The 288,358-nt window shown below is 42.4% G+C and overlaps 2 protein-coding genes across 6 annotated transcripts; one reads left to right on the forward strand and one right to left on the reverse strand.

Moving 5' to 3' along the window:
* The first annotated feature begins 35,661 nt into the window (after positions 1 to 35,661).
* FANCL (FA complementation group L) lies at positions 35,662 to 120,494 on the forward strand. The gene is made up of 14 exons (XM_083175898.1): positions 35,662 to 35,906; positions 40,091 to 40,149; positions 45,417 to 45,477; positions 49,997 to 50,053; positions 51,212 to 51,309; positions 58,046 to 58,142; positions 77,649 to 77,717; positions 112,991 to 113,141; positions 114,877 to 114,960; positions 115,144 to 115,189; positions 116,770 to 116,851; positions 118,412 to 118,528; positions 118,774 to 118,845; positions 120,180 to 120,494. The coding sequence occupies exons 1-14, from the start codon at positions 35,817 to 35,819 to the stop codon at positions 120,213 to 120,215; spliced, it is 1,119 nt and encodes a 372-aa protein (XP_083032024.1). The 5' UTR covers positions 35,662 to 35,816; the 3' UTR covers positions 120,216 to 120,494.
* Positions 119,300 to 200,005, reverse strand: VRK2 (VRK serine/threonine kinase 2). Of its 5 annotated transcripts, none has more exons than XM_083175894.1 (15): positions 199,928 to 200,005; positions 194,423 to 194,571; positions 191,756 to 191,811; positions 190,301 to 190,370; positions 188,754 to 188,841; positions 188,047 to 188,155; positions 184,808 to 184,900; positions 176,025 to 176,157; positions 161,345 to 161,465; positions 153,988 to 154,046; positions 149,704 to 149,882; positions 135,679 to 135,789; positions 135,300 to 135,458; positions 122,645 to 122,803; positions 119,300 to 120,452 (listed from the first exon to the last, which is right to left on the reverse strand). In XM_083175894.1, exons 2-15 carry the CDS (start codon positions 194,547 to 194,549, stop codon positions 120,255 to 120,257), a joined length of 1,662 nt encoding a protein of 553 aa, XP_083032020.1. In that variant the 5' UTR covers positions 194,550 to 194,571; positions 199,928 to 200,005; the 3' UTR covers positions 119,300 to 120,254. The 5 variants fall into 5 exon arrangements, with proteins under 5 accessions (XP_083032020.1, XP_083032021.1, XP_083032023.1 ...); XM_083175895.1 differs by lacking the exon at positions 199,928 to 200,005 and adding an exon at positions 199,395 to 199,447; XM_083175892.1 differs by lacking the exon at positions 199,928 to 200,005 and adding an exon at positions 199,174 to 199,375 and having other exon boundaries at positions 119,301 to 120,452.
* Positions 200,006 to 288,358: the final 88,353 nt, after the last annotated feature.

A 288,358-nucleotide genomic window follows, 5' to 3' on the forward strand; every position in this document is an offset into this window, starting at 1 on the left:
CTCACTTCCTTATCATACTGTTATCATCATCTACAATCTGCTGCTACAAATTCCTCCCCAAACCTCTGTTACTCTATCTGGTCATTTCTGCTACATTCTCCAATCTTCATTATCATGCTGACTAACATTATGTTTAGCACTGCCGAAAACTTGACACTTATGTTTCTAGTTTTACTCATTTGATTCAGTTTTATGCCAGACTCCCTGTTACAATAATGGGGATCCTAAGATATACCTGTAGATATACTGTCCTGCCTTGGGCTGTTCTGCACATAAAGCCCCCTCACATCAGTCCATACCCACTAGCCATGATGTCAGGGTATAAATACTGCTTCCCCAGGAACAAAAAGTGGAATCTCAGAAGTGATTTCAGCCTTCAATACTCAGTGCTTGTATCTGCAATTCAGTAAGGTAACCTAGAATGTGCCATCTTTTACATTGCTTTTACTACACACAACTCACTAATATCCATCTATGTCTATAGTTAATATTTGTGCTTTATGTTGTTTCTCTGCCATGTGCCTGCATCCTACAGTACACTGTTTTCATCAGTCCTCTTTTGCCTGGACTCTTTGTTCCCTTGTCTCCGCTGTCAGTCACATTCTAGAGAACAGTCTGTCCTGTTATGTTTCTATAGTATTCTCTTCCCTGGTCTGTCCTGTTATGTTTCTATAGTATTCTCTTCCCTGGTCTAGTCTGCGGTATCTACAACTAATGCAAGTCTGCAATCTCACTTTGTCTTACTGGATAGATTTTCCTGTCTCTTAACAGGATGCAGGATCATTCATCCTGGCATCTCACTCACAATACAACATACATACAGTACAATATGCTCCACATCAAGGGGTAAATTTACTAAATACACAAACACGTAGCGATTTTGGGCTGTTTTCTAAGCGATCTGTCTAGATCACTTAGAAAGTAAGCATGGAACACTCCGTGTGTGCACCCTATAGCGATGGAGGTCCCGCACGTCGCCATTGCCTGCTCAGGTAGACAGTGCATGCACAGTCTTTCCTAGTAAGCCCGACCTAGCAATCATAGGGAAAACAGTGGTTAGCACAGATTGCTCAGCACACATCACTGGTGCATAGCGTGTGTGTCAGCGTTATTTGCATGAACGATCTGTGTTTAAGCACATCGCTCAGCATGGGGCTTTAGTGTTTTAGGGCCAGATGTATCAAGCTTCAAAAAGTTATAAAATGAAGAGTGATAAACAACCAGCCAATCAGCTTCTACCTGTCATTTTTTAAACCCAGCCTGTAACATGACAGTGAGGAGCTTATTGGCTGGTTGTTTATCACTCTCCATTTTATCACTCTTTGAAACTTGATACATTCAGCCCTTAGTCTGCCCTTACTAGAGTTCCTCCCTTTTCTATGCACTAACCATGTCAATCTGTCACATAGCCCAGTCTAAGGGGGGTATTGAATGTGTAGGTCACGGCGGTCGAGCTTGCTCGACCGCCGTGACCCTGTCCCATTCTCGGACAGCTCGACCGAGAACATGCAGGTGGGATTCATATCCCACCTGCAGCGAGACAAGAAGGGGGCGTGGCCGTGAGTTGCGGCCGGGAAGAGGCGTGCTGCAGAGTTCTCGGCAGAACGAGCCCGACAGCTTAAATACCCCTCATTTAACAATAAACATAAGATCAACACACTAAAGGTCAACATACATAGGGTTGACCACTATGGGCTAGGGAAACACCTGAAATAGGTCGACATGCTTAAGGTTGACCTGGATGGAAGATCAACACAAGCATAAGGTTGACAGTGTCTAGGTGGACAGTCAAAACTTTGACATGGATTATTAACTTTTCTTTGAGCCGACATGTGCCGACAGGAAGTACTTCATGCCCTACCATCCAATAGGGTGCAGATGGAGAATAGTGCTGAGCGTAGTGACCGCAGCAAGCCATGCAAGGGGATGGGGTGCACCGATACGGTGTCGACCTTCCAACCATGTTAATCTTAGGCATGTTGGCCTATTTCAGGTGTCAACCAAGCCCATGTCGATCTTCAGTGGTTAACACAATGTATGTAGACCTTCAGTTGGTCGACCCAATGACCCATACCACCTCCCAGTATGGCAAAATACATTACTTCCTGTCAAGCTATGCCAGGTGATACACTTTCTTGATTACTTCCCTTGGAGAATTATGTTATGTTCAGTCATAACTTATTTTGCTAGGCAGCAGCTTTGAGCTCCATATTGTTCTTGTGTATGTATTTGATGTATGATTGTATGTATTTCATGTATGATTGTTGCTTTATGAAAGGAATGAAAATCTTGGTGTGCCGTGACAATAGCTGCTAATCAAGCGATGGTGTGTTTCTTAAGTTAAGTACAGAAATCACTGGGAACATGGCATCCATGTCATTTCCCGGAAACCTGCTCACAGAGCAAGAGACTACACGCATCTGCCTCACAGAGAGAAGAGGGAGGCTAAATATGGGACCAGGGCCGCCGTGAAAACCTGAGGGAAAACCTGTCCCGGGCCCCACCACTTTGACAGAGGGGGTAGGGCCCAGACCACTCATCCCGCTATCCCTTCAGTACATTCGGCCAGGTATGCAGCCACTTACAGTCCAGTCTTACAAGGAGGAATTCAGCTGTCAGTAACCCGGCTGGGCAGGCAGAGAAGCAGGAAGAGTGGCATCATGGGAATTGTAGTTCATTTTTTACTGCTCAGATGTTGAGCAGTAAAAGATAAGATGGAAATGATGTGATGTTTGGGGATTGTGCAGGCTAATTCTGAAAATAACACTTGACATTTATTAAATGTAAATGGTGACCAGATATTCATCTTATGGCAGAGAGATTATCTTGAAAATATGCTTCACACCTATTATGTACTTATTCACAGCCTCCAACATCGGAAGGGCAGAAATTGGTACACACACAGAAAGGGGGCATGGCCACTGGTAAAAGGGGCATGGCTACCCCCATTCTGAATGTGTAATGGGCATTTAAAATGAAATATAAAGTGAGTGCTAATATATATATATATATATATATATATATATATATATATATATAGATGGAGGTGGTGCGGCACTCACGGCGAAATAACGTCACTCTTACAAGAGATTAGATAAACGTTTCAATTTTTATGGAGAAATTGTCATCAGGATAATACAAACAATCAAACAGTGGTCTTATATAGGTGCACATCAAGGTGAGGTCTGGAGGAAGGGGTGGGGAAACCACACCCTCCCACTGGTTAGGTCTGACGTCATTAGCAAAGGCGTCGACTGAAAGTGACATAGGCATTACCATGGTAATGGGTGAATACAAAAATCAATGAAAATAGAAGAAATGTTAAAAATAGCATATACAAAATAGCATATACAGAATTTTTTTTAAAAATACACATTACAATGTAGCACGAATAATAGACAATAGAATGGCATCAGGGTAATGAATGCAGTTTTTTAAAGAAAGTTTTTTAAGGAAAGTACAATGTGTTCTTTAAGGTTATTAACGAAAAATTGAGTATGTAATCTGTTCATTAAGCCCTTTGGGGGCGATGACACCAAGGCGGTGTATCCATCGCGCCTCACATTGGAGCAACTTTAATGCCCTGTCGCCGCCTCTGATGGATGTCGGCACACAGTCAATCATGCGGTAGCGTAGACTGGACACAGGATGTTTCAATTCGGCAAAGTGCCGTGCCACCGCTTGCTCACTTTTGCCCGTTGTTAGGGCCTGTCTGATAGAGCACCTGTGCATCGCCATACGCTCTTTGAACATACGTGTGGTTTTGCCAATATATTGGAAGCTGCAAGGGCAAATAATTTGATAAACCACGTATGTAGATGCACAGGTGAAGTGATGCCGGATTTTAATTTTTTGGCCAGTATGGGGATGGGCAAATGTATCACCTGTGAGTAAAAATTGGCAAGTAACACACATGCATCTGAAACATCCCTTTTTCACTGGTGCCAACCAGTTACGATCCGGGGTTTCAGGGTGGTATATCACATTGGTCTTAACAAGTTTATCTCTGAGGTTACTGCCTCTAGAAAAACAGGGCATTATACGTTTGTTAATAAATGGTAAGGTTTTATCTTTTTGCACTATTGGCCATTGAGATTTGACAATTTTAGTGATCACACCAGAATTTTCATTATACTTGTTCACCCAGGGGATGACTTCATTGGTAGTGTCAGTTTTAATTTTAGGGGTGAGTAGTGTACAACGGTCAATCTGCATAATCCTATTTTTACACTCTAAAAGATGTTTGAGTGCATAGCCTCGTTGTTTCAGTCTCTGGATTAGATCATCGATCTGTTCAGAGCATTTTATTGGGTCACTGTTGATTCTTCTGAACCGGATCATCTGGGAGTACGGGAGCCCGCGTACCAGAGATCTAGGATGGCAACTCTGTGGCTGGAGGAACGTGTTCCTATCTGTGTCCTTAATGTAGACACTAGTAGTAAGTTTATCACCTTTTTTGATCAAGTTAACATCAAGGAAGTGTACTTTAGAGAAATTGATATCATAAGTAAATTTAATGGTACTGTCAGATAGATTATGATTCTCTATGAGTGCAATTAAGGACTCTTTGTCACCAACCCATATAACCAGGAGGTCGTCAATGAAACGTTTAAACAACAAAATATCATTTGAAATAGATACATCAGAAAAAAATAGATCAGTTTCCACCATAAACATAAATATGTTGGCATACACTGGTGCCACCGATGATCCCATTGAGCAGCCCTGTATTTGTAAATAATACTCGTTGTTGTAAATAAAGAAATTGCTGTTCAAGGTTAATTCCAATAAAGAGATAATAAAGTCAATTTTGTCAGCTGAAAAGTCACTGTTTTGGGACAAAAAACATTTAGTGGCATTTAAACCCTGTGCATGCGGAATCATAGTATATAAATTTACTACATCAATCGTCGCAAGCCAGCTTTGTGCAGGTATGGTCTCAAAGTTCTGCAATAGTTCTAATAAAGTCATAGTTAAAAAAGTTAAAAAACTTTCTTTAAAAAACTGCATTCATTACCCTGATGCCATTCTATTGTCTATTATTCGTGCTACATTGTAATGTGTATTTTTAAAAAAAATTCTGTATATGCTATTTTGTATATGCTATTTTTAACATTTCTTCTATTTTCATTGATTTTTGTATTCACCCATTACCATGGTAATGCCTATGTCACTTTCAGTCGACGCCTTTGCTAATGACGTCAGACCTAACCAGTGGGAGGGTGTGGTTTCCCCACCCCTTCCTCCAGACCTCACCTTGATGTGCACCTATATAAGACCACTGTTTGATTGTTTGTATTATCCTGATGACAATTTCTCCATAAAAATTGAAACGTTGATCTAATCTCTTGTAAGAGTGACGTTATTTCGCCGTGAGTGCCGCACCACCTACATCTACATACCCTACCCTGTGAGGGCACCGGCTACAGCTATCTACCTGTATTGGGAGTGCCGATCCCCGGACGTCTATATATATATATATATATATATATATATATATATATATATATATATACAGATATATATATATATACAGGTTGAGTATCCCTTATCCAAAATGCTTGGGACCAGGAGAATTTTGGATAACGGATTATTCCGTATTTCGGAATATTTTAATATTTCAATGATGTATCTTGGAGTATCCTGCATTTATGTTGTACATATACATCAAACACATGAAATAAACACAAATATAATTTTATTTGTGCATAAAACAAGGTTTAAAACCTGAAACAAAGTTTGTGTACAATCTCAGGCACTGAATTTAAATACCAAGCAATCATTGTCTTGTACATATATAGTGCCAGTTACATATCATTCCCTCAGTAGTGCTGTTACAGATGTCCCCAGTAATGCCAGTTACATATCATGTCCCCAGTAGTGCTTTTAGCAAAAAAAAAAAATTGTTCACTTTCTGGAATGTATGGTTTTCGGAATAATTCGGATAACGGATATTTGGATACGGGATACTCAACCTGTATTAGTATTATGTACAGTATCTGGCAGGTGTATATACTGTAATCTCCGCCAGCAAGCAGACCTATGTTGCAGTCCAACAGAAAATATGATAAGGGTGAGAGGGAGCCAATATATGCAAAGGCTGAGCCCCAGCTAGCAATAGGCCCAGACCCAAACAGTCTCCCCCAGTGCTCAAAGCAGTGTAATAGCCCACCACATGGTACAGGAGGCAGAGGAGGGAGGTGGGCATAACACAGGCACAGCCCACAGACTCACCCCTCAAGAGGCAAGGGACACAGCATCAACAGGACTTGCCAGAGCTGACAGTCATGGCAGCCAGAAATTCCGAGTGCGCATGAGCCGGGTTTCAAGGAGGCCTCCTGATGCGACACACGCTCTCTGGGACCCGCAATGCACCATTGGGAACGGGTGCAGAAGACAGCATTGGGCCGGATAACAGATTTCAAGTAGCGATAGGGACCGCAGATCACCCATGGGTGGGTGTGCCTAGAATAATGTTTTCTTCACAGAGAAATGTTGGGAGGTATTGTGTGTCAGCTATGTTTATTGTGCATTTTTATTACTTCAGCCATAAATTACAACTGTGTGTTTCAATTTACATACTACTATATTTGTTTTGATTTTCAACAATATGTTTTTAAACTCATTGGATTTTGTTCCAAAGCCCTGCAATTTTGATTTGTTTTTGTCCAGTTTCCAATGGCTGATCATACAGTAAAGGTCCCCTTCTACTAAGTGTTTACTATACTGCCATTGTTAGTGAACCAGGGGCCTGATTTAGACCTGATTGTAGAGCAGCAAATTAGCAGTGCCGTGTGATCTCAATGCGATTAGTTATCTGCCACCCGCCAGAGTGTAATCCCGCCCTTTACAAGCCTGTGAATGGGAGTGAAGATGTCAGAGCCCAGCGAAAAGCTGCATATACTTTCATTAGCTCACCATGAAATGATTTTGCCACTGTGCGCAGCCTGAGCTTAGACCTGGACTTACTCAGTGGCTGCAATGTAATAAGCCTGATCGAGACTAAAGCTGACATCACACACCCTCCCCTGAATCGACTGGGCACACCTGCGTTTTTTTCTGGCACTCCCATAAACCATCCGGTTACCACCCCCAAACATCAACTTCCAATCAATTACTTAGCAAACGGCCAGTGATTAAAAAAAGTAGCAGGCTTTCAGCGCAGGACAGCCCAGCACATGCCTACTTTGACCCATACACATGGGCAGTTCATCGGTTGCCGTGTGAATTCGCACAGCAGCAATCAGGTCTAAATCAGTGTATGTATTAAATACTGTACCTCAACCCTGTCCTATATATAGCCAGTACAGTACTGTTTTTTAAGGTTTGTACCAGCTAAATAAAAGTTGTACCGGTTTTTGAAGATTACGCTCCTGTTCGGATGTGGCTCCTCCCATCTTGGAGGTAAACAGCCAATCATAAGCGGTGGTGTAACTGAAGGCAGCACCAGGAGAAGAAGGGATGGCTGCAGAGGGAAGCTTGCACCACGGCCAATCATAGCACAGGGGGCCGGGAGGCAGCACCGGCTCAGGTAACGGTAACTGGACGTTATATGCTAAGGGCATCTGGGTGACAAGTCTGGTCTCCTGATGATAGGGCAACTGGAGATGCAGCTCCAGCCCAGGATGCTTGGGAAGTCCTCTCAGTGCTAGAGCCACAAGGGTGACCAGCATTGACTGCAGCAGCAGCCCAGCCTCTGCCTGAATGACAGCTTCCCCAGCCAATCGCCAGGCCACCCATACTGCCTCTCAGCTGGCCTAACAGCACTGATATCCAATCATCCCCCACCAAATCCATCCCCATAATTTTTCCTGACTGACCATGGCACCAACCAATCAACACATGGCACCGCTCACATAGCAGCCAATAGCAGCGGACCATCTTCTGTGGAAACAGGGGGAGCTTGATTGAAAGAGTGGGTGGTCCTTAGAGCATCATGGTGCCCTCCTACTCATATGTTTGCAAGTTGCAGGCTGGCAGGGAGTTCAGCTGTTATTCTCTCCCCAGTGAGGTGTCTTCCCCATAAGTCTAACTTTAAAAAAGCTTAGTACACATTTGGAAAGGAAGGGGCCACACCCCTTTTCCCCCACGCCCATTTATCAATGGCCCACGTCCCCTTCTGAATGTGTACCGGTTTCTGCCCTTCGGATGTTGGAGGGTATGCACCAATGGTTGTGTTTGGGGGGGGCAGTTTGGAGTCCTCCTATCACTCACTGCTCAGCAGAGCTGTGGTGAACAGATGCTGTGCGCATATGCACAGCATCTAATTACTGCAGACAAAGACAGACAAAGACAACACCCTCATTTCTGAGACCATGTCCCTTTTTTGGTCCGTCACCATCTGGGAATGTTGGGAGGTATGGTATAAATACTGTATGATCATAATAATATAGAACTTGAATGGGAAAGATAACACTTTGCTAGAACGGTCAACAGGGCACAATTTTTAAAGGCTGTTGTTGGCTACCCACTACTCAGTGGCGTAACTACCCAGGGTGCAGGGGGTGCAGCTGCTATGGGGCCCGAGCTGTTCCTAGGGTCTGTGGCTCCCCCTGCACCCAGACACTGGCTGCTCCAAAAACTTGCTGGTGCTGCTCTCCTGTCACCTCTGCTGCCACCTCACCAGGCACTGCCACTACCTCTACCGCATACACCCTAATGTCCTGCGGCTGTAGCATTGCAGGGAAGCACCAGACTTCAGAGGCGCTCTCCCTGCAGCCGGCACAATCCAATCCTTACTCCTCCATCACCCACACCAGAGCAGTACACACTCATTCCCGAGCTCCCGCTCCCGCTGGATTATAAACTGCTTATCCGATTCCTGCCTGCACCTCACCTGGCACATGGCAAAAGCCAACTTTGTGATTTCTGCCTGAGGCCCCCACTACTGATTAAGTAGAAAACTGGGGAACCTGAGGGGCTGTATGACTGGGGTGCTGTGCATTCCCCTGGTGCTGTCGCGTTGGAGCTCATAACTGGCTACCAGGCGGCGGGCGTGTAGGAGCCGGGGCGTCACACTTTTTCACACTTTTGCAATTCAAAAGCCTCCGAGCTCAGAAGGGTTGACAATGCTACAATATCGGGGTCTTTCTGTGGGTGAAGGTGATGTAGTTTAGTGTGGCGCAGTAGCCAGTTATGTCAGTTTCCGTGCATTTTTATTTACCTTTTTAAATTCATTGGGCTCATATTGAGATTTGTATATTGCTGAATATTTATTTGATATTATATAAAGCTAGAATAAAACCCTGCCTGGTTCTAGACACCCCACCCAGTGCTAGAAATGTTTATATTTTGGCATACACACATAAATGTTATGTGCTGGGAACATCTATGGCCCCATACCTCACAGTGCATCCCACACACGCTGGCCCATGGTCACACTCAAAGCTGCAAGGGTGCCATCCCTATGTTTCACTGCAGAATTGTCTCCCCTTCCCTCTCTCCAAGCCGGGGGGCTTTCAATAATTTGCTATGGGGCCCATGAAGTTCAAGTTACGCCCCTGCCACTACTCCAGACTTAATAGATTCATTAAATGTACTGATATACTGTACACTTGTAACAATTTAGTATTGTATTATATAACACTACTACTACTACTACTCATCATCAAGATTGTGTTATTAGGAATCACTCTGTATTCTTGTAGATTTTTTAAGGGCAACCAATGTATAGTACGCACTGAATCTTCTGCTCCCATTTAACCATAGATAGTTTGTTAAAGTGCCTGCAAATGTCATTAAATCATAACAGTTTTGTAAAGCATTGCTTATATAATTAAGCCAGCAATGTATAATATGCGTTCTTGTTAGAAAATATTTTGTAAACAGTACGGTTGTACATATTTGAATTCCTGATTTACACTTTCAGTCTCACTCCCGAATGAAGTCCAGACCTCCAACAGGGGAAAGATATTGTATTTTTCTTACAAACTGTATCCAATTTTATGACTAATGTCATAGGGCAATATGCTGCTGGTTGTTTTATTTTCAGTTTCTCGAAAGAGGTATGTGTATTGGGAATTGATAATGAAGAACACAGCTATAAATAAGGATTGAAATGGATATTTTATCAGATAACACATGGCCCTACATATATTTTTCTGCACATGACACAAGGATTCTAATTAAAAAAGCTCAGTATAGCACTTTTTATCTGTAAACATTAGCATATTGTTTGCTTAAAATACCCTTACCTGATCTCATTAAATGTATATATTTAGAAAATAGTTGCAATAGTGTGATATGCTATAAGCCTTTAATTGATAATTATATTTACAACTTCAAAGCTTTGGAATTGAGGATTCATTGTGACATTTGCAAGTTGTAAAGAACTACGAATACAGGCATAGGTACCAACATTTACCCTAGCAGTGGCAAATAAAACATTATCTAACACAACATGAATACATTAAAGTGATCAATTGATTTATTAGCATTGTAAAAACACAACAAAATTACAATCCAGTCCACAAAAATATCACTAATTCTGGGAATAAATCGAGATGTCCTAGTTTAATGCACCTAAAATTTCTTTTGGTACTTGTTTCCTAGAACGGCCACAATCGTGAGTGATCGTGGCTCTTAATTAAGGGTCACGATCCTCACGATGTGGCCGATTTTTTACAATTTTTTCCCTTTGATTGACAGAAATCGGGTCAATCGGTCGGTCGCGACCAATTAAAATCGGCCGCGATGCGACCGACCGATTGACCCGATTTTTCCATAGACTTCAATGTTAAAAAATCTTTTAACATTGAAATCGGTCGGTCTTGTGCCATTATAATGGCACAAGATGAGATGGGCTTGATTAAGTCCATCTCACATAGGTAAAAATGATAAAAAAGGTGAAATGGGCCAATATGACCCATTTCACATTTTTTATGTGCCCGCCATGACCCCACGATAGACGTCAACCCGAAGCGTGGCGAGCGCAGCGAGCCCGCGAGGGGCGGCGGTGCGCGTCCTCCGACCTTTTCATTCCCCTACTATCCACTAGGGCGTGGAGTGAGAATAGAATAGTGTGGCGAGCGCAGCGAGCCACCGAGCCCGAAGCGTGGCGAGGGGACGCGTATACCTGTGAAGTTATACGCGTCCCCTCGCGGGGCTCGCTGCGCTCGCCACGCTTCGGGCTCGGTGGCTCGCTGCGCTCGCCACACTATTCTATTCTCACTCCACGCCCTAGTGGATAGTAGGGGAATGAAAAGGTCGGAGGACGCGCACCGCCGCCCCTCGCGGGCTCGCTGCGCTCGCCACGCTTCGGGTTGACGTCTATCGTGGGGTCTAGCCCACTTAGTAACATTTGGGGGGGCAATTGAAAATAATCATGTGAAAAAAAAAAAAAATCGGGTGAAAAATCGGTCGGTCGGATCGGTCGCATCGCATGCGACCAAATCGCATGTGATGCGATCGATCCGATTTTTTATCTTACGACCACAACGATCTAAATCGTTGTGGCCGTTCTAGGAAACAAGTACCTTTCTTTTTGATGGAAGAAAGGAAAAAATATGATGATAAAAAATAAAGGATGATAAAAAATATTGAACAATGATGTTTCCATTGGGTTGGCAATATTTGATGTGGTCTCACCTAATGCTATTGCCGTACCAAACTGTAATACAGTACATTAATATGCTTTCAATAACACAATGTTAAATCCTAATAAATTGACCTTAGTTACATTAGCGGCACACCATTTCCTAAGAAAAAATAGCCACTGTTGATCCTTCCTCACCATAGCTGCTATATCTGAGGTCCATGTCAGGTCCTCTGAGATAATGGTGACCAATAATTCAAAAGTCATCGAAGTATAGCACCGTCATCGAAAATCAATAATTAACTCTTTTGTTTTTACCATATTTCAAATTACATTAACTTTGTTACTCCACTGGACCAATGTATCCACTTCATCAAGTTATGCCTTTTCATCACTGTCCGTAATGAGACCTACCTGTAGAACAGTCGTGTGATCTGCAAATGTGATAATTAAATTTGTATCATGGATGAATAATGACAATAAAGTGGACTTAAAACACATTCCTGAAGGAAACCAATATTCATTATAATTAAAGTTGTCATCAAGTTACTTAATTTTATTTGTTGGGGTCTAGTAATTAAGTCTAAAGCCCCATACACATCAGACGATATATCATTAACTGTATGAATGATAATGACATTGTTAATGATATTTCATTTCATATTGTTTAATGTGTCCTCTCAATATTGTTACCGATGCGCCCTCTATGCAGCTCAATCTTGACTATATAGTCAATGAAGTACAGAGAGATGCCCGATTATGTCAATGATGACGTCAATGAACAAAGTTGTTAACAAGTTCAGTGTGCATGTGCTATATCGTTTGCATGAGAACCAGTTGGAATTGTTGATGATATCACTCATTTGTATAGAAATAAAACAAATTATGTAATTTAGATTCTAGTGGAAGGATGGGTTTGAATGATGAAATAAAGTCAAGAAAAGCCATCTAGCATAATTTAGGTGAGTGAGAGATGAATGAATCTCAGACAATAAAGTATCTTCCTTTGACCTATTTAGTCTATTAGCAAATGTATTATTATCAAATCCAATGGTTTATTGACATTTTCTGTGTGCCAATGCACTCCACTCAAAACACGTGTATGAAAAACATGGGGAATTCCATGAGCCACTTCCATAAAATGTTTGTGAACCAGAAGAAGCCGGGACAGATGATTTTACATATAGATATATATCTATCGATAGATATAGATATATATCTATATCTATCTATCTATCTATCTATCTATCTATATATATATATATATATATATATATATATATATATATATGGACTTGGAATCAGAGGCAAGCACATTCTTTTCATCAATGAAAAAAGTCTTTTATATTTCAATAGGCACGTGGACAATCCATAAAATCAAAAGGTGCAGTCAGATACATCAGAATCCATGATACACGTAGTTACAAGTATACCAGCATAGACAGCAGCACAGGATGGACGTCCATAGGTAGATTATTCATGCCCGACGGCCGTTTCGGTTGTGTGTCACCGTCGTCAGGAGCATGAATAAACTGGTCCCAGGATCAGATATATATGGCATAGACAATTAAGCGAAACCGGACACACCTGCTCACCTGTCCAATCAGCGACGTACTCTCCTCTGTTCAATGCACAGACCCAGGTGCACATGGAGAACATCACCTAGGAGCCGGAAAATGCCGGTCACCACGTGTGTCTCCAAGGCAAACAACTGAGACGTAGACTGCCGGCGTCATCACCAGTAGCCGGAAGCTAACTAGGGGAATGACCCCAGCCAGCGTCCGCTGTCATGGTAACGACTGGACGGCATCTTATGACGCAGCAAGTGAAAGCGCTGTAGATACGGTGGAAACCTGAATAAATCAGGATCCACCGATCCAGCATTGCTAAAGCACTGCCGCTCAATAGAATCACAGGTTATCAAAACTGGTTACCGATTTTCATCGGATCGCCAGTGACCACCAAGCGAAAGGACAAAACTATAGAGGCATTGAGTATGAAGTCACCTGGTATGTGCGGGAGGTGTGTCCATTACACATCATCGCGTTACTCCAATGTCAAAATTTAACCATATACATCAACATATGAAATATATCGGACCAATACATAAATACAAATACACATAGAGCAAAAAGAGTAAATATAATAAATGAAAAATATCAAGAAAAGTACATATCATAAATTATTATTACATTAGGATTGGGTAATAACTGGCTTTATGAAAAAACAGCTGAGTTTTTGACACAGACACATCCACGCATCCCGATCCTTTATGTCTTACCCAAAATCCACAAGACTATGGTCAAGCCCCCCGGTCGACCTATTGTTTCCTCTTGTGGATCAATCTGCCAACCGTTGTCACAGTTCATAGACTTCTGGCTACAGCCAGTTGTCCAGAACACTGCATATTATCTACGTGACACCACAGATTTTATTCTTAAATTGAAAAAGTTAGGCACTGTACCCCCAAACGCACTTCTTGTGACCCTAGACGTCTCAAGTTTGTACACAAACATTGTACACAAGGAGGGACTAGATGCTGTCAGGAGTTTGGTGTCCGCCAGTCCACACTATGCGGGTCCGAATGTGAATTTTCTTTTGTTATTGATGGAGGTTGTACTTACTAAGAATTATTTTCTTTTTGAAAATGCTTTTTATTTGCAGCTCCAAGGCACGGCTATGGGGTCTAATATGGCCCCAGCCTACGCCAATTTGTACATGCATATGTACGAAAATCAGTACATTATGTCAAATTTCACTTTTTCATCATTTATAATATTTTACGTTCGTTACATAGACGACCTGTTCATGGTGTGGACTGGTGGAGCCAAACTCTTGACAGACTTTGTTGATTATCTTAATGCCTTGCCCACCCCAATAAGATTCACTATGGCATACAGTGAGTCGCAAATTAGCTTTCTGGATGTTAATGTGGGTATTACAGAGGGTACATTTGTGACTAGAATCTTTAGGAAACCCACTGATAAAAATACATTATTGGCTTCAGACAGTTTTCATCCGACTCCCCTCAAGCATGGTTTGCCCTTCTCGCAACTCTTGAGGGTGAGAAGAGTAACATCCAATAATGATGAACTGTCTACTGCACTATTAGAGATGGGTGACAAATTTCTTGAAAGGGGATACCCCCAGCATGAAATTTGTTAAGCCATACAACGCTGCATGAGTCTTCCCCAAGAGCAGTCCCTTTCATCTACTGTTAGAAAGCAAGAACCAAATAGAATGACTTTTGTGAGCACATATTCAACAGCATCTACACGAATACGAGAAACTGTGCTCAAACATTGGCACATTTTACAGTCTGAAAGTGTTATGGGTCCATTCTGTCAAAACACTCCTATGTTTTGCTACAAGAGGAGTAGAAATGTGAAAGATGTAGTAGCTAAATCAGATTTGTTACCTATAAAGCATCAAAATTGGTTGTCTCCAAAAAATGGGAGTTTTAAATGTGCTAAATGTGTCAACTGTCAGTTTTTGATTGTCACCAATGCTTTGCTAAACCCTATTACAACAATGTCATACTCAATCAGATACCATCTAGATTGTGATTCTCGGTATGTTGTGTATGCAATTATTTGCTCTTGCAAGCTGATTTATATAGGGAAAACTATACGGACACTCAAAGAGAGGATCTCAATGCACCGTTCTTCAATAAAAAAGGCACTTGTCACAATTGATGCCAATACCCCCCCTGTGGCTAGGCATTTTTTCAATTCAAAGCATACAATGAAGGATTTTCGATTTCTACCCATTGACCATGTCCCTCCCTTGAGAAGGGGAGGAGATCGTGGAAACCTCCTATTACAAAGGGAATGTTACTGAATCCACCAGTTGGACTGTGTTTCCCCCAAAGGACTAAATGAAGATCATTAATTTCATAGTTATTTATGATATGTACTTTTCTTGATATTTTTCATTTATTATATTTACTCTTTTTTGCTCTATGTGTATTTGTATTTATGTATTGGTCCGATATATTTCATATGTTGATGTATATGGTTAAATTTTGACATTGGAGTAACGCGATGATGTGTAATGGACACACCTCCCGCCCATACCAGGTGACTTCATACTCAATGCCTCTATAGTTTTGTCCTTTCGCTTGGTGGTCACTGGCGATCCGATGAAAATCGGTAACCAATTTTGATAACCTGTGATTCTATTGAGCGGCAGTGCTTTAGCAATGCTGGATCAGTGGATCCTGATTTATTCAGGTTTCCACCGTATCTACAGCGCTTTCACTTGCTGCGTCATAAGATGCCGTCCAGTCGTTACCATGACAGCGGACGCTGGCTGGGGTCATTCCCCTAGTTAGCTTCCGGCTACTGGTGATGACGCCGGCAGTCTACGTCTCAGTTGTTTGCCTTCGAGACACACGTGGTGACCGGCATTTTCCGGCTCCTAGGTGATGTTCTCCATGTGCACCTGGGTCTGTGCATTGAACAGAGGAGAGTACGTCGCTGGTTGGACAGGTGAGCAGGTGTGTCCGGTTTCGCTTAATTGTCTGTGCCATATATATCTGATCCTGGGACCAGTTTATTCATGCTCCTGACGACGGTGACACACAACCGAAACGGCCGTCGGGCATGAATAATCTACCTATGGACGTCCATCCTGTGCTGCTGTCTATGCTGGTATACTTGTAACTACGTGTATCATGGATTCTGATGTATCTGACTGCACCTTTTGATTTTATGGATTGTCCACGTGCCTATTGAAATATAAAAGACTTTTTTCATTGATGAAAAGAATGTGCTTGCCTCTGATTCCAAGTCTACCTAATTACATTTATGTGGCCTAGCACTTCAAAGTTGTAACCAAGGGGTGTGCAGCATTGCACTCTGCAATATATATATATATATATATATATATATATGTATATAGACAAAGTTTCCCAAGAGGGAATGGCGGCACACAGAGGACTGATAAATAAAAAATCAAGACCAAGCTGTGGTGGTGTCCAACGTTTCAGTCGGGTGACTTTTTTCAAGAACAGATCACATACGTATGTGATCTGTTCTTGAAAAAAGACACCCGACTGAAACGTTGGACACTACCACAGCTTGGTCTTGATTTTTTATTTATCAGTCCTCTGAGTGCCGCTGTTCCCCCTTGGGAAACTTTGTCTACATATCAGGTATTTCATACCCAGGAGGGCACCGGGGCAATTTGGCTGTCTGCAACAGCAAGGAGTGCCGGCCTTGTGCTAGATTGTCTATATATATATATATATATATATATATATATATATATATATATATATATATATATATATAGATATCTAGATATATATATATATATCTAGATATATATATCTAGATATATATATATCTATATATAAATTTGCTGGCAATATATTTGTGCAAGCATACTGTCGATCTGCTGCTTACAGTACATTCTGATTGCTGACATTGTGACTGCTTATGATTCTAAATTGATGACAAATTAACATAACATCATATTCATGTATTAAATGTTAATTCATCAACTCCTGCTCATTGCCATAATGTTAGAGATACACATCGCTGTAGTAACAAAGAAACATAAAGATCCCACGTTATGTGCTAGGGATATGCCTATATCTTCATTAAATATTGATTTAAACATGTTTGCTAAAATTCTTGCTTTTAGATTACACTTTTACCCCAACTGATTAACCCTGACATTATTTGTTTTTAATTCAAAGATTAGCTGCATTCCCTTCAGTTCTCTTAGCAGAACTTCAATTGAAAAGACGAAAAATAGATCTCCTAATTATACATATTTCAGTGCATTTTCAAGAGAGAGGTGCAAATTAATTTCAGCTATTCAAGTACCTAAGGGAATAATGTAATTACACCAAGCACTTTAGGAAAATACAGTGAGAGGATTCTGCAACTTTAACTGGACATGTCATCGGAGAGAACAAGGGTTTTATTTATTGCAAAGTATAAGCTTTATAAAATTCCCCTCCACCTGTTCTCCAAAGACAAAATATAACATAGGCAAAATATTATAACATTTACTGTAACTGGGCAACATTATGGGCAATTATAAGGTGTGGGGTGAACATAATCTACTCTCAGTTGATATTTATTTTTTTGCCAAAGTTTTCCTTTAATAAGACTGAGTATATGCTGCAGAGCTCCTTTAACACTAAGACGAAGCTTGCATTGAATGTTCAATAACCAGAAGGAACAGCTAAGCAAATCTTAGCAGAAGTCCTTCCTTCCAAAAAAATCTTGTATTTTGTGTTTTGCAATCCAAAACACTAGAGATGCAACATTCCTCCCGCATCAGAGTTTATGAGCTCTAGCTGTGCTTCAATATTTGCCATTAGAGAGTTGAAGTGTCACGTCTGAGGTTTTGGTCTGGCTGGGGAATTCATGAGTGGCTGGAGTTGCCCCTGAAGGCAGGCCCGGCGACAGCGGGGGTCAAGGGGGACACCTGTGATGAGCCCCAAGGGTCAAAGGGGCCCAGACAGTAGCCTGTGACCCTCTGTCATTTCTGACATAATTTTTATTTTCTTCAAATTGAGTGTTCAGCACCAGGAAAGAAAGGACAGTTCATGACATTCAACAAACTTGTTGCCACTTTACAAGTGTAATCTAACACTGCTGATAGTGATTTACACTTTTATAGGGACAAGCAGTTTGCAGACAGCCCCTTACTCCTAGCGAGACTCCTGTGACCCTGCAGACAGAGGGAATGCAGAGTGGTTCCAGCTGCAGCATTCAGCATGGCAAGTTATTATTATGGGTGTAATGGCCAGTGTGGAGGATATAATGGGAGAGGGGCATCTGTTATCTTCTATGTGGGTTTGGGTTCCTTGCAAACCCCAGTTATCTGCAGGGGCACAGTGTTTTTACACTAACCCTACACTTTATTTCTCAGGCAGTCACCTGGTAAAATCCCCCTATCACCCAGCACTTTTACATGCCAAATACTGTGAGTTGCACTGCACTGTTTCTATATGAAACATCAGTTCAGCGCAATGTTTGAATAACTCAGACACGAGGGCAGAGCATATCCATCCTACAGTATAAATAGGAGATCTCTATGCATGAACTTGCTGTATTTATTATAATTTGTGTTATGTGAACAGTTGCCATTATTGCTTAAATAAATATATATTGTGGGTTTTACTGCCTGGTATAATATAAAGTGGGCAGTGCGCGTTGGGTGTAGATACATACGAATGACCGGTGGTCTGGATGCCCGCAGTCAGAAACCTGGCTTACTGTAGGATGGAATTTCGACAGGGTTCAGGTAAACATACTAATTTTGCCCCCTGTTCCTCCCTAACCCCCTTTCCCCACTTCCCCCCAGCCTAACCCTAAAGTCACGCATGATCCCCTTGAACTGACAAAGACCTTCCCGGCTGTCCGATCCCACAGATCCCAAGTGCAGCATTTATGAGCTAGGGGCTCTGATTCGATGCTACGGGACTGCGCATCAGATCTAAAACCCATGTGATTTACACAATTCTCGAATCGATGCATCGGAAATCAGGCAAAATCACAGTAGTGTAATGCCATCTTAACTCCCCTAACCCCCCATGCTAGCACTGCTCATATACCTACGCAAGGGATACCAGCAGCTGGGATAATGGATGTTGGCATTCCGGCACCAGTCTTCTGTTGGTAGTCAGCCGATTAATAACCTGCGTGCTACACACACACACAGCGATTTACATGCATTTCAGGTATTTTCTTAGTAATTTTATAAAATTGCGCAGAAAATGCCTGAATGTCAGCCCAATGTCTGCAGCTATTGCCTAAAACTATCCCCCCCCCCCCCCCCCCACACACACACACATCTGTTCTTGTATTCACAGAATTCACTGCTCAGCAGAACTCCCTACTCTGTGGCTACAACATCATCAGCCCCTGGGAAAATGTCCTGACCATCAACGGTCCAATATTCCGACCATCAATGCTCCAGTGTTCTGGCCTTTGGTCCTTGTACATGTTATTTATTGCTTTTCATTTTTATAAAATAATATTCAATATATTTTAAGTAGGCGTTCTTGACCTAATCTAATAATAAAAAAGATCCATAGACCCAGCCACATACAGAACATCCTGACTTTGTGTCATACTATGAGAAGGTACCCCGTACTGCAGATTTCCCTGTTATAATGTGACCAGACCAACCTATCATAGTCTTGGGCTGGTTGTGGCTGTTGAGGGGGTACCTTCACAGATTGTCTCATAGATTCTTTCTATCCAGGCCATGCTATATTTGGAATGTATGTGTACAGTACTGCATTGCTTATCATACTTATATCATTGTTTAAATGTGCTCATTATACTGTACCATTACTTGTGGGCAGGTTGGCTGAAATAGCATTGCATTGCAATAATATTGCATGTGGTTGTATACATTGCAACTATGGCTTTTTTCACTGATCTTAAGTTTAAATTACTGTACTTTTCTTTCTTTCATTCTGGTTTTAGAAAGGGCATTTAAATCTATGATCATTTGTGCACAATTAAATGTACAGGAAGCAAGATTCCAAATTAAACTTGCATGAGAAAAATGTGCATTAATATCTATAAAACAACTGTTGGATTAGTTCTTTGTATAATGCACATTCAGGAGAACTGGTTTTCTTTAAAGTAACTGTTTTGAACCATGGACTTTTTTTTTAAGTAATGACAGAAGCATAAAGATAGGTACTTAAATATTATGTCCATAAAAAAAAAAATTAATAGCTTCAGATATGTACATCTATATAGATAATCAACAAATGTTTATTCTAATTTCCTCCAGATCTTTAATGTTTTAATTAGAAATTACTTCAACATTTTTTTTTTTTTTTTTTATCAAACATTTGCATTATCAGCAGAATCATGAGCACTTTTGGTTATAAAGTAAATTCTTCACAAGTTATTGTAATATCTGTGATTCTATAAATTTAATGTCCAAATGTTCCTGACTCAACAACTTTCATTTATTCATCAAATTTTTAAGTGCCTATTTTAAAATCATAAAAAGCCATGATCATATAATTATACAATTCAGTCTTAAAACCTACAATACTTGTAAACTTCAGTATGCTGCAAACTCCAAAACAATTAGTATGGTATCTGGCAACTTGTAAACAGAAAACAGGAGTAAATTAAGAACTGATAAACAGCAGACGGGTGTTATTTATTATTGTCAGATGCTTAAAACACACAAAAGGCTGATAAAGGAAAATTACTGAACATTCATCACATACTTTTATCAATATCTAAATCTAATAAATATGTATTTGTAAAATCTTCATTACAATAATTTGGGTATATTACTCTGTTTATATTTTACTACAAGTGGACAAGCATAAATGAACAAGCATAGTAACCTTAACCATAGTAACAGATAAAGGTCACTAACTGGAATTTTAATTCACCTTCCTTAAGGCTGGAGTAACAAAATCCATGATAAGTGTTGTGTTTGTGAAAATTAATCATGGGTAATTGATTTCCCCCTTAATCATAATTTTCAGGAAAAGCAGCCATGGTACTTTGATTCATGTACAGCCTATACTTTCCAGCAGTATATAAACTATCTCCACTTTTACAAATAGGAAAAATATATTCAATTTTATTTAATGTTTCTCTTAGTTATTAATTTTTTGGTAACGTTCCAAGCATTTTACCTTGTATAGCTCCATGTTTATCTCTATCAACAGATTTGGTGGAGCAGGCATAGGGTTGAGAGGTATTTGTTATTTTGGATGCTCTTTGTTGTTTTTTTACCATAAAAGAGTGTTTGTAAAGTGTTGTTTGAAAAATATTATTTTTTAGTATTTTATATGGTGTGTACACACGGTGCTATACAATATTTGCTATCTCTGTACTATTTGCATACAATTCATGCTATCTACATTCGATTTGTACTATATAGTCATTGCTGCCTTGTCTATCTGGGTTTCGATTTGTGCTGTCACGGGAGCGCGCATCGGGATCGCAAGGTAAAAAACCTGTGCAATCTGCATACGATCCCAAAGCGATTTTGACTATATAGTCAAAATCTCATGCTGATTGTACCCGTGTGTACACAGCATTAGAAGTAAAAAGAAAAGGATGTGTGCTTGTTGTATTGCCTGTCTCTGTAATATTGATTTATTTGTGTGCTGTGTGAATAATACCCCTTTTACACCGCCGCAAAAACCCGGTTTTTCCCTCTTAAACCCGGGTTAGCGGCGGTGTAAAAGGGGATAACCCATGTCCCTTTACACAAGACTTCTACCCAGGTCCTGACCAGGGTAGAACATGGACCAGACCTGGGCAGTGTAAACGAATATGCTGGGTCATCCGACCCAGCTCCCGTTTACAGCAATTGGGGAAGGCCAACCTCTGGACCGCAGCATCCTGCGGTCAACATGGAGGTTGGGCAACATGGAGGTCGGCACCGCAGTGTAAACGGACCCAAATCCCAGATCCTACCTGGCTTGGAACCGTGTTCCAAATACCGGGTCGGATCCGGGATTTGGGTGTAAAAGGGGTATAAGTAGGTACTGTAATTGATTGTTGTATTATGAAGACAGTGTGGACAAAGCCTACACCAGGCAAAAGTCAGTGTTTTATTCATCAAAGGAGAGTGACTTACCCTTAGTAAAAACCAACCAATCCGTGCTCATTAGAAATTAGAAAAAAAAAAATTAAATAACACTTATGGCATTACATCACAATTCTTTTATGAATCACAATAGTAACACATTATATGGAAGCTGCTGAGTAAGTCCTGGGATACGCAAAGACTACACACAGTGGAAAACGCATTCAATGGTGAGCAGCTTGAAAATGGATTTGCAGCTATTTGCTGATCCAGCTAATTTTCGCAAGCCCTGCTAAGCAAATCACAGGCTTGCACAGGGTGAGATTTTACTTTGGCAAGGCAGTGTATACTTGATCGCAGGGCTCCAGAAATTAGCACCCCAACAATCAGATCTGATTTAGGCCCTATTCTCTCATGTTTTCTCTAAGTTCTCCGAATATTCTGCCTGAGCAGGATTTCTTATACACAGAGCCTACCTCCTTGAAGATGTACAGTATGCTCTAAAGAGGCCACTATGTAGCAGGATTTATAAGATACTCTTGGTCCAACTCAATGTGTATGAAGTAGTCCTGCCATTGCACTGGACCTCTGATATACGGTATCAGCAATAAAATCTGAAGTGAAGCGGAATTAGTCTATGTATATTAGTGGGAACGGTCAGGAAGTGTGTTCTCCCAACCTGGCAGCTTGTCACATCTTGTAAGTGAATCAGCTTTAGCATTTCCCTTTCTATTTATCAAGGGGCTATCTACAGTATCTGTAAGGGGTCATCAATTAACCGCTGAGCTGCTCCTATACAAGTAAAGCAGACCCCCATCCTTAATGTTGATTGCTTTGAAGGCCAAGATCCCCTTCAGCCACCTTTGTTCCTGACTGATAGCCCTCTGTAGCCAGCTAGGATCAGGATCCTGGTAAAGCAATCCTGCTTCTTTAGACGTGCTACCTAATTGGTGGACCTGGAATCCCCTGCAATCTTAATGGTCTTCTCACAATTTTACCAGCCAGAGAGACTGGGATGGAGAAAGAAAATAGCTATACACAATAGGGCGATTACAAGCAGCTAATGGTCTATCTGGTCATGAGAAGTTCTCACAAAACTTCCTAAATAAAGCGAACACAAAAAAAACAAGTTATGATCAAACAACAAGCGCTAATAGAATTACTTTCCTGGAAAGGTGGATATTCTTATGAAAAGGATACATCTGTATGTGATTCCATCTTCTTAACCATTGATACCTATAGGTGGTGGTCTCTAAAGCAACATCTGATTCACACACCCCCAAAAAAGAAAGCACTTGGGGAATATCTTCTCATACAGTGTCATTGATTGTATTACACATTGGTTGTTTCGTCTTTGACGAGTATTCAATGTTTTTTGAGAGTCTGGCTCACCGCTCACTGTTCTGTGTCCCAGTGATCTCGCTGAAGCGCTCGGTACTTTTTCTCATCTCCTCATTTCTGACTTCCTCAGTATTCAACGTGTGGCCAGCTCGCCGGCCCTTTTGCGAACTTAGCATAATTATGCGAGTTCAAATGGGAGAGCTGTAACTGGAGACATCTGTTTTCTCCTGCTCTCCACGTGAGCTGGTCAGAATGGGATATTCCTGAGCAGGGTGTTCATCTCAGCAGCATGTTCCTCGCATTTGTGGACTTGTATTTTTTTACAAAGGTTTAGAAAGGTTAATGTTTTGTTCAGTATTTATTTTACAACAAATGGCTGTGTGACTATTTTAATTGGGTTTGTGCAGACGGGTGTATTTTGTTCTGTTTGGCCTTTATCCTTGTGTTGTGCTTTTGGCATTGTTTCTTTGCCCTGTGTTTTTATTTAATTTATTTTATAATTGTTAGCGTGTTTAAAAGCCTGTTTGGGGGTTAGGTGAGGAAGAAGAGAGGAAGCATAGGAAATTACTAGGAGCATTCCAAAATGATTTCTTATTGGTTACCATTAAAATAACCTATTAAATTCCAAATCAATTAATATAGTAGTACAGCATTATGGCACTTGCAATAAATACATTACAGTACATATTTTTAATTTTTTAAAACAAACAAAAAAAAAAGGACAAATTTAACAAAGATAAGCATATAGTTCACCTAAAAAAGATGCCGAGGGAAAAACGGAGAACCTCTCCAAAAAAAACCTTACAGGACTCGCTATTTGTGCATTGAATAGACTTTTTTGAGAGACACACTGAAATCCCCATTGAACAAACACAGCGAACAACGGGGAGAAACGCTGAGCGAACAGTTTGCTTCGCAAGATATTTTCTGTGAAGTAACAGAGTTGAATACAGTGAGGTACAAAATATGTGAGAAAAGTTCTCTACTCTCAAAATAACCTGCATACTCGCCATTATAAACGGCGAAATAGGAGCATTGAATACATGCCTTTTTTGAATGTACTACCTTCCTGGAATCCCGTGAGAGGATCAAATTGAAACCTTGACAGATCCACCTTTCCAGGAAAGTAATTCTATTAGCACTTGTTGTTTGTTTGATCATAACTTTTTTCTGAGAAAGACTGGGATAACTGGCGATTTTATATCTATCTATCTATCTATCTATCTATCTATCTATCTACATATACACATGTACATACACAGATATGTGAAAAAATGTTCAGACTCGATAATAAGAATTCATTGTTGATATTTGGACAAAAATTAATTAATCACAGTAAGGTATAAATAAAAACATACTGTATCTGTAACATAATATAATGTTATATAAAAGATGAAGGAAAGATACAGGATACATTCATAGATTGGAAACTCAAATCCTGGAATTAAATCATGCCAATGTTGGGGCCAAAATCCCAGGATCGGTGGATTGGCCACCCTGGATTGAGGCAATGGTAGGTTCTCATTGACACCATGGTGAACTCCTAATGCCTTTCTTTGCACTTGGTGATTTCACTAGAAGAGATGATCAGTGGTCATTTGGATGCTATTTATCAAGGCAGTTTTTCATCAAATTATGTACAGTAATTGCCATAGCAGCACAGTAGAAGAAACAGTTTAACTGTGAAAATATCAGCATTGCGTCCACCTAATTAGGTCCTTAGTATTAGTAGGGATATTTCGATTCAATATGAAAATATGCATTAAGAAAATGACAGTAACTATCTAGTGCCACAGTATTTTATACATAGGGGGCCTGATTCCGATCAAATCGGTACTGCGTGCATTCGCACACAGTACCGATGTTGCGCGTCTGCGCCTGGCGGGGTTTGGTGGACTCGCAAGGCTGGGAATTCGCAGCCTTGCGAATCAACCTGAATAAACCCCCAGGGTCCTTGGACCATATGAAACAAATAAGAGGATAACTTTTCAATTGAATTGCATGAGAGATTCCATTTTTGAATCTAAAATATTACAAAATATCTGCACAAGAGTAACGCATGAGGTCACTGCGCAAATCTCCCTCTGTATGGAATTCTCCCCTCCCGCCGTTTAATTCATGTTTCTAAACTCCCAAAAGTATATCACATCATTGGGTATTATTTCAGTACAGCAGTTGATGTATATAAAGCAACTTGCATTTAAGATTTAGTGATCCTTAAAGGGCTTCCCTACAAGTGCGCTGTGAGATGTGATATTTTGCAAAAGCAGTAATATTATCTGGAATAAAAAGGTTTGGGGCAAATCTTTAAAAGATAAAATGGTCTTTGTAAATAAAGGCAAAATAACAATTATGACTTAATGCTGCTTTCCTCTGATGGATACGGAAGGTGCAGCATACTTTTAGCCAGTGGCAACCCAGTACTTTATGACAAGGCAAAATAAATGTTCTGCACAGATGGTTGATCAGTGGAATCATACCTCATGGCATTGCAACATGCTGAGCATGTACATGTACTAACATGTACTTTTTTTTGTTCAACTTCAAAACTTTCTTCTTGTTGAGTTGTGGGTGGTTGTAGATGTTTGTGAGGGAGCTGTGAGAAAATATTTTATTAAACTTATTGCGGCTTTTTGGGTGCCCATATTTATTATTTATATAGCGCACACATATTTCACAGAGCTTAACAGAGAAGATTTGACCATACAGATCAGCATAGGCATGCACAGAGGGGGTTCCAGGTGTGCCCAAGCACCCTCTAATATTGAACACACCCCCTTGCCGCCGCGTCCGGCTTGCAACCCACAGTAGCCGCAGGGCCACACTCACATTTTGTCGCCTGCATCCCCTCCAAAATGGCCTGCCAGCTTGGTGGAGATAAACACTAGAGTTCCAGCCGGACCACTAGTGTCTGTCTCTCAAAGACGGCAGCCGTTTTTGGAGGGGCCTTCACCACAGAATGTGAGTGCGGCCTGCTGTGGGTTTTAGGCTGCTGCCAGACGCTGGGGAGAAGAGCACGGTGTGCTGTTAGTGACACCCTGGCAATGACATGTGAGCATGCAGCCCCTCCTCCTGACAATAAGCCTATAGCTCCCCCCTCGCAACAAGCATGTAACCCCCTTGCAATGAGCATGTAACTCACTAGCAATGAGCATGTACCTCCCCCTAGCAACCAACATGTAACTTCCACGGTGGCAATGAGAATAGCCCACCCTGACAAGAAGCATGTAATCCCTGGCAAAAAGCATGTAGGTAAGCTTCATTTGGTACTCTTTACTTATCATGGCGCCCATCGCGGCCATTGAATGCACTAAAAAATCGGGTGCGACGCGACCGACGTGATTTCCCATAGGGAACAATGTTAAATGTCTCAATTGACCCGATTTTCCTGTTCAATGCCTCAATTGACCCGATTTTTCCATAGAAAACAATGTTAAATGGCCCACAGAGGCCAAATAGGCACCCTGAAGTGTGAAATGGCCCCCACAATTGTTAACGCCACCCCACGATCAACGTGAACCCGAAGCGTGGCGAGCGCAGCGAGCCCGCGAGGGGCGGCGGTACGCGTCCTACGACCTTTTCATACCCCCACTATCCACGTCGGCGTGGAGTTGAGAATAGAATAGTGTGGCGAGCGCAGCGAGCCACCGAGCCCGAAGCGTGGTGAGCGCAGCGAGGCCCGCGAGGGGACGCGGATACCTGTGAAGCCCGCGAAGGGACGCGTTTACCTGTGAAGGTATCCGCGTCCCCTCTCGGGGCTCGCTGCGCTCGCCACGCTTCGGGCTCGGTGCCGACGTGGATAGTGGGGGTATGAAAAGGTCGTAGGACGCGTACCGCTGCGCTCGCCACGCTTCGGGTTGACGTTGATCGTGGGGTGGCGTTAACAATTGTGGGGGCCATTTCACACTTCAGGGTGGCTATTTGGCCTCTGTGGGCCATTTAACATTGTTTCCTATGGAAAAATCGGGTCAATTGAGGCATTGAACATGAAAATCGGGTCAATTGAGGCATTGAACATGAAAATCGGGTCAATTGAGACATTTAACATTGTTCCCTATGGGAAATCGCGGGCATCGCGTCGGTCGCGTCGCACCCGATTTTTAGTGCATTCAATGCCCGTGATGCCCGCGATTTTTTTACCTGCGATGCCCACGATCAAAATCGTGGGTGCCATGCTAGGTAAAGAGTACCCTTCATTTAATATGTAATAGGAATTACAGTGTGCAGTATAATGTGTAGTAGGCATTATGTTGTGTGGTATAATCTGTAATTGGCATTATGGTGTGTGGCAATATGCGTAATGAGAATTACGGTGGGTGGCATTACGAGTAATGGGCCTTACAGTGGGCAGCATTATGTGCAATGGGCATCAGGTTGGGTGGCATATCCCCTGTTGCAATGAGAATGAAACCCCTGGCAAAAAACTTGTAACCAGTGGCAATGAGCATGTAGGTAAGCTTCATATAATATGTAATAGGCATTACAGTTTGTAGTATAATGTGTAGTAGGCAATAAGATGTGTGGTGTAATTTGTAATGGGCATTACAGTGTGTGGCATTATGTGTAATGGGCATTACCCTGTAAATTTATGCAGCGTGCCTGTGGCACGCACTGTCCCTTTATCTGCTATTTATGTGGGGGTGATGATTCATTCTGAAGCCTATATACATAAATAAGTCACCTATTTAGTTTGCATCGAAGCCCAGTAGGCAATGATAGACACGCCCTCTAGGTGGTGATAGACATGCCCCTCTAATGGTGCACCCCCAAAGAAAATGGTCTGCGCACACCTATGCAGATCAGTTTGTGCCCCTGTGAAGCTTACTATTTATATTCCCTATCATATGTACACCAGTAAAATGCGGTGGGGTGAGGCAAAGCCTTTTCTATCATACTAACATCGACGTCGGAGTTTTGATTATATAAAGAATATAAGAAATAAAAAGTATATGTTAGAAAATATCTCATATATTGTGTATAAAATTGGCTCTGGTACTAGCCAGTGCCTCTTCAGCATCTTTTAGCACACCGCACGTCGCTGATGTACACGGACACACATTTATGCTAGGGTTCATTTGTTTTGCGAGCCAATTGACCGCTATATTTATTGATTGTGGGAGGAAACCAGAGCACCCGCAGGAAACTCACACAAGCACAGGAAGAATATACAAATATACAAACTTTAATATATACATTTAGGGCCATGGTTGGAATCAAACCCATGACCTCAGTGCTGTGAGGCAGTACAGTACAGTACAGTACATCACTACAGACATGTCGCTATAGACTGGGTGATAAGCAAATGTATGTTCTGGAGCTAGGCACCCATTTTTTGTTCATGCTATCACACCCAAGAGCACCAGGTTTAGCCTCACAAAGTGGTTAAACCCTACAAAAGTACCGGGCACAAGGCGAAAAGGGTACTCAAATTGGAAGTACAGTACATTACTGCTCTGCACCTCAGAAGGTTGCATGTAGAAATGTGTCTTCTCTGGCTAATGGGCATCCAAATGGAGAAACCATTAAATTGCACCCATTACTCAGTGGTATTGATTGTAAACAGACCATTTGGCGTTGCAGTAATGACCATATTGGATTTCTCCATGTGATTCACTAAGCCAATCTTAGTGCTACAGCAGCAATCAGCGGACTCCAGTCACCAATGAACAATTATCTTAGCCTATTTAAACCTGGTTTTGCCTGCTATCTATTCTCAAAACAATTTTTTGATTTTGGAATAGATCCTGATCACAGTTCTCTGTTATCTAAATATCATTCCTGCTATACTTGTGGCTACTTTCCTGTTATTCTATGGTATCCTGTGTCTGTTAACAGATACAGCACTGTCCATTGCTTATACTATTCATGTCTTCCAATTATTACAATCATTCTCCATGGTGCTGAATATCAAGTTGTTTCTGCATACCATCTAAGAAGGATATGTATTGCATATGGTGCTGTTATTTCTTGTTGTGCTGTCTCGGGTTTATCCATAGATGGGTAATTTGGCTCCTCTGCTTTGGATTTTAGTTAAGGACTGCTCCTGTATCTCCAGTGTCTTATGCCAGGGTTGAGGGGTCTGCGGTTCTCAGGTTCTCCCAACTGTGGTGCTGGGCATCTTGGGAGCTTTGAGTCTCTAACAATATTATTGTTCCCTGCTAGTGTGATAGGTTGGGTGTGGTATAACACACCGACAGTTGGGATTCCTACAGTCATTAGCCTGATGTCAGAATCCCAACTGTGGGGACTCAGACAGCGGGAGGAGCGCAACAAAGTCCCTTGCAGGCTGTGGGCACAGTGGCTCGTTACACTCGCCACCTATTTTATTCTCACTCTAGGGGGGTCGTGGACCCCCACAGGGGAGAATAGCCACTGCTTGTCTGTCTGGCTTTTAGCAGTCAGGATTCCAACATTGGTGTAATGACTGTTGGGACTGCCGGTCAGTCATCCAGCCATTAAATTAGGTCCCAGGGTCATTAAACTTCTTAGCTATCACCCTACAATTCCTAGATCTTCCAATGGTAGTGTGTACTAGAAGACAGAGTTCAAGTCTAGTACTATGTCACTCTGAGTTTTCCAATAAGCCTATATATACATCATCAATCCAGGTTTGAATATAACTGCTGGGATTCCAGTCCGGTATTGTGGTATTGATTTTAGGTTGGGTTGTCATTCAGCATTACCAGGATTGCTTTTGACTTCCCTACCACCTGTAAACTTCATGCATCCACTCCATGAGCAGACCAATAATAAGATCAAAGAGAAAGAATGCAGGTGCATTAATCAAACATCTACTAAACAGAATTTGAATACATTGGGCAATTAAATAAGAGTTTACTTGCACAATATTGGCCAAGTTTATGGGGTAACCTACCAAGTTTATGTAACCTTATCAGATAAGTCCTTCAAATTCTAAGGGTTCCAGTCTAGGACACAGGGCACATCTAAGCCAACCCAACCAAACCACCCCAAGGTAGCACACTAATTAGAAATAGAAAGTTAAGTGCTAAATAGTATTAGATAAGTGAAAGCAGCTACTATATGTCAGGATTGCTACAGTGGTGAAAGACATTTGTGTTAAAAATGTTCCATGGATTCAAAATAAATAGCAATAAAGCGCTAAAATAAGTGATATATTGTGATGTCTTGAAGCAGGCCAGCCAAAATCAGCTCAGGGGGACCCACGCCCCCAAAACACACTCCACAACTGACATACAGTACTATATAATTGAATAGGTCTACATGCAAAAGGTCATCATAGGACATTTTGAAACTGTCGACCTTAACACTGTCGGCCTTTCACCTGTCAACATTTTGTACCTGGCCTAATGCATGTTGACCATATAATGTCAACCTATTGACTGACGATCAATACATCGCTGATCTATCATCCAGATACTGAAATTGTTATATATATTTAGTCAATTTATATTGACTAAACACCAAGTTTCGTCTTGATGTATTAACTACAAATCATTTTAGACATTTCACCACCACAATACTTGTGATACAGGATACACGATAGTGTACAGGATACAGTGAACAAACAGGACCAATGAAAATTTGTGACGCAAACAAAGAGGGGGGACAGAAATAAATAGATGCTTACAAGTTATGATGTCATGGTGATGTCATACATTAAGGATAAAAAATGTCAAGAAGTTATTTCAACAAACTGAACAATGAGATGCAGGAAATGTTTTTTTATATTTTTGGAACTAACAAAACAGATTAATACAAGCTGTATATGCAACATGAATGAAAATCGTACATACTGTAATGCCACCAAATTACATTCTAAGTAGATAGGGAGCAGTGTGACATCTTACTATCTTTGGCACAATATGCATAGAAGCCAGACTTTGATGGACCACTAGTTACCACCCATTTTTCTACAAGCACATTTATGGAACATGAACACTGATAAGCTGGCCAATATTTCTGTTCTCTTTTGTGAAGGGGAAAAGTGATTTAATAAACAGGAAAACTACAGCATGTAATCTTTGTGGAGCATCCTGCAATTTGTGAGTGATTTCTAAAGAAAACTGTGTAAATGAAGTATAATTATTTATAGAATAGAGGAGTCTGTTATTAGTTGCATAACTGTCACACACATACTGTAAAGCTCCCTGCAGGAAAAAATAAAGACCTGGGAAAGTTACCTGGAGAGATTTTGCAAATGAAAGAATAAAAATTGAGACAGTGATGTGAACTTTTGATTTACAGACTAAAATGCCGAATGTTAAGCACAGGCTAGAGAGGAAAAAAAAAATCACTTATCTTGGGCTAGATAACTCCAAAGAAAATTACAGACAATTAAAGTACAATTGAAGTGTAGACAATTAAGAAGAAATGTAATTTAACTCAATTCATGCCGCGGAAGTCTCAGAAGTATAAGAAACCAATGTGGGAGACTTAAGAAAATGGAGTAGTTATTGTAAAATACTTTTTTCATATCTGAAATAGGTAATCATGTGCAGTAAGTGTGTTTTAGTGTCACATCGCTACCCAGATTCACTGTATTTATATGGGTCTAGAACTATCAAAACGTGTGGATAGAGCTAAAGAACCAACCAATCAGCTCTTAGGTGCCATTTTACAGGCTGTGTTTGAAAAATGACAGGAGTAATTTAAAGGTAATTTATATCTCTTTCATTTTTCTCTTTTCATGCTTTGATTAATCTGGCCCAGAGTGTGGGACTAAAAAGTCCCCACTAAATACATTTGACTGTAGGGGAAAACACTTCCACAAGTCCCTGATCTCAACCCAAAAAGCATAGTTCACAGCTCTAGTGTTCATTCTCGGAAAGTGGGACATTTCAAAACTCATGCAGTTCCTCCTTCCTTCCTGTGGTGTTGCTCTCTGCTCTGGCACTTCTAGCACAGTCTCATACCTCCCCACATTTCAAAACTGCACGTGTCGCCGGAAAAGGTCAACAAAGGTGCGTGGCTTTGCCCCCATTTTCGACATTGTTGGGAGCATGGCCAGCACTCTTTGAGCTGCTGGTCATGACCTCACAAGGGACAAGACTTCCGAATTGTGTTCTTGCGAGATCATGGTCCCCGGCTTCTCAGTCCCTGCTTGCTCCGTGCGCTCTACTGCCATCTGGGAGGAGACTTTCTTAGGCAGTGTAGGTGTTGAAAGGGTGCTGAACGGCTCCAACATGTATCAACCCCCTTGGGTCTTCTTCAGGGAGAATGTTCTGGCATCAAACCTTTCTGAGTTTTGTGCATATATTTACTTTTCAGGTTAAACCATTGTGCATAACTTACACTGGCAGAAATACATTGTATACATTGGGTGCAGGTCTCCAGACTCCTCTTTCCATCCTCAGCTTCTTGCCAAAAAAACAAAACAAAAAGAATTGAACAGACCTGAACGGACTGGCCCTGTACATAGCAACAACAAAATGGCAGGTCACTTGTGGACATGGCTATAGAATGAATTGGGAAGCAATGACAGTGGACACCACTATAGAATCTGTTCCCATACTTTGTGCCAAGAGAAAAACATCACAAAGCCCAGGTGGGCGACCCCATCTGAGGACACGTAAGAATACTTCCAAAATAAAATACTGTACATTAGAAGTAAGCCTATAAGTTAAACTCCCAATGCCTGACATTCGTGATTCGCGCCACAGGAATCTCTATTTTAAAGGGTTGATTCTGTAGCTACTTTCATACTGCTCTCTATGGTAATGAAAAAATCCCAAATATCCAAATCGGTCATCATCATTAATATGTGGACCCACCCCATGGTAGGTACAAAAGAATTGTCTGAATCAGATGGCCTTTCTCTGTTCTGTGAATAAGCACTTAAGTTTGCCTAAGCACTCTCATAAAATGGATCAAATTAATTTAATTGCATGGACACCTCCCAGTTGCACCCTGGGAGTGTCTATTGTACAGTAGGTACAGTATAGTATTGTGCCCGGATGGACAGACCAATCTTCAGATCAACATTCAGCCCTGTGCTTAAAATCAGCATGTGTGCCAATTTCTTTCCGGCATGAGGAAATACGTGAGAAATGTCCACATTGTGACTTGTATCTGACTCAGAATCAATCTTTTTTAAGTAAGGGTCATCAACAGAGGAAATGGGCCTATTTATCAAATGTGAATTGTATTAAAAAAAACCATACTTCCAAGAATTATAAAAATGGAGTGAAAAACAGATAGCCAATCAGCACCTGCCTGCCATGTCACAGACAGTGTTTGAAAAATGTCAGACAGGAGCTGATTGGCTGGTTGCTTATCACTCTCCATTTTTTCACTGTTGAAGCTTAGTGCATCTAGCCCAAGTACACACAGATGCTGCTGTACAGTGATACATGCCATAACAATCACACACAGTAAACATAGCACACATAGGGGGTGATTCAGATCCATTCATTCCTATGTGAATTCGGCCCCATGTACAATGGTTGGGGGTTTGTGCATGTGCGCAAACCCCTGGAGCGAACGGCTTTGCCAAGTTTCACACTTGCCGGGGCCATTCGCTCCAGAGGGGGCGGGTAGGGGCAGACAGGGGGCAAGGGAACGCCCAGCGTTTTATGGGCGTCTCCATGAAAACGTTGGGTTTCCATGGGAACGCAGGTGGGTCGATGCCTGCTCGGGGCGGGCAGCTGATGTCAGCACCCGCCCGATATTCAGTGACTTTTATTACCGAAGGGTAGAGAAATCATTCGATGGTCAGCCACCATGTAATCATTTCTCTCCCCTTGGGACGCAAGCAAGGGGATGTGTTTGAGTACACATCCTCTTGCATGCTAGTGAGGGGATTTGGTGGCATTGGGCATTTGGCAGGGCGGTGCTTACCTGTTCGCTAGGCTGTGAGTATAAGCAGCTTAGTCAACAGGTCTGAATCAGGCCCGTAGTACTCACAGAGGCTGCTGTACAGGTGTTAAATGCCATAACCTTCACACACAGGGGGTAATTCAGACCTGAGCGCACAGCTGCGAATTTGCAGCAGCCAGCTATCAGTTATGCTGCCGCCCTGCTCCAGTGAGTTCCTGTCTTGCAAATGAATGGGCTCGCTGTGTGAATGGATGTGTGTGGGTGCACCTGTGCCAATATGTCCGAGATTTTCTGTAACAGGGTCACCATTGAATCATTTTTACATAGGGCAAAAGTCATTGCAGGTGCCGCGTAGCCGGATACGTAATCGGCGCTGTGATGAAAAACACGCACATCCGGGCTAAAGCTACCGTCACAAACCATCCCTTTGGCACGCCTGCATTTTCCCCGACACTCCTAGCAATTTTCTTGCCACTCCCAAAAAACTAAAGGTGCCCATACACTGAGGCGATTTGGTCCGATTTCGGCCCGTTAAATCGGACCAAATCGCCTCTCCCTGACATGCAGTCGGGTCCGATGCGTGGTCCTGTGCGCATCGGACCTGACCAGGTGGTCAGACTGGCTGGCCGTCCGACCAGCTGTTCAGGGATCTCCCTCCAGGTGGCGAGGCGGGCAGGAAGCAGGGACACATGTGATCAATCACAACGGATCGCATGCGTCCCTGCGGCTTGCAGGGGTATCGGGTGTCCGAACACTGCTGTGAGACGTTTCCCCCCCCATGTCTATCACCTTGTGGACAGCCAGCGAACAGAACTAGTTGAAGTTCATCGCAGGACAGCCTCGGGCATGTATATCGTGAAGCGTACGCATGCGTACTGGATCAATAATCGCCCGCTGTGCGAATTCGCAGTTGTGCTATCACATACCTCACAACATGACCCATGCCAGGAGGGACAAAGTACTCTGCTTCGGGACTTTCCTCTTATTGTATGATTGCCATCACCTGTGTTGAACAGGTTTACTAATAAGAAAGGTGCTACAGCACAGGTGATGGCAATCATACATTACCAGGGAAGTCCAGGAGCAGAGCAATGTGTCCCTACTGGAGAGGGTCATACAGTACAGGTGGTACACGACATAACCTCCACGCCACACGCCAGTCCCAGCCCATGGCTTCGGGCAATGTTATGTATGTCTGTCACTGACTGTGTATGTGTCTGTCTGTCACTCAGTGTACAAATCTATGTGCCAGCCAGCGCGTTGTTGGTGTACCGCACGGCATGCTGGGAATCGTAGTCTCCTGCAGAAGTGCAGATTCCGAACGGCGGCGGGAACATTACATGACCTGTCAGAGGCAGTGAGCAGCGTATAGACGAGTTTATGCATGCGGGTCTGTGATTGGTCAGTACCCTACATGGCGGCCCCTCTGCTCGGTCTTAGCCAATCATCGTGTGAGGAGGGCGCACAGGCTCCTCCCTCGTCCCCAGCAGTCAAATTGTGACACTGAATTAATATTACAATTACAAACTCAGAGAGTTGTTGTAGCATTGGTGCCATGAGATAGTAGTGAGTGTGAGTGTGTGGTACACTTGTGTATGCAATGTGCGACAGGGGTCTGCTCAGCCAGTGGCCGCTGCTTCTACCCCAGGATCTACACGGGAGAGTCTATGATGGATTCATCACTGCCCAGGTACTGTATGCCATCACTGCTCAGGTACTGTATGCCATCCCCCGTCAGGTACTATATACTTTCACTGCCCAGGTACTGTATGCCATCACTGCCCCAGGTACTGTATGCCATCCCCCGTCAGGTACTATATACTTTCACTGCCCCAGGTACTGTATGCCATCCCCCGTCAGGTACTGTATGCCATCACTGCCCAGGTACTGTATGCCATCCCCCGTCAGGTACTATATGCCATTACTTCCCCATGTACTGTATACCATCCCCCGCCAGGTACTATATATTATCACTGGCCAGGTACTGTATGATATCACCCCCAGGTAACGTATGCCACCACTGTCCGGTACTGTATGCCATCACTGCCCCAGGTACTGTATGCCATCCCCTGTCAGGTACTATATGCCATTACTTCCCCATGTACTGTATACCATCCCCCGCCAGGTACTATATATTATCACTGGCCAGGTACTGTATGATATCACCCCCAGGTAACGTATGCCACCACTGTCCGGTACTGTATGCCATCACTGCCCCAGGTACTGTATGCCATCCCCTGTCAGGTACTGTATGCCATCACTGCCCAGGTACTGTATGCCATCCCCCGTCAGGTACTATATACTTTCACTGCCCCAGGTACTGTATGCCATCACTGCCCAGGTACTGTATGCCATCCCCCGTCAGGTACTATATACTTTCACTGCCCAGGTACTGTGTGCCATCACTGCCCCAGGTACTGTATGCCATCACTGCCCCAGGTACTGTATGCCATCCCCCGTCAGGTACTGTATGCCATCACTGCCCAGGTACTATATGCCATTACTTCCCCATGTACTGTATGCCATCACTGCCCAGGAACTGTATACCATCCCCCACCAGGTACTATATACTATCACTGGCCAGGTACTGTATGCCATCACTGCCCAGGTACTGTATGCCATCCCCCGTCAGGTACTATATACTATCACTGCCCAGGTACTGTATGCCATCCCCCGTCAGGTACTATATGCCATTACTTCCCCATGTACTGTATACCATCCCCCGCCAGGTACTATATACTATCACTGGCCAGGTACTGTATGATATCACCCCCAGGTAACGTATGCCACCACTGTCCGGTACTGTATGCCATCATTGCCCAGGTTGCTGTATGCCATCTCCGCTTGAGTACTATGGGCCTTATTCAGACCTGCTCGCTAGTCCGCGTTTATTCGCTGCCTAGCGAGCAGATAAACGCCGCCCAGGCAAACGTCATGCCCCCCCCCCCCGCCAGCCGGATTCCCCTTACTAGCATGTGAGTGGATGCCTACGCTTACACATCCACTCGCATGCAGCCACAAGGAAGAGGAATCATTCGATGGTCCCTCACCATCAAATGATTTTTCCACTGTTTGGAGCGGGCACTGACATGTGACATCAGCCACCCTCCCAGGGGTACGCCCAGCGTGTTTATGGGTGAGCCTATAACACACTGGGTGTTCCCCTGCGAGTGTGAAACCTGCCGAAGGCATTCGCTCTGGGGGTTTGCACATGCGCACACCCCAAACATTGGCCGGGGTAGCAATTTCAGCCTGCACTGAGCAGGTCTCAATACAGGTGTGTTTGTACACACACTGTCATTATGATGTGAGGGTAGAGATGTGAGATGTCAAATGCATGGCTCCCATACTCTAGGCAGTTCACTTGCAATTTAAGCTCTTTTTCTGCTATTGGGGCGATCAATCGCAGGAAAAAAATATTAATTGCATGTGAATAACTGCAGGTCCGATGCAATGTGCGGTCCTGCGAGTCGCACCAGCTGCAGAAGCAATCTGTTGGATTAGCGGACCATTCTATAAACCAGGGCTCGACAAAGCCATGGCGACCAGTTTTGCCAGGAAGCAGATTGCGTCGCGCAGGCTGTAGATGAAGGCCAGTAGGGTTAGGCTGCAGGAGGAGATGGTTAACGTTAGGCTACGAGAGGGGATGTTCAGCTGGTAACACACTTGTCTAATCCAAGAGGGATCCGACTCATTCCTGTTTATCTCTCTACAAGCTTTCATACATATGCCCTTATGAACTGTAGTTACTGTACATCCCTTAATTGGCTACTACATGTGAATAAGTGAAACCTCATAAATCATTTTGATATAACCATCGACATTTTCTAGTGAAACTAATGCACCTTCGGTACCTGTGTAGTTTCACGGCGCCAGCATGGCGCCGTGCTACTTCCGGGTTCTACGCTCAGCACTAACTATCTAAAATAAAGTAACTTAACTCAATACCCCCACTAATAATGCTTGCATGGAGTTGATGTTATATAGTGTAGCGAGCCACCGAAACCGCAGCATCGGCGAGCGAAGCGAGCCCCGCAAAGGGGACTCAGACGCACGGCGCCGTGAAACTACACAAGTACCGCACCTTCCTATACTTGTTTCTTTCCACTTGCTACAGCAAAAGTCTGATTTACTACATTATGCTAATACACAGATCCTTTGCGTCTTCGAGCATGAAGCTGTTTTACTGCTGTTCTCCAGTCCACAATTGCAACTGACATTGGGCCAATTTCAGACCTGGTCGCAGAGCACAATTTGTTAGAAAATTGACAAAACCATACTACACTGCAGGTCGGGCAGATGAAAAATGTGCAGAGAGTGTTAGATTTGGGTGTGGGGTCTTCAAACTGAAATAGAAATTGCAATGTAAAAAAAAAAAGCAGCCAATATTTACACAGAAATATTGGCTGCTTTATTTTTACATTGCAATTTCTATTTCAGTTTGAAGACCCCACCCCACACCCAAATTTGGATAGAAACAAAATAAACCGCAACTCGCACCCACTCTAACCCTCTCTGAATATTACATCTGCTTCACCTGCAGTGCACATGGTTTTGTCCATCAGCTAACAAAATGTGCCCTGCAATCATGTCTGATTTAGGCCCATAGTACATATAATAGTGTTCATTCTAGCAACCGCCAACTTTGAAAACCCATGCAGTTCCTCTTCCCTGCCTGGGGTGTCGCTGTCTGCTGTAGAGCTTCTAGCACACTGTGGTCTGTATATCAGCACTGATATGCAAACCAGACCTGTGCTAGAAACACCACAGCAGACAGCGACACCCCAAGCAGGGAAGAGGAACTGCAGGGGGTTTTCAAAATTGGCGGGTGCTAGAATGAACACTACCATATCTGTAATTGTTCTTGTGTCTTTTTATAGAGCATTGTTTAAAAAAATAAATAAATAAAAAGTAAAAAAACACCCCTGAAAATAAGGTTTTCATAAAATGTAATGCCCATACACACTAGAAGATTAGCTTTACAATCTGGCTGGTTGGAATGAAAATGTGGAGATTTTTTGGGCCCAAATGACAGTTGACCATTTGCTCCTATACATGGAAAACAGATACAAATTGGTCCTACAAACAAATTAGTTAAATCAATTTATGCAGATGATTGCTTTTGTTCATTTTCCAGCATTTATGAGCAAACAGTTAATTGTAATTTCCAGATTTTCATTCCAACCAGCCAGATTGGCTGGATAATCTTCTATTGTGTATGGGCCTTATTAGTTTTTAGGAGTAATTGGCAAACTCTCCTCTGGCTAATGATAAGATTCTGCAAGTCCCTGCTTTATTTCCTCTGAAATCGAAATAGTTTTGTCCAGTTCAGATAAGGACAATGGGTCTTATTCGGATTTGGAGGCAAAAAACAAACAGTAACTGTGCATCTGGGTAAAACCATGTTACGTTGCCAGTGGCGCAGATGGGTGCCGGATGACGGACCGGCAGTCGAGATTTCAGCTGCTGAAAGCCTGACGGGCAGTGGCTATTCTCCCTCATGGGATCCACAACCCCCATAGAGGGAGAATAAAATAGGTAGCGAGCCTGCAAGGGTCTTTGTTGCGCTCCCCCCCGCTGTCTGTGTCCCCGCAGTTGGAATCCCGACTATCGGTGTGTTAAACCACACCCTCGCAGATGTATCCTGCAGAGAGCATTAGATTTGGTTGCCTGATGTTAAGAAAATCTTACATAAACTTAAAATATTCCCTTCATTGCACCAGATAGTTAAATAAATAGCTATTTTTGTCAGTAAATTTGTTACTTACATCTATTTCATTGTATGAAAAGTAACTGTACTGTATTTTAGTATCTGTTGCTTCATATGTTTTAGCTATTAGTGATTAAAAACATATGTTTTTTTTTTCTTGGCAGGACAAGGATTTTCGGCTCAGGGTGATTTTACCTGCAGATTTACAACTCCAAAATGCAAGGTATGCCTCCATATTTGAAATTGGAATTTGTATTGTGTTTAATTTGTACAGTGCTTATAATTATGGATTGTAAAGATATTTCTAAAAAAAAAAAAGACTATATAAAATGAGCGGTAATTATAATTCATACTTATATTTAAAATGTTTCCTCTGTTACAAACTTAAAAAAAATGTAGCCTTGTGTTTGGTATCAAATCTACAGTGGGGAATCCAGTTGGGTGCGAGCAACTCACACCCGCGGTACCACTGGACTTACAGATTTTTATTGGCAGTCAGATTGGCCCTTATTCTGGTTCGTGCGGTACGGCCCGCGTGCGGCCGTACCGCCGATGTTTTCCGTCTGCACATGCGCAGAGGTCAATCTGCGCATGTGCAGGCGAATTCGCCGCACATAACGTTAGTACGCCGCAAAGGGGGCGTATAGGGGCGTGAGGGGCTTCATGCCCTCATTTCCCTATGTATACGCCCCGCGTTTCATGGGCGTTCCCATGCAAACGCGGGGCGTACGCATGGTAATGAGGCCATGACGCAACTCATGGGGGCGGAAAGCTGACGTCGCCGGATGTCAGCTTTCAGCCCCCATACAAGCTACCACACGGACGATTGTCCGTGTGGTCTCAGCTTGCGGGAGCTGCCGCGGCGTGCGGACCTGCCTTCGATGGTCGACGACCATCGAATGCAGGGGGCAGCTCCCACCATGGTGGAGGCGTACGCCTCCACCATTTTCATGCGGATCGGCAGCCGTCCGTGTACGGACGGCCGTGCCGATCCGTCTTGTAGGCGGGGATTCGTCTGGTGCGGTCGGAGCCGCATATGCGGCTCGACCGCACCAACCAGAATAAGGGCCATTGTGTGCAGAAATGCAAATCAGGCAGTAGAAGGAGAAGCGAGAGCCGCAAATTTGGGTGCTGTTGCCCACGTTTACACACCATCCCAACGGCAACTTGCATCCCATGTGAGCGGTTTGCTTTAATTGGATCACCCTCACAGCGTTCAACACTGTTACCATAGTTGCATACTTATAAACTCACAATTTATTTCTTTGTATTTTGTAAAGGACACAGTTTCTAGGAAGGTGCCTGTGTTTTCTTTTTAAAGGGGCGTACACATGGAGCGATTTTGTCCTATTTTCTGAGCGATCTGACTAGATCGCTTAGAAATTAAGCCAACAGATCTTTATGTGTGTAGGGCCCATAGCGATAGCATTGCACAGCCCCACACAATAGATACTGCATGCAAATAAATATAGCATCTTCCGTGTTCTCTCTATTGAGAACACAGGCAGTGACAGATTGCTCAGCACACATCGCTGGTGCATCGCTCTGTGCTGAGCGATCTAGCATCACTTAGTTCACTGACAAAAACAATACGTGTGTAGGCCCCTTAACACTAAATGTACTGATTAATGTAAAAGCTTATGGTCATGCCTTTGAGAGTGTACTACTGTATATTACACACAACGCTGTTGATCAAACTATATGCCAGCAATATTGTTAGAACCATTTGAGTTTGAGAAATGGATCTGTAGCAATCCTGGCCAACCTGTTGCTCTCCAGCTGCTGTGAAAGTCCCAGCATGCACTACCAACTGATTGTTATAAGACTTTGCGATCTATATGGTAGAAGGATATTTATATGTCAAGGATTTTGGCCCTTATTCTGGTTGACACGCTCCCCTGCGTGTACTCGCAGGGGAGTGATTTTTCGTGACTGTGCATGCGCATAGTTAGTTATGCACATGCGCAGCCACAGTGCGCGAGCGGCCACGATGAATAGATTCTTTGCTGGGCGCTCGCACGCAACAGTGTGGGCGGGTGGCGGGACAGGGGATTCGCCCATGGGAATACCCAGCATTTCATGAGCACTCCCATGAAAACACAGGGTGTTTACATGATAATTTCCCGATGGCAGCTGCGCGCCCGCTTCCTACGCAGGGTGCCCACAGAGCTGAGACACCACAGAGTTGTCTCAGATCTGCAAGCGCTGGAGAAATCATTCGGTGGTCGCCGACCATCAATGGATTTCTCCCCTGCACCCAAGGCTGCGAATCCATTCGCAGCCGTGCGGGGTGTTGCTGCATGCGGGCGGGGTCTGTGGACTCACAAGTTTATCAACCAGAATATCCTCCTTTTGTGCTTCATACAGTGTAATTGGAAGCTTGCTGGAGGGGCCCTGGTCCGACCCCCCCCCCCTTCTCCCTCCATCCCTCAAAGCATCAGCAGCAGCACACATACAGCATGTGCTGTGCTGACAGCAGGCTCAGCATGTGTGTCTCACTGACAGTGTGAGAACTCATGCTGAGCCTGCTGTCAGCACAGCACATGCTGTAGGTGTGTGCTGCTGCTGAGTTTAGAGTTTTCTTTCACCCCTTCTAAACATTTTGGGGGCGTGACCTAAGCTCAGGATGTGGCCACACACCCCACACTTAGGCCACGCCCCCAAAATTTTACCGGGGCCCAGCATTCCTCTCGGCTGCCCTGAACTTGTGTATTTGTTTACAATATTTTAATGTTATGCATTCAATGGTATTTGAAAGTTTAGGAATACTTTAGAACAGGGGTGGCCAAACCGTTCCTCGAGATCTACCAACGGTCCACGTTTTCCAGGTTACCTAGCTAGTGCACAGCTGTAGTCATTACTAACTGTCACATTTTAAAACATGCTGCATTCATTCCTACTATAGATCCACAGGTTCCCTGGAAAACATGCAACGTGGGTAGATCTTGAGGACAGGTTTGGCCACCCCTGCTTTAGAATTTCTTAAATGCCTTCGGAAATGTTAAATTAGATGTGACAAAAGTCTCTGACCGTTTGAGCAGAATCCCAACACAGTGGCATTTTCTGCTATGCAATTTCCTAAAGAATCCAGATTTTCATTTTGGAGTTTGGATTTTTGAAATAAACTTACAGCTATTGTAGAATAGAAAGGTGACTCTTCAGTGCATATATTTGTCTTCCCACTTCATTTGTCTAGTGTCTGAGATTTTGGACATCCACCATTATTAGCATGAGACTTTTATTCTATTTTAGTAAGCTATGATTTGCATCCTGACATACAGTGCACTCTGACAGTAGCTTGCAGGAATATACAGAAGACGGAGATGAATCAATAGGCGTTTTTCAGGCTTATGACTCCGGATCTTTTTTCTTTAAAATAGTCTTATTTCAAACACAAATGTATATTAAAATGCTACTGTTCTATGCTGTTCTAATCCTTATACACTAGGTTATTTATATAAACAAGTAATTTTCTAAGCGGCACATTAATGTGGTAGCTATTATTACTCTAATTAAGCAGAAAAGACGATGTTTTAAAAAAGGAAACAAATTTTTTTTTTTTTTTTTTTGTGGCGCCTTTCAGCCAACAATACACAAAACTCAGCAGCCTTGATTTGTATGTATGTGTGTATGTATGTGTGTGTATATATGACATAATATATATATCTCAGAAAGAATGGATGCTCCACGGGTAAAATTTAGTAATTTATTATAAGAACAAAACCACCACCGGGGTCAGGCTATGGTACCGCAAGTGGCGGTATACATACAGCATGAAAATGCACCTTTACCACCTTTGAGCTGTTACACTCGCCTGGGCTCCACAGTCTCAACGACGCTAGGTCATGATAGGACATAGACAGGGATTGGAGGTGTATGTATTCTTGGACTTTGGCTGTAAGGTACCCAATGGCGGGCCCCTGGTACTGCCTTCAACAGAAATATATAACATGGGCGAGTGTCCAGCACTCCACTCAATAAACACAGCTACCTCGGTGCCTTCTACACAAACATAATATATCCTGGTGTACCAAACGGTACAAGGGCGGCACTCAAAGGATTTTGCACAAGTCCATAAAAAACTGCAGACCACACCGCAGCTTAGGTGCTGACTTTTCGATAATTTAACCTTTTTATCGTTTTAAAACTATATTAATTTATCGAACGTCAGCACCTAAGCTGCGGTGTGGTCTGCAGTTTTTTACGGGCTTACATACATACACATATATGTGTGTGTATGTGTGTGTATATATATATATATATATGTGTGTGTGTGTGTGTGTGTGTGTGTGTGTGTGTGTATTTAAGCCAGCTTGAAACAAAAGCTTTGAAAGCTAGTCTGCTACCTTCTGTACTTGTGCATGTGTGAGAAAGAGATGTAGTTTCACTCTCTGCCAGCAGATGGCAGTGTTGTGGAGACTCACGGACACTAGACACACACACAAACTGTATGTGATATATATATATATATATATATATATATATATATATATATATATATATATATATATATATATATATATATATATAGAGAAGAAAAGGGGGTTGTGACCCAATCCTGCGCTTAGGTGAGCAGCACTACTCTTAAGACCCCGCCGCTAGTGGGAGTCTGATGTAAGGGATGAAGTAGGAAGGTGTAGAAGTGCGCTCAGAAGATGGTTTCACCAGTCCACAAATTGTAAAAATACAAAATATTTATTCTACACAATAAAACAATTTAAAATACATTTGTTTGGAATTGTTTACAGAGATTTTCGGTGGATCATTGTAGTTCAATACAAGACTTCGATCATAGGTGCAAAATTATCATACGAGAAACCCTACGCGTTTCGTCCCCTAGGGACTTCTTCAGGGGTAGTACACCAAGATCAATGGACTTTTTACACCTTAATTAGGTATATCTATATTGAAACACACTCTTGGGTGTGTACTTTGAGTGGTGTGGTCACCGTTGTTGCTCTGACAACCCTGTGATGCTCCACTTACTGGATAATATAACGATTTCCGAACAAGGGGCGCAATGTAACGCCTCTCCAGCTGATGTCTGTTTCAACTCAACCGTCAATTCAGAATCAACTTGCCAATAATGCAGTCTCTCCACGCTGACTGTATTATTGGCAAGTTGATTCTGAATTGACGGTTGAGTTGAAAAAGACATCAGCTGGAGAGGCATTACATTGCGCCCCTTGTTCGGAAAGTGCACAGCACTGAAACGTTGAACACATACAGTGTGTGTCGACTTTTTCTTTCGTCCTTGGAGTGCCGCCGTGTGAGTGAGATATGGATACCTGAATTCAGGGATTTATTGGAATATATATATATATGATATGTATATGATATGTATATTTCCGTTGAAGGCAGGCTATCTATATTTGAAAGTCAATTTGAAAAATAGTTTGTCATATAAGATTTTATCAAGGAATTTCAGACTCTTTAGGAATGCCAGTTTAATTGTATAGAGACCTTAAACTACCACATCTCTGCTCCTAGGATTGAGTGCAGTTGGCAGTTAAAGAAAGCTCTACAAGGATATCAGCACGTCATAAAGCAGGTAGATCAATTTGTATTTTTGTTTTTATATGTTTAATTCAGACTTTGGGCCTTATTTTGGTTCATTCTTTCTGACAAAATTCTTCTTAGATGGGCAAAACCATGTGCACTGCAGGTGGGGCAGATGTAACGTGCAGAGAGAATTAGATTTGGGTGGGGTTTTACTTCAAAGTGAGATCTATATTGCAGTGTAAAAATAAAGCAGTCAGTATTTTCCCTGCACAGAAACAAAATTACTCACCCAAAATAAGGCCCTTTGTCACTGGAGGGAGCAAAGCTAAAGATAATAAACCGGTGTTAATTGTTTTTTATTCCTGGACTATTCCAGATATGCAGCTGTGTGAAAGGGGTATAACTTTTTTTAATACCCTTTTCATACTGAGGCCTGGATCCAGTAAACTGGTCATGACCAGAGTCACATACTTGGCACACATAACCTGGTTCAACCCTTTTATACATGTAACTTCCTGGCCAAAGAGACAACATATATTTCCATGTAATTTGTGGCCTAGTTTGTGACACATTAGTATTAAATGAACACAGGTTTTTCTACTAAATCGCTCTGACTTGATTGCCAACCGATTGCTTTGTGTATATATTTTTTTGGAGACTTTCTTATGATGACCCATCTTTCATGCTATATTGGAGTTGGTTGAGTTGTATCAAGCACTCGGCTGTGATATCTATTGGTTTTTGTGTCTGATGGAAATAACAGGATTTTGATTCTTACAGGTAAATCCTTTTCTCTGTTTCCACAAGGGACACTGGAATCATACTTACAATGGGTATAGATTGGTAGTAACTGGAAGCTGGCAATTTAAGAATTTTTAAATAGTGTAACTGTGCCCGAGGAGAATTGGAAAACATGAGAGCACAAGAACACACACGAAAAAAAAAACCAGAACATATAAAGTGTAAGAGAAGACACAGGTAACTCAACATATACTGTAGCACCAAAGCAGAAAAGAGCAGCGCCGGGCGGGTGTCCAGTGTCCCCTGTGTAATCGGAATAAAGGATTTACCGGTAAGTACAAGAATCCTGTTTTATCCTCCATCCAGCAGTTGACACTGGAGTCATCCTTACAGTGGGGATGTCCCAGTGTACCCAACCGAAAGAATGGAAAATTAATACTGAGGATGGCAAAATAGAGCTCCTAGGTCTGAAACTCTCCTAGAAGACCCCAAAGCCAAGGATAGGTAGTTTAACTGCACCAAAGGTTCAAAAAGAGATGATTGTAAGCAGGAAAGAACCAAATCAAAATTCCACAGAGCAGTGAGAGAAAAAAAGGTGGTTGCAAACGAAATACCCCTTTAAAAGAAGGTTTGCACATCTGCCAACGGCAATAGCCTCTTGGGGGAAAAAAAAGATAAAAAGGGCAGATAACTGGACCTTTTAAAGAGCTGAGATACAAACTAGCAGCCTAACCCGCCTGCCAGAAAAGGAGAAGCCAAGATGTCTTGAAAGTAAGACTAGAAAAACCTCTACTTTCACACCAGGAAATAAAAGCTTTCCAAATAAGATAGTAATGATGGGACATAACTTTCTACTGGTGCTGAGCATTGAAAGAATACCTCTTTTGCTTAGGAGGGCCCGCTCAACAACCATGTCGTCAAACAAAGCCATTTCAAGTCAGGGAAGATTAAAGGCCCTTGTTGTAACAGATCCTCCCGCAGTGAAAGGGGTCATGTTTTGTCCACCAGAAGATGGTGTAGACAGGTACCAAGTAATGCAGGGCCAGTCTGGAGCTATCAAGCAAGCCCTGAGTCATTCCTTCTTGATTCACTGGAGAAGATAAGGCAGCAGAGGAAACAGATAAACAAACTGAAACTCCCAAGGAGCTACCAGCATGTCGACTGCCACCGCCTGGAATTTTGTAATTTTTCGTAGAGGCTATGAGGTCAACCTGAGGAAGGCCCCACCTGCGAGTCGGCAACTAAAACAAATGAGGTGTAGAGACCATTCCCCTGGATCCATGTCCTGTTGACTGAGGTAGTTGGCCTCCCAATTTTCCAACCCTGGCATGAATCTGACCGACCGAGCTTCTGCATGGGTCTCCGCCCACACCAGGATTTTGGATACTTCTTGCATGGCCGTGCGACTTCTCATGCTGCCTTGATGATTAATATATGCCACGGTTGTGGCATTGTCCGACTGGATCTGAATTGCATGGCCTTGCATGGCCTTGCATAGGATGATTTGCTTTTAGTAGAGCCAAAAAAATAGCTCTCCGCTCCAAGATGTTGATCAGTAACCGCAGCTCCTGTGGAGCCCAAAGGCCATGACAGTGTGCTCTGCAAGTCACCGCAACCCATCCATGCAGATTTGCGTCGGTCCTATCCCACACCCCCCAAATCTCCATCTTTTCAACCGGTAACGGGAGTTCAACCACAAAAGGAGAGACCGCTATGTCTTTTGAGTTCAGATGTACAATGTGGTGTAGAAACAGATGTGTCCCCAACCACTGCAATGGGAGGTCAAGCTGGAACATGAAAATGGCTGTAAGGGATCGCCTTGTAGGCAGCCACCATCCAGCCCGGCAGTCTAGTGCTGCTCTACGGACAGGTCTCGGTGCATCTCTGCATCAAGCAGACCATCTCTTGTGGAGCAGTAACTTTATCTGGTGGAAGAAATATCTGTGCTGTGTCCATGACCATACCAAGAAAAAGTGGGATTTTAATTAATTGTGAATCTAGCCATGTCAAAGGAGAGTCGTCTGTATAGTAGCTAAACGTCACCATTAACACCATGACCTTTGTAAATGCCTTTGGTGCCGTAGACAGGCCGAAGGGCAAGGCTCAGAGCTGGTAATGTTCTTGCTTCAAGGTGAATCTCAGATACTGCAGGTGAGGAATGTAGATGGGAATATGCAAATATGCATTCTTGACATCGAGTGATATCAAGAAATCGACCCATTCCAACCTTGCAATGACAAATCGAAGAGAATACTTCTCGAATATGTATATTTGCAAAAAGGGATGGAGATCCTTTAACTTTAGAATAGGCTTTACTGAGCCGCCCAGCTTCGGAACTAGGAAAAGGCTTAAATAAAAGCCTAGTTGTCATTGATGCAAATGAACTCCTGCTAGCAGTAACCTGGAGATCGCTCATTTCAGATCGATCCTTTTTTCGCTGGAAACTGTAGAAAAAGATTTGGGTGGGGTTTTACTTCAAAGTGAGATCTATATTGCAGTGTAAAAATAAAGCAGTCAGTATTTTCCCTACACAGAAACAAAATAACTCGCCCACATCTAAATCTCTCTGCACATGTTCCATCTGACCCCCTGCAATGCACATTGTTTGGTCCATTTGAGAAGGAATTCTCCTTTGCGAGTGAACCAGAATAAGGGCCAAAGTCACTTGCAAATAAAAAAACATGTCCAGGCTCCAGCTACCATAAAATTGTACTGATTGCATTTCCACCTTAGAGGATAAGGAAACCTCTGACCATGTTCTCATCCAATTTAGGGACTGTTTTGAGAAAAATAAATATTTTTGACCAAGTGGTATCTATTCGCTATTAAAAGCTGTAGTGAACTCAAAATATAGCCTCTGTCTTGCATATGCTTATGATCTTCTGAGCAAATGTATTAATTAGGAGGGTCAAGTACAGTAAATCTTAGGAACAACCCCCTTTTTAATTGTTTTTTTTTTTAGTAAATTATTTTAATCTAGCCTTATTTTAAAATACTGCTAAATGTTACATTTTACATTTATTAAGAGTACCCCTACTTTCTTGTTTCTTTGGGCCAGATGTATAAAGCTTCAAAAAGTGGATAGTGATAAACAACCAGCCAATCAGCTACTACCTGTAATTTTTCAAACCCAACCTGTAGCATGACAGGTAGGAGCTGATTGGCTGGCTGCTTATCACTTGCCATTCTATCACTTTTCGAAGCTTGAAACATCTGGCCCTTTGTGTCTGAGCACGGAAGCTATTCCTGTTAAAGATGGGCTTTTCCGTCAGTTGGCTCAAGTTCCCCTTCTGAAGTCTTGCATGAATGACTTGAATAACAGTGGCTGTGGCAATAATATCCGTGTCCAGGGTCTTCTGGGAGACATTACGCCAATGTAGCCTTATATCTGTCTTCACTTAGGTCCTGACTTGAAATATTCTTGGGTTTCCCATTTAGTTTCACTTACAATGGCAGTCATCTTGCTTCATTCTTCAACAGATCTCAACACTTTCTTCTCATCCCGGGGTATCCAATATTTGGCACCCCGGACAGGTAGGAGCCTCGATGTCTCTCCACTTCTGACATTAACTCTGCCATTAGAGCTCACAGCTCAACACTCTATGTGTACAGCCATTTTGAATTGATCGCAAATTGGAGACAAAACATTACTAATTTGTCAAAAGTTTTTCTTTAGAAATAGATACATGTGTTGGAGCTTTGGAAATGATGACGATTTTGGTTATCAAAATTTGATAATTTATGCGCTAAGATTTCTCCCATCTTTTTTAATAACATACCAATATACCTATGAAAATAATTGTTTTTTTTTCTTTCTCATTTCACAGAGATTACAGCACAGTCCCAATCTTACAAGCTTTATGTTGGAACTAAAGACTGTATTGGTAAGTATTCCTTATTTTGTAGGAAAATATGACCTAATACTAAACATGCTCTATATAGTGTTAACACTAGGTTAAATGCTCGGCATGGTGCCAATCAGACGAGAGGGCACTCATGCGTGTGTCTTCTACCACACTGTGATCCACGGGTGGGATCGGCACCCAGTAGGCTGTTTCAACTGGGCACCTCCATAAGGGCAGAGTGCGTTTTAGCTTTTTAAAATGAGGCAGAGTGTAGTGCCTCACTGACACTGCAGCAATACTACAGTATATATCTACTATGTGCCTGACGTTTTACCTAATACACAATATCTCTTACCATCTACATGTAAATAACAGAATGGAATAATAATATTAACAACATCTTATTTTGCTATTTGGACAAATAATGGCTGTAAAAATAATTTGCATAGTGATATTTGTATTCATTAACCCTGAACTTGTTATATTTTATATACAGAGTATACAGATGATATAGGGAAATATGAATGTATACACTGTATTACTAAATATTCCTGTTAATTATTTCTACCAGTTGCACACTTCACCTTGTACTGTTAAAAGCATGCCCACTCCAGTCATCATGTGCTCTTCTATAGATATAGAAGTCAAAGCCTTTTATTGCTAATGGACTTTATTCAGTGTTCAACACAAATGGAATTGGAAATGCATCTGAAAATAAAGGTTACCTTTTTTTCATCTATTCGGAGTTGTTATAAACGTACAGTACTGTAGGTTTGTAACTACAGCTCCCTCCCCTTCGTGTACCTTGGTCACGTGGCTGTAATACATACAAGTGGAGTTGTGGCTTCACTATGAGAACCAAACAAAAAAACAAATAGCATTATATAATGGGAATCGGTACATCTGTCAGACCAGACTCAGGTCTACAGTCATTAGGTCGACCCCGGAAGGTCGACTGGCCCCAAGGTCGACAGGGTTAAAGGTCGACATGACTTTTTTTTAATGTATTTTTGTTTTGTTTTTATATGTTTAATTCAGACTTTGTCACTGGAGGGAGCAAAGCTAAACATAATAAACCGGTGTTAATTGCCTAATGCACTGATGCTTCTGTGGTGTTTAGATACAGGCATATTCCGACCCTTAAGATCACACCCAGTTGTTATGCATATAACGGATGTCTTACCTATTCTATTCCAGGATGTCGCTCTGAAAAATACAAGTTCATTAGAAGCATCACCAGCTCCACAGTATTATTCCCACCTTGTGAAGGACATTGAGAATTTGGGTTGGGATAAGTAAGTTTTGAAATAATTTGCTTCTTTTGCCTTATCTTCTAAATCCTTACTCCAGGACAGCTGAATTATAGTTACGTTATGCTAGAATGTGGAAGTTTTGTATAAAAATATCTTCTAGTGGATGGATGTGACCTACGCAAGGTCAACCTCATCCCAATGCAATGTTATCTTACCTCTTTTCTTTTGGTCTGTCCCATCTCTCTTGTTGTGACGGGAGCCATTAAGGGCACCCCTACTCTCGGTGTGCATGGCATAGAGGGAAAAGATCACCATCAATTTCTATGTAGATCTTTAGTGGAATGAATAAAGTTAAACTGGCATTCTGCTCCAGCGCATTGGCTTTTGGTATTCTGTAATGTAAATTGTTTGCCGCTGATATATGCATTGTAGAAATCATGCTAGCGATCTGGCCCTGCTTCGCACAGATTCATTGCCAACCGCTGTGTTCCTCCCCGCTTTACATACTGTTGCGTGAGATGAGCCGGGGGTGGCACGTGTTAATTATCAATTTGATTCACTAATATCACATACGGGATAGGCCAATGGTTAATATACCTATTAGAGATAGGTCGGTCGCGAGTGAGGCGGATCTTTCAAACGGCTCATTTGAAAGAGACAGTGAGCTGTTGCTCACTAAAAGTTGAACGTTCATTCTTCAGTTCAGTTTCATTTTCGTACAATGCATTTGCCTGAGCACAGCAGTGCCACACATGGTAGCTTAGAGCAGTGGTTCCCAACCTTTTTTGTCTCCCATACCCCTTGATTAGGCTTTTCATTTAGGAGTACCCCCTCGTGAAATTTTAGGGGGCGTGGCCTAAAAAGGGGTTTGGCCTCATTTGAAGGGTGTGGCTTAACAGGGTCAAGTCATACTGGCAATGACGAGGAAAAAAAAAGTGCAACCACTTGACCACAATATAAGCTCAGCCCATTCTGCGGACATCATATAAAATAACAGAACACTGTCAAATCTCTATTACTGAAGCAACAGACCAACGGATCACATTAGCCTTCCAATAGTGCCAGATACACATATGCCCTCAAAAGTGCCAGATACACATATGCTCCAATGGTGTCAGGTATGCCCCCACAGTGCCAGAAACGGGAATGCCACCACGGTGCCAGGTATGGTACTGGGTATGCGCTAACGGTGCCCCCGTGGTACTGGGTATGCGCCAACAATGCCCCTACAGTGCCAGCAACAAGTATGCCCCCATAGTGCCAGCAACAAGTATGCCCCACAGTGCCAGCAATGCCCCACAGTGCAAGCAACAAGTATGCCCCACAGTGGCAGCAACAAGTATGCCCCACAGTGCCAGTAACAAGTATGCCCCACAGTGCCAGCAATGCCCCCACAGTGACAGCAATAAATATGCCCCCACATTGCCAGCAATATGGTATGCCCACACAGTGCCAGCAATTCCCCCATAGTATTTCCCAGCAGCAGCAGCACACTCACCATTGAAAAAAAAAAAGGGGGGGGGGGGGGGGGGGGTTAGCAGCGCTGAAAAAATTGATTAAAATAACATGAAAATTAATAAAAGGATTGGACTGATTGTACAATTAAAAACAATAATACATTTTATTCAATTAATTACCAAATTGTGCTGGTACTTTGTAGAGGGTTTTTGGGGGAAAATTGGGTCACAATGGGCTGGTCTGGAACAGTCCAAAAAGTGGGGATAAACAACACTGACGCGTTTTGCCGGCTCAGCGGCTTTATCAATAGGCCCACTTTTTGGACTGTTCCAGACCAGCCTTGGACCTATTTGGATTTACCTAACCGTGGACACTATACCATCTCGAAGGACCCCAGCACCATCTTTGGGAGTGCCAACTCTGGGTGTCTCCCCTACTCTGGACGGTGACTAGGCCCCAACACCAACTCGGGCCTTGAGTCCCAGGGAGAGAAACTACACACCCCAACTTTGTCTACAGGTGGACGGTAATCCCTATCCAATTGTTTTGCATTTTCACTTTACATGGTCCTGACCCCAGGCCTAATAGGAATGGACAGTCCCCCATTGTGACCCAATTTTCCCCCAAAAACCCTCTACAAAGTACCAGCACAATTTGGTAATTAATTGAATAAAATGTATTACAGGTCGAGTATCCCGTATTCGAATATCCGTTATCCGAATTATTCCGAAAACCATACATTCCAGAAAGTGAAAACATTTTTTTATTTTTGCTAAAAACTCACTGGGGACATTTGTAACAGCACTACTGAGGACATGATATGTAACAGGCACTATATATGTACAAGAAAATGATTGCTTGGCATTCAAATTCAATATCTGAGATAGTACACACATTTTGTTTCATGTTTTGAAACCTTGTTTTTTGAACAAATAAAATATCTGTGTGTATTTTATGTGGTAATAAAATATATTTGTGTGTATTTTATGTGTTTATACAGCATAAATGCAAGATACTTCAAAATACATCATTGAAATATTAAAATATTCCGAAATACGGAATAATCCGTTATCCAAAATGGGATACTCAACCTGTATTGTTTTTAATTGTACAATCAGTCCAATCCTTTTATTCATTTTCATGTTATTTTAATCAATTTTTTCAGCGCTGCTACCCCCCCTTTTTCCTTGTTCTAGTGTTGTATAGTTCGGGCCTAACTAACCCGACACAAACCAGCAGCTGCTAGTGACTCAACACAGGTCACAGCGCCACCTTCACCACCCTCCTTCCTTGTGGAGGAGCACTTTCACACTCACCATTGATGCTGCTGCTGGGGAGAGGACAGTCCAGTGTCCCCCTGCCGTGTAGCTGCTGCCGCTGCTTCTCTCAGACAAGGAGAGTACAGCACACTGCGTATCTCTCCTTCCCTTCACTGTGACTGGGCTGCCCGCCAATCAAAGTTCGAGGGCCGGCTCCTGATTGGCTGCCGGCCCGCAAGCTCTGATTGGCGGACGTGAGGCCAGTCACAGGGAAGCACACTGAGGGGTAGGAGAGATGCGCAATGCACTCTCCTCCCCTCAGTCTCAGAAGCCGGCGCCGCATACCTCAACCTCCAGCAACCTGTCTGACTGCCGCGGCCGCCATTACAGGCCGGGCCGCCGCGTACCCCCAGGGGTACACGTACCACAGGTTGGGAACCACTGCTCTAGAGCATGGATGCGGGAACTATTGGCTCTCCAACTGCTGTCAAACTACACCATCTCAGCATCTTTTAGCATTGCTAAATAGCAAAACTTCAGCAGAGCATGCTGGGATATTTAGTTTAACAGCTGGAGGGTCAAAGGTTCCCTATCCCTGCTCTGGAGGGTGTTGGTAAAAGTTTTCTTCTGGCTCAGACGGTCACTCGTTCACAATAGTTCATAAGATTGAGAAGTGTTAAACCACCTTATGCGGGGTACACACCAGGACGACCCGCTCACGATGCACATCGTGAGCGGGTCGTCAGTGTCTCGTCCGACCCGCTCACAATGACTCGGGGGGGGCATGACCCGCTCACGATGTGCACCGTGAGCGGGTCCGATCCGATGGCGACCCGCACCTGGCTGTATGGTCGTCATTGAGATCCTACCTGCAGCAGGTAGGATCTCAATAACGACCGACCGACCCGCGGGACCGCGCATCGGATCGGTATCGGTCCACACCAGGTCAGAAAAGGGCCCAATCAGCACACAATCTACATCCAATTGATCGGAATTGGATCTAGATTGTGCGGATCGGGCCCTAGTCGTCCTGGTGTGTACCCAGCATTAGACTTCTATATGTGTGATTCTGTGATCTCGTATACAAGTACAGGGGAAAACGCAGGATTTCTATGGGGGGTTTTGCAAATATGTGATGACACAAATTAAATAAATTAATTATAAAATGTAAAAAAAAAATTACCAGTTTATTAAATATACAGAAAAAGGGCACCACATGCTAAATTACACCACATTACCTTACGCTGTACTACACTAGACATTACACTACATCCCCCTACTCGCTGTACTACACTATATGTTACTCTACATCCCCCTACATGCTCTACTACATGACACATTACACTACATCCCCCTACAGGTTGCACTTTACCACTACACTGTAGTACAATACCCACAATAATATTAAAACTTCTCCCTCCACATAGGCTTCCCGTGCAATCATACAGGAAACATCAGTGTAGCCATATAGTTTAAAACAAGGAATGTTGACTGACCATATATATTATAAGCACTGTTGTGAATGATGGCTCATTGTCAAGGGCTGGGTGTCCCCCAAAGCTGCTTTGGGACTGTGCAGGTAGACCACGGCACCCTGAAGGCGGATCCGTACAACCCCCATTCAGCCCCGGTGCGGGTCGTTTTAACGGCTGCACCTTTAGAAACACATACAGCCATCTGGGGCTGTGCATTGATTACCGGGGAGCTGAGCGGCAGGGGTGGTTAGTAGATGATGAGCAGTTGGGGCGCATAATAGATGACCGAGCATGCTCATTAGAGGGCTGAGTGGCCAGGAATCTAAGTAGATGGCTGGGGGCTCAATATACTGTATGTCCGAACTGCAATTTCCACTGCTGAGTACCTGCAGCTCCCCTCTGCCGTTCTTTGTGACAGACAGGCAGAACTCGCTCGGTGCACACACACAGCTCCAATCGTGGATGCAGTAGTCACTGTTGCTGTGACAGTAAAACTCTGTCGGGGGGGGGTTTCTGGGTACTCCAAAACCCCCCTGCGGGCGCTACTGAGATAATGCTTATGTGTTTGCAAACCCAGTTTACGTGCCACACTTTATTAGAAAAATGGTTTGGCATACATCTACAATCTTCTTGCCTTCCTTTGCTCCTTAAGTGATCGCTTTGTTTCACTGGTTAAGTGTTAATAACTTCCTACAGTCCGCTACTTGCTAGTGAGTTACCATGGGGATAATGGGAAATGGAGCAGTGTGGCGTAGAGCACAAACCTTCAGGGGGATGATTGAACAGAGCAACTGTTTGTCTATCAGTAGAGTCCTGATAACACTGACGCGTCCATCTGCCGCGGCTGCTGCTGGAACCGCAGTGAATTTGCCTTGGAGAATTTCAATTTCCCATCATGATAAAGGAACCATAGCAAAAAGTATTATACTGATATAAACTACCCATAAAGATGTACCTATTAGACTACCATAAAGAGTTTTGTTTTGTAAATTCACCCTAAATGCAAACCAAAGAACTTCCACTGTTGTTTATAGAGAATTTGCACCGAAGATTGTTTAGTAGAGAGTCTGGTACAGTACGTAGATAATTTGCCAACATAATAAGAATTTTTACTTTTTTTCTAGGTTTCTTGGAAAGTGCAAACAAGGCAGTCACATTTACAATGCAAATACATCTGTCAAAGTTTAATCTCATTTAAATTACCTCATTGGAAACTTAATTACATTGTTGAGACTTGGGCAAACAGCAATGAAATCTCTTGATAGAGGGCATTTAGAACAGCTGCAAGAAGGCAAAATATTTGGATACCAATCGACTTAACGGTGGTTCCGTGTTTACACCTGCAACATATTCATTCCAAACCTAATCTGCGTAGCAATAAAATATTGTTGTTTGTGTGTGCGTTTCCCCCACCTTGGGTACATCACGTGAAAAATTAAAGTGTTTTTTAGAACAACAATTACTGGAAGTCTTTGAAAAAATGAAGTATTTTAGGTAAAGAAATAACCGGCCAGCATGTCATCTAGAGTCACTCGTAAAGTAACAGAATCATTGTAGAGCTAATGCTCGTTAGCACATCGCTTTGTAAACTGTGGCGCATTATGGTTTACTCCACATATAAGAGCTATCTATGCCAGACATTCATGTACAACCATAGCATATAAAAACGCCTGATGCCTTAATGAGAAAAGAAAAAGTTCTGTGACTTAAGCAGTCTCCAGTAACAGTAGCTTGGCCGGGAATAAAATGATACAGGCAAATATTGAAGAGTTGCTTGTGTACAGTAGCTGTAAGTTGTGTCAGGTGTGAAAGTGGCAGCCTTAACAACAATAAACTTACACCATGTACTTCCAGAGTCACCCAGGCACTTCTATCTGGGGAAGCAGCATTTGACAGCACATGCTGGGGATGAATAGATTCCTAACAGTGAGTCCCCTGGGCATTGGACCTCAGTGGCTCTCCAAGGAAGTGGGGTTAGAGGTGCGAGGAAAATTAGCAGTGATGTCAGGCAGCACATTGCACTGAATTGCATTCAAGTACTCTGAATAAGTAGCTATGCTTTCATCCTTTCACCCTCTATAGGGACTCTTTTGTAACTAGTGTTACATCATCTCTGTATTATTACAGTTTAAGAAGCACCATGTGTTTATGTCATTGAATAGAAGTCGCAGAGAAGTATCTTACTGTATATTCAACTAGATACTGTACAACTAAAAATTTCTAAGAAAATTCAGTTCTCTGCAATGTTCCTGCAGCGCATATCATGGTACAATAGTGCCAATGTATCTAGTGCTACTTACCCTTCCAGAAACCTTTACAAAAGTTAGATTTAACTAATTAGAAATGTATTAAATACATAAATCCAATTTTGTGTTGATGCATTTTGCTGCCACATAAAGATGTGAAAATCCATGTAAATTCACATATAGAGGGTTGCATTGTGGGTATTTACTCTCTCATAGATGAAAGATTGTCATGTGAGGTAACTGACTAATATTGCTATTAGCTAATAATAAAGCATTTTATTAATAGGTGGGGTACTAGGAAAATACTAACTTTATATCTATATTTATATTCTTGCTTTAGGTTATTGTTTGTTGATAATGAGTTCAGTACAATCAAGTTAAATATTGAAGATTCTTCCGGAAGAGAGCATGTAATCGTTCTAAGGTTGGGTGCACGGGTGAGTGTATCTTTTATTATGTGTTTTACTCATTGAGGGAGAGGAATTGTGAGACCAAGTTACTACAACACTTTTGAATACTGAGGAAAAATCCAGCTGTGGGACACCTATGACATCCAGGGTGAAATGTAATAGGATGAGAGATCCAGAAAGTGAGAGATTTGGTAAGAAATCTCCAGTTTTTTTTAAAGCTGCAATCATTTACACTGCAAAACCAGTTTGATTTTGCAGTGTAAATGATTGCCACTTTAAAAAAACTGGAGATTTCATACCAAATCTCGCATTTTCTGAATCTCTCATCCTATTACATTTCACCCCCTAAGTGTCCAGTTGCACCATAACTTAACCCCTTCCCGACATTTGACGTACATTAACGTCATGGCCGGGAGGTACTTCCCGACACATGGCATAAATGTACGTCATGAGTTTAAACTGTCACTGCGTCTCGAGACGCAGTGACAGAGGAACGATGTCTGCTGTCCCTGACAGCAGACATGTCCCTGCATGCCCAGGGGGGGCTGCGATGTCGCCCCCCCGTCGGCGATCGCTGTGATTGGCTGTTCAGTGTGAACAGCCATTCACAGCGTTTTCCTGTGTTACCAGCGAATCGGACGCTCGGTAACACAGGTGTCAATCACCGCCGGGCGTCAGGGGGCATGAGGGGGTCATCGGTGACGATGACACCTCACCCCACCCTCACCCCACCTGCCCCCAAGGCTGTGATTGGTCCGTGGGACCCACGGACCAATCACAGCCAAGGCGCGACATTTAAACTGACGGTGACTGCGCTGCAGACGCCATTCCGGTCTGGAATAGCGTGCAGAACGGTCACCGTGCCTGCCTGCCGTGAATACCGACCTGATCCTTGCTAATACTTACCTGATCCTTGCAAATACCTTACCTGATCACCTTATCACTGCTTGTAGCGTGCTGGACGCTTCCTGGATCTGACTTCCTGAGACTTCCTGCTGCTGCTGCAGTGTGATAGAGAGATAGAGAGAGATAGAGAGAGATAGAGAGATAGTGACAGAGAGAGCTATATTTTGTGTCTGCTACCCCCCCTTTTTGGGGGTGCAGGGGTTTTCTATATATATATAACTGTCAGTGCTGCTGCTGCAGTGTCATACAGTGATAGATAGTGATAGATAGTGATAGATAGTGAGAGGTAGAGAGATAGAGAGATTTGTGTCTGCTACCCCCCCTTTTTGGGGGTGCAGGGGTTTTATTTTATATATATAACTGTCAGTGCTGCTGCTGCAGTGTCATAGAGTGATAGATAGTGATAGATAGTGAGAGATAGAGAGATAGAGAGAGATAGTGACAGAGAGTGATAGAGAGTGTATATTTTGTGTCTGCTACCCCCCCTTTTTGGGGGTGCAGTTTTTTTTTATACATATAACTGTCAGTGCTGCTGCTGCAGTGTCCTAGAGTGATAGATAGTGAGAGATAGTGAGAGATAGAGAGATAGAGAGAGATAGTGACAGAGAGTGATAGAGAGTGTATATTTTGTGTCTGCTACCCCCCCTTTTGTGCTGATCAGTATATCTGTGCTGATCAGCAACTTTTTGGGGGCGCAGAGGTTTTTTTTTTATATATATACCTGTCAGTTGCTGCCAGTTGCACTGTCAGTTGCACCAAAGGTTGTGCACCTGCTGTCCCTCACTGGTAATCAGTGTCGCATCACTGATCACCTTTTTTTTTTTTTGTGAGTGCTGTGGGGTCTTTTTTTAATTTTTTTTTTACACACACTGATTTTGTGGGTGTCCTGTGGCCACTGTGCGCCGATCAGTGACGTACATCACTGATCAGCTTTTTCGGCACAGGGTTGATCAATTTTTTTTTTTTTTTTGATCAGATTCCTGTTGCCTTTGAGCGCTGTTCAGTGACAGACGTTACTGACCAACATCTGTGCTCAATTTTTGGCGCAGGACCTTTTTTTTTTTTTTTTAACCCCTTCAATTTTTTATTTTTAACCCCTTCATTTTTTTTTTTTTTTTATTGGTATAAAGTATTTTTTTTTTTCTGCACCACATACACACTACATACCCCCCGGATTGAAATAAAGTTTGTACCCCCCCCTACACTATACACGTGTTGAAACATTTCACTACCAGTAACACAAAAATAAAAATGGCATCCCAAATGTCCTCCCAAATGTCCTCCCAAATGTCCTCCCAGTCATCCAGGAGAATGTATTCAGTGGAGGAGGCATATGCCATGCTTGCCTCTGACTCTGACACAGGCAGTGATGCAAGCGGGGAATTTGAAGGATTCGTCTTAAGCTCCTCTTCCTCCTCTGGTGATGAGGGACCCCCTCAAAGACGCCCCCGTAGATCAGCTGAGATTCCCCCCCCAATAATTGATCTAGTATGGACCCCACCACCAGACAATTTTGAGCCCCAGGTTCCTGAGTTTTTGGCCATGCCAGGAATCCAATTTGATTCCACAGGTCTCAGAGAAATTGACTTTTTCAAATTATTTTTCTCTGATGATTTTATAAATTTAATGGTGGACCAAACTAATTTATATGCCCAGCAGTTTATTGCTCAAAACCCCACGTCATCATTTGCTAGGTGGACCCCTGTAGATGCAGTAGAGATGATGACGTTTTGGGGTCTGGTGTTTCATATGGGCATAGTAAAAAAGCCAGAAATTAGGCAATATTGGAGTACAGATGTTCTGTACAGTACTCCATTTTACCGTATGGCCATGCCCCGGACTCGATTTGAGACAATTCTTAAATTTATACATTACACCGATAATGCACAGTGCCCACCCAGAGATGATCCCACCTTTGACCGGCTATTCAAAGTCAGGCCGGTCATTGATCATTTCAGTGCCAAATTTGAAGAGGTGTACATCCCTGAAAAATTTATTTGTATCGACGAGTCCCTTATACATTTTAAAGGAAGGGTTAAATTCCGCCAGTACCTTCCCAGTAAGAGGGCAAGGTATGGCATAAAAATGTATAAACTGTGTGAAAGCACCTCAGGGTACACCCACAGGTTTAGGGTTTATGAAGGGAAGGATTCAAGAATTCAACCGCCAGAATGCCCCCCCTCCCTCGTAGGTGTTAGTGGGAAAATTGTCTGGGATTTAGTGCACCCCTTCCTGGATAAAGGTTATCACCTCTATGTGGATAACTTTTACACTAGCATCCCCCTGTTTAAGGCCCTTGGTTCAAGAGGTACAGCAGCTTGCGGTACTGTGCGCAAGAACCAAAGAGGCCTCCCAAAAACGCACATTGCCCAAGTAATGAGAAGGGGTGAAAGCAGGGGAATATGCAACGAAAATATGTTGTTGGTCAAATATAAGGACAAGAGGGATGTCCTTATACTGACAACAATTCACGGAGACAGTACCACCTCCGTCCCTGTACGAGGTACCAGTACCCACACCTCCAAACCTAATTGTATCCTGGATTACAATAGGTACATGGGCGGAGTGGATCTTTCAGATCAGGTACTGAAGCCGTACAGTGCCCTGCGGAAAACAAAAATCTGGTACAAGAAGGTGGCCGTGTATATCATCCAGATGGCACTGTATAACGCTTACGTGCTATTCCGTTCTACCGGCCAGAGGGGGACATTTATGCACTTTCAAGAGGAAGTCATAAAGGGCCTAATATTTGGGAACCAGCAGGCAGAGGGCCCCAGTACTTCTAGTACTGGCCCCCGTATTGTACCAGGGCAGCATTTTCCTGATGAAATCCCCTCCACTGGAAAAAAGGGCAGGACACAAAAAAGGTGCAAAGTTTGCTATAAAAAGGGAATAAGAAAGCAAACTATTTTCCAGTGTGACACTTGCCCCGACAAACCCGGCCTATGTATAAAGGAGTGTTTTAAAATATACCACACATCTATGGAATATTAGGTTCATAATTTCACCGTGCTTCGGGGGTCTTGCTAATGCCACATAGCACCCACCATTCATTCCACCAGAATCTGAGCCGCAAAATCCAAAAATCACTCCTTCCCTTCTGAGTCCTGCCATGCACCCAACTGGTATTTTTTGGTCACATGTGAGGCATTGCCGTACTCGGGAGAAATTGGGGCACAGATTTTGGGGTGCTTTGTCTCCTTCATTCCTTGTGAAAATGAAAAATTTTGAGCCAGAACTGCATTTTTGTGTAAAAAAATGTAATTTTTCATGTTCACTGCCCAGTTTTATCAAAATTGGTGAAACCCCTGGGGGTTTGAAATGTACACTATACCCCTAGATGAATTCCCTGAGGGGTGTAGTTTGCAAAATGGGGTCACTTGTGGGGGGGTTCCACTGTATTGGTGCTTTGGGGGTCTTGCTAATGCGACATAGCACCCACCATCATTCCACCAGAATTTGTGCTGCAAAATCCAAATATCACTCCTTCCCTTCTGAGTCCTGCCACTTTTTGGTCACACATGAGGCATTGCCGTACTCGGGAGAAATTGGGGCACAGATTTTGGGGTGCTTTGTCTCCTTCATTCCTTCTGAAAATGAAAAATTTTGAGCCAGAACTGCATTTTTGTGTAAAAAAATGTAATTTTTCATTTTCACTGCCCACTTGTATCAAAATTGGTGAAACCCCTGGGGGTTTGAAATGTACACTATACCCCTAGATGAATTCCCTGAGGGGTGTAGTTTGCAAAATGGGGTGACTTGTGGGGGGGTTCCACTGTATTGGTGCAACATAGCACCCACCATTCATTCCACCAGAATCTGTGCTGCAAAATCCAAAAATCACTCCTTCCCTTCTGAGTCCTGCCATGCACCCAACTGGTATTTTTTGGTCACATGTGAGGCATTGCCGTACTCGGGAGAAATTGGGGCACAGATTTTGGGGTGCTTTTTCTCCTTCATACCTTCTGAAAATGAAAAATTTTGAGCCAGAACTGCATTTTTGTGTAAAAAATGTAATTTTTCATGTTCACTGCCCACTTGTATCAAAATTGGTGAAACCCCTGGGGGTTTGAAATGTACACTATACCCCTAGATGAATTCCCTGAGGGGTGTAGTTTGCAAAATGGGGTCACTTGTGGGGGGGTTCCACTGTATTGGTGCTTGGGGGGTCTTGCTAATGCGACATAGCACCCACCAAAATTCCACCAGAATCTGAGCTGCAAAATCCAAAAATCACTCCTTCCCTTTTGAGTCCTGCCATGCACCCAACTGGTATTTTTTGGTCACATGTGAGGCATTGCCGTACTCGGGAGAAATTGGGGCACAGATTTTGGGGTGCTTTTTCTCCTTCATACCTTCTGAAAATGAAAAATTTTGAGCCAGAACTGCATTTTTGTGTAAAAAATGTAATTTTTCATGTTCACTGCCCACTTGTATCAAAATTGGTGAAACCCCTGGGGGTTTGAAATGTACACTATACCCCTAGATGAATTCCCTGAGGGGTGTAGTTTGCAAAATGGGGTGACTTGTGGGGGGGTTCCACTGTATTGGTGCTTGGGGGGTCTTGCTAATGCGACATAGCACCCACCAAAATTCCACCAGAATCTGAGCTGCAAAATCCAAAAATCACTCCTTCCCTTCTGAGTCCTGCCATGCACCCAAATGGTATTTTTTGGTCACATATGAGGCATTGCCGTACTCGGGAGAAATTGGGGCACAGATTTTGGGGTGCTTTGTCTCCTTCATACCTTCTGAAAATGAAAAATTTTGAGCCAGAACTGCATTTTTGTGTAAAAAAATGTAATTTTTCATTTTCACTGCCCACTTGTATCAAAATTGGTGAAACCCCTTGGGGTTTGAAATGTACACTATACCCCTAGATGAATTCCCTGAGGGGTGTACTTTGCAAAATGGGGTGACTTGTGGGGGGGTTCCACTGTATTGGTGCAACATAGCACCCACCATTCATTCCACCAAAATCTGTGCTGCAAAATCCAAAAATCACTCCTTCCGTTCTGAGTCCTGCCATGCACCCAACTGGTATTTTTTGGTCACATGTGAGGCATTTCCGTACTCGGGAGAAATTGGGGCACAGATTTTGGGGTGCTTTTTCTCCTTCATACCTTCTGAAAATGAAAAATTTTGAGCCAGAACTGCATTTTTGTGTAAAAAAATGTAATTTTTCATTTTCACTGCCCACTTGTATCAAAATTGGTGAAACCCCTGGGGGTTTGAAATGTACACTATACCCCTAGATGAATTCCCTGAGGGGTGTAGTTTTCAAAATGGGGTGACTTGTGGAGGGGTTCCACTGTATTGGTGCTTGGGGGGTCTTGCTAATGCGACATAGCACCCACCAAAATTCCACCAGAATCTGAGCTGCAAAATCCAAAAATCACTCCTTCCGTTCTGAGTCCTGCCATGCACCCAACTGGTATTTTTTGGTCACATGTGAGGCATTGCCGTACTCGGGAGAAATTGGGGCACAGATTTTGGGGTGCTTTTTCTCCTTCATACCTTCTGAAAATGAAAAATTTCGAGCCAGAACTGCATTTTTGTGTAAAAAATGTAATTTTTCATTTTCACTGCCCACTTGTATCAAAATTGGTGAAACCCCTGGGGGTTTGAAATGTACACTATACCCCTAGATGAATTCCCTGAGGGGTGTAGTTTTCAAAATGGGGTGACTTGTGGGGGGGTTCCACTGTATTGGTGCTTGGGGGGTCTTGCTAATGCGACATAGCACCCACCAAAATTCCACCAGAATCTGAGCCGCAAAATCCAAAAATCACTCCTTCCGTTCTGAGTCCTGCCATGCACCCAAATGGTATTTTTTGGTCACATGTGAGGCATTTCCGTACTCGGGAGAAATTGGGGCACATATTTTGGGGTGCTTTTTCTCCTTCATACCTTCTGAAAATGAAAAATTTTGAGCCAGAACTGCATTTTTGTGTAAAAAAATGTAATTTTTCATTTTCACTGCCCACTTGTATCAAAATTGGTGAAACCCCTGGGGGTTTGAAATGTACACTATACCCCTAGATGAATTCCCTGAGGGGTGTACTTTGCAAAATGGGGTGACTTGTGGGGGGGTTCCACTGTATTGGTGCAACATAGCACCCACCATTCATTCCACCAGAATCTGTGCTGCAAAATCCAAAAATCACTCCTTCCCTTCTGAGTCCTGCCATGCACCCAACTGGTATTTTTTGGTCACATGTGAGGCATTGCCGTACTCGGGAGAAATTGGGGCACAGATTTTGGGGTGCTTTTTCTCCTTCATACCTTCTGAAAATGAAAAATTTTGAGCCAGAACTGCATTTTTGTGTAAAAAAATGTAATTTTTCATTTTCACTGCCCACTTGTATCAAAATTGGTGAAACCCCTGGGGGTTTGAAATGTACACTATACCCCTAGATGAATTCCCTGAGGGGTGTAGTTTTCAAAATGGGGTGACTTGTGGGGGGGTTCCACTGTATTGGTGCTTTGGGGGTCTTGCTAATGCGACATAGCACCCACCAAAATTCCACCAGAATCTGAGCTGCAAAATCCAAAAATCACTCCTTCCGTTCTGAGTCCTGCCATGCACCCAACTGGTATTTTTTGGTCACATGTGAGGCATTGCCGTACTCGGGAGAAATTGGGGCACAGATTTTGGGGTGCTTTGTCTCCTTCATTCCTTGTGAAAATGAAAAATTTGGAGCCAGAACTGCATTTTTGTGTAAAAAAATGTAATTTTTCATTTTCACTGCCCACTTGTATCAAAATTGGTGAAACCCCTGGGGGTTTGAAATGTACACTATACCCCTAGATGAATTCCCTGAGGGGTGTAGTTTGCAAAATGGGGTGACTTGTGGGGGGGTTCCACTGTATTGGTGCAACATAGCACCCACCATTCATTCCACCAGAATCTGTGCTGCAAAATCCAAAAATCACTCCTTCCCTTCTGAGTCCTGCCATGCACCCAACTGGTATTTTTTGGTCACATGTGAGGCATTGCCGTACTCGGGAGAAATTGGGGCACAGATTTTGGGGTGCTTTTTCTCCTTCATACCTTCTGAAAATGAAAAATTTTGAGCCAGAACTGCATTTTTGTGTAAAAAATGTAATTTTTCATGTTCACTGCCCACTTGTATCAAAATTGGTGAAACCCCTGGGGGTTTGAAATGTACACTATACCCCTAGATGAATTCCCTGAGGGGTGTAGTTTGCAAAATGGGGTCACTTGTGGGGGGGTTCCACTGTATTGGTGCTTGGGGGGTCTTGCTAATGCGACATAGCACCCACCAAAATTCCACCAGAATCTGAGCTGCAAAATCCAAAAATCACTCCTTCCCTTTTGAGTCCTGCCATGCACCCAACTGGTATTTTTTGGTCACATGTGAGGCATTGCCGTACTCGGGAGAAATTGGGGCACAGATTTTGGGGTGCTTTTTCTCCTTCATACCTTCTGAAAATGAAAAATTTTGAGCCAGAACTGCATTTTTGTGTAAAAAATGTAATTTTTCATGTTCACTGCCCACTTGTATCAAAATTGGTGAAACCCCTGGGGGTTTGAAATGTACACTATACCCCTAGATGAATTCCCTGAGGGGTGTAGTTTGCAAAATGGGGTGACTTGTGGGGGGGTTCCACTGTATTGGTGCTTGGGGGGTCTTGCTAATGCGACATAGCACCCACCAAAATTCCACCAGAATCTGAGCTGCAAAATCCAAAAATCACTCCTTCCCTTCTGAGTCCTGCCATGCACCCAAATGGTATTTTTTGGTCACATATGAGGCATTGCCGTACTCGGGAGAAATTGGGGCACAGATTTTGGGGTGCTTTGTCTCCTTCATACCTTCTGAAAATGAAAAATTTTGAGCCAGAACTGCATTTTTGTGTAAAAAAATGTAATTTTTCATTTTCACTGCCCACTTGTATCAAAATTGGTGAAACCCCTTGGGGTTTGAAATGTACACTATACCCCTAGATGAATTCCCTGAGGGGTGTACTTTGCAAAATGGGGTGACTTGTGGGGGGGTTCCACTGTATTGGTGCAACATAGCACCCACCATTCATTCCACCAAAATCTGTGCTGCAAAATCCAAAAATCACTCCTTCCGTTCTGAGTCCTGCCATGCACCCAACTGGTATTTTTTGGTCACATGTGAGGCATTTCCGTACTCGGGAGAAATTGGGGCACAGATTTTGGGGTGCTTTTTCTCCTTCATACCTTCTGAAAATGAAAAATTTTGAGCCAGAACTGCATTTTTGTGTAAAAAAATGTAATTTTTCATTTTCACTGCCCACTTGTATCAAAATTGGTGAAACCCCTGGGGGTTTGAAATGTACACTATACCCCTAGATGAATTCCCTGAGGGGTGTAGTTTTCAAAATGGGGTGACTTGTGGAGGGGTTCCACTGTATTGGTGCTTGGGGGGTCTTGCTAATGCGACATAGCACCCACCAAAATTCCACCAGAATCTGAGCTGCAAAATCCAAAAATCACTCCTTCCGTTCTGAGTCCTGCCATGCACCCAACTGGTATTTTTTGGTCACATGTGAGGCATTGCCGTACTCGGGAGAAATTGGGGCACAGATTTTGGGGTGCTTTTTCTCCTTCATACCTTCTGAAAATGAAAAATTTCGAGCCAGAACTGCATTTTTGTGTAAAAAATGTAATTTTTCATTTTCACTGCCCACTTGTATCAAAATTGGTGAAACCCCTGGGGGTTTGAAATGTACACTATACCCCTAGATGAATTCCCTGAGGGGTGTAGTTTTCAAAATGGGGTGACTTGTGGGGGGGTTCCACTGTATTGGTGCTTGGGGGGTCTTGCTAATGCGACATAGCACCCACCAAAATTCCACCAGAATCTGAGCCGCAAAATCCAAAAATCACTCCTTCCGTTCTGAGTCCTGCCATGCACCCAAATGGTATTTTTTGGTCACATGTGAGGCATTTCCGTACTCGGGAGAAATTGGGGCACATATTTTGGGGTGCTTTTTCTCCTTCATACCTTCTGAAAATGAAAAATTTTGAGCCAGAACTGCATTTTTGTGTAAAAAAATGTAATTTTTCATTTTCACTGCCCACTTGTATCAAAATTGGTGAAACCCCTGGGGGTTTGAAATGTACACTATACCCCTAGATGAATTCCCTGAGGGGTGTACTTTGCAAAATGGGGTGACTTGTGGGGGGGTTCCACTGTATTGGTGCAACATAGCACCCACCATTCATTCCACCAGAATCTGTGCTGCAAAATCCAAAAATCACTCCTTCCCTTCTGAGTCCTGCCATGCACCCAACTGGTATTTTTTGGTCACATGTGAGGCATTGCCGTACTCGGGAGAAATTGGGGCACAGATTTTGGGGTGCTTTTTCTCCTTCATACCTTCTGAAAATGAAAAATTTTGAGCCAGAACTGCATTTTTGTGTAAAAAAATGTAATTTTTCATTTTCACTGCCCACTTGTATCAAAATTGGTGAAACCCCTGGGGGTTTGAAATGTACACTATACCCCTAGATGAATTCCCTGAGGGGTGTAGTTTTCAAAATGGGGTGACTTGTGGGGGGGTTCCACTGTATTGGTGCTTTGGGGGTCTTGCTAATGCGACATAGCACCCACCAAAATTCCACCAGAATCTGAGCTGCAAAATCCAAAAATCACTCCTTCCGTTCTGAGTCCTGCCATGCACCCAACTGGTATTTTTTGGTCACATGTGAGGCATTGCCGTACTCGGGAGAAATTGGGGCACAGATTTTGGGGTGCTTTGTCTCCTTCATTCCTTGTGAAAATGAAAAATTTGGAGCCAGAACTGCATTTTTGTGTAAAAAAATTAATTTTTCATTTTCACTGCCCAGTTGTACCACAATTGGTGAAACCCCTGGGGGTTTGAAATGTACACTATACCCCTAGATGAATTCCCTGAGGGGTGTAGTTTGCAAAATGGGGTCACTTGTGGGGGGTTCCTAACTTTTAGCATCTTATGGTGCCTAGAAACCTACATGGTGCCTAAAAAATAATCTCATAAAAAGGAGGCTCCAAAATCAAGTAGGTGCTCCTTCTATTATGAAGCCTGTGGTTTGGTCACCGTGCACACTAGGGCCACATATAGGATATTTATGAAAACAAAAGAATTGGGGGAATCAATTTTCAGTCACATTTCTCTAGTAAAATGTACTGTGTTCCTTAGAAAAATGTATTAAAATTGCAAATCTGCAAAAAAAAAGAAATTTTGAAATTTCACCTACACTTTGTTTTAATTCCTGTGAAACACCTAAAGGGTTAACAAACTTCCAAAATGCTGTTTTGAATACTGTGAGGGGTGCAGTTTTTGAAATGGCATCATTTATGGGGGTGTCTCACATACAAGTCCCTCAAAGTCACATCAGAACTGAACTGGTCCCTAAAAAAATCAGTGTTTGAAATTTTCTTGAAAATTTGAGAATTTGCTATTCATATTGTAAGCCTCCTAGTGTCCCAAAAAATTAAAAGGAAGTTGAAATAATGATGTCAACATAAAGTAGACATATGGTCTATGTTAGTTATTCACTATTTTGAGTGGTAAGATTATTTGTCTCACAAGCAGAAAATTTAACATTTTGCAAATCGCTAAATTTTCCATTTTTTCACGATATTTTGGTATTTTTCACAAAAAAACACAGACTGTATCGACCCAAATTTACCACTAATTTGAAGTACAATGTGTCACGAAAAAACAATCTCAAAATCACTGGGATAAGTAAAAGCAAAAAAAAGTTATCCCCACTTAAGTGAGACATGTCAGATTTGAAAAAAATGGCTCTGTCAGGAACGCAAAAACTGGCTCTGTCAGGAAGGGGTTAAGCAGTTGATAGTACCATTCTACCAGATAAAGCGCTTAACCCTTTGAGTGCCAACATCTCTGTGCAAAATATCTGCGAAAAATGCCAGCGTCGCTCACATTTGTTATATAATAGAAATGTGTAATTTTTTTTTTTATATTTTCTATAAAAGGGAAACATTAAAACATTACAGGTCAAGGTTTTCATTTGATTGTATACCTGTACTGTGGAATCTGACATGATAATGCTGTAAGGTGCTAAAAACAAAATAAAAATAAAAACATTGTTACAGTATATATTTAGAGTATGTGCCTTGTTTCAACATTTATTTGGGACACAATGTTACACTGTTGTATTACTGTTTATATTTCCTTATTTCTCCGTTATGCATTTACATGCACTGGCAGCACTTGGGGTTTGTCTCAGGGGACGGCAGGCCTATCCTCTTTGCGCCCTTGTAACATTCAGCAAATGTCATGTGATGAGGTGGTGTTCTCCCAGCATTGGAAATCCATCTCTGTATGACTAGCATTTTATAGCACCAGGTGGGAGTCTCAGGGGTGCTGTGATTGTGATGGTAAATGACAAAGCACAGGCCACAGTTCTTTCTCAGATGTGAAAGGTTGTAGAACCATGAAAGAACAGTGTAAGAGGCAGAAAATGCAATTAACAGCATGTGTGTCTGTCTGTGTGTGTGTATATGAACAATATAGTACAGTATGTCTGTTTATTCTGTCCATTTTTAGCCAATAAATAAACCTGTGAGATCAAGCCTCCTACTTATTATGTACACAGTAAATATGTCTTCTAATTAAATAGAGGCTGCAGGTAATTCAGTCTGCAATCATGTTTACTAATTATACCAAGCTTATTTTTATAATCAAGTGGTTCTAGGTTGAGCCCAACTTTTCAGTCTTAAGATTGGTGTACACTCTACGCACCATCATCTGGGGACAGATCAGACTTACCATCTTCTAGTATGTACACCCAATCTGTTGCTAAACCCGTCATCCTTGCATCCTTCCATCTTTTGTGCTGCATCTCAGATGGAGCGATGCGCTCTACGATGTGGTTCACATTGTGGTGTGTACACCAGACAAGACAACCACTCAATATGTTGGATACTATTCTGCATGAAGATGCTCGGTTGCATAGGGAGAGGAATCCGCAGCAGGAAAAAAATAAGGAATAATGTCATGTTATTGGTACAGCCTCATCTGTGACCAGTTCTGGAGGCCATATCACCAGAAGGATATAAATACATTAGACCATGTAAAATGGCGCATGATAGCCACACTTTACAAATTCAGTTATAAAGATTTATATGCTACACATTCTATGCTATACGATCTATGTAATCGAATATCCATATAGGCATTCATTGTTATCGCATTGCATAAAACACAACATGCAGGATCTTGCTGTCATGATATATGATCATCGCATAATCTGTCCGTCCTGCTTGTTAAGCAGTATATTACTGTATGGCAGGGGTTCCCAAACTGTGTGCCGTGGCACCCTGGGGTGCCTTGGAGGACTTGCAGGGGTGACCTGGGTTGGTGGTCCAGGATCAATTCTAGTTATTTATGTTTAACATTATAGTCAAACTGTGCACAAACAGAAGTGAATCCTGTCCAATACCACATTACTTATCCTAATGATGAGATATAAACACAGTATATTTAACTTAATATTTGTTTTTAACTTTCTCAATGAGAAACCTGTAGCCTAGGGGTGATGAAAAATAATTCTGATACTTCCGGGTGCCATGATTCCAAAAAGTTTGGGAACCCCTGCTGTATGGTATTGGTCCCATTGGTTGGTCCAAAGTACTGTACATATAATGTGTACGATTGTTATTCTAATTGGTTAGAGAGTTTAACTTCCCATTGGTTATCGGTGATCTAAAGATGAATTTAAAAACATTGTAATATCATACAATATGTGGAAATATAGTTGTAATTCTGTATTTGTGTGTATAGTGTCCTTGCTACTAGGACATAAAATATCTTTATAATGCATTCCTTGAATATGGAAAGAAATATTAATCAAAAGAAAGCGTATCCAAATACATTCCTGCGCCTCATACAAATGGTAAAAAAAAACCCCATCAGAATGTGTTTGAATGTAAATGTCAGAGTTTGTCCCTGAATCCTGTTAGTCCTCTCGGTGCATAAATTGCACCAAGTGGTACAGATATTGTAGAAAAAAAATGGGGTGTGCCAGCGCTGGCTGAATAATTAATTATTGATCAAACGGTAGTACAATAAATAATATTTATTAACTCAACTTTAGATAAATGTAAAACTCAATATAATAAATGAAGAAAATATACAACAGAAAACATAAAAATAAAGGATGGGGGATAGTGTCACCTGTGTGACATCTAGTGGTATAAAATTGCAGGTTCTTAAAAGTCAAATGTCACAGAATATTCCATAGTATCGAATGAAAAATATTTCATATTATCAATTGTGAATTGCTCCACTGATGATATCTGAACATTGAAAGATGTTGGCAACAAGCCTCCAGTAATGGATATAGCTGGATTGATGTTGACTGAATGCTCTATGGTGACAAGAGCTGATTTTATCCTGATGGCGACCACTGGCTCTCTGGTGCGTCTCTTTAGGGATCTGGCTAGGTATCCCAATGGTGGATGAAACTTGTTGCAGATTCAGGTGGTGCTCTAGCTTTCAGGAAATTAAACAGGACATCAGTGGATTCAAGGACCAAGTATAAATGCTCAACGCGTTTCCCCGGATCAGTATGCCCCCGGCTTCCTCAGGAGCGAATGATTAGAATGGGCAAAGAACTCCTCTATATACCACTTTCCTTAATTGGTGACCTGCTTCACATGTTTATAACTTTGATTTGAATTTTAAAAACCATCATGAAAAATCAAACATATCATATATTTATATCATGGAGGCCGTCATATCAAATTTTTAAAATGTTTATTTTTAAAATATATACGCTAGTTCATGCAATACAGTCATAAGAACAAACATGCACATCTGTTCGGTAATTAATTTATTCAGATGGGGAGTGCCGACAGGTCACATGACCTTGATTGTGGATATAGGTGAAGCAGGTCACCAATTAAGGAAAGTGGTATAAAGAGGAGTTCTTTGCCCATTCAAATCATTCGCTCCTGAGGAAGCCGGAGGCATACTGATCCGGGGAGACACGGTGAGCATTTATACTTGGACCTTGCATCCACTGATGTCCAATTTCCTGAAAGCTAGAGCACCACCTGAATCTGGAACAAGTTTCAACCACCATTGGGATACCTAGCCAGATCCCTAAAGAGACGCACCAGGGAGCCAGTGGTCATCATCAGGATAACATCAGCTCTTGTCACCATAGAGCATTCATTCAACATCAGTCCAGCTATATCCATTACTGGAGGCTTGTTGCCAACATCTTTTAATGTTCAGCTATCATCAGTGGAGCAATTCACAATTGGTAATATGAAATCTTTTTCATTCGATACTATGGAATATTCTTTGACATTTGACTTATAAGAACCTGCAATTTTATACCACTAGATGTCACACATGTGACACAATCCCCCATCCTTTATTTTTATGATGATAAGCACCCATCATAGCAGTTGTGTACGCTCCCCCTAGTGCAATATGGGCCACAAGTAGGGAGTCCAGTCCCAAGGCATTTTTTTCAATCCCAGGATTTGTGATTGAAAAATTCCCAATTTTAGGATTCCCGGGATCCTGGGATTGGCCTCCCAAATTAAAAAAAACGGCCCCGCCACCCCCCAAACTTGCCACCCTGCAAATTTACTTATGTGGGCGGTGCGAGAACTGCGCTGCAGGGAGGCCGGCGCAGCGTGACCGGGAGGGAGCGATAGCTACAAGTGCTTTAAATAATGGTAGAGGAGCCCTACATACTACAAGCGTGTGTCTACAGTTTTTCCACATATTACGTCACCCAAGATTTTTAGGTCCTAGGGAAACCAATCCAGGAGCATTTTTTCAATCCCGAGATTAGCTTCCCTAATTAAAAAACCCGCCCCGGCTGCCCCGCATATTTACTTACATGTGCGGTGCGGGTGGTCGGTGAAGCTGGGAGGGTGGGCGATCGATTGCTGAGGCGGCCACTTCACTCCGAGCCGGCAGCAGGAGCCGGGCAGGCAGGCGGGCAATGACATCATCGTGCTGCGCGCCCAGGACGGGGCTGCGTAGCTGCTTGGCCCGCGCAGCGTGACCTCTGGCCTCGTCGCGCTGCGCAGAGCAACAATGCCGGGACGGGAGTAGCCGGGCAGCGTCTGAGCACTTACTCAGACGCTGCCCGGCAGTAGACTGTGCATGCGCAGTCTAATCCCGAAATCCCGGGATTGGAAACTCTAATCCCGGGATTGAAATCCCAGCGTTTTAGGGACCAAATCCCGGGATCCCGCCGATCCCGGGATTGGCCACCCTAGTCCTAACCCATTCTAATTCTAATTTTTTTTTATCCCCCACACCAAAATAAAAAGTTACCTTTTTTTAATGAGGCACAAAAAATCCCCTCACCATAATTTTTCTCCCTTTGAATTGTCCACTTCCCAAATGCACATTTAAATACTCTGATAATCCCACTTGCCATTTGGCCTGATCCACAATCATTAAATATCCTGATCCACTATACTGCTTCCGTTAGGACACAAGGAAAATACATGCATGCTGTTTAAGAGGGGTTTATTTTCGCTAACACAAGTTCGAACTGCATATGCACAGTGATGTTGCGAACTATTTTTATATCGTAAATAACCTTTGAGACCTGTTCGCATCTGCTACATTGTGTGCTTTTCACACATTAAGAAACATATAACAAGTGTATTAAAGTAAGGGTCAATAGTACTGCTCCCAGCATTGTGTTCTAATATTTTAACACTGCTTTTACATTTTTAGAATGCAGCAAAACCCATTTCTCAGTGCATTACATTTCTATAATATATTACTAAAAGCCCGACACATGGAAAACATGTTAAAAACAAGTCACTTAAGTACACAATATATTCCATGCATTTTCCAGCCCATTTGTGCAGACGAGGCCTTAATGTTGTGGAATACAACTAATGAACTACACTACAAGGTTCCACTATGCAGAGTTTTACACAAAATATTAAAACTTTATATTCGATTAATACTCCTTACTTTACTAAAAAAAAAATGGATTTTCTTTCTTGGTTTCAGTCAGAAGTTGCTCCTTCTATTTGTGTATATATTCAGACCAATTAATTAAAAATCCTCCTGCCTAAACTATTAATCTCTCGCGCATGAATTTCACAGAAGCATTAAGAGCCTCAGTAAATGTTCTGCTTATTTCATACATATATAAGTGGTTATTTTAATGAATTTGTACTGTCGTTAGTAAGGACTACTGTAACTTCTTGGAGCTTAAGTTATTAAGTAAATTGTCTGAAGAATTGTTTTCTTTTAAAGCCATTTCACAGTTGGCGAAATTACTGTTTCACTTACTAGTCTGTTAAGCACTGCTATAAAGGTGATTACTATGTGCCTTCTTCCTTGGAAGGTATCTCTCTAATTTTACCGTACATCATTAAGTCGGTGAAACAGAGCCGTTTCTTCCCCCGCAGTAGACAATGCTTGCTTGCCTCTTCTTTTTTTAAATCCTTTCAGTAATCTAATGTTGCTTGTTTTTACTGTTAAATGCGACATTCCCATCAGCATTAAGACTCAGGTATCAGGAAAGCAGCCTTTTTTTACTGCTTAGTTTGTGCACTTTTTAACAGCGTATAAAGTAGCAGCTGGTACATTAAATGAAGAAGCTAAGTTGCCAGCATTAACACACAGGTCCTCATTATTTAAACCTAGGTTTTCTGAACTGTTTGTGACTTTTTAATAATACCCATTCTTGCCTCTAGCCACTCAGACTTCCCTAAGCTCACAAAGCTAAGTAGTTCCATTTTTCAGCTTTTATCTGTGCCCAGGAGAAGATAAATGAAACGAGGGCAAAGACTATTTCTGGTGGTGTGAGTGTAATCCTACATTCGGTGTGAAGGGATAAGAACACTCTCATTTTAATGTGCCGAAACAATAAGCTATATTGGTATATATTGCAACAGATGTACGGATGAGTCACACATCAAATCTTGGCCTTGTTCTGGGTTAATGTTAAGGTTGGACGTTTTATTTCATTGCCGTTACAGGTTTATTCTGCTTAAAAAAAAAAAAAATATATAAAATATAAAGTGGCTCCAAAAAGCTAAATATTAATGTTCCGATAACTCAATTGTACGAAACAAATATGTGTTTGAGTTCAGTGTTTCACTTGCCTAAATGCTGCAGATGGATGCATCAAAAACAATGAAATCATAAGGCTCCCTCCTCCACACACTACTAGGGTGAAACTGAGAAGTCTCCCGCGATCCCCCTTTTGAGCTGCCCAATATATCGTATGCGATACCAACCAAACCTGCCGGACTAGGATGTGATCCAAAAGATCCTCATCGTGCGACTCGCTGGCTCTGGTACGATGCGCACAGGAGCACGCACCACATCAGACTGTCTGTCAAATACACGCGATGTACAAATTGCATGCATGTTGCCTGGTATATTGCCAGCTATAGAGTTTGATTCTGGTTGGGAGATATGTGCACATACAGATAAAAGATGTGGGCATCGGTTGCTTCTGCGCAAAAGAGTGAAGTCAGTGTCTGTGCATGCATACCATGATGCGTCTGCACTAGCCTTATTCTGGTTCACTCTTAGAGGCAAATTCCTTCTCACATGGACAAAACAATGTGCACTGCAGGTGGGGCAGATATAACATGTGCAGAGAGAATTAGATTTGGGTGGCGGTTTTCTTCAAAGTGAGATCTATATTGCAGTGTAGAAATAAAGCAGTCAGTATTTTCCCTGCACAGAAACAAACTAACTCACCCAAATCTAATTCTCTCTGCACATGTTACATCTGCCCCACCTGCAGTGCACATGGTTCTGTCTATTTGAGAAGAAGTTTGCCTCTAAGGGTGAACCAGAATAAGGCCCTAAGTTCTGAACCAGCTGTATTTTGAGCGCATGAAGTTTAATGGGAACTGTACGTTCCTAGCTGATGACCATGTGATTGTGGTGGTCAGTCTCATTGGAGTGTGTGATCACAGCATGCATATGGAGGTAGGATGTCTGTGCTACTAGGGGACAGCTGTATCCAGCTTCAAAAAGTGGTAACATGTAGAGTGATAAACAACCAGCCCATTAGCTCCTAACTGCCATGTTACAGGCTTTGTTTGAAAAATGACAGGTAGGAGCTGATTGGCTGGTTGTTTATCACTTTCCACTTTATCACTTTTTGAAGCGTGATAACATCTGGCTCTAGATCTTTTGCACCTAGCGTAGGATGGGAGCAAGTCCAGATACTAGTACTGCAGAGGTCTGCTGACAGAAAAACAATGGGTTTCATTGGTTTCCATATGCAATTGCAGGGATTTTCAGTACACACGGGCGGATTCTATAATTAGCATAGAGAAGTATGCAGTCTGTGGAAGTATCCAATTTATAAATAATGATCAAAGCTAAATATGGGGTGGGGGGATGGAAATTGCCTTATACATACATAAAAGCATGCGCGTACACCTTCCAAACATTTCTAAATAATTACAGTACCTATAAAACCTGACTGATTTACTCATTAGTTATTAGGGTCTCCATTTAGCATCATTTTAAGCTTGCTCATTAATTGGTTTTGTAGCTGTTCTTGATAATGTTCTATTATATTATCATGTGTTTATTACTTTTAACCAAAAATGTCTTATTTGTGTTTGTTATTAAACTGTCATTTTATCCTTTTAGTATCCATATAAGGCTCCAGATTGCAGCGTAGACTTACCAGTACCTTTTTCCATCTCATGGACACCACAAGTAAGGATCCTATGCATATTTTTTGTGTATTTATTAGTATTTCATCTCCTTGGGGGGGAGTGTGTGACCCATGTGTAGATGATATCTGAGGATGCCTCCACCTGTGTCCCCACTATAGTCCTCCAGACAGGGAAATACAGTGGGGCAGATATATTAAACCTAGAAAAGTGCTAAAGTGGTGATAAAGTGGAAGGTAAAAATGCACCAGCCAATCAACTCCCCGAACACACAGTGAGATATTGGCTAATGACCAATTTTGACTAAGCAATTTTGACTAGATGCACTGGAGGTTTTGACCAATTGATTTTGTCTAACTAATGACAGTCTATGATCTAGTCAAAACTGCCTTGCCTGCACAGTCTGCCTATGCTAGGAGATACAGCGTTATTATCGATGCAGAAGAAAAACTGGGAGATTTTTGCTAACCTTTAGGAGACTTTTATTATTTATTTAAAATCTGCTCAAATCTCACCGTGTGTACACCCCTTAACGATAATTTTTTAAACACAGCTGATTGGCTGGTGTGTTATCGCCTTCCGCTCTTTTACCGCGTTCTCATCACGTTATCATTTTACCAGGTTTAATGCATCTGTCCCAAAATTCCCTGCCGTCATGTATAATACAATAGTAAGTTTGGACTATTGACAATGAGGGAAATGTGGAGAGACTTCTTTGAAGTACAAAAGGGGATCCTTCAAGTTTATGGCTGCTTCCCCAATGGCATTTAAATTCAGCGACTGACTTGTGTTTTTAATACAAAAGCCAAAGCATACATACACTTTTAAAATTAAGTCCATGTTAATATGTGAGCTAAATTAACCCTATGGCACTTTTTTATAAAGATACGTCAGTGGTGATTTCAGATGCTGGATTTAAAGCGGCAATTATATTCAATACAAATTGCAGATTCCCTTTAAATTGTTATGCTGATACTACCGTCATCGCCGCAACTTTCAAAGAGTGCCTTATTGTAAACAAAAAAACAACTCTATGGAGGTTATTCTGGTTGACATGCAAAGCTGCAAAACTTACATATTCAAACGCACCCAGTACTACCGGCCACCACCCTCCCACATGCCAAATATCCCTGCACGCATGCGAATGGATGTTTTGCATATACATCCATTAGTAGGCCATCCGGTCGCCGTCCATCAAATGATTTTGCAAGCATGCGCAGACCTAAGACACCTCTGGTGCCTTAGGTCTTTGGGTGCCCTGCGGGTGCCTTGTATGGGGAGCGGGTGAATGAATTATGCTGACCAGCACCAGCAATTGCCTCCTCTTCACCATTGCTATCCACAATTATTCATCTATTTTCTACTGACGTGTGTACAAAGCAGCGGGTTCCAGAAACCATCAGCCAATTGCACTGGGACTAACATGAGAAAACATTTCTGATTGGCTGAGCACTCACGGTCAATTGATTCTTCTCATGTTCTGTGGCATAGTTCGAAACAATTTAAGTCTCCTCTTGGTTTACAGTATTTGCATTTAATTAGGATAAGATTTTTTTTTGTTTATAAAAAGAAAGACAGTTTCCCATGTAACTAAAAGTAGACACTTTATGACCTGTGAAAAGCAAGTTTGAACATTCTCATTGGAAGTCAAGTAAAGCAGTATTTTTTGTAAAATAAAATTAGAATAATCTGATGAACAAATATTTGTGGAGTTTCTAGGTCAGTGGGAGTTTATTTAACAATTTATTTAACAATTTTGGTTCTGTTACTAATATATTATAAGGTAACAGGACGTTGTGGACGTCACTTATTTGCTTGAGTCTCAAAAGTGATAATACTACATAATACAATGGTGCCGATTCAGACTTGATCACCGGCCGGCTTTCAATCATCTTGTGAACAACCATCGCTGCCGCAGTTCACAGGGGGACCTCTATGTGCTATGCGCTGGGGGGGGGGGGGGGGGCAATCAATAATCCACAGGGCTGTGTCTGTAAGATATCACACCTCTGCAAAGGGAAGAATGGCACTTGTGGAAAAAAATTTTGATTTTTCTATTTATAATCATCTCAATTTTATATAATCTGATGTTGATACACATTAAAAGATATTTCCCTTTTACAATTAAGAATTTGTCCCACCTGCAGTGCACATGGGTTTGTCCATTAGAGAAATATTTTGCTTTTGAGTTCCTTATTGAATTACTCCCTCCCCAAATCCGCTGTTAGTATTTACTTAATATCAGTTATCAGTAAGGATGATGATAAATTACAAAGTTTTGTTGGGAACTTTGAGTGTGCAGTCTCTAGTTAATGTTACACATACAGTTTATCTAATCCATCTAACAACCTCTTGTTTTTACATTTTTATGTGATTACTGCTACTTACCCTCATTCATCATAAACACCCAATCTTCCCAGAAGGTCAATATTTTACACCACATAACATTTACTTATGTAGCGCAAGTATATACTATCTGTGATACAGGTGGTCCGTTTCTCCCATCTAGATATACTGTATGGCCTGATTTAGAGGTGCATGCTGTTGTATGTGCAGCTGTAAATTCATTCACAGTGCGAAATATGCTTCTGACTCAGATGCCATCATGTACACAGACATTCCCACTGCCGACATTTTACATTGTACATCTGCTGGAACATCAGGTGCACATCGGTTGCTCCATCATTCTTAAATAGAGCAGCTCTCCTAAGACACTGAGTCTTCTCCAGCTGTGAACCAATTTGCAGAGTACCTGTTGCTCACATTCTTAATAAATTTCTCTTTCAATCTATCCTGGTGACACAGCTCAACCTTGGGATGTAGGAGGGGTCCGAAGGAGCCAGGCACTAAAGCTTTGAAGGAGCAAGCTCCTCCCTTCTGCATCCCAGGATTCCTCAGTTTCGTTTAGGGGCCCACAGAAGGGGGTGCTATGCTGAAGGGCTGCTGAAAAGCAGCCAGAAGAAAGTTAGGGTATTTCTCCTTCATCCACTAGGTGTCACTGGAGTTACACTGGGGAATAGAAGTCGACCACAGGGAGCATGGGCATTTTAAATAAAAAAATTAGAGTGGCTAACTCCTCCCCTTCTACTTCCCCTCCAGGTCAGTCTTAGTTTGTGCCCGAGAGGGAGCGGACACACACTTTTGCTCTCTGAGCACATAATATTTTTTTTATACAGCTGAGTTTTTTTCTCTGCGCAGAGGACGTGGCACTATCTGCCTGGTACGTGGGAGCGGGCCGCTGCCAAGGTATTGCGCCCGGCTCCCTGGCTGCAGAGACCACCGTCTCGGGAGGCAACGGGCGCTGCCCACCAAAGCACGCCGCGGTCCTCCCCCAGCCTCACCGCCGATGGTAGGCGACAGTTAGTGAGTATTCCCTGCCACCGCTGTTAGCGGCGGTGGTCAGGGTTTCTTAAAAAGGCGGCTAGCAGACGGTTTTTAAACCTGGTGCCGGAGAAGCTAGAGCTGCCGGGCGGAGGGCGGCGCCACCGCGTGGTACTCACAGCAGCCCCGGCTATCCCCAGCGCTCTCAGAGACACATGCGGCGGCCATCTTTTTTACATTGGCGCTGCTGCTTACTCTGGAGGCTCTCCTGTACTGCTGCAGCCCCACCAAAGGCTACAAGTACATCTCCTGGTGACCGTCCTGCTACAAGCTCTCCCGGTACTGTGAGTTACAGTGGGGGGTTGAGAGCTTAGAGAGAGATAGTTGGGCTGTGTATAAAACGAAGGGCTATAGCGCTCCCTGATAACATACCATAGCGCTGTTTAGACCCTGTGGCAGTTCCTTTCCATCACTGTCTCTCCAGTCCAGTCCTTCTACCTGGACTAATCTATACCTACTCTCCCTTGGGTGTGTGGTAGTGTGTGGAATATCTGTGACTTATAACAATGGCAGCGGGAAGCTCCAAGAGAATTGCCTGTAAAACATGTACTGTAACTCTCAAGTTTACTCCTTCCTCTCCTGGGGTTGTTTACTGTTATAAATGCACTGTAAATCCTCTGTGTCACAAGCTCCTGTGGATTACCCTTTCTGGGCCGCACTGCTGACAGAGGTCATGTCTCGCTTGTCCTTTGAGTTATCACAATCTCAGAGAGATAGAGAGACCTCTAGGAGCCAGCAGAGTGATTTAGCCTCTGCCGTCCAGAGCCTCACTAAAGCCTTAGCTCCAGGGCAGGCTGAGCCTCGCCCTTCCTCCTCAAGACAGCCCCCACCTTTGCAGAGGAGGAGGGCCTCTCCATTACAAAATTTCCCTGATTCTGACTATATGCCAGACCTGGAGGAGGGAGAATTTGTGCCCCCTGGGGACGACATGCAGGATGTGCAGGATATGTTTGCTTATGACACACAAGACCCTGCTCAACCCTCTCAGGGGATTGAAGACCTTATACAAATGGTCAAGGTTGCTTGTAATGGGACAGATGGGGTTGACGCCCCTTCCCGTCCGTCTCTTTTGGGGAAGAAGCAAAAACTGTCTCCTAATTTCCCAGTGGCGGAGGAATTAGATGAGCATGTTACCGAGGCCTGGAAGAATCCAGACAAACGGTTTCAGACCCCAAAGAGGTTTTTTTAGAACTATCCACTACTGCCGGAAGGCCGTAAGAAAGTGGAAATTCCACCTGTGGTGGACTCATCCGTGTCGTGACTGTTTAAAAAGACTGTTCTTCTGGTCCCTGGGGCTACCACCCTCAAGGACGTCTCTGACCGGAGGTTGGAGATGACTTTGAAAAGCATCTTTTCGGCAGCCGGCGTGTTGCAGCGTCCGGCGCAGAATGGATGTTGGGTGAACAAGGCCATAGGGGTATGGGCGTCACAAATCTCGGCTGAGGTACGTGATGGTTCAGACCCAGCTACTATTATGCAATTGTCTGAACAGATCCAGGATGCCTCCACTTTTCTAATAGATGCATCCTCGGATGTGTGTGTAGTGGCAGCTAGAATTTCTGCACTGTCCATTTCAGCCCGTAGAGGCCAGTGGCAGGCGGATGCGGAATCAAAGTGGGAGGTGGAATCCATGGCCTTTAATGGTGAGCTCCTGTTCGGACCAGAACTGGATAGATGGATATCCCAGGCCACAGGCGGGAAGTCACACTTCCTCTATTCGGCAGCTCCACCCCGTGACCCTGTCCCCTCGAGCTCTCCTGTCCTTGCTCTGGTGGCTCAACACCGCCAACCTACAACAGGGAAGGAGGATTGCGATTAGTGATTGGACCCTCATAACCACAGACGCCAGCCTCTGCAGTTGGGGAGCTGTCTCCCTGGACCGTCAGTTCCAGGGGTTATGGACACGACAGGAGAGTCTCCTTTCGATCAATGTTCTGGAGCTCCAAGCGGTCTATTACGCTCTTCTCCAGGCCAGACCTCTCCTCCAAGGCAAGGCCGTCCTTGTCCAGCCCGACAACTCCACGACTGTGGCGTATATCAACAAGCAGGGAGGCCCCCTCAGTTGCGCGGCCATGAAGGAGGTCAGCAGGATCCTGATTTGTGCTCAGGCCCATGCGCTGGCCCTGTCGGCCATGTTCATTCCTGGAGTGGAGAACTGGGAGGCCGACTTTCTCAGTCGGCGGGACGTACATCAAGGAGAGTGGTGCTTACACCCTCAAGTCTTTCAGAAGTTGGTCCATCGCTGGGTTGTCCCCAAGTGGATCTGATGGCGTCCCGCCACAACTTTCAACTCCCCCGGTTCTTTGCGAGAACGCAAGACCCTCAAGCAGAAGGGGTGGACGCGCTGGTCGCTCCTTGGCCCTTCCAGTATGTGTACCTCTTTCCACCATTCCCGTTGATACCCTGAGTGCTTCAACGGATCCGGAGAGGGGAGTCACAGCTCTGTTGGTAGCACCAGACTGGCCACGTCGATCCTGGTACACCAATCTGACAGCACTGCTAATAGACGAGCCGTGGCCCCTGCCTCTTCAGGACGACCTTCTCAGCCAAGGACCCTTCATCTACCCAGATTTAGGTCGTGTTCATTTGACGGCGTGGCTGCTGAAAAGTCCATCCTGTGGAGGGCCGGTATACCTCATGTGGTTGTACCCACCATGCTACGTGCCAGGAAAGAGGTCACCTCAGCACCCTACCACCATATTTGGCGTTCATATGTGGTTTGGTGCGAGAGGCATGGTGTTTCCACGTGCCTGGTCAAGAAGGCTAGACTCTGCAGGAAGGTTTGACTGCGGGGCTGAGGCTGAATACCTTAAAGGTACAGGTCTCAGCTCTCTCCATTTTTTTCAGAAGTTGGCTTTTCTTCCGGAGGTGCAAACCTTTTTCCACGGGGTGCTTCGTTTGCAGCCACCCAATCGCCCTCCAACGGCTCCCTGGGACCTGAACTTGGTGCTTCAGTACCTTCAGACTTCTGTATTTGAGCCGTTGGAGGAGGTGGACCTTCGCTACCTCACGTGGAAGGTCGTACTGTTGCTGGCTCTGACATCTGCCAGACGGGTATCGGAACTGGGGGCGCTTTCTTGTCGCTCCCCTTTTCTTCAATTCCATGCTGACAGAGCGGAGCTCCGTACTAGTCTGGCCTTCCTTCCTAAGGTAGTATCGGCCTTTCACTTTCCAGCCCATTGTGGTTCCCGCTTTTCCAGAGGACTCACCTGAAGCGAGATCCTTGGATGTGGTTAGGGCTCTGCGAATTTATGTAACCCGCACAGCCCCCATCAGGAAGTCTGATTTGCTTTTTGTTACGTACGACCCTTTGCGTTGTGGATGGCCAGCTTCAAAGAAAACGCTGTCTAGGTGGATTCGGTTGACTATCCGTCAGGCCTATGTCACCTCTTCTCGGACTCCTCCTGCTTGCATAACGGCGCATTCAACCAGGTCGGTGGGATCCTCTTGGGCGGCTGCCCGAGGGGTTTCACTCCAACAGCTCTGCCGAGCGGCTACCTGGTCGGGCTGTAGAACCTTCTTTAAGTTCTACGGGTTTGATATCTTTGCGGCTCCTGCTTCAGTGTTTGGCCGCAGGGCGTTAAGGGGTTCTCAGCGCTCACCCACCCGGGCTGAAGGCTCTGGGACGTCCCCAGTGTAACTCCAGTGACACCTAGTGGATGAAGAAGAAAGATGGATTTTGTACTTACCGTAAATCCTTTTCTCCGAGTCCGCAGGTGTCACTGGACGCCCACCACAGCGCTGTTCTCTTCTGTTGCCTTAGGGCTTATTCCTACAAGGACCATTACCTTGGAGTTTCCCTGCTAGGGTTACGTTGGTTATGTTACGTTGGTTATGTTACGTTGTACGTTGTCTGTTGACTATGAACGTTTGAACTTTCAGTGTTTTCTCACTGTTTTTCTTCTTTACTTCTTGTATTGAATGATGTATGTGGTATTATCCTCCTCTTCGGAAGTGTGTTTTATCTTCCTGCTCCCTTCCGGGCACAACCTTTATGACTGACCTGGAGGGGAAGTAGAAGGGGAGGAGTTAGCCACTCTAATTTTTTATTTAAAGTGCCCATGCACCCTGTGGTCGCTTTCTATTCCCCAGTGTAACTCCAGTGACACCTGTGGACTCAGAGAAAATGATTTACGGTAAGTACAAAATCCCTCTTTTTTATTTTATTCATTTTACACTTTAGTTAGGGCAGGCACAGTGGAGGATTCTTTAAGAATCCTCACACTGACAGCGCAGCCGGAGCTGACAGAAGCGCATCCTGTCTGCGTCCTGTGTGCAGAGAGACACTGTCTGGTCTCTCTGCACAGCACTTACAGCTTCACAGCGGTAGAAGCTTCCTGGGCTCTGGGGGACTCCAGGTCCGGCTCCACGCAGGGGGGGATCGTAGGTGAAGGATCCTCCAATATGGCGGGCACCATTTTAAAAGAGCTTACAGGCTGGACTCCATTATGGAGGGCACAGCCTGTTACAGGAGCGTAGATATGGGCAACCCCATATGATCCCCAGACGAAGGGGGGGGACAAGGGAAGGGAGAAAGCACGTGTCAGGAGCGGCTCATAGGGTGTGGATGGCCAGAAGTCAAAGACCCTGCTGCAGCAGGGACAATGGGTCTCTTCCTGCACTCTGTTGGTTTGGCGCCAACTCGGCTGTGCAGAGTTGGATGAAAAATTCCTGAGGCATACAGAGTGCTAAGCTTCTCCTGGGCCATGCTACCCCGCTGACCTGGAGGGTCACCCCGGCAGACAGATAAGTACTCTGACAATTAACTTTGTACTTTTGCCTGACATTGTGCACTGTGTTTTTTTTTTTTTTATGGAAAACATGACTGACAGTAATACTGCTGGTAAAGGGGAGGAATTGCAGGCCATGTTAAATTGCTACTGAATATTTTGGCTAATTTAACCCCTGAGCAGAGGACACAAAAGGGAATTTTGTTCTGTGTGTAATGCTGTACCTAGTGGAGCACATGCTCAGAGGGGAATACAGCCTACGCCTGCATGGGCTGCTGCTCTGGACAAGTATGTTACTGCTTTAGTGCAGTTGTTAAACAGACAGAGAGATGAGTAAAATCTCCTAAACCATTGTCATCCTCTCTACAATCATGGTTCTATCCCCCTTTCTCAGGGGGTGCCTGCATTGTTACAGACAGGGCTCAACAGAAGTTTAATACCTTTCTGGAGCGGTTTTCTGAGGAATATGAGGTGTCGTATCCTAGCTCCCCGCACCTATTTTGGTATCAGAGGACGAAGGAGAGTGTGGGGCAGTGTTGCCCTGGAACCAGAGGGAAGATTAAAAAAAAATGTCTATCCCTGGAATAGAGAACTGGATTTTGGCTGTTAAACAGATATTAAATCTGTCCAATGTAGATAAAACTCCAATGCGGGGAGTGTTTGAAAGACAGCGTAGAGACGCAGTCACTTTCCCCTGCAGGGTTATACCAGAAAGGTTTTAAGCCTGTATCCCATGCCGGAAGAGCATGTTAAACTGTGGGGAAAAAAGTTCCCTTGGTAGATGCCCCCGTTGCTAGGTTGTCAATAGCGACTGTTTTACCTGTGCAAAGGTGTGTGGCCTTTAAGGTCCCTGTGGACAAGAAGCTAGAAGGTGGCTTAAAAGCAGTATATGAAGGTGTGGTTTGTGCCCTTAGACCTGTCATTACGTTTGCATGGGTATAAAAAGCCATGATAGTGTGGGCTACTAGGTTGTGTGCCTTACTACAATCAGATCCCTAAGCCTTGGTTTTCCCAGGAAATTTGAAGGCTGCTGCAGAATATACTTGGGAAGCTGGTGAGGAGGCTATTACTATAGCGGCCAAGATATCTGCCATTTTCATTAAATGCACGTTGAGTGGCTCAAGGCCTTGGAGGCTGACAATGAATCTAAGAAATCCCTAGAGGTTTTGGCCTTTAAGGGAGAGTTACTGTTTGGCTCATGGGGCCTTTACAAAAAGACAGGCCTCAAGGGTGAGAAAAAACCCTCAGCATGACCTTTAGGCTCCCCAATCTGTTCTCAAGGTGGAGGGTCGCCTATTGCAGTACCGGGACACTTGGGCCTTCTTAGGCCAGGATCCTTGGATCCTAAATGTGGTATCCCAGGGTTACAGGAAAAATCTAAAAGGTTCCTCCAAAGACGTTCCTACCTACTCCGTTACCCAGAGAGGCTCGCCTCAGAACAGCCCTTTTGGGGGCGGTGAAGTCTCCTGGAAAAGGGTGTGGTGATCCCGGTACCGCGACTGGAAAGAATCAAGGGGTTTTACTCCATTCGCTTTTTAATGCCAAAGTCTGACAACTCATTCAGACCAGTTCTGATTTTGAAGTCCCTAAATCTACACTTTGGGGTAGATCATTTCAGAATGGAATTCCTGAGGTTGGTTCTGCTGAGCCTAGAGCAGGGGAATTCCTTGCGTCTATGGATATTCAAGATGCATGTTTACATGTTCCTGTTTGCGCAGAACATCAGTCGTTACTGCGTTTTGCAATAGGGGACCTGCATCTTCAACTATTGGCGCTTTCCTTTGGGCTGGCAATGGTCCCAAGGGTGTTTACAAAGATTATGGCAGTTATGGCAGCTGCACTCAGACTCAAAGGGAGTGTGATCATCCCGTATTTGGACGATCTCCTGTTCAAAGCGGAATCTACGGTGAAACTGCAACAAAACCTGTCAGAGGCCTTTCAGTTTTCGCAGAACCACGGGTGGATTCTAAATCTACAAAAGTCTCACCTGTGTTCAACTCAAAGACTTTAGTTGCTGGGGGTCTAAATGGGTACCCATCTGCATCGGGTATTCCTTCCGGAGTTAAAATCCAGTGATATTTGTCAGTTGGTTCGGACAATTCTGAGTTCACCAGGCCCATCGTTATGGCAGTGCCTCAAGTTACTGGGCAAGATGGTGGCGGCTTTCAAGACCCTTCAGTAGGCCAGATTCCATTTTCAGCCTTTCCAATGGAACATTTTGGCATGTTGGTCAGGAGATCCCAAGACCATGAAAATAGAGAGGGTGGTCTTAACACCAGAGACAAGAACAGCTTTGCTTTGGTGGATGGATGTGGACTTCCTCCAATGGAGTCACTCTCTTCAATCATGGGACGGGCTGGTGGTAACCACTGACGCCAGTCTCAGTGGCTGGGGAGCAGTGGCTCTGGACTTAAGGTTACAAGGCCTATGGTGCAGGGCAGAGTCGGTATTACCGATCAATGTGCTGGAATTGCGTGCGGTCTGGAAGACCTTATCGCAAGCAGAAGAAATGCTGAAGGGATTTCCCATTTGCATTCAATCAGAGAATGCTACGGTTGTGGCGTATTTGTACCACCAAGGGGGTACTCAAAGCAAGATGGCGATGATGGAAGTGTCTCGGAACTTCAAATGGGCAGAGACCAATGTTCCAGCTCTATCTGCTGTTTTCTTTTCTGGATTCCGGAATGTGGAAGTGGCTTTCCTAAGCAGTGAGGACCTCCAAAAAGGGGAATGGGCTTCACATCCGCAAGTTTCCAAGAGATTGTAGCTCTTTGGGGTTGTCCAGAAGTGGACTTGATGGCGTCCCGGCACAATTTCCAAGGGCCCATGTTCTGTCCAAGGATCAGGCATCCACTGGCTTGGGCGGTGGATGCCATGACAGTGCCCTGGAAGTTCAGGTTGGCCTATGTCTTCCCTCCATGTCCAATGATTGCCCGAGTACTGAAGAGGGTGAGATTGCAAGGCACTTTCATCATTATGACAGCACCAGATTGGCCAAGGAGATTTTGGTACTACAGCATTCGGAGGTCGCCCCTGAGGAAGTCATACTGACGAAACGCATTGGGCTCTACATCCTAACCGACTAAACTCCTACTAACAAACAGTCAAAGAACAGTACTAACAGCGACTAACAATCTGTCAAAGGAGTGTTCATGTGAAAAAACTGAAGTGTCTATGTATAACCAAAACGGTTTACTCTTGTAATACACGTATATGTGTCTTTTATGTCATGTTTTAAAGTATTTTTATGTTTTCTAAATTTGACATTGAGTTTTGTCAAAATAAATATATCATTATATAGCGCCCTCTGAAACCTTCTTTTCTTTTCATACCTATTTTCGGATTCTACCTAACAGAGGATCCTTCAGAGGTGCTACTCCTTTCATCTTTGTACGCAGGTTGGGGAACCCCTATATATAGTCCGTGAGTGTCCGAAACACTGCCATCTCTTTCTCACACAAACACAGAAGGTAGCAGACTAGCTATATATGTGAATGTATGTATATATATATATATATATATATATATATATATATATATATATATATATATATATATATTATATATATATATATAAACTTTGGAAGTCCGGCACTACTCACCGCATTAGTGCCATAATTTGCCAGGGTGCCCGTCATTCAGGTTGAGAACCCTCCAGGTCTTTAAATTAAATACAGTTTACTCTTGTAACAGTAAACTATTTAATTTAAATACCTGGAGTGACTTCTTCCTTCTACCAGTATGTGTATATGTATGAGTGTATATATATATAGACCCTTGCAAATATAGAGAAAGATCTGGAAACTTTGAAACCAGAGATTGATCTAATAAAAGAAACTGAGTCGTTTAAAAAGAAAAAAAGCGATATTGACCAAAAAGTCACAAAAATAGAGTCAAAAATTATTGAGACCAAACACAAGAAATATATTCGTGACAAAGCAGATTATGACAGTGACCAGGTTAGGACCTGGCACATAGCCCGTAAAGGGGATAATAATGAGATTGCCAAAAGGAATTTTAATAATTCATATAAAAAAAACCCTAAAAGAGATCCCATAAGGAATAAAACCTTTAATGAAAGACGTATCCCTAGGGATAATAACCAAGAGGTCTTTGAAACTTGGAGAGAAGTCCAACATAAAAAACCCAGAACCCCACGGCCTTTTAATAAACCACGTTTCAACAAAAATCCTGAAAGGGACAGTTCAACTCAAAGAAGGGGTTATGTTCACAATAACCGCTTTGAGAGATTGAGATCCGTCAATGACGAGACATACTCAGAGAGGAATTTTTTAGGACAAGATCCGATCCAATATGGCCACAGGCCTCCCTCTGTAATAACTCAAACCCCAGGAGGTCAAAAAAGACGACGAGGGGAAAGAGAGGAAGTGGACATAGTGGAAAGAGAGCCGAAAGTTCGGAACATACGTTAGAACAGGAGGCCACTAACATTTTTAACTTGTCTAAAAAAATCCTAAACCCTGTTGAAACTAAAGTGTTAAAAAAGGGATTGTCTTTTGCCCCATCAAGACAACCCACAAAATTTGATCTATATATTGATCTTAATCTCTTTATAAGAAAACTGACCATAAAAAGACATTTCTTAAGAAAGTCAGATGCCCCCATGAGGAACTGGGAAAACGATGACCAATCAGTAAGATTGATAAACACTTCAGGTCTTAAACCCAGATCGACCTTTTATCCGGTAGAGTCAAAGGGTACACATATAGATATGTTCTCCCAGCTCGTCAAACGAGATTTTGAGAGTTTATATGAGAAAGGAACATCTTCCAAAAACCATACATCTTTTCATCAAAATAATTTAAATAGGCGAGAACATGAAGCCCTTAAAAACCTATCTCTAGACACTAATATCGTCATAAAAAGTGCCGACAAGGGGGGGGGGGATAGTTATAATGGACCGTGAGTTCTATGTGAATGAGGCATATAAATTGCTGAATGATGAGGTCTCATACAAGAGATTGGGGAACAATCCCACTAAATTGTACATAGAAGAATTGTATATTTTGTTGAAAAGGGGGAAAGACCAAAAAGTTATTACCCAAGATGAGTTTAATTATTTGTATAATACTGCACCTTATTATGCAACGTTCTATCACTTACCAAAAGTGCACAAAGACCCGCTAGCACCACCTGGGCGACCAATTATCGCCGGAATAGGGTCTCTGACATCGAGAGTGTCCGAGTACGTCGATGTGTTCATCAAGAGATATGTCCCAAAACTCGATTCATACGTGAGGGATTCCACACATCTTCTACAAATCTTAAAAGATGTGAAATGGGAAGCTGGCTTCAGGTGGGTCACGATTGATGTTGCCTCCCTGTACACCTCGATACCCCATAAAAAAGGGATCGAGGTGATCCGGGGTGTGCTCAATGGTGACCCAGATATTTCCGATGAAAAAAGGGATTTTATCTGTGATTGTTTGGCTTTTGTTTTGGATCATAATTATTTTGAGTTCTTGGATGAGTGGTTTGTCCAGGTTTGGGGTACGGCGATGGGGACGATCTGTGCCCCAAGCCTGGCAAACCTCTACATGGGTGATTGGGAAACCTCCACCCTGGTTGGTTCTAAAAAAGATAATATAAAGATGTTTAAACGCTATATTGATGATATCTTAATTGTTTGGGGGGGAGGAGACTCTGATTTTATAACTTTTATGGAGGAACTAAACTCCAATCAGTATAATTTAAAATTCACCTCAAACATTCAACCGACCAAAATAGAATTCTTGGATTTGATGATCAGTGTTGAAAATTTCCCAGAGATCACAAATATAGAAACTTCCACGTACTTCAAGAAAGTAGACAGTAATAGTTATTTAGAGTATTCTAGCTGTCACTTGGAGTCGTGGAAGAATAACATCCCCTTCTCCCAATTCCTACGTCTTAGACGCAATTGTACGAATATGGTTACTTTTGATGAACAAGCTGAGATATATGTAACAAGGTTCAGAGAACGTGGCTATCCGCCCAGCTTGGTTCAGTCTGCATTGATGAGAGCTAAATCAGGGGACCGTGACGAAATACTCAAATACAAAAAGAAAGGGGAGATAAAAGAGTCAGATAAGGTGGATTGTTTATTTGTAACAAAGTATAATGACAAACAGAAGGAGATCAGACAGATTATGGAACGTAACTGGCACATTCTAAAACTAGATCCAATTCTACAGGGACATCTTGAAGATAAACCCAGAATTGTGTATAAAAGATCTAATACAATAAAATCAATGGTGGCAAAGAGCCAGTTGGAGAATCCAAGGAATACTCAGCCCACTAGAAATATGCTTGATATAAAAGGCTGTTATCCTTGTGGAAAATGTAAAGTTTGTACGCATATTGATAAGGGGTCATCAATAAGAGACAATATGCGTATAAAACAATTTATTAACTGTAATTCTGTATTTGTCGTATATATGTTAACCTGTGGTTGCGGGCAGGTTTACATTGGGAAGACCAAACGGATGTTAAAAATCCGAACTTTGGAACATATAAGAAATATTAAAAATAATGTCTTGAATCATAGTGTCCCGCGCCACTTTAAACTATTCCATAATAGTGATCCTGCGAGTTTAAAAGTTAAAGGCATTGAAATAGTGTTCCCCAATAGAAGAGGGGGTGATAGAGATCAGGATCTGATTAAAAGAGAAACCTTTTGGATTCTAAATCTCAATACATTAGCCCCAGTAGGGTTAAACGAGGGGTATGAAATAACTCCATTTTTAAAAGTATGAATTTTTATACATAATTGTGTTTTATAAAAAAAAAAGAAATTGAATTATGAGGTTTTTCATGTTTTTTTATGTTTTTTAAACTTGCACATTTTGCACTTTTTGTATCATATAATGATTGTAATCATGTATGCTTGTACTGTAAAGGCAAAAGTAAATGCTGGAAACATACAGAGAGCCAGCAATTATGAGTTTTGTGCGCTGACTTTTCTCTAAAATCATCCTGTCAGCAGCACTTAGAGTGAGAGAGACGCTACCCATGTTTAACATGGAAACATGGAGATTGGCCCAATGACCTGTCTATCAGGCGATATAAATGATTCTATTGGTCCAGCGTCCTGTCCTTGTTAAGTGCATTGAGTTAGAACTTGTATGGACGGAGCTTTAGGGCACGTCATAGATACTCATGCCTTAGGGCTGAGCTTTGATAGGACACTAGTAATGTCTATCATGGAAGCGGCTTATGGATTGGCCGGCTACCTTTAGGCAATGTTTGTTGATAGACAGTGCTTGTATTGGCTGATGACGATGTCTGTCATCCGTGGGTTTGTGCTCATTGGATGTTTCCAGCTTTTTCTATGGGTCAGCGAGCGCACCTAGACCACGCCCTCTGACGAAGTGTTATCACGAAACGCGTAGGGGCGTGGCTACGGTGACGCTCGCTGCTCGCTCCAGGCTGTCCTCCCTCCGTCTGTCCTCAGAAGGACCCGGCACGCTGTTTATCCCCTAAAGAGAAGCAGCGTGGGCCGTGTGTATCCCGACTGTGCTCCGGACGGTGTGCTGTACTTGCCTGGTAACATTTCTAAAATCTTGTGGTATCCAGCCCACTGCCGATGTATTATTTGGTACGAGCATTTCCTATGACTTGTACTATGTGCTGTGTGCCTTTTTAAATATTAAATTGTTTTATGCACTATGGAGCGCCCCTCTGTTCCTCTTTTCTACCCAGATATATATATATATATATATATATATATATATATATATATATATAATAAAATGTATATCTCTCGAAAGGAAGAATTAGAGACCATGACTGATTTGTGTTTTCCCCAGTCTATTTATCACCACCCGTTTGTCTGTATCATGGTTTATTTAATTATGTTGGACTTCTAAACTTTGTTACGTGGTCTGCTTTTTTTTTTCTAGAAAATAATAAAAATAATAGATGCTGTTTTTGGCATCCATATTAAAAATGGGTAATTTTCCTTATGGCCCCTGTCTTCCTGCTGGGCTGATAATGTTTTGATGTATTTTTCTTTTTCTCTGATGAGAGGTCTGCCGCTGGTGCAGTGACATATTCATTTGGATGAATAATTATAACTTGCACAATGTCAAGCTGAAGATGGTAGGGTTTTGTGCGTCATGACAAGTCTACTAGCCAGTGCAGGTGTCTCACAGCATGATCAGAAACAGCTAGTGTATTCTGGCTCAGAGGAGACATTTAGAGTGGTAAGAAATCAACACCAAGGGCGATGTTGCTGCTGCTTCTGTTCCTTTGCTAGTCAAATAAATGCAAAGTGCTTCTCAATGACAAGTTTTAAAGCATTCATTTATTTGAGTTGCAGATTTTATTTTAATTAACGGGATAATTTGTTATTCATTAAATGTTTAGCAGCTTTGTCATGAAAGCTGAATGCAGACTGAATGTATTTGTGCCCCCTCAAGAATAATTGCCCACACATTCTGACCATGCATCACCGTGATGCATATGTGGACTGAAAGTGACTAATGGGGCTGTGCAACCCAACATGCCCTAAAGTATGAAGGCCTGAAAAGAGGATTGTTGTAAATGACACTATCCTTTTGCCATCATTAACGCGACATTGTACGAGCTATGATTATTCATTGAAATGAATGTGTCAAAGGATGGCTTTGCTTAAAGGAGTGTCATTTCAGCTTTTACATTTTTGCTGCAAGAGAGAAAAGAAAAAAATAATAACCTTTTGTCTGTTGGCTCTTGAATTGTGAGATTGTAAGAGAGGGCTTTTTTTTAAATCACAAATTGAATTCATAAAGTCATAGATGTGGCAAATCCATATATATATATATATATATATATATATCTATCAAGAATGTGGTGGTACTAGCGCTAACACCTCTGTTTTGGGTAACCTGATTTATGAAATAAGCCTCTTATCAAGGAGAGCCAGGATGGTCTGCCGAGATACCGGAAGTAGTGTGCGGGTCACGGGACACCCGAAAGGGGCGGGATATGCGCTCCACAGAGCGGAAACAGGAAGTGGGAAGCTGTTTTTGGCGGGATCCCCACTCCAATTAGGTATCCATTAACAGAGGTATAAATAGGAGCCAGGGAGCTCCTATGGGTTACACTCCTGACGAAGTCCAAGCCGTACTGGCGGGGGATGAAACGCGTAGAGGGAACTCTGGCTCTATGGTTATTAAGAAGATCTGACCTAACCCAAATCTCCAGATAAGCTTTTAAATGTTTTAACACTGTACGGGCATTTACTGTCATCTTTTGTGTGAAATAAATTTTGTGTGTTACAATATCACGCTATTGCAACTCTCTTTTACTTTCCTGTGGTGAACGGGCCGGGTGAAAAAATCTGAGAGCCTAATAAGGACCAGACATTGTACCTGAGGACATATTGCAAACTTGAGTGCAACTTAGAGTGGTTTGGAGACCACTACAAACGGTACTTATGTTTATATCTGGGGTGATTCTCACGAAAAGGTGAAGGGACCCATATTTAATCAACATACTGCACCAGAAGGCGCCATCTCACTCTCTTTTTTCATATATATATATATATATATATCTCATCATTTCTCGCTCATGCACATTTGGTGCACCAAAGTCACACCCACTGCATAGAACTGCTAGGCCGTACCCTCACTGATTAATACGTTTCTATGAGCAGCGGGAACAGCTTAGACACACTAGCGTGGTGACAGGACTACGCCGATTGCCATGGATGTCTCACATGGCAATTGGTGCGTGTACGTATGTGTGTGTGTGAATATAGTGTTTACTATTTGTATATCTAAAAGAGTAAAATTTCTGTCAGTATCTCAGGGCTCGACAAATACCGTGCGCCAGGTCGCCACGGCGACCAGATTCTGCTTCCTGGCGACCAGCTTTTTTGCAGGGAGGGAGGAAGCAGAATCTGGTTGTCGGCAGCCTGACCACCCATCTCCTCCTCCTGTCAGGCCAGCAGCAGTGACCCCCCCCGGCCAGCCTGTCAGGCACAGGCTGGTATAAGAAGATGCCCTCTCCCCACTGCCCGTGTCTAAATGTTTAGGTGCGATGGCCGCGGGCCCCATCAGGGAGAGACTGCTTGCCGCCAGCAGCTCCATCCCTGTCTCTGCCCGGCCACTGGAGATACGTCCCCCTTCCACCCGGCTGCGGGAGCTCCGTGACCTCCCACCCTCAGCCTGGAGCTGGAGCTCCGTCCCCCTTCCGCGTTGTTGCAGGAGCTCCGTGAGAGCCCCCCCTCCGCCCGGCCATGTGAGCTCTGTGAGAGCCCCCCCTCCACCAGGCCATGTGAGGTCCGTGAGAGCTCCCCCTCCACCCGGCCATGTGAGGTCCGTGAGAGCCCCCCCTCCGCCCGGTCATGTGAGTTCCGTGAGAGCCCCCGCTCTGCCATTTGAGGTCCGTGAGAGCCCCCTCCGCCCGGCCATGTGAGCTCCATGACATACCCCCTTTGCCCGACCACCACAGAGGACATTATGGATGTGTCATCACGGGGGGGCAGGCATTGGGGATGTGGTATTGTGGAGGGGGGCATTACCTGGGGCATGTGTGTGGCCAGGGGAGGTAGAGGTGCTGGGTGTCTTATTAGGAGGAGGAGAGTTTGGCTGTAACTGAGTTTTCACCAGCTGTTCCTGCCTGCTATCCCTGGCAAAGGGCATTTTGACGAAAAGACAAAGGGGTGTGTGGAGCGCCAAGAAAATTAATATAGATACTGTAACAATCCGTTTACAGTTAATATGTAAATTTGAAATGAATTAGATCAATTGGGTATCACAAAATAAAAATTCATTTCATTATCACATCAATTAAAAACATAATTAATAGGGATGCACATGAACTTATACATAAAACATAATTAGATTGCACTTATGAGAGATGTAATAAGGCATACAGTAAACCACTTGTCAGTATTGAAAGTTAATAATAATAATGGATACTTAAGTGAGTCCCGCTTGTTCCAAGATGGTGCTACCTTCTTGTTAAGGTTTGTAGTCCCCAAGTTGAAAGGGGGGGGGGGGAATGTGTGGGGGGCTGTGGACGGGTGGGGAGGATCAGAGCGCAAAGTTGTCAGAGCGCAACGAAACGCGTCAGTTTAACCCTTGTCTGGACTTTGGATACCACATCTATTCCCCTTGAACCAGCTACCACTCTTGCTCCCCCGGACCCACCACTTTCATGCCGGCACCCGAAACTGGATGCACAAAATTGGGTAACTAACCACCTGCTAATTCCTGGAGCCCTTTATCCGTGAAGTTAGGTATTTACATCTTGCCCACCAGTGGAAACAGAGATCAAGGCCTCCAGCAGGAACAACTGGACACCCACAAATACAAGCTCAATCCGGATCCCCCCCCCCCTTCTCAACGTGGGGACTACAAACCTTAACAAGAACCATCTTGGAACAAGTGGGACTCACTTAAGTATCCATTATTATTATTAACTTTCAATACTGACAAGTGGTTTACTGTATGCCTTATTACATCTCTCATAAGTGCAATCTAATTATGTTTTATGTATAAGTTCATGTGCATCCCTATTAATTATGTTTTTAATTGATGTGATAATGAAATAAATTTTTATTTTGTGATACCCAATTGATCTAATTCATTTCAAACTTACATATTAACTGTAAACTGATTGTTACAGTATCTATATTAATTTTCTTGGCGCTCCACACACCCCTTTGTCTTTTCCTTGTATCCACCATACCAGGGGACTGAACCTCCCCTCTGTGTGAGCAGCCTAAAAAACATACCCAACCCACAAAGTGCCTTTATCACCTGGTGGTGATTCAGTTTTTTTGACCCCTGGCATCAAGCATGCAACCCCTGGCAATGAGCATGTAGGTAAGCGGCACTTATGTGTATACACTATATGTACCAAGCATTACAGCATGTGGTATTATATGTAATGGGCATTACAGTGTGGCTTAATGTGTAATGGACATGCCGTTGTTTTTTAGAATGTGTAATGAGCATTACAGTGTGTGGCATAACATGTAATGGCCATTACGGTGTGTGGCATAACGTGTAATGGGCATTATGGCATGTGGAAAAACATGTAATGGGTTTGTGACATGTGTAATAGGCATTGCGCTGTAAAAAATTTCCACGCCTTCGGTGCGCACTGCCCCTATTTTTAGTTTGTCTGGCTCCTACACTTTCATCCTGGCTCTTAGATTTTTTTTAAAGATTTGTCAAGCCCTGCAGTATCTGCAATGGGAGTTTGGGGGAGACTTAACTAATGGGGACACAGTTCAGCAGTTTACATGTAACTGGTGCACAGCTAGTTATGTTGTGCAGATTGCAAGAGAGCAGCGGCACCTACAGATGGAGCACCTCTCAGCCAGCGCCAGGGTTTGCTAGATTGACTGGGACGTGCATCCCAGTTAACATGCGCCAGGGTACACGAACCTTGCCCGTCTCCGCTTCAGGGAGATGGGAGGTGGGGCAAGCGTCAGGGACTAGTGGCGGGGAGCTCCGTTAGAAGGGGATGCGCGCACCTCTCGTGCGTGTGCATCCTTTCCTGGCTTTTGCCGATCTGACAGCCAGACCCACGCTAGAAGAGGCCGGCTCCATCTGTAATTTTCTGCTCTAGTACACAAAAGCAAAAAGTTTTTCCATCTGTCAATTATGTTCCCATTCTCTGATTTTTGTCCGTGGCAGTACTATGTAAATCAGCATGTATAGGGCTAGTATATAGGGGCCCGATTTCAGACCTGCTCACTGCACTGCAAGTGTTTGAAGCCCTGCCAATCCTCCCCTCCTGCCCTTTAGTAAGACTGCAAATGTGTTTGCAGCCAAGCACACAGGGAAAATCACTCAACATTGAATGAGTTTCCCCCTGGTCTCAAGTGTCTCAAGTATAGACTCATTTAACGCTGCAAAGGCTGTGGGGAGAAGGAGGCCTCTGATGACGTCTACAGCCTTCCTCCCAACGTCTGGGGAACGACTATGTTTACTCAGGTGCTCCCAGAAAATGCTGGGTTACCGCCCCAAAATGCCCGTAGGGTGTCAGCCGGTGGCTGGCGGTTGGTGATTCGATCACCAGGAGCAGCTCTAATGAGAGCTGCTCCATCTGTAAATTGCAAGATTGACCTTTTCTTGGTTGATAAAGAGGCATGAATCTACCTATTCTTATAGTATCCCTGTTTACTAAATAAAATCAGTTTATTAATCATTCATAAACATGCAGTAGCCTGTACAGCTTTGCAACTCTTTTTCGTGCGTCCCTGTTTTCTTGAAGATGTGCCTCAAGAGAAGCTACTGTAGCACTTTCTCCTCCCAGCTTTGTTTGTAGTCATGTAAGGAATCAGAACCTTATACTGTTATTGGATTGTATCATTAACCCCTTCCCGACAATTGACGTACATTTACGTCATGGTCGGGAAGTACTTCCCGACACATGGCGTAAATGTACGTCATGGCTTGTAACTGTCACCGCGTCTATAGACGCGGTGACAGTTTCAACATGTCTGCTGTCCCTGACAGCAGACATGTCCGTGCATGCCCAGGGGGGGCTGCGATGCCGCCCCCCCGTCGGCGATCGCTGTGATTGGCTGTTCAGTGTGAACAGCCATTCACAGCGTTTTCCTGTGTCACCGGCGAATAACGTTCGCCGGTGACACGGGATCGGAGGTGATTGGTGCTGTAAAGTACAGCACCAATCACCGCGGGGTGTAAGGGTGACACTGGTGTCACCCCACCTCACCCCGCCCGCCCCCAAAGGCCGTGATTGGTTCGTCGGGCCGACGGACCAATCACAGCCAAGGAGGGGGATTTAAACTAACGGTGACTGCACTGCAGACGCCATTCCGGTCTGGAATAGCGTGCAGTGCGGTCACCGTGCCCAGCTGTCGCCATTTACTGACCAGAACTTTGCCAAATACTTACCTGATCCTTGCAAATACCTTGCCTGATCACTGCTTCATCACTTGTAGTGCGCTGGATGCTTCCTGGATCCTGTTACTTGTGACTTCCTGTGTTGTGAACTTGTGCTGCTGCAGTGTAATAGCGTTAGATAGAGAGAGAGAGAGAGATAGAGAGAGATAGTGTCAGAGAGTGCTATATTTTGTGCTGCTGCAGTGTGATATAGTTATAGATAGAGAGATAGAGAGAGAGAGATAGAGAGAGAGAGATAGAGAGGCCTAGTGACAGAGAGTGCTATATTTTGTGCTGCTAGGCCTAGTGACAGATTGTGCTATATATTTTTTATATAACTGACTGCTGCCCCCCCTTTTGTGCTGATCAGTATAAATTAACTGATCAGCAACTTTTTGGGGGCGCAGGTTTTTTTTTATATATATATATATACCTGTCACTGCTGCTGCTGCAGTGTCATAGAGTGATAGATAGTGAGATAGAGAGAGATAGTGACAGAGAGTGATAGTGAGTGCTAAATTTTGTGTCTGCTGCCCCCGCCTTTTGTGCTGATCACTATATCTGAGGTGATCAGCAACTTTTTGGGGGTGCAGAGGTTTTTTTTTTTTTATATATACCTGTCAGTTGCTGCCAGTTGCACTGTCAGTTGCACCAAAGGTTGTGCACCTGCTGCCCCTCACTGGTAATCAGTGTCGCATCACTGATCACCTTTTTTTTTTTTTGTGGGTGCTGTGGGGTCTTTTTTTAATTTTTTTTTTACACACACTGTGATTTTGTGGGTGTCCTGTGGCCACTGTGCGCTGATCAGTGACGTACATCACTGATCAGCTTTTTCGGCACAGGGTTGATCTATTTTTTTTTTTTTGATCAAATTCCTGTTGCCTTTGAGCGCTGTTCAGTGACGGACATTACTGACCAACATCTGTGCTCAATTTTTGGCGCAGGACCTTTTTTTTTTTTTTTTTAACCCCTTCAATTTTTTTTTTTTTTTAACCCCTTCAATTTTTTTTTTTTTTTAACCCCTTCAATTTTTTTTTTTTTTTGTATAAAGTATTTTTTTTTTCTGCACTACATACACACTACACACTACACCCCCCCCGGGTTGAAATAAAGTTTGTACCCCCCCCTACACTATACACGTGTTGAAACATTTCACTACCAGTAACACAAAAATAAAAATGGCATCCCAAATGTCATCCCAAATGTCATCCCAGTCATCCAGAAGAATGTATTCAGTGGAGGAGGCATATGCCATGCTTGCCTCTGACTCTGACACAGCCAGTGAGGCAAGCGGGGAATTTGAAGGATTCGTCTTAAGCTCCTCTTCCTCCTCTGGTGATGAGGGACCCCCTCAAAGACGCCCCTGTAGAGCAGCTGAGCCCCCCCCCCCCCAATAATTGATCTCGTATGGACCCCACCACCAGACAATTTTGAGCCCCAGGTTCCTGAGTTTTTGGCCATGCCAGGAATCCAATTTGATTCCACAGGTCTCAGAGAAATTGACTTTTTCAAATTATTTTTCTCTGATGATTTTATAAATTTAATGGTGGACCAAACTAATTTATATGCCCAGCAGTTTATTGCTCAAAACCCCACGTCATCATTTGCTAGGTGGACCCCTGTAGATGCAGTAGAGATGATGACGTTTTGGGGTCTGGTGTTTCATATGGGCATAGTAAAAAAGCCAGAAATTAGGCAATATTGGAGTACAGATGTTCTGTACAGCACCCCATTTTACCGTATGGCCATGCCCCGGGCTCGATTTGAGACGATCCTTACATTTTTGCATTACAACGATAATGCACAGTGCCCACCCAGAGATGATCCCACCTTTGACCGGCTATTCAAAGTCAGGCCGGTCATTGATCATTTCAGTGCCAAATTTGAAGACATGTACATCCCAGATAAATTCATTTGCATAGACGAGTCCCTTATACATTTTAAAGGAAGGGTTAAATTCCGCCAGTACCTTCCCAGTAAGAGGGCAAGGTATGGCATAAAAATGTATAAGCTGTGTGAAAGCACCTCAGGGTACACTCACAGGTTTAGGGTATATGAAGGGAAGGATTCAAGAATTGAACCGCCAGAATGCCCCCCCTCCCTCGTAGGTGTTAGTGGAAAAATTGTCTGGGATTTAGTGCACCCCTTCCTGGATAAAGGTTATCACCTCTATGTGGATAACTTTTACACTAGCATCCCCCTGTTTAAGGCCCTTGGTTCAAGAGGTACAGCAGCTTGCGGTACTGTGCGCAAGAACCAAAGAGGCCTCCCAAAAACGCACATTGCCCAAGTAATGAGAAGGGGTGAAAGCAGGGGAATATGCACCGAAAATATGTTGTTGGTCAAATATAAGGACAAGAGGGATGTCCTTATACTGACAACAATTCACGGAGACAGTACCACCTCCGTCCCTGTACGAGGTACCAGTACCCACACCTCAAAACCTAATTGTATCCTGGATTACAATAGGTACATGGGCGGAGTGGATCTTTCAGATCAGGTACTGAAGCCGTACAGTGCCCTGCGGAAAACAAAAATCTGGTACAAGAAGGTGGCCGTGTATATCATCCAGATGGCACTGTATAACGCTTACGTGCTATTCCGTTCTACCGGCCAGAGGGGGACATTTATGCACTTTCAAGAGGAAGTCATAAAGGGCCTAATATTTGGGAACCAGCAGGCAGAGGGCCCCAGTACTTCTAGTACTGGCCCCCGTATTGTACCAGGGCAGCATTTTCCTGATGAAATCCCCTCCACTGGAAAAAAGGGCAGGACACAAAAAAGGTGCAAAGTTTGCTATAAAAAGGGAATAAGAAAGCAAACTATTTTCCAGTGTGACACTTGCCCCGACAAACCCGGCCTATGTATAAAGGAGTGTTTTAAAATATACCACACATCTATGGATTATTAGGTTCATAATTTCACCATGCTTCGGGGGTCTTGCTAATGCCACATAGCACCCACCATTCATTCCACCAGAATCTGAGCCGCAAAATCCAAAAATCACTCCTTCCCTTCTGAGTCCTGCCATGCACCCAACTGGTATTTTTTGGTCACATGTGAGGCATTGCCGTACTTGGGAGAAATTGGGGCACAGATTTTGGGGTGCTTTTTCTCCTTCATACCTTCTGAAAATGAAAAATTTTGAGCCAGAACTGCATTTTTGTGTAAAAAAATGTAATTTTTCATTTTCACTGCCCACTTGTATCAAAATTGGTGAAACCCCTGGGGGTTTGAAATGTACACTATACCCCTAGATGAATTCCCTGAGGGGTGTAGTTTGCAAAATGGGGTCACTTGTGGGGGGGTTCCACTGTATTGGTGCTTTGGGGGTCTTGCTAATGCGACATAGCACCCACCAAAATTCCACCAGAATTTGTGCTGCAAAATCCAAATATCACTCCTTCCCTTCTGAGTCCTGCCACTTTTTGGTCACACATGAGGCATTGCCGTACTCGGGAGAAATTGGGGCACAGATTTTGGGGTGCTTTGTCTCCTTCATACCTTCTGAAAATGAAAAATTTTGAGCCAGAACTGCATTTTTGTGTAAAAAAATGTAATTTTTCATTTTCACTGCCCACTTGTATCAAAATTGGTGAAACCCCTGGGGGTTTGAAATGTACACTATACCCCTAGATGAATTCCCTGAGGGGTGTAGTTTGCAAAATGGGGTCACTTGTGGGGGGGTTCCACTGTATTGGTGCTTTGGGGGTCTTGCTAATGCGACATAGCACCCACCAACATTCCACCACCAAAAATCACTCCTTCCCTTCTGAGTCCTGCCATGCACCCAACTGGTATTTTTTGGTCACATATGAGGCATTGCCATACTCGGGAGAAATTGGGGCACAGATTTTGGGGTGCTTTTTCTCCTTCATACCTTCTGAAAATGAAAAATTTTGAGCCAGAACTGCATTTTTGTGTAAAAAAATGTAATTTTTCATTTTCACTGCCCACTCGTATCAAAATTGGTGAAACCCCTGGGGGTTTGAAATGTACACTATACCCCTAGATGAATTCCCTGAGGGGTGTAGTTTGCAAAATGGGGTCACTTGTGGGGGGGTTCCACTGTATTGGTGCTTGGGGGGTCTTGCTAATGCGACATAGCACCCACCAAAATTCCACCAGAATCTGAGCTGCAAAATCCAAAAATCACTCCTTCCCTTCTGAGTCCTGCCATGCACCCAACTGGTATTTTTTGGTCACATGTGAGGCATTGCCGTACTCGGGAGAAATTGGGGCACAGATTTTGGGGTGCTTTTTCTCCTTCATACCTTCTGAAAATGAAAAATTTTGAGCCAGAACTGCATTTTTGTGTAAAAAAATGTAATTTTTCATTTTCACTGCCCACTTGTATCAAAATTGGTGAAACCCCTGGGGGTTTGAAATGTACACTATACCCCTAGATGAATTCCCTGAGGGGTGTAGTTTGCAAAATGGGGTCACTTGTGGGGGGCTTCCACTGTATTGGTGCTTTGGGGGTCTTGCTAATGCGACATAGCACCCACCAAAATTCCACCAGAATCTGAGCTGCAAAATCCAAAAATCACTCCTTCCCTTCTGAGTCCTGCCATGCACCCAACTGGTATTTTTTGGTCACATGTGAGGCATTGCCGTACTCTGGAGAAATTGGGGCACAGATTTTGGGGTGCTTTTTCTCCTTCATACCTTCTGAAAATGAAAAATTTTGAGCCAGAACTGCATTTTTGTGTAAAAAATGTAATTTTTCATTTGCACAGCCCAGTTGTATCAAAATTGGTGAAACCCCTGGGGGTTTGAAATGTACACTATACCCCTAGATGAATTCCCTGAGGGGTGTAGTTTGCAAAATGGGGTCACTTGTGGGGGTGTTCCACTGTATTGGTGCTTGGGGGGTCTTGCTAATGCGACATAGCACCCACCAAAATTCCACCAGAATCTGAGCTGCAAAATCCAAAAAATCACTCCTTCCCTTCTGAGTCCTGCCATGCACCCAAATGGTATTTTTTGGTCACATGTGAGGCATTGCCGTACTCGGGAGAAATTGGGGCACAGATTTTGGGGTGCTTTTTCTCCTTCATACCTTCTGAAAATGAAAAATTTTGAGCCAGAACTGCATTTTTGTGTAAAAAAATGTAATTTTTCATTTTCACTGCCCAGTTGTATCAAAATTGGTGAAACCCCTGGGGGTTTGAAATGTACACTATACCCCTAGATGAATTCCCTGAGGGGTGTAGTTTGCAAAATGGGGTCACTTGTGGGGGGGTTCCACTGTATTGGTGCTTTGGGGGTCTTGCTAATGCGACATAGCACCCACCAACATTCCACCACCAAAAATCACTCCTTCCCTTCTGAGTCCTGCCATGCACCCAACTGGTATTTTTTGGTCACATATGAGGCATTGCCATACTCGGGAGAAATTGGGACACAGATTTTGGGGTGCTTTTTCTCCTTCATACCTTATGAAAATGAAAAATTTTGAGCCAGAACTGCATTTTTGTGTAAAAAAATGTAATTTTTCATTTTCACTGCCCAGTTGTACCACAATTGGTGAAACCCCTGGGGGTTTGAAATGTACACTATACCCCTAGATGAATTCCCTGAGGGGTGTAGTTTGCAAAATGGGGTCACTTGTGGGGGGGTTCCACTGTATTGGTGCTTGGGGGGTCTTGCTAATGCAACATAGCACCCACCAACATTCCACCAGAATCTGAGCTGCAAAATCCAAAAATCACTCCTTCCCTTCTGAGTCCTGCCATGCACCCAAATGGTATTTTTTGGTCACATGTGAGGCATTGCCGTACTCGGGAGAAATTGGGGCACAGATTTTGGGGTGCTTTGTCTCCTTCATTCCTTGTGAAAATGAAAAATTTTGAGCCAGAACTGCATTTTTTTGTAAAAAATTTAATTTTTCATTTGCACAGCCCAGTTGTATCAAAATTGGTGAAACCCCTGGGGGTTTGAAATGTACACTATACCCCTAGATGAATTCCCTGAGGGGTGTAGTTTGCAAAATGGGGTCACTTGTGGGGGGGTTCCACTGTATTGGTGCTTGGGGGGTCTTGCTAATGCGACATAGCACCCACCAAAATTCCACCAGAATCTGAGCTGCAAAATCCAAAAATCACTCCTTCCCTTCTGTGTCCTGCCATGCACCCAAATGGTATTTTTTGGTCACATGTGAGGCATTGCCGTACTCGGGAGAAATTGGGGCACAGATTTTGGGGTGCTTTTTCTCCTTCATACCTTCTGAAAATGAAAAATTTTGAGCCAGAACTGCATTTTTGTGTAAAAAAATGTAATTTTTCATTTTCACTGCCCAGTTGTATCAAAATTGGTGAAACCCCTGGGGGTTTGAAATGTACACTATACCCCTAGATGAATTCCCTGAGGGGTGTAGTTTGCAAAATGGGGTCACTTGTGGGGGGGTTCCACTGTATTGGTGCTTTGGGGGTCTTGCTAATGCGACATAGCACCCACCAACATTCCACCACCAAAAATCACTCCTTCCCTTCTGAGTCCTGCCATGCACCCAACTGGTATTTTTTGGTCACATATGAGGCATTGCCATACTCGGGAGAAATTGGGACACAGATTTTGGGGTGCTTTTTCTCCTTCATACCTTATGAAAATGAAAAATTTTGAGCCAGAACTGCATTTTTGTGTAAAAAAATGTAATTTTTCATTTTCACTGCCCAGTTGTACCACAATTGGTGAAACCCCTGGGGGTTTGAAATGTACACTATACCCCTAGATGAATTCCCTGAGGGGTGTAGTTTGCAAAATGGGGTCACTTGTGGGGGGGTTCCACTGTATTGGTGCTTGGGGGGTCTTGCTAATGCAACATAGCACCCACCAACATTCCACCAGAATCTGAGCTGCAAAATCCAAAAATCACTCCTTCCCTTCTGAGTCCTGCCATGCACCCAAATGGTATTTTTTGGTCACATGTGAGGCATTGCCGTACTCGGGAGAAATTGGGGCACAGATTTTGGGGTGCTTTGTCTCCTTCATTCCTTGTGAAAATGAAAAATTTTGAGCCAGAACTGCATTTTTTTGTAAAAAATGTAATTTTTCATTTGCACAGCCCAGTTGTATCAAAATTGGTGAAACCCCTGGGGGTTTGAAATGTACACTATACCCCTAGATGAATTCCCTGAGGGGTGTAGTTTGCAAAATGGGGTCACTTGTGGGGGGGTTCCACTGTATTGGTGCTTGGGGGGTCTTGCTAATGCGACATAGCACCCACCAAAATTCCACCAGAATCTGAGCTGCAAAATCCAAAAATCACTCCTTCCCTTCTGTGTCCTGCCATGCACCCAAATGGTATTTTTTGGTCACATGTGAGGCATTGCCGTACTCGGGAGAAATTGGGGCACAGATTTTGGGGTGCTTTTTCTCCTTCATACCTTCTGAAAATGAAAAATTTTGAGCCAGAACTGCATTTTTGTGTAAAAAAATGTAATTTTTCATTTTCACTGCCCAGTTGTATCAAAATTGGTGAAACCCCTGGGGGTTTGAAATGTACACTATACCCCTAGATGAATTCCCTGAGGGGTGTAGTTTGCAAAATGGGGTCACTTGTGGGGGGGTTCCACTGTATTGGTGCTTTGGGGGTCTTGCTAATGCGACATAGCACCCACCAACATTCCACCACCAAAAATCACTCCTTCCCTTCTGAGTCCTGCCATGCACCCAACTGGTATTTTTTGGTCACATATGAGGCATTGCCATACTCGGGAGAAATTGGGGCACAGATTTTGGGGTGCTTTTTCTCCTTCATACCTTACGAAAATGAAAAATTTTGAGCCAGAACTGCATTTTTGTGTAAAAAAATGTAATTTTTCATTTTCACTGCCCAGTTGTACCACAATTGGTGAAACCCCTGGGGGTTTGAAATGTACACTATACCCCTAGATGAATTCCCTGAGGGGTGTAGTTTGCAAAATGGGGTCACTTGTGGGGGGGTTCCTAAATTTTAGCATCTTATGGTGCCTAGAAACCTACTTGGTGCCTAAAAAATAATCTCATAAAAAGGAGGCTCCAAAATCAAGTAGGTGCTCCTTCTATTATGAAGCCTGTGGTTTGGTCAACGTGCACACTAGGGCCACATATAGGATATTTATGAAAACAAAAGAATTGGGGGAATCAATTTTTAGTCACATTTCTCTAGTAAAATGTACTGTGTTCCTTAGAAAAATGTATTAAAATTGCAAATCTGCAAAAAAAATGAAATTTTGAAATTTCACCTACACTTTGTTTTAATTCCTGTGAAACACCTAAAGGGTTAACAAACTTCCAAAATGCTGTTTTGAATACTGTGAGGGGTGCAGTTTTTGAAATGGCATCATTTATGGGGGTGTCTCACATACAAGTCCCTCAAAGTCACATCAGAACTGAACTGGTCCCTAAAAAAATCAGTGTTTGAAATTTTCTTGAAAATTTGAGAATTTGCTATTCATATTGTAAGCCTCCTAGTGTCCAAAAAAATGAAAAGGAAGTTGAAATAATGATGGAAACATAAAGTAGACATATGGTCTATGTTAGTTATTAACTATTTTGAGTGGTATGATTATTTGTCTCACAAGCAGAAAATTTAACATTTTGCAAATTGCTAAATTTTCCATTTTTTTACGACATTTTGGTATTTTTCACAAAAAAACACAGACTGTATCGACCCAAATTTACCACTAATTTGAAGTACAATGTGTCACGAAAAAACAATCTCAAAATCACTGGGATAAGTAAAAGCAAAAAAAAGTTATCCCCACTTAAGTGATACATGTCAGATTTGAAAAAAAGGGCTCTGTCAGGAACGCAAAAACTGGCTCTGTCAGGAAGGGGTTAATATATGTTCCATTCTCCCTTGTGCTGGCTTTTAGTTGGGTTTTCTAGTTATTTAGAGAGAAAATTGTCTTTTATCATCTCCAGGTCATAATTTAATTCTGCAAGGCAGTGTCACATTATAAACAAGATTTTCCTCTTTAAGTGGATTAATATATATTAATGCCGTGTTGATCATTTCTTTTCTGGCCGAGGCATCCCAGAATCTCATATTTTATATTTCCACAATGATGAAACAATTGTACATGGAAAGCATCCTCTCTAATAAAGATGCCAGCATCCCAACTACCATCAGGGGAATGGAACCAAAATCCCAACATAAATTTGGATGTAGGCGCTGGAATCCCGATTGCTAGGATCACAAAAGTTGCGATGCGGGTTGGAATAGGCCAGGGAATGGTGACCTAAGTATAGGCACTAGGGGGAGATTTAGAGTAAGGCTGTGGGAGAGAGATTACGTGTAGGATGCAGGGAGGGTTAGGTACTTATAAGGAGGGGTTAGGGTTAGACAGCATGGTGGGGGCTTAGGTTAACCCTTTCAGGTCCAACGCCTAGTCAGGTGCAACAGCCCTAGCACTAGTAGCAGATCCAATGGTAAACCACTTTAAAATAAGAACATTAACATCGTTCAACATTTAATGTAGACCATTTTTGAATAAAAAAAATTACAATTAATTAAAACATTTAAACCAGACTGTTTGAATTGAAAAAAAAAAAAATTGGACTGTTAAAGGGTTAAGACTGCCGGGCGAGCATATGATTTGGGACTAGGCTGCGGGATGGAGGATCAATATACTTACCAGAACCCTCTCGGGATTCCCTCCATGCCATCATCAGTATTCTGAACGCTAGCATTCCCTAGTCGGTCATCCATATGTATTCTTCTCTATGATATATGTATATACACCAATTTGCCATAACAATAAAACACAGACAGGTGACACAAATAAAATTATCTTGTTACAATGGCACTTTTCAGTGGGTGGGATATATTATGCAGCAAATGAACACTCAATTCTTGATGTTGATGTGTTGGGAGCAATGGTTAGTACTTGCCAAAAGTGGTACAAGCAGGGATAACCAGTGGAAACAGGGTTATGGGCACTCCTTGCTCTTTGATCTGCGTGGGGAACGAAGGCTAGCCCATCTGGTCTGAACCAACAGAGCAGCTATTGTAACACAAATTGCTGAACATGTTAATGCTGGCTATGATATTACATTATCCAAGCACACAGTGCTTCGCAGCTTGTTGCCTATATGGCTGGGTAGCCCATGATGACCTCTGTCCACTACTGAAAGCGCCTACAATGAGCGTTAGAAGTAGACCATAGAAGAAGATGGTCTGGTCGTGTGTGTAATTCTCCTTGAAAACTGCTTGTATTCTATGGCAGTTTATGATAAGCCAGTTGCAAATGGGTTGCTATTCTTCCTATGTTGCCTTAATGTATTTAAATTATATGAATAAAAGTGATTATAAGCAAATTTATGTCACTGATAACGGAAAGGTAAAGAGATGAAAGCAACTTTTGCAGACATATGAAAATTACACAATTAATTTTAAGTGTCCTCCAGCAGCCGTGATCGCTTTCCAGGAACGTGTGAAAAATATATGGGGAAAAAAATTAGAATTACTAGAACTTATGATGAGGGCTTTTATGATAGTTAAGTGACTGACATTATCATATCCTTCCCTCTATTTAGTTAGAAAAAAAATACATCTTCAGAGTAATAACTAAGTCATGTGCTACATACTGTAGGTACTTGCTCTTCTTTTCTTCCTCAAGTGCTTCTCCCATTAATGCAGTTCTGCAGCACCAAAATACGGTTATTTTAATATTTGTATTCCTTAAGATCATATGTTTAATATATTGCATGATACTACAATTACAAGGTTTTAACCCTACAGCATACACTGTACAGTAAATGCATTAATATCTGAACATACACAACCAAATGTATGAAGTCTTAACAAGTGATAAAGAGAGATAAATGACCGGCCAATGAGCTCTTAATTGTCATGTTAAAGGCTGGGTTTGAAAAATGACTGTTAGGGGCTAATTGGCCTGTCCTTGATTGCTCTCTTTATCACTCTCCGATTATCACTTTTTAAGGCTTATAATACTTTTTAGCGCACAGGATTTAACTACATACAGTATATTACTGAGCTGGAACCGCTTTACCGCTGAGAGTTTCCCCTGACCTGTTTTAGATCCATTTTTTCTAACATCAATATCATTCTTTTCTTTCTTTACTATTATTATTTTTTTTTTTTTATGCAATACAGTTTGAGTATCTCGTATCCAAAATTCTGGTCCAGAGCATTTTGGATAATGGATTATTCCATATTTCTGAATATTTTTATATTTCAATGAGGGATCTTGCATTTATGTTGTATATACACATCAAAAATATGAAATACACACAAATATATTTTATTTGTGCATGAAACAAGGTTTCAAAACATGAAACAAAGTTTCAAAACATGAAACAAAGTTTGTGTACTGTCTCAGGCAATGAATCTGAATGGCAAGCAATCATGTTTTTGCACGTTTAGTGCCAGTTACATATCTTGTCCACAGTAGTGACAGTTGCAGATGTTTACAGTAGTGCTTTTACAAAAAAAAAAAAAAATAGCATTCTGGAAACTATGGATAAGGGATACTCAACCTGTATTGTAACATTTTGAGCTTTTTCCAGAAACTATCAATACTTATACTCACTACTATGGGGGATATTTAATCCCACGTCACGACTGTCGGGACGTCCCAACAGCGGTGACCCTGTCCCGCTCTCGGCCTGCTCGACAGCAAATCGGCAGGCGGGATTCAATGTCCCGTTTGCCGAGTGCCGAAAATGGGGCGTGGCTGTGAGAAACGGCGTGATCTCGACAATCCATGGCCGATCTGTGCAAAACGAGCCCAACTGTTTTCAGGCTCGTTTTGCCAGGATGCCTGTTTAATGCTGTCGGTAAAGACCGCATTGAATAGGCACGCGCCGCTATTTCCCCCGTCAGAAATAGCAGAGGGGGATTGAATACCCCCCTATGTCTTCCAAATAATAAGTAAAGTTGTGGAGTGATTGACAGATAGTATAAGATTGTTGGAGGTAATGGGGCAAGGCTACTGTATTGTAACCGCTTCAGGGGGGGGCGTGTAGCAGCCAGCTACTGCATTTGGCCCTATCATCATACGTGGGATGCGGTTAATTTCCCGGCGGTCGGGATCCCGGCGGTCGGAATCCCGACACTGGAATCCCGACCGCCGAAATCCCGAAACTTTCTCCCTCCGTGGGTGTCCACGACACCCATAGAGGGAGAATATAATAGCGTGCCGAGCGTAGCGAGGCACCGGGCCCGCTGCGTGGCGAGCGCAGCGAGCCCGCAAGGGGGGGCGATCCATGTCCCCCCCTTGTCGGGATTTCGGCGGTCGGGATTCCAGTGTCGGGATTCCGACCGCCGGGATCCCGACCGCCGGGATATCATATCGGATCCTCATACGTGATACAGATATTCTGAGCATCTATACAGTGCATCCGTAAAGTATTCACAGCACTTCACTTTTTCCACAATTTGTTATGTTACAGCCTTATTCCAAAATGGAATAAATATATTTTTTTCTCTCAAAATTCTACACACAATACAGGGGCAGCAAAATGGCTTGCCAATCAAAAATATCGGAGAAACATCGGGATGAAATCACATAGAACAGTGGTTCCCAACCCCGGTCCTCAAGTACCCCCAACAGTGCATGTTTTCCAGGTCTCCACACAGAATCACAAATGACATAATTAGCTCCACCTGTGGATCTTTTAAAATGTGTCTGAATAATGAGTGCACCTGCTGGGTGACCGGAAAACGTGCACTGTTGGGGGTACTTGAGGACCAGGGTTGGGAACCACTGACATACAACGTCCGTTGTTCACTTCCATACACTGATTGTAAAACTACAAAACCTAAAAGGCATCTTAAACTAAAAAGTAAAAATTTTAGGTAATTTTGTATGCCATTTTTAAAGGAAAACCAGAAAAATTCAAAGAGGTTATGCACTTATTGTTGAATAGCATCTGTGCATCCATGTCTTTGGCGTCAAATACTGACTTTTCTCACTTGGTAATAGTATTTTGATTACTGTACATATTATTTTTTGTTTTTTATCATAGAGCACCTTCACCAATGGGTTGATGCCTCTTCTAAGTTGAACCAGCTCCTAGGCTAATTCTGTCACCTATTACATACATACAAATAAGTGACTTATCCAGACGTGGACTCAACTGCTAGTATAAAACTGGGGTTCCATAGGGTATAAGCACACGTTCTATAGACCGTTCTAATAGTCACTTGTGTCAGACGTTGCATGATAGAATATTTTTGTCTCCAGTTGCTCCATATATTCCATCATTTTTGTACTATGATCTGATTTCGAACATATTTATTACAGATATTTATGGTTTGATTTTTTTGTTCTCTTGTTTATTTTTTACAATTCTTAAAAGTGATTTTTTTTTTCCACTCTCCCCCAATTTCTCATTATTAGAGTAATTTACAAGACATTTATAACCAAGTTTTATCGACCTTGGAGTCATTAAAAGATTTTTGGGACGCTTTAGATGAAATTGACAAGAAAACATGGGTACTGGAACCAGAGAAACCCACACGAAGTGCCACTGTGAGAAGGATTGCAATAGGTGAGCGCTGATAGATGTCTCTGTCCTGTTTCTGTATACGTACATCACCTTTGTCCCAGCATGTCACATACAGCACAGTGTATGGCTAATCAGCACAACGGTAACGCTAGCCTTTCATCTGAGGATTCCTCTGGGAGTTATATTTTTAATCTCATTTGTCCAAACTGTCTCACTGTCCTTATCTTTTGATGTACTAATATTTTTTAACCCTTCAATGGTTAGTAGTTGTTGCTTCTGTGACTTAAGAATATTTTTCTGACTTATCTTTTGCTATTTTATCCAATTACATTTTTTATTAGTTTTTTTTTTTTTTGTAGAGGGATTTGTTTTCAGTATCAATGTGTGTGTGTATGCACTGGCGTAACTATAAGGCCGCAGCCCCCGCGGTGGCGGGGAGGCGCCGGGGGTCTGCGGGCGCTATTTTTTCTCCGCCAGCTCCCCACTGCTTGTGGGTGCAGCGGGGAGCTGGCAGGGGGGTCCATGCGGCGTGGAGGTACCTGTATTCAGGGAGAGCCTGAAGGTCCCTGCGCCGTTGAGTATGATGTTGCCGCCGCCGGGGTCCCTGCAGTGAAGTGGAAATAACGGGCTATCTCCACTTCACTGGAAATTGTCCCGGCGGGGGGGAGCAAAAGTTTTCGTTACGCTACTGTGTGTATGTGTATATGTATGTGTATAGTGTGTGTGTGTATATATATCCTTGCATAGTATAAAAGAAAGTCCCAGAAGGGTTTCTGTGTATCTGAACGCGCTAGTCTCTAAAGCCGCTGGACACATTTTTGTGCAGTTTTCACCGGTCTAAAAATATCCTTTTCACACAATTAGTGCACTGTTGTCCCCCATTTATTCTCCCCATATGTAATTTTCTATCCTTTGTAAAAATAAAATAAAAAAAAAGTAGTGTAGTATAAAGGTGTTTTACTTTTCTTTTTTAATGCTAATGACACAGTGATTATGGGCATGATTCTGGTTCGCTCACAAAAGCAAATTCTCTAATGGACAAAACCATGTGCACTGCAGGGAGGGCAGATGTAACATCTGCAGAGAGTTAGATTTGGGTGGGTTTGTACTTCAAATTAATATCTATATTGCAGTGTAAAAATAAAGCAGCCAGTATTTACCCTGCACAGAAACAATAAAACACCCAAATCTAACTCTCTCTGAACATGTTACATCTGCCCCACCTGCAGTGCACATAGTTTTGTCCTTAGAGAGAGAATTTGCTTTTGCGAGTGAACCAGAATCAGGCCTATAATCAGGACATTAGCTTCATTTAGAATTAAAAACAAACAGTTCATTTAGTACGTGATTACATTTTTTGTCTTTCAAATGCTAATCCCTCCAAACTTTTTGTCTATAATGACCAAGAGTAATTTATGATTATCAAGTGAAATTCCTAATTGATACTAGACAGCAATGGCATGCAGATGATTGGGTGGTCGAGGCATATGCCGAGCTAAGCATTACTATCGTGCGATACTTTTAAAATTTTGATACATTCACCCCTTGGCTGAATGCTGAGTGTTATGTCCGTTGTGATGGAGCGGTAGGTATTGTAATATTCCACCATGCTTTGCTTTAATAATACGGCAGCACAAAGTCACGTTAAGCCAGAAAAATGCCATTGCTTGGGCTTACTAGTCCCTTAATATACTGTTTTTCATAAAATATCGTTTCAGGGCTTTACTAATTCATACAACAATTTCTTATGCACTCTATTTTTATCCCGTACTTACAGGTAACAATGTGTCCATTACAATTGACCTAGATCCCAGACATCCCACGATGATCCCAGAATGTTACTTCCTTGGAGCAGACCATGGTGTGTTCTTTGTTCAGCCGCATTACATTATTTTGTCCCTTCCACAAGATTGCTTACTATTAAATGTGAACCTATTTGTACGTTGTATGTTCTATATATGGTTATTTGTGACTATGGATAATAAATGTCATTTTATATTGTAATGTTCTCCGCTAATTATAATTATTTTTCTTTATTTTTTAGTGGTACATCCATTAAAAGATAAGTTGAATAGCAACATCCATTTATGGTAAGCATTGTTTTCTGAATATATGTTTATTACACAGTAATTTAAAATCAGCCAAATGTTTCTGCTGCCCTCCCATACAAGAGAACTGTATTATGTTGTTAGATTTTCTACTGTTTTTTTCACTTGCAACCTGTTAAAAAAATGTTGCTAGGGATAATGGGACTGATAATGGACCCTTGGACAAATCTCACAAATCTTAGCACCAAAGATATACCAGTGCACATGTGCTGGATTATGGACACGGACAGAGATTGCTAGGGCATATTGCTTTATCGGTCCATCTATGGACCACAGTTTTCATAAACGGAACAGGAACTTACGGACGCACACAACTTATCAGTCTGGTAGGAGTATTGCGAGGGTAAACATTAGGTGGGATATGCTTCCAAATGCAAACGTCAGCATATAAGAGCAGATTCTCAGTCTAACATAAGTACTGTTAGTAATAATAGTGTTAGTAAAAGTGTTATTTATATAGCACCTTTCTCCTAATAGGACATTTACCTTTACAGCAAACGAACCAAGCTTAACAGTGAATATTAGTGAAATGCTTGAGCTGCCACAGTATGTGAAATCACCTTTGGGTGTATGCGACTTGGGTACAATATGTAAATGTATGTACAAAGGGGATGATTGCTCCTGGGAAGTGCTACATATATGGGGACTTCTAAGTCAGTACTTTAGTGCTACAAAACAGACTGTTTAGCACTTGTTAGGGCTTTCAAGTGAGAGAAAGGGAATTCTGCCCAGCATGTTAATGACTTTACAGATCATCTTAATGAAGCAATAAGAATTTGAGACCATTTTAACACAGGAGTTCATATAGAGATACATAGTCCACAAGATGCTTTGGCCAGGGAGAGTGTGTTTGGAGTGAAAGGGGTATGCCTGTAAATCTCATCGAAAAAATAGCTGGGTCATTACAGATCCTAGAGAAGAAACAAATGTACTGATAATCAGATCCACATTCGTTGGGTGTTGTAGTTATTTAGAAGGCAAGGGCATTTTCATCAGGAGGAGAGGGCTGAAGGTAGGTAGATTCCTTAAATGTTAACCAATCATACCAAGTGGCAGTGAAGTATGAGATAGTTAACAAGACAGAAGAGGTTATCTCTTCCATGGCATTACAAAGGTCAGCTCTCTGGAATCACCGAGAGATAGAGGGGAAAGAAGGGGATATTCATAAATGAATGATAAAGGCTCTTGTGTGTCCAAAGCAGGGTTGCCTCCCTGACCCTCTCCTTCAGGGAGAAAATGCTCTGCTCCTGGACTTCCCTGGTAATGTCTGATTGCCAGCACCTGTGGTGAAACACCTTTCTTATCAATTACCTAGCTCCCCACAGGTGATGGCAATCATTCATTACCAGGGAAGTCCAGGAACAGAGCATTTTCGCCCTGAAGGAAAGGGTCAGGTAGGCAACCCTGGTCTAAAGGTAAAAAACAGAATTCAAGAGTAAAAGGGAGTGAGAATCCAATAGAAAAAATGGTTGTTTAGCCATTACAATACAGATTATCCGATAACTACTTGTATCATTTTTAATAGATTTATTTGTGCTAATTAAGTTACTCTTTTTGTTTAGGGATCCACAAACTGGATTGTTGCAAAACATGAAAGATATTTTAGAAATCGATTTTCCATCACAATCTGATTTTAAGAAATCCGTAAGTCATTCTTATAATATCCATTATTTGTGTTCTTTTCTAACCCAGTTTGTTGAAGAAGATAAGTGCTACTTGATTTGTTCAAGAATTCTAAAGTATCTTTTTTTTAGCTTCCGCATTGTGGTTAGGGTACTCTCCTCCCTGTGGTGCATGATAGTTAACTCCACGGTATCTTATACAAAATATCAAAAGTGAAGCCCCATAACTGAGAAATTTTATATTTATAGTATCTAAAGGTGCCCACACACTAGAAAGATCTGCGATCTTAAGATGTGCGCATAAATTAGCCTTCAAATCTTTTGTCCGATCTGGACAAAAGATTTCAGGCAAGCGCACATCTTTACCAAAGATTTTTCTTAAGATCCCGTGTGCGTTCCTATGGATCTTTTGTTAAATCTTCTGATCTTTTGTGCAGCACGTAAGATCAGAAGATTTAGCAAAAGATCCACGGGAGCGAGCATCGACCGATTTTTGATCGAAAATCGGCCAATCGGCCCAAAAATCGTTCTAGTGTGTGGGCACCTTTAGACTTTTCCCACTCCTAGCAAGACTGGTGGTCACTCCCTGCTTTAGGAGAACGTACAGAAATTACTGATTGGTGGGATGCCGATAAGGACTTCTGTAAATAATTGGAAAAAGAAAGAAGTTGCAGACTTGACTCTTCACACATTTTGGGTCTGCATCCTGTGGTTTTCTGGTGACCTAATTCCATGAACAACCACCAAACTATTAGGGAAATACCATAATATCTTGCCCTCCCAGAACAGCGAGGAGGCTCCTGAAAGTTGGGTGGTGCTAACTAGCCAACCTCCTGTAACCATATAGGAAAGAGCAACACATGCGTGTAACTCCAGCACAAAGAAGTGCATATACAACTGTAGCACAGAGGCAAGGAAGGCCGCAATTGTGTCCAACTCAGAAGTAGGACCAACGAGGAATAATCCCACCCCCTTTAACAGACCCTACCCCCTTAGGGCTGCTTCCATACATTTTCCGGGCTGCTTTTTCATTCCAATCTGCCCCTTTGCAATTCTGTTGTTTTAACTCATCAGCTTTCCTATGTGAATGTCCGTGTCTGGTATTTCTATTCTATTCTCAACTCCACGCCGACGTGGATAGTGGGGGTATGAAAAGGTCGTAGGACGCGTACTGCCGCCCCTCGCGGGCTCGCTGCGCTCGCCACGCTTCAGGTTTATAGTGGGGGGGTGGCGTGGGGGTGCATTTAACATTGTAAGCACCCATTTGGGTGCTTAACATTGTATAAGCACCCATTAGGGTGCTTATACAATGTTTAATCGCATCGCATCGTATGGCATTGTATGCCATGAACAATGGCATACAATTTCAAAATTGTATGCCATCGTGCACTATCGTATTATATCGCGTCGCATCGCATACCATCGTATGCGTTATGGTATGCGATGCGATGGGCGCCGCCAAAATACACAAGTACCAAAAATTCTATTTTCAGCACAATAATTAATGGGAAGATATAAATTGCATAATTATTATTTAACTGTAAAAAATTCTCTGTGGTTAAAGTGAATTTATTTTCTGTAGGATTTTAGCATGGACTGTGGAATATGCTACGCTTACAGGCTGGACTCTGCCATTCCAGATCAGGTGTGTGATAACCACCACTGTGGGCAACCCTTTCACCAAGCCTGCTTATATGAGGTAAGTATCCTAATACCAGAGACTACAGTATTTGCCTAATATATGAACGACATGTCAGTACATTCTGATTACAGTTTAACATGCCAATACACTCTTATAGCAAAGCATGCACTTTGCAAGAAAATTATATTAATGCCAGTGAGGTCTACGAATGTTACAGATATTGCGTTGTGAGGGATAATGTGGCTATTGGTGCCTTTTCCCCTCCTATTGTATTACATTTATTCTTTCCCTTTTCTCCTTAGTGGTTGAACACACTTCCATCTAGTAGACAAAGCTTTAACATTATATATGGTGAATGTCCTTACTGCAGCAAGGTAAGATTAATGTTCTCATTTCATAGAGTTCCTCGACTGTTATCCTAGCAAACTGGTTCCTTTGGAGCGGATGCTTACTTGAAATGTTCCACATGGTCATGGTATAGATGTGTCCTCATGCAGCACAAGATGTCTGGTGTGAGTGAGCCATCAGGCCCCACAGAACTCAGCCAGGCATTCGACTATGACACAAAAGGACATTGCCAATATAATGTGATATGACACTTAAATATTATGTGTGACTGAATATAATATGCACAAAAAAAACCATCTCGTACTTAAATTTAGTATAGATGTTGGGGCTGCCTGACCCACAAAATTCCCTGAAAATGACAAAAATTTACTTGACAATTGTGGGTTGGCGCCCTATATGCGGTCTAACATTTAGACCCAGCAGCCTTAATTCCTTTTTCAGATTTCTTATACAAGTAGGCACACCAGAAGTCCTTAAAATTAATATTTATTAGGTATTTTTAATTGATAAGTGATGCAGTATTTCATGCAGTGCAAATTCTTCTTTATACCTTGTACAAATGAGGGTTTATAGATGATGTGTAGAAGAACCCAACGCATTTCGTCTTACACAAGACTTCATCAGATATTTTTAATGGATTGGAGTAGATTCTGAATAGAAGTAGAATTTGACAATACGCTTAAACCAAGGCGCATCGGAGTATGATAGGTAGGGTACCGGTGATGTATACAATTAGGCTTCCTATTCAGAATACAAAAATGGCATGTAGACTTTGATATCCCAAAATTAAATTAAAAGTCCCAATTCATTATAGGAATCCCTCTTATTATTTTCCCAAAAGTTCAATAATGGCTCATAAATTCAAGCACTGCATGCATTCCCAGAATATTGCAGCCTAGAAGCTGTCCAACCAAATGTTCAATGTAAACTATTTCCAAACTTGTAACACTAACAATCTCATCCCCAACCGAGCAGTTAGGGTTACACCCTACCCCCCACGAGGTTGCCTGTTTTGTCTGAATATTGTATCTGTACTGTATTTGTATCCAAATGTGTATACCCACTTTAACATTAATTTTCCCCTGTGTTGAACGATAGATCAGATGATCCAGATACAGAAGATGTATAGCAGATTTTTATAGTTTATGGAAAGGAAGAGGAATTATAAGCATTGGTGTTATTTTTCCTATATGTTAAACACTTTGTTGCTAGAGACTTGTTTGTGTGTGTGTTGGTGACATAATGCAGCTTTTATATTTTAGCTACTAAAATGAGATTTTCACAACAAGCATAAGTTTTGTTTTTTTTAAAGAAATTCACTGTGATCATCAATGACCATACCATTTTTTTTAATTTTCAGCCTATTACTCTGAAGCTGTCTAATAAAACCTTTTGACTGGCTAAGAAGATGGTCATCCGACTTAATGGAATGCAGTTAATATAATAAACAGTAGATCAGAACCAAAAGTATTGGAATAACTACAGCATATTTATATAAGCTTTGACGATCCTGGTGATGAATATTAGGTTCGTATGATGAAGCTGGTCTTTCTTTCAAGTCATGATCCTGAAACCATTCATCTTTGTCTAATTGACCTTTGTAATTCTGAATAAAGTTCACATTGACTGTTCCCTGCAAACAAAACACAAAACTATTAAAGATTTAAAAATATTATCCAGTCTGCTCCTAGATTGTGTTCTAGAATGAAACCTTCAAGAAGTTGTTAGCACTTAATAATACATAAGTGCAGGGTACACACTGGGCGATATCATTAACCCCTTGAGTGGTGGGTTTTGCTGGAGCAGGACAAACCTACCAGGGCAGGTTTGTCCTGCCCCAACAAAACCCACCACAGAAAGTAGGAAGGGCCCCCCTCACTTCCGCTCCGCCGTTTGTACACCGGAGCTACCCTGCTGCCCCAGCCGCCAGTCAAAGTCAGCATTGACCACAGGCGGCAGGCTCGGGGATGTTCGCGGCAGCTTGGGAGGACTCAGCCATCTGAACTCCTGAGGGCTCCCGAACATCCCTGAGCCTGCCGCCTACGTCACTGCTGTAAATGGCGGCAGTGGAGCTCCGGTGTACGAGGGGGGGGGATGACGGGGGCGGTCCTAGAGGTGGTGCTCCGCTGGAGGCACCACTGGCGAGCACCTGCTGCATAGTGGTATGCCTGGACATTTTACAGGACAGCCCGCTGCGGCAGCGCAGCTAAGCTCCGAGAATTTCCGGGCATACCACTTAAGTGGTTAATTACATATTGCGCATATCAGTTAATGTTTTTCAGATCTCCTCACAGAATGACAAGAATTAATTAGCTCCACCTGTGGATCTTTTAAAATGTGTCAGCGAGTAAGGAGTACACCTTTGCCGCAGCTAGGTTGTCTGGAAAATGTGAACTGTTGGTAGCTGTCAAAGACCGGAGTTCGCTACCACTGGTCTAGAGCATGGGTAGCCAACTCCAGTCCTCAAAAGTTAACATTTTCCAGGTTTATTTACAGAGTCACAAGTAAAATATTTAGCTCCACCTGTGATCTTTTAAAATGTACCAGTGAGTAATGAGTGCACCTGTGCACCTGCTGGGTGGGCTGCAAAATGTGAACTCTTGGTAGCTGAGGACTGGAGTTGGCTACCGCTGGTCTAGTGAGTATACTCCCACACATCATGAACAACACTAGCCCTCTGAAAACAGTGAGAATGTTGTTATCATTAGTAAAGTCACACTCCATGCCAAGGAAAATTTATAGCTATCCAGAACATGGCTAACTTAATTTTCATATGTACAAAGTGGATATACAGTACAGGTCTAACTCCTAATAGTAAATTATTAAAATTACTTTAACAATATGGGTACTTCATGTAGATCATGGGGGAGATTTTTCAAAGCTTGTAGAAACCAATCATCTGCCATGTTACAGGCTATGGGGGATATTCAATCTCGGGTCACAACTATTGGGCTGGCCCGACAGCCCTGAACCCTGTCCCATTCACGGCTGGCTCGTCGAAGAATCGGCAGACAGTATTCAATGTCCCGCCTGCCAAATGCTGAAAAGGGGGCATGGCCGCAAGATGCGGTCATGGATCGTCGAGCTGTGGCCGGGACCTCGACAATCCATGGCCATTGGTGGCAGAGCAGGCCCAACTGCTTCTAATGTCGGGCCTGTTCTGCCGAGATCCCTGTTCAGTGCTGTCGGGAAAGACGGCATTGAATAGTGCCTCACCACTATTTCTCCCGTCGGGAATATCGGCGGGAGATTGAATACCCCCTATGTTTGAAAAATGACAGGAAATAAGTGGTTGGATGAGCTTTTTCAAAAGATTGAGAGATAATGAAAAGGTTATGTGTTTTCTTATAAATTGGTACTTTTAAGTTTAAGAAATGCATAGATATCCCTACTGGATGATGTGTCCAGTTACTACTTTATTTAATGATGATCAATGGGTTTCACTGGTAGCAAAATAGCACTGTATCTTGATAGTTTTTATTTTCCAACTAAACACATAGGGTTTTGTTTTTTAATATATTGCCGTTTTAAATTACACCAGCAAAATTACATAAAAACTTAGATTTTGATAAATTGCTACTGGAAAATGATCATTATGCAGTCTACATTTATCAGCATTTACTTTGTCAACATATAGGCACCGGTGTTGCCTGCAGCAACATATTTAGTTACATTTGTTTCCCCTCTCGTACAAACCCTGCACTCCCCATACCATTCAGAACCCAATTTAAACTTCTTACCTGCACTACTTATCTCCCAAATAGTATAAGTAGTGTACAATGTACAGTATATTGGAGCATGAACGCATCTTACAGCCAGCCTTACCATTGGTCTTTTAATATGGACTAGTTCTGGGTACAAATCCACTGGAGCTCTGTTCTGACACCTACTGGATTCTCCATAGATAGTGTCCTGAAGACAATCTCCATCATATTCGACATTGCTTGTGCTCATAAAATTTCCATCGGTTTTCTTTGAATTAATCTGTATTATGAAAAATACCATGCAAATAAAGACAACTGTGATGACATGTTGCAGAATTCATGTACATTTGCATAGCGAGGACAGCATATGTCTTTCTCTTCCCATGCAGTAAATTCTTGACCGTGTTAATTATTTCCAAAATATGAAATAACACACTGAGGGTTAGGTCAGTGTACACTTCGCAAACAGAGCTTCATCAGGACCTGAGGGTTAGGTCAGTGTACACTTCGCAAACAGAGCTTCATCAGGTCCTGCTGAAGCTCTGTTTGCGAAGTGTACACTGACCTAACCCTCAGTGTGTTATTCCCTTTTCCCCTCCCCACTTATACTGCATTTTGATTGTGTCCAGTTTTATTTTTAGACCAAGTGAACGCCAGTCTCCACTGGGCTCACTAATTGTCTCAGGCTGCAGCGTGAGACATCTGCGCTGCAGCTTGCTGTTTTACAGAGCTGGTGTTAAGTCGGACGGCGTTGTATTTGGCACGCCGCCGCTCACCATAGTCTCTGTTTACTTTTGCCGCTACCTTGTATTTATTAGGAACAGGCTATAAGACGGACAGCGTTGTACTTGACACGCTGCCGCCTGCCTTGCTCGCTGTGTATGAGCTCCCTCCTTACCTTCTAGAGCGGGCAATAACTCGGACGGCGCTGTAATTGACACGCCACCGCATGCCTTAGCTCTTGAAGGGTTAACCACCAGTGTATCATATCTATACCCCCGGCTAACACGGGGTGCCAGAGGAGTGGCAGTCCTCATTGGCTACCGCAGGCTGGGGAGATCTGCAGTCCCAATTGTATGGTGATTGCTCAGACACTGGTGTGCTTTTTGGAGGGGCCTCTGTAACTCCCTAATTAATACCACACTATCTGGGATTAATTGTTATATTGGTTACACAGTTTCCAAGCCACAGTGCTTAAGGTGATAGGCATTTCCAGATTTCTGGACACAACTCCAATCTGACAGGGCACATATAGTAAAGCATGTTGTACTCCCACAATACTAGTACTCACTGCCTGTCAGCACGGTTCTAATTAAAAAAGAAACACCGTTTGCAAACTCTTAAAGGGGACCACAGGGGAATTGGGCCACACTGAGTGAGGATAAATTCGCTTATCCTTTTTAATACACTGTCCGTGTTTTATGTTTCACTGTTTTGTCTATATTTCGCCTCTTTGTCTTTTAATATAAGTTAATAAAAGCTAAATTTGATGCTATTTTTCTCATGAGGTGCACCACACAGAAAGACATTTCCTTTTCTCCTTTTTGCTTGAACCTCGATCCATGTCCAGTGGTAGCACACCCTCTTCCTAAATATAAAGGAATAATTCTACTTCCATGAGGGTCCTGTCTGAAATACATTTGTAAATAAACCTGTGCGACTGACCGTCCTTTCCCCCTGTCCCCCAAAAAACCTACACAGAAAGTGGTACAGATTAATATGCAAGAGTAAACTGATAGTAATTCCCGAACTGCAGGCTGGAGTTGCCAGTTACCTGTAGTGGAGGGTACTTTGTAGGTTGAGCTACTATTTAGTGAGATACAGTAGGTGAATTGGATTTTAAAAATGTTACTTTATGTCTGATGTATAGACTGCACAAAACAAGTGCAACCACATTGCCCTGTAGTTTACCAAGGCCGTAAAAGCCACCATATTGTACTTTTTAAAACCCAAGAAAGATAGAATGGCTAAAAATACCAATTTCACACTGTCCTGTCATCTGGGTTAATTCAGCACCAGTATAGGAAACTAATGCGACAAACATTTGACTGTAAGGAAAATCAGGGGAGACAGGAGCTATAGACATGTGCACAACTCAATTTAACACATGAAACTACTGTATGATATTGAAAAGAATCCTGTTATAATGTACAATAAATCACAGCCTACACTAGCAATACAAACCAGGTGTTCTGGCAGTACAGGTTGAGTATCCCGTATCCGAATATCCGTTATCCGAATTATTATATGTACAAGAAGATTGCTTGGCATTCAAATTCAATAGCTGAGATAGTACACAAAATTTGTTTCATGTTTTGAAACCTTGTTTTTTGAACAAATAATATATATTTGTGTGCATTTCATGTGTTTGATGTGTTTATACAGCAAAAAATGCAAGTTACTTCAAAATACATCATTGAAATATTAAAATATTCCAAAATACGGAATAATCCGTTATCCAATATTCTCCTGGTCCCGAGCATTTTGGATACGGGATACTCAACCTTTACTGATAGAACAGCATTTATTACATAATAGAATCAATACAGTACATACAGTATATTCAGAATTTTTTTTACCACAGATTCACAAGTCTTGGTTATAAATATATAAATATCTCATATTAGAGCTATCTATCTAGTCGTCCATCCATCTATACAGTATATCTATTTAAAAAAACTAATCTAAGACAAAATGTGTTCAGTATTCATTTGTGAAAAGAGCTGGGTTTGGATTGTATTTCTGGAGGTTCTTCATCTCGCCTATTTACTTCAGTCCAAACCTCCAGAACATCACCAGTTAGATACAGAGCTCAACAAACATAGAAAATTTAGGAGCCAGCACAAAAGGTTTAGAAACAGACCATCAATAGCAAACAAATACTGTAAATGAACCACACATTCCATCAGACTCCCATACCTAGCTCTGGTGCCCAGTTCATTGTATGGCACCAACACGTAATATGCCACACCACTGTGCCCCCAGATGGATAGCATAGCAACAGTGTCCTTTATACACAATATGCCACAGCACAATAACCCCCAATATACCGTATGCCACACTACAGTTTACAGTTACATCTGCATCCCCTTCAGATCCCAATTAAAATTTGTTACAAGCACAAGGTCCTCACCCAATCCTCTCCTGTTTACAATGCTGACGTTTTCCTTTACACTCCTGCCTAGCTGCCTCACTCCACCCATGATTGTTTACTCCCCTCCCGCTGAGACCTTTCTCATGCTGCTTTCTACCAATGGAACTCTCTCCCTATTAGACTCTCCACAAAGTTTCCCGCTCTTAACATAACCCTCCTTGCTTATGGTCTCACCTTTCTGTATAGCCCCTCAGCTTTAGACTGTGAGCTCTAACTAGCAGGACCCTGTTTTCTCACTTGTACCATCATCGCCTCCGATCTGTAACCCTTGGGTTCTGCTACTTATTTAGGTTTGATCTCTGCTGCCACAGCACTGTTTATACACAATTTCAATGTCCTGCATGTTTTTTATGACACTTTATTTGTGTTCTTTCTAAGGGTTTGCGCACAGCATTTGGGGTCATGTGAATAAAGGACAATTTTACTGTTGAAACTATTAAAATGCTTTAAGCTGCATTTTATCTGTTGTATAATGGCTCCAATTCCCTGCCATTGACATTCTGTACAATATAATACAGTATATGCAAAATAAATTGATGTTTTGTCGTGAAATTAATTTAAATCTTTTCATTAAGCTTTAAAGGCTAAGGAACCCATGTTTCAAAACTTAAAATGTTTTATAGCAAATCATTTTTTTTCTTTAACCCCTTCCTGACAGAGCTAGTTTTTGCGTTCCTGACAGAGCCATTTTTTTCAAATCTGACATGTCTCACTTAAGTGGGGATAACTTTTTTTTGCTTTTACTTATCCCAGTGGTTTTGAGATTGTTTTTTCGTGACACATTGTACTTCAAATTAGTGGTAAATTTGGGTCGATACAGTCTGTGTTTTTTTGTGAAAAATACCAAAATATCGTGAAAAAATGGAAAATTTAGCGATTTGCAAAATGTTAAATTTTCTGCTTGTGAGACAAATAATCTTACCACTCAAAATAGTGAATAACTAACATAGACCATATGTCTACTTTATGTTGACATCATTATTTCAACTTCCTTTTAATTTTTTGGGACACTAGGAGGCTTACAATATGAATAGCAAATTCTCAAATTTTCAAGAAAATTTCAAACACTGATTTTTTTAGGGACCAGTTCAGTTCTGATGTGACTTTGAGGGACTTGTATGTGAGACACCCCCATAAATGATGCCATTTCAAAAACTGCACCCCTCACAGTATTCAAAACAGCATTTTGGAAGTTTGTTAACCCTTTAGGTGTTTCACAGGAATTAAAACAAAGTGTAGGTGAAATTTCAAAATTTCTTTTTTTTTGCAGATTTGCAATTTTAATACATTTTTCTAAGGAACACAGTACATTTTACTAGAGAAATGTGACTAAAAATTGATTCCCCCAATTCTTTTGTTTTCATAAATATCCTATATGTGGCCCTAGTGTGCACGGTGACCAAACCACAGGCTTCATAATAGAAGGAGCACCTACTTGATTTTGGAGCCTCCTTTTTATGAGATTATTTTTTAGGCACCATGTAGGTTTCTAGGCACCATAACATGCTAAAAGTTAGGAACCCCCCCACAAGTGACCCCATTTTGCAAACTACACCCCTCAGGGAATTCAGCTAGGGGTATAGTGTACATTTCAAACCCGCAGGGGTTTCACCAATTGTGGTACAACTGGGCAGTGAAAATGAAAAATTATTTTTTTTACACAAAAATGCAGTTCTGGCTCCAAATTTGTCATTTTCAGAAGGTATGAAGGAGACAAAGCACCCCAAAATCTGTGCCCCAATTTCTCCCGAGTACAGCAATGCCTCACATGTGACCAAAAAATACCAGTTGGGTGCATGGCAGGACTCAAAAGGGAAGGAGTGATTTTTGGATTTTGCAGCTCAGATTCTGGTGGAATTTTGGTGGGTGCTATGTCGCATTAGCAAGACCCCCCAAGCACCAATACAGTGGAACCCCCCCACAAGTCACCCCATTTTGCAAACTACACCCCTCAGGGAATTCATCTAGGGGTATAGTGTACATTTCAAACCCCCAGGGGTTTCACCAATTTTGATACAAGTGGGCAGTGAAAATGAAAAATTACATTTTTTTACACAAAAATGCAGTTCTGGCTCAAAATTTTTCATTTTCAGAAGGTATGAAGGAGAAAAAGCACCCCAAAATCTGTGCCCCAATTTCTCCCGAGTACGGCAATGCCTCACATGTGACCAAAAAATACCAGTTGGGTGCATGGCAGGACTCAGAAGGGAAGGAGTGATTTTTGGATTTTGCAGCACAGATTCTGGTGGAATGAATGGTGGGTGCTATGTTGCACCAATACAGTGGAACCCCCCCACAAGTCACCCCATTTTGCAAAGTACACCCCTCAGGGAATTCATCTAGGGGTATAGTGTACATTTCAAACCCCCAGGGGTTTCACCAATTTTGATACAAGTGGGCAGTGAAAATGAAAAATTACATTTTTTTACACAAAAATGCAGTTCTGGCTCACAATTTTTCATTTTCAGAAGGTATGAAGGAGAAAAAGCACCCCAAAATATGTGCCCCAATTTCTTCCGAGTACGGCAATGCCTCACATGTGACCAAAAAATACCAGTTGGGTGCATGGCAGGACTCAGAACGGAAGGAGTGATTTTTGGATTTTGCGGCTCAGATTCTGGTGGAATTTTGGTGGGTGCTATGTCGCATTAGCAAGACCCCCCAAGCACCAATACAGTGGAACCCCCCCACAAGTCACCCCATTTTGAAAACTACACCCCTCAGGGAATTCATCTAGGGGTATAGTGTACATTTCAAACCCCCAGGGGTTTCACCAATTTTGATACAAGTGGGCAGTGAAAATGAAAAATTACATTTTTTTACACAAAAATGCAGTTCTGGCTCAAAATTTTTCATTTTCAGAAGGTATGAAGGAGAAAAAGCACCCCAAAATCTGTGCCCCAATATCTCCCGAGTACGGCAATGCCTCACATGTGACCAAAAAATACCAGTTGGGTGCATGGCAGGACTCAGAACGGAAGGAGTGATTTTTGGATTTTGCAGCACACATTCTGGTGGAATGAATGGTGGGTGCTATGTTGCACCAATACAGTGGAACCCCCCCACAAGTCACCCCATTTTGCAAAGTACACCCCTCAGGGAATTCATCTAGGGGTATAGTGTACATTTCAAACCCCCAGGGGTTTCACCAATTTTGATACAAGTGGGCAGTGAAAATGAAAAATTACATTTTTTTACACAAAAATGCAGTTCTGGCTCACAATTTTTCATTTTCAGAAGGTATGAAGGAGAAAAAGCACCCCAAAATATGTGCCCCAATTTCTTCCGAGTACGGCAATGCCTCACATGTGACCAAAAAATACCAGTTGGGTGCATGGCAGGACTCAGAACGGAAGGAGTGATTTTTGGATTTTGTGGCTCAGATTCTGGTGGAATTTTGGTGGGTGCTATGTCGCATTAGCAAGACCCCCCAAGCACCAATACAGTGGAACCCCCCCACAAGTCACCCCATTTTGCAAACTACACCCCTCAGGGAATTCATCTAGGGGTATAGTGTACATTTCAAACCCCCAGGGGTTTCACCAATTTTGATACAAGTGGGCAGTGAACATGAAAAATTACATTTTTTACACAAAAATGCAGTTCTGGCTCAAAATTTTTCATTTTCAGAAGATATGAAGGAGAAAAAGCACCCCAAAATCTGTGCCCCAATTTCTCCCGAGTACGGCAATGCCTCACATGTGACCAAAAAATACCAGTTGGGTGCATGGCAGGACTCAAAAGGGAAGGAGTGATTTTTGGATTTTGCAGCTCAGATTCTGGTGGAATTTTGGTGGGTGCTATGTCGCATTAGCAAGACCCCCCAAGCACCAATACAGTAGAACCCCCCCACAAGTGACCCCATTTTGCAAACTACACCCCTCAGGGAATTCATCTAGGGGTATAGTGTACATTTAAAACCCCCAGGGGTTTCACCAATTTTGATACAAGTGGGCAGTGAAAAAGAAAAATTACATTTTTTACACAAAAATGCAGTTCTGGCTCAAAATTTTTCATTTTCAGAAGGTATGAAGGAGAAAAAGCACCCCAAAATCTGTGCCCCAATTTCTCCCGAGTACGGCAATGCCTCACATGTGACCAAAAAATACCAGTTGGGTGCATGGCAGGACTCAAAAGGGAAGGAGTGATTTTTGGATTTTGCAGCTCAGATTCTGGTGGAATTTTGGTGGGTGCTATGTCGCATTAGCAAGACCCCCCAAGCACCAATACAGTAGAACCCCCCCACAAGTGACCCCATTTTGCAAACTACACCCCTCAGGGAATTCATCTAGGGGTATAGTGTACATTTAAAACCCCCAGGGGTTTCACCAATTTTGATACAAGTGGGCAGTGAAAAAGAAAAATTACATTTTTTACACAAAAATGCAGTTCTGGCTCAAAATTTTTCATTTTCAGAAGGTATGAAGGAGAAAAAGCACCCCAAAATCTGTGCCCCAATTTCTCCCGAGTACGGCAATGCCTCACATGTGACCAAAAAATACCAGTTGGGTGCATGGCAGGACTCAGAAGGGAAGGAGTGATTTTTGGATTTTGCAGCACAGATTCTGGTGGAATGAATGGTGGGTGCTATGTTGCACCAATACAGTGGAACCCCCCCACAAGTCACCCCATTTTGCAAACTACACCCCTCAGGGAATTCATCTAGGGGTATAGTGTACATTTCAAACCCCCAGGGGTTTCACCAATTTTGATACAAGTGGGCAGTGAAAATGAAAAATTACATTTTTTTACACAAAAATGCAGTTCTGGCTCAAAATATTTCATTTTCACAAGGAATGAAGGAGACAAAGCACCCCAAAATCTGTGCCCCAATTTCTCCCGAGTACGGCAATGCCTCACATGTGACCAAAAAATACCAGTTGGGTGCATGGCAGGACTCAGAAGGGAAGGAGTGATTTTTGGATTTTGCAGCACAGATTCTGGTGGAATGAATGGTGGGTGCTATGTTGCACCAATACAGTGGAACCCCCCCACAAGTCACCCCATTTTGCAAACTACACCCCTCAGGGAATTCATCTAGGGGTATAGTGTACATTTCAAACCCCCAGGGGTTTCACCAATTTTGATACAAGTGGGCAGTGAAAATGAAAAATTACATTTTTTTACACAAAAATGCAGTTCTGGCTCAAAATATTTCATTTTCACAAGGAATGAAGGAGACAAAGCACCCCAAAATCTGTGCCCCAATTTCTCCCGAGTACGGCAATGCCTCATGTGTGACCAAAAAGTGGCAGGACTCAGAAGGGAAGGAGTGATATTTGGAGTTTGCAGCACAAATTCTGGTGGAATTTTGGTGGGTGCTATGTCGCATTAGCAAGACCCCCCAAGCACCAATACAGTGGAACCCCCCCACAAGTCACCCCATTTTGAAAACTACACCCCTCAGGGAATTCATCTAGGGGTATAGTGTACATTTAAAACCCCCAGGGGTTTCACCAATTTTGATACAAGTGGGCAGTGAAAAAGAAAAATTACATTTTTTACACAAAAATGCAGTTCTGGCTCAAAATTTTTCATTTTCAGAAGGTATGAAGGAGAAAAAGCACCCCAAAATCTGTGCCCCAATATCTCCCGAGTACGGCAATGCCTCACATGTGACCAAAAAATACCAGTTGGGTGCATGGCAGGACTCAGAAGGGAAGGAGTGATTTTTGGATTTTGCGGCTCAGATTCTGGTGGAATGAATGGTGGGTGCTATGTGGCATTAGCAAGACCCCCGAAGCACGGTGAAATTATGAACCTAATATTCCATAGATGTGTGGTATAATTTAAAACACTCCTTTATACATAGGCCGGGTTTGTCGGGGCAAGTGTCACACTGGAAAATAGTTTGCTTTCTTATTCTCTTTTTATAGCAAACTTTGCACCTTTTTTGTGTCCTGCCCTTTTTTCCAGTGGAGGGGATTTCATCAGGAAAATGCTGCCCTGGTACAATACGGGGGCCAGTACTAGAAGTACTGGGGCCCTCTGCCTGCTGGTTCCCAAATATTAGGCCCTTTATGACTTCCTCTTGAAAGTGCATAAATGTCCCCCTCTGGCCGGTAGAACGGAATAGCACGTAAGCGTTATACAGTGCCATCTGGATGATATACACGGCCACCTTCTTGTACCAGATTTTTGTTTTCCGCAGGGCACTGTACGGCTTCAGTACCTGATCTGAAAGATCCACTCCGCCCATGTACCTATTGTAATCCAGGATACAATTAGGTTTTGAGGTGTGGGTACTGGTACCTCGTACAGGGACGGAGGTGGTACTGTCTCCGTGAATTGTTGTCAGTATAAGGACATCCCTCTTGTCCTTATATTTGACCAACAACATATTTTCGGTGCATATTCCCCTGCTTTCACCCCTTCTCATTACTTGGGCAATGTGCGTTTTTGGGAGGCCTCTTTGGTTCTTGCGCACAGTACCGCAAGCTGCTGTACCTCTTGAACCAAGGGCCTTAAACAGGGGGATGCTAGTGTAAAAGTTATCCACATAGAGGTGATAACCTTTATCCAGGAAGGGGTGCACTAAATCCCAGACAATTTTCCCACTAACACCTACGAGGGAGGGGGGGCATTCTGGCGGTTGAATTCTTGAATCCTTCCCTTCATAAACCCTAAACCTGTGGGTGTACCCTGAGGTGCTTTCACACAGTTTATACATTTTTATGCCATACCTTGCCCTCTTACTGGGAAGGTACTGGCGGAATTTAACCCTTCCTTTAAAATGTATAAGGGACTCGTCGATACAAATAAATTTTTCAGGGATGTACACCTCTTCAAATTTGGCACTGAAATGATCAATGACCGGCCTGACTTTGAATAGCCGGTCAAAGGTGGGATCATCTCTGGGTGGGCACTGTGCATTATCGGTGTAATGTATGAATTTAAGAATTGTCTCAAATCGAGTCCGGGGCATGGCCATACGGTAAAATGGAGTACTGTACAGAACATCTGTACTCCAATATTGCCTAATTTCTGGCTTTTTTACTATGCCCATATGAAACACCAGACCCCAAAACGTCATCATCTCTACTGCATCTACAGGGGTCCACCTAGCAAATGATGACGTGGGGTTTTGAGCAATAAACTGCTGGGCATATAAATTAGTTTGGTCCACCATTAAATTTATAAAATCATCAGAGAAAAATAATTTGAAAAAGTCAATTTCTCTGAGACCTGTGGAATCAAATTGGATTCCTGGCATGGCCAAAAACTCAGGAACCTGGGGCTCAAAATTGTCTGGTGGTGGGGTCCATACTAGATCAATTATTGGGGGGGGAATCTCAGCTGATCTACGGGGGCGTCTTTGAGGGGGTCCCTCATCAGCAGAGGAGGAAGAGGAGCTTAAGGCAAATCCTTCAAATTCCCCGCTTGCATCACTGGCTGTGTCAGAGTCAGAAGCAAGCATGGCATATGCCTCCTCCACTGAATACATTCTCCTGGATGATTGGGAGGACATTTGGGAGGACATTTGGGAGGACATTTGGGATGCCATTTTTATTTTTGTGTTACCGGTAGTGAAATGTTTCAACACGTGTATAGTGTAGGGGGGGGCACAAACTTTATTTCAATCCGGGGGGTATGTAGTGTGTAGTGTGTATGTAGTGCAGAAAAAAAAAAAATACTTTATACCAATAAAAAAAAAAAAAAATGAAGGTGTTAAAAAAAAAAAAAATGAAGGGGTTAAAAAAAAAAAAAGGAAGGGGTTAAAAAAAAAAAGGTCCTGCGCCAAAAATTGAGCACAGATGTTGGTCAGTAACGTCTGTCACTGAACAGCGCTCAAAGGCAACAGGAATTTGATCAAAAAAAAAAAAAAAAATAGATCAACCCTGTGCCGAAAGAGATGATCAGTGATGTACGTCACTGATCAGCGCACAGCGGCCACAGGACACCCACAAAATCACAGTGTGTGTAAAAAAAAAAATTAAAAAAATACCCCACAGCACACACACAAAAAAAAAAGGTGATCAGTGATGCGACACTGATTACCAGTGAGGTGCAGCAGGTGCACAACCTTTGGTGCAACTGACAGGTATATATAAAAAAAAAAAAACCTCTGTACCCCCAAAAAAGTTGCTGATCACCTCAGATATAGTGATCAGCACAAAAGGCGGGGACAGCAGACACAAAATTTAGCACTCTCTATCACTATCTCTCTCTATCTCTCTATCTCTCACTATCTATCACTATCTATCACTCTATGACACTGCAGCAGCAGCACTGACAGGTATATCTATATATTAAAAAAAACCTGCGCCCCCAAAAAGTTGCTGATCAGTTAATTTATACTGATCAGCACAAAAGGAGGGGGCAGCAGTCAGTTATATAAAAAATATATAGCACAATCTGTCACTATCTCTCTCTATCTCTCTCTATCTCTCTCTCTCTATCTCTCTCTATCTCTCTATAACTATCACACTGCAGCAGCACAAAATATAGCACTCTGTCAGTAGGCCTCTCTCTCTATCTCTCTCTCTCTCTCTCTATCTATAACTATATCACACTGCAGCAGCACAAAATATAGCACTCTCTGACACTATCTCTCTCTCTATCTCTCTCTATCTCTCTCTATCTCTCTCTCTCTATCTCTCTCTATCTCTCTATAACTATCACACTGCAGCAGCACAAAATATAGCACTCTGTCAGTAGGCCTCTCTCTCTATCTCTCTCTCTCTCTCTCTATCTATAACTATATCACACTGCAGCAGCACAAAATATAGCACTCTCTGACACTATCTCTCTCTCTATCTCTCTCTATCTCTCTCTATCTCTCTCTCTCTATCTCTCTCTATCTATCTCTATCTATCTATCTCTCTATCTATCTAGCTAGTACACTGCAGCAGCACAATTTCACAGGAAGGCACAATTATTGAACAGGATCCAGGAAGCAATCAGCAGCGATCAGGTAAGTATTGCAGCAAGTATTCTGGTCAGTATGGCGGCAGGGGGGTACGGTGACCGCACTGCACGCTTTCCAGACCGGAATGGCGTCTGCAGTGCAGTCACCGTTAGTTTAAATCCCCCTCCTTGGCTGTGATTGGTCCGTCGGACCGACGGACCAATCACGGCCTTTGGGGGCGGGCGGGGTGAGGTGGGGTGACACCAGTGTCACCCTTACACCCCGCGGTGATTGGTGCTGTACTTTACAGCACCAATCACCTCTGATCCCGTGTCACCGGCGAACGTTATTCGCCGGTGACACAGGAAAACGCTGTGAATGGCTGTTCACACTGAACAGCCAATCACAGCGATCGCCGACGGGGGGGCGGCATCGCAGCCCCCCCGGGGCATGCACGGACATGTCTGCTGTCAGGGACAGCAGACATGTTGAAACTGTCACCGCGTCTATAGACGCGGTGACAGTTTAAATCCATGACGTACATTTACGCCATGTGTCGGGAAGTGCTTCCCGACCATGACGTAAATGTACGTCAAATGTCGGGAAGGGGTTAAATAACGACACATTAGATATAGAATATGATAGCATTATGATTGTAAAAGAGTTTAAAGACCTGATTATATATTTTTTTAAAACTCTTACCAAATGGTATAAGTAGTATACAAGTGGACAGTAGTATAATAGAACGTGAATGTATCTTGCAGCCAGCCTTACCATTGGTCTTTTAACATTGACTAATTCTGGATACAAATCCACTGGAGCTCTGTTATGAGACCTACTGGATTCTCCATAGGTAGTGTCCTTAAGACAATCTGTATCATATGTGACATTGCTTGTGCTCATATAATTGCCATCGGTTTTCTTTAAATTAATCTGTATAATGAAACATAAGGAGCCCATACATTTACTGGTTTCATTACTCAACAGAGGCTGTATATATTAATATGTATATCCACCAATCCCAATGCCAAAATGCTGGCCACCATATGGGATGAAATATCCACCAGATGTGTAAAAAAAAAAAAATGCATAGAAAAGGTAGAACCAATGAAATGACTAGTATTTCCTTGAGCATTAATGTAAAATAATCTACCTTTGGTATTTTCTGTAGCGGACGTGGTTTTGGCGAATGACAGCGTTCTGTCTTGATGCCTTTGTCTTCTTCATCATTCTTCACCTCTAGTCTTTGTGTCTTCACCTCGGACTACACAAAAAGTGGTACAGATTAATAAGTAAGAGTACACCGCTTGTAATACCCAAATTTCAGGCTGTTGCTTCCAGCAAAATTTACGCTGGCCATACCCTAAGGGACTTGCATGTGAGTCGCACTGGCTGCAGAAGCGATCTGATGGATCGCATTCAATTTGGACGATCTTGATTGGGATTGCATGCTATATCATATGTGAAAGGACCGCATGCGATCCTGCTGCCCGGGAAGGGGGGGCGGATTGCGTGAGACTTTTCCAAGAGGAGAAGTCGCACAATTGAATAGGGCATCTACTTGTAGTAGAGGCTATTTTATAGGTTGAGCTACTATTTAGTGAGATACAGTAGGTGAATTGGATTTTTTGTTTTTAAATGTTACTTTGTTTGATTTACAGAAAACTGGCACGCAACTCACACAGGCCATAAAATCCACCATATTGTACTTTTTAAAACCCAAGAAAGATAAAATGGCTGAAAAGACGTATTTCACACTGTGCTGTAAATTGGTTAATTCAGTACAAGTATAGGAAAATACTGCAACAAACATCTGACTGTGCAAGCGGGACGGTCTTGGGAAAATCAGTGCAGATGGGAGCTTTAGACGTGCTAAACCCATTCGGACACATGAAACTACTGTATGATATTTAAAATATGTTGAGTTACTGTATATTATAACAGTATATGAACTACAGGTCTAAATAACATCGCAGCCTGATAATATAAACCAGGTGTTCTAAGTTTACAGTGCATAAATAAAGTATGTAGAATTTTTCATATTACGGGTTGAATTTCCTTTATCCAAAATGCTTGGGATCAGCAGTACTTTGGATAACGGATTATTCTGTATTTTGGAATATTTTTAGATTTCAATGAGGTATCTTGAATTAATGCTGTAGAAACACATCAAACACACACAAATATATGTTATTTTTTGCATGAAACAAGGTCCCAAAACATGAAACAAAGTTTGTGTACTATCTAAGGGCACTGAATTTGCCTTGCCATGCACATATTTAGTACCAGTTACATATCATGTCCCCAGTAGTGCTGGTACATAGTTACATAGTAGGTAAGGCTGAAAAAAGACTTGCGTCCATCTAGTTCAACCTGGTATAGATATCCATTGCTGATTTGGTAGGTTCTGATATTTTACAGACAGATTATATTTCTTATTTGTACCCATGGATGTTTTTCTCCAGTAAATGTTTGTCCAACTTTGCCTTGAACGCATTTAGTGAGCCAGCCGTTACCACGTCTCTGGGAAGAGAGTTCCAGAGTTTGACTGTTCTGACCGTAAAGAAATTCTTTCTACTAGCTGAATGAAATCTTTTTTCTTCTAATCTATACTCATGCCCTCGTGTCCTAGATTCCTTTCTAGTAGAAAAGAGGGTGTGTGACAGTTCCTTATAGTGGCCCTTGATATACTTGTACATGTTGAGCATGTCCCCCCTTAAACGTCTCTTTTCCTATGTAAATAGTCCCAAATTGCTTAATTTCTCCCCGTAGCTTAAATTCTCCATTCCCCTAATAAGCTTTGTTGCTCGCCTTTGGACTTTTTCTAATTCTATGACATCCTTTTTATAGTGTGGGGCCCAGAACTGCACTCCGTACTCGAGGTGAGGTCTCACCAATGCTTTATACAGTGGCATAATTACCCTTGCTAACCTCTTTATAGAACCCTAGTAGATTAGTTTGGCAAGAACGATTTTTCACGAACCCATGTTGGTTAGTACTGAGTAGATGTGATGGTCTAAATATTCCTGGATACCATCCCTTAAAAATCCTTCAAATAGTTTACCCACAATTGATGTTAAACTAACGGGTCTGTAATTAGCGGGATCTTCCTTTTTTGAATATTGGCACTACCTCTGCTATTCTCCAATCTTTTGGTACTATACCTGACAATAGTGACTTGCTAAAGATATATTGTAGGGGGGTAGCTAGTTCATCCCTTAATTCCATTTATACCCTCGGATGAATCCCATCTGGCCCTGGTGATTTATTTGTTTTGAGTTTGCTTAGCCTCAGTATTATTTCCTTTGGCATGAAATCTACAATGAGATCTGGCTTATTTGTCCCGTTTATGGTAAATGTTCGTTCCACAGTCTGCTCTCCCTTAGTAAATACTGATGAGAAGAACTCATTTAACAGTTTTGCCTTTCTCTTGTCCTCAGTAACACTTTTTCCACTAGTATCAGTTAGTGGGCCTATGTTTTCCTTAATTAAACGTTTACTATTTATGTATTTAAAAAACTTCTTTGGGTTGGTTTTGCTTTCAGTGGCTATGCACTCTTCATATAATATTTTAGCTGCTTTGATTACCCCTTTACAAGTTTTGTTTGAGTCTTTGTATTTTGCGAACGCCTCCTCATTTAAGTTATTTTTATAGAATTTAAAGGCTTTGGTTTTATTGTTGATCGCTGACCTTACTTTTTTGTCCAACCATGGTGGCTTTTTTTGTTGAATTTACCCTTAGTTCCTTTAGGAATGTATTCAATAGTTAGTGAATCAAGCACCTTTTTTAGAGTATCCCACATTTCCTCTGCATTTTTTCTCTCCATAACCATTTCCCACCCAATTCCTGTTAGGGCTTCCCTGAATAATTCAAAGTTCGCTTTTCTGAAGTTTAGTATTTTTGCAGATCCTTTTTGATGTAATTTACTGAAGTTGATTTCCAGTGAAACCATATTGTGATCACTGTTCCCTAATTGTTCAATTACTTTTGTGTTTGAAACTTAGTCTGTGTTATTTGTTAATACTGTCCAAGAGTGCCTCATCACGAGTTGGAGTTTCTACCATTTGTGTAATAAACTGGTCTTTAAGTAAGCTTAAGAACCCATTGCTTCTTGCTGATTTACCTGTTTCGTTTTCCCAATCAATGTCGGCTAAATTAAAATCCCCCATAATTAATACCCGATCCTGATTTGATGCTTGTTTGATTTGGTTTAAAAGAAGAGACTCTTCCCTTTCGTTTATATTTGGTGGTCTATAGCATACCCCTATTATAATTTTGTTTTTTGTTTTTTTATTATTGTCGGTTATCTCTGCCCACACTGTCTCCGAGTTGTCTTCTTCAAGGTCTGTGCTCATATTTTTTTCACATGATGTGAAGTTATTATTTACATATAAAGATGTCCTCAGTAGTGCCAGTTACATATCATGTCCCCAGTAGTGCCAGTTACATATCATGTCCCCAGTAGTGCTGGTACAGATGTCCCCAGTAGTGCCAGTTACATATCCTGTCCCCAGTAGTGCCAGTTACATATCCTGTCCCCAGTAGTGCCAGTTACATATCCTGTCCCCAGTAGGGCCAGTTACATATAGTTTCCCTCATAAAATGCCACCAGTAGTGTCCCTCACAAAATGCCACCAGTAGTGTCACTCACAAAATGCCCCAGTATTGCCCTCCATAGTCAGCACCACATTTCACAGCTTGCCAGCCCTCCCATAGTCAGCACCGCATTGCAGCCCACCCACCCCCCCCCCCATGTTCAGCACAACATTGCAGCCAGCTCGCCCCCCATAGTCAGCACTGCATTGCAGCCAGCCACTCCCCCCCCCCCCCGTAGTTAGCACTGCTTTCAGCCAACTTCCCCCTTCCCTAAGAAACCTGCCTGAATCTTCTGAAATGTCACAATATGCTCCGTATCCCTGGCAGAGGTCTCAGGAAACACAACAGCTCTGTCAGAGGGCTGGCGGCTGTCACTCTCTCCACTGAAATGGTGCAGGCGGGACGGGTGCGTGGCATCAGGAAATACACAATGCCCGCCCGCCCCAGCCACTGCACATCCACCTCCACAATATCCCACATGCAAAGGGGACTAGCGCAGAAGGTTGTTGTTTTTTTTTTACGACAGGCGGGGCCACTCAAAACAACTCAGCGGGCCACGGGTTGAAGACCCCTGGGCTTGAGTGTAGTAAAGCAACAATAAAAATCTCAGAATAGTGGAAAATAAATAAATAGTTGACCTGTGCCCACTTGTGTAAGAAAACAATTACAGTGCACATTGGGAAAACAACTCCCTGTGAAACTTGTGCTTTTAAAAACAAGTTGAACCCAGTTTTATTTTTATATGAGCTACAGGCATATGTAATTATTAAAGTCCACTTTAAATGTATTTATTTACAGTTTCTTTACAATTGGAAACAACAGTGATTAAACAAACTGGGTAGATACAAACTGCACTATGCACAATGGTCTATGTACCCAGCTTAAGGGACATGTGTAGGAAAAAAAAAAAAAAAAACCTCAAGATGTTACTGGGATACATAAGAGCGGATGAGCAGGAGGCAATGCTCACACCCAAAATAACAAAATTATTATTTTATGTCCCAATATAAAAATCACATGGTGCAGTGGCCAAAAAGTCCCTCCAGCTAAAGTTTTTTTTTCCTGTAGAAACAAATTTTGTTTAAATTAAAGCTCAGCATTATTTCCAAAGACCACATGAATTTATTATTAACCTTTGCTGGGAATGAATCCAGAAGTCTTCATGTTTTACATTCATATTCATAAACCTCAACCCATTCATAGTAAGTTTTCTTTCATATCAATGAGCCTAATTAATATAAAAAGAATTATGAAATGTGATTTTAATCACTACATTTGCTTTTCCATGCAGGTTATCTGACCTTTACTGAGGAAGACGGCAGTAACACTCCTTATGACTGATTATATGTATTAAACTCTGGCATTCAGCTTAAAATAAGAATGTTCACAGTCTGTCCTGACTTTACTATATATGAATATATTAATGCAGTGGTTGTTAAACTTTAGCACGCATTGCAGGTTTTCCAGATTTACTTGTATAATTGTGCAATGCAATGTCATTCCTACAGTATCTTGTCCATTTCATCATTAAGGGCCCGATACAAAATTGTACACATTTTGCCGCTATTAATGGAACAGATCAATTATTGGCTGCAGTTGCACGGTGCACTGGTAGTGACTCACTAGCAACGGAGGGTGCGACATGATTGACACAGACTATCTGTGGGAGGTAACAGGGAGCAGCAGTAAAAACTCAGGCATATGATGACCAATTTTAGGGCATGTCTCACACTAGCAAATGTGTGTACCCGGTGACATTGGTGGCAGTGGGACCAGGTGCAGCGCCAGCATCAGTGAATGCATACCATTTCCGGCAGGGAAGGGTGCAACGGGGGGGGGCCATGCTCTTTTTAACGAGGTCCTCCCTCATCTGAACTGTTCATATTACGGAGGCGTTCATTAACGATGCGTGGGAGTGCGCATCATTAAGGATGTTAAGTGTACACACTAGAAGAGATAGTAAAAGATATCGCTCAGAAGGGCCCTTTTCTTATTTTGTGTGTATGAGGCTTTAGAGTAAGAAACAACTCAGAAAACACCGTTGGACTAAGGCACTTTTTTCTGTTGACCCTGACAAAACGGAATCTACTGTTTTTTGCCATTAAACAACACATACACATATATACAGCCTCCGGCACTCCAGCCACCCCCGTTGGGGTTTGTGCACTCCGGTGCCCTCCTAAGGGGCTGTGGTGGACCCAATAACATATATATAGGTCATGGAAAGACAGCACTCAGTTGCAGACGTTAAAGTGTATAGATGGCCTTATGGTTGCGGTGCACAGATCCGTATTGAAGAAATATATTGACACTCACCCTCCTTGTAGAAAGATAGAAGAACCGGCACTCAGAATAAAAAATCCAACATGATTTTATTTATGACATGGAAATGGTATATACACACGGCCCAACAGCCATTTCAACTGTTTCTCACAGTTTTCCTCAGGGGCTCTGACTGCCATGCAAACCCAGAAATAAATAAGACTGGGCAAATTGCGCCCAAATTGCGTTTCAAACACAAGTACACCACTGATTGGTTAATGTCCAACAGTGTCATAATGTACAGGAATCCACCCCTAATGGGGTAAATAATTTATGCATCACTGAGGGCTCTGGTAGGTCAGGGAACTGCTCAGTCAGCGTGCCATTATACCACACAATGCTTCAACAAAGTGACACCACACGAAAAACATACCAGTGAATGAAGCAAATTCTCCGAATATACAGTGCACAGGGAAAGTGCAATATACTGTAGCAACAAAGTGAAGAAACAAACACAATGTATTCACAATCGAGACCGCTTGTAATGGCAGACAGTCTCAACCAGCAAGTGTGTGTGGGTACCTGTGTATCACCCGAGTGTGACAAGGGGCCATCCCAGGTGGTGATCCGTGTACGGAGACAGCTCCTGTCGGTCAGGGTGCGGGCGCACACTGTCAGGCGTGTAGTGGCGACCGTGCTGGGCCGTCCTGAGGACGCAACACGGGCGGTGTAATGAAGGAGTGAGATCACCGCTGTTTGTTCCGTGCACTGTGCAGGAGGTTGCTTGCTCGGTTGCCATATGTGTACAAGTGTGTGTGGGGGCGGGAGAGAAGGTCGTGGAAGGACTTGAGGAACGGGACATATGGGATATATATATATATACATACACATATAATATATATTGTTCCTAATATACATATGCAAATGTACCTTCATTTGCTTTTGAGAGCAACATTTGACAACACACCTACAGTATAAGGTTCCAAACATACAAGTGTTTGTTTCTGAACTCACTTTGAAGCAATTCAACACATTCTTAAGATTTAATACCCTTATGAAGTTTCTAAAAGAGGAAACGCGGTGGTTTTACCATGTTTCCATCTACACGTATGAATTACATCTGAACAAAGACGACAATGAATCATTTGGTCTCTCAACTTTTGTTTATGGTTTATTATTTGAATAATGCTCTATGGTGCCATGATTCAACAAAGTTTGGGAACCACTGTAAAACAATCATTGATATTGATTTATCATTGATATTTTTAGGGTGCTTCTTGTACATGCTGGTACAAGTTACTTTAGATTTGTTTGACTGATTGATGTTCTGGTATTCATCTTTCAGCACATTAATTTTTTTTTTTTTTTTACTTTTTTTCCGCAATGCTTCTCACACTTCACTCATCAAACTACATTAGCTCTTTTTGACATTCCATTTACAGAGTGATAACTGCTCAGTCAAATTAGTAATGCCTCTTAGGTGCTAAAAGGGAGGGTATTAACCCCCAGCACACCATAGGGCATTAGTAATAAGATTTGAAAAACCAACATAATAGAAGATAATTCAGAGATCTTAGTTACACATATTTTCCAAAAAATATGATAAGCCTCGGGGCCTCGGCAATGCTATGTAGTTTGCAAATTAATCAGTCCCCCCCATATATATATATGATCTAGAAATATAGATACATCTTTCACAGTCCTGTCCTTTTCTCCTCAAAAATATTTCCAGGATCAGGTCCTATCTAACCCAGGATGCCAAGAAGACCCTCATCTACTGACTAATCTTCTCCAGATTGGACTACTGTAATCTCCTACTTTCTGGCCTCCCTGTCAAACACCTCTCTACGCTCCAATCTATCCTCAACGCTGCTGCCCGGTTCACCTTCCTCTCCAAATGTACTTTGTCCGGGATGCAGTTACAATCCCGCCGTTCGGGATCCCGGCGTTCAGAATCCCGACGCCGAAATCCCAACCGCCGAAATACAGACACATTCTTCCTCTGTGGGTGTCCACAACACCCCTGGAGGGAGAATAAATTAGTGTGCCGAGCGTAGCGAGGCACCGGGCCCGCTGCGTGGCGAGCGCAGCGAGCCCGCAAGGGGGGGCGATCCACGTCCCCCCCTTGTCGGCATTTCGGCTGTCGGGATTCCGGCGTCGGGATTCTGAACGCCGGGATCCCGACCGCCGGGATTCAATACTGAATCCCTTTGTCCACCTCCCCTCTCTTACAAGCCCTACACTTGCTCCCCTTCAGAATATAATTCAAACTCCTCACACACACTTACAAAGCCATCACCCATTCTACTCCCACCTACATAACTGACCTTATCTCTCTTTTTACACTACCACCCACCCTCTTCATTCCACAAATGCATGCAGTCTCTCTTGCCAACAGGTTGCTTCCTCCCATTCCTGCCTCCAAGATTTTGGCCATTGTGCTCTGTAGCTCAGAAATTTTCTACCCCTTTAGATCAGACTCCACACCTCCCTACAAAACTTTAAACGGGATCTCAAGACCTACTTCTTCATTCAATCTAACCATTTCTCATCCTAACCTTCTGTCTATGCTCACTTTTATTCCTTCTGTGTCACACCAGTCTGTTTTCCTCTCCCCTTTAGAATGAAGGCTCTCATGAGCAGGGCTCTCTCCTCATGTGCTTTTGTTACACTATATGCAGGTCAGGTCTATCTTATCCGTGTATTCCAAAAACCAAAATATTCCAAAAATCTTGGTTTTTTCATAATATTTCAGTTTTTTTTTGTCCGTCCCCCCCTATTTCCCATACTTACCTCGTCCCCCGATGTCCACGGCGGCCTCCGGGATCATCTTCAGTGGCATTTCCGGTCCCACGGCTGCATTGAGCCAGTGATGTCACAGTATGCACTCGCGCAGTGCACCCCTGGGACCGGAGATGGCGCTGAAGAGGACACTGTGGGACATTGTGGACATCGGGGCTACCCCAGGGGACCAGATAAGTATGGAAAAAAATATATATATTCCAAAATCTGAAAAAATAGCTTATCCAAAATGCTCGTGGTCCCGAGCCTTTCGGATAAGGGATAATCAACCTGTATATCTCTGCCACCCTGATAATTTAATCAGTGTCCTGTCCCCTGATGGAACGGTCTTTATTTACCATGTACTTGTCCTAAATTGCCTTGTACTATAAATCATTATTTTCTTGTTTTTCACTAAACTATTTATGGTCAGGCGCTTCAGAACCCTTGTGGCAATATATAAAAAAACAATAATAATAAAATAACGTAGTTGTGGCAATAAAATGTGAAAAGCAAAAAAAAAAAAAAGTTTGGTTCTCATCTAAGATTACATTTCCCACAAGACAATATTTAAGAATGTTGGAAGTACTCCATGCTCTCTACAAGTGCTGTGAATCATAGACTGTGTCCCTTGCTACAATAAAATATAATTGTATCATAAGAGAAAGGTGACAATGGGGAGAACATGCAAAAATTACATATTCTCAATAGTAGTTAATTAGCCATGCAAAACCTCCTCAAACAGATATTCATTTCTATTAGAAATGATTACTATGCAAGTCTACAGATGTCAATACCACAGTCATTCAAATTCTTCTTCCCTACTAATTGAAGGTTGTAAGGCTCCACTGCCAAGGTTTCCTTCCAAAGAGCTAATTTATGACTAGAAGGATATTCTATGTCTTCAGTCAAAGCAGCTTAGAACACAGCAAATCAGAACCATCTGTGTACTGATGCTTGAATCACCATTTATCTATCAGCCCATCATTCTTGTTAGTTTGCACCCAGCATTCTTGGCTGCTGTGCACTTTCCCGTGGCCAAATTTCATAAGATATATTAAAAATTTAAAGTATCTTGACCCTTCCACATTGCAAGTGCACTGGATGGAAAGAGGATCCTTTCTGCACAAGATATGCTCAAGAAAGGTCACTGGCTGATGCTTTTAATTATGCTAAGCAGCGATGACAAAAAAGCGAGACCTTACCTTGAAGTGGAGATGGATGTACAGTACATCTTATTTTACATTAAACAGCACATGTTTGCATTAAGTTATCTCTTGGATATATTATTTCCTCATTTGCAGAAAGCTAAAGTATTTTTACAGCACTGTGCTACAAGATTTTGTGAATAAGTTCAAGTACAGTTTAACCTACTGGTACTGAAGCTTTTAAAATAGAAAGTCAATTATTTTCATAATTCAATCACACCCAGTACATGAATACATGACACTGCAGGAATTTTATTAAACTGACTAGTATTAGAGATGTAGAAATGTGGATTTAGTCTATTTTGAGGCTCTCGGTGCACTAGCAGGAAGTGTATGATTGGTTGTGTCAGCATGAAAGTGCTGTGAAAGGGGGGTTAGAACCTATTCCATTGTTGGAAACAGATGCCATTCTAGCTATTCTCCATCAGCCGTCATTGCCCATCACAAAACTAGGGAATAACTAGCATATTATTGGAGATGTTTTTCCAATGTATCCTAATGAGAAAGTGATTTTTGACAACTGTCAGCGGGATGACTGCTGAACTCAGAGTTTTTTTTTAAAGGGGCAATCATTTAAAACCATGCCTTGCAAATGTTTGCCCCTTTAAAGAAACCTCTGAGTTCGTCCGGCATCCTGGAAGGCCACCGGACTTGCAGTCCTTTGCATCTGGCCCCATTCTTTATGTGGAAATTGGGAAGCAATGTAAAATTGTAGGTTGCCCTAAGTCTGATGCCGGTTTTATGGATAGCTGGGTAAAGATGTGTCCTCATGCATATTTTCTGCAGTCACGCCAACAGCCCCTGTCGGCACATCATGTCCCATGTGACTTTTCTAGTGTTGGGTGACTTTTTTGCCAAAAATGTCTTCGTTGAGACTAGGATGCACCAGGGGGGGGTGTGGGATAATTTGATAGAGGACACTTGTATATATGTGTGACTGAGTCTGTGAATCTGTATACAAAATAATGTAGCAGCTGTAGCTTTTTTCCAAAACAAGTTCTGTTGTGCTCCGTATTCTAATCTCCAGCAGAGTCTCCCGATGCATCCTAGTTGCATCATTTTATGACTAAGAAGCTGGAAACCGTCCACTCACTCATACCATAGTGTATTAAGGCTAGATGTATGAGGACATACCTGTATCTGCGCAAATATTATACAAAAGTTAATTTAGGAGTGTTTAAAAAATAGTTCAACCAATCACACTTCTATGGGATTTAGATTAGCAGACTGTGCAATGGACAGGCTTGTTTGGCATCAAAATCCTCATGTGCAGGCCTATATATTCCACTAGCTACAGTAGGTTTGGAACGGGATGCGGTCAATTTGCCGGCGGTCGGGATCCCGGCGTTCAGAATCCCGACACTGGAATCCCGAAACTTTCTCCCTCCGTGGGTGTCCACGACACCCATAGAGGGAGAATAAAATAGCGTGCCGAGCGTAGTGAGGCACCGGGCCCGCTGCGTGGCGAGCGCAGCGCCGGGATCCCGACCGCCGGGATTACGTATCGGATCCGTTTGGAACTAGGAGCAGCAGAGGGACAAAATGTTTAGCTTAAAAACTGGTAATGATATTAGGTGTTAATTCTCAACACAGTACAGTTCAGAAAAGTCTCTTTACACCACAAGGGAGTGAATCAAAAACTCAGTCCTCAAGGCACTCCAAAAGAGGATGTTTTAAAGAATCCCGATGTTAAATCATATTGACTGAAGTACTAGTTAAGTCACCTGGGCAAAGTATGGCTATAATCAAAACCTGGACTGTCAGGATACCCTGAGAACCACGTTTGGGAACTTCTTCCATAAGGCATTTGTGTCCCTGATGCAGATTACATTACACCAGGGATAGTAAACTCCAGTCTTTGAGAGCTACCAACAGTTAAGGTTTTCTAGGTCTCCTCACAGAATCATAAGTGAAGTAATTAGCTCCACCTATGGATCATTTATAATGTGTCAGTCAGTAATGAATGTACCTGTGCCCCAGCTAGGTGATCTAGAAAACGTAAACTGTTGATAGCTCTCGAGGACTGTAGTGGTCTACCATGGCATTACACCAAAAAGACAATCATGAAGTTACTACAATACCATTGAGAACAAGGCCAAAACAGAAGGACTGCAGACAATGAAAAAGAACCCATACTCCAGCAGTAAGTGAACTGGCACAGACAGAGCATCTGTTCCTTATCCAGACCAGTAACTGTGAGGTGTCTACATTCATGGGCAATTCCCTAAGATGGATGAAGCGAAGATGGTACAGTGTTCAAGGAGCTGGATTTTGACAAGTCTTCCCCATGGCAAAAACAATCCCAATTGTGTCTGTCTCTACTCTCATGATCTGTAGCTGCTGAGAATGCAAATGATGATTCTGCCATACTGATGACTCGGCCAAATGCCTGTAGTAACAACATCACCTGGGTTGTACTCGTTCAGGGGAGGTGTTGAAAATTCCCTGTCAAAATTATGTCTTTTAAAGCAAGAGAACTACACTTAGAGCAAGAAGCACCACAAGAAGCAACCACCATCCCTGATTGCACTTTGTATATGGAATTAGTAGGCCCTTCAAGTGGACTTCTTCTCAGAGAAAATATTTAAGCTCACATTAATATAAAATAGTAAAGAAGTTACAACACTACAAGAGTACTGCTTACTCAACTGAGAACCTGGGGATACACCAGGGCAGGGCTGGGCAACACCGGCCATCCACATGTTTATGAACTACCATCCCAGCATGCCTTGCATCAGTTTCAGCATGGCCACATAGCAAAACTAATGCAAAGCATCCTGGGATGTGTAGTTCATCAACATCTGGAGGGCCGGTGTTGCCCAGCCCTGCACCAGGGGAAGGAAAGATACACTACAGTACTGTATATAAAATGGACTGGTTTCCCTCTTGTCTCCTGTGTTTGTGTACATGTGTTTAGGGCAGACTGGTTCTTATATGTGGTCAAACAACATTTCTTGATTTTAATATTTAAATATTAAGTACTATGAAATATAAGTGAAAATCCCACTGTAACTATCACATCTTTGGCACCTAGATATACAGTGCAGACTATTTAAAAGGAAAGGGGTGTTCTGGATATCAGGCATTGTTTTATATTGTGCAATTTTTTTCTTCAAAATTGCAAATAAAATCATGTTACCATATACAATACATTTTACTTAATGTATTAAATGTGACAGGTACTTATGTAGTATCTGGGCGTCCGATTTTGTGATTGTATGCCTTACCTTAAGGCATACAATCAGATGCGATGCGATGCGATTTTGCATAGGATTCAATGTTAAGAAGGTCCTGTTCATTTCCCCACTATCCAAGTGGGCATAGAGTTGATTTTATATAGCGTGGCGAGCGCAGCGAGCCACCGAGCCCGAAGCGTGGCGAGCGAACGCATATTTCTTAAAAAGTATTCTGTGTCCCCTCGCGGGGCTCGCTACGCTTCGGGCTCGGTGGCTCGCCACAGGTTTGTATCCAACTCCATGCCCACTTGGATAGTGGGGAAAGGAAAAGGACCCCTTTTTCCAATTGAATTCTATGTTAAAATGGACTCAGACCATTTTAACATTGAATCCTATGGAAAAATCTTGACCATCGCATCGCATACGATTTGGTCGCATGCGATGCGATGTGATGCGATCCGATTTCTAAATCGGACGCCCAGATACTACATAAGTACCAATGTGACATATTGCAAATATCTAGTAAACACCATTATTTTACAGTATAAGATGCTCGATTCCATCTGACACACTGAAGTGGTTTTGTTACAAAATTGGTAATGTATTTTTTTCAACAATTGATGGGGCAAAAATGATTACATATTGTCATAGGGCAACCACCTGGTGGTAACGGTGGAGTTCGGCAGCTGCATAGTGGGATACTAAAAATAGTTATTTTACGGACAAATTCTCTACTAGATAATGCAAGTGTCTGAGAGCAGACTGGTGTCTCTGGAAGGCATCCATAAGTAAACTGAAACCAGTGAGTATTATCCACCTCACATTGGGTCTGGTTTTAATTTCCTAACTACAGAATTTACTATCCTGCAAGTTGCACATACATGGCCTGGCTCTTTGGTTTACTTTTTGACAATGCATTTTAAAAGTAGCGTTAGGCTGCACTTCCCTCACAACGAAACCAGTTGTATATTTCCCTCTTCCCTATCCCGCATGAGGTTTGGCAGATTCAAAGTTTGCAGATAGTAGCTGGTACCACTAAAACCCCATTATGTTTAAATTCAGTTTTCATTTCAATAGGGGTATACATGTGGCTTATAAAGTCCCTTTGATATGAAATGATAATATTGATGAAGACATTTATATAGAATTCATACCTTTTTAACAGTAGTAGACATTTTTGAAAAGGATCTCTCATTTGAAAAAATGAGCGGAGCACGAAGATTAGTTCCAGCAGACTCCAAAGCCTTCAACAGGATTCTCTTCAGAGCTTCATAATTTGGCTTTTCACTGTAGTTCAAACTGGAAACTGCATCCATAAACTCAGCCAGTTCATCTGGAGATGGATAAAACAGATTTGAGAGTTACTAGGTGTACTGTAATATAGTGTCTGAAAAGAAACAGTTTTAAAATGATAAGTTGGTTCATTGCCCTTTAACCCATCCAAATAAAAATTATAGGGTTGTAGAAGATTGTTTTTTAATACTTTATGGGAGATGTATCCAACTTGGAAAGAAATAAAGTTTCAACCAATCAGCTTCTGTCATTTTTCAAACACAGCCTGTAAGTTGACAGAAGCTGATTGGTTAGTATTTTCTCTCCCTCCAAAAGGTTTGATACCTCTTTCCTTGCATACATTTTATGCTCAAGGAAAGCCATGAAAAAAAGAAAAACAAACATTGCAAATGTATAATCGAATACAACGTAGGAGTAGTTTGTAGAATTCACATAGAAATAAAATATACAACATTTACATTAAATTACAACTTTGACCGATATATTATTAGCCACGATCACTGCTCAACGGGGGCTTCCCAATTAGCCCCGTTAAGCCGGCGCTTATGTCTGTTTAGTGAAGATTTTGTTTCACTACTTTCGGCAGGCAGGGCAGAATCCTTTAAAGCTGCCTAGTTTTGTAGCAAAAACGGGACTGTGGCAGGGCTTTTGGCAGAAAATGTGCTTTTCATTGGATAATCAAATAAAAAACATTGCCCAAATATTGGGGAAAAATAGCTCTGTGCTCTCTCTCTCAAACTGAACCGGTCTCCCCACTCCTTTTTGCCCCAAACCATATCCTCATGCTAAAACAGGAGGGTCCCAGTTGGTGGTGCCTTTGGGGAAACTATATTTACGGTGCCAGACAGGAGTTACTGGGAGTCAAATGGTTTCAGATTAGCCCCACGCAGATAGAGTGCAGCTTTGGGTGGTAGTACATGGCAAACAAGCTTCAGGGAGGACAGACCAAGATACAACCCGGAGCAAGGTGAGGGCATTATATGAATTAGTGTGTATAACATGCACTTACAGGTGGCAATTGTTTTGCATATTTTATATTTAGAATTTTCATTGGCTTAGTAGTAAGGGGATAAAAAGTGGGATTACTTACATTGTTAACTACAATATTTGTAGTTTTTTACTTTTTACTGCCACCCTAAGCTGCACTGCAATGCAAGTCCCAGTTTATGCCCACAGAGTGCAGAGAAAAGGGGCAGAGTCATGCAGCCATAATCCGTGTTTTTGTATGACCATGTCCATTTGTTTAAAGCACTTGACAATGGCACACTCACAGATTACCTGTAAGAAACAATTTTACTTGCATCACTGGTGGTGATGTCACCTTCACTGCAAATAAGCAAAGGATTGCAGATATATCTAGTACTTTATGTGTGGAATTTACATATTAATTAGATGGTGCGTGTGCATGTACTGTATGGGGGGGGGGGGGTGTGGTATATTTCACCGACAGTCGGGATTCCGACAGTCATTACTCAGATGTTGGAATCCCGACTGCACAGCGGGGGGAGTGCAATGAAGCCCCTTGCGGGCATGCTGCGCTCGCCACCTATTTTATTCGACTGTCGGGGAGCCGTCCGGCACCCGTATGGGGAATGGAGGTGGTCGTCTCAGTTTTTCTGGTGAATGACATAAAAACAGCATACAGTATTTTCGAAGTGCAGATTTTATTATGAAAACCTTGCTCTTTTATTAAAGGTGGAATCAGTTAATTTTAAAACATTAAAAAAAAAACATATTTACTATTTTGTGCAGATTGTATTGACAGTACTGGAAGGATCAATGCCCCGTACACATTATATGATATGCGTTACCACCAATATTGTTAATGGTATTGGCGGTCCTGCAAAGCAAACGTTCCACAGGATACACACTAAGTGATATCGTTAAAAAGCAGTGCGGACTCCTTTAATGCCCCCATTACCCATGGCCATGCCCCATATACCCATAGCCCTGCACCTTGTGCTGGTGTTTACCTGGGAAATGTTAAAGGATATGCATTAGTCTTAGAACCTGTTTTAAGTGAACCAGTGAGTTCCAAAGAGTAAAGAGCTGCAGTGATAGAAGCTTACGCTTTAACTAATATGGGAAATTCTAGGTAATGTCCATCATCTGCGGATGGATGTGAGCAAATTGGATTATAGGGAGTTAGAAGCTTCAAGTACCTAGGACCCTGGTTATATATAGCATATTAAATGCTACAGTAGTTAAACAATCTTGAAACAGATTAGTTCTAAAGATCCAATGCAGGGAAGAGAAGACAGGTGTTACGTAGTAGGAACAGGGCTGATTAGCTGAAGCCAGGCTTCTGCATTCTTGTACCAGCCTCACACAATGCAGCTCTATTACTTGGGGGACCCAGGTAGAGAGAATTTCAGTACTACATACATTCAAACACAATGCATGTATAAATATTCTACTGTGTCTAAAGACGCCCATACACTAGGGTGACTTCGAGGGGAGAAGTCGCCTGCGACTGCCCCTTGAACCACCCGGACTGCATGGACTACACCGTATGCAGTCATTTTGCATACAATGTATTGCATGCAATGCCAGTCAAGCCTGCCGAAAGGCTTGGCGTCATGATATAGATCTATTGTGCAGTAGGTGCGATCTTCAAGCTTTAATGCAATGCTCACTGGACCGCGCATCTCAGACACATGCGATTGGTCACTTTTGATCTGATTTCCCGCCAGAATCGAATGAAAAGTGACCAAATTGCCATGGAATCGCCCTAGTGTATGGGCACCTTTTGGCTTGACTTAACCCTGAGCGCCAAGTGAATTTGTCCAAATAGGTGTGAAAATTGGCAAGCAAACATTTTTCTTCATCATAATGACCTGTAATGTTTAACTTGGGTAAAAATAGATTCTATTTCCTATATAACATTTTTTATTTGAATTTATATAACAAATGTAAGCAACGCTGGCATTTTTTTTGTGGATAATTTGAACATCTTTCAGAAATGTTGGCACTCAAAGGGATAAACACACTGAAATACAAGAAATGTAAAAGAAAAGAAAAAATAACACTTGCAGAGAAAGTTAAATTTAAATATATACAATATCATTCAGTACAATGATGTTTATTTTTACATCCATTTACACGTGCTTGCATTGCACTATTAACACATCTTAAAAGAAACATTCTAATGCCAGTCTGTCAGCGGCATTAGAGTATATGGATAATAACATTGTAACACAGTTTCTGACCATTCCACATTATACTATACACAGTGGCAAGTACAGTACAGTAGGCTTAAAAGGATTAAGTTATGTACCATGTTCCTTAATCTTAAGGATAGTAGGCTTGTTTTTACTCTTGGTTATAATCAGAGATATCTAGGGAATCCCTATGTGACAAATGAAGATCCCCTTTGGCAACAAAGATGTAAAATTACTTTGGCCCCAGAGGGCACTGTAATGTTTATTACATTACCATATGGCAGTACAAATTTCTATTTGCATATGGGTTTTTGGCACTCTCCCTGATTGGAAAACACAAATTAATTTAATACTACATGCTTATTGTGCATGTGCAATTTGGAGAGAAGAGATTAGCAATGCGATATGGTTTGGCTTTAATGTCACATATTTATAAACGCTTTTGATTTCTGAACATCCTTAATATCACAATTCCCATTGTACAGAAATAAATAGGGTTCACATCGCACCCTCTGACCATTGCTGCAGTATTAATAGGCCTCTGTTACAGATCAATGCGTATAGTATTCTCCATACAGCACAGCTAGATCCCCCTGCATTTATCAGAATTCATATTGAAGTGAAGATTGGCGCTTAACCCTTTGAGTGCCAACGCTGCTGGAAGCGATCCTCCAAATACCCGCGCAAAATGCCTGCATCGCTCGCAGCGACTGTTCTTTTGGTATGAACAAATACAAATACAGCCAAAATCAATTAACTGAAATTTAGGTGAATATTGCACCCAAAAAAGAACAGTCGCTGTGAGAGGCGCTGGCATTTTTAACAGATATATTGAGGATTGCTCACAGCAACGTCGGCGCTCAAAGGGTTAATAAATAAAAAGGTTTGCTTGGCGGTTTCTACATCTATTTTGACAATTTCCCTTTGCACTCAAAGGGTTAAACAGTCTGCAGTACAACAAAAGGAGCGTTATGTAATACTTACAGCGGCCGTCTTTATGACCTAACCACTCAGTGACAGAATTTGGGCGGTCATTAACAAACCTGAAAGAAGATAATATGCTTATGGTTATATTTTCCATTGTACTGATCCAGTATGTATACTTATAAAGAATATGAGGAGCCATTTCTATTCTAAGGGCAGTATTCAATGAGAAAAATTCTCCGTGTTATATGGCGAGTTTGTGCTTTTCTCGCGTTGGGCGGAGACTTTTGCTCTCAAAAAGCGAGCAACCCTATTCAACGTGCACTTCTCGCCGTCTTTCTAAGTGATTTTCGCCATGTAGCAATTCTCCCATCTTTTCATGGAGAAGTGGAATATGAACTTTTACAATAAAAGGTTTTAATTTTGGTGTCAAAAAATCAGGAATTTTAATCTGTGAAAGGGCATGCTATTTTTATTCATGTGCTTATAGCACATGAATATATATTTAATTTAAATATATATATATATATATATATATATATATATATATATATATATATATATATATATATATATATATATATATATATATATATATATATATATATATATATATATATATATATATATGTGTGTTTTTTTTTTTTTTTACACAGAGCAGCCAGCAGGGGGCCGGGAGCCGAGCCGCTCATTAGATATTCATATATTCACTGCAACCGATCATTACATATGCACGATCGGGGGGCAGCCTGTGCTGCCTGGCTCCCGGGGAGCCCACCTCCCCCCCACATACCTTCTGGGACTTCCATCTCCCTGCCTGCCGCCATCCTCAGGCTCCCTGCAGCGTCACCTCATACACCGGATTGGCTGATACTCTCCGCGAGGGGCGGCGAGTATGTCACATTGAATAGTGTATAAAGTGCCGTGGCGGAGAATCTCCAAACATGGAGAATCTCCGCAAAAACACGGCGAGTGCATGGCGAGCGAAAAAAAACGCTCGCCATGCACGGAGAATATTTTCATTGAATACTGCCCTAAGAACAATTATAACAACATTTCTATCATTCCAACAATGTTGCATTTGCATCACTAAAGTGCAAGTGAAGCGATGGCTCAGTACGGGCAGCCTAGCTGCAAAGCCAGACACATGCCAGCCATATTTGGGGTCGCAGTGGCTGCCCCCACCTCGAATGGTCCAGTCACGCCTGCGCTATCAGGACCCCAACCTAGGAACAAATACATTAACCTCCACAGAGGTGTGGATCTGTGGATGTATTTGTGTATAGAGTAAAGGCCCCCATACACTGGGTCCGAGATGTTCTTAGGACAAGTCGGACCATTATGCCCCGCAGCTCCCACAGGAGGCTGCTTACGATTTGACACTTGATGTGCCAAATTATACATGCAATAAATCATGGTCGCTAGATATTAAAGGCAATCTTTTACAGCCTCTTTATACACGTTGCCCCCCTGGAATCATACCAAATATTGCCCAAGAGTCCCCTAACGGAATATACTTTACCAGATGCTCTAGTGCATATTTTGTGACCTTAAGCCAAAAGGCTCTTATCAAAGGGCAACACATCCATTTTTATATCTATAGATTTTGCACAGTGCATTTTTTTTTGTTGAGCAGTCACCCATTTAATGTATTGGGTGTGAAACCATTTGAATACTTTTTGGGTATCTTTGCACATGTAATTAGGTTTGTACCTTTGTGCTGGTACACACAGTATGTATGTGTATATATATATTGCCCTCCTATGTGAGGGGTTAAATCCTACCAAATCTATAACCTACAATAAGGCAGCACTCAAAGACTGGATACCCAATATCCATTCTCCATTATTGTAAGAGATGATAGATAGATAGATAGATAGATAGATAGATAGATAGATAGATAGATAGAGAGAGTGAGAGTTTAGTTCCAATAATGATGACACTCAATAATAGAAAATACACCTTGCTCCCGGTGCTCACAGAATGCAGTTTATGAATCCAAGTCCCTCAGGAATAAACAGCACTCAGGAGACAGTTAAAGGAATGAAAAGTTTATTAGGTGTCCATGGGAACGTCTCCGGTATAAGCACTATCCACAGCTCCAACCTACAGCAAGAGGGCTCCCACATACACAGTGCTCGTTGATCGCTTTCAGCCGGCAGATTCAGGCGTGCAGCTGCCCTGTGAGTTCCAGGGGCTGGTAAGTATGGTGTATATGTGGGTGCCCTCTTGCTGTAGGTTGGGGCTGAGGACAGGGCTTAATTGAAACGTTCCGTAGACACCTAATACAATTTTAATTTCTCTAACTGTCTTCCTGAGGGACTTAGAGGAAACAAACAGGAGAAGCGCACAATGAGTGTAAAGGTAAACAGCACTAATTGTAATAAGGCTCACATACTGATGGGTTTAAAACTGCAAACATCAGCATGGAATCACCGAGCATAAGTACAGCGATCATCAGGGCATCCAGGACAGATTAACCAGGTGGCAGATACCGGGAAGGAACAGATCGAAGGACGGCTTCAGCGTTAATGTCAACAATGGGAACAGCCTCAAAGCGTTCCGTCATCCTAGACTTCATCAGGAGGCGTGTTACAATTATTACAATTAGTAAAGTGCTCTTTACTTTTACGCTCACTGTGCGCTTCTCCTATTTGTTATATACACAGGTTCTCTGACGAAGGAATTAAAATTTCCGAAACGGTTAGCAACTAAGCTGTGCACGGCTCCAGCTTCTTTATTCACGTTGTCAAGACCCTCATCCGAGTGCTGCCAGCAGCCGTGGCTGCCTCTACATACCCCCTCTTGGAGGGCCCCGGGGGCAATTGTCTTCTGTTATTTGGAGTGCCGGTTACCAACAATTGAGATATAGATATATATATATAAAAAGCCTTGTAAATTGCAACACGTGCTGGGTAGTATACATGTTAGAGTGCAAGTGTGGACTGAAATACGTAGGCAAGACGAAAAGACAATTGAAATTGCGTATACAAGAGCATGTAAGAGGTATTAAGAATAAAGTGGAAACCCACACAATCCCAAGACATTTCAAAAAATATCATAATGGAAATGTGGGTCCAGAAGGGAAATGTTCTGGATACATGCACTTAACACTTTGACACCCAACGGGTTAAATGACAATTATGAAATTGCACCATTCTTATGAAGCTGTAAATTTGATGAATTTCTTTCTTTTAAATTCTTTTTATAACTCTTTTTAACTAACTTTTTAGAAAAACCTCCTTTGTAATATACGTTCTATATTTATTTGTGCATTTTATATTAGCATACAATTGTGTGTATTTATGGTGTAGAATTATGTACTGTAGGTGGTCCCTGGCTGATGAATATGCGGGGAGGTAGGCACTGTGACCGTTTAATCCCCCCTGTATACAAAATCGGCAGGACACCTAAATTGGATTATATTGGTTTATGAATTTGAGATAGTTTGCAAATGTTTTTTAATAATTTGTATCAGCTTGTTCCCCCAATATTAGGCTCTGCACCAAAAAGGTGTATGAAGGGTAGTTATATGAAAACCTAGCAATGCAGAAGTACAATGCACGCATCCGATTGAGAGAGATGGAGCGGTAACTAGATGAAACAGTAGCTTAGCAACAGCGAGTTGGCGTCCCATTAGAGCCGCTCCAATGTGAAGAGATGGGCGGACTCCTGGGTTTAGCCTTGCATGAAAGAAAGAGGCGGACTAGGGGCTACGTTCCGGAAACAGGCTAACCAGAGGCACAATATGCGTTCCACGGATGAGAATTGTATGGGCGCACGTCACAGGAAGTGACGCGTGCGTTCCATAACCCCGGAAACCGGAAGTATCGTACCGGGTATGCGGCGGAATTGAATGATTGTGGGTTAATTAGTATAGGTATAAATATATAAATATAGGGACTGTCATGCAAGTCCACATACACTCCTGAAGAAGTCCAGTAATATGCAAAGGACGAAACGCGTTGAGGATTTCCATTGATGGACATTGACTGACCTCAAGGGTGCTGGCAGAGCACACATCAGATAAGCTTATACCTTATTTTAACATTGTAAGGGCAACTGAGTTGTCATTGTGTCGTGTAATAAAATTTGTGTTTACATATTACACTATCATCTCCTATTATTTTGCTTTCTAATACATGTGATACTATTGTGGAGCAAACAGTGGATTATACCCGGTTCCATAGGGGAGGAAACTATAGAAGCTGTGGGAACCCTGACTGCAACAACTGTCTGTGGGTGACATTGCATACAGGCTCAGATTTCAGTGGTGGTGAACCACCTCTTACGGTACACCTTCATTTGTTGGGGTGTTAATTTCCCCCATGGTGAAGGGTATCGCACAAATAAGAGATACTGCACTAGGAGGCGCTTTTTTCTCATCTTTTTTTACAGATTCATTTTAAAGTGTTCTTGGACAAGAAACACACAGGAGATAAGCAGCCGCCCTGAAGAGGAGGGACAGTGCATAGGGAAGAGTGTGGAGTATTGAAAAGCTCCAGATTTGTGACATTGCTTTAATACCTTTTTGAAAGGAAGGGAGACTAGAAGGGGCTCAGCGCTAATACCACAAATATTATTATATATATATATATATATATATATATATATATATATATATATATTCTATCTCCACAGTCATTTCCAAATAATTCTACTTTCCATAAGGAATTCAACATGAAGTTGGACTTGTCTCTACATTTTTGCCCATGCTCTCCTCTAGTTCCAGTATCATTCCTGCACAAGATTAATATCCTGATTACATAGCAAATGGAGGGTTTCTAAAACGGTCAGCTTTGGTGCTGAACTAGTATGTTAGATGGAACTCTGTTTAAAGAGAATTGCTCAGTGTGTTCCGTTTTTGTGCGTTCTTTATCCTTTTACAATGATATTCACTTTTATATTCACATATGTATTATTCATAGTAAGAGGCTTAAATTCATACATAATAAGAGCAAAGCAAAAAGGAGTCATTCTGATTCTTCTAACTCAGTGCATTTAATGTTGAGATTACCATTTTTTAAAGCCATATAAACAACAATTGGAAAAAAGGTTAAATCTCACAAGTTTAGTTCCTTCTATTAATTTTCCACATTTTGTGGATGAAATCCTTCCAAAATTAAAACTTTGAGATAACCAGGGGAATATTTTCAATATTCAAACTTCCCTACTTAAAACTTAGTGTGTGAGCGTGAATCTGGATATGAATTAACCCATTGAGTTAGGGAACCTGATACACTATATCTGAAACATTCACTGAATAAGCAATTCAAAATACTCAATGAAAGCGGAAATAATCTCTTACCACATAAAAAGAATGTTCTCCAGTCAGTGATAAATGCATACATATGTGAATATATATTTTGTTTTTTAATTGTTTGCATAAAATAAAAAAACCTGATCAAAAGATGAAATGTATCCCTGCTTCATTGTAAGAATGAAAATTAAATGAAATGTGCAAAAAAATAAAAAAATTCTATACAGTCGTCTTATTTAGCAGAACATTCTGTCAACCGTTTTGCCTCGCAGGTGGGGTAGATGTAACATATGAAGAGATTTATATTTCAAAAGGAGTGTGTCCAAAAAAATATAAACAACAGTGTAAAAATAAAGCGGTCCAGTATTTTATGACTACATGCAAAAGCTGCCAGTATTTACCATGCATGCAAAAAAAATGTACAGTATTTGCATCACAATATGGTTTGGCAAGGTGCTCAATTACAGATGTATCCTCATACATCCTTGCTGATGCCAGGCCAAACATCCCCTCATGACACTCCAGATCCCACAAGACTCTGCTAACGCTGTGCCTTTTTTGCATAAGTGATACTTGTATATTTGTGTGAAACTCAATCAAATCCAAAGTGCAGCAGCCACAGCTTTTTTCCTTGCAAGTGGAAAGAGACTAAGTACCAATCGGCTTCTGACATTTATCGAACACAGGAGAGATAGAGTAGCTATATGCCAGGCTGATCATTTGAAAGGCCAGAGTACATCAACAGTTTATATGCAATATTAAACAAATGTATCAGTTGATCCACAAATGAATTGCATAACAGTCTGGCAGTGCTCCCACAGATTCAAATTAATTGGGTCCCCAGCAAATTGTCAACGGGAACCGATGTTTACGTACCGTGCATATTCGCATTTGCAGGGCTTCTGGCAATCGCATAGGGGGTCGGGATGGAGGCGGGAATGTGAACGCCCTACAAGATTGGTGGGTGCACCCACCAAAACTCTTGGCGCACCTGCCTTCTGGGGGAGGGCGGCTGAAATCACATGATGTCAGTCGCATGCCCCATTCTTGGAACCCCCCATATCTAGGTCAGTCCAGACTGACTTACATTTGATTTTGGCCCCATATGCTGGTGGGGATGTGTGGACCGAGGGGGGTGGGCATTCGTGGCAGGCGCTGTTACATGGCTTGTTAAGCAGCTACTTTTTGAAGCTTAGCGAGTCGATTAGAATCACCCCAGAGTTTAATATAGTGATCAAGGATTATCAGAGGAAAGAAACTATTTTTGTCTTTGGTTTTATTACACTTGAATAAAGGATTTTAGATATTTAGATTTAAGTTGTGCCCCCCCCCCCCCCCCAAAAAAAGTTCTTTCCTCTCCGATAATCAACATGGCAATTTAGGAGCCGGTTAGCTGGTACTTTGTGTCTCTCTTTCTCTCCACTTTATTACTATTAGTACACAGGGGCCAATTCAGACCCCTTCGGAAGGGTTGCGTATTTGCAGCCTGTCCAATAATCGGAGGAATGCACGATGCACCAGCCGTCTGTGTGAGCACAGGCTCTGACCGCCTGTGCTCGTACCATGCCCGCTGCCATTTGGGAGCGTGCCGCCAGCATTTTCTGGGAGTGTCCCAGAAAAAAACACAGGCATTCCCTGGCCATCGGGCGTGAGGGCCACTGGTGTCATCAGCGGCCTCCTTCTCCCCATGGCCTTCGCAGCGCCGAGTGAGTCCTGACGATGGTGATTATTTATTCCCCCTCTGTGTATATGGCTGTGAATGTTGTGATTGGGGGGCTGAGGGGGGAGGCGGTGGTGGCGGACGGTCGGCGGCCACCTGCTTGCTGGGCTCAGAGCACTCACTGCCCACATATATACAAGTGTTGCATAGCAATTTAATCAGCATTGTCTCCTGGTTCATTCTAGTCACATGGAATATGTGGCCTATGGCTCTTTTACCCAATAATACCACTGTACAAGTACACTGGTAATTATATTATGTTCACGTTGTTTTTCCTGATCATATGGAACAGAATAACATTGCTAATCATGTATAATATCTGTTCTATTAAGAATGCTTGTGCAGTGCAAAGAAAGGTTTGCTGCACACCTAGAAGCAGAAACCTGCACATATTAGACAATTGGACGTGGTTACTTCTCTAGAAACGCTAATCATACTTTGTTTTGGAATCCTGAATTTTGGATGCGTCCCTTAAGCTTGGGTGCCAGGGCAATTTTCCAGCAATCCAATGCAGTATACAGAATGCCAGGATTTCTAGGTCCCCTCGTCTGGATGTTGCTAGAAAAAAAAAAAAAGGAACATTAAAAACCGAAGGAGTATCAGAATACATATTTTTAGGAATGCATTGAGTATTAGTGATGAAATATGAAAAAGTTAAATGGGCAAAGTGTTTTGTTTGTTCAGCTGTATTAAAACTAAAAACGCCCAGTCGTTCTGGCTTTACACCACAGACAGCCAAGTGACTTGTTGCTGCAGAAAGGGAGGGTCAGTGTGCTTTCCTCCTCCAACTTCATCCTTTTTCAGTCTAGCCTGTCACATGAACTTGATCCCCATGGCCTCTGACATGATCCAGACAGCCCATAACCCAGCACCAACACTTTCTCAAAGAGCCAAGCAGTAAAAACAAAGAAAGAAATGTCTGCAGCTAAATTGCTAACACATGTTCCAGGAAGTCCGTTGGGGTCTACACTGGTCATACAGAGACCATTTGAGTGCAGACTAAACATTGATGGCCTTTCCTGTTCCATCATGTTCGAATGCTAAGCCTGAAAGATAAGACAAAACTGCCATCTAGTGTAGAACTCACAAAGTCTGCCTTGCCGTTCCAGCGTAGGAGAACTGAACAATGCAGATACTTCTGCATTTACATTTTCCTACAGACTATATGCAGAATTTAAACACCAACCTAATTTGTTAATGGAATTAAAATTGTGATAATAAAAAAAACGTTGGTGTAATAGAAGAAAGGATCTCGTTGCTGTATGGTTTCTTACTAGCGTAGGAGACAATAATTCATCAGGAAATCATTTCACACAAAGAAACCGTTGCAGAGGAAAACGTGAACTGCTAGGAAAGGGTTAATGTGGAAGCAGGAGTACAAAAAAAAAAAAAAAGTCGCTGCATGCAGATCTTCATTATTCAATGTTTAGGAAGTTTGGGTTTATAGGCTAGATAAAACCAGCTGATATACACACCTATGAAAGTTGGTCACAAAATATTTCAAGCCATAATTTAAAATTTGTTTTATTGTGTTATGAATATTTGGAGTGTGGTTTCTGGGAAAGGAGCGGAGCGATGTTTCAATCACTAAAAGCAAGATTGTAGATGTATATTTTATCTGCTATTGCAATTGGAGAGAGAGATATAATCTCTTCCTCTGCTGCATGTGGTTGTTAAACCTGCAACATGTTTTATGGGCTTTCGTTAAGTGAATTCGAGAAAGTCAGTCAGCAAACTTATCTTTTAATTTAAAAAGTCAACTATTAAAAACTGTAGTGCCAACACATCATAACTGTTTTGTGTTACTCTGCATAAGTTATTATGAAATCAGAGGAGAAGATTAGCTTTTACACACACACACACACACACACTCACACACGCGCACTCTACCTAAACTGCTATTAGGGTACGTGATTATTAAAGGCCCTTCAACCTAACAGAATACGGTTCTGTCCCTTGGGTGCCGTTTATTTTCTGAACTGGCTTTAACAACGTCCTAATGCAAGACTTGGCTCTTGTATTAAAATAAAAACACAATCTCCACCACTTGCTGTTCTGTACCGATTTTATCAGCCATAAATCTCCTAATAACTGTGGAATGATTCCATTCATGCACATGTGTTCACAAGTTTTTTTCTTTCCATCATGGCAATTCCAGATTACAGCATTGTAAAACCAGTCCATTTGCTATATGATCCTAAATAGAAGGTGTATATTGCATTTGCCTGTGCATAGAAACACACACACACACACACAAATTGCCGGTGCATTTATGTATGTAAAAATAAATATATTTTCCACATTGCATTCAGGATTCAGAGAGTTACAGAATAAAGAAAAAAATATATCCATCAGTACAAGGTACAGATATAGAACAAAGTGCAGGTGAGTTATGGATGAAGAGATATTTTAATATTTTATATACACTTTTCAAATTTGAAAGTACATGATCGGTCATGCAAAAAAACCGAATCGTCTCCACCACTTCTATACGTTTTCCAAGGGGATATTAACCCCTTGAGTGCCAAGTGAATTTGTCAAAATAGGTGTGAAAATTGACAAGCCAACATTTTTATTCGTCGCTACGACCTGTAATATTTACTTTATATAGGAAATATAATCTTTTTTTACACCACATTTTTTTATTTGAATTTATATGACACATGTGAGAGACGCTGACCTTTTTAGCCGCTATTTTGCATTTCTCTCAGAGATGTTGACAATAATATTTTGGCATGATGTTGGCACTCAAAGGGTTAAAAGGAGTGTCTTTTAATGATGAAGAACACAAGCCAAGCATAGTTTTGTGCAGAAAAATAGCGGGGACAATGGTTCTAGTTATTTCTTTTATTTAATGATAGAGTTTTTATTTGAATGACCAGACTGTCACTCTGCACCTTTACTCTTTGTGGATCGGTTTGCCATTATATCATTGTTTAATATACAAGACATTCATCACAATTATTTGAGGCAAGAAGGGGAAAAAAAATGCTTATTTGGCTTTGTTTAAACAGCATATCCATTCTCATCTACTAGTTACAAAACAACCAGCGTATGATAAAAGGGTTATACTACCAAGGAATCCTTATAAAAGATCGGTCTCCAAATTTCTTATGCGTGGCAAGCTAAATTAACATTTTAAACAGTACCGAAGGGACAGATGTGTTGCTGCATTAATTTAGATCTGGGAGATGAGATGACTCTCCAGTTACTGTATGTGTGCAGTGCATTATCAATGTACCAAACAGCAGCTAAATGCATCAATGGTAACTTGACAATTTAAACTGTTTTTTTTTTCCCCCTGTATGATGTATTGAAAATCCCCAGTGCTGTGACTGCCACCGCTGCTACAGTACAATGTAAAAAACCAAACACTGAACTTATATTAAATCATAAAAGGCACACCAAGAAATGAATAAAAATAATAATAGTTTATTTTACAGATGAGTGTACTGAACAGCACTCACACAAAATAAAAAGGCAAATGAGTGGAAGTTTTATACTGCACACTTTTTCATTATTCAACATATTAATTGTGGCATGACTAAAAAAAAAAAAAAAATAGCTTTCCACTGCTTGCGCTGATAATGGGAAATTCGGCAAAAATCTATAGTTTGCATTGATCCATTACTTTCAGCAGTACTAACAATGTAACAAATTAAAATGCTACCTCTGATGCAGAAATACTTCTCTTTAATGATCCAGCAACCTGACAAATACAACACAATTTCCGTAAAATAGGATTTTAAAATGAATTGTGTCTGGTTAATTATTAAGCATGGTGGTTTTAACTTAATGCATCCAATATCCCCCATTTTCACACCACCTCTGCAACCAGGTTGCAGCAACCTCCCCTTTTATTGTACAACGTTGTCACTCTTTTTGCTTTCTGCATTCCTAATGCTGTGTACACGGTACAATCCAGCATGAGATTTTGACTATATAGTCAAAATCGCATGCAGATCGTACAGGTTTTTTACCTTGCACTCCCGATGCGCGCTCCCGTAACAGCACAAATCGAAATCCAGATAGACAGGGCATCAATGACTACAGTATATAGTGCAAATCTAAAGCTGATTGCATGGATTGTATGTAAAAAGTACAGAGATAGCAAAGATTGTAAGTGGAATAGCAAGGTAATCTCACCGTGTGTACACACCATAACAGCTGAAAAAATAGGAGTTTGTTTTGTTTGTTTATTAAATGAATGGAAAAATAAATCATGACCCTCTATAAATTCAGTGAGATAGGGATATATTGGGGCAGCACTGACAATGTAATGGTTAGCATTACTGCCTCACAGAGCTGAGGCCTTGGGTTCGATTCCCACCATGGCCCTAACTGTATGGATTATGTATATTCTCCCCGTGCGTGCGTGGGATTACTCCAGTTTCCTCCCACAATCCATAAATATACTGGTAGGTTCATTGGCTTCCAACAAAATTAACCCTAGAATGAATGTGTGTGTGTGTACATGTGGTAGGGAATATAGATTGTAAGCTCCACTGGGGCAGGGACAGTTGTGAATGTAAAGCAGGGGTGGGGAACCTCCGGCCCGCGGGCCGGATACGGCCCCCGCACCCAGTTTGTCCGGCCCGCCCGCCTGCCTATACTACAGAAGTATCATTCGCCCGGCCGCCTACATTTCATACCAGCCGCCGGGGATGGCTGCTGCTGCCGAGGAGATGTGCAGAAGACGCGCCCGCCAATCACTGCCGGCGCATCCCCTCCACAGCCACTGTGATTGGAGGGCGCGTCTTCTACACATCTCCCCGGCGGCAGCAGCAGCAGCCATCCCCGGCGCCTGATATGTAATATAGGAGGGCGGGCGGCTGATACCTCAGTAATATAGGCGGGCGGGCGGCTGATACAGTACATCAGTAATATAGGCGGGCGGGATGGCGGGCAGCTGATTAATCGATAATATAGCCGGGCGGGTGGCGGGGGAGATATGCAGAAGATGCGCCCGCCAATGCTGCTTCTCTCACCCTCCCTTCCCCAGTGACTGACACATCCAGGGGTTGTCATTTACCCCTGGATTCACCCCCAAACAGGTTAATGTGATTATGTCTGATTCTCATAATCAGACATAATCACATTAACCTGTTTGGGGGTGACACCCCCCTTCCTCCACACTGTCACTTTTTATGTCGCTGCCCGTGTGTATAATGCCCACAAGTATATGCCGCTGCCCGTGTGTATAATGCCCACATGTATATGCCGCTGCCCTTGTGTATTATGCCCACATGTATATGCCGGTGCCCTGTGTATAATGCCCACATGTATATGCCGCTGCCAGTGTGTATAATGCCCACATGTATATGCCGCTGCCAGTGTGTATAATGCCCACATGTATATGCCGGTGCCCTGTGTATAATGCCCACATGTATATTCCGCTGCCAGTGTGTATAATGCCCACATGTATATGCCGCTGCCCTTGTGTATAATGCCCATATGTATATGCCGGTGCCCTGTGTATAATGCCCACATGTATATGCCGCTGCCCTTGTGTATTATGCCCACATGTATATGCCGGTGCCCTGTGTATAATGCCCACATGTATATGCCGCTGCCTGTGTGTATAATGCCCACATGTATATGCTGCTGCCCTGTGTATAATGCCGCTGTCCTGTGTATAATGCCCACGCGTATATGCCGATAACTGATAATTTTTATATGGCCCCCGAAGGGTTTTCAAATTTTCCAAATGGCCCTCGGTAGAAAAAAGGTTCCCCACCCCTGATGTAAAGCAATGCAGTATGTGTGTGCGCTATATAAATAAATGGTAATAAATAAATATCGTTTCCAAGAAAGTATACTGTATATTGAACCCATTTGTCTACTCTGTTTTTCTAAAAAGTTGTATTTTAGGTCATTGCAATGAGTGATCAGCACAGATTACACCTGCCTAATTATGTGTCCTGCACTAAACACTTCTATTCTGTGATAGTACAGTAGGTACAGTATATAACTTATGTAGAGTTCACAGAACATAACACATTAAAGGCCAGATTTATCAAGCTTCAAAAAGTGATTAAGTGGAGATTGATAAAAAAACAGCCAATCAGCTCCTACCTGTCATATTCCAAATCCAGCCTGTAACATGACAGGTAGGATTGGCTGGCTGTTTAGCACTCTCCACTTTATCACCCTTTGAAGCTTAGTGTATCTGGCCCTATGTGGGTTGTTGAACTTTTTTAAAAAAGGTATGCAGGCGGATTGTCAACATTCACTATTTTGATATTCTTAGGGGTACATTTCCAAAAGCATCTAAAAGTGTTGCCCATAGCAACCAATCAGATTCTGCCTATCATTGCTCTATTGCATCCTAGTTGTTATGGGCAAGATCACCTCTTTTCATGTTTAGAAGCTTTAGTAAATGTCTAAAACCAGAATGTTGAATGTCATGATTTTGATATGAGGTTAAAATGTCAATGGTAAAGTTTTGAAATCTGCAAAATGTTTAAATGGACAAAATGTCGACATACAGTCTGACTTGGTGACAAATTGAAATGTCAAAATGGGTTAGAGTTAACATTCGGATTAGGCTAAACACGGTTTGTCGACACAGTCACCATTTTGTCATTGTTAAAATTGACAATTCAATTAGCTGTGAAAGGGGAGAACTGCCATCATAATTGTGCAGGAAGTATGACTAAGGCACCACAATTCAGCCTCTCATAACCCGGTCTCTCCACAGACTCACAGGTATTTGTATGCAGCCAGAGTGTTGAAACAGGAGAAGATGGCTCAATCAAGCAAATATTTGACCAGTCACTGTAGTGGTTTCTGAGATGAAGTGCAGCCAGCACCTAGGCTGAATTAGGGAAGTGTTAGTGTGGCAGAAATTCCCTATCTGGTTGTTCCACCTTCTCCACCCACCTCCAGGGGCCTCCTCTGCCCTGATCCCGGCTCCAGCCCCTACAGTGTGTGGCTATTTACTGTAGGCTGTCCCCTCCTTTGGGGGCAGCCCTGTGCCCCTCTCCCTTCATATGTTCTCCCATCTTCCCCCACCACCCCTAGATAGCTTGATCTATATAGCCATCTCTTTGTCTCTGTCCAGTAGGTCACCACTGAGGTGGCAAGAACCCCAATCTAAAACCTCTATGGTGCCCTATATGCAGCCCAATTAAGGTAAGTAAGTACACACCTGACAGAATTGAAAAATGAAGCCAACAATGAGCATGGGCCCGATTCAGACCTGTTTTGCAGGGCTGCAAATTCGCAGCCCTGCTGATTATAAGAAGACCCCTTGTGAATGGAGCATGTGAAGGCAAGCATTTGCTTCCAGGTGATTGACAGACGCCGGACATTTGGGGGCATAATGCCGGTGGTTTCTGGGAGCGTCCCAGAAAAAGCCGCTGTCCCCTTGCCGCTGGGAGGGAGAGCCGCTGACATCAGCAACCTCGTTCTCTGAATATTCGCAGCACAGCGAGCAGTTCTGAATCGTGCCTCATGTTTGAAGGTAATAATTATCCAAACAACAATTCAATCCCGGGACATGACTGTTGGGCTATCCCGACAGCTGTGACCATGTCCCATTCTCAGCTGGTTCAACGTGAAATCGGCAGGCGGGATTCAATATCCCACCAGCTAAACGCCGAAAAGTGGGTGTGGTCATGATCTGCGGCCAGGAGCACGACAATCCACAGCCCTTCTCGGCAGAAAGGGACCAACTGCTTCTAAAGTCGGGAATAGCAGCGGGAGATTGAATACCCCCCTTAAAGTGTACACACTAAACAATTATTGTTACTTTTGAAACAATCGTCTGTTGTAACACCAATATTGAAATGAAAGCACCGAGTAACTGCTGTAGATAACACTGCATATTATGGGTTTGCTATTTTCTAGCACATTGGTCTAACCTAGATGAAGAACTGTTATCAGAATGGGTGTTGGCAATGTCGCATTTACTAAATGCATACTTTTACTGAGAGAGGAAGGGATTTATTTACCAAGATGGGAGCTCTATTGCCTATGGCATGGGTCCTCAAACTGCGGCCCTCCAGATGTTGTGAAACTACAAATCCCAGCATGCCTTGCCACAGTTTTGCTATAAGGGAGTGTTTAAACTGTGGCAAGGCATGCTGGGATTTGTAGTTTCACAACATCTGGAGGGCCGCAGTTTGAGGACCCATGGCCTATGGTATCAGAATCTACTATTTAGCACCTTCTAGAATATAATGGAATCTGATGGGTTGCCCATAGCAACATCCCATCTTCAATAGAAGTCACATCTTCGTAAATAAACCCTGAAGAATGGAAAAATACAACCAACGTTTCAGCAAATATAATTTTATACCAGAGAATTTCCTAATCTTGTGCTAATTTCTTAGCAGCACTACGACTTTATTATATACGGTAACGGCAGCACTTCTCCCTGTTACACTACTTTACCGTAATAATATGAAAAGTGTGTTTGCCCACACAGGTCACACCTGGTCTAGTACTTCATTACCCAATAAGTGGTAATCTAGCACATGAAGTGGCCTTAATAGCAAGAAATTATTTCTGATTCCGTTAATAATAAAGGAATCACCTTGAAATTGCTTGTTATTTTTCTCCTTCCCGTGTGCTAATCCCTCTCATCTGTATTACAGCTAAAATGGCACGGCTCTTCATATTCATTCATCTTTACAGCATTCGGCTCAGATCATTCCTCAGGTTGTCATGCAGTGTAAGGAACACGCATTACGTTTTCTCAAAGCTTATTGATCAGTTTAAAGGGTGCAGGTTCCAAAATACAAATGTAGCTTAAATGGCCGCAATATATGTGACACACCAATTAATTGTCTGATGGCACATGATTTTCAGGTTCTCACTTTAATGTAAATGTATTGGAATACAGCACAGAACACCAAATGACAAAGTATGGATGAGCTCTCAAGTGTATAGTCTTCACATTTTATTTTTTTGCAAATAAAAAAATAAAAGACACTGATATATTTGACTGGAACTTGAAGGACAGGAGGCAGCAGATAACGGGCAATGTATGTCTCAATAATTCTAGAGATTTCTAAGCAGTGATAAGGGAGACGTGAATCAGAGGAGAAGTGGCCCATGGCAACCAATCAGCTGCTCTGTATAATTTTCTATTATGCAAATTATAGCAGTTACTATAGTGCTGATTGGTTGCCATGGGCCACTTCTCCTCTGGCTCACTTCTGCTCCATTATCACGGCTTCATAGATCTGCCCCCACAGTTCCCTTGCTGATACAGATCCTCAGTATACCAATCTATACACATGGTTGATCAGTAGAGAATACACGGCACTTGTTTATATATGAGCAGTCGGCACAATGGCTGCAATGTTGAAAACTTAGGACTTCAGCACATGCTGTATTAGCAAACTGTGGCTCACAGTGAGGAAAGCCCACCTAACCATTTCTTTACTAACATTGCTATTTACATGGTGTCAGAATATTAAGTTTAATATGGAGTTATGGTACTTGTGTATTATCACGGCGCCTATCGCATCGCATACCACTAAATAGGGTATGCGATGCGATTTCCGTGTGAAAAAGCCTGAATGTACAATTAAATATCGCATCGCATGCCATCAAATGGCATGCGATGCGATGGCATACGATTTTGAATTGTACAAGCACCCTGATGGGTGGATACAATGTTAAATGCCCCCAGAATGTTAAATGCCCCCCCCCCACCCCATTGACAACGCGACCCCCACTATCCACGCCAACCCGAAGCGTGGAGAGCGCAGCGAGCCCGCGAGGGGTGGCGGTACGCGTCCTCCGACCTTTTCATACCCCCACTATCCACGTCGGCATGGAGTTGATTTTAGATAGTGTGGCGAGCGCAGCGAGCCCGAAGCGTGGCGAGCATGTAAAGTAATCCGCGTCCGCTCGCCACGCTTCGGGCTCGGTGGCTCACCACACTATCTAAAATCAACTCCACGCCGACATGGATAGTGGGGGTATGAAAGGGTCGAAGGACGCGTACCACCACCCCCCGTGGGCTCGCTGCGCTCGCCACGCTTCGGGTTTGCGTTGATAGTGGGGGTGGTGTTGACAATGGGGGTGCATTTAACATTGTAAGCACCCATCAGGGTACTTGTACAATTAAAAATCGCATCTGATCGCATTGCATGCCGCTATATTGCATGCAGTGCGATCAATATAGTGGGCGCCGTGATAATACACAAGTACCGGAGTCATTTTACTACAACTTCCCCTGGGATGTGTAGTTCCACAACAACAGCTGGAGGGCCATGAGTTTAACAGTCCTTAATTCTTAGGTCTTATGACCTCTACCATTAAATACAGTATAACCTATGTGTTGGCAAATGAATGTACATCCTTTGGCGGGGTAGGAGTGACATTTAGCGGGAAATTTACTAAGATGGAAAAAAGACTTCACATGTGATGTTGCTATGGGCAACCAATCAGAATCTACTACTTATTTATTTAGCACCCTCTAGAAGATTGTAGACAGGATCTTGCCCATAGCAACATGACATGTGAAGTCTTAAGGTGCCCATACACGTTACAATTATTGTATACAATATCGCATCTCATCGCATCTCGGTTTTGCAATGAGATGAGATCTAGTACAGAAACTATGTGCAGCACATACTTTCTGTACTAGATCTCATCTCATCACATAACCGAGAGTCGATAAGATGCGATATTGTGTACAATAATTGTAACGTGTATGGGCACCTTTATTCCCATCTTAGTAAATTTCCCCCTTAATGTTAGTCTTCAATATATATATATATATATATATATATATATATATATATATATATATATATATATATATATATATATATATATATATATATATATATATATATATATATATATATAATGTTTTGGTTGATAAGCATAGAATTTAAGTGATAATACACAAGAATAAAGATATCTTAATGCATTTTCCAGATTATGCAGGTGGATCCTGTTCCAGATGAAAGTCATGAAAAGCAATATATACATTAAATGGAAAATAATCAAATCTTTCACTAAAAAAGAAAAATAATGTAACTTAAATGTAAGACTTTATTAAATACAGAAGCAGTGTGGCAGTGCCAATATCTCACATGCTAAAGCCGAATTGCAATTTTTTTTCCCCTAACAACTGATATTAAAACTGCAAGTTTTCGACCCTGCTGACAAATTACCGGGACCTTGTTCATTACATGGTCAATAGCCATTTTAATAGAAAAAGCAATAATATGTAGCAGTTTACACCAACCAGTACTTGAAAGAACAAAGCAACAGGCTATAAAATAATTGAAATGGCCAAGGCGAAAAGCCTGCATTTGTAGCCGTACCGAACTGCAATATTGTTTAGATTAAATATGATTTTTGAGGTTTAAAGTATGTCAGTAGTCTGGCCAAAAAATACTATTTTGCAAGTCTAGAGCAATAATGAAAAAGAAAGGAAAAAAAATAATAAAGTCACTCATTTTTCTTCTAGTATAATATTTCAATTGACTTTTTGTCTTGCTGACAGAGCAACTGAGAAAGCGGTGGTGCATTGACCACATTGATCCTCAGCCTCTCTGTCAACAATAAAACTTTATACAATATATTTTCAGCATTGACCTTCGATGCCATCACAGTCCACAGACTCTTCCTCCTTGGTTCCTGTGGCTGTCTGTGGATTGAGACTGCGATGTAATAAACAACTAAGGTTTAATTAATGGTAAATGAATACAAGACATAGGTTATGACTTTAAACTAATTAGGGAATTGTTGAATTAAGTCTGCCTGGGAATGCAAGGCAGTGCAATCAATATCCAATAAAAAGGGCTATGTATGTAATTTAGCTGGAAATGTGTTTCCAATACCATCAAAGTGAGTTTAAGTAAGTAGAATATATGAAAGGAGAAGAACAGTTTCAAATGTAATTCTTAAAACGTTTAGAGATTTGTTCAGCTGAGACTTTCGGCAGCAGTAAGCTGGAAGATGCCTCTTTTGTGGTGGCATAGGTCATTTATTCATGGGCAAAGGCTGCTTGAAATGTGGAGCAAAGCACTAAAATGATTACCTATCATGGTCACCCGTGCACTGGTTTTTCCATGACAATCCCAATTTTTGACCTTGCAAAATGATTGCTTTGCATATCTATTGGGTATTTCGATGCTTCGTGGGTTTACAACACATTAATAGAATGGATGGATAGGAAAAGATTAACGCCTTGAGTGGTGGGATTTGCTGGGGCAGGACAATCCTACCATGGCAGGTTTTGTCCTGCCCCAGCAAAACTCACCACTCAAGGGCAGCAGCCAGTCCGACTACCAACACCCTCCCCTCCTGTGACCCCCCCCTCCCCCTGATCCTGACCTCAGCCCCACTGCAAACTTATGCCAGAGCTCCCCACTGCCATTCACACTGCAGCAGTGACCAGGTGGCAGCCACACTCGGGTGCCCGAGCGATCCCAATTCCCCCGAGCCGCTCCAAACCTCCCCGAGCGGGGCATGCCACCTGGTCACCGATGCAGTCAGTGCGAATGGCAGCGGGAGCAGCGGCAGGGGAGCTCCAGCGTACAATCGCCGGAGCGCAGAGGTCAGGGGGGAACGACAGGAGGGGGGAGCAATGGGAGGGTGCTGCTAGAGGTGCTGTGCCAGTAGTGCACAGCTGGAGGCACCACTGACACACACCTACCTACTGGTGTTATGCCTGGAAATTTTCCAGGACAGCCCGCTGCTGCAGCGCAGCTGAGCCTGAAAAATTTCCACCAAAGTGGTTAAGAATACAGAAGATAAAGGCCTTATACTCGAACACATGCCCTCACAAGCGGTCGAAGGGCGAGAAATCATTCGATGGCCCTTCAGGAATAAAAGCCAGTCTACAGTAGAGTAGACGTCATGTGACATCAGCCTCCCTCCCTGAGCAGGAATTCACCCGCTTGCTTGTGTTCTCAGGGGAACGTCCATAAAATGCTGCTCCAGCCCCCTGCCCCCCCCCCCCCCCACCCTCTGGAGGGAACAGAGGGTGAGAATTCTGACCCAAACAAATGAGTCTGAATCAGCCCCAAAATGCTGAACATTACAGTCCCATGCAGTGTGTTGGATTAAATCTAAGTGTCAACGGTATGTTTTAGTAGTAAACAACATCTTCAATATGGGCTCATTTCGGGCATCTCACATTAACTTAACGGGTCCATTTTTTTCTGCAAAAACTGCTCAGAAATTGTAATTTTTTTGTTAACGACTGGATGTTCAAGAAGATTTAGTAAAAAAAAAAAAAAAAAATTTTTTATGGTGTACTGTGAATGAACTTGAACTTTAGCGATGGCCATCAAAAGGCATGCGATTGAAAACCAACAATGGTTTCAGTGATGGTTGAATGCTGAGCATGTGCAGCCCTTATCCATCAAACTGGTTCTAAGGATGTTTACAATAGGAAAGAAAATGGCACACTACTGAGAAAAATGGTATGATGGTAGTGATAAGTTTTCTCTGTGAAGACTGACACTGTGCCCTTTTACATTTTTGGAGCAGAAAATGTGACTGTCAGTGGTGCACCCCTGAGCATGTAGTATCTATTGGACTAAGAGAGGAAAGATAAAAAAGGACTCTGGTGGGGGCACTAACCACAGAGGAATGTGCTTAAACAGCGATTGCTAAAAAGTAGTCTTTATTACGGCATCGAAATGTTTACTTAATTATGTCTAACACCATTGATGGTGTTGCGCTGTTGCTTTGCCAAAAAACTAATGAAAAAAAAAAAAAAAAAACACTTGCCATAGACCAGGCTTGTCCAAACTGTGGCCCTCCAGCTGTTGTGAAACTACACATCCCAGCATGCCTTTCCATAGTTTTAGCATTCCCTAATATCACAACTGGCAAGGCATGATGGGGCTTGTAGCTTCAAAACAGCTGGAGGGCCATAGTTTGGACATGCCTGCCATAGACAATTGATTGTCATTCCTAATGGTCATATGTTATTAGTACTGCTTGATGCATAATTGCAAAAATCTAAATCAATACATGACAAATAAAATTTAATATTTATTTACATTATTTTTTTAACCCACTGTTATAAGTCATATTATATAATAAATCACTGTTAAAAGTCATATTTTTATCATTGGTAGTAATGAAAGTGGCATACTGGGACACTAATCTGTTTATACTTCCCTGGTGGCTACTCCTCGCTGCATCTGCCAAGTATACACCAGAGCAGCAAGCTCCATTGGTCACATTTACCCGGTGGCTGCTGCTCTCTGCAAACCCTGGGTGGAGGGTTGCTACTGGGCAGGCCAATCAGACAATGGAGGAGGAGCCATAGGTGTAGAGAGGGCTACAAAATCCCTGATACAGTTGGCTTCTGCAAAATAATTTGTAGTAGCCACCATGTGGGCATCACACAACCAAGCCAAGCAAGTTGTTAAGAGGGACACAGATTGGTTATGCGGGTAGCCGAATGGCTGATAGACAATGTTTAGGTCAACTCAACTATGGTTGACACATAAAAAGGTTAACATGAGTTTTTGGGGATTTTTTATATTTTTCATAGTTGAATGTGGATCCGATTGGAAGGGGCCAATTATGGCAAACAAATCAAGCCACACAAGTGGATGCCATGACACGGACACCAAAATCTGAAGTGAAAAAAAAAAAACCTCATGGTGACCTTTTTCGTGTCAACATCTTCTATGCGATGACCTTCAAGGAACTTGCGTGTGTTGACCCAATATACAACACCAAAAAAAAAAAAATAGCGTTTCCTGTAACAACTGCTTGCTGTAAAGAAGTACAAGTCTTTAAGTAGGTGGCCAGGACAAAGGTGGTGATAAATCATATGACGTTCTTCGTTCAACAGGTACCCAGTAATATATTTACCGGCTATAGAGTAGCGGCCCAATAACTTCACCTTGTCATCACAACTATTACATCATATTGTGCTAGACATATATTAAATTATAATAAAGAAAACTTTAGATATACCATAGTGAACTGAGTTTACAAAGTACACTACTGAACAGAAATCAAGGTTCTATATGATAACTTAAACAGATAATAAACTATACAAAATATAGCTACATGTGATAAAATGGAATGATAAAAGAACCCGGTTCACTTTACACATTATATATTCTTTTAATTAAACTACTCATATAGTAATAATAATAAAAAGGAACATACTGGCCCCCTTGTGAGCATCTAAGCTGGTAAACTCAATTGTCCCATTGTGGCGCCTTTTAGGGTCTTCTTTATATTCTTTGTGTTTCCCATCGGGGCAGTATCGGTAAGAAAGTCCATAATCTGCAAGATAAACCTGGAAGACAAGAACAGATAAATGAATAATGCTTTTGTCCTTTGGAAGTATAACCTTTATAATTAAGACTTAAGAAACTTATAGGTTAAGGACAAGCTTTGATCTACATTTTATTAAACCAAATGGTGCCTTAAGATAAAATATGCACATCTGGGGGCTATAACAGTTACCATTTCACTTTAAATACTTCCCATCATTGTCATATCTTATTTCTGATTTTAGCGAATTTTTTTTTTTTTTTTTACAGATTTTTTTTCTCCATCTCCCAAATCTTCATCTCTCCAGGTGGGTATCTACACATCATAAACTGCGATGCGTCTTTTATGTGTCCTCTTGCTTTATATCTTAAAAGCTCTTGCATTCCACTAGAACATTTCAATTTAATTGTGCAAAGGTTTGTAAAGTTTGGAAATTTCAACTCACAAAGCAGCCAGGTTATAAATCAGTGACGAAACACACAATGTAACAACAGTAATAAAAAACAATAATAAAAAACAAAAATAATAATAAAATGGTATTCTATTTGGAGCTGCATGTTAGCTAGGGTATAAATTGCATATAAATGTTAAATCTGATCCTCCTATACAGACAGAACAATTCTAAAAGCCCCAAAAATTACATATTTAGGTCAAACATTGTGGGTGATTCAATGGTGATTATATGGGGCCGAATTCGGCCCAGTTCCGACGGTAGGGGGTCTGTCCATGCGTGTATTTTCGCATGTGCAGACGCCCTGTGTGAACGTATCAAGGCGTTTGCACAGATAGGGGGAGGGAGGTGGGTGGGCAGGGGTAGATACCGGCCCGGAGGGGGAACATCCAATGTGTTATGGGCGTCCCCATGAAAACACTGGCCGTTCCCCTGGGGATGCAGGCAGGCCGATGCCTGCTGGGGGCGGGTGGCTGGTGTCACATGACGTCAGCGTCCGCCCCATCTATGCCATTGTGCAGAGGAAATGAAAAAAGTCAGTTCAGTCTGACTGCCATTTCCAAAAGTAGGAGAAATCATTTGATGGTCGGCAACCATTGAATGATTTCTCGTGCTTGTGGTCGAATGCAAGGGGATGTGTTATGCCTGGTACACACCAGGACGACTAGGGCCCGATCCCCTCAATCTAGATCCAATTCCGACCAATTGGATGTAGATTGTGTGGTGATTGGGCCCTTTTCTGTCCTGGTGTGGACCGATACCGATCCAATGCGCGGTCCCGCGGGTCGGTCGGTCGTTATTCAGATCCTACCTGCTGCAGGTAGGATCTGAATAACGACCATACTGCCGGGTGCGGGTCGCCATTGGATTGGACCCGCTCACGGTGCACATCGTGAGCGGGTCGTGCCCCCGCATCATCGTGAGCGGGTCTGAAGAAACACTGACGACCCGCTCACAATGTGCATCGTGAGCGGGTCGTCGTGGTGTGTACCCTACATTAGCGAACGAGTACAGAAGAGAGAGAAGAACACTGACCCTTATGATCAAAGAGGTAGAAATGGGCACGGAGCAGACATGCTCACACAGGTAAAATGTGAGAGTGATTTTCGCAAATTCGGGCCTTGCAGACCAGCTAGTAAGCAAAAATACACCAGTTGGTGGTATATCTATTATACACCAAGCATATCCCAATGATGATGGATAGTAATAAGCCAGATGCATACAATAGCAGATATGACCCCATCGCTAAATGCTTACAGCTCTGTATATGGGAGAATGTATACTATTTTTTTTCTGTGTGTGTTTCTTTTCAGTAATGTTCACCCAATGGGTTTTATTTACCAAGAGGTGAGTTATTTTGAAGATAGATTCTTATTGGTTGCTATTGGCAACACCTATTTCTTATTTATTTAGTACTTTAAAGAATCTGATTGGTTGACCATAGCAAAATATAATCTGAAATAGAACTCCCATCTTTGTAAATAAACCCCAATGTACCTCTAAACGTGCAGAATTCCCAATATGTACTATCTAAAATATATTCGGTGGTAATTAGAGATGTGTCCTCAGATTATTACTACGCTTGTACCAAACAAACCTCCTCAGGGTGTAAGGAGTCACTTTACTCAGGTTGCACCATGCATTTTTTTGTTTTGCACAAATGTTTCTTAATCGCATTGTGGAGAGACCTCTTCACAGGACTGTACTAACTGCAATGTAGAGTGACTGAACCATCACAAGACTGTACTAACTGCAATGTAGAGTGACTGAACCGTCACAAGACTGTACTAACTGCAATGTAGAGTGACTGAACCAACTGCAATGTAGAGTGACTGAACCGTCACAAGACTGTACTAACTGCAATGTAGAGTGACTGAACCATCACAAGACTGTACTAACTGCAATGTAGAGTGACTGAACCATCACAAGACTGTACTAATGGGGTGATTCAATAAGGCTCACTATGCAGCGGTTGTTTGCTGCTTTCCGAGCCCAGGCCAAACGTCCACTCGGTAGTCATTCTACGGTCATCGGATGATTTTTCTCCACTTCAGAAATAAAAGTCAGTCTATGCTGACCGTTAATTCTGTCTGTGTCCGCCAAAGTGGAGGCAGCCGCCCACACCCGACAGGCATCGGCCTGCCTGCGTTCCCAGGGAGGAATGCTCAGCATTTTCATAGGGACGCCAATAAAACACTGGGCGTTCCCTTGCCTGTATAATGCATAGACCTTAGTTCACCCATTGCTCTGCTCCACCTATTCCCCTGCTGCTCAGCTCCACCCACATAACGCCATATATAGTTACCTTTCCCGATGCAGAATGGTCCCCCGGCTAAGGTCTGTCCCACTGCAGTGGGTTCCTTTCGTATGGGTCAACTCATGCATGAATGAGATGGTACAGACCTTACACCAGTGGTTCCCAAACTTTTTTGAATCACGACACCTAGGGATGCCAATCCCGGGGCATTTCTTCAATCCCGGAATTCGGGATTGAAAAATGCCCAATCCCGGGCTTTCTGGGATTGGCTTCCCTAATGCAAAAACCAGCCCTGGCCTCCCGCATATGTATTTACAGGTGCAGTGCGGCCAGGCGGCTGCAGCCTGGGCGTGTAGGTGGGATGATGCAGCCTGGGCGGGAGGACGTCGGGCGAAGGTACGGGGGTCCGGGAAGAGGCGAATCATGTAGGCAGCCTCGGGTGGGTGGCCTCCTGGAGACAGCGGGAGGTCATAGCAGTGCGCACATGAGTCAGATGAGGCGGCTGTTGTGTGGCCTGCGCAGCGTGACCTCTGACATTGTCACGCTGCGCAGAGCCGCACTGCCCAGGACGGGAGAAGCCAGGCAGCGTCTGAGCATGCGCAGTCTAATCCCGAAATCCTGGGATTGGAAACTCCAATCCCGGGATTGAAATCCCGGCGTTTTAGGGGCCAAATCCCGGGATCCCGCCAATCCCGAGATTGGCCACCCTAAAGGCACCCTAGAGCATCAAAAGCTTCTTAGTGAGAAATTCTGAAAAAATAGTATTAAATGAAGTGCATTGTGTTTATGTCACAGGTATCTGGTGAGGGACAGGATTTGCTTCTGTTTGTCCACATATATTATGATTGGCAGCCACAAGCACTGGTTTTGCCTGGTACATGGACCATAAATATTATGAATTGATCTTGGTCCACCAACCCAAGGCTCCCCTGCAACCCCAGGGTGCCTAGGCACACAGTTTGGCAACCACCGCCTTACAAGATTAACACACAGAGACTTGCGTCCGTTTAATTGCTACAGTATGTACAGAAAGGCTCCAACCTGCAGCATTCCAACTGCTGTGGAACTACACATCCCAGCATCCATTGTCACCTTTCTCTTATAAGAAAATGCTAAATGTATGGCAGTGCATGCTGGCATGTGTAGTTCCATAAGAACTGGAGTGTCACACCTACAGAGGTTGTTCTGCAACCTTAATAAAAATACAATACACAAACCAGAATTTCCAACATTTCTGCATTTTTATATAACAATGGTCAAGTATTTCAGTTTCTAATTTTTGTTTCACCACAAAATAAATGTAATATTGTTATAAACATCTGCGTTGACGTTTGCTTCACTACATTGCTGCAGAATGTGCTAGAATTTGTTTTTTATTTTACAAAAAAGATAATGAAATCTTATTTTGCTGAAAGAAGAGAAAAACGCATCTCTGTTCAGGAGGTTAATCAGTGTTTACCTCATACAATGTCCTCAAATTATTCCGCAGAAAATGCATACCTGTATTTAAATGAAACAATATTTACTGCTGGGCGTGCTTTCCCCTGCACAATAGAAAAAAAAAAATCTGAAAAGAAGTCGAAAATGATAAAGCCAATAATAAAAAAGGCAATGTTTTCATTCCAATGCAAATCTCCATAACAGCTGCATATTCAAAGCAGCTCATTTTATTTGCTAAAATATGTTAAAACATGTTAAAATAGCAATGTACGGATTTCTTGCTTCAAAATAAATCATCCCCCATTGTAAGCAAACCAATGGCATTATACACTGCAACATGTTTTATGGAGAATCATATTGGTTAATCTATGCTAATCTCCAGAACATTTCCAACCACTAAAAGAATAGAGGGGGGAAAAAAATCTAACGCCTGTAAACTTGGGAAATAGCATTTCAGCTAAAAATAGACTTGTATATTCACACCGTAAAAAGCCCAGAGAAGGATGAAACGCAGAAAATGAAGGAGTCAGCCGAAAATTTTAGGAGCTGCTGAGATACCTAATTCTAGGATCCTTTTTTTTTTTTTTTGTTAGAATAAGGTTTCTTTATTTCTCCCATGAATTTGAATGCACATAATCAGCTTTAGAACATTATATATTCAGTAGTGAGAACCTGCGAAATGTATCTATAGGTATGCAACATACAGTAGTTAACTTTGTAGCAGAATATACCTATATACCTGTGCCTGAGTGTCTATCACTCATCACACCATATGTACATAGAATAAAACTATTGGAGAAAAAAATAAAAAGTATTTAAAGGTCCTGAACAATGCATTATGGATGGATGCTTGACACATGAATATGTAGAGCAAGGATGGGGAACCTTTGGTCCTCCAGTTGTTGAACTACACATCCCAGTATACTATGCTACAGATTAGCATGGACAAATAGCAAAACTGTAACTAGGCATGCTGGGATGTGTAGTTCATCAACAGCTGGAGGGCAAAAGGTTACCCATCCCTGATGTAGTGAATAGCAACATTACTGTGGCTTCCAATCCCAACAGCATGTACTGTAGATCACAATACAATTGGATTGTGACGTGATGCACTACAGTGAAACGATACAGTACAGTACTGGATCGGACATGTGACCAAATCACTGTGCTACACTTCCAACATCTTGTGCAAGCAAGTAATAATTACGGAGTGCATACATACGTACATATAGAAAGTGCATTATTACAAGAATAAAAATATATACAACACAATTAGTTCAGCTACAACACAAGTTTCCAATTAATCCCACAGACAAAATACTACAATGCATGTTAAATGGCAACTTACAGGATTACTTACTGAAGCAAATACGTATATGTTTCCTCTTAAGGTGCCCATACACTTGATTTGAGATGATTTCACCGGATACCGACGGATCTGGCCGAGGAATCATTGGGGAGTGGGGTCGCATGTGATACAGTGCATGTGAATGGACCATATGCTATGTATCGCATGCAATCCTGCTGCCCGGGAAGGTCCTGGGCAGCTTAAGGGAGTCGGCTGGCCCATACCCTGCTGTGACACATAGAAGTAATGTATGGGCACCTTTACACCTGGCCTCAATACATGATGCAATAAGAGATACCTGGTGCAAGTGAGCCGCCAGGTTCTGTTTAGCGCTAACAACAGGAGTATTTTTTGCAAAAAATGCATCCAAGTTTGCAACGCACAAGGAGACTGTAGATTAATAGGATAAAGGACACTTGAATGTTGTGTATGACAGAGACTGTATACAAAGCAGAACAGTTATATTTAGGGGTGAGTGGGTTCAGATTCCCAAATCCGAATACACCCAGACACCCCTGATCAGAGTACAGACCCAAGAACTGTTCGGGTATTTCCCCCCAGTGCCGGAGCTCAGAATGCAGCAAAATGTCATCATCCTGCATCGGATCTCGCAAGATCCGGACTCAATTTAAGTCCTTACACTGTCAGTGCCATCTTTCACTCTAGCATTGGAGAGGGAAGTGGGTGGATGGTGCTGCTGTATAGGTCCAGTGCAGTGGTACTGCTGCATAGGTCCAGTCCAGTGGTACTGCTGCATAGGTCCAGTCCAGTGGTACTGCTGTACAATTCCAGTCCAGCAATACTGCCGATAAAGTTCAGTCCAGTGATACTGCTGTCTAATTCCAGTCCACTGCTGTTAAAGTCCAGTCCAGTCCAGTGATACTGCTGTGTAATTCCAGTGGTACTGTCATGTTGTGTATATTTCCAGGGGTGCCCCTTGTGTGCCATATAACTCCAGGGGTGCTGCCATGTGTCGTATATAATTCCAGGGGTACTGCCATGTGTTGTATATAATTCCAGGGGTGCTGCCATATGTCTTGTGTTTGTTTCCAGGAGTGCTGCCATGTGTTTATGTATAATTCCAGGTGTGAGCCAAGTGTACCATATGATTCATGGAGTGCTGCTAAATCTGCCGATTCAGTCCAGGGGAGCTGCAATTTTTTAATAATAGAATAAAAAAAAGGTTGTTTTTATTTGTACTGCAGGAGTGTCCCCATGTGTGCTGTATAATTTCATGTGTGCCACCATCTGTGCCATATAATTCTTGGGGTGAGCCCAGTCTGCTATATAATTCATGGGGTGCTGCCAAGTGGTCCGTATCAGTCCAGGGGTGATGCCAAGCATGCCGTATCAGTCCAGGGGTTATGCTACGTGTGCCATATCAGTCCAGGGGTGCTACTAAGAGTATCAACAGGGGGATTTGTTACTCTGCACAGGCAAATAATCAATTTATTAGACCAGAATTAGGGAAAAGAGGGGGTATTGGTATAATGTTATGGCAACCCCATCCATGTTAACAAATACAGGTATAGGAAATTGCGCGTCTGGTGGTGCTCCCTTAGAGTTTAAAGTGATTAACAAGAAATTGGATAAAAAGACATAAACAACATATAACATGAAAAGACAAACAGTATATATCTGTTAGATTTAATTCCCACTGCACAATTAAAGTGTATTGGATATTGTGCTACCTGAATGGGATTAGTAGGTTAACGACCATGTGATCTAGCTGCGGAAAATGAATGAGCTTAAATCTACCAGATAAAGTAGAAATCTACCATATTGCTGGTGTTAATAGTGAGGTCCCTATTTTGAGCTATCTAGAATAATGATTACACATAAATTGTAACTGTTACAACATTGTTTCTGGTTTCTAACTGTAACCAATTGTAAAACATCACATAGGTGGTAACATATGAAATATCGGTACTTATGTAATATCTGGACTTCCGTTTTTCTTATGAGACCGCGTCCGCTCGCCACGCTTCGGGCACTATATAAAATCAACTCCATGCGTAGTTGGATAGTAGGGGTATGAAAAAATGGGGTGCATTTAACATGGGAGTCCAGATAATACATAAGTACCGAAATATCTAATACCTAATTGATACTACAGGAAATATTTAATATGTTACCACCTATGTGATGTTTTACAATTGGTTACAGTTAGAAACCAGAAACAAAGTTGTACCAGTTACAATTTATGTGTAATCATTATTCTAGAGAGCGCAAAATAGGGACCTCACTAATCTAGATTGCAGTTACGTCAAAAGACAATCATTTAGCGTGGGGCCTATAATGCATCGGTGTTGAAACAATGTGACTAGGATGCATGCATTGCACTATGACTAAAGGTCCATACACACTGGACATCTTTGCTTAGTGTGTATGGATAACTATGATGGGGAAAATCGTTGGGCTGATAATCGCTCAGTGCATTCACGCTGAGCAATTTTAGCGATTTTCTCCGGATGGACGACTTTCCATAGCAAATTTCTATGGAAAGCCGTCCACTCCCTCGCTCATCTGCTGGTAATACCAGCAGATGAGCAGCCAGGCCAGCGATGATGCGGGAGCCCACATCAGTGCATATCGTGCCCCGTACACACTTGGCGGCTTTTGAGCTAAAAGACGCTCAAACGAGTAAACCGAGCGGCTTTCGGCTTAAAGAAGTCTAGAGTGTATGGGCCTTAAAAGCATTTTCCAGCAAAATAAGACGCCCACACATTAGCACAATTGCATGGGATCTGGCTGCTCATGTACCCCAGGCATCTCGCACTGCAAGGCGTATTAGGGCTACACATATGAGGACACATCTGTACTTAAATAACACCTCAAAAATTATTTCATCCCTTTCATTAGTACAATACTTTAGATATTCACTTTATTAAATGCCATTGTTTCTCGCTGCTACTTTGAATAAATAAAACTGATACAATGGAGCTTGGCCTTGTTTATAGTGTGTCATTTTGTATTTATATGCGGTTTTAATGCAGATGTGTTATGTAGAAATTGGTTCTTTCTGGGGATTTCAGTCCATTAAATGTTCTTGCACTGTAATTTAGGGCTCACTGACCATTTCTTTGACCTGAGCACTTTTACAGTTACATTTTCCTTTACAAAAAAAATGTTATACTAGACAATGAGGATCTACTGTACAAACCAATTGCCATTACCTTTTTGGGATCTAGAGTGTGGAGGAGAATATTGGCTGCTTTGATATCACCATGCACATACTCATGTTCATGTATGTATTCTAGAACATCCAACTGGAAAATAGAAAACAACCAATCAACACACAAAATATGTTTAAAGCACAGACTATAGCTCAACCTGGAGTTACTGTACAGTGGCTGGTAATACAGGCTGGCAAGACCTGAGAACCCAGCAAAGGTAGGTTGGATTCTGCACTCACTCCTAACTCAGGCTTTAGAAGTGAATTATCAGCATTCATGTCACCTCCCAGACCATATGTAATATGCGGGGAGTATGAAATATATGGCACTTATGTGAATACAGTACAGTAACTGGAAGGGACTCCTAACCAGTAGTGCAGAGAGCACATTTAGCACACAGATACATAGGACCAAATGTAATAGGGTGTGAGAATCAGAAAGTGAGAGATTTTGGGAGAGTTTTCCCATTTTTTTAGAGCAGCAATCATTTACACCCCCAAAAAAGGTTGATTTTGCCATTTAATTGTAATCCCCCCACATTGGCAATCATGCTCATCACGCTGTCGCCAAGGACACACATTCGGCCATATGCCAAACAAGGACCAACGACCAGACACTGCTTGTTATCCAACTACAGCCGCATTAACTGAACATTAGCAGACATTACTGTATAAGGCCAACTTTCCACTCTTCATCCGGACACAGTCTATAAGTGATGAGAACATTTAAATTCTTATCAAAGAGGCGGAGTTTCATGCACTATACTTTGGATCAGCCAGCAGTCCCCATTTTGGACATTTAATGTTATACATAAGCAAACGTGGGGGGGGGGGGGGGGTCTGACAACAATAGCACTGGTATATAATATGATCAGTAGAGTTGCCACCACATCATGCAGTGTAAGGGACAGAGCAGAGCTGCTGCACATGCCTAGTGTACCAGCTTCTTCTACCACATTTACTGTATGTGTGGATCTCAAACATCGCAATAGACCAGAGAGTAGCTCTCAGGAGGAAGAGACAGAAGCCTTACCATGAAGTGGGAGATTGTGAGCTTAGAAAGTGCAGTACTGATTCTATTATGTTTGTGTGTTTAATTATTTATTATATGTTTAACCTTTTCCTGACCACTTATCTCATTTAAATGTTTGAAACAGCTCATACTATAGACCATCTGTACTGTTAAATATTAATTCCTTTCAGGGCTGTTACCACTCCCCCAGAATCCCATCATTACTCCAATGCGCTGCAGAGTGGGAGATTTTGGATTACATTGAGAAACCCCCCTCCTAAAAATCCTGCGTTTACCATTGTAATACTACCATACTGCTTAAATGTATAGTAATTTATTGCATGTAATACCTTTGTTAAATATGTGTTTGTTTTGAATTTTATGATGTATCTCTGTGTTAAATGCGCTCTCTGCACTAAAGCTCTTGCCTGGTTTGAGATGCTACGGTTATGCTGTGTACACACAGTGAGATTTGACATTGGATTTTGACTATATAGTCAAAATCGCATGCAGATCGTATGCGGATCGCAAAGGTTTTTTTACCTTGCAATCCTGATGCGCGATCTCAGGACAGCACAAATCGAAACCCAGATAGTGCAGATTGTATGAATTGTATGTAAAAAAGTACAGAGTTAGCAAAGATTGTATAGCACTCGAATCTTAAGTCAAATAGCAAGGGAATCTCACCGTGTGTACACATCATTAATAAAATTTAAAAAAATATTATATTCAGCGGACCGAAATAATAATAATAATAATAATAATAATAATAATAATAATAATAATAATAGCTACTCTCATGTACAACGTTCTACATGGCTACTTCACAGAGCACATGTTTTGCTTTATTATGACTAAATGAATGGTCCCCACATTAGATCTTCATATCCCCAGCACTGCCATGTACTGTAGTTCCTAAATTCAAACACATTTGCAACACAAAGGATCACTTCCTTCTGTGTTAAATTTAGTCTGAGAAAGATTTCCCAGAATCTGTATAAAAAGCACAACGGAACTAGTCGGCATTGCATAGTAGAGCCTCATACATAGATTCAGAAAATCACGAGTTCTTACAAAAAAAAAAAAAAAGTGATGTTGCCCATAGCAACCCATCAGTTTCTGGCCATTATTTCTCTACTGCATTCTGGGAAATGATAGACAGAATCTGAATGGTAACCAGGGGCGTAACTATAGCACCGCAGCCCCCGCGACCGCGCGCGGGGGGGGGGGCACTGTGCATGTGCGGGCGCCGGGGGCTGCAGTGCTATAGTTACACCCCGCCGCCCCGCCGCCATCCCCCACAGTCTTTACCTGTCAGTCTTCAGTACGCGCTGGTCCCGGCTCCCTTCTTCTGCTATGAGGACCACAACAAAATGTCCGCCCCCATGTGGTGGTCCTCATAGCAGAAGAAGGGAGCCGGGACCAGCGCGTACTGAGCGTGGTAAGACTGCGGGGGATGGGGGGGATTGCATGGGCGGCGAGGCGGGGGTTGGTGCGGCGGGGCGCGTGGGTGGTGCGGCGGGGCGCGTGGGTGGGCGCCCTCCCTTTAATGGTGGGGGGGCGCCCAAAAGCTAGTTACGCCACTGATGGTAACTATGGGCAACATCACTTCTTTTCATTTTTAGAAGCTTTAGTGAATTTACCCCTCAGTCTCAACACAGATATAACAGATATAAAAGTGTTATATATCATATTAATCATTGCTGCCTCATGAAAGTTTGTCTCTCGCCTTTATGACACAGGGCCAGTATTCAATGATCTGGAGTCACAGCGCTCCCTGCACCTCCCAGTCTCCTCGGAGCGGCACCTTCTGCTGCCTGTGTCCCCGCCAGCCCTCCTTCTCCCCCCTGTGGCTGTGTGCAGCATGCGGCACAGGCAGAAAGGCTGCCATCTCACTGCCTTCCATCGTCCTTCAAGCTCCATACAGCATTTACCGGGGGGGGGGGGGGGGTGTACAAATATGTGTTGAATAGGGGGAGAGGGAGGGCTGGCTGCGAATCCTCCAACCCGGAGAATGCCGACGAATGTGCAGCGAAAGCTAAACAGGATTTGCTGCACAGGGTGAACGCCAGTACTGAATACTAACCTAAGACACATTTTCAGGTGAGAAGTACGCTTGACGCATGTGGAATCCCACAAGATCTGGAGCACTAAGAGGGTCATTCGGCATGACTGCAGAAATAATGTACGAGTGCCCATGTTCACCAACACCCTTCCTTTTAACTCACCATACGTATACCAATTTGCAGTGCTGTTGCTACCGGCAGTTTGCCATTGTTGTTGTTCTGCATCTCCATCAGATCCACACCGAGCCGATCTATCACCATGAATCTGTACCTTTTACAATTCATTAACAGGAATAAAAAGAAGTTAGAACATTTTTCATGTCACAAATGAAAAAACAAAACATATAAGTTACTTTCCACATGGCAGACATTCATTTACTAAGATGGGAGTTCTATTTCACATGGGATGTTACTATGGGCAACCAATCAGAATCAACTTCTTATTTATTTAGCACCTTCTAGAAGGTAATAGACAGGATCCGATTGGTTGCCCTAAGCAAAAGCTCAACCAAAATAAATATGGCAGTATGTTGTAAGACATTGCAGACTGGAGGAGTCTAATATTTTGGCAGGGGTGTTCTTTAGGTATTTCTACTATAGTCTACAAGGTGCATTTAATAGCAGAAACCAGAATTACACCAAAACTCAAACCTACAATATTTTTACATATATTACTGCTTGCATGATTTTATTTACTTTTTATCTGCAAATTTTATCTGCAAATATTGTCACTCTATGTTTGGTTACCTTAAATATCTTCACAAAAGGTAGAAAACAGTGTACTAGTGGGAACATTTGACATTTAATAAACAAATCTTTTAAATGTTACAGGGTCACTGACAGTCATACACGTAGTCTTTTTATCATACCTTACTGAATTGAACGTAGTTTCTCCTGATCCCCAATACCTAGGAATTCCTAAAAAGTCTAGTTTGCGTTTATTCATCCACTTCATAACTGTGAAATAAAACATATCATCAAAATAATTAGTAAATGCTGTGGTCGCACGGTGTGTTGTGTACTAGCGATTTTGACTCTTTAGTCAAAAATCACCTAGCACATAGTGCAATTTGCACTTAATTCCGATTTGATGCCATGTGACCCGCGGCATCAAAATCAAATGTACAAATAGACTATGCAGCACAATCTATTTCTACCATCTTGGAATGCAGCATGGGCCCCCCTACCCTGCAGCGGTGTCCCTCCCTCCCAGCCAACCAATCCTGGCACCCCGCTGGGTCCCAGGATTTTGGCAGCCGCCGGATTAGCCCATGTGGCCACAGCACTAAATTTCAGAGATAAAAAAGAAAATAAATAAAAACCACAACAAGGGTGAAAAGCACTACTGGGTACATCTGTAACAGCACTACTGAGGACATGATATGTAACTGGCACTACTGGGGACATCTGTAACAGCACTACTGAGGACAACTGTAACAGCACTACTGAGGACATGATATGTAACTGGCACTACTGAGGACATCTGTAACAGCACTACTGAGGACATAATATGTAACTGGCACTACTGAGGACATCTGTAACAGCACTACTGGGGACATGATATGTAACTGGCACTACTGAGTACACTAGATGTAATTGGCACTACTGAAGACATGATATGTAACTGGCACTACTGGGGATATGTAACTGGCACTACTGGGGACATCATATGTAACTGGCACTACTGGGGACATCATATGTAACTGGCACTACTGGGGACATCATATGTAACTGGCACTACTGGGGACATCATATGTAACTGGCACTACTGAGGACATGATATGTAACTGGCACAAAATATGTGCAAGGACATGATTGTTTGGCATTTAAATTCAGTATCTGAGATAATACACAAACTTTGCTTCATGTTTTGAAACCTTGTTCTATGCACACATAAAATATATTTGTGTGCATTTCATGTGTTTGTACAACATTAATGTAAGATACCCCAATGAATTAAAAACAACGAATAATCTGTTATCCGAAATTCTTCTGGTCTCGGGTCTCTGGATAAGGGATACTCAACCTGTATTTTCTTGTTCTGCATAGGACTAGTAAATGTGACACTCAAGCAAGTTTATGTGATAGATGATATTTTGTATATCAAACATACATTGACGAGGCACTATTTAATATTCATGAGGCTATATTCATAAGGAACTGGTTCCTGGCGAATTAATTGGCTACGGCCTCAGGAAAATTGCATTATCATGAAAAAACATATATATAGCACATAAGATTATGAAAGAGAGTTGTAAATAATGGAGGCGTTAATCATTTATTTGGCTCCTATTAAAGTTTTTTCTCAACATTGGGTATGCTCATTTTGTGTGCCTCAGACAATAAACAGATACAATGGCATATGAAACTGAACAACATTTAGCTTCAAGTAAGTTTAAAGTAAATCCATGCTTACTATCATCTGGTTTTGCTGCTCTCTGGTAAAATTTCAATTCACAGAATAATGGTCCATTTTGATGGGGTTCCTAGCATGAAATGATTAAATGCTTACCAATACAATAAAAAGTGAAGTTGGAAATAAAATGAAAACAAGACTTCCTGCATCCTTGAATTATTACAATAACAAGTACTGTAAGCTGTATGACCATCAGAGTAGTGAAAGGATTCATCATACAGATGACTGGCGGTGGGCTAATTGTGGTTAGACTATAAACACGGCATCCCGATGGAGGGTAAATATATCTCCTCCCTGCAGCCTATCCCTAAACATCCCCACTAATGCCTAACCCTATCCTCTGTTCCCTACAACCTAATCCCCCCATCCCGCAGGTTAACCTAACCCCCTCTAAGTGCATAAACCTTCCACTACCAGCCCACAACCTATCCTTCCCCAACCCTCAACAGCCTAACAACCCCCCCCCCCCCCCATTCCCCCAGCTTAAAGGTGCCCATACACTATGCCACTCCCCCCCGGTGGAGTCGCCTACAATTTCCCTCTAGCCGCCCCGGAACCCTCCTGGGGAACAGGATCGCATGCGGCCCTTATAAGATCCCCGATGCCTGCCTCCGACTCGGACATCATACATATGATCTCCGGGTTCAATCTGATGCGCACACGACCGCACCACTTTCACCCAATTTCGCGGACTGATCTGCCGGAATCAGGTGAAAAATCACTTAATGTATGGGGGGGAAACCTTTATACTACTGTTCGGGGCATACATATACGTTCAAGATGCCATCATATGGGGTTCCCAGCAACGGCATCCTCATCAATGTCAGCATTCTGGCTCTGATCTTCCGGCGGTAGTCAGGGTGCCGGCATCAGTATTGTGACAGCCGGCATGCAGTTCACTGGGATACTGAACACACAGAAACATGGTATAGAGATTTGAACCACATTACTGAATTTGATGTTGTATTAAAAGTCTATTAAACATGCCAGGACTGGGCATCAAAAAGAGTTGTGTTTTTTTTTAAATTCAAACACAGTTTTTATTTTCAGGCTATACTTCACCTGGTCCAAATCTAGAAAGGACAGTACAGTACCTAGCAGCCATCTTCAGGTACTCCAGTGCCGACTGTCAGAGCTGGATTCTGGGGAGATTGCCTACACTAGAATAGGTGCAATATTTCAGGAAGCGTGGCAAGAAGCATTGCTCGAGCCTCAATTATTAGCCCAAAATACATATTTGGCACCTCCATTATATGACTCTTAAAGAGATAGAATAGATAGATAGAATAGATAGGATAGATAGGATAGATAGGATAGATAGAATAGATAGATAGATAGATAGAATAGATAGATAGATAGATAGATAGATAGATAGATAGATAGATAGATAGATAGATAGATAGATAGATAGATAGATAGATAGATAGAAAATGGTGTCTAAAATGATCACATTACCACTTTAATTCCATAAGCATCCTTATGGTCACCTGGCACGTCACCATCAGGAGAAGCTGTACAAGCAAATTAGAATTCTGTTAAAAGCAGTGCATGATTTAGGAATAGACTACACAGCAGGTGCAGCAATAACACATGTATCAGTAGATGAGATGTATTTGAGAGCAAAGCATTATGGTACTCAGGTATGAAGGATGAGACATGGAACCTGTAGTGAAAAAGGATTCCTGTAAACCCGATAACCACAAGCTGGAATGTGATTGTACATAACTAGCTTCAATCAACCAATTCTTATCCACTCTCCACGCCTCACATCAAGGCAGTGGATGTGATGCATTTGGATTAGAACGGTGGTAGAGCATGATTGTGTGGAGTGTTTCATGTCCCTTTTTCATTTGCAATGAGTGGTTACATGTATAGCAATCTATGTGTTTTTTTAACTATTCGGTGCTGTGATATAAAGGTTTCAAAAACACATCATAGAATAATACTGTACGTTGGAACATTTACTTATCATCATTTATTATTTAGATATTTTTATACTATTATTATTGCACCATTGTACAATGACCACTAATCATCTCTGCCTGTCTCACAAACAAAACAACTTTATCGTTTCTTGCTATAGATCAAACTACAGTATATGTGTAAATATAAAATCAGTTGCCTTTCTCTTAAAGTGTTATATTTACTGTATTCAGTATGATTTCCCGATATCGGTATCCCGAATTCCGGAGTGCTGACAACTGGGGAGCACAACCACACTCTTTGCGGCTTGCTGCCATGCCGTGGGCACGGGGGCTTGCCAAAAGGTTTTATTCCCCCTCCATGGGCATCATGGATACTCACGAGGGAGAATAGACCCAGTTTGCCAGAATTCCGCCATATTAACTATATCCTTATTTACTAAGGTATGGGTTTATAGAAGTAACGATGTTGCCCATAGCAACCAGATTCAAGCTATCATCATCTACCAGATGCCAGATAAATAAAAGTAGAATCTGATTGGTTGCTATGGGGAAGATCTCCACTTCTATATACCTGTACCTTAATACATAAACCCCAAAGAGAAGTGGACAAGTGAATAAGTAGCCCATAGCAACCAATCAGCTTCTACCCAGAGCCGGCCCTAGCCTAACTGATGCCCTAGGCAAGATTTTGGCTGGTGCCCCCTAGCACCGCCACTAGTTCCACCTCTGACCCTGCTCCCCTTTCCCAGCACCATCAATCCTCATCATAGCAGTCATCATTTTGGTGCTCCTACCCACAATATTTTAAATAGAAACAGTGCACACATTCGGTGCGCAGCCCAAACAGGGGTGTGTTCTTGCTGGGAAGGGGCATGGCCACACAATAGTACCCCCAATTCAAAATATGCCACACAGTAGTGCAACTTTATTCACATTATATCATGCGATGGTGTCCCTTATTCACGTTACATCACACAGTAGTACCACTTTACCTTATATACATTACTCGTCACATTATTCACATTATACCCTTAGGGGAGGAGGCCCGAGGCCCCCACTGGGCCCTTCCATCAGACTTTGGCCTGGGTAATTTGTACCCCCTACCCCTTTCTCTCGGCACCCCTGATAATACCACACAGTAATGCCCCTTACACATGACACACATTATTAATGTCCATATAAAAATAATGCCCTTACACATTATGCCAAACTTTATTAATGCCCTTCATACACATAATGACACACATAATGCCCCTTACACATATGCTGCACATTATTAATGCCCTTATACACATGACACACATAATGCCTGTTACAAATGTCGCACATTATTAACGCATTTATACATGACACACATAATGCCCCTTACACATATGCTGAACACTATTGCATAACCAACCCACCCGCAGACAGCACTCGCACAGCCGCTAACACTGTGACCTCTGCTTGGATACAGATGTTTCCTCATACATCTTGCCTCAATAGGCCATGCAGCTCCTGGCCAGTTCTGCTAACGTTGGGTGACTTTTTTGCTGAAAATTTGTCTTATTTGCATTATTATGACCAGCACACACAAGGAGCTTCCAATGATTAAAATAATATGTGGCATGCCTATATTCTGTGAGCGACTGTGGCTGTACCTGCATACAGAATGCTATGTTACAGTGATTTCCATGAATACACTATTTCATATGCAGATACAGCCTCACTCACACACAGAATATAGGCATGCTGCACATCATTTTAATCAGCAGAAGCTGCTGCTGCCCCCAGGCATTCCAAATGCCCTAGGCAATTGCCTAGTTGGCCTATGCCTAAGGCCGGTTCTGCTTCTACCTATTATTATAATTTATAGAGTGCATTTGATAAGGGCCAGTTAGAAGCTGAAGAGAGACGATGCCTTGGGGAGGTGTGTGCCAGCAGCGCAGTCACCCACCCAGGGCATAGGATCCCATAATGCCTAGCATGCCTAGCATCGCACTGTGCAGTCAGTAGTTCTGCATCCAAAGGATGCTCCGGACACTCCCCCTGCAGTACGTAGAGCCAACGGTAATGTGGGGGCCGATCCAGCCAAGCCTGGTTTGCGCTGCACTGTGGTCAGTGTGACACATGATAAATATTTTTATACTGAACTAATGCCAAATTAATTTTTCAAACAAATACAATCAATAAATCAATCAAATCAATAAATAATTACCCATGTATATTACTCCAAAGCCTCCTTGGCCAATCATTTTACCCAATTTCCAGCTTTTTTTGTGTGTGTCGGTTAGTACCAAACCTTCTGGCAAAGGTTCCGGCAGCTTGTTTCGCCTTGGCGGCATGTCTTCTTCTGAAGCAGCACAACTGAAATGATACATCAGTTGGTTACAACACGAATGTTTCCGGGTTAGTGAAAAAGTCCTGTTTTTATTTGCTAATGTAAAATACAAAAAAATAAAAAAACTCCAGCTTAATATTTTTTGTTTTAAAATGGAAATAACGATCTCGTAACTGATAAGATCATCTGAAAATAATTTCTCCTAAATCTCCTGCTGCCATCTGGTACAACAATAAATATACGTAAAGTAAAGCTCTTCCGATGTATGTAACCTACTAGTCAAATTGTGAGGGGAGAGTTTGGGAAAATCGTGGTTTTGGGCTCATACATCCACAATTCAACTCAGGAGATCATGGCAGGCAGACAATCTACAGCAGGGGTAGCCAACTCCAGTCCTCAAGAGCTAGTGACCGTTCACGTTTTCCAAACCACCTAAGTGCTTCACAGGTGCACTCATTACTCACTGGTACATTTTAAAATATCCACAGGTGGAGCGAATTACTTCACTTGTGATTCTGTGAGGAGACATGGAGAACGTGAACTGTTGGTAGCTCTTGAGGACTGGAGTTGGCTACCCCTGACCTACAGTATACAGTCATTGTACTAGCTTTAGATTAGTTAAGTTGAGTTAGGTCAGACGGATATTAAAATCGACACTTGCTCCTGGGTGAAGAACTAGTGTACTGTATCCAGCATACACTATTTTACAAAATGTTCCTGTTTTGGATCTGATGGAAAGAAAGTGTAAAATACCCTTCACCCTTTACACCTCTAGAGCCTTATGGTTTCCTTACTGTGGACTTCCTGCGATGGGTAAGGGTTGACTAGTCTTGGTCAACGGTTAAAAGGTCGACACATAAAAACGGTAAACATAGTCAAAAGGTTGACATGAGTGTTTAACAAGAAATTGTGTCTGTTGACATAGGTCGACATCTACGTCCCTGTGCTTTGCACACTATTTTATTTACCCCCTATGCTCATTGGGATGGTAAACTATGAATAAATCCATTAAAAAAAAAAAAAGGGATGAAAAAATGTTTGTTTTTTTCCATGTCAAACTTTTTCAGGTTCACCTTTTAAACATGTTGGCATAATGTATGTTGACCTTTTTCATGCATCAACCTTTTGACTGTCGACCTTTTAAATGTCAACCTAATGACCGCATCACTCCTATGATGTCCTGCCAGTTATTCTGTGCTATTTCCTTTGCTTATAGCAGGTGTGGCACTAGAACATCTCACTTTTGTTCCATAATGGCCAGTCTGCCTAATCAAGGTTTAGTTCTAATCCATTTGTTGGTATAACACTCATGGACAGAAATCATAGACCGAGTCTTATAAATATTGTAACAGATATGATTTCTATGGTTGAAAAACAGGTGCAGATGAAAAATATCAAATGAATTTGGTCTCTCTTTACAAAGAAACAACAGAAAAATGACGGATTACTGTAAATGAAAGGCAGTGTGGCACCTCCCAACACATGTCTCAATAAACATTCTGACAATGGAACAAAGAACAAAAAGTATGTGGAGCCCGTACTTTTTGAACTAGATCACATAGCCCTTATTCTGTTCGCACGGGGACCATTGGTGGGCTTATGAGCATGCTCAGCCGCATTTCTGCGCATGTGCATTCACTGGGTGCGTGCGACCATTGCGAAAAGGCTGTTCGCCGGGTGCAGGCACCCAAGACAGCGGGCGGGGGCGTATAGTCGCGCCCATGGGAATGCTCAGCGGTGACATGGGCAGGCAGCTGACTTCATTACCCACTTCCATCCGAATGTCCACGCAGATTTAAGGTTATCTCAGGAGTAGACCTTGCACACCATCGAATGACGTGGGTGTTCCCCCACAGACTGCGAATATAATCACAAACATTATGCGAACGTACGCGGTGTGCGAGGGGGGGGGCGTGCAGATCGGCATTCGCAGGGCGGCATCTGTTGGACTCGCAAGGCCCCCTAGTTCAACATTCGCAGTCCTTCAAGGCCCACGGACGCTGCCCGCCGAATGCTGGATACGAATGCCCGTCCGCCCCCCCTTGTACATTCACGCGGGGCTGCAAATGGATGTTGAACATAAACATCCATTCGCAGGCTTTGGGGAACACCCACATCATTCAATGGTCGCCGACCATCGAAAGATGTTCAAGGTGCACACATATCTAAGGTTAATCTCAGGTAACCTTAGATTTACATGCACACTCGAGAGAAAGTGGCCGGGCAGCTGATATCCGGTGATGTCAGCTGCCCGTCTCCCACGTCACAGGGTGATCTCCATGGGAACACCCAGCGTTTTAATGGAAATGCCCATGAAACGCTGGGAGTTCTCATGGGCGCGACTACCCAGAGCCGCCCCCCTCCCCCCACCCGCAGTGTTGGGTGCGTGTGCCCGGCAAACACCCTGTTCATCGTGGCCGCACACACCCTGTGTCTGCATGGGGGATCTGAACAGATCAGAATAAGGGCCCTTGTTTCATGCACAAATAAAATATATTTGTGTGCATTTCATGTGTTTATACAACATAAATGAAAGATACATCAAGATACCCCACTGAAATATAAAAACATTCCAAAACACAGAATAACCCGTTATCCAAAATGCTTCTGGTCCCCAGCAATTTGGATAAGGTATACTCAACCTATATAGCATACCTCCCAACTGTCCCGCTTTTTGCGGGAACGTCCTGTTGTTTTTGGGACATTCCCGCATCCCGCCCAGGGCTGGCAGTACCCCGCTGCGGGGGCGGTGTGGGGTCAGTTGGGAGTCCCCTCTGTCATCTGTGAATAGACGCGGTGCGCATGCAGCCAGAGGAGCTGGGGCTTGCCAAGCAGCTCACAGAGCACGCAGGAGCTTCGCGGGTATAGGCCACACCCCTTGCCACGACCCTAAAATTAAGCGCGCACGCAGTGTCCTCCTACTACATCTCCGATGCTGGGAGGTATGTGTAAAGCCATACAATATAGCCACATGCATAACCTAAGGTAAGCGTACCCTGCGCAGAAGTTCGCACTCGCTACTAGCTGCCGTGTCTGAGCAACGATGTGCATGGCTATATCTGTATTTCTAATATGGCCCTAAAATGGCTTAAATCCTGTGATCACATGACTGTGCATATTACACAATGACTGCAACCTGGACTACTTCCAACTCTCACTGACAACAGCGCAACACCGCCTCACTGACAACAATGGATCACTCCTTTCCTGATTAATAAAAAATGTATCTGTTTCACCTTATGTAATCAGAAGTGGAGCTATTTCATAAACTAATAATACCACTCTTTGTGTGACATCGCACTGATATACACACGTGCCCAGGGTGGTTGAATGCACTTGGCCTGCAGCCACTTGTGCGTATTGGAGTGCAAACCAACACTAGAGTGTAGTATGTTTAAAATGAATATCTCTGCTGAGCATATATTCAAGTTAGGGAACTGCGGAATGTCCCTTGAATGTCCCAAGCTTAAATGTTTTGATCAAAATAAAATCCCCTGTTTTATTTGCAACATACACGGGTGTGGGTTGTTAGGTCTACACCAACTAGGTCGACATGGGACTAGGTCAACAGGACATTAGGATGATACAAGCATTAGGTCGACATGGGCAGGGTCGACAGTCAAAAGGTCGACATGGGGGGGTTACTGTTTTTTACCCGAATGTCGACATGGTTACCGTTTGAAGTGCACTGCTTCGCTCGCAATGCTTCGGGCACGGTGCCTCGCTACGTTCTGCACACTACTTTATTCTCCAACCACGCCCTAGTGGATGGTAGGGCATTATATACCGCCTGTCGGCACATGCCGGCTCAAGAAACCCCATGTCGTTCTTTTGACTATTGACCTAGCCCATGTCGACCTAATGACCTGTCGACCTTGACCCATGTCAACCTAAACCCATGTTCACCTTGCTGCCTGTCGACCTAGTTGGTGTAGACCTAATGACCGTAACCCACATGCACACAGATTTGCATTAGATTACGGTTAGCGACAGTAGATTTCAGCTTCCTATACATGTAGCTAAATAGCCCAAATGCTTCAGAACACCAATAAACTGCAGAATGTTAAACCATCCATGTTCCCTTACGGACGTGCATCGCTCACCACAGGTTACTATTGCCAATAGATGTTCTTGTGGATAGAAAACATGCTAGTCCAGGGGGTCCCATGTTGTGAAGTTCTTTGTTTTCTCAGGTCCAGATGTACTAAGCTTGAAAAGTGATAACATGCAGAGCACCAGCCACTAATTTATTTACAGCATATTCCGTTGCGCTTTCCAATTGTAAACAACAGTGATTAAACAAACTGGGTAGATACAAATCGACATGGAGGGTAGGAGGGCCCTGCTCGCAAGCTTACAATCACTGTCACAGACTGTGCTTGAGAATTGGCAGTTAGGGGCTGGTAGTTTAACACTCTCCACATTATCACTTTTCAAGGCTTAGTGCATCTCGCCTTAAAAGAGTAATGTGTGTGGTTACATAGTTAAATTAACCTGCTGTCTCTGCCATGTTTTCTCTATTCGAATTATACTGAACATACAGTAATTGCAACAAAACAGGTTATGTGTCTGGAATATATATCCTGTAAATCCATTACCCTGACATACCAAACACATGCAGTACTCACAGTTTGTATACAAGCAGGTCTCACTGGAGCACTGTTCACTTACTGCAATTACTGCAGCCTGTCAGCAGCACAGCACAGGGTCACTCTACTTCCAAAGGTTTGTAAACTAGCACTAGACAAGCCAAGACAAGCCACAAGTCACACTAGTTACATACACTAGTCACACAAGTCCCAGTCAGTTAAGAAAATTCATAAAGCATGCAGATCATGTGATCTCTGACCTGGGGGATCATCAGCCAATTGCATCTCTTTTAATAGAGTGCATGGGGAGTGTCTGCAAACCCGAGTGCTGTCATTTGAGCAGCAGCAGAAAGTAAACCAGAGAGGCAGGCATAATAGGCACAGCCACTCCTCAGTGTTTCCTTACGTAGAAAAGGAAACTGAAAGTTTCAGGTCTGTGCAGCATCAGCCCTTTATACTTACTGACCTACTGTATTAGTAAATGGTGTGCCTGCCAAGTGTTCTACATAACGATTACCATTATAAATATGTTATATATATATATATATATATATATATATATATATATATATATATATATATATATATCCAGAGATAGGCACTCTATTGCTGCAATGTTGTTGTAGATGCCGTGGTGCACTGAAAGCAGTGGATGATCCACTAAATATGACAGATGAACAGTATAGGCACTCTGCAGACTTGTGTAAGCTTAATGTCGACATAGGTTTAAAGCAATGTTTCGAGCATTTATTGCTCGTCCTCAGGCTCAACCAGTATAATACAAATTACTTACCTATATACCACCCCCTGCCACCGTGAAGAGGCTGCCACGCTGCTGAACGGAGTCACTGTAAATGCGCCCCGCGCCAGCCGGCGCTGTCGGGTGTGTAGTGCTGTCATGGCAACCCCTGAAACATCAAAAAGTGTGATACATGAAATAAAATACAAAGCAGTACCAGGTGACTATCTTGAACTCATCCACAACAGACTGTGGATCCGTATCATACAGTAATATAACATGTAAACAAAGGAACGTATGAACATGTTAAGTCGGCATGAATAATGCACGTATTTAAATGCAGAAGTCAACACAAAATGTGGTAATGTACAGGGAGCAACCAAAAGTCAACTGGGCATTGAGAAACAATGAAAGGAGAACTTTTACAGGAAACAATTAAAGCTGCAGTGTTCGTTTAGGCCATACGGATGTACTGTATTTAATTGGTGTATCCACCGTGTTTCTCAGGAGTTTTTTGCGATCTCCCCCTCTCTTGTTTTCAGGGACCTGATCTATTATCTTATATCGGAGGGTAGATAACCCGTGGCCTCTTTCCCTAAAGCATACCTCCCAACTGTCACGATTACAGCGGGACAGTCCCGATTTTCGGGTCCTGTCCCGCTGTTCCACCCGCGGCAGGCATTGTCCCGCTGCGGGGGGTGGCAGTTGGTAGACCCCCCAATCTAATAGAATAGACGCTGTGCGCATGCGCACAGCATCTATTCTCGTATGAAAATGAGGTTGCGGCTAATTAGCATAAGCCGCACCCTCATTTGCATACGCCCGCCCCCTTTTCGGGCGCTCCTATTTCTTCAACAGAGAAGTTGGCTGTTAATGGCCAGCACGCTGTATACTGGTCCTGAATTGTCTTTTTTTTTCTTGAATTACTTTCTTTAACGCTAACTAAAAACTATTGATGGTGGTTGGTATTTACAGCGCCGGGGCTGCGCAATGGGGTCTTGCGTAGCCCCGGCGTTCGCCAACTGCTACATGTTTGATGTTAAGAGGGATTTCTTCTTTGTCGATCCAGCTGTTGCATCTAAAATTGTATTTTTTAACAGATACATAGATGACCTGCTACTGATTTGGTCAGGCACTGCTTTAGAGTTGCATCAATTCAGCTGACTGTACGATTAAATTCACCTACGAGGCAAGCACCACATCGGTGCATTACCTCAATGTTGTATTAACTATCATGGATGGTAAAGTAAGAACTAGCCTTTTCAAAAAACCGACAGACAGAAATACTATTCTGCATTTTGAGAGTCAACACCCCATGTCGACAAAGAAGGGATTACCGTTCTCTCAATTTCTCAGAGCACGCCGCATATGTGATGATGAAGCGGTGGCTAGCAAGGAGATGGATATCATGATCATCAATTTTGTAGCTAGAGGATACAAGAAATGTGATCTTGTAAAGGCAAAACAGAAAGCATTGGACATCCCTAGATCTGTAGCGCTGATGTCAAAAGATTTAAAATCAGATACTGTACCATTTGTGATAAAATCCCGTTTGTACAAAGCTTTAATCCCTGCAGCAATGAGATAGTCAAAGATGCCAAAAATTTGTGGCCATTGATTACCAATGACCCTAGTTTAAAAACTTTTGCCCGCTCGTCAATCTTACCCAGCTTTCGCAGAAAACGCAATCTAAAAGACATGTTGGTCAAAAACGATGTGACCAGTATGGGCAAAAAAAGCACAGGCTCATTTCTCACTAGGAAACTAGGCTGCTACAAGTGCATAAATTGCACTACCTGCAGCTATTTAGAAACTAGTAGCTTTTTCTCACATCCACATTCGGGCATCAAGATCCCGATCAGGCAAGTTCTCACGTGTACCAGCCCTTATGTAATTGACATTATTCGGTGCCCGTGCGGATTGTTTTATGTGGGTAAGTCCATCCGCCCCTTCAAGGAATGGATGGCAACCCACCGTTCAACCATCAGACACGCGTTGGAGGGCAAAATCATCCAGAATGAACCAGGCACTTTAGGGAAAGAGGCCACGGGTTATCTACCTTCCGATATAAGATAATAGATCAGGTCCCTGAAAACAAGAGAGGGGGAGATCGCAAAAAACTCCTGTTACAAAGAGAAACACGGTGGATACACCAATTATCCACTGTGGCCATCCATATGGCCTAAACGAACACTGCAGCTTTAATAGTTTCATGGAAAAGTTCTCCTTTCATTGTTTCTAAATGCCCAGTTGACTTTTGGTTGCTCCCTGTACATTACCACATTTTGTGTTGACTTCTGCATTTAAATACGTGCATTATTCATGCCGGCTTCACGTCTATATATATATATATATATATATATATATATGCATGCACCCAAGTATGCGGGCGGGGAGTGTGGAGGGTGTGGGGCAGCAGACCAGGCCATGTGCATATGGGAATGCCTGCCATTTCATGGGCACCTCCACGAGAACGCTGGGCGTTTTCATGCAAATGCCCCGATGATGCAGGGGGGGGGGGGGGGCGGCCAGCTGACATCACCGGATGTCAGCTGCCCCCCTACTTCCTCCCGGAAGAGAGTCACTTTTATATGCATACACCTTCGCCATCATTCAATGGTCACGACCATCAAATGATGTGGGTGGATCCCACTAGGCTGCAAATGGATGTTACTGTGTAATATCCATTTGCAGGACCTGCGAGGGAATCGCCCTTGTGAATGGCTAGCGGCCAGGCCACCATTCACAAGGCGGGATTTGGTGGAATCAACCAGCATAACCCCCAGAATCTGACTGTTTGACCAATCGCATCATCCCACCTTCAATAGAACTCCCATCTTAGTCAAATTCCCCTTCATCACAGGTTTAGTCATAACAGGGAAAGTATATCCCACTCTAGCTGCTCCTATCTATGGATCTGGCATCGCTGTACCTCGTCTGTGACCATGTACATGTCTGTTTCCGTATATAATATTACGTATAAGGGTATTTTTTGAGATAATAACAACAATGCATCTGGGAAAATATCATTCCGAAACTTCTAAACTTTTAATCTGTAAGTTTTAAGCAGCCTGTTCATCTAAAATAATTAAAAGGATTTTGTGATTACGCTGCCTCACACTGCAGGGATATTACATTTTCTGCAGCATATGAGCAACTTGCTCCCACCAACACTGTAGCATTGTAGCACTCTCCTGGTATTTAATACTGACATTTTAGCACATCCCCTATTAACATGTTTTCCAGTCTGGCACATATCTTTAAATATCATTGCTAAATTTACACAGCTGACATACCTCCTCAGCATAAACAAAATCAACAGCAAGTTGTCACGTTTTAAATCTGAGAAATCTGTCTGCTTTTTTTTTTTCACTTCTTTTTTTTTTATTAACGAGAGACCAGGTTTGCTATCTGCTTGATTAATCTAGAAAACTTTTAATCATAATTGCCTTATTACTGATGACTTCACAACAAACAAGGGGTCACGCCGCCCATCTCTGTCATCGTCGTGGTGCGACGTTGGTCTTTCTAGAGGCTGTGACACTGTTTAGTGTGGCTGGCCCAATGATTGAGCTCACATCATTGCAATAATTAGCTAGATCACCTCAGCATATTATCAAAGTGACCCACCCAAGCCCAAGTCCATATGGTTTGAAATACCTAATGAGTCAGTTAATGTGCTATGTCCAGCGGTAATGGATACTTGTTATGGATGATATGAGGCATCATTTGCCAACTTTGTGACTGATTAAGGTTTTCATGCAGAGGTTTTTTTTAATTGCATATTGTTAATTCAACACTTTAAAAAATGACGATGGCTGGGCTTGAAAAACGTATTTTTTTATGTATGGGTGATAATCACAGATTAAAAATAGGATTTGTCCGTTGCTTCAGTCTGAAAGTCAAATATTTTTTTTTCCTTTAGCTGTTTAATATATTTTATTATTATTGAATGTTACTTGTTTGGCCAATTTTAAAGGCACCACTATTTTACTTGGCCCCATCATCTCAATTCACTTTATTTGCTATATACTGTATGTTTTCCTTTTTCGTACAGTATAGTACCACTCATATAATTTACAAGGAGCATAATCTATTCCCGGAATACATACGGATGAGCAGCGGTGGGGAAGCGGGGGGGTCAGAATACCATTGCTAGCATCCCGAAAGGGGTCCAGTAAGTATATATTCATTCCCCCTGTCCCCCTAACCCAGGCATGTCCAAACTGTGGCCCTCCAGCTGTTGTGAAACTACACATCCCAGCATGCCTTAGCATAGTTTTAGCATTCCCTAATAGCAAAACTGTGGCAAGGAATGACGGGACTTGTAGTTTCACAACAGCTGGAGGGCCATAGTTTGGCCATGCCTGCCCTAACCTTTCCTTCCTGCAGCCCCACCCTAACTCCCCCGCAGCCTAACCCTCCCCACTAGTGCCTAAACTGAACCCTCCCCGCAGCCTAACCCTGAGTCCCCTACTAGTGCCTAATTCAAAACTCTCTTGCAAAACACAAACCTGCCCTGCACACTTACACTTGGGATAATGGCAGTCATATTCCGATGTCAGCATCCTAACTGATGTTGGCGTTCTTTCACTGATCTTCTGGCCAAAAGTCAAGATGCCAGCAGGAAGAATATTGACATCTAAATCCCGACTGCTAAAGACCGGTGCCGGAATGCAGACATCGATTAAGATACCGTCTTTTGGCATCCCAAACTTAATTATGCATCCGTTATTCTACACAGTTCATTATATGTGATTTGGTGGATAACTGTGATTTTCTTAGTACTTATTCAAACATTCCTAAAGATTGTCGATTTGCAGAAAAAAATAGGCAAATATGAACACATTTGAGGAGTAAAGTTTTTCTACATTGCCTCTTTCCTTATTTTATGAATCCTTACTTTTATTTGAACTTCCAGGATATAGGGTAATGAGGATCAATGTTCAGTATTTCTGCCCAACACAGAGCCCTGGAACTTCCTCTAATAAATCAGTACAGAGCCCCGTGATAGGCTGTAATAAAACCCTTTTCAGAAAATGTAGTCTGTGCCAGTAAAAAATGAAAATAAAGTCAAAATATGTCAATGAAATATTCACGCTTGTGAAAGAAAATGTTTTGGATAAGGGGATGGTAAAAGGTACAGTATAAAGTCCTGTGCACCCACTGTTGGTGGGTGTTGCAGGGCACACTCTCCGGCATCCCTGGTTTCCCCGGCAACCGCTGGGTGGCTTGATGATGCACTGCTGGGTGGCTTGATGACGCCAGTCTGTGCACTGCTGGATGGATGCGCCGACACTGGTCTGTGCACTGCCGGACAGCCGTGCTGGTGCTGGGCTGGGCGGAAGTGCCCGGGCATCCTTGGTTGCCGGGGAACCAGCACCAGGATGTGGCGACCTGGGAGCGCACCCATCGGGGGAGCAGCACGTGAACGAATCCGCTGATAATGCCACCGTGCAATGCGGTTAACACCTTAATGAACATATAACTCCTCACTGGGAGGCCGATTCAGATTTTGTACAGTTCTCAATTTGTCCCCGTCCCTGATATGGTAAATGATATGCAGCCAGGGGGGTGAACGCCGGCACGTGACCACAAAAAACGGTGGGCATGCCCATAGAAACACTGGGCATACCCCTGCGAAAACAGGTGTGTCCAAGCCTGCTTAGGGTGGGTGGATGACATCACATGACATCAGCGCTCCCCCCAAATTTTTCACAAAGAGTCTATTATAAAAGTAATTACAGGCTTACTTTTCTTTGCGAACATTGGAAAAATCATTTGATGATGTGTAACAATTTAATGCTTTCTCCTCTGTGTGGGCGCATGTTAGCGCACACATCCACTCATATCGTAGCGGTACGATTTGGGCAGCGGGGTAGATGTGTTCGGTGGGGGGGAGATTACCTGCTCGCTAGTGAATATACTCAGCCTAGCGAGCAGGTCTGAATTACCCCATGGATTAGTTCCACAGACTCCAATTCACATGTATAGCAAACAAACATCCTGTGATTCATAGTGGAATCGTCAATTTCCTAATCTACAGTATGTGAGGACAATTTATGACTTTTTTATTACCAATCCGATATTGAAATAAAAACTTTAACTTCCATTATCCTAATATCTACAATCCTTAATATCAGCACAATCCCTATTGTATGAATTTCCCATCAAAGAAGGTAAACAGTGTCGTACAGAAAATCACATGGACGAGAGAACCACACATAACGGTATCTTTTGTGTTAAAAGTGCTTTGCTAGAAAATGGAAGTAAGGCTACTTCCGGTCTTATGGTATAAAAAGCCATCCTTTTGAACTGTCAGCATCCCTTGAAGAAGATTCTTGTGGATCGAAACGCGTTGGTAAGCAGAGGAGGACCTGACTTCTTTGCCTTTTTGAAACTGGAATACCCTGGATGTTTCCATCTGTGTGGAATATCCGGATTTATCCACACCCAGGTCGTTATCCATCTTTATCTATCCAGTCTCATTTTGGATGTAAAAAGGTCCTTCTCCTGATTTGTATTGTATCTTTTCTTATATGTTGGAGTGTATCAAATAAATAACGTTTGACATAGCTTATGTTTCACAAAGATACCTTGTTGAGAGTCACACTTCATAATCCACAGTGAGTTGGGGTATGCTCCCCCATCAGGTAATGGTAGTTCATATACACAGCTAGGTGGAGGAGTTGACAAGACTCTAATCAGAGATGCAGAGTCTAACACCACCGGCGGTCTTCACCAGGGACCCCCGTAAGGAGGTTTGGACTCTGCTGTGTTCGGTGGCGAGGTTGCGGCCCTCTGACTGAGTTCCCACACCTAACTGACCAATCACAGGAGATGGTAAGTGATGATTGCTTGTGTACTTGAGACAGTGGTACTTGGACCGGATGAACTAGGAACTTCTGATGGTTTGTATATATGGACTGTGTCAGCCTGGAAGCCAGAGGCATGTCGATGGTCTGGAAGCCAGAGGGATTTTGATGGCCTGGAAGCCGGAGGGTTGTTGGTCGACGGCCCGGGAGCAGGAGGGATGTGAACAGCCTGTGAGCCGACAGGGTTGTTGATGGCCTGGAAGCTTACACAAGATGTTGACTGTTTGGGAGCTATAGACAGACATTGGAGACTTGGGAGTCGATGATGGTAATGGCTATGGGAGCCAATAACAATCTCTGCTGAGGGATGCTGGAATGCTCTGACCTCTTCCCCTGTGAGCTGTAGATGTTAAGCAGCTTGGAAGGTAACCTGGCAGGTGGATGGTAACCAAGGAGCTTTAGATTCCGACAGAAGCAGCAGATTACTCAGGTGTAACACAGGAACTCTGAAAAGGGAGGCTGGAGCCTTAGAACACTGACTTCTGGAGGTACTCAGGGATCAGACAAGTTGTTCAAGGTGAGGGGGAAGGGACCGAGACCTCAGCTATATCCCCCCTGCTTGTCTGTGATTGGCTGCAGCATCAATCAACTCCAGGAAGTACCTGTGCACGCCTTGATCACATGGTTCAGTGCACAGGTCAGAGTGTCAATATCACAGGAAAACTATTGGGAGATTCAGTCATGTGACTACAGGTGTAATGGCAGTGCCCATGCAGCATGGGACTGGCTTGGGATCAACGTGGGACGCTGACTAGGCCCCAGGGAAACGCCACGGAGAACACTTTGGGACAATGCAGTACAGGGACTTGCACTGCAGGATGCATCAGCGTGCGGATAAGAAACGCTGATGCGGTCACAGATGTGAACACGCGCCACGATTTCTGACACTGTAGATATTCACTTATAGACAATAAAATTATACCTTTTATTTCAATCACTAGAAATAACAGTCCGCCAACACCATAGTCTATCTTTTTCCTTTTTAGCTTACAAAGTTTTTCTTCCTTGACTGCTGTGAGCACCACCAACACACATTTGTCACTGTATTGGGAAATTTAGGTTCTGACTCTGGCTGCTCTGGAATTGGTTTTAAATGTTGCTGGCTAAATACACTTCCTGTTCATATACCGGACTAGTGTGTGTAGTTGACAAGAACCCTGACAAGCAGGCCACGGCCCATGACCAGGTCACTTACTACTATAACAAGTACAGATTGCACTAGAAAGATTAGGAGAGGTGGGAATTGATAAGTACTGGAATACTTAGTGCCAAGGACACCAGTTGAGAACTGGAATACTTTGGAACCTGAACACCAGCTGCTAGAATACTTTTGTATTGTGGATACCTGCTGATGGAATACTGTGAACTGGGGACACCGGCTGAAGAACTGGAATACTTTGTGCAGAGGATACCGGCTGTATCACTGGTATTATTGGGACAGGAACACTGGCTGCTAAAATCCTCAGTACCGGGAAGACCAGTACCTGGAATACTTTGAACCAAGGATACCAGCTGATGAAATACTTTGGACAGGGGAAACTGGCTGCTCGAATATTTTGGACTGAGGATACCAACTGCTGAAATACTTTGGACCGGGTACACCAGCTGAAGCACTAGAATACATTAGAACCACGAATACCAACAGAAGCACTATCCTGATGACAAACACAATGTGACCTAGAAGAACCATAATACATACCATGGAGTGCAGACAATGAAGAAGTTGTTCCGATAACTTGGACTTGATGGAATCCCCTTAAATACCTATGGGACACAGCGATTGACTGCAGCAGTCAGCTGTTAGGAAAGTGGCACCCAATCGGCTAGAAGCTCAATTAGGTGACCTGATGAAGATGGCTTGGCTCATCTCTTTGAGCCAACAGAGAAGAAACAGACAGACCAACAAAGAGACATATTCCCACCTCTGACCTCCACCCACTGGATGTCGGCAGCCAAATGCTGGCTAGACATGAGCATCATTGAACCGAGAAGGGTGAGTATCAGTGCACCTACTGTGCTCTCTGAAAGACTGTGGCAACATTATACCACTGTTTTTACTCATGTTGGTTCCCATAGATGAGTGTGACAATACTTAGCCTAGTTCTTATACCAAATCACATCCTCTTTCCTAAACAATGTTCAATTGACACCCTCTATTTTTGTTGCCTTACCATGCACACTCTACTCACCTGCAATATATTTGAGACTTAGAATCAGACACCAACACCTAGGGGTCCTAACTACATTATTCCATATAGAACCTTATAATTAACCATCCATTGCATGAAATGCTACACCTTTTTTTTTTGGGGGGGGGGGGGGGCGTGAGAGTGCTTGTAGGTAAAAGTTCCACAAATTAATCAAATCAAAGCATTTAGTTAATATCACTCAATAACTGTTTTTTAGCTGTTGCGATGCAATGCTGTTTCCTGAACATAAGTAACTCGCTATGCGCTAAAATGTAGTTAAAGAGTGCACATTACAGGCATTACACCCTAGCAATAATAACATAATTACTTTAGTCCTATATCTTGTTTTTACCAAGTGAACACATGCCCTTTGGATTTTATATACCTCATCCGCAATAATGTTCATTATAGGTATGTTAGTGCTACATTTCAGTATAAACCTAATTATCATGATGGGATATATTAAATGTGACTCATTTTACGGCACAATCAATATGTCTGACCTCAGAATAAAAATTGATCATGATGATCTTTAAATGTAGTACAAGGGTCATTACATTAATGGCATACTAATGGGAGACAGTCCTGACCAGGCGCTATTAATAGATTAGTATTGCTTCCCAGATTTACTTTGGTTCGAGGAAGTATCCTGGCCTCCAGTCCATTCTTCCCCACGGGAGTACAAACTAGAAGATATCACCCGTCGACTTTGTTCTCATCTAATTAAAACATTTCTTTTTACATAGAGAAGAAACAAAGGTACTGTAAAAAAAATGTTGCTTAAACTAAATTTAAATAAATTGCATAAATACAGTACATCTAGTAGTGTGTTTTTTTTTTTTTTTAGGGGAACTTTGTACTGCTTAAAAAAAATATATATATATATATATATATATATATTTTTTTTTTTTTTCTTATGATAATTAGATGTGAATCTTTCTTAATAATACCAAGCAGGTATTCTGTCATTTGTTTCTTCATATTGTTGGCAGCAGGTAGCACTTTGCTATTGTTTTTTCTAATATACAGTAGGTTAATATTTAATATCATTTTATCTCAGCAGTGCAAGCAATTACGTAATGTACACTCTGCAAATTTTCCAGTATAAAATATTCTCTTTTCCAGAATAAATTATTATTTACTAAGCATTCATGAAAAGCAGTAAAGAGCAACAGAAGTTAAACATAATTTATGGTTCAAAGTTAAAAATGTTTCTTAAAAGCACAAATATGAGTTGGACTAGGATGAAAAAGATAACCTATTAAATATATGAATGTCAAAAGTTCTCATAAGATTACATATTTAAAATATTTAAAACATAATTTAAAAATATATTTTTTATTTTGGGCTACCTAAAGCTAGAGTTAACCTTTTAAAACCAAGCATCTCTCTTATGCAAGGTTAAAACAGTGGATTATTACACGTTCTTCCTAATACAGTGCTATTATACAGTAGGTTTGTTTTACTTCCACTATTGTAACCCATACACCATTTTAACCCACACGGCTTCTATGCGAGGGCCCAAGCACTAAGATATGCAGCTTTCCAGCTTCAGTCATTTTCCCTAACAATTTTACCAAATACACCATAACAATAGTACAGGGAGGTACAAATGTAAGACTTGTAAATGGGCCATCAGTGCTATTAAGGGATGTGGTTGACTTCCAGGATATCGACTTATGGAAGACTGGTGATGGAATCCTGGCAACTGTCAGAATAATGACACTGGAATCTGTACAGCCAACATTCTGAACATTTATACCAGGAGTAGGTTAGGATTAGGCTGCGGGTGAGAGGGTTAGGGTTAGACTGTTGGAGGAGAAGTTAGGGTTAGGCTGCAGGGAGGGATGGTTAGGGTTAGACTGTGGGAGGAGAGGTATGGGTAAGGCTGCATGGAGGGAGTGTTAGACTGTGGGAGGAGAGGTTAGGCTGCTGGTGGGAGGGTTAGGGTTAGATTGTGGGAGGAGAGGTCAGGGTTAGGCTGCTGGTGGGAGGGATAGGGTTAGACTGTGGGAGGAGAGGTTAGGGTTAGGCTGTGGGTGGGATGGTTAGGGTTAGACTGTGGGAGGAGAGGTTAGGGTTAGGCTGCAGGGAGGGAGGGCTGGGGTTAGACTGTGGGAGGAGAAGTTAGGGTTAGGCTGCAGGGAGGGAGGGTTAGACTGTGGGAGGAGAGGTTAGGCTGCTGGTGGGAGGGTTAGGGTTAGATTGTGGGAGGAGAGGTCAGGGTTAGGCTGCGGGTGGAAGGGTTTGGGTTTGACTGTGAGAGGTTAGGGTTAGGCTGGAGGGAGGGTTGGGGTTAAACTATGGCAAGGTTAGAATAAGTCAGCAGGACAACTGTGTTAGGGGAAGGGTAGAATACTTACCCTAGAACTGTTGGGATGCTGGGGTCAGTCTTCTGACCACTGGCAGACACAGCACCAAAATCCCATACCCAACCTGCTGATTATATTGGGCCCTGAACTACATCTCTTTCACATTTCTTTAGCTGATTAGTATTTTTTTTTTTACTAGAATTATCACCCTGAAAAAGGGAATAGCATGTCCTGGGTCATACATTACCTGGGTCAAGTCTAAAAGGAGCTGATTGGCAGGCGAAGAAGCACTTGTAGAGAACATAATTTCCAAGCGTTCTTAAAAAAATGAAAAAAAAAATCCAAAACCTGGCTTCAATCCGTGTTTAGTATCCTTGGTTAAATACAGGTAGAAGCTATATTTCAGTGTAAAAGTGGTATTACTGTGTAGGAAGAAGGCAATAAAACAAGTGTCTGTGGCTTAGAGTAATATCACCCACAGTGTCAGTAGTTATTTGTCCACTTCCCTTGTATGTCTGTTTCTGTCAATCCTTCTATGTTTCTCTGTCTCTGTCCCGATGTGTTCCTCTAGTGGCATCCACATGTGTATCTCTACCCCCTCACCATCTTCTTGTGCGCTTGAACCCATGTGTGCTTCAGCCCATCACCCCATATGTTTCTCTGCTCACCTTGCAATTTCGACAAATGCCCACTTAACCTATGTCTACCTCTGCTTTCCCTCCTCATGTTATGTCCCTACTCCTCCTGTCTATTTATGTGAACTTCTTTGTGTGTATGTCTCCCCCAAGGTTCAATTTGCCTTAATTGATGATCTGGCAAAAAGATTGACGATCTGGGAAACTAAAGACAAAGAAACAACACCTGATTTCATTGCTGTTATTGAGTATAGCTGTGTACACACGGTGCAATATATTGCTCAGTGTCCAGTTTTCATCAGCGACCATCTCTGGTCGCTGATGAACAGGAAACTCTGCCAGCGGAACTCTCCAAATATGCCCCGCATCGCTAGCACCCCGGGAACCAGAGATACCGGCGGGCAAACCTGGAACGCTTTTCCCATAGGATAACATGGGACCCGCTAAATCCGACCCCCACCCAGTTCCGACGGCTGCCAGTCCCCCCCCTGGCATCACAGAAGCTTGAACCCAAATCGCTGGGCCTTCTGTCTGATACCAGGCTGGTTCATATGGGTTAATTGGATCCAGAGATATTGCGGGAAAACAGATTTTTTTTTATTTCTGAAATGTCATTTCATGGCTGTTCATGGGCAGATTTCTCTGGAACCAAATGGCCCAGTTTCATGGGACCAAAATCATTCGAAGCCCACTTAAAAGTTTTTCAATATGATACTGGGTCTGTATGTATATCGGTATGTAAATGTGTCTGTTGATTACGAAGATATAGCCAGTTGAATGATATAGCCGGTTAAAGGGGGGGGTGTCTCTCCCCTTCACACCAGAAAATGCAGGGACTAGGCTGGTGTAAAAGGGGCCAGCCCGGGATTGCCCCTGCATGATCCTGGGACCATATTCCCGGGTAAATCCCCGCATTTTTTGGTGTGAAAGGGGTAATATTTCAAATAGCCAGGATCTGCAGTGCTCTGAATACAGCCCGGAAGCCCCCCCCCCCCCCCCCCCCTACACACACACTCTCTGCCCGGCTGTCAATGGCTGTCACTTCTGCCTGGCGGCGGCTGTCCCCCAGGTACCGCGAGCATGTATTCCCCCTTGGCAATGAGCATGTAATCCCACATGGCACCAAGTATGGAACCCCTGGCAATGAGCATGGAACCTTTGGCAATAAGCACTTAGGTAAGCAGCACTTATGTAGAATAATTTTTAATTGGCATTATGGTGTTTGGCATAATACATAATGGAAATTATGGTGTGTGGTTTAACATGTAATGGGCATTATGGCCTCAATTTTTAATGCACACCAAAAGGCCAAATGTCCCTGTTTGAGAAGCAACTCAATTTTGGCTCATTCCGTTTGGTACAGTATAGTGTGTATTTTGACTCAATCCATGTAGATTGAGTCACCTCCACATTGGCCCTGCACAGTAATTCTTGCAGAAAAGCATTCTAGTTTGCAGTGGGATGCCAAGTACCCTACCATTGGCCCTGCCTCTGCCTAATGGGGGTAGGGGAGGGGGTGTAATTAGGTGGCATAGAGAAATGAGTTCTCCCACCTCTGCATGACCACTTTATGCCCTGGTACCCGGCAATATATCTCCCTGCATCCTGTGAGTGTCGGAATTTGTAATATATAATTAGTTGAAAGTATTTACACAAATAGAGACACAACCATGAGCAGACCACCCAACCAGAACACTGGTCATGCCCCCACATTATTAGGTGCTGACCACAACCCCTATTGCGCATAAAAGGCCCTTGATAATTTTCAGCTCCAGGCCCATTTATACCTTAATCTGGCACTGCCTGCGACCAGCGACCATTAGGAGGCTGAACACGGGAGCGTGCACCCGGCAATTTATCACTGCAGCACAAACAATTCACTGGAAATATGGTCGCTCAGTGACCATGGTGCCAGCGATATTGCACCGTGTATACACAGCTTATGAATGCAAACACATTCTAACATTATGGTTGAGGCTTTCAGCAATTGGGAGAAATTTGAGAAATACATAGACCACACATTACACACGTGTACACATTGTACACACACACATCACACACACAGTACACCATATACACACACAGTACACTACACACACATATATACATAGCACACCTCACACACTTTCACATTGGACAAATACACACAACATAACACACCACAAGCAGTACAACACACACCCATATACACTACAACACACCCAAAAAAAGTACAACAAACACAAACACACAGAACACACACACTTATACCCCTTTTACACCAAAAATCCTGCATCCGACCCAGCTTTTGGAACATTGATCCAAGCCAGGTCAGATCCGGGATTTGCACCGTTTACACTGTGGTGCCTACCAGTAGTGTAGTCAGAGGTGGCGTTTGAAGATGACATCATCTCCAAGCACTGGGATCACGATCACCCCTGCCGGGACCACCGATCATCATGCTGGGGGCAAGCCCAGCACCAAGGTAAGCTGCTGGGTTGCCCCTAGCCCTCGTGCACCCCCCCCCCCAGCCCCGGTTCGCGAGGTGAATGGATGCCGCACACAAGCATCCATTAACCTCCTCTCTGCCTCCGCTGCTGTCTGCAGAGTACAGCAGACATCAGCAGAGGCTGTGTGCGACCCCCACCCAACCTCCATACTGACCGCAGGACACTGCGGTCCGGAGGCTGGGCTTCCCCCATTGATATAAACAGGAGCCAGGTCAAATGAATGTGATAGGTAGCAGGTGGGATGAATGTGACATGTAGTGTGACATAGAGGTGCATGTCCCTGTGTCACCCCAAAGTCTCTGTCCATGCGTCACCCCGCCATGTGGCATAATGTGAATTTTGGCTCAATCCGGGTGGCATAATGTGAGTTTTTGCTCAATCCGTGTGGCATAAAGGGAATTTTGGCTCTTTTAATGTGGCATAATGTTCATTTTGGCTCAATCCGGGAGGCATGATGTGAATTTCGGCTTATTCCAGGTGGCATGATGTGAATTTGGGCTCGATCTGGGTAGCATGATGTGAATTTTGCCTCAATCCATGTTGCATAATGTGAATTTTGGCTCATTTTATGTAGCATAATGTGACTTTTCGTTCATTCATTGTGAATTTTTTTTGCTCATTCTGTGTCGTATAAGGGGAATTTTGGCTTTTTCCACATGGCATAATGTTTAAGGGGCAAGTGTAAGGGGGTCTACTACTGTTTTGCATAATGTGTATAAGGGGCATATGGCATGGTACACTACACTCAAAGACATGCCCCCTTTTGAGTGGCAGCACCCTCTTTTTCTGGAGTGTGCACATAACTTCTGCCTTCAATTTCCCATACCCCCACTTCAAAATTTCCACTTTGACCACTGCACACACATATCAGTGGTTTAACTATAGCGCCGCAGCCCCAATGTCGGGGAGGCGCCGGGGGTCTGCGGGCACTATTGTTACTCCCCCAGCTCCCCCCTCCTTGTGGGTTCAGCTGGGAGCTGGCAGGAGCGGGCAGGTGGGTCCATGCGGCGTGGAGGTACCTGCAGTCGTAGAGGTTCCTGCGTCGCTGAGTATTAAGTTGGCGGGGTCCCTGCAGTGACCCGGAAATAACTAGCACTATCCGCCGGGCGGCGGCACGGGAAGCGCTTCTGATTTTGAAAGCACTGGCCGCACGTGTATTGGCTGAATCTCAGCCAATCAGCGTGCAGCTAGTGTTTTCAAACCCAGCAGCGCTTCCCCCGCTGCCGCCCGGCAGATATCGCTAGTTATTTCCAGGTCATTGCAGGGAACCCGCCAAGTTTATACTCAGCACTGCAGGGACCTCTATGACTGCAGGTAACCCCGCGCCGCATGGACCCCCCTGCCAGCTCCCCGGGGTGTCTTGTCTCTTAACTGGGGTGGGAGGGGGTGCCGAAATTTTCCCGGCATAGCACACCTCACACACTTACTCATTGGACAGATACACACAACACACCACACACAATACACATACCCACGCACACTACAACACACACAAAAACAGTACATTACACACAAACACAAAAAAATGCTAAATCTCAGTAGTGGATGTGGAATTCATCAACACAGACAAGTTATCAAGTCAGAAGTGGTGCGTTTCAAACAGCAACAACACCACACCTGATTTCATTGCTGGCATTGAATATCAATGCAAACACATTCTAACATTATGATGGAGTTTGTTTCGTTTTTTTTTTTTTTAAATATTCTTTATTATAACAAATACATTTTTCACAAGACATATCCAAGGGTACACATATTCCCCTCAAAAACAATAAATACATAGACACAAACCATGACATACAAGAATGACATAAACAAAAAAAGATACATTACAACCCTCACATTACCCATAAAATTACAAGACGTGTTATCTTCCCTAGAAATATCCTATAATTCTTTATATCTGAGGGAGAGGGCGGGAGGGCCATGGGCCTTTCTTTTAGGAGATCTCTTCCCCCTCTCTTCTATCTCCCCGGCCTCTTTATATATATATACTGGCCCATCAGCCTGGTATTCCCCTTTCTCGGAATATCTCCCAATCTCTCAATAGTTTAACTATCCTGGAGTCTTCATTTTTATCTAGAGTTTTCATTTTGTGATTATAATTTACCTTATTTACCACTTTATGGAGTATCAGGGTCTGCTCTTGTTTCCAAAGTTGGGCCGTCACTGTTCTTATAGCACTGAGTATTTGGTTTAAAAGATACAGTATCTCTTTGGGTTGTTCACACTGGAAGGGACTATATGTAGTAGCACCATCTGTGCTGTAAGTTCAATTCTGATATCCAAGCTTCAGGAGAGGAAAATCTTCCACTTCCAGCCAAAATCTCCTTTATATCTCCTTTTTCTTCTCGGCATCTCCAGCATACATCTGGTTGGTCCGGAAAGATTCTGTTGATCTTTACTGGTGTGTAATAGGTCTGATAGAAGATTTTTAAATATCTCTCAATGTTGATTGCAGATTTAGACATATTGCACCATTCTAAATAATTTTCCCCATTGCGGAATCTCAAGGGAGAAATTCAGCTCCTGTTCCCATTTCTCTTGCCATCTCGTTTTCACCTCTACCTTCCCTTGTGACAATCTCTTATACCAGAATGTTATCCCTCCCTTGCTACTCGACCCTGAGAGATGATTCAACATTTCTTTTGGCAACCTCTCCATTTCCCTAGTGACAAAAATGTCGGATTGCAACCAGTGTCTAATCTGCAGATACTTATGAAATTCAGTATTTGCAATCCCATATTTCCTTTTCATCTGTTGAATGACATCAATTGTTTATCCTCATAGAGGTCTGCTAGTGTTTTTATTTCTCTATCTCTCCATCTATCTAGGTTTAGATCTGGTATTATCTTGGTTATAGCTCCTAGTGTCAGATGTCCTATTGGTGTGCCCAATAGTCCCTGTTCGTCTAAGAATTTGTACCACACTTTCAGAACCGCCTGTTAATTTTAATTGGATCTTACTTTTCTCTCCGATTTGGGGTGGGAGCCATATTATATCGCTCAGGGGATGTCTCCTACATAATTATCGTCAGTTTCCCACCCCCATTTATTTTTAGAGGGACCACTCCATTGTCTTATCAGGTCTACCATTGTGGCTGCTTGATATAATTCCAGATTAGGAAAATCCAGCCCACCTCTATTTTTTGGGAGCATTAGATATTTTTTCGCTATTTTTGGGTGCTTGTTACCCCAGATGTATCTGTTTAGTACTGAATCAAATCTCTGTAGCCAATATTTAGGGAGTGATCTTGGGATGGGCCGGAAAAGATATAAGATCTTCGGGAGTAGAAATATTTTAACTGCTGCTATTCTGCCCATCAGAGTCGCTTCCGATTTCATCCACTCATTAACTTTCCTGTTTAAGTGGTGTAACAGAGGGCCATAGTTAAAATCTATTAGGTTTGCCTCGTTTGAGATCAGTTGTATACCCAGATATTGCAGTGCATTCTCCTTCCATCTGAATTTGAACTCTGCTTTTAAGACTGTCAATTCTGGTAGACTGATGCATATCGGAAGGGCTTCCGACTTGCTTGCATTTAGTTTATAGTATGATACTTCCGCAAATCTATTTATTATATGTAATATCTCTGGGAGGGAGTCTTTTGGTTTTGACAGGAAGAGGAGTACATCATCCACATAGAGCATAATTTTATGCTGCGTTTTATTTGCTATTAGTCCACTCACTTCTTCTGTTTGTCTAATGAGCTCCGCAAGTGGTTCTATCGCTAGGACATATTTGATAGGAGACAGGGGACACCCCTGTCTTGTTCCATTTGAGATGGGGAATTTAGTAGAGAAGAAGCCATTACAGAACACATGCGCTGAAGGGGTTGAATACAGAGCCATTATGGCTTCTAGGAAACTTCCCTCTATACAGAAATTTTTAAGAACTTTTTCCATAAATCTCCAATGGAGCCGATCGAAGAACGATAGAACCACGAGCGGAAACTCCCTTCGAGTTGCCTGTTCCAATATATGTATTGCTCTATGGATGTTATCTGGACCTTCTCTATTTATAATAAAACCAGTCTGCTCTGCTCCAATTAATTCTCTCAAAACTGGGGTCAACCTGTTTACTATAATTTTAGCATATATTTTTATATCGCTATTTAGCAAGGCAATTGGTCTATCATTTTGTGGAGATATTAAATCCTTTCCTTCCTTTCCTATAATTACTATTCGCGCCTCGAGCATTTCTTCCAGGAATGTCCCCGTTTGTCTCCCCTCTTGGAATACCTGCAGCAAAATTGGGGCAATCTCCTTTTGAAATTCTAAAAATAAATTATTTATAAAGCCATCCGGCCCAGGAGCTTTATTTACCTTCAATGTCTTAATTGCTTCCATTACTTCTTGTAACCTCCATGGGTTATTCAAGTTCTCTCGTTGTTGATGGTTTAACATGGGAAGTTTGATTTTGCGCAAAAAGGAGTCTATATCTTCCAGAGAGGGTTGGGGCGGATTTTCAGAAGGGGGTTTCCAGAGGGGCGGAGCAAAGCACGGAGATGGACACTTAGGTGACCCAGTATATGCCGGGTCAGTTAAAGTATTATAGATAGACCAAATGTATATAAATTATATATATATATATATATATATATATATATATATATCATCTCCAGTAACCTGCACCCGCGGTCTTTCATCCTCAGAAATAACTCATACCACACAGGCTCCTTAAGACAAGCTTTCGGGCTTTATTGCCCTTCGTCAGGTCAGCGATATACAGAGTACATAGTGTAAACATCTCACCTTTTATCCCTAGTGCCATGTCTCCCCCGTCCGTCCCGGCCGCCATTGGTCCGCCCCTCACGCCGCAGACACTTCCGGGTGCATCCCCTCGTCGTCCCGCTCTCACCGGAACTTCCGGGTGCACTCCTCAGGCTCTGCGTCGCCGGCATCACGTTACCATGGTAACCCGGCTTCAGACGGAGGTCCCTAAAATACAAACAACATTACATCAAAACGTGCTTTAAAGTTAAAGTGCAGTTAGTGCATATATACAAATGTGCAAATGGTAGCAGTATGTGCAAATATTTGAAGAACTGAATTCATTTGATTCCAAATCTGGGAATACACATATTAAAAAACATATCCCTAACAGTCATTATTGGAAAACAGATAGATTTAAGTGGTCATTTAATCCTCTTGGTTTAACTGTATCAAGGTAGTGAATCCACTTAGATTCTAGCTGCAATAAAGTTTTATGCCTGTCTCCTCTTCTCTTGTTTTCCGGTACATGATCTATAATAACATGTTTAAAACTGGCAAGATTGTGTTTATATTCAGCAAAATGTCTTGCCAATGGTTGGTCAGATGGTTTAACTGACAATGCAGCTCTGATGGAGGTCCTGTGCATAGCCATCCGTTCCTTAAAGGCCCGGATGGTTTTGCCTATATAGCATAACCCACACGGGCATTTTACCATATATATTATATATGTAGTACTACATGTCAATATGTGTTTAATAACATATTTCCTTCCCGTGTGCGGATGAAAAAATTTTTTTGTTGCTATCATGTGCTGGCACGTAGTGCAACCAGTACACTTATAGCAGCCTGGACTTCTCCTAAGGACTCTCTCATCCCGTTGCATGTGCTCAGTTATATCAGAATGTACCAACCAATCTTTTATATTCTTCCCCCGTTTGTAACAGGGCATTAAAGAGGAATGTTTCAAACTTTTAAGTTCCCTGTCCGATTGAATAATAGGCCAAAGAGAACTGGAAGTAGTTTTGATTGTTTGGTGGGCGGTATCAAAGTGTTGTACCCAATGCATACGGTTGGGCATTTTGATGTCTTTTTTAGGGGGTGGGGTTAGAGCCATTTGTCTAGATATACCTTGTACTTTGCTTCTAGCCCCTGCAATTATCTCATCCGAGTACCCTCTTATTTTAAATTTAGCTGACATCTCATCAAGGCACTTCTCATATTCCTGTTCCTCACTGTGTATTCTCCTTGCCCTGAGGAATTGCGAATATGGAAGGCTCTTGATAGTTGCAGGAGGATGGTAACTTTCAGCTCTCAACAACGTGTTTCTATCTGTGGTTTTTGTGAATAACCTTGTTGTAATTTTACCCTCCTGTACCATGATTTTCACGTCTAGGAAGTCTATTTCTTCCAGACTCATTTGGTAAGTATATTTAATGGGGCAATTAAGGCTATTCATTTTATCCATGTGTTCTGAGAAGTCTGAAGCCGAACCAGACCATAATAACAGGATGTCGTCTATATATCTTTTATAATAATAGACTCTGCCTCGAACATCCCTGTTAAAAAAAACATCTCCTCTTCAATAAAAAACATATAGGTGTTAGCGTAGGCGGGGGCGACGGGCGAACCCATCGCACACCCGCCCACTTGTAAATAAAACTTGTTGTTAAAGTAAAAATAATTATGGGTCAACACCATCTCTAGGAGACTCAAGAACAAATGTAGGTCTGGACCCTCATACAACCCATTATCCTGCAACAATTTTTTTATCGCTAACAATCCACCATCATTCGGGATGTTTGTGTAAAGGCTGGTGACATCCAGCGTACACAGCCAAGTGTTGGGCGGGATGTCACCAAGCGCATCCAAATCAATCAATAAGTTAGTCGTGTCTTTAAGGTAAGTTCCCCTATCCTGTACACATGGTTGAAGATACACATCCAAAAAGGTTGCTATATTACTAAATAAAGACCCCCGGGCAGATATTATAGGGCGACCCGGGGGTTTTTCCAGTCTCCTGTGTATCTTCGGTAATGTGTACAGGATAGGGACCCTAGGACAATCAATTTTCAGGTAATCAGAAACAGTAGAAGAGATCAATTTATCTGTCACGGCCTTGTCCAATATCCGATCCACCTCAGACTTATATAAGTCAGTTGGGTCTGATCTTAAACAGCGGTAAACCTTTAAATCTGCTAATTGCGAATATATTTAATCACAATAGTCCTGTACATCCATGACCACGATCCCTCCCCCTTTGTCCGCTGACCTTATTACTATATCTCTATAGCTGTTAAGAGATTTTAATGCTTCCCATTCGGGATTGGTTAAATTATTTCTGTAGGGCAGACAATTGGTTTGGGATCTGGATACTTGTACATCCAAGGCTCGTGAAAACCCCAAAATGGCTGGGTTATGTGTAAAAGGTTCAAAAGTAGATTTTCTCTTGAAAGATACTTTGTCTTGTGTTGTTACTTCTTGTCGTGTGTCCTCTTTAGAACCAAAAAATTCTCGTAGTTTCAATTGGACTTTAACTTTAAAGCACGTTTTGATGTAATGTTGTTTGTATTTTAGGGACCTCCGTCTGAAGCCGGGTTACCATGGTAACGTGATGCCGGCGACGCAGAGCCTGAGGAGTGCACCCGGAAGTTCCGGTGAGAGCGGGACGACGAGGGGATGCACCCGGAAGTGTCTGCGGCGTGAGGGGCGGACCAATGGCGGCCGGGACGGACGGGGGAGACATGGCACTAGGGATAAAAGGTGAGATGTTTACACTATGTACTCTGTATATCGCTGACCTGACGAAGGGCAATAAAGCCCGAAAGCTTGTCTTAAGGAGCCTGTGTGGTATGAGTTATTTCTGAGGATGAAAGACCGCGGGTGCAGGTTACTGGAAATGATGTGAATATTTTTTCCTAGCACCGCGGCAGCTATCTGAGAGGGAGGGTGCCGGTCTGCTGGACTATATGTATTTCTGGAAGCAGAGAATTTTACTCGTTTTCCTGAATAGATACCTGTGGGCACCTCCGATATCTATTGTGACTTGGTTCTCAAGTTTGCAACCTATGCTGAGCACTGGAATACAATATATGGCCAGTATTTGTCTCTATTGAAAACAATAGAGAATAAGGAGATTTGTGATTTTAACTCACTGTGCAAGTAGACTTTATTGTGCATAATGGATGAAGCAAGTGGCTTCAATTGGACTGAAATACCAACAGGTGAAACTTTAAGTCTGTCAGAAAGCGAGACAGAATCTGTATTATTTAAAGAAAATTTTGTGGATACATTGAGTGATCTGTCTGTTGATGAGAAATTTGTTGGATTACTGCGTTTAAGAAAAAAGGAGGTGGATTACTTCCTTCATGGTGTGACCCTCTCGGATTATGTGCGGGGACGCAAGATTCCGAGAGGGTTCAGAGTTAGGAACACACCAACAATCGGCAGATTTAACAAAGAGTTTTGCAGAAGATGGATCGCAGTCCTCAACAAGTGTTCATTGGATTTAATGACACTTGTTGTGGAAGAATCAGCCAGAGAACTAAATGTATTAAAAAACAAAGTGGCTGAATATGAAGCATTACATAAGACTGCTTTGCTGTAAGATAAATCGCAGGATTGGTATGCGAAACTGCAACAACAGGTAGCCTCCTACAAAAGTGAGCTCGTAGCGTTTAAAAAGAAGAAATTGGACATAGTACACAAAGACTATGCAGAACATCAAGTGTATCGTTGGCTCTCGGGCAAACCTGAACCCTCCTTCAGAGATAGAGGACGATACAGACAAAGGGAGTTTAAAAATCGCACAGATAAATTCTCCTCAAGCGAACATCCATCTTCTTCAGGTGAAGAGTCTAATCGTGAAAGTGGAATGGAGAAACCCCCTTTAGGGAACTCTGGCCAGACGGGCAGAGGAAAAGGCAGAGGGAGAGGGCGAGCCACAAACGCACACGCAGAGGGGGCCAACGCCGGAGTAAAAACAAGGCGGGGGAAGAGCAGCATCAAGTAGACTTGGTGTATAACCTGTCTAAACGAGTTCTAACATCGACAGAAGAAGCCGTGCTAAATAAAGGACTGAGTTTCATACCTACAAATAAATTCAACAGCCTTAATTGGAAGATCGACATGCATTACCTACAACGCCAATTGAAACTACGACAATTTTTTGGTTCTAAAGAGGACACACGACAAGAAGTAAAAACACAAGACAAAGTATATTTCAAGAGAAAATCTACTTTTGAACCTTTTACACATAACCCAGCCATTTTGGGGTTTTCACGAGCCTTGGATGTACAAGTATCCAGATCCCAAACCAATTGTCCGCCCTACAGAAATAATTTAACCAATCCCGAATGGGAAGCATTAAAATCTCTTAACAGCTATAGAGATATAGTAATAAGGTCAGCGGACAAAGGGGGAGGGATCGTGGTCATGGATGTACAGGACTATTGTGATGAAATATATTCGCAATTAGCAGATTTAAAGGTTTACCGCTGTTTAAGATCAGACCCAACTGACTTATATAAGTCTGAGGTGGATCGGATATTGGACAAGGCCGTGACAGATAAATTGATCTCTTCTACTGTTTCTGATTACCTGAAAATTGATTGTCCTAGGGTCCCTATCCTGTACACATTACCGAAGATACACAAGAGACTGGAAAAAACCCCGGGTCGCCCTATAATATCTGCCCGGGGGTCTTTATTTAGTAATATAGCAACCTTTTTGGATGTGTATCTTCAACCATGTGTACAGGATAGGGGAACTTACCTTAAAGACACGACTAACTTATTGATTGATTTGGATGCGCTTGGTGACATCCCGCCCAACACTTGGCTGTGTACGCTGGATGTCACCAGCCTTTACACAAACATCCCGAATGATGGTGGATTGTTAGCGATAAAAAAATTGTTGCAGGATAATGGGTTGTATGAGGGTCCAGACCTACATTTGTTCTTGAGTCTCCTAGAGATGGTGTTGACCCATAATTATTTTTACTTTAACAACAAGTTTTATTTACAGGTGGGCGGGTGTGCGATGGGTTCGCCCGTCGCCCCCGCCTACGCTAACACCTATATGTTTTTTATTGAAGAGGAGATGTTTTTTAACAGGGATGTTCGAGACAGAGTCTATTATTATAAAAGATATATAGACGACATCCTGTTATTGTGGTCTGGTTCGGCTTCAGACTTCTCAGAACACATGGATAAAATGAATAGCCTTAATTGCCCCATTAAATATACTTACCAAATGAGTCTGGAAGAAATAGACTTCCTAGACGTGAAAATCATGGTACAGGAGGGTAAAATTACAACAAGGTTATTCACAAAAACCACAGATAGAAACACGTTGTTGAGAGCTGAAAGTTACCATCCTCCTGCAACTATCAAGAGCCTTCCATATTCGCAATTCCTCAGGGCAAGGAGAATACACAGTGAGGAACAGGAATATGAGAAGTGCCTTGATGAGATGTCAGCTAAATTTAAAATAAGAGGGTACTCGGATGAGATAATTGCAGGGGCTAGAAGCAAAGTACAAGGTATATCTAGACAAATGGCTCTAACCCCACCCCCTAAAAAAGACATCAAAATGCCCAACCGTATGCATTGGGTACAACACTTTGATACCGCCCACCAAACAATCAAAACTACTTCCAGGTCTCTTTGGCCTATTATTCAATCGGACAGGGAACTTAAAAGTTTGAAACATTCCTCTTTAATGCCCTGTTACAAACGGGGGAAGAATATAAAAGATTGGTTGGTACATTCTGATATAACTGAGCACATGCAACGGGATGAGAGAGTCCTTAGGAGAAGTCCAGGCTGCTATAAGTGTACTGGTTGCACTACGTGCCAGCACATGATGGTAACGTGATGCCGGCGACGCAGAGCCTGAGGAGTGCACCCGGAAGTTCCGGTGAGAGCGGGACGACGAGGGGATGCACCCGGAAGTGTCTGCGGCGTGAGGGGCGGACCAATGGCGACCGGGACGGACGGGGGAGACATGGCACTAGGGATAAAAGGTGAGATGTTTACACTATGTACTCTGTATATCGCTGACCTGACGAAGGGCAATAAAGCCCGAAAGCTTGTCTTAAGGAGCCTGTGTGGTATGAGTTATTTCTGAGGATGAAAGACCGCGGGTGCAGGTTACTGGAGATGATGTGAATATTTTTTCCTAGCACCGCGGCAGCTATCTGAGAGGGAGGGTGCCGGTCTGCTGGACTATATATATATATATATATATATATATATATATATATAACAACTGTGTAGACCCCTGGGCATAGCAATGTATTGGGGCCCCTACCGATCCTCCAGCAGTAGGGGTGGGGAAAGCTTTGATGTCCTGCGGGTGGTAGGGGGTATTATATCAACCGCTCAGCATGTAGGGCCTGGATCAGTAATTTCCACTAATTACCCCTTTACTGTACAGATGGTGGGAGAAGGCGGCATTGGGCTGAATGAAGGGGCCCTGATACATAACTTCCAGGGTTGTACAGGATGTTTAATATGCAGAGGAGGGGTGTATAGTGGAGTGGGCTTATTATTCATAATTTTCTGGTGGGAGGACAGCTTGCTTGACTGCAGATATCTCCAGTTCCCAGAAATAAATTTCTTAGATTAAAAACTAGAGAATCTCACCTACCAAACAGTACTGGGGACTAGGGGATCAGAGTTCAGGAGGCAGAGCAATCTGCCAACGAGTATATAAAACTACATACCAGGTGTGTGGAGCTGGAGCAGTAACCAGCTGCTGGAAGGCTGATATCTCTGGTTCTGGGAATAGTAGAGACAAGCTACTAGTGTCCATCAAAGGTAAAGAGTCCCAGCTTTTGGAATATACCCTCAGAAAAACTCTATGTCAGACAGAACCTGAAATATCTGACTGGGAGGAGCAATTAACAGGCTTGGATGGGGACCACTAATTTGAATTCAGATATCTCCGGTTCCCAAGGGCCGATTTTTAAGATTCTTGTACCCATGGAAAGAGGGAACCCTCAGCATTCAGCTTAGGGTCTTTAGACTCCTGGGGGGTTTCTGGGTACTCAGAACCCCCCCCCCCCCTGCGTGCGCTACTGCTTTTTATTATATAATGCCTTCCTTAATCTAGCTCCTTTAATCTTCCTTGCCATGAATTTTGATGCTTTATTTCCCTCCCCATAATACTTTTGGTTGAATCTATCTATTTCTCTATTTATTTGTTTCATATGCAAGGCTTCTAATTCTGTTCTAAATTTAGGAAGGTCCTGTATTGTTTGATCATTAGATGGGTGAGCTTTATGACTTTGTTCAAGTTTTTTTATCTTATCTTCAAGGTCTGTTACAGCTTTTAGCTCCTGTTTTTTTAACCTGGACACTATTTGAATTATATTACCCCGGATTACAGCTTTTAACGCGCACCAAAAGTTTACCGTGTTAGTTTGTTGCGTATTATTATATAGCAGGTATTCTTCTAAAGCATCCGTTTTTAGATTTATAGTTTCACATGAGGAAAATATATAATTAGGGGACCTCCATATTCTAGGAATCTTATTGAATGTGCTCTCTTCCCATTTGATTGATACGGGCGCGTGGTCTGAACATGTCATTGGAAGTATATCTGCCCTTTTTATATTTTGTAAAGTACTTCTGTCCATAAAGGCCAGATCAATTTGAGAGTATGTTTTATGTATATTTGAGGAAAAAGTGTAATCTCTTGTTGTCGGATGTTTTACCCTCCAGATATCATACAATTCTGCTTCATGCAGGATTTTGTTAAATTCTTCCGCCGCTCTATCTATCACTTGGTGAGACTTCAGCTTTTTATAATCTGATTTATCTAGACATCTCTCACTAATTTGAAGTCTCCTAACACCAAAATTCTCCCCTCAGCTACTTGCCTTAATTTTTTCAGGAAATATTTTATGAAACTTGTGAGGTATATGTGAGTAGACTGAAGCTACTGTGGTTTTCTTATTGTTCAGCATTCCTTTTAGAATGATGTATCTTCCTCCCCTATCAGTGACCTGTACCTCTAACTCAAAGTTAATCTCTTTCTTTAATAGAATAGCTACTCCCCCCTTCTTTTTTATCGCATTTGAGAGATATACTTTTGTATATTTACTATCAAGGAGGGAGGGGTGCGCTGCCCTTGAGAAATGTGTTTCCTGCAAGGCTGCAATATCCACATCCTGGTTATATAAATATTTCAGAATTATTTTCCTCTTCTGCGGGGCATTCAGCCCCTTTACATTCATTGACATTAAGTTAATCATCCTACCCTATCCCTCCCAATTTGTTTGATGGTGTTTCCTGGAAAGATAGCACGGGTCCTGTCAACATACATATAACATATAATATCTAACATACCTTTCTTACTAAAACATACACACAAGGCACTGACACTGGTGCTCTTACATCCTCCAGTTTCCAAGGATTCCATCACCTTTAAGGGTAGCAACTTAAAGTTCCCCTTTCCAAAAAAAAAAAAAAAAATCCCTGATTTCTCCTTACTCTTATATCTCTCACCTACTGTATGTTGACTTCTTCTATGCTACTTAAAGGTAGCTAAAAAAAAGGTAGACAGGGCATGGGGGGGGGGGGGGGAGAGAGAGAGGGCGAGAGAGAGAGAAAAAAAATGGGCAGGGGGGACCACCTTCTATGCGCTTGCACGGCTCCCTCTCATAGCGCAACCATGCGCTATATACCGGATACCCCATTATTCACGGAATTCTCATCGGTGGACTGGGTAACTCATGAGTAAGCTGAACCCCGTCTTTCTACCTCTTAAATCATCAGATTAATATGTGGTTTTAATCAGTACACTGCATTACTATATAAGTCTGGTTACTCATTTTGCTCACATGATAGGAGGAGGAGGGGGGTCTCAAGGTGATGGAGGTTTTAACAAATTACAATCTTGGGCCTCTGGCACAGCATAAGATGACATTTTACAGAAATTTTGAAAAAAAAACAAGGTTTTCCCGGGCAACGCTGGGCCGGTCAGCTAGTATATTAATATTAAGAAATCACTGTTTGAAAATTAATTCCATTATAGACTGAAGGACTTAAATAAAGGGTATACTTAGAGGCAGTCCTGCTTCTTCCTATGTTGCTCCCTTGTTGGTAAGTGCTGTGCCCCAAAGTTATACATCCAATGATGTAATTCATCCAATGGGGCGGATGGAACTGCAGCTCCAGGCCTCCACGTAAAAATAGGCCCATTATTATGATCGCATGATAATCACCAGACAGACACCAGCTGGTCACATGGTTGGCCAAAAATAAGAAGTATTTTATTTATTTATTAACAGTTTCTTATATAGCGCACACATATTCCGCAGCGCTTTATAGAGAATATTTGAACAGTCACATCAGTCCCTGCCCCAGTGGAGCTTTCAATCTATATTCCCTACCACATGTACACGCACACAGATATTCTAGGGTTAATTTTGTTGGGAGTCAATTAATCTACCAGTATATTTTTGGATTGTGGGAGGAAACCGGAGTACCCAGAGGAAACCCACGCAAGTACGGGGAGAATATAGATACTCCACACAGTTAGAGCCATGGTGGGAATCGAACCCATGACCTCAGCACTGTGAGGCAGTAATGCTAACCATTACACCATCCGTACTGCCCCAAGTATTACAATTGCATTAATATTTGACACATGTATGCAATTTATGTATGTTTATATATTTAGGGGGACATTGGGTGTTATAGTGTATGGGGTTTTCATGCCTAAATGGCATTGACATCACCTTCTCCATTTCTCATAAAAGCCCTTGAACATTTTCATCTCCAGGCCCATGAGATCCTTAATTTGGCCCTGGTGAGGACAACCCATGTTGATGGAGCTAAATTGTATATGACAGCATCTCATGTACTGCATTCGCCCTTTACCTGGTCATGCTCAGCGTCATGCAAGATACCTTCTGCAAAAGGACAAACTCTCTGTCCGCCCCGAAAGACTAAAGCAAGTTTGCGTTGAACTTTTGTTTGACATCTGTGAGTACTGTATGGACTCAGGAACCAGTAATCCCTATTTCACAACCTTTGTGTCCTAAAGGAGCGCACGGGATGACCAGACAAAGCAAAACCAGCGCCATGTCTACTTGGCCTCATGCTATTATACTCTATTTAAGTACATATAATTTGCTTCAAAAAATAAGACCTAAGTACATTTGCATTATGCACATTAATTATCTTTTCAGTTTGTCTCTTACATCTGATTTCTTTAAGCAGTAAATAAATGGTGCCAATAATGTAAATTCCTTTCACCCACGCTGTTCCCCAGTGTGATTACTATAAATAGCGGCCAAGCATCCTGAAAAAAAAATAATAAAAAATGAATGATGATAATAACAGCTCCTAAATTTATTCATTGTGTGTTTTATCGAACATGGGTTAATCTACTTAAATAAAATCATTTTACTTTAGCAAGTATTATTTTTTACATAATTATATAAATATACGCAGTGATACTTTAGGCACCTCAAATTGAACGAAAACAGTTTGAGCACAACAGGACACATTATAAGGCATGACAGATGTCATGTGGATATGTATAATTGATACACATTTTACATCGCTGAACATGATTGAGCTGGAGCCTTACTGCAGTAGTTATACATTATAAATTGAGTTGGCTGAGAATGGAATCAAGATTCAATTATTATTATTGTTAAATCCTTTAAAACTCTCGAAAATACTGTATAATTTTAAAAGATATGTTACTGATATTTTTTTGCCTTCTTCATTTCATTACCAATTTAATGGCAATCAAGGGTAATGAAGTTAGTTTAATATAACAGACTGTAATTCTGTTTTCTTTTTCAAGGATGAACATGGATCTGTAAATACTACGTTAATTTCCCTGATGTGTTATGAACACAATTGTGCCGTTGTTACAACAATTCTTTGTTGATTAAAATGTACATTTTTGCAGCGCCTGGTTCTAAAAGTGCGTTTCTCACTGTGTTCTAATAAAAAATTACCACAAACAAGCCGGACGGATACAGAGCATTTTACAACCAAATACCTTGTTTGAGAGTTTGATGTTCATTTGGTATTATTAACATCTAATGAATACTAAAATATCGCAGGTGTCAAATCATATCTGTTATTTTGCAGTTGAGAATGGGTACAGGATTCATCGCTACGGCAAATGAACCTAATATGAATCTAATGAGCAATAATGAGCAACTGTTTTGTCGTTATTTGAAACAACCACTGAGATGCTAATAAAGTCTTGTTTCTATGGTTTATACGCAAGACTGAGATTCATAACACGGCCATAATGTGCAGAAAACCATATGCAAGATTGGGAAGTTAAACCTCTCTAATGAGCATAATTTGGTTAGATTTGTAAATGAAAAAAAAAACACTACTTGCAGCTAAAAATATTGATTTTGTGCATACAACTGCCTATATGCAAAAACGGAAAAAGTTTTTTTAAATAACAAATAAATGACCAGACTTTTAGAAAGTAAACCTTTTAAACCACTGAACAAAATGGCAGCTCTGCTGATATTAAAGATGGTCAAACTGATTCTGCCACTTTGCTGATTTGGTAGAATTTATGATAGTCAACCTGGACAAATACATTTTCAGTCTCGCTCAAAATTCAACAAATATGGAGAAGTGATACATGCATTTTTATTATTCATATTTCAATTGGTCCAGCCAGATTGTAGAGGATCTTGGTTGGCTATAAACATAGTTACATAGTAGTTAAGGCTGAATAAAGACTTGCATCCATCGAGTTTAACCTATATGATCTAGATGCACAGTAATGTGGGCTTTAGGTCAATGGGTTGAGCATAAATAGTGAATTTATAATGTCTAAACTATATAGAAGGGAGGTATTTGCAAAAAAAAATAACTTTAAGGAAGCATCCTGAATTTGATGAGCTTGTCTGAAGAGAGCTGTGTTCAGGGGAGGCTTGATGGTATGGAGGATAAAATATAGTCCTGATGTACCAAGGAGAACATGCCACATCCCAGGAAAATTGTAACTGTGAATGGGAGCAGATCATGATTGCGGATGTGAATGCAATTCTTTTGCTGAATGGAGGGGTCCACCTGGGATAATAACTGAAGATATTTACAGTACTGTATGTTGGTGTAGTGTTGTTTTTTGACCTTGTATGTTAGTAAAAGTATTTTAGAATGGTTTCAAAAAGTTACAGGCAGTAAGTATAATTACCCGCAGGGCAGAGAAGCAGAAGAAGGCTTCACAAGTAAAACCAATCTATCCGGCATCTGTTTAGACCAATAAGGAGTCTATTGCAGTAGTCATGGCAGGAGATAATGAGCGCATGTGTTCAAGTTCTTACAATATCCTATGTGAGATATTTGCATATTCTAGAAATATTTCTTAGAAGTATGTAACAGGTTTACTGTAACAAAAAACATTTCAGAGTCAAGAATGACACTTATTCAGAAAACTTGTAGGGTACGGTTGATTGTTGTGTTTTCAAAAGAGTTAAAGAAGAGTTAGGAAACTTTACTGTTAACTGATGTGAATATAATTAGCTCTGTTTTTGAGAGATAAAATTTGAGGTGGGAAGAACATCTCAGTTGAAACTGCAGAAACACAGTCGGTGATATGGGTCATTACAGAGTGTGAGCAATCAGAAAGGATATTTTAATAAAATTGAGTATCCACATAGAGATGGTACTGGAATCCAAATAAGCTTACAAGTTTTCAAAGAGATGTGGATAGATAGAGCAAATAAAGGACATGGGACTGAGCCTTGTAGTCATTTGCATAGCAATGCCACTGCAGTCCAAGTGGTAGCTTGGGGGAACCTCTGCTTTACGAGTGGTGGTCTATTAAGATTCCATGAAGTCAGGATGTCCACATGGAATCTGCAGAATATAACTCTCAAAAAATGGCACAACATTTCTAGTCATGATACTGCTTGTAGGACGTCATCTTGAAAAGGAAGAGGAGAAGAGCTGTTGTGGAGACCTAGGGAATGTGTCATGAATAAGAAAACAGTGGTTCACATTGTCAAATGCAACAGAGCCTTGCTCCAAACCACACCTGTTTTTGAGGATACGACACCTAATTTTGGGGATACCACACCAAATTTGAATTAGACTATACCTGATGTACAGAACCCAAACGAGGTCCTCATGGTATTCCAAGCAGTCCAGTTTTTAAGTATACCCATGCTTTGCAACAGGTGTCTTAATTAGTCATGGATCAACTTAAAACCTGGACTATTAGGATGCCTTGAGGAACGCATTTGGGAACCTCTGGCCTATACACTTTCCTTAGCAGTCCAGTCATCAGTCACTGGATATCAGGAATGCTGGCATGCATGAAATGTATAATGGATGGAAATCTCTGTACTCGTCACATAGAAATAACCAAAGGCAGAATAGCTGATAATGTGTGATAACAGCATGTGACTGAATAGCTGTTTCATCTATAATATCACATGTTGCTGTTGTGTTGTGATGCCTGCCAGCATTTAAAAACAATCCTCAGACTTGCTAATAAAATCATTTAAATGCAATATATTAGAATATACAATGTATTTTGTATAGTCTGGATAAAAAATAAAAGCTTCACGCTTTAATAAAATGTTCTCTCTATCCTGAAAATAAAGGTTTAAAATGTACTTAAGACAATAATAATAAAAATGAGTTGCATAAAAACATTGGTCACAAAGCCACAAACTACCTTCAAACATTCATTATTTCATACTACAGCATATGTATATTTTATATACACTTTTCTCAATTTTTCATTTTCACTACCTTTTTTTCTTTTTAGAATAACCATAGAAATCTTATCTGCATGAGAAAACACTGAGTATTGTGAATTCTCCATACATCGATTGTAGATTATAAATTCACAAATTTACTCTAACCTAAATGTTTGAGAATAGCTTCAACCTTAGTGATAAATTATTCAGATCTCTGCAGTCAGGTTGTTGGTTCTTTCCTCACTGAGAGCGTTTTGTTTATACAACATGATTGAGTCATGACCCTGTGGTCATTTGTGACTTTGTCTTTATATCTGATGTTTTTAGGTTTTCCGTATTTTGTATTTTATTGCAAGTTTGTTTTCTTTTTTTTTTTGTAACAGCCTGTAGGGTGTTATACTGGAGTGCCATCTGGCTTTGACATTTACAAAATAATGCATAAGACTAATATTCAGTAATTAATATAGGATAACGATTTTCTATTTTCATATACTTTCTTATTTATATTTTTGACCACATATAATATCTATAATTTACATTGCATTTATATGCCCAATATCACTCTTCATAGACACATACAGTATTCCATTAGCCAGTAAAATGTTTACAAAGCGTCCAAATGACTTATATGTTTATAGAGTAGCTAATCATTTAAGACTCATGTCTGTCTTTCTGGTAGAATGTAGTTTTTACAAATATTAGTGTATTCCCTTTACTTTGTATGGTAAAGAGTTGATACTGTTGTTACTAGAACTTATGATAGGTTACATAGGAGTATAACAACTATGGCAGGTGGTGGCATATTCACACAAATTAAACTGGCAAATATCTTCAATCAGCACTAAAGCCCCCGTACACACTAGACAATGGGCACTATCGCTGGTATCATTATAGATATTGACAGTAAGCCCAGAGATGAGCATTTACCAGCAGGAGAGCATGTGGGCAATGATGGTCGCTGAGTAGGAGAGAGCAGTAAATGAATTGTGAGAAGAGGGCTATGACAACAAGAGGGAAGAGGGCCCTGCTGTGAGGAGCATATAATCTAGTGGGAAAGGGGGACAGACAGCTAACATGAGGTGCAAGCAAGCGGGAGGTGGCCTGATGGCAGGATGTAAGTAAAGCAGAAATGGTCAAGGAGGAGCAGCCTCAGGACTAGGTTTTGCAGCAAAAGGGTATGCTTTGATAAATAGGTGGGTTTTCAATGGGAAGCTTTGCAAGGTCAGGGAGAGTCTAACAGATCGAGGGAGCGCTTTCCACTGAATTAGTGCAGCACGGGTAAAATCTTGAACTTGCACATGGGAAGCAGTGACAGGGTAGAGGAGAGGCGATGGTCATTGGCAGACTGTAGAGGGTGGGAGGGAGAATGAATGGAGATGAAGTTGGAGATGTATGGAGCAGTGGAATTAGAGATGGCCTTGTAAGTGAGTGTGAGGAGTTTGTAGAGAATTCTGTAGGGAAATGGGAGCCAATGCATATTTTGTCTAAGGGAAGTGGCAGAAGTGGAGTAGTGGGAGAGGAAGATAAGCCTAGCTGTAGAGTTGTAGGGGAGCGAGATGGGAGCGAAGAAGGCCAGTGAGGAGAAAGTTGCAGTAGTCAAGCATTGAGATGACCAGTGAGTGGATAATAAGTTTAGTTTCAATCTGGGAGAGAAATGGTCTGATGGGAGTAATGTTGCATTTCTGGAACCTAAAGTACAGGATTGTGCCAGAGCTTGGATGTGGGGTGCAAAAGAGAGGGATGAATTAAGAGTGACACCCAAGTAGTGGAGTTGGAGATTGGGAGAGATGATGGTGTTGTTATCAGTATGGATATATTAGCAGGTGGTGTTACTTTGGCTGGGGGAAAGGTTATGAGTTCAGTTTTATCCATATTGAGCTTAGGAGAGTGCTCAGACATCCAGTAGGAGATGGCGAAGAGGCATCTGGAAACCTGAGAGAGGACAGTGGGGTGAGAGATCCGGAGAGGAGAGGTATTCTGTGTCATCAGCATAGAGGTGGTATTGAAGGCCAAAGGAGTTAATGAGAGCACACAAAAAAGAGATGTACAGGGAATACAGAAGGGGGACAAGGACAAATCCCTGAAAGACACCAACAGTAAGGAGGGAGGTGGGGAGGTGGAGCCAGAGGCAGGCACTGAGAAAGAGTGGTTAGTGATGTAGGAGGTACACCAATCATAGACAGTGCCAGGGAGGCCAAATGTGCTGAGTGTGTGAAGGAGGAGAGGATGATCCACGGTGTGGAAGGCAGCAGGGAGTTCAAGAAGGATAAGCAGAGAGAAGTGGCCCCTGGATCATTGGTGACTTTCACCAGGGCAGTCTCAGTGGAGTAGAGTGGGCAAAAGCCAGATTGTAGGGGATCAAGGATGGAGTTGTCAGAGAGGTAGTTGGTGAGTCGGCTGTAAACTAGCTGTTCCAGTAGCGTGGAGGCGAATGGAAGTAGAGAGATAGGACGGTAGCTAGTGGGTGATGAAGGGTCGAAGTTGCTTTTTTTTTTTTAATTGGTGAGATGAGAGTATGTTTGCATGATGAGGGAAAGATGCCAGCAGAGAGTGATAGGTTGAAGAGTTGAGCAAGATGGGAGCAGTCAGTGAGGGAGAGGGAGCATAGGAGATGGGGAAGAGGATAAGGTGAGTGAGTGGATCTCCTTGTCTGTAGCAAATCAGAAGAAGGACAGAGTGTGTTAGTTGTGTTGGAAAGATGATGGGGGTAGGGGGGTAGCCGAGGGGGAATGGGAGATATTGTGCTGGATATCCTTAATTTTGGAGATGAAGAAGGTAGAAAAGTAATTGGCTGTGAGGGAGGATGGCAGGTGAGGAGGATGGGGTGAAGGAAAGTGTTAAAAATTTCAAAGAGACAGTAGGGACTGGAGAACTGAGAAGAGATGAGTGATTGGAAAAATGATTGCTTGGCAATGGATTGAGCAGAGCTATAGGACAAAGAATAAACTTGAAATGGAGAGTCTGCCAGAGACTGAGATTTCCTCCAGAAGCGTTCGGTGGAGCAGACACATTTTTGTTTTATTTTGGTGTGCCAGGGTTTGTGGTTAAGAGTGTAGAAGGGGGACAGTGGAGAGGGAGAAGTCGAGAGCAGAGGTTAGGCAAACGGTATAGAAGGAGGTTGCCTGATTGGGGCAGTTCATGGTGGAAAGAGGGGAAAAGAAAGTCTCAATAGAGGACAGGATAGTGGGGTTGAGAGGCACCAGATTGCATCTGGTGTTGGTGTGTCTGGGCCTGGAGAGGAGAGGGGAAGATGAAAGAGTGAAAGAAGCAGATGTTGGTGAGAGAGTGATAAGGAAGAGTTTAAGAAATCAGATAGATCACATCGGTGGGTGAAAACAAGCGAGTGGCCGAGATTGTCAGTGGGGGTGGAGGTCCATTGAGAAAGTCCAAAGGAGGAGGAAAGGGCAAAAAGATTAGTGGAAGCAGCATTAGTGATGTCAATGAGGATGTTAAAGTCATCGAGGATGATAGAGGGTAGGTTGGAGGAGAGAAAGTGGGAAGCCAAGCAGCAACATTGTAAAGAAAAAGGAAGGAGGAGCCGGGAGGCGGTAGATCACTGCTACAAGGAGGTGAATGGGTAGAAGAAGCAGATAGTGTGGACCTCAAAGTTGTTGAAGATGAGGGAGGGCTCAGGTGGGATGACACGAAAGGTGCAGTTCGGGGAGAGAAGGATACCCACTCCTCCACCCTGGTGGCCATCGGGTATGACTAAGTTGGTGAATTTATTTTACATAGAAATAATGATATCATCAATAATGTCACCCGCCCCCAGCTTCTGCATGTCTTGTTGATTATATAGTCAACATTGAGCATACAGCACAAATGACGGGAGAAGAGTTATTAATGATGCGCCATGCATCACAAGGTACGTGACTTCAAATCACAGGGGCATGGCCATCTGACATGTCCATGTTTCTTTACACTCTTGAAGCCATATTGGTTATGGGCTTCCCGGTTCCTATTTACAAAGTGCCTTATGTCCTTAAAATATTGACAACAGACTGAATACTACAGTACTGTTGCCAAATACAGTTGCACATAGGGCACAAATCATAACTGAACACAGGGCTGCAAATTCATAGCCCTGCCGATAATCATACAATCGTGCACCTGTGCGAAGGCAGCCAGCGATTGATACCCTGCGACCGTTTAAAGATAGTAATCCTGCATTTTCTGAGATTGCCCCAGAAAATACATGCATTCCCTGGCTGTGGAAGGGAAGGCTGCTGACATCATCATCCCCATCGCAGCACTGAGTAAGTCCTGGCTTACTTGGCACTACGAACACAGACAAAACCATACAATGATGAGCAGGGGAGGATCCAGGAAAAAATTAAAAGGGGGGGGGGGGTCACCACAATTAAGAAAAATGTGGTGTTGTTGTTGTGAGCAGGTTTATAGAAAAGGGTATATGGCCTAATAAAACACGTTTGTGGCTTAAAAAGGGAATGTTGTACCCAGTGGCAAAAGTTGAAATGATTTCTTATTGGTACTATGATTTTTAATCATTGATGGTTGATGGCTATCCCTACTGAGTGGAAATGGTGCTGCTGCAGCTACACTAGTGAGTCAGTCGGACTCATTAGTCCTGCTGCTGCCGCTACGGTGCTATTAGCCCCTTCATCGCAGCTGGCGGCGATGTACTGTACCCCCCCTTGCATCCGCCTATGATGGTGTGTGATTGCAAATGTTTTTTCCTTCATGTCAATGTCTGTGAATGAATTTGAAGCTGTGCACATGGGAGGGAATTCGCCAGCACTTACCAGATCTCTGGGCTCAGAAAACTAGCAGCCCAGTGATCAGATTACTTGTTTGCCCCGGGCACCAGAAAGCCTAGTTTCTGCCCTGACTTCATGATCCTGTTACTCCTGTCTCCTGCTCCATACACCAGGAGACAGGAGTCACTCAAGCCTTATGCCCCCTATGTCATCTTTAGATTCCTGCATAATTCCAACTTTCTGCCCACCCACTGTGTCTCCGTCAGTCTCCTGGTCACTCTTTTACCTGTTGCTCACTATGTCCACGCCTTCATCTCTCCAGCCTCTTGTCCCCTGTCACTCCAACCCCATATGTCTTTCCAGGGAGGGAGGAAGGGAGCATGTTGTTATGTCGTTAGGTCAGCATCGTACTTCCAGCAATCCTGACGGTAGAAGGAGCTGTCACACTGCTGCGCACCATGATCTAGCTCGGTGGGGTAGTTCTGTGATAACAGCTGCAGGTGCTAAGAAGGGGAGTGGCACTGTGTAGTAGATGTGAAATGCTTTATTGGTGTGGTGTAAAGGAAAAAAATAATAATAATAAGGGAATATTAATTTAGGCTTCTTCCACTTTAGCAGATGTAGTCTAAGATACAGTAGGTAGCACTAGACTTATTGTCTTGCCCTATATCACAATCAATAACCTTCACTCTGCTGAAGAATATTGTATTTTACCCTTCTTCCCAAGGCCTTGAAGTGTTACAGATTAGGGTCCACAGATAAGTCTATGATCTATTTCAAAGTCCATCAGCTCTCCATATGCTAGGATGGGCACCATAAGTTGATCAGTAATTGTGTATGATTACCAGAATCCACCACTAGGACAATGGACAGGCAGTATGCAGGGGTGTCAGTTGTCCTCCCAACAGTTAGGATTCTGACGGTAAGTATACCGACATCGAAATCCCGACTGCTAAATGCCCGACAGTCGGGATCCTGTTTTACAGGGGCTATTCTCCCTTGTGGGGGTCCACGACCCTCATAGAGGCAGAATAGAACTTGTGGCAAGTGCAGAGATTCACTTGCCCCACTGTCAGAGCTCTGGCATTCAAGATTCCAATGTCAGTATACTGACTGTCATAATCCCACCTGTCGGGCTTCTATACTACACCCATCTGCAGGCAGGTCAGTATGAACCCAGCCTTAAACTATCTTTATAGCCTAATAGTGATGTTACGCTAGCTGAAATACAGTAATAAATCTATTGCATCACTAGTAATTTCATACAACAGCACTCTGCTGCTATAGAAGGCCATAGGTGCCGATTTATCGTTTTGCTGGTGGGTGCTCAAGCCAAAACTATAGGGGAGTGGCTTCATGGGAAGGGGCGTGGCCACAAAATAATACCAATTTATATTACAGAGCACAGTTGTCTCCAATATTCAAATTACAGCAGCAGAGTTCCCTTTTTTACCCATTGCAGCAGCAGAGTCCCCCTTTTTACACATTACAGCACAATGTAACAATACACACCAAGATATTTTTGTTCTATGGAATTAATAATATATAAATTATTTTACATCATTTTGTGCCTCTACAATGCTGCCATCCATGCATGTGCTGTCTGCTGACTACACATGTCACATGTGTAGTCAGCAGACAGCACATGTATGGTTGGCAGCATTGTGGAGGCACAAAATGATGTAAAATAATTTATATATTATACAGCAAGATTCCATAGAACAAAAATATCTTTATCAACAGTTATTTGTGCATCATTTCTCATCCTGAGGCTCAGGATGAGAAATGATGCACAGATAACTGTTGATAAAGATATTTTTGGACCTGAGTCCTGACTGAGCAGATATTTAACGCCCAGCCTGACAGGAGTGGACTCACTTACTTTAGTTAGATGCTGGCCTCAGGGACTGGTCAGGGATGGGTAAGCTGCTGCCTGCCTCCTCCTCGCACTGTAGTAGGTGGTAGTGTGTGATCGCTCACGGAGGAGAGGTAGGGGGAGATTGGCGATGGCGCCAGGCGGTCCCGGTTGAGCGTGATGCAGCAGGATGCATAAGACAGAGTGCGCAGGTTTGATTTGATTCAGCACTGCTGCAGCCTGCAGTCTGCCCAGTAGCGGCCAGAGGGACTCGGGGGTGGCCAGTGGGTGCTCATAAATTTCCGTGGGTGCTCAAGCCCTTGAGCCCCCACAGAATCGGCGCCTATGTAGAAGGCTAAATACCAACTACAGTATGCCCCAGTTAGTTGGTATATTGAAACCTGACGTTACACTAAGTTGACATAATTGCGTTACTTGATAACTCTAGCTTAACTTGATGACATGGTCTCAGTAATGGCAATGAGGCATACGCATTATTAAGGACAACTCTGTTCAGTATGTTTCATCTTTATTTATCGTTAATAAAAAAAAAAACACAATCTTTATGTGTATTCAATGGCAAGCTGGCATCATAGAAAATGTATTATTATTTAATCAATCACAGCAAACAAGCTGTTTTATTGAAGTTTTGCATTACAACAACACAGAAATAAATACAAAACTATTTCACCACATAGCTTTACAATTCTCAAAGTCTATTTTCCTTAAAGACTACATGAGTAAGGCCAGCCTTTATATTTATAAGTGATAAAGTTGTAGAGGATTCCAAAAATCTATGCCCCACTGAGATACAGTTGGCAAACGGTGCCAACAAGAACATATCCGGATCCATCTGTGTGTTCCCAGTTGGCCTTAATAAAGACTTACAATTATGTAATTAGCCCTCTTCTCCATTATTGTATCCATTTTCAATAATTCCCTGGATACAGATTTGCTTTTTCTCTATTTATAATCACTTTCCATTTTCAATATATTGACTGAGAAAAATGACTTGATGTAATTAGCCTGTATCTACTTGGTTGCACTTATTTATGGTTATTCTTTCATATTTGATTTGTATAGAATAATACTTTACAGTATCACTTTTGAGGGTACTTGTGTATTATCACGGCGCCCATCGCATACCATCGCATACCACTAATTAAGGTATGCGATGGGACCCGATTTTCGGGTCCAAATACCCGCACTGAACAATAAAATATTGCATCGCATGCCGCGATGCGATTTTTCATTGTACAAGCACCCTGATGGGTGATTACTATGTTAAATGCACCCCCATTGTTAACGCCACCCCCACTATCAATGTCAACCCGAAGCGTGGCAAACGCAACAAGCCCGTGAGGTGTGGCGGTACGTGTCCTCCAACCTTTTTATACCCCCACTATCCACGTCGGCATGGAGTTGACTTTAGATGTGGCGAGCGCAGTGAGTCACCGAGCCCGAAGCGTAGCGAGTGCAGCGGAATACATGTCAAGTAATCCGCGTCCCCTCGCAGGGCTCGCTGTGCTAGCCACGCTTCGGGCTCGGTGGCTCACTACGCTCGCCACCCTATCTAAACTCAATTCCACGCCGACGTGAATAGTTGGGGGAATTAAAAGGTCGGAGGACGATGCGATGCGATTTCCCTATGTAATTTATTCACTTCACTCTGGCCGCGGATGCGATCGCATCGCATCGCATGCGATTGCACTGCAAAATCGCATGCAATAACATGCGATTTTATAGGGTGAGATGCCATTGACTTTGCTATATATTTGTATGAGATGCAATGAGATTTAGGCACACCCCACTATCCACGCCACCCCAAAGCGTGGCAAGGGGCAGAGTAACGTGTCCTCCCGACCTTTTCATAAGCCCACTATTCACGTCGGCGTGGAGTGGATTTTATATAGTGTGGCGAGTGCAGCGAGCCACCGAGCGTCTGAGCCCCCTTGCGGGGCTCGCTTCGCTTGCCCACGCTTCGGGCTCGGTGGCTCGCTACGCTCGCCACGCTATTTAAAATCAACTCCATGCCAACATGGATAGTGGGGGTATGAACTATCCATGTTGGCATGGAGTTAAGTTACTTTTTTTTAACGTAGTTCGTGGCGAGCGTAGAACCTGGAAGTAGCACAGCGCCATGCTGGCGCCGTGAAACTACACAAGTACCATATATATATATATATATATAGAGAGAGAGAGAGAGAGAGAGTATATAGTACTGCTAAGGCCTGATCATTGGCCACTGGCCTAGTCCCTGACCACTATACCCACAAGCCTAGCATCTGGCTAATGGGGCCTGGAGGGCCCGGCTTATGGGCATCAGGCCAGGAGGGCTGGGATACTGTGGCCACGGGCTGAAGGGGCCTGACTGTGTGCCCCCAGGCTGATGATGCCCGAACACCCAGTGGTCTAGGGAAGGTGTAGGTGGCTTGTAGTAGGGAGTGGCTGTGGGGGGGGACTTCATTAGCTATTTTGCCTTCCTCCCCACATGTCTCTCCGGCCGCCATCTTCCTTCTGCCACTGGTCTGTCCTGGCCAGCAGGTGCACATATTCTTTGTTTCTCCTAATTGGCAATAGGCATCTCCTTTGTTGACCCTGGCGTATTATGACCTCTTTTATGGATCTTTTTCTATGTCCACTATCTTCTGCAGCCACATTTGGCTTTACCGCCATCTTCTGCTGTCTTCAGGATCTTTTTGGCATGCCCTCTCTGCTGTCGGTCTGACTTCTTCTAGTTCCCAGTGGTGTCTGACATCAGATGCCAGGAGCAGGGCCCAGTATGGTGCATGGAGCGTGGATTGGCTCACCGTGGCCCTTTCGTGATTGGCTCCCTAATGGCGCCAGTTTTTAAATGCCATGGGCAGCATTTCTTATTGGCGCCCGTATTGGCACCAAATTTGAAATGCCGCCACATGCTCGTCATTTCCGTCCCCCACACTTCCAGGGCAGGGATCGGTCCTTTGATCCCAGTGTTGCCTGGAGCTGGGTCTTGCTGGTGACACAGCTCCTTCCACTGCTGCTGCTCCATGCTGGGAGCAGGGGAACTGTCCCTGCACTGGGGAACACTTCTACATTTATTCGGGAGGATCAGTAATCCCTGTGTGCTGCCTGATACTCAGTGACCAGGAAGCAGTGCATCAAAATGCACTTGGCAGACAAATAAGCTTGTTCTTGCAAAGAACTAACGTCTATTCATCTATTATATTTCATAAATGCGACTTTGTGCCCCCCCTCCCTCCTACCCCCCGTGTTCTAACTTATTGTGAAAAATGCATCAGAGTGAAGCATAAAATGAAATCAATCTTGTATAAGACTGACCCTTTGCTCGTAACCCCTGTTAAATAGAAAAAAACAAGCAGACATTTTCAATGTTACATTTAAAGAAAGACAACAATAAAAAGAGTTTAAAAGTTTAAGTACAGTATCTTTTAATGTCTGCTATAAAATGATCGTTTAATGCTGTAACTAACCGTATAAGAAGTATAGTAGCTCTGGGACGAATCAGCATGTAATAGTTCATGTACATATACGGAGAAATGAGGCCAATCTGCTTTCTGTGCCATGCTGTTGCCCTCAGACATCAAGCATTCCATGTAAGAGATCAGTGTTCTTGCTGGGCCAATCTCCTGCTGAAATCACACGTGAGTTCTAACACCTTGCTCAGGTGCTGTCTGAGACATGCACTCTGTACTTCTAAACAAGACATTCACATCCACCTTTCATAATGCTTTCTCTTCATTCTTTGTGAGAGCACAATAATGGGAAGATGGGAATTTGAAACTGCCAACTATCTCTGCTATCAGTTCACCAATAAGGCCTAAAACAGACCCTGCAAGCCTTTGGATAAATTGTATTTTCCAAGGGTTAATTAAGCTGTCTTGAATGGCTCTATGAAGGGGCGCCAACCTGCACTTGCAGTGTTATTTTTTTTTTTTAAACCTGCTGTCGACATTACAGTCCCTGCTGCTTTTAGCTGTATCGATCCAATGACTGACCTGTGAAATCCTTGATGGCTGCTAACACTGGGAGCTTACTGGAGCTTTCCAAGGGAGCTTCAGGACAGCTTATGTAGGCTAGTACAATTACCTGTCCCTCCAGGAGAGCCAATTAGTTCACAAAGAGCTGGAGCAGAACAAATGTTTTGTGTGTGATTTAGAATCTTTAAAACCTTTGTTCTGTCTCTTTCTTTTGTCTCTATCCACTATAATTTTTCAACTATTCAATTCCACAAGGCTTTTCTTTGCATGTTACATACATTTGTACGTTGCATGGGGTACAACAAAAATCCGGCATAAGAATATGCACTTAAATCGACATTTTATCATGAAAAGTTCTAATACATGAAGGGATTATTTATTTAAAAAAATAATAATATTAATAGATGTTTAACAGTGTTAAAGCTTTGGGAAAAAAATAAGTGTGTGTTCTAGGTATCACATAAATGAAAGTACACGAATAATATAGGCCAGATAGTATGGGGGGGTTATGCATTGTCAGACTATTTCTACACTCAGGGACACAATTAATTTCCGAGTGATGCACGGTCGCCATACAGATAGAATGAGGGTACACTCTCTCTACACTCAAAGGGGCAATTCATTTCCGAGTGATGCACGGTCGCCATCAGGGCTGGCGCAAGCCCTGCCAGCGCCCCAGGCGACCCTCCGCATGCCCCCCTCCACCCACCCATTGGGGAGGGGCAGCGGGCACCACCCACAGACAGTAGCTTAGATGTCATACCCACCACGCTCTGACACTGCAGAGGGGAGACCAGGAAGAAAGCTGCAGCAGCTGGCAAGTACGGGACACCCTGCCGGGGGGGATTGCGGACGCGGCAGTCCGTGGGTGGTGCCCGCTGCCCAACACCCTCCCCCCGGCGGGCGGGTGGAGGGGGGGGGCGTGCAGGCGGTGGGTCATCTGGGGCTCTCTGCAGCTGAGAAGCAGGGGGGACGGGCAGCGGATTGCTGCTGTCCAGTACGGGGGACGGGGCCAGCGGGCGCCTTCTGCGGATTGCTGCTGTCTAGCTGGGGGGGGGGGGGGCGCGCCGATCATAATCCACTGGCGGGCTCCAGGGGGGGGGGGGGCGTACGGCTCCCTTCCTCACCTGGCTGCTCCCTGCTTGGTTGAATTCCTGTAGAAAGAATTACCAGTGGGCGCCTTATGCACACAGAAACTTACAGTTTCATTAATAATAAATAGTGAATAACACAAATAATAATTCGCATGCATGCAATACACAATTAAAACACAAACATCAATGCAAGATTGTATAAAAGTAACAAATAGTTACCAAGTCCTGAGTGGGTACTTTGAATAGTGCGCACAATATGGACAAGGGTTCCCCACCAATTGTATGAGGTAACCAACAAGTGCCGATTTTGCAATCTCCACAATTAAGGAATTACAAGGAATCCATTTGCCTACTTGGGAAGACATACCCCCTATTTTTATCACAGCGCTGGGACTTTCACCCTTTCATAGAGGACGGTAATCAACCCTTGTCCATATTGTGCGCACTATTCAAAGTACCCGCTCAGGACTTGGTAACTATTTGTTACTTTTATACAATCTTGCATTGATGTTTGTGTTTTAATTGTGTATTGCATGCATGCAATTTATTATTTGTGTTATTCACTATTTATTATTAATTAAACTGTACGTTTCTTTGTGCATAAGGCACCCACTGGTAATTCTTTCTACCTGTTTCTCTTTTTGAGGGCGGCATCCCTCTACTAGAGGGCAGCCACTTGCACACCGCACAAACACACTTGTCCCTAGCGCTCAAAGCCTGTTGCCCAAATTTTGGTTGAATTCCTGTCTGGGAGTCCGGTATGCTGCTGCAGCTTTCTTCCTGGTCTCCTTGGTGGCTCAGTACCGCCCTCCAGTGGCCGGCACCCTAGGCAAATGCCTAAAGCTGCCTAGTGGTGGCACCGGCCCTGGTCGCCATACAGATAGAATGAGGGTATGCATTGTCAGTCAGTATCTCTACACTCAAAGGGGCAATTCATTTCCGAGTGATGCACGGTTGCCGAACAGATAGAATGAGGGTACGCATTGTCAGTCAGTATCTCTACACTCAAGGGGGCAATTCATTTCTGAGTGATGCACGGTCACCATACAGATAGAATGAGGGTACACACTGTCAGTCAGTATCTCTACACTCAAGGGGGAAGTTCATTTCTAAGTGATGCATGGTTGCCATACAGATAGAATGAGCGTACGCATTGTCAGTCAGTATCTCGACACTCAAGGGGGCAATTCATTTCCATGTGATGCATGGCTGCCGTACAGGATGTGGATGTGTGCATCACTCAGAATTATGAAAGCAAAATAACAAATTTGCGGCAGACATTTTACAGAAAAAAAGCGCAATTCTTTTATAAGTGCAGTATTGATAGCCTTGCCATGCATGCTCATGTTATGAAGTCATGGAGGAACACTGGGGATTTCAGACCTGATCAATGGGCTGTGAATCTTTGGAGCCCAGCGATCAGTTAGCCGCCTCCCCGGTAGAGTGAAAACCCAACCCTGTACACAACTGCAAATGCGATTGCAGCCATGAGTATAGGGGAGAATCAATTTGCAATCTTTCACCATTGAATGGATCCCTCCCATGTGCAGCGGTCAATTAGCCAAATACTCACCCGGGGCTGTGATGCAGGAAAGGAGTTTGTGGTCTGAGCTGATGTCATTGGTCCTCCTTGAAAACGTCCGGCGATCCATATGTGTTTTCCTCGACACTTTCAGAAAACGACCAGGTACCGCCCCCAAATGCTAACTGTCTGTCAATCATCTTGTAAATGGCCAGCAATGAAAAGCCATCCTTTGTTCATAGGGTCGCCTTGCGCATGCACACTATGAAGGATATTCTTGAGCAATTGTTCTTCTGTGGCTCTGCATACAGTAGCACTGCCGAGAGATCCTGACCATCCACCCACCATCAGTGTAATTGCACCCAGCAATGACCCTTGCATTAACCCAATACATGTTCACAGAGGCGTAGCTAGGGCAGAGCACAAGCTCCGGGCGCCGAATTGTCACCGGGCGCCGTGCACTCTGCCGCCGGCTCCCCAGCACTGCTCGCCTGCTCCCCGCTGTGCCCCGCATCAGTACCCCGCATCAGTACCCCGTATCGCCATAAAAACCCAGCGAGTGCTCCCACTGTACATGCGCTGGTTTGGGACGCCGGTGCCAGGGATGTGGCGCCATAAAGTCACAATGTCATGGGGCCGCATCCCTGGCACTGGCATCCCTAGCTGGTGCATGCGCAGTGAGAATGCTCGTCAGGTTTTATGGTGGTACGGGGTACTGATGCTGGGCACAGTGGGGAGCAGACAAGCAAGACGGGGGAACCGGCAGTGTCAAGGGGTGAGTAGCTGGAGTCTGGATGGCCTGTGGAGGGATGGAGGCGGAGCTGACGGATGGACACTGGGACACACTTGGGGAGCAATCTGTTGGATCCTGTTGTTATTATACATTGGGAGCAGCCTGTGGGGTCCTGTTATTATTATACAGGGGAAGCAACCTGTGGAGTCCTTTTATTATACAGTGGGAGCAGACTGTGGGGTCCTGTTGTGACATGTATACATGGGGGGCAGACTGTGGGGCGCGAAACATGCCCTTGCTCCGGGCACTGCGGCACCTAGCTACACCACTGCAAGTTCAGTGTATCTGTTGTAACATGGTCTCTGTGAAAGCATATCTGTGTCTGAGAACACAGCTCATTTGCAGTGACACATCTGGGACACTGCCATATTATGTCTATGAGACAGATTTTTGTGTTCCCTTCAATGCACCTCCCAGACACCATCCAGGAGTCAGGGCTATAATTTCAGTGGTGCAGATGGACAGCATATTTGTCCTGTGGGCACCTTTGGAAAAAAATGGGATATAGACAAAACAGGCGCAGTAAGTGGAGATACTTGTGAGTAGGAGTTCGAATTCCTTCCTTTTCAGGGTGAAGTTATTTTCTCAAGCCGAATATGGGTTAACAGGCCATGGTGAGACGTGAAACATAAAAATAAAATAAACAGAATTACAATCAATCTTTGTGTCAGTGTCTCTTAATATAAGCCCCCTGTTGGGTAGTATCATTAGTGTGCACGGCGAATTTGATTCTGCGGGGCGTACCAAAACTCACGTTGGATTTAGATGGTACTCCTCTTATCAAGGTTTCTTTCGGTGAACCCTCGCGGAAATCAAATTCTAAACATCGGTGTGGATTTCCCGCATATGGGAAGATGGCGTGATAAACTTGCATGTGTTCCAAAAAAAAGAAGGAAAGACAGTGTCTAGAGTGGTGATGTGGCCTTGTATAATACGGAAAGTGGGCAGCTGAACAAAAATTGGTGTATTTTGACAGCGTACCTCACTTACATGTGAAATGGTGAGAGAACATATATAAAGGTTTCTTTGATGTTGAAAAGAAGCGAGCGTACCCCTACTCACGATGTAAACTGTGGTTTTCAAACCTATCAAGGTTTCTTTATATATGTCTTTTTTTCCTTAAATGTGAGTGAGTGACCTTAAGGAGTGTCTCCAAGGATCCTGGTAACTCCAGTCCCCAGCAAAATATGAAATATAAAATATAAAAAGTATATGTCTCAATACAATGGTTTAGATATATATAAACCCAAATGCTTGAGGCCCAACTTCAGGAGGGCGTACCTTACTCACCCCTTTTAGTAGGGGGTAGAAAGCCCGTAGCGTTTTCTTTTATAAATTCTACTGGATACTTTCCACCAAAGAAGGCCAGGGAACCAATTTTTAAATAAAATGGTATTCTACCAGAGTTTTTTAATCCATACAAAAAAATCCCATAGACAACATAGGGACAAAGAATTCTCAAAACAAGTCCAAAAAAATTCCAAAAACAAAAGAAGACAAAATCTAAAACTTGAATAAAAATAATACATACATCCGGAAGTGTGGCTGTTCACTCTCCTCTGACAGAATCTACGCGTTTCGGTCAGGATGACCTTTATCAAGATGACCTTTGTTTGCAATGCCTCCAGCTGCAGTGCTGCGCACCGTAATGTGTAAAAGTAGTGTGCCGTCTGGCTCCTTCTTTGCCAGGCGCACCACTACTAATAACCATTACAGATGGCTGCCTGCATGGAGTATAGGAGGCTGACTTAGCCTTGGCTGGCTATAGAAATCTGGCTTTAGAAATTTAGTCAGAATTCAAAGTAGGAAGATTCGAAGTAGGAATATACAAGTGCATACTGTCAGCCTAGACTTAGCCTGGACTTCAACTGGACAGAAACTGAAGGTACAGCTGTACCTCTAATGACTTCACCTCTCCTGCTTTTCCATTGATAATAGGTTCCAGGTTGGTAACATTTGGGGGCGTGGCCTATTTGCGGGAGGCATGACAATGCCCCCTTAGGGGAAAATAATGAAAAACAAAAAGGTTTTTTTTACAGCCGCCAAGCAGGTGGACAAGTTGAGCAAGCCTCTCAGTCATGGAAAGTGGAGGGGAGAGTAAGATCAGTGTGATCAGAAGCTTCTCTGCAGCACAGCACACTACAGCCTGTGCTGTACAGACAGCATGAGCTTCTCATGCTCTGTCACATGCTGACAGCATGCTGCCCAGGCATTGGGGAGGTCCTTGGACCAGGGGCCCCACCGGGCCTCTCCATCAAGCATGGGCCTGGGTAATTAGTTCCCACCCCCCACCCCCTTCATTGGCCACTGCACGCAATCATTGTACATATAAAATTTGTCACAATGCCTTATTTTCTCCCAGTAGTATAACACAGGCAGTCAGTCCAATGCTCACAATTGCCATCATAGATATCCCTGCAAATTCAGGGCAGGATGCAGTAAAATACTAAACTTCTGTTTTCTGGACTTTGGCTGCATTTTCCATATGTAATAATCCCGCAACCCAGGACTTCATTGCATTGGGTAAAGCCAGCTTTTGCTATAACCTATAGAAGCCTATGGGATTTTTTTCTGCATCTCCCCTGAGAGGGGAGAAGCAATGGTTAGTACACCCCCCCCCCAAGTGACAATGGTATACTCTTGCAACAGGAGTTTTAAATAGTTCACTGTTTTGAGATCTCTTGTAATCAGAGCATTAACTGGATGATAAGCAGAGGCAGCTCTAACCTTTATGTATGAAGCGGGCTGCTGCTGCCCGTGCTGACGGATCTCCCTCGCCAAGTCTGCCCCGCAGGTCCTGGCACCTGTACATTGCAATGCACAGGTGCCAGGGATGGTGCATGCGCAGTAGTGGTCGATGGTACTGCGCATGCACTAAAGCCTGGTTTCTATTGACTGCATCAGCTGCAGCCCATATAAGGTGGCTAGGGATGTACTGTAAGGCAGATTGTGGCTTCTTAATATGAAGCCAGCTCTCTGCCTATCGCAGCCCGGACTGGCAGTCCCGGAGGGATGAAAACCTTTACAATGGGACTGCCTGTCGTGCAGGTGACTGGCAGCTAGTACGTCCAATAGGAAGTCACTGTCAGTCACAGTTAAGCCAGTGCATTCTCACAGACTGCATCTGGCTTCACTATTGCTGAGCTGGGTGGTTGATTTTACTGTGATCCTGCAGTCCTGTAGCTCGTATGTAAAATCCACCACTGATGATAACTAGATCCAATCAGTGTTGTTAACATGAGTAATCTTTTGAAAGGAGAATATTACTAATAGTTGAGTATCTTAAATCTGCTAACAGGTTTTATGCTCTAGAAAAATGGCACAAGTTTTATAGCGTTGAATTTTTTTAGAGACTTCCTAAATCAGATTTAATGCGGCAAAAGGGTGGCTTGGAAAATTTTACTAAAATGACCCTGCATGTGGTCAAATAGCAATTGTAAGTACAGTACTTTTGTGCGTTAGCAAATTGAATTGGCTATTCAAGTTAATTAAAATAGCACTTACTTTGAAATGCAAGCCAACTGCAAGACTTCTTATGCTGTTCCACTTTAATGGGGTGATAATAAGGTCTAGCACTAGTTTGCTTCCGTTATATTACACATTTAATTACTACGAAGTTACAAGATGACCAGTGCATCTTTTATTTTATGTCTTGTTTTCTCAGAATGTGTTATAAAAAGGGCATAATATTATTTTACTCACTGAACAGCAGTATGAAGTCTACTTTCAAGATCAATAAGTGTATACATATTAAATGTACATTATCGTTGGTGTAAAACTGCCCTGTAGCCTGTTATAGCCTACTTTTCGCATTGTTAGAGATTGAAAGAATTTCATTAGCAACATTTAGAGAGAACACACTGAGTATCCCCATGAGTTAAATAAATGATAATTCACTAGCGATTATCCCTCAAGTGAGTTATTAAGAATCTGCTCAGTTCTAGGTTAAATGCATATTCCCAATAGGCTTTATTGCATTTCCATTTTGTGTGCCACAAACTATACAGTTAAATATGCTATGTCCACTTAAAAACAGTTTTGTTGGAGAATCATGTATTAATTGCTCCCAAGACATTGGGTAATACACTGTTGTGATGGGTCTTACGTTTTACTAATAGGCAAGAATGTTGTAGCCTAGTTTTAGCAGATTTAAAGAACTAATGAAGCAAAATCTACAGAGCTAAAACTTGTCAAGATGTAAAGAAAAAGATTAATAGAGCAAGAAGCAGCCAGATAGATTTTACTATATATATAACAGATAAATTATGTAAGCAGTCAGGAAACATATCTTTAAGAATATCTATTCTTGAGTTAATAATTTACCTTCAATTGTAAGGTATGGATGGGAAATCCGTTTCCATGAAGAGTTTTATTTTTTTCTTAGAATGTTATCAGAAAGTATAGTGACAATTGCTATACTACTATATAGGTTATATAATCGCTTTTATTATGTTACTGTACAGTAACGATGGCAGCAACACTCATGATGAAAGCCATTGTTATTACAGAGAAAACATATTCATACACTATACTACAGCAAATGTCCACTGTGATGTACTGAATGATCTTGACTAGAGATGTGCGGCGGCCACTTTTTCGGGTTTTGGTTTTGGTTTTGGATCTGGATCTCCCTTCGTGTTTTGGATCTGGATTGGTTTTGGCAAAACCACCCTTGTGGGTTTTGGTTTTGGTTTTGGTTTTGGATCTGGATTTTTATGAAAAAATGCTAAAAATGGCTAAAATAACAGAATTTGGGCCTGTTTTTGCCCCTAAAGTATTATTAACCTCAATAACATTAGTTTTCACTCATTTCTAGTCAATTTTGATCACTTCACAGCTTACAAAATATTTTTCATTTACTGTAGTTGGGCCAAAAGGGTATACCGAGGTAGCTGGATGACTAAGCTAAGCGACAGCAGTCGGCATCACATACATGTGGACCTTACACTTCCAACCTGGCAGAGCGGCACTGCAGGGGCAGACAGGGTGGCAGTTTAATAAACTATCCCAAAAAAAGAGAAATGCTCCAAAGAGCAAATACAAAGAGGTATCGGCCTTGTCATGACTGGTGGTAGAAGCTTCAGCACTTCTATCAGGTTGCTGATCTCCCACTATTTCCTCCTCCATCATCCTCCAAAAATGTGTTTTTATTTTATTTATTACTTTTATTTGTTTTTCTTAATTTACACTGGACACAGCCTGTCACACTGGACACAGCCCCTTGGACACTGGACACTGCCCCTGGACACAGCCCCTGGACACTGCCCCTGGACACTGGACACAGCCCGTCACCCTGGACACAGCCCCTGGACAATGGACACAGCCTCTGGATACAGCTCTTGTACACTGGACACAGCCTGTCACCCTGGACACAGCCCCTGGACAATGGACACAGCCTCTGGACACAGCTCTTGTACACTGGACACAGCCGTCACACTGGACATAGCCCCTGGACAATGGACACAGCCGTCACACTGGACACAGCCTCAGGACACAGCTCCTGTACACTGGACATAGCCTTCACACTGGACACTGCCCCTGGACACTGGACACAGCCCGTCACCCTGGACACAGCCCCTGGACAATGGACACAGCCCGTTACCCTGGACACAGCCCCTGGACACGGCCCCTGGACAATGGACACAGCCTCTGGACACCGCCCCGGGACACAGCTCCTGTACACTGGACACAGCCGTCACACTGGACACTGCCCCTGGACACAGCCCCTGGACACTGGACACAGCTCCTGTACACAGCTCCTGTAAACTGGACATAACCCCTGTACACTGGACACAACCCCTGTACACAGCCCCTGTACACTGGACACAGCCCCTGTCACACTGGACACTGGATATATGTAGTCACACTGGACAATGTATATATGTCACACTGGACACTGGATATATGTCGTCACACTGGACAATGGATATATGTCGTCACACTGGACACAGGATATATGTTGTCACACTGGACACTGGATATATGTCGTCACACTGGACACAGGATATATGTCGTCACACTGGACAATGGATATATGTCACGCTGGACACAGGATATATGTCGTCACACTGGACACAGGATATATGTCGTCACACTGTACACAGGATATATGTCGTCACACTGGACACAGGATATATGTCGTCACACTGGACACAGGATATGTCGTCAGTCGTCACACAGGACAGGACACAGGATATATGTCGTGAGTGACTTGAAACACTGGACAATGGATAAGATATAGGCCGTCACACTGGACACAGGATATATGTCGTCACACTGGACACTGGATATATGTCGTCACACTGGACACAGGATATATGTCGTCACACTGGACAATGGATATATGTCACGCTGGACACAGGATATATGTCGTCACACTGGACACAGGATATATGTCGTCACACTGGACACAGGATATATGTCGTCACACTGGACACAGGATATATGTCGTCACACTGGACACAGGATATGTCGTCAGTCGTCACACAGGACAGGACACAGGATATATGTCGTGAGTGACTTGTGACACTGGACAATGGATAAGATATAGGCCGTCACACTGGACACAGCCCCTTGTATTAATGCTGCCCCTGTACACGGTGTACTACTCAGCAGCACTGCAGCCCCTGTGTGTGAGCACTGCAGCACTGAGTTAGTTAAATCACAAAAAAAAACACAGGGTTCAGGGCTAAATAAAATAAATCACAACACAGGGCTTAGGGCTAAATAAATCACATCAGGGCACGGGCCACAGGACAGCCCCTGGACAGTGGACACTGCAGCCCCTGCGTGTGAGCACTGCAGCACCTAGTTAGTTAAATCACACTACAGGGCTCAGGCCACAAGTCTACAACACAGGGCAGTGAGGGCAGGTCACGGAGCACAGCACAGCACGGAGCACATGGCACGGAGCACAGGGCAGTGAGGGCAGGTCACGGAGCACAGCACGGAGCACATGGCATGGAGCACAGCACAGGGCAGTGAGGGCACAGGTCAGGTCACGGAGCAGATGGCACAGAGCACAGCACGGAGCACACGGAGCTTCCCAACCACCCTCTTCCCTCTCCAAGATTGGAGTGAAGATGGCGGGCGCGCGTGCGTCTTTTATAAGATCCCGCTCCCGCGAGAATCCGACAGCGCGATGATGACGTTCGACCTCGTTATTGGTCCGGAATTCAGGCGGGAACACCCGAGCCGGCTCGGATCTGGCCCGGATCCCCGATATTCGGATCTGTCGGATCTCGGGGATCCGGACCCGCTCATCTCTAATCTTGACGCGTTTCATTATAAAACAAATATAAAATAAGTCAATCAGCAGTGAGTCTGTTTGCTGTTTTATGTGTTGTATTGTTTGCAAGGCTATAGATGATCAAATCTACTAATTACTTTTGAATATGTGGTTTATTCTTTCCCATCTTTGTCTTGCCTGTAATTACTCACTCTATGGATGCATGATGCTGAATGCCTATATTTGCCAAGGGCCGGATTAAGGGATCCAGCTGCCCTAGGATAATACAGATGTGCCCCCTCCCCCCCCCCATACATTAATTATTATTCTTTATACCTATGTGCTTATTGCCAGGGGTTACTTGCTCATTGGCAATTGTTAAGTGCTCATTGCCCGGGGGTTTGTACTTATTGCCAGGGGTTTCTTGCTCATATCCAGGGGTTTCTTGCTCGTTGCCAGGGGTTACTTGCTTGTTACTTGGGGTTTACTATGCTCATTGCCAGGGGTGCTACATTCTCATTGCCAGGGGTGTTAAGTGCTCATTGTCAGGGGGGTTAAATGCTTGTTGCTGGAAGTTACTGCTCAAAGTGCACCAGTGCTCCCGGAATTCTCACTTCTGGGAAGCTCTGGGAGCACTGCTTTCCTGGTACGGATGCTAGATATCTAGCATCCGTGGTGGCCATTTTTGCAGATTCCATGCCGCCCACATTGAATCTGCAGAGACTCCCCACCACCATGCTGCTCCAGATCAGGACTGAGCGCTTCAGGCTGCAGCCTAATCAGCCTATTGGTTGATCAGGCCCTGAATTTATCAATAAACAGAGTTGTATACCAATCCTGTATGTCCATTTGGTTTGATACCCATGCCTTGGTGCTCTATCCTTGGTACAAATGACATGCACTGCTCCTCATAGCCCAAAATTCAATCAATGGGGTAGATGTATGAAGCAGTGATAAAGGAGGAGAAGTGATAAAGTGCCTGGTACTTTATCACCGGACAAACAGCTCCTGACTGTTAAGGTACAGGCTGGGATTAAAAAGGGACAGTGAGGAGCTGATTGGCCAGATATAAAGTACCAAGCACTTTATCACTTCTCCCTTATCACTGCTTCATACATCTACCCCAATATCTCTTATTGTGGGATACATATGGATGACTGGTGGTGGTGATGTCAGTGGTGACAATACTGATGAGAATCCAGACAGGGGTCAAGTAAGTATATTAACCTTCCCCCTGCCCCCCTAATCCTCCCTCCCTGCGGGTCCCGGACGCGGTCCCGACAGTGGGGATCCTGACAGTCATTTACCCAACGTCGGGATCCCAACTGTCAAAACTCCGACAGATGGGTGCTCGACGGCCACCCGCTATTCTCCCTCGTGGGGGTCCATGACCCCCATAGAGGGAGAATAGAATAGGTGGCGAGTGCAGCGAGCCACGGTGCATGCAAGGTGCTTTGTTACGCTCACCATGCTGTCTGAGTCCGGGCAGTCGGGATCTCAACGTTGGGCTAATGACTGTCGGAATCCCGACTGTCGGTACCCTATACCACACCCCTCCCTGCAGCCTAACCCTCCCTGTTAGTGCCTAACTCTAACCTCTTTTCCCCACAGTCTAAACCTTAACCCCACATACCCCACAGCCTCAATCCCCCCCCCCTCCCCATGCTAAGCACATGGATTAAAACCAACCTTATTCACCCAGTCTCTGAGTGACGCTTTATTTCTCTACCTATATCAGAATCAGCTTTAATGGCCAGGTATACAGTACTTGGGTGTGGATCAGTTGGTCACCAGCAAGTTGTTAGACAGTCAGTAGGTCGACATCATTAGGCCAAAATGCATTTAGGTCAACATTTGTTTAGGTCGACATGCAAGAAGGTCGACATGAGTCTAGGTCAACATGGGTCAGGTCGACAGGGTCATAAGGTTGACAGGGTCATTAAGTTGACATGGGTAAGGTTTACAAGGTCATAAGGTCGACATGGGTAAGGTCGACAATAAAAAATCAACATTTTTTTACCCTTATGTCGACACAGTCAACATAAACACTAAAACGTACCACCGCGTGCCCTCGAATGGCTCGCTGTGCTCGCCATGCTTCGGGCACACTATTCTATTCTCCCACCACGCCCTAGTGCAGGGCTGGGCAACACCGGCCCTCCAGATGTTAATGAACTACACCTCCCAGGATGCTTTGCATTAGTTTTGCTATGTGGCCATGCTGAAACTGATGCAAGGCATGCTGGGATGTGTAGTTCATAAACATCTGGAGGGCCGGTGTTGCCCAGCCCTGCCCTAGTGGATGGTAGGGTATGAAATATCGCCTGTCGGAACATATTGTGTCAACATGGGCGATAAAACGTACTACCACGTCCCCTCGTTTGGCTCTTTGGGCTTCGAGCACACTATTTTATTCTCCCACCAAACCCTAGTGGATGGTAGGGCATGAAATACTGCCATGTCGACCTAATGACCCTGTCGACCTAATGACCCATGTCGACCTAACCCATGTCGATCTAATTGTCCCCGTCGACCTAAAGTCTTGTTGACCTTACTGCATGTCGACCTAAAGTCATGTCAACCTAAACTCATGTCCACCTATCTGCACATCAACCTAGTGGTGTCGACCTAATGCTTGTCAACCTACTTGGTGGTGACACAATGACCGTATCCCACTTGCATATACTAGGAATTGGATTGGGATTGCTGTGCATAAGCCAGTTAATGCAGTTAAACAGTAACAGTACGTAACACATTTTCTACCAACTCATCAACCTGGGACCTAGGGTATGAATCAAAGCGAGATTTCATCTGCAGAATCTTAAAGCACCCGAAGGCTTGGGTATTAAAACAATGGGATTATTCCACTTGCTGGTTGATTCCTCTATGACCCCTAGGTGCAGAATCTCTTCCAAATCTTGCTTTACCGCAGCCCGCTTTGCCTCGGGTATGCGATACGGCCTTTGTTTAATGACCACCCTGTTTGGAGTCAGAACATCATGTTGAATGATCTGTGTCTTTCCCAGAATGGCAGAAAACACACCTTGGCACTGTGCCCCAAATTCAACACTTCCTGTTTCTGTGGGTGGCATGGACAGCTTTTCACTATCCACACCGCTAGACTAGGGATTCTGGGCTTCCAACTTACCCTCTTCCTCCACCTCACTACCCTTTGTCCCTGTCTTCCTCCACACAAAACAAACAACACAGAAAACACAGACTAAGGTCCTGATTCAGGACCGTTCGCTAAGCAGCGGTCGTTCACTTAACACCGGCCGCCACCCAGCCAAACGCACACCCCACTGCCACCGAATCCTCTCGGTAACATGCATGGAGATATATGCGAACATATCCCTTCATATGTGGCCGTAGTATTGTGCAAAATGTGTTAGTTATTGTATGTATGTATGTATGTATTATATTGTGAGTGTTAAATTGCAAACCAATCAGCATCTACAGATGTGTCACGCTATAGCTTTGCTGTGTACCGCAAGCAGCAAGCTGTAGCGGAATGCATTGCAGCTGGAGCCCACACAATTCAATGTGTATGTTCCCGCTGGCTCACAATGACGTAAATGCATAGTGGAAGCGTATGCACAGCACATGAGCTGCATTGCTGTTACTGTAAATCATGGAGGTTGTGGGAGGGCTTAGTTAGACTGCAGGAGGGAGTCAGACTGTGAGAGGTTTAGGTTTAGGCATTGGGAGGTGGGTTTAGACAGTGGTGGTAGTTAGGCTGTAGGGTGGAGTCAGGCTGCAGGAGATTTAGGTGCTGCATGGAAAAGGCTGGATGACTCAGGCTGTGGGAGGGCTCAGTCAGGCTGCTGGAGGTTTAGGTTCAGGCATGGTCGTAACTAGGTATGTGCCAGTGGTGCCATGCTCACAGCGCATCTGCACTGTTAGCGCACCATCTGGCAACACCACCCACACAGCCACTCACCGCTGACCCCCAACGATTGACCACCCATTGACACTTTTTTGTTAGTTTTGACTAAATTTGCCTATCTGAAAATGCTCACATGACCACGGTTTTGTATGTTACTTCATATTAAACATTGCTGTTAGGGTTACATTTTGTAGGAGTGAAAACTTGAAAACGCCACTTTTGTATGTTTTTATTTTTTTTAAAGGTATTTGTAATTAGTGATATAAGGCTGCGTGTCACTGGTATATAATTACCAAATTTTATTTAGAGCCCGATGGATATTTGTCCTTTACTATAAAATATGATAAACTCTGCTTGTTTATGGAGAGTAATTCTGAGATTGGGCAATGGTGTGTTTGATCACATTTGCATGATAAATACACCTTTTGAAGTACGGTTTGAACAAATACTCCCTTGCTTTTGCTTTGGTAATTCCTGTATTTACAAAAATGCCCAAATACGCCCAAGATTGCAAACTCAGGCAAACACGAATCTTGGGAAATTCACCCCAGAGTTTCTGGATAAGAGATCTGATATCTATATCCAGCATTCAATGGTAATTGAATATGATATTTTATATTACTGTAGGTTAGGGTTTAAAGTTGTGCTTTTACCTCTATTTGTATTACATTTTAGATTTTGTAAAGGCCATTCTACTTTAACAGCAAACAGTTTATTAAACACATCTAGTAGACTGTCATCAAGAAGTAGGCCAGCCAAAAACTCTGAAATTTCTGATTCTGGGGTCTCCTTTATGTCAACTCTTTCTGTCTTTTTTAACACCTGGAATGCTGCGGTTGTAAAAGCTGAACCTTTGTTATTTTCCAGAAGCACTTGTGTGCAATCATTGTTATTTGACCTGAACCAGTCAAGTTTGAGCGCTATTTATAGATGAAAAAGAAAGATTGCTTACAATACCACAACATACTGAAAGAGCACTAAAGTACAATACCAAGAAACTTTATAGTCCATATATATATATATATATATATATATATTTATATATATATATATATATATATATATATTAACGAGACATACAAATGTTAAGGTTGTTTTGTGTGTATGTATGTATGTATATATATATATATATATATATATATATATATATATAAACCATCCACTGCTAAAAATGAGGTCATCTTATTGGACTTTGGGCCTTACTCTGATGTATTCGCTCCCACATGCGTTCGCTAGGCAGAGCGATGTTTTACTTCTGCGCATGCGCATTTCTGCACATGCCAATACTCTGGGTGCGAGCAAGCACAGCGAACTGCTAGTTTACTGTCCCATTGTCACCTACCAGTGTGGGTGGGGGATCGTGGGGTGGCGGCGACGGGCTGCACTCATGACAATGCCCAGCTTTTCTTGGGTGCTCCCATGAAAACGCTTGGCGTTCCCATGGAAGTTAGGCAGTAACTTGGGTGCCAGAGGCGGGCAGCTCCTTTTCCCATACGGGGAGCACACAAAGCTAAGACAGTGTCTTAGTTTTGGTGAACCTTCCAAATGATTGGATGATTGGTGACCATCCAATGATTTGGCCCCCGCACCCAAGGCTGCGAATGGGTGCAAAACAGGGAACTCAGCGAGCGAGGGGGGTGAGCAGACTTCTGTGTGAGTGGCGGCATTTTATCCACACGCAACCTGTTGTGTGTGTACCAGTATACGGTCCTTTATGTGCATAGTAGATGCATATGGAACTGGCTACTGGCAATATTTGCTATCAAAGGTCACGTGTGTTGTATGTTAGGACAAGCAAATTTTAGTAGCAGCCCCTGGATGCCGTACTTGACTCCGGCTCCTAGATCTTCCCCCAAATCAATATCAAATCTGTGATTTATAGTATAGTATTTTATAATTATATATTTAATAATTATATTTGGTTTTATGCTGAAAACATTAGAAGTTAAAAAAAAACAAAAGTGGAGCAGATTAATAAAAATGGTTGGGAAAAGAGAATAAAATAGAGGTGGGTACTTTTTTTAATCTTTGTACTTGTAACCTAATTTATCACCATACATCCTGTATGAAATTTATTATCTTCCACTGTCGTTATAGCATCATCCTTATTAGTCATACCAAATACGAGTCATGCTATCAGGTGGTGAAATAAAATGGACGCACTGTATAGTATTAAACATAAAAAACATATCTCTATCAGTGCTAAATTCTTTGTTGTGTGTATTTATAACCCGCAGGTTTAATGTACATTGCCCCTTGAATGCAATTAATAATTGGCCAAGCAAGTTAGGTGTTTAAAAATCATTCTCAATCAAAGCTGCAACAGAGTTTATCATAAATTATCATGAAAAGGTTTTCTACTGAGTAGATGGTTAATTACAATCTCATTTGAATTATTTTGCATATTAATGAGAAATGAATGAAAACCATTTTTAGATTTTTACCTTCAACTGAAGAAACCCAGGGAGATAATGGCCCCCTTTTAAGACGCGTATGATCCTGTTTCTACTGCAAACCGAGAATGTATTTTGTTCATTTTGCACAGATTTAAACTGATTAATATATTAACAGTTTTACCACTAATGCACTTTAACTAAAACCATGTATGTTTTTACTTAGAATACATTTTTTTTGTTGCTGTAGTATTGGCTTAAAACCATAGAAATTCGAAGACTTTTATATGTAAATTGTAAATCTTCACAATACTGTACATGGATTTTCCAATAAAATAGGCAAAATGGTATCATAGGATTTGTTTTAAATAACAAATTAGGAATGTGTCCACATGACTATTGCCTTGTTTTATTTAGTTTTATGACAGACACAGTAATGATGTCTAACGTGGTCATATAATGGTGTAATGGTTAGCATTACTGCCTCACAGCACTGAGGTCATGGGTCCGATTTGCATCATGGCCCTAACTGTGCAGAGTTTCTATATTCTCCCCGTGCTGGTATGGGTTTCCTCTGGGTTCTCCAGTTTCCTCCCACATTCCAAAGATATACTGGTAGGTTAATTGGCTCCCAAGAACATCTGTATGTGCATATACATGTGGTATGGAATATACTGTAGATTGTAAGCTCCTCTGGGGCAGGGACTGATGTCAATGTTCAAATATTCTCTGAATATGTGTGCGCTATATAAATTTAATCTGTATAGAAGGTTGTGGATGATTTATATGATTTATATATTAGGAAATGGACTTCATTTTAATTCCCTCTAATCATACTGGTTCTGTTCAATGGTGCCTGTTTATTATACTTGAACCTAATTCAGCATGGATTGCTAATTAGAGAAAATGTTAATTGATTGATTATCATCTGAGTGCGCTTTTTTATTGTTTGCATTGCATGTGCGCATGTGCATATTGTGAATGAATATGCAAATGGTTAGCAATCATGCACAGGCGTTTTTAGGTTTTAGTGTCTGACATCTGTCTCTGCTGCAGATTGGTGGAAGCCTCAGACTTACTCGCATGTGCTCAGATGGAAAGTACTCTTTATTGCTCTGGGATTTGTGAATGGATCTGCGAATACATTGTGATCTATGATGCATTCACAATTTTGCCCCTCCAGGGGGGCATTTGACCCCTTATGGATGGAGGCTTTTTGTTCGCGATCAACTGCTTTTTCTCTAACTAGCGATCCAAGGCCCCTTGGTTTGAACATAAGTTTATACACTTTTGGTATGGAAGTAAGATTGTAGACTTACGTGGACAGAGATTGGTTAGTCTGAATAAAATTCCCCAGTTGTACATTGAAATTGAGTATGTTGGCAATATATTACAAAACAACCAACAACACATGAATTAAATGAATACAAAGTATCAACATTAGTTTCCAATAAAATGTTTTATCAATTTTACCAAAGTCAATTATCAGCAGAAATCGTCTTTAGCTTCACCAATTAGAAGGATGCATTTATGAAACTGGTGCATGGGAAAAAGTTACTATTATGGGGTATATTTACTTATTTGTCAAAAATGGTGTGAAAATTGGCAAGCAAACATTTTTATTCATCATAATGACCTGTAATGTTTACCTTTTACAGTATAGGAAATATACATTTTTTTACACAACATATTTCTTTGAATTTATATAACAAATGTGAGCGTTGCTGCCATTTTTGGCTAATATTTTGCGTATCTCTCACAGAGATGTTGACACTCATATTTACGCATCACTCACAGAGATGCTGGCAGTGTTAGCTGATATTTTGCACATCTCTCACATGTTGGCACTCAAAGAGTTAAGTGCGGTTAATAGATAGAATGGAGATGTTGTCCAAAGCTGTAATAAATTTTCAAACATGGAGACACATGAAAATGTGTCTCCATAATGGATGCAGTGTGTGTGCGGTGTAGGCCCTATGGACCCAGTGGCCCATGTGCACCCATTTTTAATTACTTATCACTCCGGAGTACTGCAGAAACGCTTCTGTTGTTACAGAAATCAATCCAAAATTGATGCCCTGGCAATTTTCCCAGTGATTTGCACATGTGTAGTAAAGATTTGTTTCCAGGACTTGTCGGGTACCATGTTTTCAGAGACCTGTACATGCACACTAAAGATTAGTTTCCAGGAACATGGTAAATGCAGACCTGCAAATGTGCTGAATCTAAGGCATTGCAGAGAGGCATTTGTACATGTGTCCGCTCTTCTCTTAAGTGAACCCTGGATAGATTTCAACATTGTGTCATTTTTCTACTTTGCTAGAATCTGATTTCCTACTATACAGTACAGTAGTTAACAATACTGTTTCGTTTCTTTTGCAGTTACCCATTTCCATTCATATACAGATGTAACCACTCTCATCGTTGCAGTGCCGTTGCAACACATATCCTGAGATGCTTGTGCACATCGGCATGTGCGTGCATTGCATTAGGTTTCTATAAACCGGTAACCCGGTTGAGCACGGTGTCCTGCCCCATGGGTGCAAGGTGGCATGCCAGGCGTGCATGTGCGGCCGCATTAGATCTACTTAATATTTTATTTATAAAAAACTTTTGGCCTAGGGGTGCAGTGAAGCACATTATGATTCTTTAGGGTGGCGTGGCTGAAAAAAGTTTAGGAACCACTGCCCTAGTCCTAGAACCACCTTGGATAATGGCTCCAAATTCACGGGGATGGAGAGAAGGGAACAGTGTGACCAGAAAAAATGTAAGGGAAAGAGGGGGTGGGGGGGGGGGGGTGTAAAGGAGAGATCCCATGATCCCAATGTAGTATTCTAGTTTTTAATAAAGCAGCAATACATATAAACAGCTGTGGAATGTGGATATGGCAGATCAATATTCTCTAAATGTTGATACATGACCTAATAATAATATAATATATGATTAATAAGGATCACAACTGTAACATAGCAACAACTAATATACATGTAAACATTTAAAGATCAATTAAATTTTGTATTGTTCATACTCGATAGCTCAAATCCTGATATTCCAGACATGAAATGACTAGCAGAAACCACAGTTTCAATATTTTATAATCCAATGAAATAATTTGAAGTGCAATGTTTATAAATTATGTTATGGAATCCCCTCCAGAGTGCTTAAAATGGTTACTCTGTTTTCAGCTTTTTCTATTTATGAAATCCATATACGATGACATTGTTAATAACAACATTTCAGAGTGACTTTTATTTCCTGCAGCCGCTTGATATAATCTATAATTTTCTGACTTTTTCTTACAGCGTAGCCCATATAAAACTTTCACATTTATTAATGAACATGTGCCTCTTCTGGTGCTGATGTTGTAATTAAAAACAGCCTTAAGTGAGAAATCCTGCAGTGTGCAGGAGCCTATATCATAAAACAAACGGAAAAAAAAAAAGATGACTGATCTCTATATTGTAGTGAAGAATATTATGTTCATATGTATTTTATGAGGTTTTATTATTCGGTTCTACCTAAGACATTCAATTTTGTTATTATATATTTATTAAAGGTCACAATGTTTAATTTAACTTTTATTTGAAATGTATTTATTTAGTCTACTAGTGGTAATGTACGTAGGTTTTGTAAAGCTGTTGTGTACTTTATGATGTTTGTAACATTGGAACAATACTCTATGCTTAAATAGAATATACTGTACTATTTCAATCGATTTATATGTTGATTATATACATGGGTATATTTACTAGTAAAAACACCTATATGGGTTCATGTGGAAACTATTTTTTTCCGTAAACTATTTTTTATTTTTTTTGCCAGTGCTGTGACAGTTTCTACACATCCAAACACACGTGGGTAGGATTAGAAAGTAATTATGCAGGGTACACTAGTTTTTGTGCCTCACTATTCATGAAAAACTATTTTTATACATCAAGCCTTACTTTAGACCCAGTGTATGAAAAAGAACAGAATGTGAAATACATTCAGATATAGCAGTGCTCATCGTTGCTGCGATACAGCAGGTATTGTCTGTTTGGCGCAGTAACTCAAAGCTGCGGTAAAAAATCTTTTCTATGAACCTTGTGTGTGAATTAGGTACATGAGCATGGCGACAGGTGTGCACCTTTCACCAGGGATGTCGCATGTGGTGATTGGCGCCGCAACGATGAGTGTGGCTGGATCTGTACAACACTACATTATTCAACAGTGGAGATTTGACTAATACAGGTGCAAATAGATGACTTTTGAATTTTTCATTCTCCACCATCTTTATTGTGGTAGATTTGACAGAAGCCATCTAGAGCCAATAGCGAGTGGCATTAGATGTCCAATTGTCTGCCTCCAACAATGTTTCTTAGGCCTTGTCTACATTTATTTGCCACTATAATAGTCACATAGGTATTGTATGGTAATAAATGATATGGTATAAATTGTATGGTATAAATTGCTTCATACAGTATGGTGCAATAATGCATGTAGTGTTACTGAAGCCTTTCACTAAGCTTGCAACTCAGAGGCGGATTTAGACCTCATTGTACCCTAGGCAAGAGACTGGTTTTGGGCCATCTTCAAACAATCCTTATCACTATATATTATCTGCTGATAGCAGCCGGCATTGATAGAGTACCTTGACGCATGTACAGTCTACCACTAAATTCTCGGCTGACTGAACATCGGCATTGCATACAAATCTCATTCAGACTCTAGGTCCTTTGGAAGTAGACTTAATACCTGGGTTAAAGTAAATTGACTGCCCACATACAGTTGATGAAATCCTATCAAAGAACATCAAAGTGGTTATTGGAGTGTGGGCAGGTCTGTGTGATGTCAGGTGGTAGTCACGCAATTCTCCTCTGGGAATGTTTTGCATGTCCAGGATATCTTTATGGAGCCCCTTGGGATCTGCTAAGCCCAATGCAGAGGCCTACAGTAGGTTGACTTGTGGAAAATCTGCATCTGGTACTGTATGTATATAATAGCACAAGGTTACCACACATAGCTGCTGTCAAAAAATTCATATATGAATAATTTATAAAGAGAGATTGTGCAGATGAGTGTTTATGATGTTCAGTATAATGATGATATCCTTGAATCTTGTTGTGGTTGTGTTATTCTACATTTCACTGCGTTAAAGCTGCAATCTTTTTCGAAAATCTGCTTAGTTTTGTGAATTTACTTTTATATACAGACAGTGATTGTAGTTTAAAAGAACACCATTATTTTATGCCCTACTTGGGAAATAAAAAGGTTAATTAAAAGAGATATATTCCATTGACAGTGTGATTTTTGCTTTCCTTCTCTCCCTCCTCCCAGCACTACTGAGTTTTAGTGCCCCATTTTCTACCATTTGCTATCTATTTAAAATATATATATATATATATATTTTACCAACCATTGCAATTAATCATGTCATTTTTATGGTGGTTCTGTAGGTACTGTAAGTAAATTTTAGACACCCTCCTTTCCTATTCTGAGCAGCAATACGCATACACTTAGTCCAAAATATTTAAATAATTTGGTTAAAATAAATAAATTGATATTTTGAGATAGTGACATATTAAGGAGCAGCATATTCTGTAACTCCTTGACCAAGTTTGTTTTCTATAACATGTTTGTGACAAAAAATGTTTTCCTTTTTAAATATTTTCTATATTTAATACAGAATAGAATATATTGTATAGAAAGTATAATGTATTAAATATATTTTTTGAAATGCATTTTAAATATTACTTTTTATTCATAGCCATACTAACTTGAGAATATGTGTTGTTTACAATGAATGTGATATTTCTAAACCAAAAAATTATTATACAGTCATTTGAAGCATAAATGTGTGAAGCATTTTTTTAATAGTCATGTGAATGATCATTTCTATCAACTGCATGTTAAATCACAAAATAAAATTAAATAAAAAGTATGGTACTGTATAGAATTAACAATTAGGAAAATGTATACCTGAACTTACATTTAGGAAACTGTTTTCATTTTAATCTGATTTTCCTTTTTAAGGTTCAAGTAATATTTAAAAAGAAAGTCTAACTTAATTTCAGAAATTTTGATAATAAATAGATTAAAACATTTTCTCATTGAATTCAAATGGAGATTATGTCTTTAGGTAAAACAATATTCCAAATAATACACTGTAGTAAAGAAAAACACAATTTCCAAAAGAACATTTTATACATTATTTTAAAGGGTTATTTGTTAATGTTCTTTTTTCCCTGGTAGATATGTGAAGTGCAACATAAATGTTATTAAATTGATTATTTAAGTATGAGTTAATACAGTAAAAAAAAAGGTTTGGACCTTATGTTAGTTGTGTGCATATTTGTGTATGTTGGTAGAAGATAAACTGTGCTTGCCTGAAAGTGAGTGGTTTATGCTTGAGACACGGAATGGGTACTGTAGTATTTTTTTTTTACTGTAAAAAAAGACTAATCTTTTTTAATACAACAGCATAGACTAGTGGCAAAAAGTCAGAATGTAACTGAAGACTTGTTTTGGAATTTTAATAGGAAAGTTTAATATTTCATCCAATAAAAATATTACTTTATGTCACAAAGAAAACTTTAATACAGTAACATGAAAGCTGTGGTTAAACACAAATTAATTATACATAGACAAGCAAAGTTGCATGCAAACTGAGACTGGGGAATAAACAGGCTGTTTTGGCAAAGTTTTTTTTTTTTAAAGTTCTGGTGATAATAGCATTCAAATTGCAATTTTACTCAATCTGTGGAAATGATAAACAGTATACATTTATTATAACAAAAACAATATTGATGCTTACACATTAATATCAGTCAAAATTGGTCTATGATTTGAATATAATTTATGTTTCCCTTATTTTAGATAGTTGCTGAATATTTAATACATTTAAAATTGTCAGGTGTGTATAATTTCACCTTAAATTTGGCAAATGTATAAACAATATTGTGAAATTAAAAAAGAAGATCATGCACTTTATCTATATTGCTTTTGTAATAATAGATATCAACTCCATTAGAGTACAAACTACAGATCTATGCAAATACATGTATATTAATCTGCAAATATAGGCCCTTATTCTGATCGGTGCGGCCGGATCCGAATATGGGGCCAGCACCGTGTGTCCTAAACCCCGCCTTCCATACGGATCGCCAACTCCGTCCGTACGCTGTAAGAAGCTATCCGAACGGACCGCAAGTGTATTTCTCATGAATACACCTCCTCCATCTCAGGGAACCTCCCCCATCATTCGATGGTCGCAGAACATAGAATGCAGGGCCGAGTGGTCCGCCAGCTCCCGCAACCTCAGACCACACGGGCATTTCTCCGTGCAAAAGCAGGGATCTGGGCGGGCAGCTGACATCCGGCAATGTCATATGTCCGCCCCCTACACGTGCGTCACGGCCGCATTACCATACGTACGCCCAGCGTTTGCATGGGAACGCCCATGAAACACGGGGTGTAAACATATGGTAATGAGCCCAAACAGCCCTTCACACCCCTCTCCACCCCCTGTTCGTAGTGTACACATTTCATGCGGAATGTGGCCGTGCGTCCGGCTCGCACATGCGCAGAGACGCCTCTGCACATGCGCAGACACAAAACATCGGCGGCACGAACACACACGGATATTACCGCACCAACCAGAATAAGGGCCTTAGTCTTCAAACCTGGATCTTGTGGTGGGGTCCACTGTGATACTGTGCGCAATCCTTGGTTATAAGTTAGATTTTATTAATAATAATAATAATAATAATAATTAGAGACAGTATGTACATCAGTGTCTGTCCCATAGTAAAAGTACCGTTATATGACAATGTAAAATAAACAGTTTTTAAAACTGCAGTAGCCTCCACGATAGCCAGCTTACTTAGACTGATTAAAATGATCATGTAATCATTTGTTCTGTAGCTCTCCTCCCAACCATAAAGGAAAATTGTCATTATACAAATACTTGAATCTAAGGTAGTTTGAAGCTACAGAAGCAGTTGAAAATGCAGAATGCCATACAAACTCCATAGGCTGTAGAGCCACCTGAGTTGTATACATCCTCTAGAAGGGTATGGGTCATAGGGACGACTCAAAGAAGGTCAACGTACATTATGTCAACCACTGAAGGTCGACAGGGCATAGGTCAACACTTTAAATAGGTTGATATGGCTAAGGTCAACATGGTTTGGAATGCTGACACAAGCATTAGGTCGACAATGGGAAGGTCAACAGTCAAAAGGTCAACATGAGTTTTTCATGTTTTTGTCCCGAAAGTCATCATACTCAACACGGACACCGTCTTAAGGTGCCCACAGACGCTACAATTGTACTGTGCTATGCGTTTTTGTCTGTACAATGGTTCTATACAATTTTTCTTCCAGCTTGCTATGCAATGTGCACTTGGATGCATGCGATGCGATGTGAGGAACCCATGTTTGTAATGTTAAATTTCAGATGTAGTCTAAAAAGTATGTGCAGCACGTACTTTTTTAGACATACAATATCGGGCTCCTGGGAACACGCATTGCGTCGCACAAGCCCATAAACACCATCCAATAATTGTACATAAGATGCAATTTGTGCTTAAAAAGTACAAAACGCATTCGATAATTGATGCGTCTGTGGGCACCTTAAGGCTCGCTGTGCTCGCCATGAGTACAACAAGTCTCATACAGTGTCCTTGTTGACTATGTCGACTTTCGGGACAAAAAAACATGAAAAACACATGTTGACCCTTTGACTGTCAACCTTCCCATTTTGGACCTAATGCTTGTGTCGACCTTCTGAACCCTGCGTCGGGCACTGTGCCGAGCAAAGCGAGGCACATTATTATATTGCCCCTGCCACGCTGTAGTGGATGGTAGGGTATGAAACACGTCGGCACGTGTGGCTATATATTAGGACATATGGAACAACCAAAATAAGGGCAGCACTGCACAGACCATGCAGGTATAGAAAGTGATCTATGTATATATTCTTGTAGTATTTTACCTCTTATTCCGTTATTGTGTAATTTATCTGTAAATTCTCCATATCACCCGCCGCTCCATAGACCCTGTGTATGTCCATACTAGTATTCATTGTTTAAATTATGTATCACTTAAACACCAATGTATGATATTCTTTTATTTAAGCAATACATTATTTGTCTAATAATACACATATCCCTTAATAATTTGATAGACAACTTAAGCGGTCATGCACAAAGGGGAGTATAAGGTCATGCACAATTTAGTGATTAGTGAAAGCCCTAGATAGAAAAAACTGTTCAATGGTTTGGCTTTTATGAATGGATCTGTGAATGCATCGCTATGGTGACAAATTTTCAATTTTGCAAGGGACGATTATTATTTTTGTCTTGACAGTGACTATTTGATCAGAGGGAACCTCTTTTCTCTAACAAGTGAACCATACTGAATTAAAACCATGGTTTAAAATATTGCTCAATTTTCAAGTGGTTCAACAATGAACATTTAAATAGCATTCAAGTTAAAACAACAGTCAGTGATACACAGGGATCATTGCCTCTTTGCTGGTGCATAATGTAGTTTTACAGGAGGTGCAACAAGTCACAAAGAATATATATATATCGTTTTTTTTTAATCACATTCTTCCTGAGAGATATCCAACCTTAACCCGACCAATGTCCGCCGCGGTGCACACATAATCTGGCACATAAACAGTACTGAAAAGAAGTATCCCATGCCATTCTAATCACAATTCTAGGTGCATACTAGTATTATAAATGCCACTATGTACCCAATAAGTTGCTGTATATTTTGTATCCAAAATGTGCTGCGTAGTACATCCCACAGTCAGATTAAGGCCCACATGGGCCTAGAGATGAGATTTATATAGGGCCTATTTTGTGCCTCTGCAGTAGGGATGCCCTCAAACATTGATGACTTATAATCATCAATTATTTATGGCCAATGTAGAATAGTATTACCATCAATGGGGGAGAACCAAGTGGTTGCCCTCCAACATTTAACCAATCATTTTTTTATTTTTTTCCTAAAGGTGCTGGGAGATGGAGCATAGATCTGCTCCTGACATCTGTGAAACCCAGACCCCAGTTTCTGATTGGTACACGGGCCAGTCATTCAAAGAAAATGGATGACCATCAATATTTAAAACCATCGATGGTCATACAATACATATTATGCTGCCATGGATGACCATTCATACTATCACCATCAATGGCAACCATCGATGGTGATCAATCAGTGGCCATTCCTACGCTGAAGAGGGTGTGAAAAGTGCTGCGGAAGATGACTAAGAGTGACTAATGCAGGGGTGTGACTAGTGCTGTGTATGTGCTATGCAGAGGGTGTGGCATGATCTGTGCTTATCCCATGGGGGGCATAGAACACATTCAACCATTTTAATGAAAAAGTATTTTTGTGCATGTGAAAGAGTGAGATATGTGTTGTCTCCTTCTTCTTGAGTGATGGAATAGTTTAAATTACAAGAAATTTCCCTGATTATTGCCATATTTATTTGTTTGTCCCACATTTCTAGCCATTGCAGTAAATTATAAAATGAACTCTTTTTTAGCTGTTGCTTTTTAAGAAAAACAATTAGCTTCAATGGCAGTAATACACCAGGACAGTAAGGGTGCATTGCAGACGTCCATGAGTGAGCCAATTTGTTGTGATTAAAAATTACAAATACATTTTAAATAAAAATAAAAAAAGATTATTTATTATTATTATTAGCAGTTTCTTATATAGCGCACACATATTCCACAGTGCTTTACAGAGAATATTTGAACATTCACATCCGTCCCTGCCCCAGTGGAGCTTAAATCTATATTCCCTACCACATGTACATGTACACACAGACATTCTAGGATTGATTTGCTGGGAGCCAATTAGCCTACCAGTATATTTTTGGATTGTGGGAGGAAACCGGAGTACCCGGAGGAAACCCACACAAGTACGGGGAGAATATACAAACTCCACACATTTAGGGCACCATTATACCATATGTACTGCCCATTATAAAAAAAAATCAAAAAGTCATTACATAAAAAATATATATATAAATTAATAAAAAAAAGTTTTAACTTGTCTATGCCATCCTGAGATTGTGCTAACAGAACAGGTAATGAGGTTGTGCAAGTATCAATAGTTACGTAGGCTTCCCCATGCAAAGGCTGTGGGAAGCCTTCATCAGATAGCCGTTATAGCTTCCCCGTGGGGAATTTTATTTTATAAAGAAAAATTTACTGATAAGGATTTTTGTGTATTATGTTATATTATTATTATTTCTGTCTAGTGTGTACCCACTATATCATTAACCATGTGTGCTTCTGTGGGTTGTTAACATTCCTTGTCATCTGAAAATGCAGTCAAATTGGACTATATCGTCATTGACTGCATGTTCAGCAAGGGGGTATGGGTATTGACACCGAATAATATTGTTAACAGCGTTTTACTACTATATCTTTCGCTTAGGAGATCAATCTATTTCGTTAGCGGTATCGTTTACCAGCGACAATGTATAGTTTGTACCCAGCTTAAGCTGTGTGCCAAAACAAGTGATGAGGCCACACCTTTATAAACTAGAGAGCATCGATGACCCGCCAGATACTACAAAGAGCATCCATGACCCCCATATATCACAGAGAGCATCCATAACCCCCATATATCACCAACAGCATCAATAACACCCATATACCACTGAGTGCATGCATTGCCCCATATACCACAGAGAGTATAAAACCTACAGTTTACAGTTTATGTTTTCAAAAAACACACAAAACTGGTGGCAAAGCTGCTCAGTTCTTGCAGCAATGTTTAGGCTCCTCACAGCAACTGCTCCAGTGTATCCATGCTAAGAACTCATCTATCCTCCCAGCAGACCATGCTTTGAGACAGTCAGCAGTTGCAGAGTTGCCGATTTCATTTTATGACATTATAGGCACCACTGCTGCTCCCCCGCCAGTACCCCACTCCTGTTACCAGGTTCCCTGCTCTTCTCCTCCAGCATCTTTACTCTTGTTTGTGGTACAGCAAGTCAGAAGAGATGGGCAGAGCTTAGCATTGCCACAGAGTAGAGCTATTACTTAAGGATCTAGGGGTGGACCTTATGGTGGCTGGGGGTGGAGGCCATGGGGAGAGAAGGAACAATTGCATGGTTGTAGTACTGGCAGTCGCAGACGTATAGGCGGGCTGGTACTGGAGCTGAATGGGTAATTGATATAGTCGACAACAAGTGGAAAGCTTTTTTTTTCTGTCCACACTTGCTGGGAGCCTGGAACTACAGTAGGTGGGAGAGAGAGATAGAAAAGACTAGGGGAGAGAGAAATAAGGAGGGGATAGACAGAAGGACTTGAGGAAGAAAGATGAGGATGCAGTCCTCCTGCTGCCTGCCATTGCCACCATTTTTTTCAATCCTGAAGGTGCCCATACACGTAACAATTATTGTGTACAATATTGTATACAATATTGCATCTCGTCGTGTCTCGGTTTTGCGATGAGATGAGATCTAGTATAAAAAGTATGTGCTGCACATAGTTTTTGTACTAGATCTCATCTCATCGCAAAACTGAGATGCGATATTGTATACAATATTGGATATTTGGCATTCCTAGTAAGCAGAGAGAGTTACATTTGGGTGGGTCCTTCAAACTGACCTCTAAATTAAAGTTTAAAAATAAAGCTGTCTAACAAATGTGGGCTACATGCTGAAGCAGCCAGTATTTCCCCTGCACAGAAACAATATAAATGCATTTTCACCCCTTGCATTGCATCATGGTTTGTTCCAGACAAGAGAGGTGGTGGAACTCTCCTTCCCTGCCCCAATATATACATAGTGACACACATAATGCCCCTAACACATGCCCCACAGTATTAAATGCCCTTATACACAAAAAGTCCTACATACTTTTTCCTACAAATGCCCCACTTTATTTAATGCTTCAATATATACATAGTGGCACACATAATGCCCCTAACACATACCCCACATTATTAAATGCCTGTATACACATATGCCCCCCCACCTCCACCACCTCCCCTCCCCTGCAGAGCACTTACCCAGCAGGTGGTATGCGGCTGAGCAGGAGTATTTGTGAGCCGGTGAGCTGGGGAGGCAGCAGCAGTTTCAGAAGCACAGTAATATCCCAAACACGCATGACGAGCGATGCGTGGCTCCCGGTCTCACACTCCCTGGTCTCCATCACTTCCCTGCTGTGTCCACAAACAAATGCTTCCTCTTCCGGCACAGGAACTTCCGGCGGCTCACATCCACTGGCCGCTATTGCAAGCTTGGGAGGAGGGATGCTTGGCAAAGTGGGCCGACGGTGGCGGAACCACTCCGCCTCCAAATTGGAACTGACGGAAAGCAGTTCCACCCCGTTCCGGCCCACTTTAACCCCTGATTGTATAGAATACACCATGAGAAAATTATTGTATACATAGACATTTCTGTAATCAACTAGAGTTTTGGATTGCTAAGCCAGTTGATAAGGGTATGCTTATGTATAGCTGCATTGTCAGCTGTGCAGATAAGTCATCAATCATCCATTGGAAATCAAAGATCCTGTCTCCATCATTCAGTGGTTGGTAATAAATACATACTGTAGCTGTATTATTACTTTTCACCATGGGTTTTATTTTTGTAGCCACTCCCTTACTATGCATCATCAACATGGGATCGACCTCTTCACACCCCTTTTGGGACTCTATGTCAAAAGGGTTGATACTGCTAAATTAGTATCTCTACAGTTGTGCAACATACTGCTGACTCCACACAGGTCCCATAGGCTATCCTAACCTTCTGGTAATGCTCACTTCTACCCCTTCTGTGTCTTTCTGCCCCCCTATAGAATGTAAGTTCTCACGAGCAGGGCCCTCTATCCTCATTTGCTTTTTCATCTCTATATAATTTTTTAAATTCCTTATGCCTTTCAACAGCACATAATCCTAGGTCTCCACCACCTGTCCTGTCCCCTGATGCTAACATCTTTATGTACCATGTACTGTACTTGTCCTAAATTACCTTGTACTGTAAGTCGTTGTTTTCTTGTTTTTGCTCATTTATGTTTTCTGTTTGATGCCACGGAACCCTTGTGGTGCCATATGAATAAATAATAATAATAATTATTATTGTTATTATTATAATATATCTATTTCTAGCTTTGAAATATAGGCCCTTATTCTAGTTGATTCGGTCGGATACGTATTTTTGGACAGGAACCGAGTGTTCTTAGCCCCGCCTTCTGTACGGATCACTCACACCGTCCGAATCTGGTAAGACGCCGACCGAACGGACCGCGAGTGGATTTTTCATATGCACACCTCCTCCATCTGTGGGAACCTCCCCCATCATTCGATGGTCGCAGACCAGTCGGGCATTTCTCCGTGCAAAAGCAGGGATATGGGTGGGCAGCTGGCATCTGGCTATGTCATATATCCGCCCCCCCCCCCCACATGCGTCACGGCCCGATTACCATACGTACGCCCAGCGTTTTCATGGGAACGCCCATGAAACGTAGGACGTACGCATATGGTAATGAGCCCAAACAGCCCTTCACGCCCCTCTCCACCCCCTGTTCGGATTGTTACAACCAATCGTTTTCTGCACAGAATTCACACCGTATTCGGACGTGCGCAGTGTTCGCACATGCGCAGATACACCTCTGCACATGCGCAAACACCAACCATCCGCCATCCGTCTGCATTCGGAGCCATCCGTCTCAATCAGAATAAGGGCCTTAGTCCTGGACCCATGCACATAATTATTCGCAAATTATATCACGATAAGATCAACGGAGAAATGTATCAAGCCTTGTGGAGCGATAAAGTGGAGTAGTTGTCCAATGCAACCAATCAGCTTCTGTCATTTATCTAGCACAGTTTGAAATGACAGAAGCTGATTGGGTAACTATTCCACTTTATCTCTCTCGAAGGGGTAATACATCTCCTCTCATGTGTTATATACTTCCACTTTATTTCTTCTCTTTTAATTTATTTTACTTAATGTTGTAATGAATTAAATAGATCTTTTTCTTTTAGGGAAATTTAATGAGCCTCTATAAAGAGCAATACACGTGTAAGGTGTCTTCTTGCATTGGTGAATTGTGAACAGTACAACTGTAAAATGTCTTAAGGTGCCTCAAATAGACTTTGGGAAAAATAGTGATTGCAAAAAAGTCTCAAATAGTGATGCAATTAACATTATGAAGAATTAAAAACTAAGAACTGCAAATGTCATCGAGAAATTGTCAAGTTGAAATAAGTGTAAGTATGGAAGATTTTTTTTTTATAACAAATGTATGTAAACCTTCTATTGCTGAAGTCTGTTTGCAGAGATAAATGTTTTCACTCTGGTTTTTCCAAAGTCTTTTCAATAAGCCTGAAAAAAATGTACACGTAACAATATTATACAGTGTAGTTTGTTTTGCATTTTGCCACATTTAGAATTAGTTTTGCTCACAGAACAATAGTGTACATAGTGAGATTGCGCTTCCTGTTTTGAGATGAAATAGAACAATTACATTGTCCTGATTCTTCTCTTCCTTTAGTTTTATTGGTGTTTGCTAGCACTCCAGGTTTCTGTGGAAATGCTTTGTCAATTCACATCATAATTTTCAAAACTGCAGGTAGATAACCACATTTTCATTTCTGCAATAAACCAGTGCGATTTCTTCAATATTTTCTTTATCTTTTAGATCTGTTATTACTCTTCTTGCTCTGTACTGCACCCCCTAAAGTGCATTTATATTCTCTTTAAGGTTTGGTGACCAGACCTGTGGTGTATTTTAGGAAACATATAACCTCTGCTTTATTCTGAACCTCTTTTTATTTGCTTCAATGTTGTATCCCTCTAGCACTGAATCCCGATATCCTGTTTTGCTTTCTTCACTGCAGATGTACACTGGGCATGAGGCTTAAGGGATTTTTTTACAATAACTACCAGATTTCATTCCTGAACATTTGCTGCACACTTTTCTATTTAGAATACATTCTGTTTGAGCTTGTTTATTATTACGTTCTTCCTATATTGGACATCATGCTGTCTTTCGGCTTATGTTTTTAAATTAACTTTTTTCCTCCAAAGTCTTTGTTTTCTGTTTAACAGAAAGTAGAGCTCTTGAAACTTGTTGTCACTGGAACTTGGCTGTGCATTCAAATTGGCTGGATTAATGGTCACATTAAAGAGACAAATGGTATCGAGACCCAAATTGCCCCATTTTGCCACTGGGGCATTGCCCACATAAGCCTATTTCTTGAATCTCTTTTGTCTAATTTTTGTTCTTTGAAATGAGAATTAATTTTAATAAGTAATGGGCTTATTGCTAGGCACATTTCTGTGGAACTAGTTGGAGGAATGGCCACCTCCATCATTTCTGTATTTGAATTGTATTTCTACACATAGAGCAAAGAATTACACACCTCTGACTGTATCTAGATATGATCTCTAAGTTTTTTTTCTTAGATGTATTTATGTTTTTACTGTTTTACATGCAGTGGCATTACTAGAAATTTTGCACCCCCCCCCTGCCAAAAAGTTTCTGCCCTCTGCATGCAACTTGTTGCCCTGAGTTACATGCTCATTGCCAGGGGTTTGTTGCTCATTCCCAGAGGTTACATGCTTGTTGACTGTCACGTGCCGCCGCCGCGGAGCACGGCAGGCACAATACTCATCCACCCATTCTGTCCTGACAGCCAATGGCAGCCACCCTCTAAGGATATAAGGGATCTGCCTAGGCTGATCAGGGTCAGTACAAAGTGTCTCTTGAGCTGTTTAGTTCTTGGGAAGCCTCCTGACTATCCACAGTGCTCCAGCCTGTTCTGCCCTGCGATCAGTCTCAGTTGCTGGCCCCTGATCCCACTGCCGCAGTCTCAGCCGTGCCCATCTGGCATAACTCACATTATTGATCTCGGTGTGACGTACAAAAAAAATCATATAAATTGTCAATAAATTTCATAATTGTTATCACTTTTAGGGGGATATTCAAGGGTGCTGGAGGACTTACCAGCAGTCGGGATTCCGACAGTCATTACCCAGACGTTGGAATCCCGACTGCTAAAAGCCCGACACACAGGCAGCGGGTATTATCCCTCGCGGGGGTCCACGACCCCCATAGAGGGAGAATAAAATAGGTGGCGAGGGCAGTGAGCCACTGTGCCCGCAGCGTGGCTAGTATAGTGAGCCCGCAAGGGGCTTCATTGCACTCCCCCCACTGTCCGGGCAGTTGGGATTCCGACGTTGGGCTAATGACTGTCGGAATCCCAACTGTCAGGGTGTTATACCACACACGTTTACTGGATTTTTCACCTTGCGGAAAATTATAAATTCTCACTAGTTTTTAGAGTGAATTAGTTTCGTTCAATCAATCTCGAAAACCACGTTTTGTTGAATTTGCAGGCGTTTTTGCTCTATTTTAGGTCAGCTTTCCCCAATGACGATTTGCCACCCACCTATAGAAGTGAAAGCTTATGGCGAAAACATACTAAAAATGGGTGAAAGCACCCGTGATTGAATACAGATTGGCGAATCATTGCAGTTTTTTCACCTGGCAAAATAAACAACAATGATTGAATACCCCCTTTTTTGTTTAACCTCTAATAGACAGGACGTGAAATATCAAAAATAGTAACTTCATCCCTATGCAAATAAAAAAGTGGGATTAACAATAGATTATTTTTAGGAATTTTTGTATAATTAGCCTTTAAGAATCATTAATCCAAAACAGAACTGTCACATCTGGTGCCGGGTGACTCGGTTTGTTTTTTTGCCAAGTCTGTGGATGCTACATGGAACAAAGAGGCCAGAGGACCCTGGTAAGTATGGATTCCTTCCACAGGTACCCATATTGGATTTCTTCAGGACCATCGGATGGACAGAGGAGTCGTACCTACGTGTCAAGATAGGTAAGTATCTGTATGAATGGGCTCTGAGTGTAATAAAGTTTTATTTTTCTGGTGTGTGTATTTATTTAACTATTTGTTCTGCTGTGGAACTAAGAGTCCCAGCAATACCATTAATAGGCTGCATGCTGAGACTTGTAGTTCTCCAAGTCCCAGTATGCAGCTCAGGCTTACTGGGACTCATAGTTCTATAGCTGAACCCAGTAGTTGATTTCCATTTTTTACACATTTTATCAGCCCGGTGGCCACCACCCAGGGCCACCGGGGACAGCCCCAGGCTTCAGCCTGGGTAGGTAAATTCTGGAGGGGCGACCCCATTATCGGTGGGGTCCCCAATTCCCCAGGAACCCTACCCAGGCTGACCTGTCAGGGGGTAATTCTTTGGCTCGGGGGACTTGTATAAAAAGTGTATCCCTGCTGTGGCATTACCCTGCTGACTGGTTGGGCCTGGTGCAGGTTCTGGAAATATGGGGGACCCCTACTGCTTTTGTGCCCCTTATATTGGGAATGAGGACCGGCCCTTGGGCCTGGTGCTGGTTTTAAAAAATATGGGGAACCCCTATTTGTTTGGGTACCTGATTTTTTAAAACCAGGACAGGCTCATTGAGCCTGGGGCTGGTTATGGCCGTGGGGCGAACCCCACACCATTTTTAAAAATTATTTATTTTTCTATTTTTTTTACACTGCAACCTTTCACAGATCTGTGCAGGCTGCCGACTCATATTTGTATTTAGCGGCCATATATATGGCCGCTAAATACAAATTTCTTATTGGCAGAATACAACTGGCTACGCTATCGGCCAACTGCGAATTCATAAATAAGGCAGTTTAGTAAATCTGCCCTATTTACGAATCGTATTTCGTTAAAAATACGGCCGTAGACGGTCCTATTCATTCGTATAAAGAATATGAATAAGACTGATTTGTATTTGTATTCTTAGTAAATTTCCCCCTATATGTTTAGATATAGATATAAAAAGTAAATTGCTCGGGTACCTTACAATAATTGAACAAACAAAGTATGCCAGCACTGGCTAAATGATTATAGCTCAGACGGTAGAACAATAAATAATATTTATTAACTCTACTTAAGATAAATGTAAAAATCAATATACATCAATATATACTGTATGCTCAACGTGTTTCCCCGGAGTAAACTTCCGGCTCCTGAGGAATCCAGAAGCTTATTAATCTGGGGAAACGCGTTAAGCACTTATATTTGGGACCCACTTACCTACCTTACCTACCAACCATCCTTTTTCATCTCCTGAATTCCTAGAGCAACACCAGAGACTGGGAAACGGTAAATTCACCTTTGGGATACCTAGCCAGATCCCGAAAGACAAACCAGAGAGCCAGTGGTCGCCATCAGGATATTGTGAGCTCTTGAAATTATAGAGCATAACAGCTGCTTATCAATAACTGGAGGGATTTCCATCTAATTCTCAACTGGATCACTTTCAATTGGTAATATGAAATATCTCCCATTCAATTTTATGGAATATTCCATGACATTTGACTTTTAAATTCAAAATCTATATACCACTTGATGTCACACAAGTGACACCTACCCCTATCCTTTATTTGTATGTATGTATTATGTTGTACATTTGCTTCAGTTATTATATTGATTTTTACATTTATCTTAAGTAGAGTTAATTAATATTATTCATTGTACTACTGACTGATGCTATAATCATTCAGCCAGCGCTGGAATACTTTGTTTGTTCTGTTTGAAATTTAGGGGATTGACAACCCCTTGCCAGCTGCTGATAATAGCACTCCACACACCTAGTGTTCTTTGTTTCCTAACCTTACAATAATTGTCAGTTTCATTATTATTTATTCTATATTTATGATCTTGGACCTAAAATTAATGAATAAATTAATTATTGCCTTATCCTTATTGTTTGAAAATGAATATAAAGGAAAGAAGCATATTCTAGCCACATTATATATTATTATTATGAGCACTAATATAAGAAGCTCCTGTAGAACCAAACGATTGTCTCTGCTGCCTTATTACATTATTATAGTCTAATATGAGTTCTCTATGGAAAGTTGGGCATTCTCTCTAGGTTCCAGATCTTATTTGTCCCGTAACTCTCCGAACAGGCTGCTAAATAGCATTAGTGCAACTAGACTTTAGAAATAGGGGAATATAATTGTACTATAAACTTAATTAGATGTGAGCTAATTAAATTAGTTTTTCTTATATTAACATGATCACAGGTATTATTGCATCTCATCTGACTCCTTTCTTCTACTTCCACTAAAAGCGTTCTCTGTTAGTTTTAGATTGCAATAAGTTCATTAAGAAGATAAGGTGGAATTAGTATATGCAGCTCAGCTGGTTGAAGGGGTCTTTGCTTTAATTACTGCAGAGGGTGTGCATATTAATTACAACACTAGTGATATTTACTGTACCTCTGGAACATATGACAGGGTAAGGATACTGACAGCACCAGATAATAAACTCAGTATGATAATGAGGATGTAAAAAAAAGAGAACATAAAAAAATAGAGGGAAATAAAATTATTCATAAAGTATATTGATCCCAAAGTAAAGACATTAAGCTCTGATGAAGGGCAACAAAAGTGAATCTACTCACTTCATCAAACAAATAACCAAAGTACAGAGATGCTAGCAGAGAGACAGATTGTCATTATATTTGTCATATGACAACACTCTGGAGAGTATGCACAAGCAATGAAGCAGTGAAAGTATAAGATTTTTAATAAATCAGCAGAAAGCCAACTGTCACCTGGAAGCGCTTAGGTCAAAGAAGCTACATATTGTGTCTTTGGGATTGGAGGCAGGGACATGGCAATGTAAATAGGAAAACAAAATTAATATATTGTTTGTGCAATGCAGAGAACCCTGCAGTAAGTTTGACTGCTTGAGCAATGCTAATACAGCAGGGAATCTGAAAATGTAAATGACCACATCAATAAGGTAGAAATGGTGTGACTTATTAGTATCATTGTGGAGGTATTGTGCCTTGAGATAGGAACAGTCTCACACTTTGAGGTACATTAACACATTTTAAAGACAATAATGTTTTATTTTAATAGAACATTTAAAAAATATTTGTTTGGAGAAGTGGTTTATGGGATAAATAGAGGATTCTGGGAGTTATTTCAGTATCTCTGTCATGGACTGGTTTTGTGGATCAGCTTCTGGCGGTTGTTTTGACACCGGTTGGGTTGGGAATGAATTTAGTGGGTTGAATATACTATCTTTGCATAGATGGATGCACGAGGTGTTGGCTAGACTTCCTGAATGGAGGAGCGAAGTATAACTGAGCAGGGGTGTTCACTAGAGGTCCAAGCAAGGGAACTTGGGCTTTGCGGCGTCTGCTCAGCAGGTCACAGCCCTCCGAAGGAAGTACCTCATGATCCCAGTGAAGTAGCAATGAGGCAAGATAAACTATAGAAGGCCATCGGTAATAACTGAAGTTGACACACTAAACGGATTAACTGAAAATAGCCCCTTTGGCTTATAACGGAAACTAAAACTGGCCCACTCTGCGTATAATGGCACTTCAAATTGAAACTGGCCCACTTGGCGTATAACGGAACTTGAAACTGAAACTGGCCCACTTGGTGTATAACGGAACTTGAAAATGAAACTGGCACATGGCGTATAACGGAACTTGAAACTGAAACTGCTCCACTTGGAGTATAACAAAGGTCCAAAATGGAGGAGCTGATGGTTCGTGAAGGGTCAGGTAGCAGGGCAGATCTGGCAGCTGGAAGTATGGCTGGAGCCAAAGCTAGGAAGACTGGGAGCAAAACTGCAACTCAGTTCCCCTGGGGAATGCCAGAAGTTGTACCAGCACCAGGAAGTCCCAGGAGCTAGAATTTAACCCCCCTGGGCTGCAGTCATTGGACCAGCCCACCAGGAAAGGTCATAAAGGGCGCTCGACCCGGAAGTCCCCAGAAACCAAGATGACGGCACCCATGGAAGCCGACAGGAGCGCCCGCCAGACCTGCCAGAGAGTGGCAACTGCTGCCTGATTCCTGCCGAGATCCCCAGCCAGAGCAAAGACCTGGTATGCCAGACAGGCGTGGTGCAGGAGGATCACTTTCCATCACCCACCGGAACACTGCGGTCGCATATGGAAGCAACAGAGGGACCAAAGGCGCTTGACAGGTGAGTATGCAAGGGGACCCGGACGGACCGTGACAATCTCTTGCAAACTACTTCTCCAAGTGTGAAGAGCCAATCATTGTCATCATGCTTACTGTTTACTGGACAATATTTTTTGTTGTTAAAAGGCTTTTGGGAGATGTATCAATCCTTGGCGAGTGATAGCTGCAGCCCCCCTATTTTTGTTGAGCAGACAAAGTGCATGGCAATGAGATGTGATATCTTGAAGTGGCTAGCTTTTTTATCTTTATTATTTAAAAAAAATGTGGGCATTAAATAGTTTTTCATTTGAACTACGTACAATATTGCATGTATTTCACATAGAGTACATAAAGCTATAAATGCTACTCACTTTGAGGTTCAGTATGTTGCCAAGTGCCCATTATAGATTCAAACCCAGTTGATACCTACATTTTAGATATTGTATAATACAGTACTATTGTCTTTACTTATCCCCCCCCCCCCCAAAAAAAAAACAAAAAACGGGGCTCAATTCAATACTTCTTAATGAGTAGATGATTCATGACATCAAAACAACATGGCACCTTCTATCATATTGAGTACCCAGCTGAAATCTCTCTCTTTGCTGGTTTAATTGTACATTCAATGTGATCCGGCAACCATTGACATCATAGGAAGAGCCGGTGATTATCATAAACTTATCTCCATGCGCCAGATCAAGACCCGTTGGCGATGGCCAGGAAATAAGCTGGGACAGGCCGACAGTCTGAAAGGGGTCTCAGATGGGTAGTGCCTGGATTGTACCTGTGCACAAAATTCTGGGTGCAACCTGGAATAGTGATGTGAAAGTGGTATTATATAGTCATTGTGAAAAGCTATTTTAACAGAATCTAATGATTTCTTGATACAACATTAAATTCCACCCAATCAATTGCAAATAAAAAAACACAAAACAAAACAACATACAATAACTGGAAGAACTATCTATAATAGCGGCCTATTCATGAGACTCTTTGCTTGTCACTTGTATTTTTTTTCTAGGGGATTGTTTGTCATAGTTCAACAGTACTCAGCAAGCATAGAGGTGTTCCACCTACCCTGATATATGCGGTCCATTATGGAACTGTCTTTGGGAAAAATCGCTCACTATGCCCTTCACTCACTGCACCATATTTGTCATGGAAGAAGTCCAGATGAGAGGCGATAAAGGGGATTTTGAGTTAAATGTTGTAGCCTAATTGATGATACTTTTCTAACTTAGGGCGTGATTCAGTATAGATCACTAATTAGAGAATTGGCAAATTAAGTGATTAGCAAATTACTATGCATGCATACTATGCATGTGTCTGTAAGCATGCCCAGGTGTTTTTGAGGAGGGTCCGTGACATCAGCAGTGACCACTTCCAGCCTGTTTTAGTTGTAGATTAGTGGAAGCCTCAGACCTACTGACATTTGCACAGACAGCAAAGTTTCTTTGATGTTGCAGGAATTGCATTTGGATTTTTGAGTTGATAGCAATTAGCGATCCATTCGCAATTTTCTTCATGCAGTCCACTGCAAATTCTCTCATTAGAGATCCATGCTGCATTTGGCCCTCAGTTTCCCAAGAAGCAATGCACAACACTTTTACAGGTTTCCCAGAACTTGTTGAGGTGCCTTAGGTTTGTCTCCCATCCTTAACATGGAAACAATTATTGTGGGCTATCCTAATGAGCAGAGTATTTAGGCATTTATGGGTGAAAAATGTCACATCACCACAGACATAAAGATTGTCACCATTGCTAACACATTTACATCCTGCGTCATCCTGCTTTTAATGGAAATTATATCCTTGAAACTCAAACAAATTAAACGAACATCACTCATAACCTTCGCCAGTAAACAAAGCATGGCCTACAATCACTCAGCATGCTTGTATTCAGGTTTGCCAACCTACTGTTTATATTCTCTAGTTGCCAAAAGTCCCTAATATTTAACAAAATACCCCACATGATTATGCATGGGATATATCTCAGAAACAAGAGCTAAGTGGGAGTTTTCGCATGCTGAAATCAGTTAGAAGCAATTCTATTCTCAATGGAACCTACAATGTGAAAGGCCCTGCACATCATTTCCCACACAAGATAAGGGTTATTCTGGTTGATTCGCAAGGCTGCGAATTCGCAGCCTTGCGAGTCCACCAAACCCCGCCCCGCAAATGAATGCCCGCCCACCGCCCCCTAGAAGTGTGGCTTTGCCCGCACAGGCTGCGAATCGATGTTTTCCATAAACATCCATTCGCATGCCTTGGGTTACCACCCACATCTTTCGCTGGTCGCCGTCCATCAAATGATGTGGTGCGTACACGCATATAAAAGTGACTTTTAAGTCACTTACATATGCGTGCACACTGGGACGGATATGGGCGGGCAGCTGACATCCGGTGATGCGCCTGCGCATGCGAATGCACAGAGGACCGAATGGATAAGAATAACCCCCGATACGCCATATAACACGAGGGTATGCTTATCTGCTGTCTGCAAGTGCTGAATTTAGTGGAACACACCTTACTGACGTTTTCCTAAGTGATATTGCCCCTTCCTATATGCGCTATTACATGTCCATTATATTTGGTTGCCAGTGTAGATGTTTGTGATGTGTGTATTCCTGCTCCTCGGGAAGACCTCCATTCAATTCTGCATCAGAACCCTATTGTAGAACATCCAGATATTTGCAAACCTTCCAACCTTCTTGTAGTGCCATAGTGGGGATAGGGATATGTGTGTGTGTCGCTTTATAGCACAGGGGCTTGTCGGCATGCTCCCCTTTTTTCGAAATGCTGGAACATATTGTATTAAGTTGACATCTACGATGCACTATAAGTTGAGCTGGATCTCTCACCATGTTAGCGTTTTCTGCTAACTACATCCATGTTAAACATTCAAAAAAGTTAAGTAATATAACATGTTTAACCAGAACACAGCTTTTTGACAGACATTTAATAACAATTATTAAATATTTATTACATTTTTATTTGTGAAATACAAAAACAAACAAAACATGTTACTTGCACCCTTCAGACCATAGCAGTCATGTTAATAGTGCTGTAGAAAATGAAAGCTGTTGATTGGTTACAGTGAGCAATGCTGAATTTCGTGCACTTATCACCTATACAGCAGAGTTACCGGTACATACTCTTCTATGGTCTAGTTTTCTATAGCCAGTACACCTAAATTGGTCATTTAATTCTATTGGAATGAATTCCTATTTATATATCTTTAAAATTATCATACATGCTTAACCCTTTGAGTACCAAGCAAATTTGTCAAAATAGGTGTGAAAATTGCCAAGCAAACATTTTTATTAGTTGTAATGTTCTGTAAGGAAACATAATCTTTTTTCACAGAACATTTTTTATTTGAATTTATATAACAAATGCGAGTAACGTTGGCATTTTTAGCGGATATATTGATATTTTTGGCACTCAAAGGGTTAAGATGAGATATTGAAATATTTACAAGACTTTAATAATAAAAAAAAAACTACAACATCCAATGAATTGTTAGATTCAGAGTCATGTGGGGTATTTTTGCTAATGAGCAAAAGGGATATTTAGGCGCTTGTTGGAAGGTGGGGGGGGGGTAGGGATGGTAGGAGAATGGAAATAAAGATAAGAAATAAGAGGAATAAAGCAAACAATGAATTAAATAAAATAAAATAAAAATGCGAATAAACAGTAATAAAAATAAAAATAAAAACAAAAATAAAATTAAAATAAAATTAATAAGACGTGCATAAATTGTTTACACTCTTTTGTAGAGTTTGAGGGAGCGACAGTCCAGTTTTTTAAGTAGTTCTAACTTGTCCTAGCAATCTAACCTGTTATACAGGAGAAGACAGCAGCGTTCTGCTGTGCGGCGTCTTCCGTGTGCTGCGGGCGGGAGGTGACGTCACCCGATTCTCCGGCTTCTGTTCGTGACTTGCGGCAGTGGCTGGAGCGGGTGGCAAGAGTCCTCCTTGCTGTCCTGGTGTCCCTCTAAAAGGGCCAACGCGTTTCACATCTACAAAGATGCTTTTTCAAAGATTCAGAGTCAAATGGAAAATACTAAAACAAGTAATAACCTAGTAATCTGTGAATCACGCATAGGTGTCATTGGCACGCTAAACATTCCTCTGGGTGCTAAAGCAGGAAAGAAAACACATGTAAGGAATGACATAATATTACAGTATGCGCCCAAAAAACTGCACAAAAATCAATTTATCAGAATGAATAATAGAGATTAGACAGAAGATTACATACATTTAGAAGAAATGCACTGAGAATCACCTTTTCAAGTTTGTCCTGAATACATCATATACAATGTGTCCTAGATACATCAGAGACAGTTATGACCTAATTAAATACAGAAGACGGTAAGCATTACAATTATGCAGATGTCCACTGAGTCTATTGTACAAAGTTTTGAAAGATCTTAGGTGACCAATGAAGCAACTAAGGGCCTAATTCAGGTTGGCTTGCTATGCAGTGGTCGTTTGCTGCTTAGCGAGCACCTTAACGCCACCCAGACAAATGGCTGCGCCCCCAGCGCCCAAATCCTTATCTGCCATGCGAGGGGATGTGTTCGCTAAAACACATCCCCTTGCATGTGGCCACTAGCAGTAGAAGTTGTTCGATGGTCAACGACCATCGAATGATTTATCCTGCCGTTGGAATTAAAAGTCAATCTAAACTGATTGCCAAAGATTGTGAGGTTGCTAACATTGTGCTGATGTCAGCCGCTAACCCAGAGCAGGCTGACATCAGGTTCCCAGGGGAAGCCTAGTGTTTTCATGGGGACACCCATAAAATGCTGCACGTTCCCCTGCTCCGGCCGGGTGTCTGCCCACCACCCACCACCGTCCCTCCCTCCCCACAGTGAACAGCCCGGCGAGTGTGTAACTCACTGAAGCCGTTTGCTGCCAGCGTTTGCACATGCATAAAAATCTGCAAGGCAAACCCCAACTATTGGGGCTGGGGCCGGATTCGGATATCAACATGTTAGATCTGTGCCACCTGCAGTGCACATGGTTTTAAACGTCTTGCTTAAAACCAATTATATGTCCCTTTCTATGTCAATAACATTAAAATCATTCTAACCAGGATATATTTACTGAGCTGATAACATATCAAGTTAATTTAAGTTCAAAACTAATCTCAATTTTATAATGTGTGAGACAATTTTCATCTTATTCTCCCTTGTACTTGTTGGGTGACAATCGATGCTGACAAACTAGTTCTCTTATGAACACATTCGTTATTGATGCCCCAGAGTGACACTTACGTAAAATATTCTGGAGAGTCAAAAAAATGTGATGTTGGTGGTCACAGCAGATAGCTAATGGGCTATTTCACATGCTCTGGTTCCTGCCGGGCGACGAAACCCCACACGGCCAAGAATCCGTGCCGCACTCAGAAGTTTTCAATAGTGGGGATGGCCACAGCCCGGCAGCCGTCCCTTCTAGTGGTGGGATCCGTCTGCAACCGGGCGGCCTGGCCGTGGCCGTCCCGTGTGAATGGACACAATCGTGTCCATTAATAACTACTGTGTGCGGCACGGCATTTGGCCGTGCAGGGTTTTGCCGCCCGGCAGGAGCCGGAGCGTGTGAAATAGCCCAATGAGCTCATTGTGGCATCATGGAAAATGAAGGCCTTCTATTGGACACTATCATATTTTCTTTCCTTTAACCCTTTTAGTGCCTAGGGAGTTTGTCAAAATAGGTGTGAAAATTGCCAAGCAATCCTTTTTATGAAATCCTTTAAGTGCCAACGTTGCTGTGAGAGATCCTCAAAATATCCATAAAAAATACCAGCGCCGCTCACAGCGGCTGTTCTTTTTTTGGGTGCAATATTTAACTAAACTTCAATGAATTGACTTGGCTGTATTTGAATTTATTTTTACTGAGAGAACAGTTGCTGTGAGCGGCACTGACATTTTTAGCAGATATATTGAGGATCTATCACAACAACGTTGGCACTCAAAGGGTAAAAACACCCCACAATGACTATACATGCTATAGTTCCATTCATATATATTCTTTAAGGCGAAAATCCTCTCCTTTCACCAAAGCTTACAAATGTTCACCTTCTGCATAGAGTTGT

The sequence above is a fragment of the Crinia signifera genome, chromosome 3 (assembly GCF_055691185.1).
Source record: "Crinia signifera chromosome 3, ASM5569118v1, whole genome shotgun sequence".
Lineage (NCBI taxonomy): Eukaryota > Metazoa > Chordata > Amphibia > Anura > Myobatrachidae > Crinia > Crinia signifera.

Bases quoted from the DNA above. Each gene is read 5' to 3' on its own strand.
- FANCL (XM_083175898.1), top strand. From the start codon at position 35,817: ATGTGCGACAGGGGTCTGCTCAGCCAGTGGCCGCTGCTTCTACCCCAG. The intron at 35,907-40,090 runs GTACTGTATGCC...TTTTCTTGGCAG, and splicing joins ATGGATTCATCACTGCCCAG to GACAAGGATTTTCGGCTCAG. The intron at 114,961-115,143 runs GTGTGTTCTTTG...TTTATTTTTTAG, and splicing joins CTTCCTTGGAGCAGACCATG to TGGTACATCCATTAAAAGAT.
- VRK2 (XM_083175894.1), bottom strand. From the start codon at position 194,549: ATGCCGCCAAGGCGAAACAAGCTGCCGGAACCTTTGCCAGAAGGTTTG. The intron at 135,790-149,703 runs GTATGAATTCTA...CTTTTTGTGTAG, and splicing joins TGTCTACTACTGTTAAAAAG to TCCGAGGTGAAGACACAAAG. The intron at 122,804-135,299 runs GTAAGGCTGGCT...TTCATAATACAG, and splicing joins TCAATGTTAAAAGACCAATG to ATTAATTCAAAGAAAACCGA.